This window comes from Chanodichthys erythropterus, chromosome 5, assembly GCF_024489055.1.
Source record: "Chanodichthys erythropterus isolate Z2021 chromosome 5, ASM2448905v1, whole genome shotgun sequence".
NCBI lineage: Eukaryota > Metazoa > Chordata > Actinopteri > Cypriniformes > Xenocyprididae > Chanodichthys > Chanodichthys erythropterus.
In genome coordinates this window covers 34909152-35197509 of record NC_090225.1, presented here as the reverse complement: position 1 = coordinate 35197509, position 288358 = coordinate 34909152, and the positions used below count along the sequence as shown (strand labels likewise).

Genomic DNA, 288358 nt, shown 5'->3' with positions numbered 1-288358 from the left:
TGAATATGCTTATCATGAAGTGTGCTCAGATAAAGCCACTTGATCACTCTACTACACTGAAGGATCAACTCTCAGAAGTGAGATTTGTGCCTGTAAAATGGCAGATTCTTAAACTTTTGCTTCCCAAACTTATATGCTTCTAGATTTGCAAAGAATGTTATAGTTTAAGTCAACCCTAAGTTTAAAATTGGCATGCTTATAATTTGAATAGATTTGAGGAACTTCTAGTGCCAGTCTGTGTGCAGTTAATAAATCACACATTCTCAAATCACACACCATGGATCTTTCCTTTTAAAACATGGTTTGTGCCAACCCTGTTATAACTTTACAAGGATGAACATTGCAGGGTTTGTAAAGCACTGAAAGTGCAAAAAATAGCACTAACTAGCAAATATCACAAAAAAATTACATCAGACCAAAACTAAAAGAAGTATAAGAAGTACTTAGTCTTATTCAAATGTGTTAGAAAGACTTTGTCACTTCTGAAACACAATAATACACAATTTAATAAGAAGGGTTACATTGACCTATTATGATTTTGTTTACATCTAAACATTACATCTTTTTTTTTTTAAAGTTTCCACAGGTAAATCAATAAAAATTACAATTTTAACAATATTTCAAATGTAATTTTGTAATCAGATTTGATGTATTTTTAAATTTGAGATTTTTGTTGTAAAAGTCAAAGTTTATCATACTGATTTCAAAGGTAAGGATTCATTATTTTGATATATATAGATACTTTTTAGGCTAGCTCAAAGATGCTAATCAGCACATGGTTACCTAGCACATCTGAACAGTTGTATACACATAAAAAAAAAACTATTTTTATGGAATTTAGTTGGAATTGGAATTAATTGGAATAACACCCCAAAAAGTTTGCTTAATTGCAGGAAAAAAAGGTGTTTTGTAGTGATGTTCCTTACAGTTACACACAGATTTTAACACATTTAACTGAAAATGATGGTACCTATCTACTATGAAAGAGATGCTGTGAAAGGGAGGGACACAGGAATATTTCCTGATCAAAAATGTAGAAGTTTTGTTAAAATCAGTCTCAGCCAATGGACTCAAACATACACTGTTTCGGTAGTGACATGAAAAGGCGGGACACATTTACATAATGTTTTATGATTTAAAAATAAAAACATAAAATAAATATGTTTTAACTTTGCTTAAAAAAAAAAAAAAAAAAAAAAAAAAAGGAAAAAATTGCAAAAATGATTATATCATTTTCACAAGTTGAAATTTAGGGGTTAAGGTTTGTGACAGCCACCTCCCAAAGTATCCAAATCAATGATGATTATATATAGATAGATAGATGTATATATAATTATCATTGATTTGGATACTTTGGGAGGTGACTGTCCCAAAATAATATTTAAAATATCAGCAATCATCATATTATATATACACACACACATATATATATATATATATATATATATATATATATATATATATATATATATATATATATATATGTATATGTGTATGTATATATGTATATATATGTGTATGTGTATATGTATGTATATATATGTATATATATATATATGTATGTATATATATATATATATATATATATATATATATATATATATATACATATTCACATACACATATATGTATATATATATGTGTATGTGTATATATATACATATACATATACACATACACACACACACACACATATATATATATATATATATATATGATTGCTGATATTTTAAATATTATTTTGGGATTCAATAGTAAACATAAAATTTGAATACTTAAATGCTTTTTAAATGTGTTTTCTGGTTGTGGGACAGTAGTTTGTACCAATTCTGTAAAATGGTCCATATATATTAGTGCTGTCAAATCGATTAATCTCAATATATATAAAATGTGACTTGTGTTGTTAAAACATGCAAGGCAACATGTTCATTCATCATTAACTTCATTTATTTCAATGCACTTTGATTAGTATATTTGTGCACAAAGAGCTTTTATACTCCTAGAGGTTTGATCTTACAAGATTAAGCAGGGTGGGAGTAACGTACTTGGACTAATGACACATTCATTCAATAAACTGTTGCAATGCACAAAGGAACCTGAATACAAGAACACAGCAGTGAAAATGATGGATCGCAATCATCAGATTAAAAAGACATCAGAAAATAAAGTGCAAAACAATGCCTGGGGTCTTCACAACCCAGAATTCCAGAACAAGCATCATCAAAGACGAAAAGCTTAAAGGAATATTCAACCCCAAAATCACGTTTCTGTATTAATTCACTCCCCCTCAGCTGTCAAGAGACCCAACATCCCAGAATGCACTTCTTCACACAGAACACAATACCAGGTTTCTCCCTTCATTTAATCACAATACATTTAAAAGTGAATCACAAAAAGATGATTTAAGGGTAAAATGTTGCTTCAAACCGTTTCATTTGAGGTAAGAGCATCAGATGACAAACAAATCACACTGGAATTAACAGTGAAACACAATCTAATGCCCCCAGTCATTCAAGTTGTGCATTGAGTGCATGTTTTAACCAATGGATACATACACATAAACCTTGAAACATGCACATTGTCTTTTAGTTGATCACTCAATACAAGTGAAATGTATTGTAAAATGTATGTAAAAATCAACAAGTTAAAATAGGGCTAGTTCTTAATATCTTTCCACCCTGCCAACTTTATATAACTCTGATTCAGCAACACTAAGCTGTGTGAATTTAACCTAAGGACCGTGAAAGATCACAAAATCAGTCAAGATGGAACTTCAGGTCAATGAAATCCAAAGACAGTCGTCTGATTGACTGTAAACCCTTCATACAAACAAAGTTATTTGAAATATTCACAACAGACAATTTTTAGGAGAAGGGAATATATCTTCTGGGACCGTTTCAATGCTTTATAATTACAAGATAAAACAAGATGTTGAAAGGCTGATGAGTAAATTAGACCAGCATAAGCTGGTGTGTATCAGAGTGTGTGTGTGTGTGTGTGTGTGTGTATCTGTGTGCGTCTATGTTCATGTGGACACACACACACAAACAGGAAGTGTGGTAAAGGTGCTTATTGGACTGTAGTGACGGCCTCATGAATGGACTCGGCCACATAGTCGATGTTCTTGGAGGTGAGGCCACACATGTTGATTCGACCGCTCGCCATTAGATAAATGTGCTTTTCTTTTATCATGAACTCCACCTGCTTAGCTATAAAACAGAACAGAACGTTTTCAAATTGTTTAGTGACACTGCATTAGATGATAAAATATATAATAAATAAAATGGCAACTGCAAACAAATTATGCCTTTTCTCAGTACTGACTTTTAACTATATTCTTACTCAAAAAAATATTTAAATTCAAAATGTATGCATCTGAATTGCATATAAAATGTTCAATCATTGGGATTACACAGTTTTAACAAACTAATAAACTTAATGTGATGTATATTTGTCAGTCTTACACAAATACAGGTAAGAAACAGGTAAAATTTCTGCACAAAAAAATCATACTATTGTTTAATAATTACTTGCAATTATTTGGTTTAATTTAAATCATCATATTTTTTAAATGCATTTATTCAAATTTCTTAGCATAAATCTGTTCATTGTGAAATGTATATTCAGTTAAAAAGTAAGGACATGGTTAAAATATGGCTCTGTGGAACAAGCAATGTTCAACTAGTTAAAATGATTGAAACAAATTGGATTTATTGATGACAAATATATAAACCTGTATACAAACAAATATATAAATCTTGCATCACATTAAGTGTATTAGTTCATGTTAAAACTAATACAATTTTATATGCAATTCAAATACATAAATCTTAGGTAAAGGAGGTTCTTACGGTTGAGTCCTGTGAAGCTGAACATGCCGATCTGTTCAGTGATGTGCTCCCAGGTTCCTGGTGTTCCTAGCGCTTTCAGTTTTTCTTTCAGCTGAGCACGCATCAACAGGACCCGGTCTGCCATAGTCTTTACATTGTCTTTCCTATCGGAGGATAGAAAATGCCAAAAGAATAATCACCCCAAAACACACACACACGCTCACGCACACATTATATATACAGTTGAAAGAAAAAGTATGTTAACCACTTGCTTTTTCTTTTTTAATAAATCTGCAAAAATGTCAACAATTCTGTGTATTTCTGTCAATATGGGGTGCTGTGTGTACATTAATGAGGAAAAAAATGAACTTAAATGATTTTAGCAAATGGCTGCAATATAACAGACTGAAAAATTTAAGGGGGTCTGAAAAGGATCTATTAATTGCCATTAAAGTGAAATTACTGAAACTAAACATACAAGTTTGATAAAAATGCTCATTTTAGAACAAAATTTCAGATGGCACTTAGAGGCTTTTGCATCTGAAGTCTTCATATTTATATATATATATATATATTATATACGGTTTGATGAACATGTGTAGATCAGAATTTCATCCCAAAATCAAGTTTTAATTCAGTGAATGAGTTTTTTATTTGTATTATTTATTTATTTTTTGCATTTAAGCACATTTCTCACTAATTCTCATGACTTTAGTACCTCAAGACTTACTTCTGTATTACTGTAGGATTACAGTTAAGGAAATTGTATTTTTTATTTTAAATCAGCAAAAATGTAATGGCAGTACAACAAATATGACTTTACAGTTTATGTAGTGAAATATGACTTTACAGTTTTAACAATAATGTTGTTTTAAAATTTAAATCACCAAATAAAAAAAATGTCATAATGTAAATAAAAAATACTACAAGTAATTTAAAAAAAGAGGCTTGCTCTTAAATATGCTTGATTTTCTTTATGCAAAAATGTAATTTAGTTTTTTATTTATTTATGTGATTTGGGGGTTAAATGTGATGTGAAAAAAAGTTTAGAGTTGGTATGTTTTTGAAAGAAGTTTCCTGTGCTCACCAAGGCTGCATTTATTTGATCAAAAATACAGTAAAAACAGTAAAATTGTAAAATATTATTACAATTCAAAATAACTGTTTTCTATTTTAAAACATTTTAAAATGTAATTTATTCCTGTGATCAAACATTTCTTATCAATGTTAAAAACAGTCGTGCTGCTTAATATTTCTGTGGAACTGTCAGGATTCTTTGAAGAATATAAAGTTCAAAATAACCACATTTATTTGGAATAAAAATCGTTTGTAAAAGTATAAATGTCTTTACGGTCACTTTTGATCCATTTAATGCATCCTTGCAGAATAAATGTATTAATTATTAAAATCTTAGAACTTTTGAATGGTATTGTACACATGTATTACATACATATATTATTTAAAATAACAAAACTAGATTATTCTAATTGCATTTACCATTCAGCAAAGAGCTCAGGGGTGTTGAGTGTGATGGCAACCAGACGAGCTCCCTGGGACGGAGGGTTGGACCAGGTTATTCGAACGATCTTCTCCATTTGAGACAGAACACGATTCAAATTGTCTTGGTCTTTGGCTACAACAGTCAGGTTCCCCACTCTCTCATCTGTGGAGTCAGGTTATTCTTTAAAATCAAATGGTTCCTGCATTAAAATGTCATCTGTAGCAAGGAATGTACAACCTGTTGGAACCACTTACTGTACAGACCGAAGTTCTTTGAGAACGATTGGGCACAGAACAATTCAAAACCCTGTGATAAAAAGTAGCGGATTGACCAGGCATCTTTGTCTAAATTTCCTGAAGCAAAACCCTGATAGGCTGAATCAAAGAAGGCAAACAGATTCTTTCGCTGAAGAGAGAGGTGAGAAGAAAAACAAAAGTTAGAAAACAAAAGGGAATTACAGCTCCACTGATGCAATTTTTCACGTTCTGTGTCCTCCCTGACTCTACAATTTCATATATGTTGGGTTTAGGTAATTATGCAATAGTTAACTCAGTATTTATAAAACTATCAAGAGTTTAAATTTGGAAAACAGTAGGTTGTAATCACAGGCTGTGCCTAAATGGCTTATTGCATGCAATTAAGTTCAATTTTTTCACCATGTGCTTCAATGTCATAAACCTGTTGTTGCATAAACTTAGCCTCTATGTTAAAGGTATAGTTCACCCAAAAAATGAAAATTCTGTCATTATTTCTCAACCTCATGTCGTTCCAAACCCGTAAGACCTTCATTCATCTTTGGAACACAATGAATATTTTTTTGATGGAATCTGAGCAGAAAAGCTTTCTGTCCCTCCACAGACAGCTACGCAACTGACACATAGACGTTTCAAAAGTTCATAAAGAGATCATTAAACTAATCCATATGAATTGATAAGTTTAGTCCAAATTTTCTGAAGAGACATGATCACTTTATTTGATTTAATGTGGCTTTTATTCACATATAGATTGATCAGTTAACAAACAGAAGCTCAACCGAACCTGCTTGACGTGCGAGAACAAACCTCATCGATTCTTGCAGAAGCTGTGAATAAAAGCCTAAATTCAATCTGTTCATCATATAAAGTGATTGAGTCTCTTCAGAAAATTTAGACTAAACCGCTCTACTCATATGGATTGGTTTTTATGACTTTTTGAAGCGTCAAAGTGGTAGTTGTGCAGACTGTCTATGGAGGGACAGAAATCTCTCAGATTTTACTAAAAAGATCTTCATTTGTGTTCTGAAGATGAACAAAGGTCTTGTGGGATTGGAAAGACATGAGGGTGAGTAATTAATAACAAAATTTTCATTTATGTGTGAACTATCCCTTTAAGACTGACTTAAAGGGATAGTTCACCTTAAAATGTAAATTAAGTCATAAATTACTCACCCTGGTGTTGTGCTAATGCTGTATGCCCTTCTTTCTTTTATGGATCACAAAAGCAGAATTAAAAAATAAATAAATAAATAAAAAGTCCCACTCTCACTCGTCCATATAGTGAATAGCAAACAGCATCAAGATTAAAAAAAGCATCGCAGAATGATCCCATGTGACGTGTCATATCTCAAGTGTTTATAGGGTATATGATATGAAATTTATTGTATTTTGTAACGAAAATCCCGACCTTGTCCGTTGCAGTTCAGTGCGTGGCTATGCAGCATCTCATTCACACGGGGCGTCAGTGTCAACGCTTGACGGAGGGCGTGTCTTAAGCTTGTTTTGACGCGACCGTTATAGTGATTACAGCCAATCACATTACTTTCTGGTGTTGCACGAACGCAGTTGGCTAGTGACTGCTCTAAGGAATTTGCATAGGGCCATCTGATTGGATGACGTCTGCGTTGGCACTTGAAAATTTGAGAAATCTTCAACTTCTGCCGCTTGCAACGCGAGTGAAGTGAAGCGACGCAACGTAACCCACAATTCAGTTCAGCAATGTATGACGTCACCCATTCAAAGTAAATGAGAAGCGTTAACGCCGGCGCCCCGTGTGAAAGCAGCGTATTAGCGCCGCAGTTCACTCCGACTCGCAAGTTGTGAGAAATCAAGATTAATAAAAACGCAACACGAAATACAATGCCTAGAAATCCCAAAAAGTATCGGTGTACTTTCTTGACTGAGTTTAAATATCTCTGGATCGGAACTCCGTTTGTCTGACGACAGTCAGAATGACAGTTGACAGATGTGAACGCAATAACTTCTTGTTGCGATTAACACAACGGATATATTCACCTCAGAGAAGAAGGTACATGGATTGTATTTTGTGTCAAGTGTTAGCGGGACATTTTTTTTAAATGCTCCTTTTGTGGTCCATAAAAAAAGAGCATACTGCATTAGAACAACACCAGGGCGAGTAATTTATGACTTAATTTTTATTTTAGGGCGAATTATCACTACTAGTTTTGAAAAACTAGCAGTTTAAGGTAATCAGTCTTAAATTTCCAATTCAAATTAGACTACCTTTTTATGTAACTGACTTTAAAAAGTTAGGATCAGTCTTGAAGAAAAAAAAAATTAGATGACTAACTTTTAAGAGTAGTCTAAGCAGTTTATGCAACTGGCCACTGGTGTCCCAGTCAGATGATGTAGGGTTATTGTGATGGTCTCACCTTCATGACATCAGCAATCTGCTTCCACTGGTCCTGGGTGGGGTCTGTACCGGTGGGGTTGTGAGCGCAGGCATGCAGCACAATGATGGAGTGATCAGGTGCGTTCTGGCAGAAAAGACATGCTTTCAATTACAATTTATATAGCAATTTGTTTTTTTTTTTAAACTAATCACTATTTTACTTGAAAAAAATATCGTTTATTTGATAAAAATACAGTAATATTGTGACATATTATTACAATTTAAAAGGACTCTTTTCTATTTTAATATATTTTAAATTCTAATTTATTCCTGTGATTGTAAAGCTGAATTTTCAGCATCATTACTCCAGTCTTCAGTGTCACATGATCCTTCAGAAATAATTCTAATATGATGATTTGCTGCTCAAGAACATTATTATTATCAACGTTAAAACAACATATTTTAATAAAGGATTCTTTGATGAATACCACATTGATTTCAAACTGAATTTTTTGTAATAATGTAAAAGTTTTACTGTCAATTTTGACCAATTTAATGTGTCCTAACAGTATTAATTTCTTTCATCATATATATATAAAATCTGAACTACTGGCCTGATATGAGCCCAGCAGAAAATAAAAAAATTTCATGCTCAACAATTGTCTATATATCCTAATTATTGTTAATGTAATTCATTTTTCGAGGAGCTCATTGCTTCTACCTTCAGTTAAACTGTGATAGTAAATGAATTGTAATAAATGTAAATGTAATAAAATTATTACATTATTTGCTAACTGCATTCTTTAAATTGTAATGTTGACATGCAGTCTCTGTAAAGCTGCTTTGAAATTATATGTATCGTGAAAAGCGCTATACAAATAAATGTGAAAATGTGACGGTGGTAAATGACGAAAGGCACTTCTTTCTGCACATAATCCAAAGATTTTTCTTTTTTAGATAACCTATCAATAACTGATAAATAAGTAACTAGAAAGTGCTTGTTTTGTGAGAGAAATTGAATTTCAAAATCACAACTCACCTCCAGGTCACCTAGAAAACCTGTCAAATCAAGTCCACGCTTCCCTGCATCCCAATATTTGTATGGACGGATGTCCTCAAATCCAGCGTTAGAAAAAACGGCATTGTGGTTTTCTAGAACAAAAGACCACAAGCTGAACTAAACATGGAAATGGTTTAACATTTTTAGCATTTGAGACAACAATATAAAGTTAATTATTGAATTTAAGGCCAGCATGAAATTAGTTATTCTCTTTTGAGGCAAAAATCTGGCATACATGTTATACAATATTGTAGCCAATTAAATATCAGAATGACATTTATCACAGTATTTTCCATGTGTAATTAGGTCTTGTGCTCACCCCATGTGGGTGCAGACACATAAATTGGTGTTTTTGTGTTGTCAGTTCCATTGTACCAGCGGCGAAGAAATTCAGCTCCGATCTTTAGAGCACCAGTGCCACCCAAACATTGCACAGCTCCTACCTGCAATCCAAAAACAACAGAAATCTCTACATTAGAAAGATCCTAGTGCAAACCAGAAAAGAAATGCATAACAAGGTCTAAAATAAACTTTTTTGCCAAACATGAGAATGGTGGGTGAATAAATATTTTATTTTATTTCCACTTACAGTAGTGAACAAAGGTGATGTCCTGAGGGAATCGGTTTGGGGATTTATTTTTAATGACCCTACAAGTTCGATTAAACCATCAAAATATGAGGAATATGAGGGATGAATAAAACACTAAACTTTGTTAAGGTATTTATCTGACAAAATTATATGGCAAAAAAGGGGTAAATTACAGCTACATGTTTTATTTTACTAAGCAAACAATGCCTAGAAAAACAAAATGCAATTTCATTGCATTATCACAAATAAACAAGTGACTCCAAGCACAACTATGCAATATGCTTACAAAATCATATTTTTAATAATATTAATAAAGGGTGAAGATGTCAATTTTCCTAGGCCGGACATCACTTTTGGCCACCGCTGTACACCACCATTCCAAAGTTTGGGGTCAGTAAGATTTTATTTTAATAAATTAATACTTTTATTCAGCAAGGATGCATTAAATTGATCACAAAATTTACAGAAAAGTCATTTAGAACATTAAAAAAAGATTTAAAAAAAAAGGCTGTTCTTTCTAAACATTCTATGCATCAAAGAATCATGAAAAAAATGCATCACTGTTTCCACAAAAATATTAAGCTGTATAACTGTTTTCAACATAATAATAATAATAAATGTTTCTTGAGCAGTAAATCAGCATATTAGAATGAATTCTGAAGGATCATGACACTTTGCCATCACAAATTGTATTTTAAAATACAAAATAAAGCAGAAAATGGTTATTAATACAGGTGGTCAAAACAGGGTTTTTTAGCATGTCATCTGACCCGGTTGTCCTTGATGGCAGGGCTGTCTTCACCCAGAGCGATCTTAGACGCACTGGAACGAAACTCTGGCAGGCCTAAGATGGGCAGGTACTCGTGGTTCAAACTATGGTCATCAGCGATCATCTTCTCCACTTTTCTCACCACGGGAAGAACCCACGGCTGACATTCATCTGTCCTGTAGGCTAAAGAAGCAGCAGAGGAGGATTTCAACCAGACCGCTTCCAAACACAAAGGTGAACTTATAATGTGCACACAACCGTTCAAAAGGGGTCAGCGAGTTCTTTTTTTTGAAAGAAATTAATACTTTTATTCAGCATGGATGCAGAAAATTGATCAAAAGTGACGGCAGACATTTATAATGTTACTTTATAAGATTTCTATTTCAAATAAACGCTGTTCTTTTGAACTTTTAGGTTTCCACAAAAATATCTTCAACACTGATAATAATAATAATGATAATAATAACAAATTATGTGACACTGAAAATTCATACTGTAAATGTATTTACATTTATATTAAAATAAAAGTTATTTAAAATTGTAATATTATTTCACAATATTACTGTTTTTACTTCTTTTTTTATGCAACCTTGGTGCAACTTTAAAAAGTTTTTAAAATGGGTACTTGTTTTTTTTCATTTTGTGTGGGAATGTGATGCAATTCTGAATTTTATGATATTTGGGAGATATTTTTGGAATTTGTTAAAAGAGGTGATATTGAAGAGGCTAAAGATGTGTGAAGTTATTATTTATTTTATATATATACATAATGTTTAATACATAATGTTTAATTTTTTTTAAAAGACTGTGGAGGGGGAGGGGTTTGAAAAGTTACGTTTTTTGAAGAAGTTTTTAAAATCTTACCGACCCCAAACTATTGAACGGTAGTGTACATTACAGCCCCCCAAGTTTCACTGAATTGCTTTCTAATCAATATTTGTTTGTAATGCATAATTGTTCCTTTTTATCAGGGTTGTCTGATCAAGATTTATCTGTGAACTTTTACCCAAGAGCAAAATGAGCTTATTCGACATAAACACGTTCTGCTCCTGATGCAATACTTCATTTCAAAATCCTACACAAATACAGAACAAAACTTATCCAAATAAATTATGCTCTGTACAAAAACTGGTGAAGATTTGGAATCAAAAGATTGAGAAGCAGCGCATTAATTTCACTCAAGTTGCATGTCAATTTGTGCAACATATCAAGGTTTAGTATATCAGTCTTTAAAAAGAAATGATGAGAAATGCTGCATTTTTTGGCACCGTCTGCAGAAGTATGACAAGATGCAGTCACACCCTGTAAATCAGTGTTCTGGGTTGCTCAAGAGCGATAATCATTTCAGTCTGAGTCTGAGGAAGGACCACAGGCCGGGGGAGGTGTTCGAAAACAGTCCTCACAATCATGACTCAGGGATTTTTAGAGAGGTGACTTTCATCCTTTGCATGTGTCTCAGAACCTCAGGAGACGTGATGCCGGCAGGGTGTCGGGAAAAGCAGAAGATAAAGATAATCCTCCCAGAATCCTCCGAGGTCAAGCTCTCTAACTGGGATCAGGAATAACTACACAGATGATGACACAAGACGACTGCTTCTACACAATAATACTGTTGACATAGCACAATCTATTCATCTCCAGCTAACAGCACTGCACATGTGACTGATGTCCAATAGAAGCGACCAATGTCGGGAGAGTAACTTTATCCCTTAAAGGGATAGTTCACCAAAGAAGTCATCATTTACGCACCCTCAAGTTGTTCCAATTCTGAATAAATGTCTTTGTTCTGCTGAACACAAAGGCAGATATTTGGAAGAAAGTTTGTAACCAGGTCGTTTTGGGGCGCCATTGACTTCCATAGTAGGAAAAAAAATACTATGGAAGTCAGTGGTGTCCCAGAACTGTTCAGTTTCCCACATTCTTCTTCTTTTGTGTTCAACGGAACAAAGAAATTCAAACAGGTTTGGAACAACCTGAAGCTGAGTAAATTATGACAGAATTTTCATTTTTGGGTGAACTATCCCTTTAGCATATTTAGAAATCCAAGTTGCCTCTGGACCTGCATGCAATTATTTTAGTTTAATGTCAGATCATTGTACATGATACGCCTTAGTTTAATGTTTTTATGCCATTTTTCCATATTTTAAAATAACAGTACAGTTGAAATGGAAAAAACACTTTTCGAAGTGCATCCTGGGATGCTTTTTAAACATTATTTAAAAAGTTCACAAGAATGTTTTACATTTAGACCAAATTAATTTTTATATATTTATACTAGTCTACAAAAAACAATTTCAAGAATTTAAGCTATATTATCAAGATAAACACAAAATAAGTATGTCAAAAAATTTGACATGTGGCATGTATAGCTATAATATAAAAAAATAAAAAACAATATACATATAAAAATACATAATTAACAAATATAATTCAATATCAGATCTATCACTTGCCTATAGTCTAAAGTGATGTAGTTAAATAATAGTCTAATGTCATATCATGCATGAAGAATCTCATGTTACTGATGCCTCCAGAAAACAGCTGATCTGTGATCACGTGCTCTCTACCGTCATCATAATCATTCAAAAAAAGAAAAAGAAAAAAATAAACTCAATAATTCAGAACGAGACTACATCGATGAGCTTCACTGATGCAGACAGATGAGTTCAGGTCTTATTTTTCTTATAAGGCCTATTGTTGTCACAAAGAGAGGATAATTGTTTGTACATGGGCAAAGTATGCATACACACATATTCATAAATGTAAACTCTAATATGTAAGTGTGTGTGTTTATTAAAAATCTCTCACCTCCGACTCCCAGATTCACCTTGCTGGAACACTGATCCTCGCGGAAATCTGCTGTCAGTTTAAACACTGCGACAGGAGCAGCCAGCGGGACTTCACCAAATATCGACATGATACTGTGTTAATGTTTCTGTAAGTTAAGAGCGAGAAAGAGGAGAGTGATGCGTGAGTACCGCTAGATTGAAGTGCGGTGTGATGGAGACAGACTGACTTTAACCTTCAGATGTGGGATTTGGGCAATGGAGGCCAGGCGTGGCTAAACTAACCAATAGACATCAGAGGCTCGTGTTTGACTCGAAGATTACCCAATCTACTTCTAGTACAGAAAGGTCAAGCCTTGACGTCATCAAAGAACGCGCTCGATAACACTGCGGGGACCAATGAGAACGTAGACGTGCATGAGTGACGTGCCTTCTGACCAATAGTAAAGCAGATAGGGCGGGACACGTTTGATTCAATAGGCATCGTTCTTTTCATTCACACCCACACAGTTATCTGAGTTCCATTTACAGTTATCTGCATTAGATTTCACATTGTGTAATTTATGACTGTTATCTGCTTTTATGAAAACAAAAGTTTCATAACATCCTACTTAGTTCAATGATGATAGTAGACTATTAGTGCTCTGAAGTCTTCCGGCTTAGACATCAATCAACATGTTTGATGTATCAAATTACTACACAGCTTTATATTAATGAAGTAAAAGATAATTCATAGTAAATTTAATCAAAGAACTACAGCATATGTTTAGGATAAACTTCACCAAAAATACTATATATATCACACACACACACACATATATATATATATATATATATATATATATATATATATATATATATATATATATATATATATATATGTGTGTACACACAGTGTTGGGTGAAGTTATGTAAAAGTAATGTGTTACAATATCACTGATTGCATTAATTAGTAAGCCTACTTTTTATAGATTCAAAAGTTCTGTTTTTGGCCAATGTAAAGGCCCTTTCACACAGAAAGTGAAATGAATAAGCCTCAGGATAAAGGAAAGGCAAATTCACACCTGTGGAGAGGTAAATAAACGGGAAAACAAAGTAACTTGTGTTACTCATTTGAAAAAAGTAACTCAGATATTATGCTGTAAATTTAAAATTCTAATTGCATAACTTGTTACTCGAGTTACCCCAAAACGGTGTGTGTGTGTGTGTGTGTGTATGTATAACATTTCCAAAATGTTGACAAGACTAAGTTTAATATAACATCTTAACATTAAGGTTAATAATATAACTTAGATTACACATTTTTCAGTTTCACTCAAATTAGGGTGATGCAAAAATGAGTACACCCCACAACAAAAACTACTACATCTAGTACTTTGTATGGCCTCCATGATTTTTAATGACAGCACCAAGTCTTCTAGGCATGGAATGAACAAGTTGGCGACATTTTGCAACATCTATCTTTTTCCATTCTTCAAGAATGAGCTCTTTTAGAGACTGGATGCTGGATGGAGAGTGATGCTCAACTTGTCTCTTCAGAATTCCCCATAGGTGTTCAATTGGGTTCAGATCAGGAGCCACTGAATCACTTTCACCCTGTTCTTCTTCAGAAATCCAACATGGCCTTAGATGTGTGTTTAGGATCATTGTCTTGTTGGAAAAGTGCACAATGACCAAGGGCACGAATTGATGGTAGCATCTTCTTTCAGTATAGAGCAGTACATCTGTGAATTCATGATGCCATCAATGAAATGCAGCTCCCGACACCAGCAGCACTCATGCAGCCCCACATAAGGACACTGCCACCACCATGTTTCACTGTAGGCACCATGCATTTTTCTTTGTATTCCTCACCTTTACGATGCCATACAGTTTTGAAGACATCAGTTCCAAAAACATTTATCTTGGTCTCATCACTCCAGAGTCCCAGTAGTCTTCATCTTTGTCAGCATGGGCCCTGGAAAACTCTAGGTGGGCTTTTTTGTGCCCAGTTTGGCTTTCTACTTCTTTATTTAACTGCAGTGAACTTGCATGCCGATTTTCTTCAACCCTTTTTATCAAAAGACGCTCCTGTCGAGGTGTTAACTTCCGTGGACGACTTGGATGCCTCTGTGAGATGGTTGCAGTTCCATCTTTTTTTGTACCACTTTTTCTACAGATTCTGACTGATAAGTAAAGCTTTGCTGATCTTCTTGTAGCCTTCACCTTTCTGATGTAAAGAAATTATTTTCTTTCTCAGGTCTTGTGACATTTCTCTTCCATGTGGTGCCATTGCTGACAGCATGAAATGGGAAGGGGTTTTAACACCCTTTTATAGTCAACTGTCTGCGGGACACCTGTGTAATGAATAATTAGACTCACCTGTGGTTGAATTCTTGTTAAATTAGACATTTGTAGTCTAAAATTTAGCTTTGCTCCAGAGACTTTCAGTGGGGTGTACTCATTTTTGCATCACCGTAATTTGAGTAAAACTGAAAAATGTGTAATCTAAGTTATATTATTAACCTTACTTTCATGTTATAAGTTAAACAGATGTTATATTAAACTTAGTCTTGTCAACATTTTGGAAATTGTTTTTGTGTTAATTGAGAAATTGTTTAAAATGTTACTTTTCAAAGGGGGTGTACTCATTTACGCTGAACACTGTATATATATATATATATATATATATATATATATATATATATATATATATAATTTTATACTATATATATATATATATATATATATATATATATATATATACATATATATATATATTATTTAATTTTTAGTGTTGTATATAAATACATAAATTAAGCATCCACAAAATGAGAACAGCACAAATACACTGTTTTGCAATACTGACCCCAATATTTATTTACATTGAATAAAGATTTACATTAAAACTCTTCCAGAAATGAAAAAAACAAACTTAAATTTATGCAAATTTATTTTCATTTTTTTTTTTTTTTTTTATTGAAAGTTTTCTGAGAATAAAGAAAAAAAAAGTGTCATGTCTTTAAGAGACCACAAGGTGGTGGTCTAAGCTCTTGTTACTGTTCCCTAAGTAAACACATTTGAGCTGTTGGTCTGTAATGGAATCATAATTCAAGGCCCAAGAGGGAAAAGGGAAACATGAGCTGCTCTGCCAGTGGTATTTATATCATGAAGGTCTAAGTATGTTCAGACAACATAGTGTTTTGTCCATTATCTTACAACTTTTTCATTATTTCTTTCCTCAATTGCCATCATAATAATACTTCTTTTTTTCATTTAGGTAAACATTAATTTAACATTTAAACTTGAAAAGTTAAACTTTTTAAAAGTTTTTGATTATGTGCTTTTAAATATTATTTTTATGTTGGAAAGCCACTCCATGCAGCTTGAATTATATCCTAAAAATGTACATTTTTGTCAGCTTAAGAGATCATGCTTTTATTTTCCAGACCTGCTATTAGCAAAAGATTTGAACCTTAAAAAGATATGAAACTGCCATCTCCCCTCTTAGAGAGAGTGGCAGCACCATCAGATAACTTATCAACCTCAAATCACCTGCACAAGCCAGACCTGTATTTCAAGTTTATTTTGTGTGAGAAATAGCTAATTATTTAAATACCGTGCAAAAGCTCAGGATTTTGATTCATCATTCACTTAAATATGAAAAGTGGATTTTTTGTGGAAATTATTTTTCAAAAACTCATTTTGGAACCTTTATTTTTAAAAGATAGGCCTATAAAAGAACCTTTCATGCCTTTCCAGAAAAGGTTCCATGAATGTTAAAGATTCTTCATGGAACCATAGATGTTAAAGATTCTTCATGGAACCATAGATGCCAATAAAGAACCTTTATTTTTAGAAGTGAAATTAGCCTCCCATTTAAAACACTGTCAGAGGTCTTCAACCCGGCTGCTCCCGGAGACCCGAGCAGAATTAGGCTACTACTACTCGTACTACTTTTACCATATCATTCTATCGCATTATTGAGAGGTACGCGAGTTCAAATTCAGCTTCGCTGTCCTGCAATTCATTTCAAACCAGCTTCAACACACTTTCTTGTGAAATTCAAGCAATCCTGAAAACCTTGATTAGATGGTTCAGGACAAGTGTGTTTGATTGGGGTTGGAACTAACCTCTGCAAAACATAGTGTTGTGTCCAAAATCAGTAGTCTGAGTAGGTAGCTATACATTTGAATTTACTTTGCGACCGTTACAAAAGTATGCACTACATAGTATGAATGTGGGTAGTATGAATTAAATTCAGACGTACTACGGCATGCTGTTACTGTCACGTGAGCAGCATCAGTTGCGTTGCTTCACTTCCATTCATAAATCCCCTCCCGTGGCCTCATGGGATAGTGTCCATCAAACGTGCACTTCAGAATCTCACCGGTACTTTACGCCTACTGGTTTTCGAATACTGTTGCGTCTGAAATCGCATACTGTCTAAGTAAGTAGCCTACTTCACCTCCATTCATAAATCCCCTCTTGTGGCCTCACAGGATAGGTTCTTTATTGGCATCTATGATTCCATGAACATCTTTGGAACCTTTCCTGGCCTCACTGGATAGTAAAGTGTCCATAGAATGCACACTTCAGAATCTCGGCGAAAGTAGTAAGACTTTTCGCGTAATGTTTTTCGAATACTATGTATTCGGAAATGCTACTTTTTTTTTGGCTTACTGTTGTTGTTGTTTTTTTGCACACTATATAGTCGGGAAGTAGGCTATTCGATTTCAGACGCAGCATATGTATTCCAACACTACTCTTTCGGCATTCTGTTTTTCGCACACTAGCTATATAGTAGGGAAGTTTTCGATTTCAGATGCAGCATAGGTCTCCAGGAGACTTCTGCATTAGGCTATATAATATGCATAATGTTCATGGCAAATAAACAGTGCCGGGTACTAACTGATTACATGTAATCTGGATTATGTAATCAGATTCCAAAAATTATGTACTTGTATTTAGATCATTAAGCTTCTACTCGTAATCAGACTACTTTTTATTGATTCTATGATTACATGTTATTCTCACTATGGCAGTGAGTTAATTATTCATAATTCATTGTTTTTCCATAGTGTTTTTTTTTATTATTATTATTTATTTTAATTTTTATGTTTTAATTACTCAATAGCTTTTTACTAAACTCACGAACCCCCTGCATTTCCATCACGAACCACAGACTGGGAACAATATTTAATGCACTTCATGTTGTTACAAAGAATGTAATATATTTTCTTTCTCTTTGTATTTTTATATCAATATGGTACAGGTTTATCCTATTCAAATCAATATGATGAATGAGTTAGGTCAAAGTAATCCGATTATGTCACCTTAAATGTGTAATGTAATGGATTATGTTACTAACTACAATTTTTGTAATGTAATTTGGAATCAGTACTCACTACAATTTGTATGTAATTTTACTCAGCACTGCAAATAGATATAAGATATTACAGATAATGATTTAGGATAAGATTATTCTAATATCTCTCTGTTTTCTGTTGTGTAAACCAACCTGTCATAGATCTATAGGAGATATGGAGGAGTAACTTCTACACCTGCAGCATGCCCTCCATCTCACAGCCTCTCTCAACCCCATGCAGAAGATGTTTGCATTCTTTGCCGGTCAGTAAGCTTAGCTTACCTGTGTGTTAACTGTCAGCTTTGTAATTATGGGATTTGAAGCTTCCAGCACAAGGTTTGTTGGCCTGGGGACAGACAGAGAGATAGAGCGGAGAGCACAGAAGCAATGACACGAGTGCCTCCTGGGGAATCGTTTGCAGCTTCAGTCAGCTAATACCATATCAAAGAACATTCGTTAGAGACCCGGCCCAACAATAGGAAAACATTGTGACATAAGTTTGCAATAACCACAAAAAACATCTGAAATGCTACAATAACACATTCAACATTGCATAATGATCAGCTTCCTTCTGACGGACTCTAAAAAACACCAAACATACACGACACAGCGTTCAAAGGTAGAATTTGAGAAGTCTTCCTGACTTCAAAACCATGCATGGACCATGACGGAAAGTCAGCAACTCATACCAAACATGTACACAGAGCGACATTCCAGCGCAGGACCTTCTCGTGTTGTTCACGTGTTACATTAGCCTCCCTGCTAAGGTTCAGCGCACCTCGCTGAGTGAGGGCCTTTTCTAGACTCCGTGTCGGTTATTTTGTTTTCTGTTGCCAGTTTCATCAATTCTGTTTGATGGACTTGACTGAAAGACCACCATGTTTTTCCTTCACTGCATTCTGAGTTTGCGGACCCGAGACGTTCCTATTACAAGACCAAAAGAGAGCAGCTATAGGTAGAGCTCAGTAAGTAGGCCAGGTTGAATATCATGAGTCACTCTTTAAGACACAGAGAGAGAGAGAGAATAAAGAAAGAGGGGAGAAAAAAAATGTAGCAGGAGACACCTCTTAAAGATCCAGAGTGGGCATGTTATGAGGGACATGTTGGTAAGAGATACGGTGTAGTTGGAGAAATGGGCTAAAATGTACAACAACACATATTTCATCTGACAGCACCGAAACTCATTGTTTCTCAATGTAGCCACATATTCAAGATTGAGGCAACAAACGTAATAGGATGTTTCTTCACAAAAATGGCCATTTTAAGTAATGGCCATTTTAATGGCCGTTTTATGTGCACTTTCCATAGACATAATGATTTTTATACTGTACACACTGTATATTCTATCTTCTAAACCTAAACTTGACCATCACAGAAAACTTTCTGCATTTTTACTTTTTTTTAAAAAAAAAAAAACATAATTCTGTATCATTTATAAGCTGTTCTCCTCATGGTGACCAAAAATATAAAAAAATAAAGGATTTCAGATATCTTTGTGGGGACATTTTGTTCCCAAAATGTAGGGTTTACCTGAACCACACTCTCTAACTCTAGTCTAGTTTGTGTGTTTAATTTACTAACATGTTTGATCTGAAACATTTTGACCACATCAAACGTAAAACAGGATGTTTCTTCAACTCTGCATGGGCAATGTTTTAGCATATACATACATATATAAAATGTGTCATTTTTATTAGTTTTTATTAGCTTTTTTTTTTTTAATTTAAGTTACAAAAATGTTATTTGAAAAAATTATTTACCTTCATTTTTCTTAGTTTCATATTTTCAGATTTCTTGCTCACTCTATTTGGTAACCAAGTATACACTAATTTTAGAAAAAAACGAGGCAAATTTGTTGCATGTGGTGGACACTACAAGTATAAATAGCTAATATTAAAAATTATTTGTTTATTTTACTTAGTTTAGACCATCATAGCTTTAAATGTTATTGAATTATACTTTTATAATATATTATATATATATAATATAACATACTACAGTAAAAAACGTTGGGTTATTTTATTAACCCAACCGTTGGGTTACACATATTGGGTCACTAGGTTGGGTTATTTACCAAAAATGTTGGGTCATTTTTAAAATCGTTGGGTTATTTTTATTAATAACCCATCTGTTGGGTTAAATGCGGATCCCGTGACGGTTCAAATTTTAACGGTCCAAGGACAGTCAACGGAAAGAAGCTGCTGCAGCCTGATTATGAAGGTAAGCCATGTCGTTTTCGTATATAAAACTTTTATAACATTAGGTATTGTGTAGTGAAACATTAACTTACGTATATTCTACAACTGAATTTTATATTTTTACAAGGAAGAGTAACGTTAGGTCTCGGCAATCACTATCCAATATTACGCATGTTTTACGATCTTCGTGATAATCTTTCATAATATGACAACTAAATTTGAGCTTCAGACTTTAAAAAAGTACTTTTTTTGAAGGAGGTCTATTAGAAATGCGGAACGAAAGTGCCGTTTGAGCCGAGCCACGCCGCACGGACCGTTTATCAGCTCGGCCTACGTAGCGCGAGCTCGGTCCTCGATCATACGGCACCACAACAGAGCTGTTTGAATTCGCTAAAATCTAAGATATTGTAATAATAAAAAGCGCAATATTCCCAACAGCTTCTATGCAAAAGCTGGAAAAACGTTGTGCAACCAATGAACGATTAGTTCATGAGTACTAAACTACTGTTTATTAGATTTACTGTAGTAACACTAAATGCAAATCTGGTATATATTAATAATGCATGTTCTATATAGTAATGCTTGTAAATGTATTACAGGGGTATCTGAAGCATCTTTGTACTATTATTTCTTGTGAAGCTAACGTTATGTTAGTTCTTGCATTTGTGTTGTACTAAATGTGTTTATACTTGTGTTTTAGACAAATGGAATAATTTGTGAAGCAAAGACTACAACAACATGCTATTTAATGGAAACATTTGAAGGTAAGCTATTTCAATAAGTGACAACCTTTTTAAAATACAAACAATATTTCATTTTTCTGTTTTATTGTAACAGAGCAAGAAGTGGATGAAAGTTTTATGCTGCTGGATGACCGTGGTTCTCAACTGGTCCTAGATTATCCCCAGCAATACACATTTTTGATGTCTTCTATATCTGACACCCATTTCCGGCCTTGGAGTCTCTCTGCTAACAAGCTGGTAAGTTAAATCAGGATTAGAGAGACAAAATGTGCAGTGCTAGGGCTACTACAGAACCAGGTTGTTTGGGAAACACTGGGGTACAGTTTATTACTCTTGTTTTGTTTTTTTTCTCCGTTGTCTTCCTTCATTTTAATACATTATGTTTTAATTTAAACAGAATCCAAGTTGTTTAATGACTGACAACGATTTAGTATCAAAAGAATGCAAGAAGTCCTCACAGCCAAGCTAATGTGTTCATTAGACATACAACACCTCAGCAAACTGCATGGATTTGATCCTTTTGAACAAAAGCTATTGAAGAAATGGAATGCTGAGTTTAATGATGTTCAGAATAGTGAAGGGTTGTTTTATTTTGGGAAAAAATGTATTGACCATGTCATGCTTGTGAAATTTGTCCACACACACGTGGTATAAATACATTTTTTTTAACTTGTCTTTCAAAGATGGTCATGGAGAAACTGCCTTCAAAACCCTTCCCGCTGTCCTGCCATCATCGCCATGTCTCACAGATGGGAAAAAGGTGCTGAAATGAAGCACAGCTTAACTGACAATCACCCTGTAAGTAAAGGCAACACTGCAAAATTAGCTATGATAAATTACACTGCTCTGTACATATTGATTTTGCTTGTTAATGTGTTAGTTTACCCAAAAATGAAAATTCTGTCATTAATTTCTCACCCTCATGTTGTTCCACAACTATAAGACCTTCACTCATCTTTGGAACGCAAATCAAAATCTTTTTAAAGAAATCAGAGAAATTTCTGTCCCTCCATTAAGAGTCCATGCAACTAAAATTATTAAGGCCCAGAAGGGTTATTTGAAATTATTTAAAAAAATGAAAAGACACTTTAAACCTGAAATTAAACCCGCCAGTAGGTGACAGCAAGTCCCTGCTAATGAGCGAGTCATTGAGATTCAACCGGATTCAACCGATTCATTCAAACGGCTGATCAATTCAGGAAGTGTTGCTCAGAGACACAAAACAATTCTGTGGACTTTGTTTGGAACTATTTTCATTGGTGAAACAGGCGATTTAGTGTCTAAAATGAAAGTCCATTGATATTAAGTTATTGTGCATTAAACTGTACGCCGAATAAAATCAAAATCACATTTGTAATTGTTGATATTTGGAGACAAATGGCGCTGTGTAATATTGGTTAACTAATATTAAGTGATATAAATATAAAGGATATACTGGAGCATTTTTGCCCCTTACCTTGAATTCTGGGGCATTCTAAAGGCATTTTAATAGACTAAACCACGCGCAGTGAAAGCGTACACTCTAAATATGCACGCGCACTAGTCTAACCTAACTGTTACTAGACTACGTCACATATTGCATGCGTGCGCTCAATGGGTGTGTTTTTGTTTGGTTTTGTAAATTGAGGGACATACTTGATAATTTCAGATCGTTGAATCAACAATTGCGATATCATAGACATAGACGATATATATCGCATACCCTACAACACTGGCCCAATGCAGTGACTATATTTTAATTCAGTACAGCACTGCTTCAGTGTAACTTTTACATAATTTTACATTGCTTATATTGTCACAGTGCATGCCAACTAAACTTTATTTATTCTTTGAAGGTTGGCACTAATATAATGCATTACCTGAGCAGTGAGACAAGCCAGGATCCACATGACTTGATACCTTGAGGACAAAGAGAACTCCCAAGTTTTTTATGTATATATATTTTTTTTTTGGATCCACTTCAAATGTTGACTAAGAGGGGTTCCTTCAACAATGCTGCCTCCTTAAGAACTTTGACCATCATCAGGTCCAACATATTTGTGGTTTTATTACTTAAGGTATGTTTACAACACATCAATGCATACAATGTACAGTGTTGACCCACAAAATAGAACCGGAGTCCTATTCCATTATTCCTACCTGTGGCCGACCTCACTGCGGACCTCAAGCACCTGCTGTACGTGTGATATGTTTATTTATTGAAGGATTTAATGTTATGAATTTGTGTCCTCATAGTTTTTCATTTAGTGTTCATTTTGTATTTGTGTGTTCTGTATATGTGCATATTTTATGTATGTTTTGAGTTTGTGTACTGTTTGCAAATTTATAGGTTTTGAATTTAATATTTACTGTACACTTTTGTGTAGGTTTAAATAGTGTTCATTTTGAATTTTTGTGTTCTGTATACATATTTTATGTTTTGAGTTTACTCTGTACATGTTTGTAGGTTTTGAATGTGTACTGTTTGTAGGAATTTGCATAGGTTTTGAATTGATTTACACTTGTGTGTTTTGAATTTAATATGTACACTTATATTTACATTAAATGGCTCCACAATATTTCATTTGTAATTTAAAATATATTTGTTAAAACATATTATTTTATACAAATAAACAATCTAGAAAACAAAGTGTATTGTATATATTAAAATAATGTCATGAATAAAAGTTAATAGTCATAGTTAGTAAATAACCCAACAAGTAACCCAACTATGGGTTAACATAGCACCTTCCCAACTGTGGGTTATTTTTAACCCAACTGTTGGGTTATTTTTTTACCCAACTGGCTTTTAACCCAACCATTGGGTTAAAAATAACCCACAGTTGGGAAGGTGCTATGTTAACCCATAGTTGGGTTACTTGTTGGGTTATTTTTAACCCAACATTTTTTAGTGAGTACATACATCATAACCGTTTTATAAAGTAAAATATCTAGCTTCTGCCAGACCACCTTCCATATTCAACTTCAAACTTTTTTTTCGTAAGTTAAAGGTGCTAAAGACGATCTTTTCGTCGACTGAGAAACCAAAGACTATTAGTGAGTTTTTGAAATGAGCGCATGTGTAAGAACAGCCCCCCTCCTTCACATTTCGAGGGAACGCCTCCCAAAACTCGTGCACAAGTATTGAAACACGAGTGTTTACCACCGGCATTCGCTGTGTCGTGTTAGTGGATTCATTATGTCAGACTCACCGCAGGTAACTCATAATCTGCAGTTGTTATTCCTGTCTCCGGACAAAAACATTGCATGCAGCGCCTGTAGAGTGTGGAAAGTTACAGCCGCGCTCATCTCTCACAAGGAATGTAATGGCAGTGATTGACAAGCCAGAGGGCCAATCGTTTACGCGATGATCGCGTAAACGATTGGCTGATGTTTTTAAGGCCCTACCTCGTGCACAGATGATGTATATTAATATTATTCCTTTCAGTGCACCTAATAAATAGTCTTTTATCCGTTAGTAAAGACAGTTTCAAGTAATATTGCAAAAATGTATAAAACAAAACATCCTCTTTAGCACCTTTAAATACAGAAGGTGTTAGGACATATTGTAAGCATTTTAAACTGCGAGAGGCGTTACACTTTCTTCGTAAGTTGAATACGGAAGGTGGTCTGGCGGAAGCTATATGTTTTACTTTATAACTTGTTAAATATGGATATTTTTCTTACACAAACACATTGCTTTGCTTCAGAAGACCTTTATTAACCCCCCGGAGCCGTGTGGAGTATATGATGGATGGATGCACTTTCTTCAGCTTCAAACTAGTTGGTCCCGTTCCCTGCCATTATAAAGCTTGGATGTGTCAGGATATTTATTAATATATCTCAGATTGTGTTCATCAGAAAGAAGAAAGTCATTTACATCTAGGATGGCTTGAGGGTGAGTAAATCTTGGGGTAAATTTCATTTTAAAGTGAACTAATCCTTTAAGGGCACGTTTACACGACAACAATGTAATAAAAATGGAAACGTTTTTCCTTTACATTTTTCGTGTATATGACAATGTTGTCAAAATGATCCAAGAAAACAACTAAAAGCTTTTTATTATGCATGCCACACATAGTTGGTACTTTGCAAAGAAAAACTATGTGCATATAGACTGAACACGTAATATGAGCGTGACATCAAATTTGTGTTTTTGTAGTTTAAAAAGAAACAAATACGGTATCATTTTCAAAAATGTGAACTTTGAATCCTGTTTTTAAATGTTTGCATTTTCAGGCCACCAAAACGTCATTGCCGCGTAAAAAAATGGCCAAAACGCATACAATGTTTTTCATTTTTAGTTGAAAACTGTGTTGTGTATATGGCCCCTAAGATGAAAAGAGTAAAAAAAAGCCCTACACATAAAAGGCCCTTGAAAAGTAAATGATAAAGACATTATCTAGACATTGTAAATGTGATCGTCAGTAAACAAAAAGAAGTTGTTCAAATATGTTTTTAAGAAATCAACCCTCGGGACATTCCATTAAAGAAATAACCGTCAACTGAAGACTCAACCAAATCAGAACTAATCTGAACACTGAGAAGAGGTGTCCTCCTCAATGTCTGTGGTGGTTACGGCCCTGTATGTCAATATGAATGAAAGTATGATGCATAAGTGCTGTTAAGTGCGATTAGAGTGTCATTACTCATTGAAAGGCTAATCCATTACAGTTCTGTACAAACAGAACAAGTCACACCCTATTTATTGAAGGCTGAACATTTACTTGTATGAATTTCATTGTAGCAAAACACATGTACTCTACACACTGAACAGATGTTCCTTTTCTTCCAATTGTGACCTCGACTACTTTTCGATCTGACCGTTCGAAACAATGGGAGGAAGTGCAACCTCATGTCTACTAGACTGCTGCCACCAATTGGTTTACGTCTTATTGAAAAGAACAAATAAACATACACGAAAGGACCGTACAAACATTGTCTTAATTCATACTTCACCACAAACATGTCATAATGTCAGCAGAAACCCAGCTGATACATGCAGCTGTCCATAATTAGCCTGTATTTACTTCAGTCACCAGATTTAGAGCTTTTTAAAGTTGTCACTCATAAAACTATAGGAAACACAACAAACCGTGTCCTTTTGCCATGATTCTCAGAGGTTGTGAAATCACACAATTATGCTTGTTTGAATTAGCAGTTCTGACAAATGTTTAATCGCACAAATATTTGCAAAGCAGATTTGACAAGAAACCACATCTATTATGGTCTCTGAGATTATAAATGCAGCACCCTAATACTTCTGATTATTCAGCTAATAAATAGTAAAGTCACAGCAGTGAAAGAAATCCATCGCAATCACAGCGCCTGACAACTTGGAAGATTGCAAGTTCCTACATGTCTGCTATGAATACTTCTGAGATCTTCTCTTTTCGTCCTTCACACTGTCATACTGCCATTTTTTTTTTCTTAAGAAGCCAAGCATATATAGACGTTCAAGGTAATAAATCTGATATATTCTTTTCCACTCTAATAGGCTGAGTAATTGCAAATGTGATCTTCATTAAAGAAAAAGAAGTTGGAATCTGATTAAAAAACATAAACCTTAAAGAAATAACCATTAATTGAAGAATCAACCAAATCTGAACACTGAGAAGAAGCGTCCTCCTACATGCCTTCTATAAATAGATATTCTCTATTCATCCTTCACACTGTCATAATGCCATTTTTTAAAGAAGCCAAGCAAATATAGACATTCAAGGTAATAAATGTGAGCTCAACAGGTCCTTTCGACTTTAATATGTTAGACTAGTCATTGTAAATGTCTCAACATATTAAAGAAGCCAAGCAAATATGGACATTCAAAGTAATAAATCTGATCTCTACACGTCTTTTTGACTTTAATATGTTAGACATTGTAAATGTCTCAACATATTACAGAACCCAAGCAAATATGGGCATTCAAGATAATCAATCTGATCTCAGCATGTCTTTTCAACTTTAATATGTTGAGGAATTCCAGTATAATCATTAATTGTCAATTGCTCAAGCCCAGCTAACAAAAATATGTTCTTAGAACATTTTGTTTTAGGATATGAAAACGTAATTTCTGAATGTTAAATGTTTTTAAAATGTTTTGAAAATGTTTTTTATTGGTTATGTGAACATTAAAGAAAACATTAAGGAAATGTTTTCTCGGTATTATCATTTTGCAATATATGTCACTTTTGAATGTTCTCTGAACCATTTAAAAAGTGAAAAAAAAAAAAAAACATGATTCCACTTTATTTTACAGAACGTGAACTTAAGTGTACTAATCTAAGAAAGTACTGGGTAATATAAGGTAACTATGGGTGAAGGTTAGGTTTAGCGGTAGGTTCAGGGTTAGTGCCAAGTTATAGTTATTGCAATTACTATAATAAGTGTATAGTATGCTTGGGGAACAGGACAAAACATTAGACAAACGTCCAGCTAAAAATGTTTCTTAAAAGGATGTATAATTTTTTTGATAACATTATAAAAGACCAGTTAACTTTGATAAAACGATCTGTTAACATTATTGGAAGAAATTTTTTTCCCTCATATAGCCCTAACTTTGAGTAAACCTCGCTAGAACGTTCCCTGTTGGAGGCCTGCTTGCACAAAGCGAGCGATTCCCAGTACCGCAATCTCAGGGGCTGGTCACAACTGTATATTTCCCAACAGAAAAGAGCCGTTCCAAACCCAAGGAAAATGTAGGAGCAGAAACGAGCTTCCTTTTTATTTACAGCTGCGACGGCGAATGAATGGGATCTCATGCTCGAATAGAAACAAATTGTCAGTTTGATGGGAGACGCCACACTGGCTGCTCTGAGTAACACAGGCTCCCCGCTCGCAACATGTTTATCCAGTGGAAGGTCATGTGGTGTGCATCCCCAAATGAACAACATATAAATCTGAATAAAATTAATTGTATTATTGTTTGAATGACAATCTTTGTAAACTGTGCACATACCAGCGGTCAGATGAACTCGAAGCAACCTTTCCTTTTATTTTAGCCTCTCTGGCAAGGCCCAGGGAATGTTTAGACAAAAAAAGAGGAAATCTAGCCGTTCACATCCCATTGGAAGACGGTGGCTTCGCTGTGTCTTAATCACCGCTGTCTGTTGTAATCGAATATTTAGGTTACGGCCTTCCTCTCTCACCACATTACCCGCGGTGTAGGTCACACACATTACGGGCTAAACGCTCGGTAATTTGCGCACATGTATACAAACACACACCTGCGGGGTTAAGGCCATGAGGGAAAATACAGCTGTCTAATTTATTAGTCCCAAGAGGGGGGGAGCAGGCTCTGTGGATTTCTCCTGGCCTGACTTCCGTCAGCGGGCTTCCAGACCAGACCTCCCTAACTCAGAGCTGTGGTGTGACAGGGAATGTCTGGTGCTGCAGTGCCTCGCCTCCCTCCTTTCCTCCCCGTCTGAGGCAGAAACAGGGAAGGCTATCAGTCATATGGCTGGGTCAGATGCACAATGGTTCCCGGCGAGGTCTCAAGGCCTGGCGCAGCACACGGCCTGAAACCAGGAGCTGATAAGACTCACCTTCCGGGACCTAACAGGATCTGCACCTCCTCAGATACGTGTTGTGTATATATGGAAGGTTTTCTGGGCCTGCTGAGAACAGTGTGAGGAAATTTCCTCCTGTTGGCCACTGCGAACGAGTGTTTACCTGGGTACACTCTAAAAAAAAGAAAAAAAAAGATCATAATTAGAATGGTAAAAGAAAAACCTGATAATTGGTTAACGGTATAACCTTTAATGAAAGGGGACAATTAAAATAAAATACATCACATAAAAACAAAATACTGCTCAATTTACCGTTTTAGAAGAGCAAAAAATGTCCATTGGCACCTGTGGGAAACTTCATTGATTTTTCATTGAAATAACTGTCTCTTCTTAGTTTTAGTTTTTTTTTTTTAGTTTTTTTTTTCCCTTCAATTGTATAGCCTAGGCTACATTATGGTTTTATGTTCTCATGTTGTTAAATTAATGTTTACTGCATTATTTTAGTCTCATGTGTGTTATATGATGCTGTATTGTATTTTTGTTTATGACATTCAGCTTGTGGAAAAGCTATGAGCTTTGAATATGTGGCGTTCTTATAAATGTACGATTATTAGAAAAAATGTAAGCAGGAAGGTCCACCTTAACCCAACCTCTAAACATACCGTCAATTGGGTGTAATGCTACATTCACCCTAATTACCGTAAATAAAGCTCCATATGCTTTCGAATCGCTCTCGCGGTACTTTGATGTCATACACCGATCGGTCTGCACAGCGCCGCTTCAAGTGGAACACACCTTAAATCTGTACTGGTCACGTGGTACAAGGATATAGCTCTCAGAAAATTCCGACTTTACACGTTGTAATTACAAGTTCTTCGAGCACGTGAAGGCTTTTTACAGTTTAGAATCGTGGGTGAACTCATCTTAAGCAGATTATATGATCATACAAATTCACACAAATTAGCCAGTTTGACCAAACGTAAAATAGTTACGAATTTTTAAACGCTGCGAGATATATTCATATTTACAAAACAGATATTCATCGAAAACATATTCTCACTCGAGTCAGAACTCATAAACATGAATTCACGTTTTATTCTCACAGACATTGGATGTGAGCCTAAACACTCTCCTGATGTTCACAGCATTCGCTGGATTTGAGTTTGCACAGAATGCTGTGATGTCAATGAACAGTTGAGAGTCCGAAAAGACGCAGGCCCTTGACCCACTTCTGATACCTCTACATCTAACCTCAGTCAGTGTCCAGATGAAGATGATCTATTGCCCTCTCCCTCCCTCTGCTGACCGCCTCACTGTCATGGTGCTCAGGCCTGGGTTTTGTTAGGTCCAGGAAACAGGCTCTTCCTTCACATAAACATAGGCTCATAAGTTTTTTCTTTTTTTTTAGGACTGGCATCGGCACGCAACCAGTATCTCAGTTGTTTGGGTACTATAAGGCAGTAGGCTTATTTTTCTGCTTCTATTTAATACTGAAAATTTAACTTGGGTGCTTAAACACTGAAGCACCATAAACTTTTTGGAGGATGGGAGAATGTAATGTAAATGCATCGCATTTGATTAGTGGACAAATATGTACAGTTTTATAAGAGTTCGATTTGCGATTTGTTTATCCCACTTTTTTTGCTAAGGAAATGTGTTTTTTACAGATAGAATAAAATAATGAATTTAATTTACAATGTCTGAACATCTTAAAATATAAAATTATATTATATCCAGCAAACAAGTAAATTAATAAAATGAAGTCTCAACACGACAGAAAGGAAGATAAATAGCTACATCTTTATATAACTTTTCTTTCCATAGTATATTAATGAGATACTCAAAATACAAATTAACTATAAAAAAAATTAAGTATCATATGCATGCATAATATGTATAGCTAGCCTATATGTAAACGTCATATATTTCATAATAATAATAAAACAAATCTTAAAAATATATCTAACCCATTAAGGCATGCGATCTAATATTGTAAAAAGTGAAAACGCAGTTGTGGTCTAACCCTTTAATTTACTTTCGTTGTAATGTATTGCAGTAGCCTAATAATAATTTTTATTTTTAACTTTAATAAAAACCACTTAATTTAGGTGCTAATATGCACTTTAAGTGTGCGCAGTGACGCGAAGGTAAAACATAAATAATATAATATAATATAATATAATATAATATAATATAATATAATATAATATAATATAATATAATATAATATAATATAATAAACAGATGCCAAGATTTTTCTAATCTGATCTGAAAAAAATTAATCCGGGCGCAACGAGGGTTCGTAAAATCCCTTGATGTGGTAATGGGTGTTTAGGTGTATTTTTTCTACCTTATTCTGTTTTATAATGTAATGAGACACTGTGATGATTGTAACATTAACACTGACTACAGCCACGTAAGTCGAGTAAACCAAACGGAAGCGTTTCCGTTATTGTAACTAGATGTTGATATCATCAATATGTCCATCCATCAGGACACTGGAGACCCCAGAGGAGAGTCCTGTGCAGACATGCGCTCTTCACGGTCAGCTTGGCTTCATGCTTGACTGAGACTCTCCTCATCCTAATGGCGCTATTAACCAGACAAAACACTCACACACTTTAGTCGTGTGTGGGGCAAAGATCACTACTGATCAGATAAAAACACGCGACAACATCCAAATCCTGTGATCGGACACCCTAAGCTCATGGGCCCCTACCTGCCTTGACAATATTTATTTATTTATTTACATATTAATCCGCGTTTATAACCAAAAGTTCTTTAGTGTTTGTCATTGTGTCAGCACACATGGAGTTATCATGATAAGCATTTTCAAAACTGTGACAGATAAGCCTAAAGCCTTTCATGAACCTGCAATAAATCTCAAATCCAAACAAATTGTTAGGCCCACTGCCTCTTTGAGTCCACCAATAATGCATGTGTCATACAGCCAACTGTCCCAGAATGCAAGCATAAAATGTTTATTGCAGTAAATCAATGCAATAATTAGTGACTTAATTACAGCAAAATCATGAAAATAATGTACCTTGGCATTATAAGAGAAAAGCTAGAAGCCCACCACTTCGACTCTTCTCCTGATCCATTAGTCTTGGGACGGGAGGACACAAAGCTGATCTAAACAGCACTGTTGATAGCTAACGGATGAGATAATCTCGTCTCTCTTTCCTTTTCTTTTCTCCTCTTCTAAGTCTTTGGCAGGCTTTTGTCTCTGGCGCCGGAGCAGGAGCTCAGAGAGACACCGTTGCGCATCATTGCGCCCTCACACAGGTTTCGCGCGCCCTCCTCACAATAAGTGATCGATACGGCGGGTTATAAAGGACAGAAACATATATAACGTATAATTTCTAAGGCGTAAAGGAAGCACGTGTGTCTTCCAAAATAGCTAAGGGTAAAGATTTTGAAATAAGGACTATTTCGTCAAACATTAATTTAGATGGAACAGAACCGAAAAACACATGATTATGTGTAATATCCCCTTTAGTGAAACGAATGCGACATTCTCACTGAATATTACGATAGACTATGTTAAATTATCATTGTTATTTCTACCCACTTGCGCGTAAAGTGATCAAAGCACAAATGTAAATATTACATTTGCAAATAATTTGTTATGGTTACAATCTTTGGAGAGGTTAAAAGAGATAATTTAATTGAAAAATGAAATTTAAACAAGAATCACAATTTGGACGTTATCACATATTATCACGTATTATTGCACAATTTAACCTCTAAATATAGTTGTTTTTATTTATTTTTGATTACTTGTCTTTTTGTATTGCGCTTTGACCGTTTTCTTATGATATGTAGATTAATCATTTTCTCTATGATTCTGTATTGTTACACAACGTTCCCCTAAGGGAACGTGGGAAAATATTTGGGTGGTTTATCATAATGTTCAGAATGTTTATCAGAATGTTCATAAAATGAACCAAGAAATGATTCTTATCATGTACCATCAAAATGTGTGCAGTAGAGGGTTGAAATAAAATCGACATCTTGGAACTTGATATGAAACTTGCGTTTCCACAGAAAAGAAATTGCAGTATGTCTGACCACTAAAGGAAATATTCCCTTCTTAAAACTAATTTCCTAAAAATATTCAAAACATTTTTCAAATTATTATCTAAAATCTGATTTAGATAACTAAAACTACGTGAAGGCCCTTCTTTCCCATACACACACACACACATAGAGACACCATTTGTCTCTCTCACAGACAAACAAAGTTATGTTTAAATCCGCTTGCTGCTTAATTGTCAAAGGTCTGCAGCTGTTTTTGCTCCAGCTTGACTGTCTAATGGCACACAAGTGTGGTGCAGGTCAGATTTAAATGGGATAATAGCAGCAGCAGCAGCAGAGAAAACTCACAGAATATGCGCTTATTAAAAATACATTCTTCAGCAACTTGGGTTCAGCCTCTTCTTGAATGAACTGAGGTATATGCTTCAATTTGAAATTATAGTCTATAAATATATAAAACTCTTGATGTCATAATATAAGTTCTTAAGATGAGATTTTAGGTTTCTGGGTTCTTTACAGCACCAGTACTTTTTGAGGTTATCCTATGGTAGAATAGATGAATTTGCGTTGAGCGTAAAACCATGACTGGAAAATCAACACACTCTTAAAATTAAAAGTTCCGATAACTTCTTCTAGTTTAGAAACCTTCATCAATACTGATCTGGAAAACCTATAATGTGAAATCAAGACTTTTAATCGCCAAAAGACAAACTCAAAATTGTTTACAGTACAAAACGGTGTTCTTGATAAGCTTTGAAGAACCTTTCTTTTTTAAAGGATGCTTAAATTCGGTTGTAGCTATCGAAAAAGAAGCCTATCGTGTGATATTAGAGGCTGTTTTTTTTTTTTTTCTTCTTCTTCTTTTTTTCTTTCTGCTGAAACTGTAGGCTATGCGTTTCCTCTGTGGATTGTAGGAAGGATCATTACATCCCGCCCCGGTAACGTGACATCACCGGGCAGAAGAACTGCCTTGTGCTGCCGGACTCCAAGAAAAACACACAACAGTTTCACACCGACGAGTGGCGGTCCTCACCTCTCTTCATGCAAATCAAGCAGCCATGACAAAATGGGAGATTAATCGACACATTTAGGTATGTTTACTTGAAATTGTTGGTTATCTAAACAATTGTTCAACAGGGCTTACTTCTCGAAGCTGCCAGTTGAATCAGGAATAACATTATAGATGTAATCCAACAGCGCCTGATGATGCTTCCGAGCCCGGCTACATCAACGCCGTTTTCTGTGAAGGATATACTGAAACTGGAGCAGCAGTCTCGCCACCTTCAATCTCTGCATCCCGCGCAACTGCATCCGGAACTGCAGGAGAGATTTCAGGCACCATCATCCTGTTTTCTCGGAGGTGGAGACAGCCCCGGCTTCTCGGAGAACGAGGAGAAGATGTCCTTTCTGAACTCGCTCTCCATGCAGGATAGTTTAGTGGAGAGCAGCCTTTCCCCTCCGATGTTCGTCCATCCGGCCCTGGGACACGTCGACACTAAACTTGAAGATGAACTTGAGGACCATGAAACGAGTGGGTGATTTGTGTTTTACAACTGACGAGCATGAATTTGAATTCCGAAAGTCACGAGGAGATCGAATTGCAAGTGTCTCTGAATTTTCGGAAGAATTATTAAAACGTATTAATAAAGTTTGTTGTGTAGTACAGTGTTATTAGTGTAGAAAATTTGCATGAATAGTGCAGCTTTATCATAAATGTAGAACTAACTTTGTTATTTGTATTGACTAGTTATTTGTATATTATATAGTATAATCGTTATTTGTATTGACTAGCATTAAAATTCATAAATCATGCATGCCTGTCAAACGTTTTCACAATAAATGTGACATATAATTTAAACTATAGTTTTGAAAAGAAAAAATAATCAAATAAAAAGTCGAAAAAGGCACTTTGAAACCTGGTAGGCCTGTTTTTATGCGTCTTCAATGCAAATATCCTCGTTAAAGTGTAATCATATTAAAGTTAAACAAGCTGCATTGTTTATATAATATTTAATGTGAATAGTGCATGTTATGAAAATTATATTTTTCTTTTTTCGGTTTAACCCTGTCAGAGACATCGTATACCACATATATGTATAAAATATAAACATAGGCTATATGTGTTATATAAATAACATTGACTGACCACTTATTTAATGCACTACGTAATTATATGGTTCATCTATTGATCAATGCACGTCTTCATAATTTGCACTAGCTCACGCATTCTCTTGTTTATTTAGTAATAAAGTTTTACTACTCTGCACTGGGTTTTACATATCTTAATTTAAGTTTAAATTTATTTTAAATTATTTCTAAAATAATGCACAATTTTGTCTGTAAGTGACCGAGACATGAGGTGAAAAAAAAATTGGATAAAGGCCTACATCCAGACTCGCCTCATGTAATGCGCAATTTTTTTTTTTGTTTATGCAAGGAAATGCTTGCATGAATCACGTTAAGTGAGAGTTAACCGAGCTCGCGTTGTATCTTTGTTGTCTCCTGCTTTTATAGAAAGCTGCGGTGCCATCATCAGATCCCCGGAGTGTGAGGGTGAGGTGCACTCGGACACGGAGCGCGCTCAGCGGCAGAGGACGCGCCGGAAGCCGCGGGTGCTCTTCAGCCAGGCGCAGGTCTTTGAGCTCGAGCGGCGCTTCAAACAGCAGCGCTATTTATCGGCTCCTGAGAGAGAACATTTGGCTAGTACCCTAAAACTGACATCGACGCAGGTCAAAATTTGGTTCCAGAACCGAAGATACAAATGCAAGCGACAGCGTCAAGACAAAACACTGGAAATGGCAGGACACCATCACCCGCCGCCGCCCAGGAGAGTGGCGGTGCCGGTCCTGGTCCGGGATGGCAAACCGTGTTTAACGGGATCACAGAATTACAACGCCACGTACGCGGTGAACCCAGGCCCGTACACATACAACGGCTATTCATCTTATAACAACGCCGCTTACACAAACCCTTACAGCTGTACATATCCCAGCCTTCCACCTCTCCCGGCAAACACATCCACTAACGCGCTGATGAGCATGAGTCTGAACAACCTCGGAACATATTCTCAACCTCAGACATCACAAGGCACACCTGTGTCCGCGTGCCAAGGGACTCTGCAGGGGATTCGGGCATGGTAGTGCCATTGCAACCCAGCCGTCTGTAAATAAATGACAACTTTACAATATTAGCACACAGTTAGCCATGTTTTATAGGCCTAGGGTCGTGTATAGTCTGCCTTTTCAGTATAAACTTGAGTGAATTTCTTTGATGGCTGAACGAATGCACATGATTAGTATTCATATCATTGTAGACCACCTATTTGGACAACATACTCCCTGAGAATATTTGCGGGTCTAACTTCAGACTGGCACCATAGTATCCATACTCAGAGACATTTGTTTTCTCATTCATTGCACTTATAGATGAAAAAGTTATTACCAAAGAAATGTTACGAATATTGACAATGGTGTGTGTGATTTTGTGCAAACCTACATTGTAAAAATAAAAACAGTAAACTTTATTTTTAAAAAGCCTTGCTAAAATATTTACTAGCCTATTTGATACATGGATAGCCTCTAGGGTCTAGTTTTAAAGAAAATTTAAGTTACAACATTTAATTTTAAGGAAGAGAATGACTGACAGGCATAAAATTCAAGACGCAAAAAAGAGGTTTTAATAAAAGTTGCAGACATGTATCAATTCTAGATACGCTACTGCTATTTAACCCAACATTTTCCGTATATAGTTTCCTATATGAGTCAAACACGTTCTAGCGATATTAAATATTAATTTAAAGTGTTTCGTTCATGGTCAAATTGATCAAAAATAAAGACTTGTGGACGAAATAAGCTTTATTTTATTATTATACATTAAAACATTTATAATTAGCCTATGATATACAAGAATAATTCGCATCTCAAAAGTCTCCCAAGCACATCGTTGTTTAAATAACACTTGAATATGTTCGGTCGTCTCATAAATTAATTCCGCGCACAATTAAACATTCGCTTTTGTTCCTCAATTTTTCAAAGACAAAAGGGTTCACAAAATAAACGACAATAACTTGATTTTTGTAAAGCCAACGCACACTATAGCAGAGAATAAAACGTGCAACAGCTTTAAATCGATACTTTAATAATCTTTCTTTGTGAAGATAAAAGTTTATAGGCCTGTTTTGATAGAAACATGACTAATTGCATTTGTGGTATGAACTATTTTGAGTAATAACAATTTCACAAGAAATACGTGGTTTGCAATGGGTTCAAATAAATAAATAAATAATATAATATAATAAATAATAAACAATGTATACAAGGAAGATATTAATCAATTCCCACTCTCTTCATCATCCTCTTTCCCCTCGAATGGCAGGTTTCTCCAGTAGCCTGTCTGCAGAAGGCATGGCATGTTTTTATTGGAAGTAACTGCTGAGTCTATAATGTCGTATTTAATCACATACAAGCGTTTATCTCGAGAGATTTTAATCATTGTAAAACTTTTACCTCAATGGCGGCTTTTTTTCCCCCCTTCATCTTGACTCTTAAAATTACTTTCAGCTGCGCAATCGTAATGAAATCATTAAACATTAAACAGTACTTCCGTAAATCCTGTTAATTTACATGTTAGCACACGGATTAACTGACGAAACATGTCAGTATTTGTCCACGTTGTGGAAACAAACACCCCTCGAGAAGGTTTGGGCCTAAATTCAGCATCTGACAGCTCCTAGTCTAACGATGCACAATAGTAAACAGAAACAATAGCAATCAACAACAATATAAAATCATAGGCTACGAAATAATAATAAAAAAACATTATTAAATGACAACAATTTAAAAAAAAATGACATTGCGTGATTCATTTGAGTTACTGAATTCCAGTTCCTGGCTACCTAATTCATCATTTTGATTTTGTAATAATAAACAAAGCTTTGATAGTAACAAGTATATGTTCGGCCACTACGCACGGCGTAACTCGTTTATTCGTTTATCCTTCAGCCCATTCACGGTTTCACCAGAGCCCCTACTCTAATAATGAAGATTAATAGAAAAGTAAACAGAGTCATCGGGGGTTTGTCTCTACTAATAGCAAGGATGAACAGCTCCCCTCGCTACCGCGAGGCCATTGGACATACCTGCTGTCAGGGTAAGTGGCCCAGACACTTCAGTGTAAATACTCATGGCGACAGAGCGGCGATGCCTCAGGATGAGCCGCTACAGAGAGTGCTGGACTAGAGATATGAATCTATAGAAAGGATTTCTGGACGAATATCAGCTGAGGGTGTGGTTAGTTCCTCTAAACAGTGTAGGCCAAATATTAGCAGTTGGATGGTAAGATTTCATTTGTTGTTAACAATCAAGCTAAAAACCGACGCGAAACTCTGTTAGCTTGAACACATTTGGTTAAAATGTATATTATTATAATAGTTTTTATAGTCTAATAGTTTTAGCATTCTGAGCTTATTCACTGTTATCACAGCTAAAAAAACATGTCCTAACAACGTTTTGCTAATGCTAAGCTATGAAAATGTTTTAAAAATAGTAGGCTATCACGTTAAGGGAACATTCAATTTTGCAAATATTATGGGATTGTTACTTTTGAATGTTCTATGAACAATCTGAAACAAACAGTAACATATCAAGTTAGGAGAACGTCCAACTAAAACGTTTCTGGAAAAACGTTGCATGGGCGATGTATGCGTTGTTTTCGTGCTAACGTTTAGAGAACATTATTAAAGACCTGGGAACTTTAAAGAAACGTTCTATTAACGTTACTGGAAAAACGTTTGTTCGTAACTTTGAGAGAATGTTGCCAGAACGTTAGAATGCAAGTTTCTTAGAATGTTCCCTGTAGCTGAAAATCACTGAAATCTTAATTCAATCAGACGTCCTAAATCAGTTAGGAAGGAAGAAAATATCTATATGGACTGGTTATCTGTAGAGAGAGATAAAAAAAGGAAGGAAAAGATGATTTGGAGCACAAGAATTATTTCAAGAGAACAAGAGGTCAAAGCTATAAGGCCATTGCATCCATCTTCTGAACTGCAAACCAATGATTCTCTATATATAGAGGACAAGGAGAAATTAAGTAAATAAACTGGAAATTTTAAACGCATTAATGTGGTGACAGTTAGCCTAAATTAACATTGAAACCAGTCGTTATATACACGAAAATAAAAGTGGAAAGGGATGAATGTGTTATGAAAACAGAAACATAAGCATAAATCACAGCATTTGAATGTTATGCTTGTAAAACACGTTATCATTTCACTCATCTCAAACATCACAACTTTAACCATAGATAATGAACAAACCCATTTGCGTTTTATGGGGAGGAAAGACAGATAAAGGATTATTAACAGGTCTTGATTTTGTCAGAAATCTCGGTGTGATAAATGCCATATCTTACGAGAAATCCACAAAGGTTGAGTACCACAGCTTTGAGTGTTATCCTATATGTAATTTATACTGTCAGCACCTTTACACTGGGTGTTAAAGGGTGGAAAGCGCCCCCTGCTGGTCACGACACTTTCGATCTCCCATCTAAACACACTTTTTGCACACAAGAGCTGATGTTCCTCTAAAAATCATCTAAAAAAGTTTATAAATATAAAGACGAGGTAGGCCTACTTGTCAAGATTGTAATTCTTTATTCCTGAGAATATGATGAATGTGAAATTTGACCTTTTCCCACTTCTTTAACCAGAAATGAATCACTATAATCTGATGTACAACCCCCAGAGGATATTTCTGTGTAACTAACTTAACTGAATTAGAGTGTTTCTTCAGAGTGAAGAACATTTCCAACATTTCAGACCTCCCAATATGGTGATATAGCTTACTCAACATAAACAAAAGCAGAGTAATATTTATTTGGTTGACCATGGTGAAAGTGCAAACAAAAGAATAGCATCCTGTTAAAAGCTGTTTTAAAACATGAACCACTTATAAGATCTGGCATAGTTTGGTTTGTGAGCTCTTAGTAGGCTACATGTGACCCATTAGACCAAATATATACAAGCGCCACAAGCTTGTCATCATATTTTTGTCTCAAAGAATGAACTTTCAACTCAGGGTATGTAGTAGGCTACACATGCACATATCTGTTGATCATTATATTATGTGAAAGATACAATTCAGTAGGGTGCTTAAAAAACACTCCCATTAAAAGCATAATCAGTACAATCCACATAGGCTATGTCACCTTTTTATTGTAAGAATTTATTTACAACCATGTGGAAACACAATATCAAGCCTGCTGTCTTTACCTTATGGAATTTTGTTGTCACAAAGTATTATTGAAATAAAAAAGCTGTGGCGTTTTAGAAAATGCTGGAAAATCCATCTCTCGGAACAGCTAGTTTCTAGCAGTTTCAAGCACGCAATTGGCTGGTCAACTACCTATCCAAACACACGGACAGCAGATGAACACCAGCTGGCCACTTGGAGGCGCTACAATCGTATTTCATAAACACAAACGGACAACAATCGCTTTGAGAATCATTAACAACAAACTAAGATTTACCTTATAATTTCATACAGAATCGAAATATGCACATTCCTATGAATTTCGCTGTAAACTAGACCTATTAATGTTCTATTCTGTGTAACTCGTTTGAAACCCTGCCAGGAACCGAGAGAGATTTAACATAACGTGTATAGTTAAAAATAGCCCATTACAGGTAGGATAAAGAGCGTTTACGCGAAAACATTTGAATTGAAACTCATTTATGTGCTTCACAAATTAGCATTTACGGAAAAAAAAGCATTTAGAGCAAAAAAATTACATTATTGAATTCAAGATGCAAATGTAAAATTCCACTACCAATAACGTTTGAATTTTAATAAAAGAGTATTTCGAGGGAAATGAAAAGCTGAAAAAGTTTCAGTTAAAGACGAAAAACACTTTATTATATTTTGAGCTTCAAAGAACAAATGTGTTTTTGATCAATAGAATTTGAATTATTAAGAACATGACAAGTAGCATACACATAATTGCCTATAACAGCTTATATAATTAATAAAAAATAAATAAAATTGAACTTGAAACTGCATTACATCAGATGAGAAACGAAAGATAATAAAAAAAGAAATAATTCGATTAGTCACTGAATAACTTTATACGTCTAAGCAGTGCGAATGTTGAACATTAATAAATAACATTAAATATTAAGTGCTGTTTATAGATACACACAGGCTATACAAAAATAATGCAATAGCCTATTTTGAGGATTTATGGTCTTATTTTAATGTTTTAGTCAGCGTTACCTTTGAAATCGTGACCCCCAGCATCTAAATTTCAAAATACATAAAATATAAAATCAATTCAAAATGACTTGATTGCACCTCTTCTATAATTAACATCAAAATTGTGATTTCTTACCTTAAATTCAGTAATATCTATGTTAACTGTTATAGCATAAAAAATAAAATAAAATCCAGTGAAATTCCAGAAAAACGATATGTTGGCATAAGTTTTTTGATTCGGCTGACAAAAGTTTGAAAAATGATGTCAAAGTCAGTGTGGCGTGACCAACAAGCGAGAAGCCATTTTGCTATCTTTGACTAACCATAAACAGAGAGACTTTCCCCCATGTCTGTCAGTCTTAACGTTTTTCTTAAAATGTTGTCCATATTTATTAAGGCACGTTTTCATGTCGAATCTAATGTTTTGTTTTTTTTTTAGTTTAGTTTTGTTTTGTTTTTTAAATCTTGAAAAATATATTTGAAAACCTTTTTGAAAATATTAAGTCCACACTCGCTGTTATGCAAATATTTTAGTAGGCTACTTTTAATCACTTGAGAGTTTTGTTGTTGATTAGAAATTGTTTTAAACGTTTTTCAAAAAGTATTAAACCAATATGAATAACACCTTGTTTTTAACTAAATCTAAAAAAAACCTCCTTTTTATAGTCTCGGACATCCTTGTCATCGAAAAACAAAAAATTCCTAACAAAGCCAGAAAGAACGTGTGGTAGTAAACCAATTTCGATAGGTTTTCTATTTCTACACGTCTATTTTAGAGGGAGGAGCGAAGTGCTCCAGAAAGCCCATTGGCACCACGGCTGGAAAGAGAACAGAGGGGACCGATGCGCACATGACATTTTCTGACACTTGCTTGTTGATTGGGTCAGAAGAAGTTTTGCAACAATTAATGACACGCAAAGAGGAAAACCATTATAGATACTGTGGACTAATTCATCGCCATGAACGCGCAGGAGCTTCCCAGATAGAAGCGCAAAACAGCAGGCCATCGAAAATTGACGAGCAGGTTACGTAAATGTTTTAAATGGCGAATAACCGTACATCCTTTTCCATCCACAACATATTAAACCGAGGACTTAATTGCGAGAAAAATTGCCGTCTTAATGAGGAATACGCTGAAGAGAGGGTTCATGTGGAGAGAGAGGAGCAGGATTGTTCAAGCTCATCTCTGCCGGTGGGGAACGCTGGCGCTGAGAGCGCGCAGAGGCGCATCTCTTCCTGTGTGCTCGTGCTAGACTCACCATCCTCTGACCAGCATTCATGCGAGGATGAATCAACAGGAGGAGAAGACAATACACTAGAAAGACGACAGGGTGAGACATTAAAAGAACTTCACGTATAGCATATACGTTATAATATACGGGGAGACTGCATGGGCAGTGTTGTAAAACATTTTGTTTCAATATTTGTAAGTCGGGTTTTTTTTCTTCTTCTGTTTTTGCATTATACTTGCAAAATATAATGTATAATGTTTGTCTGCTACAGATTAACGTTTAGTTTAGAAAAAACAGGGCTATGCATAAACTGTGTACATTAACGTCAATGCAAAGAGTGCTGTTGTCGGTGCCTGACATTTTACACTTAATGCATTGATTTATTGTGGTATTAAAACGTATTAAAAAATAATACGCATCACTCAAATCTAATTTCAACATTTTAATTCAAAACGGCACAAATGTGTGAAGGATTTTAATAATAATAATAAAAAAAACAATTGCATACAATTGGATACAATTAAAAATACGTAAAACATAAGCAAACCTCTATAAAAAACAAAATAAATAAATAAATAATAAAAAATAAACAGTGAGTTTTGGCAAATATATAACCTATATACACTGTCTAATTTTGTTTAATATTTGTGGGTTCAATAGAACAAAATTAAACAACAGATCATTCACATAATACCAGTTCTGACATAATCAAACTAAGACAGACATGAAATTATGCTCAAAGTGATTTTTGTCTTGTAAATACCTGTAAATGTTTTTACAAAGAGAAATATAATCAGATTTATGCTCATTTTAGTGAACATTAAAGGACAGATCTGGTTTCATCAACTATCATCAAAGATTTTCATGTTTAAAACAAGACTGTTTGTTATGATTTTTTAATTGCTAGTTAATATTTAATGTGTTTCTATATTTGTTTCCAATTTTATATTCTGTTTAAAGTTACAAAAAATGGTGACCACTTTGAATTAAAGTGTTTAAAATGAAATGGGAGTGGCAGGTGATAGAGCATCATAATTATTAAATTTGATTATACAACAATAAATTCAATTACAACATTTATAATATCTATGTTTTAAATTATATTTGTGAAGTTAAAAAACAGCACTTTTTGTTCTTGCATTAATTTATACAGTTTATAATATATCAACATTTAAGACAAGCAGAAGTTGAAGCAAAGAAAAGAAAAATAAAATAAAGAATTTCTCATTGCTTTATAGTACATATCTGCAGGCCACTCCACATTATGTATAGTGGGATTATTAAGTGACTGTTCAAAATTGTAGGTCTATTATTTAATTGTTCTTATGCATCTACAGCACAAAGTCTTCAGATTTTCCAAACAGAGCCTAAACCAGTTTTTTTTGTCCATCTTTACAGATCATAACATGGACCAACAGAAACCACAGAGTTGCAAATTTGAAGAAAACAACTCCAAATCGAGCAAAAAAAGGTCTCGGGCAGCATTTTCTCATGCACAGGTGTACGAGCTGGAGCGGCGCTTTAACCTGCAGCGGTACCTATCTGGCCCAGAGCGGGCTGACCTGGCAGGAGCGCTCAAACTGACCGAGACGCAGGTGAAGATCTGGTTCCAGAACAGGAGATACAAAACTAAACGGCGCCAAATGGCAGCCGAGCTTGCAACGACTCCCACAACAGCCCTGGCAAAGAGAGTGGCAGTAAAGGTACTGGTGAGAAACGACGAGAGGCAATATAACGCAGAGGAGCTGCCCAGTCCGTCTGTTCCTCCCTTATACCAGTCATTCCCGTACTATCCTTATATGTTCTGCTTCCAGCCGTGGATCTCAGGAAACACTTTAAGTGGTGGCCTGTACTGATTTACCAGAGTTACAGCATCATGTGCAAAGTGATTGTGGAGACACGAACAGTCAAAAACAGCAAAAGTGCATTTATGCAGAAAGAAAAGAGCAAACAAAACTGCTATTCCTCCAGCAGGATTTTAAATGATTAAAGCATAATAAACTGTAGAATGACAATGAAACCAAAAGAGGAATCTGATGTTTTCCTCATAATCATTATGATAAATAATGATCATTAAGCCAAAGCAAAGACAATTAATTCATTAGAGTTTCTCTCATTTGTTGTCATGTTATAGGCCTACAGTGGCCCTAATGTATTTGGAAATGAAATGCACACTTAAAATCTATGAGTTTAGATAACAAAATATCAAACCAAAAAAGTGGCATCTTAAAACAAATTAAGTGGATGCACTTGTTCCACTAACATTTGACAAAGTCAGAAAGTGTCCAAATATTGTATAATTCAAAACATAACAATCTTCCATTAATAAAATGTTTTGTATGACTGAATGCCACTTAATAGTTTGGTGTATTTGTTATCTAATGCAAAGGCATCCACACGTTTTTAAGTGTTCAAATACTATTTACTGCTGGTCCACTGCAAATGCTTTAATATGGAGTGCTAGTTTGGGGAGTTTTTCTGTTAGCATTTGTCACTGATTAAAGTTCATGTTTATTTGCATCACCATGAAAAATACACTGTATAGTTCACTATGTCTTAAAATGTGTCAGCTGTTTTAAATCAAAGCCTAAATTAAATCCAGTCTAAAAGGCACTGTCCTGTACAAAAAAATGCAGGTTTAATAAAGTTACAGTAGGTTTTAGAAAAAGAAAAAAGAAGAAGAAGAAGAAAAAACGATCTTGTGTCTGAGACAATCTAACCGCAAAAGCGTAAAGCTTAAGAGGGTTTGTTAACAGAGTATGGAGATTAATGGCTTAAAGGCAATCATTTAAGAGGAAGCAATGATCAAAAGATTCTTTGTGAATAATGGCTTGACGTGACAGGCTAACATACAGATAAAAGCCAATGAAAATACCCTCAGTACACAAACATAAGAAGAATTCAGTAGTTACAATTTTAGATAAACACTAAAATCTCCTACTGAGGCCATACTGCTGTATAAATATGTTTTAAATAGGGCTGGGTAAAAAAGATCGATTTCCCGATTTCTCATTTTTATGAACCTATATCGATTCTTAAATCACAAGAATCGATTTTTTAGTCTGTCCTTTTCAGTTGATGAATGACCCTTGTAGCTCCATATCAACGAAGCTTTGTGCTTTGATACTTTTGAAATGAAACAAAGTCTGATTCTGCCCATTTTATTTACGAAATTCAAACAACAAATACCGTTTTGGCGCTCTTTAATGTGGCGTTGCGGATCGCTTGTTGCCGCCTCAGATTAAATGAAGCACGAAGCGCACGTGATCATCTCTTCCGCTTTACTACTAGTTACAGCGCGAAATAAACATGGATGAGCGTCAGAAGGTATGTTAAAAGATACAGTACAACTTACCAAAATCCGTATTATGTCCAATGTAATCGCTCAGTCAGTGTTTCAACCGCGGAAAGAAAAGTTTGTAGCCTAATCAGTGGTAACGTTGCATTTACCACAGACCACAAACTCGTTAGTCAGCTAGAAAAATGTATGGAGCCCCAGACATGACATGCAGGAAAAAAATGGTAGGCTAAATCATGCGGACGATTTATTAATTTGTTCCCTCGATTTATAAATCATGCGCATTTTTTTCATGCGCATTTTTTCTTGCATGTCATGTGTGGGGCTCCGTAAAAATGAACTCTAGAGAGGAGCATTTTGCTAAATATATACACCATACCCCGGTTTCACAGACCAAGCTTAAGCTAGTCCTAGACTAAAATGCTTGTTTGAGCTGTTTTAACTGAAAGCAACTTGTACTGACATATCTTAAAATATGTCAGTGGCATTGTTTTGTCACAAGATGCACACCAGTTTTTTTTTTTTTTTTGGACATTTATAAAAGCTACTTAAATGCCCTAATTGAACTAAGGCCTAATCCTGGCTTAGGCTAAGCCTTGTCTGTGAAACTGGGTCCATATTAGCCTATTTATTATATTTTTATGGCTCTTCAATATTTAATGTATGTTTGAATATATCTGCAGATTTTTATGACAGCCACCATTTGAATGTTTATTTCAAAAAATGAATTGGAGAAACATAATTATGTAATTACAAAGTTAGTATTATACGTTTATTATTATAAAAACGTCTTTGTGTGTAATTTAAGTGTTTGTATTTACTAATTTAATTTTAACCTTCAGTGTTATAGTAATGGTAGCCTACCAACTGACTTCCTCTAGGCCTAGTTTACAACATTATATATATATGTTTTTTCCTTAAGAAAATTTGCATTGTACTATACTGAATAATCGATATCGAATCAAACTGAATCAAGCTTGTGAATCAAAATTGAATCAAATCATGAAATTTGTGTCAATACCCAGCCCTAGTTTTAAATGAAATGAAATTAAATTAAATGTAGGTTATACTTAAAGTCAGTCAATCTGGGATTAGAATTAAGGCCCGTTCACACCACAAGAAATAACCATAAATATATTTATATAAAAGAATAGCAGTACACACCGCAACTATAACGATAACAGAACAAATAAACAATATAGTTGGAATCACTTTGTTTCGTTTACCAAAAAAGGTTGCGTTTACCAAAAGCATCATTAGCCAACTATGGTCACAAGTTCCGATGAGCTGTGTTGGTAACTACAGAACTTGCAACCACAGTTTGCTGATGAGCAATAATAACAATGACAGCCAATCAAAATCCATCCTGCTGTAAAGAGCTTGAGTGGCAGATGACAAAACTGCAGCGCACGCTTATAATAAACAGAACGATAGCAGATGGTATAATATAGTTATCGTTATATCTATCTTTACAGCTGTTCTTGTAAATGAGCCTTCACAGATGAAATATCAAATTATCTTTAATCTGTCCTGTCTCTGACCTAGCATGCAGACGTGCAGCTCATTTTCATGAAGAACAACAGTGTCTGACAGACTGTTTTGAAAAGTCTGCAGTCCTGTTTGAGAAGGACTATATTGTGAGGTGACTGAGGTCAAACACGTTTACAAATTAAGTGCTGTTTACGTGCCAAATAACATGCTGAGATTATTCAATGACAAACTATCCTGATATGGACATCTATATGTCTTTCTTTCTTTCTTTCTTTCTTTCTTTCTTTCTTTCTTTCTTTCTTTCTTTCTTTCTTTCTTTCTTTCTTTTTTTCTTTTTGTCTTTCTTTCTTTCTTCAATGTCTTATATTAAATACATATCTAAAATACTGAAATAAACAGGAAAGCAAAGCTGAATGTAGGTTATAATACAATGCATGATATATTTAAATGACACTGCAGATAATAATTTCACAATTGTAGAATAAAACAAATCAATTCAACTTTAGCCAATTAATTTAGCCTGTTCTATAACTGTAACAAATATCTGCAGTGTTTCAGCTATCTAAATCTAAATGTTAAAATGTGTGTTGTTCCATGTGACTGAGACTGTGCTGCCTTGCACACATCCAAGGATTAGTCTGCTATCTATTGAAAAAAAAATTGTGTGGGCAGGCAGAGAAATATAATTCTATTTCAACCATCACAATATAAAGCAGTTCACATGAGTTTAAGCAGCCCTTTCGTGATATCTGCATGATTCAGATACAGTCAATAGACCATGTCTGTGTTGCACAACAGAGTCTGGCTAAAGCCCAGAGTACATTAATCATGTGCGTTTGAGGAGACAACACCCTCATAAAGGCAAGAGAAAGGAGGTTCACTATCACCAAAATACAGCATCCATCTACAATCACACCCTCTGACACCTGCATCTACTAATGCTTTAGACAGTCTATGTCTATCTAGATTCATGGATGAAATCATAGTAAAATACCGTGTATTGTTCATTGTATGAGAGGCATCCGAGGACAAAACATGGATTTCCGTTTCTGAGTTAGGTGTCACTCAGTCTAGTGATTAAATACTGATATTTTCTGACAGACTAACTAAACTGTTGTACTTTTATACCACTTGTGTACCATCAGTAAATTCTGGAGCCAATCATGTGCTTTAAATGGCATACTATTTAAATGGCATTTACATTACTATAATGAAATGCAAAAAAATAAATAAGTAAATAATTGCTAGTAAATATTACGCTTAAAAATACTGCAAAAATATCAGCAAGAATAAATGAATCAGCATTTTTTGTAACCTCATTAATATCTACAATATCAGATTTCTTTGTTTCTTTTGTGAAGACATTGAAGTTAAACAAATAAATGCATCCAAAGTTTCTATTCTTTATTTATTCAGTTACAAACTTTTTTAGGATTAAAATCATTTAAGATAATGGTCCTTATATGCACGAGGCCTACAATACTCTTGTCTTCTACACAAACATGTGAATAGATCAGCTTCTGGAGAGGAATTAGGGCACAGTTGAGCATCATATGGACTTCTGTGTTTATACAAAAAATGTATCGTGAAAAAGCATGTAAACAGTTTTTGAGTAGAGCAGACGATTTGTGCAGACTAGAGTGAGCAGGCTCATAAACCCTCACAAAGAAAACAAAAGCAGATAGGAGAGTTTGCCCAGTGCATGTTCATTTTTACCTGCTACAACAAAACCCCTAAGCAATTAAGCCTCACACTGACGCCCAAAAAAAACACAAATTGTTATTTTGCCATGTTTCACACTGACATTCATTTGTGAAAAAATTTAAATAGATGCAACAAAGAATGGATTCAAAACACATCAACCATGAGTCGGACCCTCCCAGTTTAACTTCTGAAGAACAAAGAGTCTGTCACAATTTCGTTGATGAGCCAAAAAAAAAAAAAAAAAAAGGATCAGAGGTTAATTATTCCTGGATTTTTTTTCTCTCTCTCTCTCTCTCTCTCTCTCTCTCTCTCTCTCTCTCTCTCTCTCTCTCTCTCTCTCTCTCTCTCTCTCTCTCTCTCTCTCTCTCTCTCTCTCTCTCTCTCTCTATATATATATATATATATATACATATTTTTTTACTGTGCATAGAGCATAACAAAACAGCTTAAACCAATATCAGTGAGATGACAAAGGTTTAATACTTTAAATGCACCATTTAATTTCTGAACCATTAGTGTCAACAAAAAGGAACCAGAAAAGTAATCGTTTTCAAACTAGTTTTTAAATAAACACAGCTCATTCCATTGGTTGAGCCAATTTTGTTTTGACAGAACCACAGATCAACAATGTTGAAACTTTTTGAAACCTACTTAAAAGGTGTCTGTATAAGTTAGGACAGGAGAAACAATTAAAAAAAAACAAAAAAAAACATCACCTTCAAAAAGAAATAAAGTCATTGAGTCCATAACTGCCTCACTATGATGCTTGAACAGATGATCACGCTTCCAGGTGGGAGGACGTAACATGAAGCTAAATTTTCACATTTGCAAAGTGGAAAGAGACGTTAATGCATTTGCAGAGGCAATAGAAAGGGCATGAAAGAGTAAAGAAATGGCCCAAAGTTAATACCTTTGTTTGGAGTGAGCACCACTTCACATTGACCTTGTCTCCTCAGGCGAATCCCCCCAACACCACCACCAATAATCCGACCCACAGGACTCCACAGTCTGTTCCAAAAACGATTAGCTGATAACATCACGGCATGCTGGAATGTAAACATTTACAGTAAAACCATAAGAGATGAACTCTCCTCCAGTGCGATGCATTTATCAGCCATCAACTCTCCTTCTCTTCTGTGAAAACACACACTGTGAGCTTTTTAACGACAAGCATGGATTTGTAATTCCACAGATTTAATGACGTCAGCTGCAAAGGAAAATTTGTTTTCTAGATAAAACAACTTTTTTTCTTAGTTTGAAATAAGGTTCACAAATGAATTGTTCACAATTGGAGAGGGTTGATTTTAAGCTGACTTTAAAATTGTATTCACTCAATAGGAGACTTTTGCATGCGCAACAGGAACATTTTGATGAATTTTGGCGAGTGAGATTTGCATGCCGAACCACTCCTACCCAGAAACACAGGTATATAAAGCTGGCTCGCACTCACTTATTCACATTTTTGCTTCGGAGCCGAGTAGTTGCGCATAGTGATCACTCTCTTCCAGTCACCTCTAAAAGAGCTTGTTCTACAAGAGGAGGTCTATCTTGCCAGTGAAAGGGTGCATTCAGCAGTTTTTCGCCATTCATAAAAGCTTTTGAGGTTACGTGCAGCGATTCACCCCTCAACGCAGCAAATTTCCCTAAAAGAGCATTTCTGTTCTCATTATGAGAACATGACCACTTCAGCATGCTGGTCATGACTTGCATTTCCCGTAAAGGCTAGAGTCCCCTCTGTTTTCACCCAGCCCGCCGCTTGTGTATAAAGCACACTGCTAAGTCTCATAGTGCTGCTGCATAGGCCACCTCCACCTTGTATGCGATGGCTGTCCTGCAGGTCAAAGCACTCATAATGCACGATGGTATTTCTTAGCCGGGGCTGATGCAGGAACTGATGAAAGTCACAGCGCGGGCCCTCGGCCAGATGAAGTCCACCTTGGTGGTCCAGGAGCTCCATCTCTGGCTAACCCTTACAGAGATGCGATTCCTCAAAAGCGGTTTCCTCACTCCCCTGGTCATACGTGGCATGAGTTGGCAGTGAGCGATGCTCTGCTTCCTCACTCCCAACCCCCTTCTTTCGCCACAGATGGGTAGTTTGTGTTAGAGAACACACTGCTTCCTCTTGCCTCACTAGCCAGTACCTCACAGGACCCACGGAGCCAGGAAAGAGTCACACCACACTCACTGCCTTTACTTTGGGATGCTATTCTTCCCGGGTTAGGTCCCAGCACTCAGGAATCTAATCTAATCTCGACCTAATCGCTACACCCCCTACCCCCTACCCCCTAACGTCTGTTGTCTCTTTGGTGCTGCTCACATCCTCTGGCTTATTTGGACAGTCAGACTCAGCTATCCGATTCAGTTCGCCAGGTGTCCTCGCAGGTTCAGTGGTGAAAAGAGCTCTCCCCCATGCAGAGCATCTCTTTTCATGGTATGGAGTTGGACTCAATCAATATGATGGTGTGTCTCACCAACGAGTGTGCACAGTCAGTGCTGAACTGCCTGAATACGTTCAAGTAGAAAACAGCAGCCCCTCTGATGAAATTTCAGAGGCTCCTGGGGCAAATGGCATCTGGCCGCTCGGTTTGATGCATATGAGACTGCTTCAGCACTGGCTACATGGCCGAGTCCGGAGATAGACATGGCACCGTGGCACTCTCTGTGTGGCCATCACATCAAGCTGTTGCCAAACATTCAGCTCCTGGTCAGGCCTTGCCTTTCTATGAGCCAGAGTACCCTTAGAACAAGTGTCCAGGCATGTTGTTGTTAAAACAGATGCCTCCAGAACAGGTTGGGGTGCTGTGTGCAACGGGCATGCAGCTTCAGGTTCCTGGACAGGACCTCGACTGCAGTATCATACCAATTGCCTGGCAATTGCTGGCAGCTGGCAGCACTGTTTGCCCTGTGCCAGCTTTAACCATTGCTTCAGGGCAAGCACTGTTGGTCTGCAAAGACAACACTGCGACTGTTGGATACACCAAGAAACTGTGCAAGGTCAGGGAGGATAAGGAGCAGGTCTTGTTGGCTGTGCCTTACTGGCCCATCCGGACCTGGTTTTCAGACCTGATACTCCTTGATCTGGTCATCAGGTTCCTGAGAGGTGACAGGAGGCTAAATCCTTCCAGGCTACACCTCATCCCCTCCTGGGACCTCTTTGTGGTCCTTTCTGGTCTACAGAGAGATCCATTTGAGCCGCTGGAGTCAGCCAAGCTTAAGATCCTATCTCTAAAGACAAGAGGGTGAGGGACCTGCAGGCAATTTTGGTCAGCGAACCGTGACTTGAGTTCCGACACCAGGCCCAGTACTCGTGTGCATGCCTGGTCGGTCAGCCCTTGTACTGGGCTAGATGCCCATATGGTGTGATTTCACTCTCGTTAATCCTATATGTGTACTTTTCACTGTACAGTTTCCCTGTCAGTAAACCTGTGTCTTTCCCTGGGCAGTTCTGCTCTGCCCTGTCTCTGTATCAGGTAGCAGTTCTTCCCTGGCTAGGTATGACCTATTGCAGAGATCTTCCATATGTAGCACTGCCCCACGGCTTAGTCCATATGTGTATCCACCACACATTACCTCCCTTTTGGCAGAGTATGGCCTCCATAGCATCCCTCTCCATTAGACTAGGCATGCTTCCCCAGTGTTAACAACACTGATCATGGCTGTAAAATATGGAACTTGAGATCCTTCCCAGTGAAATAACACGATAATAGGAACAGGAGCTACGACTGTCTCCAGGTAAGCCCTTTCTCATCCATCCCATTGTTATGTAGGACTATTTTCCTTGGGCTTACGTGGGACACTGGGTAGGTTATGACTGTGTAGAAGGCAGTTGTCAAAAGGGCATGCTACAGCTTGCCAGTATCTGCATGTCTGACACGTAACACAAATCCGTGGCTGTGGTGCTTTCCATAGGGACCCTAATACATCAGTATTGACGTAATGTCAAACGTAACTTACTGAATGATAATGTCATGGTTACTGATGTAACCCTTGTTCCCTGAAGGAGGACAGAGATGTTACATCCCTCCTGCCTCAACCCTGAACCACCGCTAAATGACTGGGATCCCTGTCTCGACTCCTAGGCATAAACCTGAATGAATGAGTGTGAGCAGGCCATATTTACCTGTGTGTCCTGTTAAGAGTGGCTCGGCATGCAAATCTCACTCGCCAATATTCATTTGCCCATTTTTTACTACTGAGAGGTGGTTGGGGCTCCCAAGTGATACCCCAACATCTCAGTTTTCCTCCTTAAGGGAATGAGGGTTACATCAGTATCCAAGATGATAGACTATACACAAACCGGAAACAGCAATGTGTTTTTTTTTTTTTCTTTCTGGAAAATGCAATTACGGTCTCCATAGTTTTGGTGATGCTTTCGTATTATTCTGCAGTGGTGTACAAAATCAAACTCTAGCAAATGTTCAATATTACATGCCAAGTTCAAAATATGCACATGAAGTTGTTGTTTACCATAAAAAGATGGATAAAAGTGGTTCTCCTTTTTGGGCTGCGTGATAGGTTTGTGAGTGTGGGAACATGGTGTTTTCTGGCACCAGTGTGTGAATATTTTTACACTCCCCTGGCCATAGATGGGCTGCTGAGGGCTCTGATATGCTCCAACCTGTTACATTTCCACAAGATGCTTCCCAACAGGTCCGTCTCTCACTCCCTGGGTGCTGTGAAAGGAATTTCAATGTTTTAATTATCACAGATAAGGAAAAACAAGGAGTGCATCGAAAAACACTGACACAACTTCACTTATCAGAGCAGAGATAGGACCTCCACTTATAACCTCTTAGAGCTGCTCAGCAGCTCTGATTTGGCACACATCCTCTCCTCCACTGTCTGGAATGGTGTCCTGCTGTCCTTGCTTTGCCCGAGTCATGAGCTTTATTGTCAGGCAGGTAACATGCAAAAAATCAAGGCCTTCAATACTGGCAGCTTAGAACAAAGACTACCTGGCCTTGAACTGATGCTGTCATGATTGAGTATTCCTGAGAAAGGGCTTGATTTTTTTTGTTCGTATTTTTATGTCATCTGTTTTAGGACACACTGTATTACTGTACTGTAAAGTAAAGCAAGGCTATGCATTACATTACATCAAGTGGCTTTTATTGTGCCAATATGATAAAAGACACCAGTTAAATGTATTATAGCAACAATCACAATAATTATATCATATTATATTATATTATATTATATTATATTATATTATATTATATTATATTATATTATATTATATTATATTATATTATATTATATTATATATTATGAGTCTAACTCTAGGTTGATTACAGTTGCCAAGTAACAAATCAACTTTAGAAAAGCTATTTCTAAATTTTTGCTAGACTGATGCATGCAATTTTTACAGTGAGGACATGAGGAAAAATGACTAATTCAATTAGACTAAAAAAGCACAAAATGAGGCAGATTTGTGCAGCCCTATTTGGTTACAGAAATCCTAAATCAAGCATAACATATGATGCAAAATATTAAAAGTGGGAATATGATGCTGGTTTTCTCTCAGAACTTTTCATGGGCATGACATTGCAATGACACGTAGCCAAGTATGGTTCCATCGCAGTGCGCATTCTCTGTTCATTCACTCCCCCCACCTACATTTCCTTCCGGCACTGAGACTTGAACCTGACTCTGTGCTTGAAGTCTTGACACTCTAACCATTAGGCCACAATGTATATGAATTATTATTCACATTTATTATCGACAGTTTTGACAGACTACGCAAAGTGTGCAGTGCTGGAATGCATCAGGAACAGGATTGGGAATCACTGCTTTGAGTTATCTCAGCAAAGTGGACCATGGCTACAAGCCATGAAATTTACTGCATCTCACTAAACAGGTCATGAATGGCCAGTCGAGGCAAGCAAAGAAATTTCTCAATGACAGACAGTCGTTCGTTTGTTGCTCAAGGTCAACAGAGCAGACAGCTCTGTCCGGTGCGCTTTTGTTCATCCGCCCAGCTGAGACCCCTCCTCTCCACTCTGTCCACACCTGCGGAAGAGGAGTCACCTGACAACTGGCTCACTGTGCAGAGAGAGAGTAGACACACTTCTCTTTGAGGGTTTTGTCGGGAGATTTTATGTCCTTGTTTACTTTCTGAGAGGCATTTGTCAAGATAGCAGAAAAAAAGCTTTGCTAGAGGGGTAAAAGGACTAAAGAGAGAAAGTTTTGGACACCTGCACACAAAATCAGTGTACGGCTCACTATGAAACCCTGTGTGGCCTTAAAGGGATAGTGACCTAAAAATGAACATCATTTAGTCACCCTCATGTCGTTCCAAACCCAAAAGGAGAAGTTTACTCAAAGAGAAGTTTAGCAGAATGTTCAAGCTGCCCCTCTGCTTATAGCCTATTTAAATTGGATGCAGACCAAGGTTTAAAAAGGGGAAAAAGTCCTCTAAAGCGATACGATACCGTTTGTGTGTAACAGACTGAAATGTAATTTGTAATTTATTAAAAATCTTTCTTGGCAGCTTTGTAGGAAAGATCAGCATTGACTTTCATCTATAAATAACTCCTTTTGCTTTCCACTCAAGCAAGAAAGTCATGCGGGTTTTTGAAAGACATGAGGGTGAGTAAATGATGACAAGATTTCATGTTAGGGTTAGGGTTAGAGTGAACTGTTCCATGAACTATATTATTTATTTATTTATTTATTTGAAGTTTAATATTAAGTTTGAGTCAAAAATCAACATGCATTCAGACATGTGTCTTTTCATTTATTTTCTTTTTCTTACTGTGATCTCAGATAATAAGACCAGCCCTTTTTCTCCAATCCCTTCTTTCATTTTCACAACTGTCTTGATGTGTAAATGCCAACACTCTGTGTGGTATTAATATATCACTTTTGTGAGTGCAAGACAGTGCACTGTGCTCTCAAGACTAGAGGCCATTAAGAGTGTCTCAGAACCATAAACAGCTGGATTTATTAGGGAAAGCTCCCTGTTCACAGCAATCCTTGCATGAGTTTCTTTTATTTCATGGAAGGTGTGAAATATCCTGTTTTACAAGCCTAAACCAGTGACACAACACACACACTTTGCAAACACATGAAAAAACAAAATCCAAACACACACATTGGGTGAATATTCAAGCACCCAGATAAAGAACCTGCTATTCAGGGGCCGTTTACACAGCACTGTTTTCTTAAACTTAAAACGAGAAAGTTTTATGTGTTTTGGCCATTCATTTAATTGTCAACAGCGTTTTGGGGGCTTGAAAACTCTAACTTCTGAAAACTGGTTTCAAAGTGCAAGTTTCTGAAAATTATATCGTCATTTTCTCTGTGTAAACTACAAAAACGCAAATTTGTGAAAATGGTGTCATCATACGTATTACGTGTTCAGTCTATAAGTGTGTTTTTCTTTACAAAGTGGTGTCGCCCACTACTGGCCTGACATGCATAATACAGCACTTTTAACCGTTTTCGAAAATCCGTGTGAACGGTAATCGTTTAGACAATGTTAGACAATGGTAAGCACCATGACGCATACATGTGATGCCGATGGCCAATAATGAGTTGGCGTTCGATGTAAACGGATGCCTGCAATGAGTTCACTACGTATGACAACGGTTCAAATTGTTGAATGAAGTCATTATTTTTGTTTTGTTTTTGCGCATGAAAAGTATTCTCGTCACTTCATAACATTACAGTTGAACCACTTTAGCCCTGATCAAACACACCTTTCTGTAATTATCAAGTCCAAATACGTCTTGAGGCCACTGTAGTACCATTCATGTTATGGTGTCAAAATGAGAACTTGTTACAAAAACTTTCTATTTCAAATAAAAACTGGTTTCAAAGTGCAAGTTTTTGAAAATTATATCGTCATTGTCTCTGTGTAAACTACAAAAACACAAATTTGTGAAAATGGTGTCCTCATTTTTTATTACGTGTTCAGTCTATAGGTGTGTTTTTCTTTACAAAGTGGTGTCGCCCACTACTGGCCTGACATGCATAATACAGCGCTTTTAACCATTTTTGAGAATCCGTGTGAACGGTAATCATTTAGACAATGTTAGACAATTGTTTAGACGTGTAATTGTTCTGTTTCAAACAAATGCTGTTCTTTTAAACTTTTTATTCATCAGAATAATCCTGGATAAAATGTATCATGGTTTTTACAAATATATTAACCTGTTTTCAACATGTGACACTGAAGATACCGAGTAATGGTGCTGAAAATTCAGCTTTGCTACAGGTTTATATTTAAAATTTATTAAAATAGAAAACAGTTAATTTACTGTTTTACTGTATTTTTGATCAAATAAACGCAGCCTTGGTGAGCATGCGAGACTTGTTTCAAAAACATTAAAACCTCATACCGACCTCAAAATTTTGAACGTTAGTGAAAGACAGTCTAAAAGATTAACCAATATGTAACAAACAAACTCAAAGACCTGAGGAACTGTCATGTCCTTCGGCTTGGCCGTGAGGTTCATCAAACTGAATAGGAACCAGAAACAGACAGACAGATAGCAGCTTTCAGCACAGGCAGAGGGAAGGGACAGAAAAGGCAGGGCAGGTGTGTTTTCAAACAGCTTTCAGTGTTTCTGCCTGACTCACAGAGCCATAAAGCTTCAGGTAATCTGTCAAAATGAAGACTTGTCATGTGCCCATCTCAGCTAGTAAGTATCGTGCGAGTGTTACAGTATGACTTATAAATGAATTTGTCAAGTTTAATCTTAATATTCACTGAAATTATTCACTGTCTTCTGACTGTCAACAGTATAATAGAAAAGTCTTTGACTACTGGTGTGTAAACAAACTGCAGAACTGCAGTTTGGATAAAGTCTAATGCCTACAGGCTAATAGACATGAGACGAGACAGGCTGTCTGTCTGTCAACAGAGATTCTATAAAGCAAGGCAACAGTATCATTGGATGATTCTAGGACATTGCTGTTTTCTCTTTTTTTAGGTGTGGAGTATGTTGTCAAGGGGTTTTACTCTACCTGGGCTGTCAATGCCCTCTTCCACATGCAGGTGCACAAGCTGAGGGGCTCTGACCTATAGATTATGTTTCCAAAACATCAGCTTAGGCACACAACAGAAGGGAGAGAGTGTTGAGATTGTGTTTGAGCTTGTGCGCACGTGTGGCTTGTATAATGTAACAGTCTTATTGCTAAATCTGCTTACTTTTCGACTCTTTTAGAAAACAAACACAACCCTAAGTATTTATTTGATACAGTGGCTAAAATAATGAAAAATAAAGCATCAACAGGTGCAGACATTTCCCAATAGCACAGCAGTAATGACTTTTTGAATTTCCATTTAGACCGTATTATAGTACTGAGACTGCTCCCATCAGAATTACAAATTCTGCTATTATCATCCGATCGTGGTTGCATCTCTCTATTAGTGTAACTGGACCTTAGTGTTGCATTTGACACTATCAACCACAATATTTTTTTTTTATAACTTTGAAAATTATGTTGGCATTAGTGGAATTACATTGGCATGGTTCAAATTGTACTTATCTGACCATCAGTTTGTAGCAGAAAACGAAGAGGTATGATATTGATCACAATATGAAGTGCCGCAAGGCTTAGGACCGTTGTTTTTCAACCTGTACATACTACCCTTGGGAGATATCAAAGTATTAAATTAAATCACAATGTGAGATAAAAACAATACTGAGAATTAAAGTCACAATTTATAAAAAAAAAAATAAGGTCACATTTGTGATATATATATATATATATATATATATATATATATATATATATATATATATATATATATATCACAAAAAGACAATTCACTTTTTTATTTATTTTTTTACTCTGATGCAGAAACAGACTTCTTTAGCTTCTGCTCTGTTTCTTAAATATTGAAATTGATATGTTGTTATCTAATGCAGTGATATTCCTACATTAAGTGCTGGCTAACATTTTTTGGGGCTACTTATTATACTATATGTTGATTAACAGTCCCTAAATATCTATATAATTTGATATCTACAGCTGACATAATTGGAAAAAATGATTTTGCTAAAAATGTTTGATGTTTACTGATTTCTCTGATTTCTCTGTCAATTTTCACTATACACTAAGTTTGGGGTCAAGTAAGATTTTTTTATTTATTTATTTTTTTAATTAATTAAAGGGTTAGTTCATCCAAAAATGAAAATTATGTCATTAATGACTCGCCCTCATGTCGTTCCAAACCCATAAGACCTTCATCTTCGGAACACAGTTTAAGATATTTTAGATTTAGTCCGAGAGCTTTCTGTCCCTCCATTGAAAATGTTTGTACGGTATACTGTCCATATCCAGAAAGATAATAAAAACATCATCAAAGTAGTCCATGTGACATCAGTGGGTCAGTTAGAATTTGTTGAAGCATCGAAAATACATTTTGGTCAAAAAATAACAAAAACTACGACTTTATGCAGTATTGTCTTTTCTTCCGGAATCCTTTCCATTGAATTGATTCCATTGAATTGATTCCATTGAATCCTTTCATCTGTCTGCGTTGGTAATGCACTTTTACGTCGCCGTGGTTGTTTTTGGCGATTAGGACATCCGCAACATTTTGAAGCATCGAAAATACGTTATGATCCAAAAATAACAAAAACTACGACTTTATTCAGCATTGTCTTCTCTTCCGGGTCTGTTGTCAATTCGCGTTCACGGCTGCGTCCGAAAATCTAGGTAGCTGTCTTGCTGCCTCGCTGTCTTATAAGAGAATGACTTGTACGGCAGCGTTTATGCATGAAGGCACCTCACGAAACTTCTGAGGCAGCGTAACAGTTTAATGATCTACAGCAATATAGTGCGAGCTTTGGTGAGAACTAAACAAATATATAATTATTACAGTAGTAATTTTTCGATAGAAATTATATCAAATTTGAAATATGTTTGTCAAAATCATACATTTATATACAAACTGAGCAGCAAACGCAACTTTCGGACGCCATCTTTATGTTTCTCAACTGTCACAGAATGGAAAGCACAGGATTGTAGGATATCAAAGGCAGCTAAGGATACGTCCATGCTTCCTTCAAAAATTGATCTGAGGAAGGTATCTCATGAGACAGGAAGTGAAGCTAACATTGGATTTGGACATGCCTTGATGCCTTACTACCTTGAAATGTGTCCTTAGAAGGCAGCATTTCCCAGTTTTCGGGCGCAGCCCATGACTCCGCTTCTTCTTCTTTCCTGTTTTACGGCGGTTGGCATCCAGCTTATTGGTGCATTACCGCCCCCTTCTGCTCCGGAGTGTGGTTCACGACTCCGCAGTGACGCTGCTGACGTAAGACGCTGCTGACGTGTTATCCGGTGCACCCGAGCTTCGTTTACAGTCTGAGGGAGACGCACGCTGTATTCAAGCTATTCTACATGTATATTCTACAGCTATTCAGTCTTGTATTTTGGTATTGCTATATTTTTTAAAATGGTGCGTTAGTGTGCATGTCAAGGATGTCCTAATCGGCAAAAACAACCACGTAAAAGTGCATTACCAACGCCGACAGATGAAAGGATTCAATGGAATCAAATCAATGGAATCAATTCAATGGAAAGGATTCCGGAAGAAAAGACAATGCTGAATAAAGTCGTAGTTTCTGTTATTTTTGGACCAAAATGTATTTTCGATGCTTCAACAAATTCTAACTAACCCACTGATGTCACATGGACTACTTTGATGATGTTTTTATTACCTTTCTGGACATGGACAGTCTACCGTACAAACATTTTCAATGGAGGGACAGAAAGCTCTCGGACTAAATCTAAAATATCTTAAACTGTGTTCCGAAGATGAACGGAGGTCTTACGGGTTTGGAACGACATGAGGGTGAGTCATTAATTTTTGGGTGAACTAACCCTTTAATACTTTCATTCTGCAAAGATGCATTAAAATTAATCAAAAATGTCAGCAAAGATATTTACAAATTTACAAAAGATTTCTATTTCAAATAAAACCTGTTCTTTTGAACTTTTCATCAAAGAATTAAGAAAAAGATTTATCACGGTTTCCACAGAATTATTAAGCAGCACATCTGTTTTCAACATTGATGATAATAAGACATGTTTCTTGAGCAGCAAATCAGCATATTAGAATGATTTCTGAAGGATCATGTGACACTGAAGACTGGGAGTAATGACTGGCTCTGTCATCAAGAATAAATTACATTTTATTATACATTAAACTCAAAGTTATTTTATTCAATAATTCAGTAATATTTCTTTTACTGTATTTTTGATCAAATAAATGCAGCCTTAGTGAACATAAGAGACTTATTTAAAAAAATTTTACAAAAAAACACTTGAATGGTATTTTATAAATTGTACTGGATCATCAGAGAGCTGAAAAAGGTAGTGGACGTTTTCGGGGAGAATGGGAGTGTTTCAGTGAACCATGACATTACAGATTAGGCTGTGTGACAGAGAGACGGCACTGGTTTGTGTTGAGAGTGCGTCTGCCAGAGATAAGTGAGTCAGAGAGGCTATTGCAGGAGGGAGTCCACTCTGTCATGGCTTATTTAGACAAGGCAAGTCCTGGGAACCGCTCACCACTCACGGGAAGCCAGACAATGGGATTCTTCAGCAGAGCAGCTCTGAGAATTCAGATCCAGCATAGGTCTCCCCTCTCAGCTGAGAGCTTCACGTCCGTCTGTAATGTACACAGAAGCAACTGGGCGCCATACTGTCTATCCAAAACACGCTCTCTGTGAGAGAAGGAAGATATGATCAAAAACCTTGCCAAGGGAAAGACTGCCTCTCACCCATCACATTTAACATGAGAGCTGAACATTTTCCAGCAACTACTCTAAAAATGCATATTATCACTCACAGACAATGCCAATGCCAGATTAGTGGTCAACAAATATGGGCTATTCTTAAACTATTAGCCTCATTGTAAATATGTGGTAACCAATGATGGGAAAGTTACTTTTAAAAGTAATGCATTACAATATTGTGCTACTCCCTAAAAAAAAACTTTTTATGAAAAGTAATGTTGCATTACTTTTACATTACTTTTTCTCACCTGGAACTACAATAACCACACAGTGCAGACAACGCCTTTACGCTTACTCTATTTCTCTCAACATGGGTACAGGAGAGCTGTCAGTCATGTGAAAACAAAGTAACTTGTGTTACTTATTTGAAAAAGTAACTTAGATATTTTGTTGTAAATTGAAAAAGTAATGCGTTACTGTACTAGATACTTGAAAAAAAGTAATCTGATTACATAACTCAAGTTACTTGTAATGCGTTACCCCCAACACTGATGGTAACAGCCTTTCAAAGTACCAATAGTTATTTATTTTTACTAAATTTAACCCTGAATCACTACATTATTTTAACCTAGTAAGTTTGGAAATCAAATATTTAACTATTTAAATAAATAACTAATACTGTGCACATTTTTACTTTCTCAAAAAAAAAAAAAAAAAAAAAAAACCCAAAACCCTCATTCTGTATGATTTATAAGCCTTTTGAAAAATGGGGACATGGGGTCACCCTCTCCTTGTAATACCTATGTCATACCCATGTCATTATACAAATTTGCGTCACAAAAACACACGCACACACAAAATAAATAAACATGAAATTTCCTTTTAAAATGTTTTGTGCACACATTATTCAATCAATATTTTTTACTTTGTGCTATAAGAAAGATTCAGTTAAAATGAACTGAATTGAATATGAAACTGATTGAAATGTGAACTATTGAGACTGATGCTGCCTGTATTCATCTGTTTCAGTCATGAGATTTTTTCATATCCTTCATATTTATGATAATCAGTGGGACAAAGTAAATGGCAGTGAATACAAAAATGCATGAACATAATGACAGGATTTAAACCACACCTAGTGTATATATATATATATATATATATATATATATATATATATATATATATATATATATATATATATATATATATATACAGTAAAACAGTAAAATCCCCAGAGTTAAATCAACTCTGCTCAGAGTACACTTGGTCCCTCTCTGAATAGTGTTAAAGTAACACTAAAACAGAGTTAAAGTTAATGAGATAAGCAATTAATAAGGCTGTTCTTGTGTTTCTCTTTTCTTTAGTGATTCTGCTTGTTAACAGCAGGTGTTCATCACTAATGCACAATCATCACTTAATTAATTGCTTAATTATCTCATTAACTTTAACTCTGCTTCAGTGTTACTTTACCACTATTTAAAGAGGGACCATATCTCTGAGCAGAGTAGATTTAACTCTGGAGATTTTGCTGTGTATATGTAATATAGATTTGGTAACTTTGTTTGAATATGACAGAGAGAACAAATTCATCAAACCTTTAAAGGTGCCCTAGATAGTTTTTTTACAAGATGTAATAAAAGTCCTAGGTGTCCCCTGAATGTGTCTGTGAAGTTTCAGCTCAAAATACCCCATAGATGTTTTTTTATGAATTTTTTTAACTGCCTATTTTGGGGAATCATTAACTATGCACTGATTTTTTCAGCACGGCCCCTTTAAAAGATGCGTTCTCTCTGCCCCACGAACTCTCGACTATACATTGCATAAACAAAGTTCACACAGCTAATATAACCCTCAAATGGATCTTTACAAGATGTTTGTCATGCATGCTGTATGCATGCTTCAAATTATGTGAGTATAGTATTTATTTAGATGGTTATGTTTGATTTTGTGTGAGTTTGAGGCTATGCTCCGTGGCTAAAGCTAACATTACACACTGTTGGAGAGATTTATAAAGAATGAAGTTGTGTTTATTCATTATACAGACTGCAAGTGTTTAAAAATGAAAATAGCAACGACTCTCGTCTCTGTGAATACAGTAATAAACGATGGTAACTTTAAACGAAACATTTAGAAAGACAATTTACAAATATCACTAAAAATATCATGATATCATGGATCATGTCAGTTATTATTGCTCCATCTGCCATTTTTCGCTGTTGTTCTCCAGCCGTTAATACTGCCTTTCCTTGTCTAATGCGTCGAATGGGCTGGCATTATGCAAATATTGGGGGCGTACATATTAATGATCCCGACTGTTACGTAACAGTCGGTGTTATGTTGAGATCCGCGTGTTTTCCGGAAGTCTTTTAAACAAATGAGATTTACATAAGAAGGAGGAAACAATGGGGTTTGAAACTCAATGTATGTCTTTTCCATGTACTGAACTCTTGTTATCCAACTATGCCGAGGTAAATTCAAATTCTGATTCTAGGGCACCTTTAATTTTCCAGCAGGAATTGTCACATGACACAGTTGAACAGAAAGTCTAAATAACTAAATGTAATGGTAATGTACAGAGACATGCAAATATTCTGATTCTGTTATATATCAATAGTAAATCATGGGGACGCAAATGGTACTGTGACCTGAGAATGATCCAAGGTCATTTTATTTATCTTGCTATATTTGGTACGCCACACAAAACTTTATTTTTTACCTCATACACAAAGAGAACAAACCCGAACAACTAAAGAGCACTGCAAGCACCACACATTTTTAGCTTTGTATAATGGTCTCCAGATCCAATGACACAAGTCAGTCATTTTCACAAGGAATTTTTCAAGACTCCTGAAAAAGAAAAAGAAGAGAACTCCTACTTGTTCGTCAGCACAGAGAGATGGATTGGACAGGGGAGGTGTCAGCTGTAGGGAATGAAAACAAATGGAGTTGTGTGAGGGTCTGAAAGCAGATCTGTGATGGAAAACTGGGTAAACACAAGAGCTTCCTCAAAGCCTGCAGGCCTGCCAGTTACTGCTGTCAAAACTATAAGTGCGTCTCTCTGATTAATCATACGCCTTTCACCATGACTGCTAAGTGGTGCTATAACTAAAAACAAGATCAAGGCTTTTGTGGTCTGTTAATGCCAACATTTTCCCTATACATACCTGAGCGTCCCAGCAGAAACATCACCCAACAGAAGGCAATCCAAATAAATAATGGAAATCAAATTATATTAATCATACGCTACCGATAAAATGTTTGTGATCTGTAAAGAAGACTTTTTATGCTCATTAAGACTGCATTTTTTTTTATTTGATTAAAAATACTGTAAAATTATAGTACCGTAAAGTAATATTGTGAAATATATTTAAAATTTAAATGAGCTGTTTTCTGTTTTAATATATTTAAAATGTAATTTATTCCTGTAATGGCAAAGCTGAATTTTTTGCATCAGTCTTCAGTGTCACATGATCCTTCAGAAATCATTCGTATTAATATTATTATTATTAATATCAATGTTGAAAACAGTTGTACTGCATAATATTTTTGTGGAAACCATGACACATTTTTTTTCAGGATTCTTTGATTAATAACGGGTTTAAAACAGCATTTATTTGAATTAGAAATCTTTTGTAATATTATAAATTACTGTCACTTTGGATCAATTTAATGCATTCTTGCTGAATAAAAGACAGCAAATTTTAGAATGGTAGTGTATATTTGCTGTTGTTAAATAGACAATATAATATTAACTTGTATAAAATGGCTCTAGCTTCCAAAGATAAGTCATTCTTTGCATTATAACACTGATTTTACTGCCAGACTAAATAGTTTAGATTAGGGAAGACTGTGTGTGTTTACAGAGACACAAAGGTGGAGACCTCAGTAAAAGGCCATGAAGATGACCACCACGTCAAAGTTCACAGTCAAGTGGTCTCACAGTCACAGTCAGGTCTCCAGGGTCAACCAATGCACAAACACATCTGTAAAGGAAAAGCACAAGAGCAATTAGTATAAATCACAGCTGGAAATCCTGTTCCTTGAATGTTGGTAAAGGTTGTTGCAAAAGTGGCTGTTGTGGATAATTTAAATGGCACAGAAGGTTCTGGTTAATGTTAAGGAGGCCAAAACAACAAAACCCTGCAGCTGTCAGTTCAAATGATATGACAAGGTATCAGCTACAGATAGAAAGTCAGCCTCAGGCAGAGCGAACTTCATATCACACACACCTGAGTGGCCTCATTTCAGGTGAACAGCTCCATATTAAACAATCACATACTTCTTGCTAATGGTAAACATTAAAGGATTAGTCCACTTTCAAATAAAATTTTCCTGATAATTTGAAGAACGGTTGAAGGTCAAAATTACAGTTTCAGTGCAGCTTCAAAGGGCTTTAAACGATACCAGACGAGGAATAAGGGTCTCATTCTTCAAAACACTTACTCTGTATGTCCTACGCCTTCCCTATTCTACTTACGGAACGAATGCAGCGGCAGTTTAGTTTTTTTCCGTAAGTCGAATAGGGAAGGCGCAGGACATACAGCGTAAGCTTTTTGAAGAATACGGAAAGCGGAAGCACGTGCAAGGCGATCATTTGTGTTTATAAAGCATATACAGTTGTATTTTTTTCGAAAATGGCCAATGGTTTCTCTAGACAAGACCCTTATTCCTTGTCTGGTATCGTTTAAAGGTGCCCAAGAACGTTCTTTCACAAGATGTAATATAAGTCTAAGGTGTCTCCTGAATGTGTCTGTGAAGTTTCAGCTCAAAAAACCCCATAGATTTTTTTTAAATTAATTTTTTTAACTGCCTATTTTGGGGCACCATTAACAATGCACTGATTTACACTCGGCGCCGCCCCTTTAAGACGCGAGCTTCCTGCCACACGAGCTGTCGACTATATTACAGCGCATTTACAAAGTTCACACAGCTAATATAACCCTCAAATGGATCTTTACAAGATATTCGTCATGCATGCTGCATGCATGCTTCGAATTATGTGAGTAAAGTATTTATTTGGATGTTAAAAGTTTTATTCTGATTGAATTTGAGGCTGTCCTCCATGACTAACGGCTATTGCTACACTGTTGGAGAGATTTATAAAGAATGAAGTTGTGTTTATACATTATACAGACTGCAAGTGTTTAAAAATGAAAATAGTGACGACTCTTGTCTCCGTGAATACAGTAATAAACGATGGTAACTTTAACCTCATTTAACAGTACATTAGCAACATGCTAACGAAACTTTTAGAAAGACAATTTACAAATATAAGTAAAAATATCATGCTATCATGGATTATGTCAGTTATTATTGCTCCATCTGCCATTTTTCGCTGTTGTTCTTGCTTACCTAGTCTGATGATTCGGCTGTGTGCAGCTCCAGACTTTAATTGGCTGCCCTTGTCTAGGGTAAATTATCAGGAAAAATTTATTTGAAAATGGACTAATCCTTTAGGGTAAATTAAGTGTTTTTACTCTGTTAGTGAATTTTTTAAGTATCTGTACTTTATCAGAGCATTTTTACTACATGTAAAAGCGTCTTTTACTTTTCTACTGCACTACATTTCAGAAAAACATAGTTTTTTGTTATTTGGAACTGAAGAAATCAATAGATGCTCCGAGACGCAATATATGAACAAATCGTTCTTTTGAGCTATTTCTTTTCAATGACTCAGTTGAAACAGTTAGATGATTCATTCAACAGAAATTATTCATTTGTGAATTTGACTTATCCAGTTGCATTTTGTGAATGTAAAAGGTCTGCAAAGTTTTAAAGATCAAAGTGCTCAACAAATATAAATTATAAGGAGGCTTTTGCACTGGGTAGTAATAGGAACTGGCCACCAGGGCGATCCCACGATAACTATATTTTCCCCTAGGGCCATTTTCCTTTTTGCATTTGCACAGCCAATAGGATCTCTGAAGTGACATAAGCTGTCACTTGTCACTTTGACGGCACTGAGAATGCCAGAGCCCGAGCACACGGCACTCCCATTTTCCGTCTTCATTAGTTTATGATTATCTCACAGTCCTATCTAATACATTTTTAGATAGAACTTTTAAACACAGAAAGCAAATGGTATACTTAAAAGTTTTATAGCGTGTGGTCGCCAACTGAGCAAAAATACATAATCATATTTTTGCTTGGTCCCTTTTTTCCATGTTAGATTTCCTCCTTAGCGTAAAGGTTGAGAAGTGCCTGGACTTTGGCATCAGACCATCTATCGCTGTTTACCATGTTTGTGGAGTTTGTTCATGAAGCAAGTACATGTAAACTGTGTGCTTACACGGCTGTTTAAAAATGGTGAATGCCGATGTTTCCTATGGCATGTGTTTGGCAAATCGACATACACTTATGTCACTGATAATAGTGTTGGGGAAAGTTACTTTTAAAAGTAATCTATTACTCCCTTGAAAAGTAACTTTAAAAGTAATTTTTATGGAAAGTATTGTATTACGTTACTTTTTTCCCAGCTAGGCTTGATTGTTTTTTAACCCCTTCAGACAACAAAAAAGTTCTGTTGTTGGTAAATGTACAAGCGCAAAGTGATAAAGAAGAGTAAACGCATGCTCACATTGAGTCTAGAACTAACCCTCATGTTCACACAGCGCAAACAATGCCTCTTCACCTCACACCCAATTTATCTCAACATGAGGACAGGAGAGGTGTCATTCATAAATGGGAGAACATTTGAAAAAGTAACATTTTTGTAATTTTTGTAAATTTAAAAGTAATGCGTTACTTTACTAATTACTTGAAAAAAGTAATCTGATTACATAACTTGCATTACTTGAAATGCGTTACCCCCAACACTGGCTCATATTCTGCTGGGTTAGACCCTAATCTAAAGTGGCAGTTAATTTAGACCCCCATGTTATAACTAAAATCATTCCTAGTGGCACGAATTCGTCAAAAAGTGGGTACTTCTGCCAATAGTTATAGGAACTATGAAACCGCTCCTCTGGTGCGAAAGCCCCTATTGTCTCCTAAAAGAAAGAATCAATTCTGAACTGCCAAAGCGAGTCATCAGCAATTCCAGTCTCATTTCCTGTTACATACCTATATGTAACAATGTAAAAAAACTGGCTGCCCGCAAACAACATCTACTTTGACCTGCCCTCAAAAACTGTAGTCCTAGCCGAGATCTGGAAGAGATCAGTTTGTGTTGTCTAAAAGAGGCTATTTTCAAATCCACTTTGCATGCACTTCTAAAGAATGAGGACTCGCACTGGAATTGATATGGAAAAAATGTTGCCATCGTTCCTGTTCGTATTACTGTAGTGTATTCAAGTGCTGAGGAAGCCTCCGGAGCTGAAACTCAAATATGGTAATATTTCCAACACACGCTGTAAGTGGAAGACCAATCACAAAAGACTGGGCCATCTGACCAATCAGAGCAGGCTTGTGAAAAGGAGGGGTTTAGAGAGACTGAGTCTTTGAACTAACTGTTTTTAGACACTTTGAGAAATGAGGTGATGTGTAAACTATGAGAACATTAAAGTTTTTTTTTTTTTTCTTTTGTTTTTGGATGCATGTAAACCTATTGTAGGAGACGTCCAAAACAAAATTTGGAACATTTAAAATAGCATATTAAGGGAACTTTTACAACTCCCTGATTCAATTACCCCATCAGACCCAATCACAATTGATACTCTACTATATTTTAACAAAGCATAATATTATACTTTTTTAGTGCACTACATTTTAGAAAAACATAGTCTTCTTCATTATTTCAAACTGAAAAAAACAAAGAAAAGAAAAAATTAAGAGCCACTCCAAGTGTATTAATCTTTTCACCCAATTCTTTGCAATGACTCGGTTGAAGCAGATTTGAGAAATTTGACTCACCTGATTGCTCGCTCAAGTTTTACTTTACTACATTCCAAAGCATAATATCTTACTTTTTTAGAAAAAAAAACAAAACAAAACAAAAAACATGCTGTTTGTGATGCACCAAATAAATAAATTCCTTATGGGACAAAGCTCAGAAACAAAAACAAAACTCAGAGCTAAGAAAGCTAACTCCTAGTTATAATTGTAAGGGAATTATCACTAAAAGTTTAAACGTTTTCTTAGCTTCACTTTACATTTCATGTCCCATTTTTCGTGTTTTTTTTTAAGCTTTGATTGTGTTTATAGTGTGCAATATAACATGTGTTCATGTTTCGCGTGTAAAAAAACTGTATTTTTCACATAATTTACTTATCTGTATACCGCTGTTTCCACTGTCATAAAAACAGGCTGATGACTTCCTTGTTCTATGAAGTCCCTCCTTCAGAAAGACGTAACAAGTTCTGATTGTGCCAGCGGTTCCTGTGTTGTGATTCGACAGCAGCTTAGCGCATCTTGCCCGGAAAGGTCACGCCTCTTACCATAACGTGGAGATGCATGTGCTCAGTGTTATTGTAAACATGTCTTTAATTTTACCCTATCAATCTGAGCCGGAATCAGACCCGGTGATTGGACTGCGGGATGAAAATAACAGCGTTTCGACGACATGGCGACAAACACACTCTACAAACAGAACTCTTGTGTATTCCTGTGGGCAGAGGTTAGTCAAAAAACTGTTTTAGTGACATCATTAAAGAAGGAAGTAGAGGGATGTAGTCCAAACTGGCCGTTCGATGTAGGCGACTTCTGTTAAATAAAATATCTTGCTTGCCGTTGAACTTTGAGCTTTAAAATTGTACAGATTTTATTTATACTCTAACAACAACATTACACACTAACTAAAGTTTGAAACATGGGATCACGAAGAACGGGACCTTTAATAGATACTCTCACCTTTGTGAGCATTGTTTAGCATCTGAACTCAAATAATTCATGAATGCTCTTTTATATTCAAACATTATTTAGTTCAAACATAAAGTTGGTCTTTTTTTAAAGAAAACCCCCAGATTATTGCAGAAGGGAAACCAGCTTCAAAAAATGAACTTCTACAAAGGTTATACACAATAAAATCCCCAGAGTTAAATCAACTCTGCTCAGAGTACACTTGGTCCCTCTCTAAATAGTGTTAAAGTAACACTAAAACAGAGTTAAAGTTAATGAGATAAGCAATTAATAAGGCTGTTCTTGTGTTTCTCTTTTCTTTAGTGATTCTGCTTGTTAACAGCAGGTGTTCATCACTAATGCACAATCATCACTTAATTAATTGCTTAATTTCTCATTAACTTTAACTCTGCTTCAGTGTTATTTTAACACTATTTAGAGAGGGACCATATCTGAGCAGAGTTGATTTAACTCTGGAGATTTTGCTGTGTAGAAGTTAAATCATACTGTAAAACAAATGTACTGCGGTAAATATCAAAATATATATTTTACAAAATAATTTGGACTTTAAGTGTTAGAAAATCAAAGCCATATGTCTAACCAAGTTGTGTTCCAAATTTGAAGTTAATATCACCAAAACTGAGCCCGCTAAAAGTGTTTAAATAACCGTTCCCATTGTAAGGCAATGTCCAATTTCAGAACAGTTTTCACAGGGTGAATTTTGAGTGTTTAAGCTTTGATTCCTAATTTATGACTGCTTAAAGACCTTTGTGATATTTGTACATGAGTCACTCAAAGCTTGATCTCAACATCACTGAACAATTGTGGGGAAGAACACAACAACATGGAGTTTTACTGCAGGTCAATCCAGTGACTCATAAATAACTACAAAAATAAATGCTAAATACAGTTTTGGCTCAAAGAGCCATGGTGCTAGTAACACCAGTTGGGCCATTTAGTTGATCGAGATCTTGCTGAGTAAAAAACATGCTGAGCAACAAATGCAATAAAACTACTTCAAAGTGTGTGTGGTAAATTGATGGAGAAAAACCCAAACAAACAAGTGTCTCATGAGACATCCTCTACCAGGCTGTAAGGGCTCTTTATTAGAGTTCGAAAAAAAAGCAAACACTCCACTGTCTGTCAGCAGTCCAACGACTAAAGCAACACACACTTTCTTACATTTTCCCACTTAGGAAACTACTCCAAGTCCCTCTCTGACTCAGCTGATCAAACATCAGCCCAGGCACATGTTCTAAAACAACAATAACATCACCTAATTCCCTACAAATACCTCATTTACCATCTCTGACTCTTTAAAGAACTGCGTAGGGCCGATCACTGGATGGATCAGGAACCATAAACACCTCCTCATAATCCCTTACATACTCTGCTGAGGAAGCTCATCAGCACCATTGTGGGCAAGCTCGTGCGGGCCACCCGCGACACGGATGGGAGGAGAGACATAAACGAATGCTAGGGTGGGGTGAAACACACCATCACACACTCTCAGACATTCAAAGAGTGTTCATTAATGCTCCCTGTTTGAACAGATGTCTACCTGACAGAGTATACGTCTGGAGGAGCGAATAAAGACAAAAAAAAAAAAAAAAAAATCATGTTGCACCTGCAAATGAAACCAGCATCAAAACCACCCAGATTTTGTGTTTTGAATCCCACTTTGTACATCTGTTTACATTGATGCCCAATGTTCTCTTTGCTTGCAAGGAGCGTTAAATCCCATATTACTTTAAAAGAGAGAACAATGATGTCTAACTTCACTAGTAATATCAAGCCGGGTATACGGATTCATTCCAAAAGCAAATGATTCTTGAAAACAGGATAATAGTAAGTCAGTTGAAGGACATGAACCCACAGGCTGTGAGTGACGTTAGACCTGTGTATCTACTGAGGCATCCAAGGATAGAAAGGTTCACTCCAGACCTAATTTCCATGTCAGGTTTGTATTCAAATTTATTAAATTCTAGAAATGACAGACTAAAGACAACCTTGAAATTCTAAGGTTAATCCCAGAAAATAAACTGTGCAAAACCATCCAGATCAATCACCTACAGCTTACAGTTGAATTGAAACCAAGTACGGAATTGCATTGAGATAATTTCACCCTTTTCCCTTCGCCTGGATCAGGTCTAACTCAAAGTGAAGTCCATGTGCGGCTCCATTACACTCTTCCACCTGGCAGACTGACAGTCAAGTTCACGTTCAGCTGGCTGAGCCTGCGGCTCTCAGGGACTGATGGTTCTTCATCTGTCATCTGCTCTCTCTCATAGCTTTAGAGAAAAGTGAGGATTTTTTAACCCTATTATCAGCGGCATGCTGTTACCTAATAGTTTCATCATAAGGACAAGGACAAGGACAAAAAAAAAAAAAAAAAGGCATGCATAAAACACTTAAGATACACTTAAAAAAATCACAAATGCTATTGCATTATATGTAAACAAATCAATGGGCATTTATTTTAAACATTTTTAAGGAAACCATTTTCCTTATAATTTATATAATAATTTAAAATAGCTGTTTTCTATTTTAATATATTTTACAACATAATGTATTCCTGTTATGACAAAGCTGAATTTCTGGAATCATTATTCCGGTCTTCAGTGTCACATGATCCTTTAGAAATTATTCTAATATGCTAATGTGGTGCTCAATTATCAATAATGGTTTTTATTATCAATGCTGAAAACCGTTTTTAAGGCTTAATATTTTGGTGGAAATCAAATATCATGATATATTTTTTTTCCCAGGATTCTTTAAATGAACAGCATTTATTTGAAATATAGATTTTTGTCACTCTTGATTGTGTGTGTGTGTGTGTGTGTGTGTGTATATATATATATATATATATATATATATATACACACACACACACAAACGAAGATTTAGTCAGACACCTTGAACATTTAATTCATTATTACAGTTTATTCACTATATTTAAAAAACAAAAATGGTAATAAAATATGACAAGATCTCAGAGTTAAAATGAATTAATCTTAATTATTTCACATAACACTTAAGCAAAACATGGTCAGGTCAAATTGTCTGAATAATTTTTGGTCCCAAATTTATTTACTTATCAATTTTACTGGTAGTCCACTGTATGAAGAATTTTGGGGTATAATATGTCACAATTTGCTTTATTTTGCTATCCTCACTTACATAAATGAAATGTAATGTCCTGCACCCACTAGTAAAAAAATATAAAAAAATATATCTATAGTGTCTGAATATTTGTTTGTTGTTGTTTTTTTTGACTGTATATAGTTTATATATAATATATCAATTTCACCTGTGCTGACTTGGGACGTTCTGACTTCATCTACTAAACATTACAATGACACCAGGTGGTTGAATGCAAAACAAAAAAACTAAAATGCTCAGAAAAGTGAAGTTAGTTCTGATACATTTTAAGTGTCCACATTAGAGGCTGTTCACATAAAAAAGGAAACATTTAACCCCCTTGTCCAGACATTAGCATGCAGGTAAAGTGAGAGCTCCTTCATGTACACCCCTGGCAATTGTTCGGAAACTTGAAGTCAAAGGTCACATGTGCACCTGCATCTTAGACCAAACACTGAACTTGCCACCAACAGAGATCTTTCAACTCTTACGGCTTAGAGGCGCTACTCCTTCATTCCCGAGGACACCGGCAGAGGAATTCAACAATCCACACAGAGGAAATTTGGCAAAGTCATGTATCTAAATATACTAGATAGCTTTTTAGAAGGTAATGACTAACGTATGAGCATCCAAGGAAGAAATCAACAAGTTAACACATGCAACAAGTCTCTCAATATGTGAAGGGGAAAAATAAAGTACCCATGTACATGTACAGTAATGTACTTACAATGGAAATCAATGGTACAAACCGTTCCAGAAGATGTAAATAGTACCCATGTGTATTAAGCAGTTGTCAGTTGTTGTTGTTTTTTTTTTTTTTTATATTTGAGCTTTAATGGTGTCTAAATCGTAAAATCATATTTTAAGTACTGGGACTACTGTTCTAGGTGGATGTGTTAACATTTTAATCACTGTGGATGGATGTTTCTTAATATTAACCATAGTTTTATGATGATATATATTATCAAGTTCCTCCATACCAAACTCACTCATCCATGTCTTTATGGACCTTGCTTTGTGCACTGGTGCGCAGTCATGTTGGAACAGGAAGGGGTCATCCCCAAACTGTTCTCACAAAGTTGGGAGCATGAAATTGTCCAAAATGTCTTGGTATGCTGAAGCATTAAGAGTTCCTTTCACTGGAACTAAGAGGCCAAGCCCAACCCCTGAAAAACAACCCCACACCATAATCCCCCCTACCAAACTTTACACTTGGCACAATGCAGTCAGGCAAGTACCGTTCCCCTGGCAACCACCAAACCTAGACTCGTCTATCGGATTGCCAGACAGAGAAGCGTGATTCGACACTCCAGAGAACACGTCTCCACTGCTCTAGAGTCCAGTGGCTGCGTGCTTTACACAAATGCATCCAAGCGCTTTGCATTGCACTTGGTGATGTAAGGCTTGGATGCAGCTGCTCGGCCATAGAAACCCATTCCATGAAGCTCTCTACACACTGTTCTTGAGCTAATCTGAAGGCCACACAAAGTTTGGAGGTCTGTAGCTATTGACTCTGCAGAAAGATGGCGACTTCTGCGCTCTGTGTGCCTCAGCATGCGCTGACCCCGCTCTGATTTTACATGGCCTACCACTTCGTGGCTGAGTTGCTGTTGTTCCCAATTGCTTACACTTCATTATGATACCACTAACAGTTGACCATGGAATATTTAGTAGTGAGGAAATTTCACAAATGGATTTATTGCACAGGTGGCAACCTATCACGGTACCACGCTTGAATTCACTGAGCTCCTGAAAGCAACTCATTCTTTCACAAATGTTTGTAGAAGCAGTCTGCATGCCTAGGTGCTTGATTTTATACACCTTTTTGGCTATGGAAGTGATTGGAACATCTGAATTCAATGATTTGGAGGGGTGTCCCAATACTTTTGGCAATATAGCATGTGTGTGTAATATATATATATAAAATCTCTGAAGGATCTTGTGACACTGAAGACTGGAGCAATGATGCTGAAAATTCAATAATTTCAGAAATAAATTCAGAATATTATTTATACTGAATCTTTAATCGAATAAATGGAGTCTCATTGAGCATGAGACTTTTTTCAAAAACAAATACCAACCCCAAACTTTTTAAATGATATAGTGTGTGAACTCTTTCTTAACAAAACCAGTAAAGGAAACATTTTAACCCACATCATTTCCAAATTTAAATTACAGTTTACAAATAAATAATTGAAAATCACAGAGACATCAGCTTATGCAAGCCAGGGAAATTCCTGCACTGCTAATTTATTGAAAGCTGAGGAACAAAAAGGAACAGGGCAGTCAGATCTCAGTCAATAAAACTCTATACGTGTTCAACGGCCAGGTGTGTTTCAGCTGAAACTCTCAAACGCAAGAGCTCAAATTTTGTTAAGAGCAAACCAAAATACATTCCAATGTCCTTCAAGAAATAACTCAAACCAATTCATATTCATTTAATTACTCAGAATGGCCTCAACAGATAATGAATCTGAATGACACTCGCTGAATGATAAATGACACTCAGGTCATGTGATCTGCATGTGTAAGGCATTGTTGAATGGATAATACTAATGCTGACCAGAAAGGACTGGGTGTCTTTCTAAAGCCGTTATACGCAATCTATGTGGCATCCCCTAGAGACCTCAAAACTATTTCTAGAAGTTGTGGAGGGGCATTGATCTCCACCTGAATTTTTGGATCAACTGCAGGAACATTTCCCACAAGTGCTGACGAAAATGCCACTGCCAAATTCTACAAAAATACCTCTAACATATATATCTTTCATTATCTCTGAGTGCTATTCAGCCAGAGAAGGCAATAAATTACTGTACAGGTCTACATTCTGCCGTAAACTGATTTAAATGATATTTAAAATCCCAATTTGAATGTACAGATATGTCTTCAATTGTGCGTATCGATTTTGGCTGGGTATATAAAAAGTTGTTTCAGGTTTGCTCTTCTTGGGTAATGTTTAGATGAAAAAAGGAATTGGAGAAGTCTAGAGGCTCTAAAGCCCACCCACACATTTAAAGGACCGCCCCCTCATCAGCATATAAAGTCTGGAGAGGCCGCTGATGCCCTCTTGTGGGACTCACAAAGATGTTTTGTTTGGGCTGAGTGAACAAAAACTTGAGCCTTCACAGTGAAAACTTAGGTCATGATTATTAGCTAAATTATACAGCAAAGTATTAAATGCTGACTGAAAGGAAGTAAACAGACATGAGTGTTTGGACTCTATATGTGCGTATCATTTATTAAGTCAGTCCGTTTGCAGCTTCAGTGCTTAATCTGGTTGGTTATGCGAGAGAAAGCCAAGGTCTTGCCATCGACAAGCAGCTACTTCTCTCCGTCTCTCTGGATCCTGCGCTTCTCGTGCTGGTGTTTGGTGATAATGTACTTGAAGAACTCATAGACAGACCAGCTGATGGCAGTAGAGGGCATCTGGTATATGACCCTAGCCTGAACGCCTTTGAAGTAAGCAGGCAGGCCGCCAAGCCTATAGACAGTCCGGAAGGCATGGCCGAGGCCTGAGATGTGTCTTCCGCTCTGGCTGACAGAATCGATAGCCAGAGACTCCTGCGTGTTCAGCAGCGTCTTGCAAACGTCCAGTGGTGTTGTGGCGGCGGCGGCGATGGCACCCGCCAGCGCACCCGACACCATGTGGGAGGAGGGGTTGTATTGTCTTTGGGGGTTCAACAGCTCTTGCAGGTATTCGTAGGTCATGAAGTGCAATGCCTGGAACGGCACATTCATGGTGAGCTGCGTAGTGTAGCTGCGATAAAAGGCCAACGCCCCCTCCCGCTGCCACACGCAGCGCATACAGTCCAGAACGCCACGGTATGGCGAGTTATACATCTGCATCCTCTGCTTCACCACTGAATAAGGGAGGTCATCGCAGTCAGTCAGACAGGAAACAAAAGAGGACAGGAAGGGAAACATTAATCAAGTGCAAGAAGTCATGACTGAAATACAGTAGGCCCATCAAAGCAGAAATGTCTGTTTCATCCGGACATGAGCGGATCAAACAAACCTCCTGTCTGACCTACAGTCAAGCGGTCTGCAGGGAACAGACGAGGCGAAGGAGAGCAGGTGTCTACGCAAGGTCTCAGTCTGGCACCTGTGCTGATTAACCTTGAGCCTCAAGAGCGCAGACACAGACACTGCTGTCTGACTGAGACTCGGGCCACTGGGGGATTTCGGCTAATGCTACTGTTTCAACATCGCACAGCTGTTAATTAGAGCAAGGCCAATATGCTCCCACAAGGCTGTCTTTTGGAATGTTTTTTTTTTTTTTTTGAGTTTTTTTTTTGAGTTTTGTAGTGAAATCAGATCTTTTCTGCCACCTTCTGGCTGGGAGTGCACAGTGAACTACCAGACCAAGGGAGTCAAGGATTGCTGTTCAATTTGTGCATTATTTGGACCATCAATTGATCATCAAAATAGTTAGCTACAGTCCTACTAATTATAGCACAGGCCAGTTAGCTACATCATAGGGCTGGATGATTATGGCCTAAAATCAAAACCTTGATTAATTGAACAGTTTACCACGATTACGATTAATGAACGATTATTTGTTTCTGTTTTGTTTTTTTGCCCTCATAGTCTGCACAGACCCCAAAAGACATTTGCTCAAATAAAAAAAAAAAGTTATCTTTGTCCAAATGACATGAAACTTTGTAAAGTTGTTGATGTCGATGTTGATATTGAGGTTATGTTAGTGTAAAAAAAAAAAAAAAGGTCACACTCAGGGTCTTTGTGGTCTCCACAGACCCTAGGCAACAAAATGTAATTTTGTAACAAAATAATTGTTTTTTAAAAAACAAATGTAATTTTTCTGTTTATTAATGTTTTTACTTCATATTTGTGCAGTTTTTGGAGGATTTGTCATATCTTTTAAATTTATATAAATAAATAAATATTTTTTTTTTACACAGAAACAGATTATGTAAAATTCACTTTATAAAAGACCCACATTTCTAACTTTAATTCATGGGGATAACATGGATAATTTGACATGGTTTAGTGTAAGATTTTTGCCCATCTTTTGGAAAATGCAGTTTTAAAAGTAAAAAAATATATAACTTTTACCAGTAGACGGCTGCAGAGCTTTTTTTTTTCAATTGGATTCATATCTAAATGTTATTAAATCACAATTATGACAATAAAAAAAACAATAAATATTACTTTTTGTCAAAGTTTAGCATTTTTTTTTGTACTGAAAAAAATAAAAATATTTTTTGTCATTTTGAGGATAAATTTTGTCCAATTTTTTAAACTTTGACAAAAAGTAGATTTTATTGTTCTAATTGTGATTTCAGAAAATTTCGATATGAATCCAACTGAAAAATACTTGTGAAAATATGTCTTTCAGTCAGTCAAAAAGCACACTGCAAATAGTGGAGCTCTGCAGCCATCTACTGGTAAAAATGAGTTGTTTTAGTTTTATAACTGCATTTTCCAAAAGATGGGCAAAAATCATGCACTAAACCATGTCAAATTATCCATGTTATCCCCATGAATGAAAGTGAATTTTACATAAAAAGCTGTTTTTGTATAAAAACCTATTTAAAAAAAATATTTTGTTAAATTTATTTATATAAAAAAAAACAAAAAAAAACAAACAAGTATTTTGTTACAAAATTGCATTTTGTTGCCTGGGGTCTGTGGAGACCCCGAAGACCCTGAGTGTACTTCCCAAAAGAAGACCACACAAGGGTTAAAGGTGGGATATTTTTTCCTACTGAAAAAGTGATCTGACATAACAGCTCACTTTCAGCAGTTATTTTATCTATGGTTCGCAATATTTCTTACAGATTTCTGCTCGTTGTAATTCATATAAAGATAAATTAGCACAGTACCATTATGTAATGAGAGCGATTGCATTTGTGAATTAGTCATACCGTCTCTCTATTAAATGTGAAGCTGTGGGTTGTAAATAGTTACTTGAAAAGTAGAAAAATATATGCTATAATAATAGGTTTTGAGTTTCGAAGCTATTTTAGTGATAAATCACAGGACAGCGCTGACAATTACGTTCTGCGTTCCTCTCTGTGAGCGTGATCTTCACGTTTTGCGCAGCTACTGTTTGTATGAGTGTTTGTGCCACAATGCAGCTGTGCAAGCACGGTAACTCAATATAATAATACACATCTGATCGTCTAAATCGCTTGAATGTCTAAATTGGCAAACCGTAAAACACATACAACTGACAGTTTAGTGAAGGAGCAAGGCTCTCTGAGTTGACTCGGCGTTCACCTGCGTGTAGACTGGACGGGGCGGAGTCATGTGGCTACACACGCGGTATAATGTTTTTAAGGGGGAAGTATTAACAGGATTCAAAAAAAATTAAATAACCGACATGGGAAAATTACAAAAAGTACATATCCAAAAAAAAAAAAAAAAAAAAAAAAAAAAAAAAAAAAAAACACTTACTGAACTTAAACTTTTGAATGGTAGTGTATATTAAAATCTTTTTATAGGAATTCAAGATTAAAACAAATATACCTTCAGCTGGATTCATGGCAGCATCATGAAGCAATGTGGCAACACATCCAGCGGCCCCTGTAACACAGACCCTCAGACATTAGCACCAAAATTAGGGCATGAAAACACTGGACAGTCACCAGAATCAAAATACAACAATCAGATATACAGATGGATCAGATCACAGTTAAACAAAAACTGTTTAAAAACCTGAACAGCCACCAAATACCCCCTATGATTTAACAGAGAGATTAGGGATTGACTGGATAAACTCTGGGGAATGTGGAGTCAGGAGAAAAAGAGTCTTTTGTTCAGGATACTGGCATTTACTTCACTCATTATGTCTGTTTTTTTAACGGTAAAAAGTAAAAACTGCTGCTGCTGCTGCTGCTTTCTGCAAATACATCAAAATACAGAGATGCTAACAGGACATGAGGCATTTGCCTGCAAACCATGATCCAAAAAACAAAAAAAGTATCTTGATGTCAAATATTATTTTGACCCCTTATCTGTGTATTCTACTGGTAAACGGTAATATGCCAGCAGTTACTTACCACCCTTTCACCCTGACCTGGAGGAAAGAGAAAGAAAAGAGACACTACACAGCAACACCAACAATGACTTTTACCATGAACTCTGCAGTGTTGAGTCTAAGGCCGAGATTTACTAACAGCTTGCGCCAGCACAAACCCTCTTTTGCTGTTAAAAAACTACTGTCAGGATTTACTAAACACATGCTGTGAGAAATTAGCAATGAAAAGGCGTGGACACAGTTATACTTGTGCATGACCTTACTGCATATGCATTTGTAGGAGTTTCCATATTAGACAGTTAAATTTATGGGCAGAGTGTATTTAAAAGAATCATGCAATAAAATTTGCTAAGATTTACGGAAGTCAATTTACTGGTATTTTTGCCATTATTCACTGCCCCCCCAAAAAAGCATGTCTTAAAGGGCTAGTTCGCCCAAAAATTAAAACAGTCATCATTTACTCACCCTCATGTCTTTTCAAACCCATAAGACTTTTCATCTTAAAATAGAAATGAAGATATTTTAAATGAAATCTGAAAGATTTCTCTCCCTCCATTGACAGTCTGCGCAACTAACACATAGAGATCAAAATTAATCCATTTGAATAGAGTGGTTTAGTCCAAATTTTCTGAAGAGACACGATCGCTTTATATAATGAACATATTTAATTTAGGCTTTTATTCACATATAAACATTCATCAATTCATACATCAATTATGGTAAACGGAAGCTCAAGCATGCTTGCTTGACGTGCGAGAACCAGTGAGGTTCATTCTTGTGTGTTACGCAGCAAGTTTGAGCTTCCGCAAGAACCAATGAGGTTTGTACTCGCATGTCAAATAGGTTCGTTTGAGCTTCTGTTTATGTTCACTGATCATTGTTTATATGTGAATAAAAACCTAAATTCAATCTGTTCATCATATAAAGTGATCGAATCTCTTCAGAAAATGTGCACTAAACCACTCGATTCACAAAGATTAGTTTTACAAACTATTTAGGAACTTTTAGAAGCGACAAAGCATTAAGTCGCGTTTCCACCACAGGAACTTTCCCCAGGGTCTAGGGACTTTGGGGTGGTACTCGGTATGTTTCGACGGCAGAAACCAGGTTCTAAATGAAGTTCCGGGTAAAAATTTCCCCTTCAGAAAGCTCTCGAGGTAGTACTTTTTCAGATTTCATGAACTTTCGGGGGTGGGACCTGGGCGCTGAACATGCTGATTGGTTGAGTTCACACAGCATTTTTTTTAGTTAACTTTGCGCAGCATTTTAATTCAACCACCATTTTTAAATGTCTGTTGTGGTTAGCGCAGCGCAGAGTTGTTTGCCATTCTAATCAACAATAGAGTTTATAAAAACTATGACCAATGGACCAACGGAGAGGTTCAGGCTTTATTAACCTTATATGCCGAGGACAATATCCAGCAGGAACTGGAAAGTTGCACAGTCCTACTTCACCAGACTAATCTTCACGGTACTTTAGACTGTGATGGAAACTCAGACAGCAACAAGTCTGGGGAAAAAAAGTTCCTGGGACAAATTGTTCCAGGTAATTTTGGTGTAAGGCGGTTTTGTTTGGGTGGAATTTAAAATGTCCTCATTTAAAATGTCTTCATCTGTATTTCAAAGATGAACGAAACACGAGAATAAGTAGTTGATTTTTTTTTTTTTTTTTTCCATTTTTGAAAACTAACCCTTTAACACTTTAATTGCACCCGCACGTTTATTTGCTGTTTAGTAAATCTGGCCCTAAGGATGCTTTCACAATTGGTTTGATTGCCTGGTCCAAACCAGAGGTTGATTACCCCCCCTCCCCCAATGGACTGTGTTCGCATTATATTATTTGGGTCCAAACCATAGTGCATTTGCATCATCAAAGGAGCAGCTGTTTACCCCCGTTGCTTAGTAACGACAATGCAGATGGCGGCAAAATGCAAAGCACTGCTCACCACGTTTATATTTTAGTTTTTGAACCTTTGGGCTTGTTTTTAAAACATCAGCACATAACAGCACTTGCGTCTATCTGCCGCAAATGTAGTGCAAATATTCTAAAGAATGCGTGAGTCCAGCAGAAATGAGATATTCATTCTCTGCTTGCAGTGCATCAGTCAGGCTTGTCAGGAAAGTAAGTGAGATCACACCCAAACACACAAAATTTGTTTTATCGAATCATACATCATCAATAGCGGTTCATTTCCAAGATTTAGTACAATTGCGCATTCATATCAGCAGCAAACCGTACCAGAGTTCACATGAACCGTACCCTAGACCACCCTTTTATTGCGGAGTCAGGTACGGTTCGAGGCTGTGCACCCGAGTTCAGAAAACAGCATTCATGTCATCCAAATGAACTGAACTCCGATGTCACTTGAACCCAAGTGCTAGTGTGAAAGCACCCTAAGTCTAAATACCAATTACAACACAATTTGACAAATGCAATAATAAAATATAAATCCATCACTTATCAATAACCCAGTGTTCCATAACTCTGTATATAAAAGCTTAAATTACACCATATGGACATTCAGGTATGTCAGTTTAGATTGTCTAGTAACATTACATTAGGTCTAGCTTTTAAGGTAATTCCAATAAAGCTAATTAGTTACTTGGCTTATATGGTAAACACTGAGCATTAGAAATGTTGTTCAGATCAGTTTGTCCTAAAGTTTTGCATTACATTGCATTTGCACAGATTTGTCAGACTAATAATTCTACATGATGGTAAATCAAAATGATAAAAATCAAAAACAACAATTTAAGCAATTAAAAATATTATCCATAGCATGTTCAAAGATTAGCTACCCATATGATCTCCGCTTAGATTTATATCTGATGTCGTGATACCGGAGAGCGCCATTTTTGGTTATTTTGGGATTTGACATCACTAGAAAGATATTTTAAAGAGATCAACTGAGAAGACACAGGCAGATGTTTGAGAAACACCTGATTCATACAAAAACATAGCCAAATAACTTGCTCCAGAATGTTGTCCATTGCTGAACTTTAGTTACTCTTGACACTACCAACGCGTCTAATGTGTTAATATACAGTTCATTTGAAAAGGCAAACAATACATTTTTTAGATCTCAACTTAAAAAGACATTTACTGATTGACCTATGTAGAAATTCATGCCAACTAACAATCTACTCCGCATTGAATTGTGGGTGTGCTGGTGAGAGGAAATCAGCAGTGCTGATGGGCAGGAAAACTGGTACCGTTCGCCAAATGACTGTTTGCTCCTGGATGGATGATATCACTGAGGACCTTTTTCAACCTTTCGTAACAGGCGAAGTAAAGTGCGTGGGCAGGCCCCGCCCCTACAGCTGTAACATTCAGGCCCCTGATTGGCCTCCAGATTCCCTCTGTTCTCACAATTTGCCTCAAAGCGTCCATCACATTACGGTAGCGGGCAGCTGGCTCTGGCTGAAGGCTCTGCATGCGTGTCTGCAACAAAGAACAATTGTTTAAACTTACAAGCCCCCAGTATGTAGATTAAAGTATTAGTATAAAAACAGGTATTAAAAACAGATTTTTAATTCAGACCTGCTGATATTTTCATTGGTCCATGCAAAGAAAAGACAAATTATATTTTTAGCAACATATTTTAATATTTTTTTATTGAAAATGATCTTTTGATTTTTAAATGAAACAAAAAACAAATAACCTACAACAAATTATCTATACATTTAATCTGCAAAAATAGTTGGAATATATCTATAAATTTCCAATCCAATGTAGGATGGAAAACTAGTGAATTTCTTATTCGTTTCAACCCATTTTGATGCTTCCAAAACTACCATTCTCACAATTACAGCATAACTTATGTTAGCCATCTACAAAATACTACCTTGCTGACATTTAAATCAGCAGGACTTGCAACAATATTTATGTTTTTATACTTAATATTTCAGTATTTTTTCATAAATACTTTTACTTTTATTGGGGGTAGGGAGAATATCCCCCCTCGGTTGATATCCAGAATCGTCACGACCTTTCTCCCTTCTATCGATGGGCCCTGGGGGTGTGTCCCCAAATTTATTTATTTATTTTTCATTTATTATTCATATATTATCTTAGGCCTGCAAAAAAAGTGATTTCAATGCAACGCACACACACAAAAAACATGCGTAAAATTAAGTGTGAGAATTTATGACGTTTACAATTAAAGTAAATCAACTTAAATATTTAGACCATAAAAATAAAGCAAACATGACTGAATAAAGCCTTGCAAACAATGCATCACATTGCCAAGTCATTGGATCTGTAGACTAGAACTCAAGTTTGTAGCAATAAGGTCACACAGGGACTTAATCTAACCACCTAATCCTCTTTTCCTACAGCGCTACTGTATCACCTGATGTATATGAGAAACATGGATACAATTCAGTGCCTGGCTTGGCGGCCTCAACAGAAACATGGCTTTCAACAGGGGGAAAAAATGTATGAAGCCTGAGCCTGTAATTTACTTGGTAGTACAACGTGTTAAATGGGTTTACTTTGTGGCCTTGAACCTAAACAACTTTAAACTACCAAAAAAGCCATTTTTGAACTGACATGGTCAGATTTAGAGTAGCTGAAAAAGTTCAGAACAGCAGCTGCAATAGGGTGAAATTTGAGATGGCAGCTGTGGTTGCATGAGTAATATTATTCCTGTAAGGAAACAGTACTTCCATAAAAGGCCAGGGAAATAATTATTTCCCAATAAATGTGTGTAAATCATGTATAATCATGAGGAACTGCAACTTTCAACAGGAAGTTCCAAGATTTCTCTTAAAATGTTCAGGATTGCACAATAGACCGAGGCACAGAGGCTTGATCTGTAACAGTGCAAATCAGACAAGAGATCTTGAAATTATTAAGAAACACTATTAAGAGATTAAAGTATCCATCTTCAACAAAGAGTTTCCTTCCATAACTTTTTTTAGTCATTTGAGATTACTGGATAATTTTTTGAAAAAATTTAAAAATGTTTTATATTTTTATAGCTGAGCAGCATAAACAAACATTCAATAAACAAACCAACTTTCAAAAAAGGTGGATAAATAATATTATTTTAGGAAAGTAGAATTGTACTCATTTGTAGTAATTTACCAATTACATCTACCCTTTCCAATTATATGTTATATATTATATATAGATATATTGTGCTGAAATTATTATTATTGTTATTTTTTTTTTTTACAAATAAAGTCAAGTCAATGATGGACTGAACAGGTGCTGTTCATGTTCTAAACTTTGTCCTGATTCTCTTCTCTAAACAGGGGCAATGTGCAGTGTGTTCAGTGAATTGAATTTAACCTTTGGCTGAAGTGTACACAGAATCCCTCTACGTTTACCTTCTCTAATGACTCATACTGGTGTGAATAAACCTCAGCATGGAATTTACATGTTTTTGCAAAGAGAAAAAATCTAACAGGAAAATACTTTAACCAATTTTACTACTGATACATTTCGAAATTAAAATATTCAACAGAAAATGTGGTGCAAACTTGATTTAAAAAAACTGAATGCACCATAATAAGTCATCGCTGACAGGTAGATGGAGGTGGAGAGAATTTTACATTTTTGTAAAATGTGTGGGAGTTGGAGCATTGTGGCATTCTTCATGGAAGTGTATGGAAATTTAACAGAAAAAAAGACCTAAATGTAGACTAGGGCAAAGACATTATATATATATATATATATAGCAGTTAAAATATACAAAACAGATCTGTGTTTTCTAGATTCACAATGTGGACTGGCTAATTTAGTAGAGAACAGCTGTAACAGACATGATAAAGTGTCTTTGTCTCTAAAGAACCCTTCACTTCATCCTGACAAAAGCAGCTGAACACTCATACAGTACTTCATCAGTTTGCCAAAGGAATCCTGATCAGTGCATTCACAGACTCACTTAGGCAACATTCAGACTGCAGGTAAATGTGGCCCAAATACGATTTATTTATTTATTTACTGCTCATGTGTGACTCAGATCTGTTTTTCTCTTGTCATCGTGAACAGCACAACCCACATGCAAACTGATCTAATCAATTGCGATTTGGGCCACTTCCAGATGGCTATGTTCACACTGTCAGTCCAAATTTGATTATTCGTGCATCATACTGGAATCTGATCTAAATTTACTGTCCACACTGTATTGCAACTATTCGGATCTGATTTGCGTGTCCCAGGGCACCCTTTCGTTGTCTGGAATATCTGCATTGGTTTCTATGGCAATGACGTTGCGTTAGTAGGTATACACCAAAAACAACAAGAGCAGCAACATGGGGTTTGTAATACAGATGTTCTCTTGTTTACAACATGACAATGTGTATCCACTACGCTGGACTACTACATCTTCTGAGGCAGCGGCAGAAAGGTAGCAGTCTGGTATGTGCGGCTTTATTCTGTGCTGTCATCTCTGCCCATGTAAAAATTCAACACGTCTCCATTATATTGTCATTTTCTGCTTGACCGGCACTTTGCAACAACACAACCTTGTTTCTGCAGCAACAGCACGTTTCCTATAACCATGTCTGACATGATTACAACTTTACGTGGCGTGATAAAGTTACATAAACCATGCAAAATCCGATTAGAGCGGTCAGACTGAAACGGATTTCCAGAAATGCAATGTGAATGGGATTTCAAACCACATATGAATGTGGCTCAAAACGGATTAATAAATATCCAATTTCATGTGATTTTTTTGCCATTCACACACTTGCTAAATATGACCGGATTCCAATCGGATATACAGAAAAATTGGACAGTCTGAACGAGACTTTAGTGGTCCTAAATTCAATAGAGGTCAGATGTTTTGCAATGCGACCTCAGTCTGAACGGTCAAATCAGAATTCATGCCACTTTTACGTCACTCTAGATCAACATTCGGCACAATTCTGCGCTCATGGGAGTCAGATTTTACATACCTGAAGTTATCAGGACGGTTGCAAAAGGTAGTCAGTGGAAGAACAGTGATATATCAGAACTCATAAGTATTACAGTGACAGCTCTATATAAGCAAAATGTGAGGGTTCATATCATAAATGTTTAAAAACTTTGCTCTCTTTTTCGCATCCTCATCTTTTGTTTTTTATATTGCCTGTACATAAATTTGCTGGTTTCTGTGGCAGATCAGAATCATATAAATAAACGTGTGATAGCTTACTTTAATGACCTCCGTGTTTACTTCCGTATAACAGTGTGCTGCATGATGTCTCTTAATCATTCTTTTGTGCATGTGAAATATGATAATGGCCACATTTAAAACAACAATGTGAACAGTGACAAAAAAAATAAATAAAAAAAATCAGATCTGAGCAGTAAATCAGAATTCATCACTAAAGCTCGCAGTGTGAACTTGACAGTGACAGTGTCATGTTTAGGGAAATAATGGTATTGGAGTAGGAATTAGGGCTGGGTATTGACACAAATTTCACGATTTGATTCGATTCAATTTTGATTCACAAGCTTGTGCTTCGACTCAATTCAATTTGATATTGATTCATTTGGATATACAGCAGGTACAGTAAAGATAATCAAATAATGCTGTAAACTATCCGGGAACCCTGTCAGTTGGTACATTACTATAATATTAAAAGGTTCAAATGAACTGATTTGTATACAACATTTGAATTACATATAAGAAGCTTTTCTTTATAATAATGTTATAATAAAATAAACTTTTAATGACATAATTATGTTTCTGCTCTAATTCGTGTTTTTTAATATAAACATGGTGGCTGTCTTACAAAACTTTGCATGATGGATTTATTCAAACATATTTTATATACTGAGAAACAAGTAAAAATATAATGAATATATAATGGAGTACTTATATTTATCAAAATTAATTTTTCTATCTGTCTATCAAGTGAGGTAAATGTAAAGTCACATGACATTGTTTACACTTACACATATTGACTGACGTCTTTCCGTGGTTGAAAGACTGATTGAGCGATTACACAAGACATGATACGGATTTCGGTAAGCTGTGATGTTTCTTTCAACATACCTTCTGATGTTCATTTAGTTTTATTTCATGTAGTAATTAGTAGTAAAGAGGAAGAGATGATCAGTTCACACGCCACTTGAACTGATGTGTTATATCGGTCATGCCACGCTCTATTTATTACTTGAATTTGGTAATAAAATTGACAGAATTTGAAAGCTGAGACTGCTTCATATCAAAGGTAACAAAGAATAAGGATTTATGTGATGTGTTGAATGGGAGGCACGCTACAATGTTGTGTATGTTTATCAAATGAAAACAGCATACACTAAAGATCGATTCTTGGGATTTAAGAACTGATAACGGTTCATCAAAATAAGAATAGATTAAAATTGAGAAATGGATACTTTTAAACCCAGTCGCATTCTGAGTATCTGTCTAGTTACAGAACTATAGCATATCACGGATCTGCTGTGGTGCATATGTATGTATAAAAAAACATTACATATTATTTTAGTTACAGTACACTTTCTATGGTAACCTTCAACTTAAAAGACAATTAATTCTAAACAGACTGCATTTGAACTGCGATGCGCATGCGCACTAGCCCGGAGCAGCGTCATTAAGGTCATGTGGTTTAGGAGCAGTGAAGCCACGTGTGACCTTCCAATCTCATGTTCATGTTTCATAATGACACCTCGCAGATAGACAGGTACTACAAACACTCATAACCACAGGATGCAATCATATTACAACAACAAAAAAAAGAAGGAAGTTGTTGCAGGAATTACGTTACATGCTTGGGACTTTAGTTAGTCATTACCAGATTAGTCCAGACAGATCTTGTATGTTTGAGAGATTATAGGACTACAAATGATCATTACCATTAATAGCCACAAGGACGGTGAAGTGCAAAAGTTACATTTATATGTTTAAAAAAACTAAAAAAAAAAAAACTAAAAAAAAAACTAAAATATGAGAACGGAAGAGGGGAAATTATTGTCTGCAAAGTATGTAGACAGTAAATATACTGTCTGGAGTTCACACAAGGAAACTAAATCGACCTTGCCAGCTTGCTGGATCTTTCAAGGGCCTGCTGGTCACATCAGTCCTGTAATTTAATTCTTTATAAACTCATGTATTTACCTTCACACAATCAATAGGGAACATCAAGCAATGCTCCATGATTCCTGCCACTGCTCCTGCCAACATGTGCGTGCTGGTGGAGGCACCTTGGGGCAAACCCTCATAGTCCGGTTCCGATAAATCACTGGCCTCTTGGGAGCCATACAAATGTCCAACATGAAGCTCCGGTTCTCCTGCTATCCGAGGTGTCAAAGTGCCAACGAGACTTTCCGAAACACCCCAGAACCTGCCGCCGAGCCAGTGTATCTCCGCGCCCGCGGAAGCTCCGGCCACCGCGGCATCGCCGCCCGTTGTGTCCGCTGTCATCCGCCGCCTGCGCACAAAACCATCCGCTTCCATTTGCAGCACCCTGTCCTTTAAAATCATGCGTCCCACGCCCGACGTTTACGCGTTCAGTTCGGGCCTCTCCCGCCTGCGCACCGGGGAGAGGACGCGTCTCGTTCAGCGTGAACTGCGCAGCAGGAGGTGACCGACAGAACAGGCCGCGAGGGGAAACGGAAACGCCCTTTCCTCCAATCACTCTGCTCTTTGATTGGAGGAAACCGTTGCCATTCAAAACAGAACGCGCGCAGTCGATACAGTGACATAACACAGCGTAATCAGGGTTGGGCAACAATACATAACATGCATTTTAAAATAAAGTACCTGATACCTTAGTTTTAAGTGTATCAAAATAAACTACAAAATACAGCAGCCGCACCATGTATCAAAATAAACTACTGTATTTTTGTATTTTAAAAATACTACAAAATACTTTTACAAGGGAGCATGAAATGTCTTCAAACCATCCATCAGTTGGCCTATTTGGTCTATCCCTTCACCATTACACTGACTTGATTAAGTAAACAATGTTTGATAGCAACAGCTTTTCTCTGTCCGAGTCAATAAATCTGACATATGCACACTGCAAACGATTTCTGTTTTCACAGTATTATTGTTGTATTATCAGAGAAAGCTTACTGTAGAAACAGTTTACAGTAAGTTGCTGTCAATTTTATAACTTTTGTAGTATTATTGCTGTATTTCCAGCTTTGTCTTACTGTAGAAACTATTTACAGGACAGTTGCTGTCAATTTATGCTATTCTTTGAAAAAAACAATAGAGTGGGAAAATAATTACAGTAATCCTTATATTACTGTTAAATTGATGACAGTAATAATCCAACAGACAAGGAATTTTATTTATTAATTATATATTTATCTATAAGGAATTTTATAATACATCGTTTCATAAGGTAACCCAATATATTAAGGCATTTAGCATATAGAACGCAATAAAATTCATAAAATGAGAGCGGTTTTAGCTTTGTAACGGATCGAGGAGATCAGGATCATTCAGAAAGGGGATGCATTGTGAAACGAATATCTCTGTGTAGGTCTATGCAGTGTTGAATATGTTTTTCATTTCTTTCAGCGTGTATGTTGTTCGACATTGCAGCGTGCTGATGAGTTAATAAAGAGGTAAGTCATTTTCAGCTATTGAAGAACGCTGTAAAATTCATAAAATGAGAGCGGTTTTAGCTTTGTAACGGATCGAGGAGATCAGGATGTCTATGCAGTGTTGAATTTGTTTTTCATTTCTTTCAGCGTGTATGTTGTTCGACATTGCAGCATGCTGATGAGTATCACTCTTCGGTTAATAAAGAGGTAAGTCATTTTCAAGTCTGTTTATCACATTGGTGTCTGTCAAGCTGTAGTGCAACTCAATTTTTGTGTTTTGTTCTCTATAGGCAGCAAAAACCTGGGATCTGCATTGGCCCTGTCAAGTCTGGAGAGTGTTTTTACTGTTTAATGAATTAAATTGTAATAAAAGTTTTTAAATTGACTTCTGAGTGTTGTCATAATTTACGTGACATCTAATAATCAGTAATGTAACTGTGTGAAATTTTTTTTGCATACAAGCCTTTATATTTAATTATTTTTTAAGCATGTAACAGATTGTAGTTAGTTATATGTTGTGTATATATGCGTATATGTGAATATAAAAACTACCGTAATCAATTGCACTGCATAGTAACTTTACAGTATTTTAAAATACAGTGCAAAAACATGAACTGTAATTCATTTTACAGTATAAATATACTGTAAGTTATTATACAGTATGTTGTGAACTACTGTAGTCAGATTTACAGTAATATTACCGTGGAATAAAATACTGAAGCTTGGCTATTTGTTGCCAGTAAGTTACTGTTGATTTTACGTTCAATTTTTTACAGTGCAACCAGTTAAAGGCACAATATGTAGGATTTTTAGATTAAAATATCCAAAAAACACTAGAACAATGTTAGATAATTTGTTGACTTGTCTACTTACACCATCCCAAATGTTTCTAAGAATGTTTAAATGCAGAGAAATAAGCTATTTTACCCAGGACACGGACCGTGTCCATGTGTCTCAATGACATCACACCCCTGGTTTCCGGTTTTATTTTGTCGAAACCATGGAAACACCAAAGAGGCTTTAGTATAATGTGTTTTATTAGACAGTTGAGCAACTGTTTGGATATATTCATCAACAGAAAACTAATCATGTTATATAGCTCAACACAGTAAGTCTTATTGTTTATATCTCGTTTTCTTGATTTACAGCAAGTACCATGTTTTACCATGCCTAATATCGATCTAGCTTACTGCAGTTTGCAACAAGTGCTTCATAGCAGCTACCGAGCAAATGCAGAGAGTAGCATTATAATAACTTTCAACACACAAATGTATCTAATATGATAAACAGCCCTGCTTTACCCAACATACGCTTGAGCAGAAGAAGCGGAAGCGGCGACTGCGGCATAACAAATATTCAAAGATGCTCTCAGAGTGTGTGTTGTGCTCATCTCTCATTAGCAATCGCTCCAGCGGCCTCGTTTAGCTCACAGCACTCAACCCTGCTCTGCTTCATACTACAGTAACATTAATATTCTCATCCATGAACATGATTTCAGCCTGAGACTCGTCCCGATTCTTTTCCACCTGCTGTAGACGTGAAGACAACACATCTCATGATTCTGTGAAATCAAGACGTAATCAAGCTTTGCCTTTGTTTAGAATGAGTGATCTTTAGCTGCGAAAATTTACATATTGTGGCTTTAACAGATCAAATATTCACATAGCCCTGTGATCTCCCAGATGAAGGTTAGTTTTAAAGTAACCAACAGTTTAATGTTTGCGAATTACACATAATTGTATCCTAATTTAGTTATTTGTTGTTTGGTAACAAAGGGCCTACTTTGCATCAGCAACACTGACTCAATAACAAACAAGTTATTCATAAGAAGACAACTGATGGCACCTGTATTCATATCAAATAGTTTCTAACTAATTCATCAGTTTATTTGTTAATCATAAATATATGGGGCTGCTGCTCGGTATAATAGTTTTCAAGAACATTATGTAAATTGGTAAACTATTTATCCTAGGCTATTAAAACGAACACCAAAACTTATATGAACTGTTAAAAATTATAGCAATGTATGCAAAAGATTGATGGAAAGCTGGCAGCCTGCATGTTTCTTACCTTCAACACCTTCTTCCATATGGATCAATTTTCTGTTCTGATCTCAGCAAGTCTGGGCAAACTACTGAGTAGGCACCAATCAGAGGCCGCAATGTTATGATGTCATCATATAGACTTCTTAAAAAGTATTTTACAGTATTTTAAAAATACAAAACACTGAAGTATTTTGATACAAAATACGAAGCCATTTTCATCAACCCTATCAAATACAAATTACAAAATACTATTTTGTATTTGAAATACGTATTTGAAATATACATGTATCATAAATACTGCCCATACCTGAGCATAACGTATATGATACAAGCAGCTGGGGACAGGAAGCTCGACTCATTTTCGCGAGTTGGTCCTTCTGGACAGTTTGTTTCAAAGAATCACCTCAAAAACAATTCAGCTTGTGTTTCACACCTTGACTTACTTGCTTTATCTCTCTCTCGCACACACACACACACACACACACACACACACACGTTCTTGTATACATGGTTTATGAGGACACAAATGTGTATAATGACATGGGTATTACAACATAAACACGGCAGCAAAATGGCTTAAAAAAACAAACTAAATGGTGCTTTTTAATTAAAAAAATGCAGATAGTTTTCTGTGATTCATTCCAAAAGTTCTTAATTTTAGATCACTCATTGGTTTTCTGCTGATTCATTGTTCAGACTGGTTGAATGAAAAGATTTGACTCACAAGAGCTGCACCCAGCTTCAGAAATGCAAGCATCATTTTAACTGAGGAATATAAATGAACTAATATTAACATAAACCAGCTTAAGATGGTTTGCTGGCCTTAACCGTCTTTATTTTAATAGTTTTATATGGGTTTTGGCATGAGACCAACTGATAATAATTGTTTTACCAGGCTCAGAGACCAGCTTAAAGGGATGGTTCACCCAAAAATGAAAATTCTGTCATCATTTACTCACCCTCCAATCCTGTATGAATGTCTCTCTTCTGTTGAACACAAAAGAAGATATTTTGAAGAATATGTTAACCAAACAGTTGATGGCCCCATTGACTTCCATAGTAGTTTTTTTTTTTTTTTTTTTCCCATACTGGAAGTCAGTGAGGCCCATCAACTGTCAGGTCACCATATTCATCAAAATATCTTCTTTTGAGTTCAGCAGAATAATTTGTCTGATCACAATTACACTATTTAGGGGCCAAGCACCGAAGGTTCATAAGCACCTATTGTATCCATTAGAGTTCCTGTTCTTCTTCTTCTTCTTATATGGCAGCCTATAGAACCATATGGTAAAAAGTTGTGAAATTTGCCACACAGATAGAGGACAATCTGAACATTAACCACAGCCATTTTTCCACCATTATGAATTTTCAGAAAAGCTTTCAAACTCCTCCTACAGACAATTGATCCGTTTTTCACGAAAATAGGCTCAGATCATCTTCCGACCATCATGCCGACAAAATGTTATGGAATTCAACTTGATTACTCTTGAATGACATGTGAAAGAATTAAGAAATAGCATGCCAAAATCTTTGCTTAAAATCATCTCCAAATGTCTTTTTTGCAGTTGGTCTGATGCTTACTTCCTTGATTTTTAGATCCTCGTGGTGCTTGGCCTCTTCAAGCATAGTTATTGTTCTGCATGCAGTTTCTATAATGACATTTTGGATGCCAGCTTTTTTATAGCACTCATAAAAAAGTTGTACAGGCCTGAAAATAATAAAAATCATATCGGTCTTCAGTACAGAGACTCGGTAAACATCAACAACATCATCATCATCATTATCTTGACCCAAAGTTTCAAATCATCTCTCTGGAAGAAAATTAATGAGGTTGCTCAATAATGAGCTAATTATACTTTAAAGCAGGACCATTTTCAGCTAATTTCATTTTGGCCGCTAGCCCACGGTGTAGAATTTCTGCCGACAAAGGGAATGAAGTGTTAATTTTCGCTTACAAGAACAAAATTCCCTGGCCTTGATCAAATTAACGTTGACTGTGTGTTGTCCAGATGTGTTCCTTCAAGGAAAGCCAAGCTGGCGTGCCTGTGGAGTATCTCTCCGTCTTGACCATAATTCCCTGACGACATGCTCTGATAGAGGTGTCGGGAAACCCTAGATTGTCTAATAGCAGGCTACTTTATTTCTTTTCCTTCTGAGAACCTGAATCAATGGGAGTTGTTTTTCACAGCATAAGCAAAACAAATAGAAGTTCAAGGATATTGTATGCTGCTTCACAGCAATTACACATCATACAGACTCAAATTGAGTTTCTAATTCATTTAAGGCCTAAGCTTTGGTTATCTTATGTTACTTGAGTGAAATGCACAAAGCCACAAACCTCCTGTTTTTAAAAAGTGTCTCTAAAAGCTGTCTGCAGTCCCATCAGCATGACGTTGATGCATCATCTCTTAGCATATTTAGCATAGAGAGAGAACCACTTATGATCTGAAGAGACGGGCTCTTCAGTCAAGATGATTTCTCTTAGCTGAAGAGAACATTTCTTAAGTATTCTTCTGATGGCACGGCCTTGAAGCATCTTTATTTGATGAGTCTTATAATGGAAGAAGGAGACAGTATTCAAAAGGCTTTGAATTAACTATGACGTCTCAAATAGTCAATAGGTCAAGTTAACAAGAATTAATATAAAAGGCTGACATTGAAACAGTAACTAACACTTACAATATGGTCTCGTTTTATTGTTAACATTAGTTAATGCTCTAACATGAATGAGCAATATTTTAACAGCATTTATTAATCTTTGATAATCTTAGTTAATACAAATGCATTTTTATGTTAGTTCACATGCATTAATTATGTCAAGAGATACAACTTTTGATTTTAAAACTGTATTGTTGGTAAATGATGAAAATAACAGTAATTAAGATTAAGAAATGTTGTAGAAGTATTGTTCATTGTTAATTAATGTTAACAAATAAGCCATGAATTGAAGTATTACTTCAATACTACTACTACTTAATATATTAGGCTTATGTATAAGAATACATTATCTAAATTAGTATCTATTATTTTGTCATAATTGTGGCAGTTTTAAGGATGAGCCTTGCCCCTGACAAACCAAAGTCTTTGCCGCCACCTACTGGAATAAAATAATGTGGCTTTGTGAAAATCTCTGCTCTTGTCTTTTCTTTTTTCTTCCTCTGTGGACAACATGAAAACATATCTCTTTTACAAATTATTATAATTTTCTTCACATTATGTTAAATAATTACATTATTTTTTTAAAACTAATTTACCATTTAACAATTTATTTAAAATAATAAATACATCTTTTTATTTAATTAAAATAATTGCGTGTTACCACAGTGAAAATTTGAATGACGTCAGAGTAGAACTTTTTTTGCTTCTTTAACAGTTTCTTCCCTGATAATAATTGAAATGAATGGTATAATTCAAATTAAGCTGTGGTAGCTGTTTAATTTGTTTAAAAAAAAAATCATATAAAAGTGCATTGTTGTAAATAAAGTTATATAAACATGAGTTATACAAAACTATGAATTGGTTGTTTTTTTTTTATTATGTATTCACTTTCACTTCTCATTTGTTTCTGGTAATAAAAAAAATACGTTTATACGTTTACACGACAACGATATGCTTAAAATGTAGAAGTTTTTCCTTTGAGTTTTCCGCATACAGACGACAACATTGTAAAAACGTTTTCAAGCACCCAAAACGCTGTTGAACAGCCAAAACGCATTACAAGTTTTAAATTTTTAGTTGAAAATGGTGTTGCATAAACGGCCCCTTAGTCAAACTTAAAGGTGCAATGTGTAAAATTTGGGAGGACCTATTGACAGAAATGCAATAAAATATGTTTTCAGCATTTTTATTACCCTACAATGAGCCATTTATATCTACAAACACAGCGGGTCCCCCTCCATGTCAAGTCTTCAACGTGGCGGCATGTTTCTACAGCAGCCCTAAACGGACAAACACTCTACAGAGTGCGTTTCATCACTATGTTGTGGTTCTTCTAAATCGTTGTTTTTAGAGGCATTTTGCATCATCACTACATTGAAAACGCACAAAGTCAAAGTTGTTGTAGTAGTTGTCTGGTTTATTAGAAGCGGAGACCGTTCTTTGTTAGAAGTAAGAAGAAATCTTATTGCTTGACTGGCTCCTCTCTTCTGTCTTAGACGAAATCTTTGTCTTTTGTCGGCCAGATGGCCACCATACCTTCAATAATTTGCTTCAAAATGGAGGGGTGAGATGCCGTTGGTTGCAGTTTGCAACCTCACCGCTAGATGCCGCTAAAATTTACACACTGCATCTTTAAATTGACAGTTGATATCTGTTCATCTTAGGGGCCATTTATATGACACCATTTTCAACTAAAAACATGCGTTTTGGCCGTTCATTTAAACGACAGCATCATTTTGGGGGTCTGAAAATGCAAACAGTTTTCAAAGTGCATCGTCTCCGTGTAAACTACAAAAATGCAAATTTGTGAAACCGGTGACGTCATGCGCATGAAATGTGACATCGCCAACTACTGGCCTGGCAGCATAATGCAGTGTTTTTAAAGGGATAGTTCACCCAAAAATGAAAATTTGATGTTTATCTGCTTACCCCCAGGGCATCCAAGATGTAGGTGACTTTGTTTCTTCAGTAGAACACAAATGATGATTTTTAACTCAAATTGTTGCAGTCAAAAAACATGCATAGACAAATCCAAATTAAACCCTGCGGCTCGTGACGACACATTGATGTACTAAGACACGAAACGATCGGTTTGTGCGAGAAACCGAACAGTATTTATATAATTTTTTACCTCTAATACACCACTATGTCCAACTGCGTTCAGCACTCGGTTAGTGAGGTCTGATCGCTCTCTGACAATGGCGTCAGAGTTTCAGACCTCACCAACCGGATGCTCAAGGCAGTTGGACATAGTGGCGTATTGGAGGTAAAAAATTATATAAATACTGTTCGGTTTCTCGCACAAACCAATCGTTTCGTGTCTTAGGACATCAATGTGCCGTCACGAGCCGCAGGGTTTAATTTGGATTTGTCTATGCATGTTTTTTGACTCTTATAAATTGTGTTACCATTGACGCACATTATACGGCTGACAGATGGCAACGGTTGGAGTTAAAAATCATCATTTGTGTTCTACTAAAGAAACAAAGTCACCTACATCTTGGATGCCCTGGGGGTAAGCAGATAAACATCATTTTCATTTTTGGGTGAACTATCCCTTTAATAGATCCGTTTTGACAAATGATTGAAAATTGAAAAATGCATAGGAAAAACTTTTCCATTTTATTCCATCGTTGTTGTGTAAATATATACCCTAGAAGCAGAACAAGACAATGGAGCTTCTGTGGCTCTGATCTAAAATCATTTGACTCTGTCTTGTGATTTTCCTTGTGTCTATCAGGGTATTAAAGGACAAAGCTCTTTCAAATAACTTATCTGGTATGTACTTTTATTATATTCTTTTTTTTAAAGGAGCGAATACACTCTCACTTTATGTTAATTGTTTGTATTGAGGCATGACTTTAATACAGATTATAAAACACAGTTATTATATTCTAATCTAAGGTTAATGTAAAGACAAGATTTATTTTAAATCACCCTTTGACCATTAAAATTTCTACTCAGGCTACCTTTGGACCTTGATCCAACACTATCAACATGGATGTTCATTGCCACTGTGAATGGTTATCCAGACAAACAAAACAACATGCAGTTAATAATGAAAAGCAATTTAGCAAATAGTGGGAAATTGTTGATTTTACAATGAGTCCAACTGACCTTTTCACTCCACTTCTCTCTATGGTATCCACTTATTAGTAAATGCAAAAAAATGCTATATTCTGCACATTTTCAGAAGAATCATTTGAGACCTCTGAAGTTATCACACACACACACACACACACACACACACACACACACACACACACACACACACACACACACACACACACACATATATATATATATATATATATATATATATATATATATATATATATATATATATGAGTATAAATATTATTTGACAGTAATAGCCTATTTTGATATGGTTGTTGAGAATAGTTTTACATGTGGGGGTGGGGTGTTCGAAGGAATACTGCACCTTGTAGCCTACTTGGAGTTTTCCCTCCAATATACTGTGGTGAGAGGAGGAGTTGTGGAGTTTGAGCTTTGGGTTTGAGGGCTGTCAGGACTCGTCATGGCTGCGGCTGTCAGGGCAGGTCGCGCGCACAGAGGGTTTATTTCAGTGACACGGCGCGGCAGCCACAGCAGAACTGCCCTCAAACCTCAGTATGACGCGATTATTATCGGCGCAGGTAGGCTACAGACATTCATGCACGGCCTAAAGAAACAGAATGAAAATGCAGCATGGCAATTTGCACGAAATTGAGTACTTAAATGGGCGGGGATTTCTGCGCGCGGGTTTTCTCCGAGTGGTCATATAATATATATAATATAATAATAATTTGAACTCCTCACTGTGCATTTTTATTTTACTTTTCCCAGTGTTGTTGTCTAGCTGTAAAAAGACTTATTGAAGTAGCGCATAAACAACTTAGTCACGTGGGACCTGTGTCTTTTCTCAACGCTCGTCAGAAAGGGCCAGTCACAGTCGTGTTTGAGTCGTTGTGAGGATTGCTTTTGTTAAAATAATTTCATAGAAATTTGAATTTGTATACCATATGTTAATCTTTTGAATCGATAGTTTTAAACGATTAATATTTTCTGTTTAAAAATGTCCCCAGTGAGACCAAAAATGTCCAAAGTATTTAATGCGAGTCAATAAGGAATTCGCCCTGCTGAGCCTCCATGCGCCCCCTGCAGGAATACAAGTTTGTGTACTGTAATTTAAAACATGCAGAGTGTTAAACTTTTTTTTTTATAATTTCTAAAAATGAAGGCTTCAGATGCAAAAGCCTGCAAAAAATGACCTATTAATTGCCATTAAAAGTGAATTTACTGAACCTAAACATACAAGCTTGATAAAAATGCTCATTTTAGAAGAAAATTCGAGCCAGCACTTTTGCATCTTAAGTCTTCAAATGTTGTCTCAAACCCCTGCATACCTTTGAACCACAGTCACACTCTGTTTCATAATCATTTCAGGAGAAAATAATGCAACATTCATCAGGTGTTAACCAGTTATTCAACATACTAGTAAATGATTGTAGAATTTAGACTCTTTAATTTAAACAGCCTAAAATCCTTTTCTTTCTTTTTAGGTCACAATGGCCTCATTGCTGTAAGTACACACTAGATGTATTCTCATTATGTTGCTGACCAATGATTGCACAACATTCTCATCTCAAGAAACTTTCTGTTGTATTTTGCCCAGTCAGCATATCTGCAGAAGGGAGGGCTGAAAACAGCAGTTCTGGAGCGCAGACATGTCCTTGGAGGAGCAGCAGTATCTGAAGAGATTATACCAGGTGTGAGTTCTGGTTTATCACCCAGACCAAGGTTACCTAAATCTCTTACAGACTGGCCAAAGAGCTGGTTCTCAAAGCACTTTTGTTTTCATCAATGATTACAAACTCCGAACTCATACAGTATGTAGTCTAAGCTTTTTAAGTTTAGGTTGCTGATTGGCCATAAAGAAATATTAAAATTTTGTTTGGATCACTGTAGTTTGCATGATGGCTTGTTTATTTTTATGTACAGGGTTCCACTTTTCCAGGGCCTCCTATCTGCTCAGTTTACTGCGTCCACACATCTACCAGGACCTGGAGCTCAAGGTGATGAGTACTAATGATGAAAATAATATAGCCTACTTTAAAAGAATATATTTAAATGTGAATGTAATGTTTTCGGGTACTTAATTGCATGTTATTTTTTTTTGCAAGTAATTTTTATAGTTTATATTAAATGCAATTATCTGATCTTAAGATTGCTTTTTTTGACATACTTAAGTAGGATTTAAAGTCTCCATGAAATCTTGACAATTCTTGTTTTATTATGGGATATTGCAGTATTTACTATAAATGATTTATCTGTGAACATCATTACTATTTTTAAAAATTCATATGCCCTTGTAAATTTTTAATCAAAATAACTTCCTCTACCCTTGTATTGACTTCTCTTCTCTGATGACGTGTTTACTGGGGCGAGGGCGGGACAACCTGTCACTCACGTGACATCACAGCAATAGCAACCACAACCATCCAATCAATTCCTGATGGACAAAATCAAGTCCCGCTCTACATTTTTTCTTGTTCGAGAAGCAGCTTCACTCAGATATAAAGTCAAACCAAAATTTATTCAGACACCTTGAACATTTCATTTATTAATATAGTTTATTCACTATAGTTTAAAAAAATGGTAATAAAATATGACGATCTCAGAGTTAAACTGTGTCAGAAAAAATAATCTTAATTATGTCAGATAACACTTAAGCAAAACATGGTCAGGTCTAAGTGTCTGAATTATTTTGGTTCCAAATTTTTATCAATTTTACTGGTAGTCCACTGTATGAAGAATTTTTGGGTATAATATGTCACAGTTTACTTTATTTTGCTATCCTCACTTACATAAATGAACTATAGTGTCCTGCAACCACTAATAAAAATATCAAAAAATGTCTGAATAATTTTTGGTTTGACTGTACATCATAATAGGGAAGAAAAGTCTATCACAACTGTTTCATGCCAACTTTAAGTAAAAATGTTTCCTCTTTATTGCTCTTGTTGTCTTTGAAATATGATGTTATTGTACTGTTGAAAATAAGCATTTATGGTAAACTAAAATATACTTGATATAAAAATAAATATAATGGATAACTTTATTTTACAGTGTCCTTGGGCGCTATTAGAGGTAGTTACTGTAGTAATAACTATACATTATGCATAATTACACGCAACTGACCCTTTACCAAACCCTAAACCTAACCCTATAGTACAGTGTATCCGGAAAGTATTCACAGCGCTTCACTTTTTCCACATTCCAAAATGGATTAAAATCATTATTTTCCTCAATTCTACAAACAATAACCCATCATGACAACATGAAAGAAGTTTGTTTGAAATCTTAGCAAATTTGAAAAAATAAATAAATAAATAAATCACATGTACATAATGGCTGGTCCACTCAAGACCATTCACAGAGTTGTCCCGTAGACCCATTCTTTGTTATCTTAGCTGTGTGCTTAGGGTCATTGTCCTGTTGGAAGATAAACCTTCACCCCAGTCTGAGGCCCAGAGCGCTCTGAAGCAGGTTCTCATCAAGGATGCCTCTGTACATTGTTGCATTCATCTTTCCCTCGATCCTGACTAGTCTCCCAGTTCCTGCCACTGAAAAACATACACAAAGCATGATGCTGGCAACACCATGCTTCACTGTAGGGATGGTATTGGTCAGATGATGAGCGGTGCCTGGTTTCCTCCAGACATTACGCTTGCAATTCAGGCCAAAGAGTTCAATCTTTGTTTCATCAGACCTGAGAATTGTGTTTCTCATGGTCTGAGAGTCCTCCAGGCGGGCTGTCATGTGCCTTTTTCTGAGGAGTGGCTTCAGTCTGGCCACTCTACCATACAGGCCTGATTGGTGGAGTGCTGCAGAGATGGTTGATCTTCTGGAAGGTTCTCCTCTCTCAACAGAGAAATGCTGGAGCTCTGTCAGAGTGACCAGGTAACCTCCCTGAATAAGGCCCTTCTCCCCCGATGGCTCAGTTTGGCCGGGCGGTCCGCTCTAGGAAGATTCCTGGTGGTTCCAAACTTCTTCCATTTATGGATGATGGAAGCCACTGTGCTCTGACCTTCAATGCTGCAGAAATGTTACTGTACCCTTCCCCAGATCTGTGCCTCGATATAATCCTGTCTCAGAGGACTATAGACAATTCCTTGGACTTCATGGCTTGGTTTGTGCTCTGACATGCACTGTTAACTGTGGGACATTATATTGACAGGTGTGCCTTTCCAAATCATGTCCAATTAACTAAATTTACCACAGGTGGACTCCAATCAAGTTGTAGAAACGCCTCAAGGATGATCAGTGGAAACAGGATGTATCTAAGCTCAATTTTGAGTGTCATGGCAAATGCTGTGAATACTTATGTACATGAGATTTTTTTTTTTTTTTTTGCAAAGATTTCAAACAAATGTGAAAGTGCAGAAGATACAAACCGGTCACGACTCATGAATTACAAGTCCAAAACAATTTTTTTTTAAAGAGAAATGTCAGAGGAGCTTGAGTTTGTTGCTAATATAAAGTGTGACCGAAACAATTGGCAGATGATTAATGACTTTTTTAAGCTAAGATGACAGCAGTGTGTCTTCTGTACAGAAACATGGCCTGAAGGTGTACATGAGGGACCCCTATTCATTTACCCCCATGTTGGAGGATGGTGTAGGAGGGCAGCCACCACGGTCTTTACTGCTCGGAGCTGACTTGGCAATGACCCAAAAAGAGATTAGCAAATTCTCAGAGAAAGATGCCAAGGTTTGGTGTCAATGTCTAGAGGACTTAGATTTTTGCAAGAGCACTTTAATGAACTTGCATGTGACTGTAAAAGCAAAATACTGTGAAAACTTCTCTGACAATTAACTGAAAATGGAATTTATATGATTTTTGCTCTGTCCTATCACTAAAGGCCTATCCTGAATTTTTAACCTATTTGGAAAGACTGGCATGTGCCATCCACCCTCTTTTAGATGCTCCACCCGTTGACATTCCAGGACTGACTCAGGGCTCTTTGAGAAAGAGAATATCTGCCCTGAGGAGCTTGAAACCTTTGTTGAAGTCTGGTAATGATGCTTCATGGTTATATAACAGACAATAAACCAGATTTTCCTATTTTTTTCTGCTGCTGCTTAAATAAGCCAGAGAGTCTTATAAAACTAAGGCTTATAAAACTGTGAAGCATTAAAGTAAAATCCATGTGCTTCTATGTTTAAAGGGTTGAAGTTGGGAAAGAATATACCAGATTTCTATGAACTTGTTACAGCTCCAGTTATGAAGGTGGGTAATGCCTCCTGACCTTGACAGAAAAGAAATGCATGACATGTTTGAATATATGTGACTGAATAAGTACCAGAACCTATGAAGTTCAATCCAAAAACAATTCTGTGATGATATTTCTGATAGAAAATTCACAGCAAGGAAGCTAAACAAGAGGTAAAACTAATAGTGATCTGAGAGTCTCTGTGAAATGTTGAGACAATGCCCCTAGTGGTCAAGCATTGTACATTTATTTACATTTGCTCATTTCTCATTTGCTCATCACATTATCAATAGATGATTCTGTAATCAGGTCTGTTGTCCTCAGATTTTGGGGATTGTGCTCAGATTAAAATATGTCCAGAGCTTGGCTGAAGGATCATGTGACACTAAAGACTGGATTAATGGCTGCTGAAAATTAAATTATATTGTAATAATATTTTACAATATTATGGTTTTTAATATATGTTTTGATGAAATAAATGCAGCCTTTGTGAGAAACATTTTCAAAAGCATTAAAAATCATAATTATTTCAAAGTTTTGACTTATAGTGTATATTCAAAGGTTTGATCTGAAAATATTAAAAATACCAGAAGTGTAAAGAGTATTTGAAAACCATACTTGTGTAAAGGTACAGATGCCTTACAGCAAAAATGACTCAAGTTACAGTTCACCAAAAGACTTTAGAAACAGTATCTGATTTTAACAGATATTAATTAACAGATATTTCATTTTAACAGATATTTAATTTTTACTCAGACTGAATGTGGGCTCAAAGATGCACTATTCCTCAACACCTAAGAGACATGCGACATGCCAGTGAAAAACAAGAAACAGTTGATCTGTGAGGAGAGCAATCAAATGTTTATTTTCTAAAATCAAAATAATACTGAACACCTTAAAATTTTAATAAATCAATGTCAACACAACAGCCTCTTAAACGTCTGCAAACACTCAAGTCTCAGTTGCTTAAAAAGGGCATAAGTAAACCAATATCCTTCAAAAAGGTCCCTTCAAAAATAAAATCATGTAAAGTAAAATTAAATAGCCAAAGCCCACTTGCACTGGACATGCTGTTTTGGCCTCATCAGCAGCTGCAGCCATTTCCTCTTTTAATATATGAAACACCTGCTAATGCACTCGCGTTCACGTAAAGTAGCCTTGTGGACAAGTTTGGGTGAGAAACAAGCAAAACTCTCAAGATATAGTGCCTTCAATGCCCTGCAGATGGCGATATCATTTCTGTTGTAGCAGACATAAACTGCTGCAGAAAAACTTAGGTGTCATAATTGCATTACTCATCACAAATGTATTGGAGTAAAAATTACATGGGTGTACTTATTAAAAAATGTAGTCAAGTAGAAAATAAAAGTTGCTAATCTTTGATACTCAGTAAAACTACAAAGTAGTCAAAAAGACTTTAAATTTGCTCAAATACTTTACACCCCTGAAAAATACACATAAGCATCATTTACTTTGGGCATTGCCTAAAAATTAATTATTTGTGAGTTTGAGGATGTTTCATGAAATGCACACAGCATTAGAAGCATTCTTTGTCAAAAAATTTCAGCTTTTTTTTTTTTTGTCTGTAGGTGCTAAATCGCTGGTTTGAATCAGAGCCGTTGAGAGCCACATTAGCCACAGACTCTGTGATTGGTGCAAACACAAGCCCAAATAATCCTGGAAGCGGGTGAGGAGGATATTTAGACATTTATAAGTCCCACTTTATATTAAGTGGCATTAACTACTCTGTATTTACATCACAAAATAAGTACAATGCACTTATTGGGTTCATATTGAATTGCAAAACACATTTGCAGCTATTAAGGTGGGGTACGGGTAAGGTTAGGGAAAGCTTTGGTGGTATGGGTAGGTTTAAGGGTAGGGGTAAGGTGTAAGGGATGGGTCAACAGTGTAATTACAAATGTAATTACAGAAATTAATTACAGATGTAATTACATGCAGGTGTTTTTAAAATATAAATACAATGTAAAAACATGTATGTACACAATAAGTGCAATGTATCAAATGATTAATTTAAATGTAAGTACATAGTAGTTAAGGCCACTTAATATAAAGTGGGACCCATTTATGTTTTCAAACTGATTCAGAAAATCCTGTGATTAATGTTGTGGATACTGTATGATAAACTGCTTAATCTTGTAGATATGTCCTGCTGCACCATGTCATGGGTGAGCTGGAGAAGGAGAAAGGTGCCTGGGGTTATGTGGAGGGAGGAATGGGTGGAGTCTCTCAATCAATCGCCTGCTCCGCCCGCTCTCTCGGAGCAGATATTTTTACAGACACAGTAAGTATTCAGGAAGAAGGTGTAACCTTTTCTTGAGCCATTGTTTCCATGCTAGCCATATTCATTCAAAGGAACCGGTTGTCCCACGGATATTAAACTGTCGCCTTCCTGGGGGCCTGTAGGATGTTGAACGAGTCCTTATTGGTCAGGATGGTTGTGCCAAGGGCGTTGTGCTGACAGATGGAACTGAAGTCCGTAGTAAAGTGGTTCTGTCCAATGCCACTCCCTACATCACCTTCAAACAACTCACCCCACAGGTATAGCCCTGATGGTATGTCCCGAGATCATGCCAGTTCTGCTTATTTTTTAAAAGTAATGAAGAGCATTTGTTTTTACGTAAGTGGTTTTAGATATGGCAATGATTATAGAAATTTCTAGGTCATTCCTTCTACAGTTAATGTCATCCCATTCTGCCAACTGCTGTTGTAGCCTTGAGCAAGTCACTTTATCTGTTTACTCAAGGAGTGACCCTATTCTTTAATTGACAACAGTGTACACATGCGATTGTGTTAGTTCAGTTTACAGTAGAAATATATAGGTAAAAATTAAGAATCCCAATGAACCTATTTTATAATGTGGAAAAATTAACAACTGTTTTACTTAAATGTTAATGACAATTCTGAATAATTGATGTTTGTGGTTGTCCTGGTAAAGGATGCCCTTCCAGAGGCATTCATCACAGCCGTGGATCAGATTGACTACACCTCTCCTGTTACAAAGATAAACGGTATGATTACAGATAATTTAATGCTTTATTTCATTGAACTAAATATGCATTTACTTATTAAAAAACCTGTTTGCAAGGCTGCAAAAGAAGAGTGTTGGTTCTGTGTAAACACTCCAGGAAGCGTTGTCATTATCTTGACACTCAGCAAGCAAACAAGACAAGACCAAAGATAATTCATTATTCAATAGAAGCATGAAAGAATACCAGCTGATATTCATTGTCCAAATACCACAGAAATATATTCATAGATGCCTCATTAGCGGCAGTTTTAAAGGGTTAAAATGAAAATTCTGTCATTAATTACTCACCCTCATGTCGTTCCACACCCGTAAGACCTTTGTTCATCGTCGGAACACAAATTAAGATATTTTTTATCAAATCTGATGCCTCAGTGAGATCTCCATTGCCAGCAAGACAATTAGCACTTTCAATGCCCAGAAAGGTACTAAAGGCCACGTGATTTCAGTAAACGAGGCTTCGTTATGTCATAAGTGTTTTGAAATTTTAATGGTTCACCACTGGGGGGGGGCGTGACTTTGGCAGTTTGATATGTGCTCCGAACCACTGATTCGAAACAAAAGATTCGTAAAGCTAAAACTCGTGCACGAGTATTGGAACACGAGTGTTTACCACCGGCATTCGCTGTGTCGTGTTAGTGGATTCATTATGTCGGACTCACCGCAGGTAACTCATAATCTGCAGTTGTTACTCCTGTCTCCTGACAAAAACATTGCATGCAGCGCTTGTAGAGTGTGGAAAGTTACTGGAGCGCGCAGCCGCGCTCATCTCTCACAAGGAATTTCATGGCAGTGATTGACAAGCCAGAAGGCCAATGTTTTTGGCTGATGTTTTTAAGGCCCTACCTCGTGCACAGATGATGTATATTAATATTATTCCTTTCAGTGCACCTAATAAATAGTCTTTTATCAGTTAGTAAAGACAGTTTCAAGTAATATTGCAAAAATGTATAAAACAAAACATCCTCTTTAGCACCTTTAAAGGGATACTCCACCGTTTTTTCATATTAAACTATGTTATTCCCTTAACTAAGGCGAGTTGATACATACCTCTCTCGTCTCAGTGCGTGCACTAAATCGCTCTGTCTTGCGGCGAAACTTTGTTAGCACTTAGCTTAGCCCAGTTCATTCAATAGGGGCCAAGCAGAGAAGCTACCAAACACCTCCACGTTTTCCCTATTTAAATACAGTTACTCGAGTAGTGTAACTCGACCTAGGACGGTGACACAAAACAAAACATTGCGCTTTTCTAAACGTGTAAAATGGATAACTATATTGTATGGCGGAATACCATAGCAAGTGCTTGGGAGCACTTTGACTTGGCGCAGTAATATCTTCACTCGTGAAAAGTCCTCTCACCGGCCCCCGCTCCCTCTCCTCCTCCCTCTCATTTCCGTCAATAGAACCAACGTGACTTTTACAGGAGAGGGAGTGGGGGCCAGTGAGAGGACTTTTCACGAGTGAAGATATTACTGCGCCAAGTCAAAGTGCTCCCGAGCACTTGCTATGGTATTCCGTCATACAATATAGTTATCCATTTTACATGCTTAGAAAAGTGCAACGTTTTGTTTTGTGTCACCGTCCTGGGTCGAGTTACACTACTCGAGTAACTGTAGGGAAAACGTGGGGGTGTTTGGTAGCTTCTCTGCTTGGCCCCTATTGAATGAACTGGGCTAAGCTAAGTGCTAACAAAGTTTCGCCGCAAGACAGAGCGATTTAGTGCACGCACTGAGACGAGAGAGGTATGTATCAACTCGTCCTAGTTAAGGGAATAACATAGTTTAATATGAAAAAACAGTGGAGTATCCCTTTAAACAGTGCATAAACAAAGTTTACACTGCTAATATAACCCTCAAAATGGATCTTTACAATGTGTTCATCATGCATACTGCATGCATGCGTCGGATTATGTCCTATATTAGTATTGTATTTATTTGGATGTTTAATGCTACACTGTTGGAGAGATTTATAAAGAATGAAGTTGTGTTTATGAATTATACAGACTGCAAGTGTTTAAAATGAAAATAACGACGGCTCTTGTCTCCGTGAATACAATAAGAAACAATGGTAACTTAAACCACATTTAACAGTACATTAGCAACATGCTAACGTAACATTTAGAAAGACACTTTACAAATATAACTAAAAATATCATGATATTATGGATCATGTCAGTTATTATTGCTCCATCTGCCATTTTTCGCTATTGTCTTTGCTAGTCTGATGATTCAGCTGTGCACATCCAGACGTCCTGCCCTTGTGTAATGCTTTTAACATGAGCTGGCATATGCAAATATTGGGGGCGTACACCCCGACTGTTACGTAACTACATAACTGACTGTTATGTAGTAACTGACTGTTACTACATAACAGTCAGTTATGTTGAGATTCGCCTGTTCTACTGAGGTCTTTTAAACAAATGAGATTTATATAAGAAGGAGGAAACAATGGAGTTTGAGACAAGAGTACTGAACTCTTGTTATTTAACTATGCCAATATAAATTAAATTTTTTATTCTATGGCACCTTTAATTTAAATGGTGAATATTCAGTCACTAATTTTGTTTAAATAATTATTACTTTATTCATAATTAATTAATAATTCAATAATTAAAACTAATTATAATTCATTTAAAAAAGTATAAAGTTTATAAAAGACAAAACAATTATCTACATACCTGTATGCTAAGCATTTGGGTCTAAATTAGTTGCTGAAGTTTGATATGTAGAACAAATTTCTAACCAAACAATTTGAGGAATATAAACAGTGCTGCCTTGCAAGAACTAATTAATGAGGTTTATTTTTTTCCCCAGTAAAATTGTTGATGTTTTTTTGCAAATTAACAGTGGCTGTGGACAAGCTGCCTAATTTCTTGGCTGCTCCGAATAGTGCAGATGGAAAACCAGGTCCACATCATCAGTGTTCAATCCACCTGAACTGTGAGAGTGTGGGGGTGCTGGAAGAGGCCTACATGGAGGGCCAGCAGGGACGCCCATCCTCCAGGTTGGCAAAACCTGCAGTTCTGCTTATAATGGAACAACTAATATTTGCGCATTATACACACATGAAGGCATCAGGATATCTGGATTTGCAAGTCCTGACCAGGGTTTCACAGACAGCACATCTGTTGCTCTGGGTTGGGGTTTATGGTGATGGTTTTCCATACATTACACCAAACCACAGCAATTTACATTATATCCTGATTCATCTTCTGGTGTTTTTGTTTAGGCCTATGATAGAAATGACCATTCCCTCAGTGCTAGATCCGACTCTAGCACCTCCTGGCTGTCATGTGATGTCTCTCTTCATCCAGTTTACCCCATATTTGATGGAGGGTCGCCGCGCTTGGACCGATGAGGACAGGGAGAGATTTGCTGACACCGGTACCTCATTTGCATTTTTGTGTGCTGTTTGCAGGCACAGGCTTTATGAGGCTTGTGTATGTAAAAGGTCTCTGAAGTCTTACATACAGTGTTGGGGAAAGTTAATTTTAAAAGTAATGTTACAATAATGTGCTACTCCTCAAAAAAGTAATTACGTTATTAAGTCGACGTTCACACAGCAAAAGAATATGGCTGTCAGTCCTCTATTTGAGTCCTTAATATGGTTACATTCACACACAGTTCAGTTATTTACAGGAATGACAACCGCATTCTATAACTGAATACACACCAGTTAATTTTCAGGACTCACAACCGCATTCTTGTAAAACCAGCTCTGTGTGAACAGAACAGGACTGGACAGCTAGTTGTCTGTCACATAATACAGTGCGAGAGAGCCGGTCTGCACTGCACAAACACGTGTCTACAGTGTGTTGCTGGAATTTGTGTGGTTTCACTTTTGGTAACTTACAACGACAGAGTTATGAGCTGTGTGTCATCTGAAGGTTTTAGATACAGTCACTGTTCTCCAGATGTGATGAAGATTTTATGGATGAATTTGCAGCTGTTACATGTGCACTCTGTTTTGGACTCACTCTGGACTTGTTGTTGTTCTATTTCCCGCCACTAGTCATTCACCATAGCAACTAAATCATCACACCCAGCTGTTCCTTATCACCCTGCTTGTTATCCCTTGTATATAAGCCCTGTGTTTCCAGTCCTGTTTTGTCCGGTATTGTTCATGTATTGTGTGGTGTATGTTCCTGCCTGTTCCTGTATTCTCCTGTGGATATTCCAGTAAAAGACTTGTTTATATATATTTCTCCTCGTCGTGTGCTTTATACACCAGCAACTGTAACAGAATACCGGACCGAAACAGTCAAACAGATTGCGGCGTGTTTAGTGTTTTGTTGTTTTCCGTCTCAGTGTTTTTCGTGTTTCACTCCTCTTCCCCGTCATTATGTACACACCCGCATTTCTGTTAATCTGCCTTGAGCAGAAGGACCTCTCCCTCAAGGAAAATTTGAATGACTTTCTGTTTCTTGTACCATCGACACATTACCCGGACAGCAGCCTTTGCAACTTCCTGTTTGCTGGACTGAACACCGCCACCAAAGCGCTGCTGTCCGGGGAAGGACCTCGAGGGAGCTTCCCTGAATACGTGGAGTGGGTACTGGCGTCCTGTGGATCGTCGTTGACCGTGGATTTCTGTGACAACGACGCCAGTCCCACTCCCACTCCAGTGCCCAGCCAGGAACCCTCTGACGGCGTGGAAAGACAGCGCAGCGCCACCGAAGACAGAGAGCCCGCCTCCACCGTGATGCAGACAGTGTGGAAGACGAGGGGTTAGATGGGAGCCCCGCCCACACTCCCGCCACTGAGAGGGAGTTCCAGGCAAGCACTATAGACCATTATGACTTTGAAGAAGATTCCTTACCTGTGTTAGTACCTCCTGAGACTTGTCATTTTCATTTTAGATTAAATGGTCCTGCCCAGCCTCCCTCTCCCACCTCCTCTCCAAAACCCCGTTAATGACTTTGTTTGTCCTAGTCCCTCTGCTTTTCTGCCTGTTCTCCAGCCCACAACCTTGCCTGCTACCCAGCCTTCACTGTCTCACATCACGCCCTCAGCTCTACTCCAGCCTCCTCTCAGTGGCGTGGCTACACCTGGGGCCTGCTGTGAGCCAGCCTCAGGTGATGAGGATCCTCTGGCTCCGCCTCCAGCCTCAGATCACGTCATTCCACCTCGACTCATCGTTCCTGACTCCTCTGCCTCTGCTCCTGCCACCCTCGTCTACAGCAGTGACCATTGAGCGTTCGGCTCCACTGGACTCCCTCGGTCCTGCGACTCCGCCTGGCAGACTCTCGCCAGCACTTCGCCACGGACTTACGGGTCGTTCGAGTTTCTCCGACCCTCCACCCCTACGGCTCCGTTGGGCTCCGCCTTCCCTCAGACTCCGCCTCAGCCCTCAGTCGTTCCAGCTCCACCTCAGCCCTCCGGTACACTGCTGCTGCCTCGGGGATCCGTCACGAGGACGTCGTCGCGGACTCAGAGGTCATCGGCATCACTCCACTCCTTCGGCTCTCTGTCTTCACCTAAGGGTCCCTCTTCATCGGCGGCGCTGCTTCCACGCCTCCCCAAGGTGGTTTGGAACGCTTTAATACCTCGGCTCCTCCCTCCAGCAACGCCGCCTTGGGTCGCCGTCCTGGCTGTGGCCTGGAGCAACATCTGGTCTCCTCTGCTCAAGACCATTCACTGGACTTCACCACCATCGGCACCTCCCTGGACTTCACCACCTGTACTTCCCTGGATTTCTCCTCCATCAGCACCTCCCTGGACTCCTGCACTTCGCCTCCTCCCGGATAGCCGTCCGCCTCCCAAACCGCCTCCTACACCATCCATTTCTTCTTCCCCTCTCCACGGCGCGAGGACGCGCCTTTCCGGGAGGGGGCGATATGTTACATGTGCACTCTGTTTTGGACTCACTCTGGACTTGTTGTTGTTCTATTTCCCGCCACTAGTCATTCACCATAGCAACTAAATCATCACACCCAGCTGTTCCTTATCACCCTGCTTGTTATCCCTTGTATATAAGCCCTGTGTTTCCAGTCCTGTGTTGTCCGGTATTGTTCATGTATTGTGTGGTGTTTGTTCCTGCCTGTTCCTGTATTCTCCTGTGGATATTCCAGTAAAAGACTTGTTTATATATATTTCTCCTCGTCGTGTGCTTTATACACCAGCAACTGTAACAGCCGCTCGATTGGAGTCTTGTCGTAAAGTGATAAGACTTTTCAGTTTTATGGACATCGCCAACTTTGATATTACTTTGGTCACTGTCGCTATGGCTCATTTTGAATTTCATGAGAGCTACACATTCCAAAAAAGTTGGGACAGGTAGCAATAAGAGGCTGGAAAAGTTAAATGTACATATAAGGAACAGCTGGAGGACCAATTTGCAATTTATTAGGTAAATTGGCAACATGATTGGGTATAAAAAGAGCCTCTCAGAGTGGCAGTGTCTCTCAGAAGTCAAGATGGGCAGAGGATCACCAATTCCCCCAATGCTGTGGCGAAAAATAGTGGAGCAATATCAGAAAGGAGTTTCTCTGAGAAAAATTGCAAAGTGTTTTGAAGTTATCATCATCCACAGTGCATAATATCATCCAAAGATTCAGAGAATCTGGAACAATCTCTGTGCGTAAGGGTCAAGACCGGAAAACCATACTGGATGCCCGTGATCTTCAGGCCCATAGATGGCACTGCATCACATACAGGAATGCTACTGTAATGGAAATCACAACATGGGCTCAGGAATACTTCCAGAAAACATTGTCTGTGAACACAATCCACCGTGCCATTCATCGTTGCCGACTAAAACTCTATAGGTCAAAAAAGAAGCCATATCTAAACATGATCCAGAAGCGCAGGTGTTTTCTCTGGGTCAAGGCTCATTTAAATGGACTGTGGCAAAGTGGAAAACTGTTCTGTGGTCAGACAAATCAAAATTTGAAGTTCTTTTTGAAAAACTGGGACGCCATGTCATCCGGACTAAAGAGGACAAGGACAACCCAAGTTGTTATCAGCGCTCCGTTCAGACGCCTGCATCTCTGATGGTATGGGGTTGCATGAGTGCATGTGGCATGGGCAGCTTACACATCTGGAAAGGCACCATCAATGCTGAAAGGTATATCCAAGTTCTAGAACAACATATGCTCCCATCCAGACGTCGTCTCTTTCAGGGAAGACCATGCATTTTCCAACATGACAATGCCAGACAACATACTGCATCAATTACAACATCATGGCTGTGTAGAAGAAGGATCCAGGTACTGAAATGGCCAGCCTGCAGTCCAGATCTTTCACCCACAGAAAACATTTGGCGCATCATAAAGAGGAAGATGCGACAAAGAAGACCTAAGACAGTTGAGCAACTATAAGCCTGTATTAGACAAGAATGGGACAACATTCCTGTTCCTAAACTTGAGCAACTTGTCTCCTCAGTCCCCAGACATTTGCAGACTGTTATAAAAAGAAGAGGGGATGCCACACAGTGGTAAACATGGCCTTGTCCCAACTTTTTTGAGTGTTGATGCCATGAAATTTAAAATTTCTCAGTTTAAACATTTGATATGTCATCTATGTTGTAGTTGTATTCTAAATAAAATATTGAAATTTGAACCTTCCACATCATTGCATTCTGTTTTTATTCACAATTTGTACCCAACTTTTTTGGAATCGGGTTTGTGTATATATATATTCTACCAGTCAAAAGTTAATAAGGAATAATTATTTTGACTGTTTTTGAAGTCTCATATTCTCACCAAGAATACATTTATTCCATCAAAAACACAGTAAAATATACAATAAAATCACATGATCCTCCAGAAATATATAATATAAAATATAAAATTTATAAAACAAGAACAGGGTTTCTTGTCCAGATTTGTATGTGATATTTTGTGTATTTTTCAAGACTGCCATTCAACATTCCCACACAACCATTCGCACTCTGATAGGCAGGCATGAACTACCTACCTTTTAAACACAGTGACACGGTTTGTGCTACCACAGTGATATCACATGCCTTGAAGTAATAAGATCTTTGTTGTAATTTGTACTTTGTTTTCCATTTCACAGCATTCGACTGGGTTGAACGTTACGCTCCTGGATTTAAAAAGTCAATAGTGGGCAAAGACATCCTGACCCCTCCTGATCTTGAGAGAGTGTTTGGTCTCACTGGAGGGGTATGAACATATAATATAATTAATTTAATAGACATTTACATGGACGTTTTGTAAATGTATTGTTTTGTTAGTAATTTTCACAATAATACAGAATCTAAGATAATTTTTTCTCGAAATCTTTTAATCTTTAATTGTTGTCAATTTGCTTGTCATATCATTCCCAATATTAATTTAATGTATTTTTTATGCAACAGAATATATTTCATGGCTCAATGTCCTTGGACCAGCTTTACCTGGCAAGACCTTTGCCCTCCGTCGCAGACTACCGCTCACCCGTCAAAGGATTGTACTTATGTGGCAGTGGCAGCCATCCAGGTCTGTGCCTGAATAAATAAAAACTAAAACAGTACGTATTGGGTTTAGAAATGTCATCAGTGTGATATCATGTTTCATAAAACCAGGTCAGGTAAATATTGAGCTTGACGTGCATGACCTCCCCTGTGTTCTCCAGCATTTACCTGAGCTTTTCTCATTCAGGTGGAGGTGTTATGGGTGCAGCCGGCTGGAATTCAGCTCTCAGTGTTCTGGCGGATTTCAAGCGACTGTGATCTCGGCCTTCATTGGGGAATATCACTTTCCAATGGGATATTTCAATGAAAAGAGAGATGAAGACATATTAAGTGTTGTTGACATTGTGTGTGATTATTATGTCTCTTTGAAACACTCCCAAAATGTTGCCCTATTCTATCTATTTTTTAGTGAAATTTGAGATATGTAAAATCATGGTAAAACTTTACTGTAAGTTTTAATTAATTAACATTAGTTAACTACTGTAGTTAACATAAATGAAGAATGAACAATACTTTTACAGCATTTATTAATCTTAATGTTAATTTTAACATTTACTGATACATTATTAAAAACTATGTGTCTTGTATAACCTGAGATGGAACATGTGAATAGGACCACATTAAATGTTCTGACAAAAAGCTATGACATTGTTTTTATAATAACTTAAATGATATTATTTTGATAATAGATAATAAACTAATTTGGTGCTATGAAAGTAAGGGGTCTTTGAAGCTTTATTGTTCTCTTTTAAATTCTTAATTTTTGCTATTCTGCTCTGTGAAGCTAGTGCACAGAACTGCAGGCTTCATCTCTAATAAATTAATTACATAAAATAATATAAAAAGATGTCTATAATGCATTTCAATTTACAGTCAAACCAAAATTTATTCAGACACCTTGAACATTTTATGTTCAAAGTTTATTCACTATAGTTTAAAAAAATGGTAATAAAATATGACGATCTCAGAGTTAAACTGTGTCAGAAAAAAATAATCTTAATTATGTCAGATAACACTTAAGCAAAACATGGTCAGGTCAAAGTGTCTGAATCATTTTTGGTTACAAATTTTTATCAATTTTACTGGTAGTCCACTGTATGAAGAATTTTTGGGTATAATATGTCACAGTTTACTTTATTTTGCTATCCTCACTTACATAAATGAACTATAGTGTCCTGCACCCACTAGTAAAAACATATAAAAAATGTCTAAATAATTGTTGGATTGACTGTACATAATAAATCATAGCACCTAGGGCAAGACTCCAAAAGAACAAATCACTCATTTAAGGCTATGTTTATTATGCTAAACTAAGTACAACTCTTACTATTTGTTCAGTATATACAGTATGTAAAATGTACACAGTATGCAAATCTTTCTGCATGCTTGAAAATCCAGATGACCCACTACAGTACATATGCCAAATGTGAAGAAAACAGAGCACAAAGCACAAAGTGAATAGTGAATAAAAAAAGCTTTTTTAAAAAAGGTAACAGGATTAAAGTCAGCAAGAAATACAAGTTGCGATGATCTCTTCTTCTCTATTGTGACTTATATCTGAGTGAAATGGCTTCTTGAATCAAACAAAAAATAATATATATATATATATATATATATATATATATATATATATATATATATATATATATATATATATATATATATATATATATATACAGCTATGGAAAAAATTAAGAGACCACTCCAAGTTCAGAAATCAATGTTAAGTGGTCTCTTAATTTTTTCCATAGCTGTATATATATATATATATATATATATATATATATATATATATATATATATATATATATATATATATATATATATAGGCCAGGGCTGCGTTCAGCCCAGACAAAACATTGCAAAACGTTTTTTAAATTGAACACCCTGTTCTGATGACGCAAAAGTTGCAACTATGGCAGCTGAGAAGGCCATTCTTTGTGTTCTTTTTGAAGAATTTTCGGAGCCTGATGAAGTTTGTATAAAGAAAGACATGTTTAAAGGATTAGTCCACTTTCAAATAAAATTTTCCTGATAATTTACTCACCCCCATGTCATCCAAGATGTTCATGTCTTTCTTTCTTCAGTCGAAGAGAAATTAAGGTTTTTGATGAAAACGCATTATAGAAATCTTCAAATTATGGAACGAATGCTGTGCCAGTTCCGTTTTTTTCCGTAAGTGGAATAGGGAAGGCGTAGGACATACAGTGTAAGCTTTTTGAAGAATATGGAAAGTGGAAGCACGTATAAGGCAATCATTTGTGTTTATAAAGCATATACAGTTGTATTTTTGTAGAAAATGACTGATCGTTTCACTAGATAAGACCCTTATTCCTTGTCTGGTATTGTTTAAAGCCCTTTGAAGCTACACTTAAACTGTAGTTTTGACCTTCAACTGTTTGGAGGCCATTGAAGTCTACTATAAGGAGAATAATCCTGCAATGTTACAGTCACTGCCTTTTCCATCCAGAATAAAAGAGAACATCCCAATCGAGTGAAGGGATTTGTGGAAACTGTGGTTTCTAATTATTGTGATCCAACATTTGCATTTATGTTTATGAAAGTTTATGAAAGTATCACTCCACAATACAATAGCAAAATATATTAGTATAGTATAGTATAGTATAGTATAGTATAGTATAGTATAGTATAGTATAGTATGTGTGTCTAGCACACCTTCCTAAGGAAAGGATATGGACCAGAAAACATTGCAATTACTAAATGTTATTTGATATTTTGATGTTATTACAGATTTGAAGAAGTTCCAGATCTATACTTGTGCTCTTATTATTTAAGTTATTTTGCCATTAATGTAAATAAACATGTGCAAACAATATACTTGCTCTTGTGAATTTATTTTGATGTTAATTACATTTACGAGCTGTTTCTTTAATACAGCATGGTTTATATGCATATTGATGCTGATTGGGCTGACATTTTTGACACACCCACCAAACAAGAGAAAACATATCTAAAACCCGTTGCACACCGTTTCCAGGAAACATGTTGTTCAAGCCGGAAACCTTAGCAAAACGTTGCGCACCGGTTTGAGCTTGAATGTGCCCCAGGACTTAATTTTGTCTATTGGAAATTGATTGGATGGTTCTGGTTTGCTATTGGTCGATCTCATGTGAGTGACAGCTTGTCCCGCCATCAGGACAGTAAACACATAATCGCAGAAGAGATGTTGCTGCAAGAGGGAGAGCAAGTTATTTAAAGATTATGAGGGCACAAAATAACTGCCAAAAAACTGTAATATTCCATAAAAATAAGAATTTTGATTTCATAGTGACAAGATGCAAATTAACCTATGATGGAAATATTCAGACAGGATTCTGAAATTGAGGAGCAGCATAATGTTATTACTTTTTACTATTTATTGTATTTGTTATTACCAACTTTTGTATTTATTCATCTAACTCTGCCACACTTTATGTTTTACTTTTCACTTCAAACACTGAGACTTCTACCTCAGTATTCTTACTCAGGAATACTTACCACTCTTAAAGGATTAGTTCACTTTCTAATTAAAATTTCCTGATAATTTACTCACCCCCATGTCATCCAAGATGTTCATGTCTTTCTTTCTTCAGTCGAAAAGGAATTAAGATTTTTGATGAAAACATTCCAGGATTTTTCTCCATATAGTGGACTTCAATGGAGCCCAAATGGTTGAAGGTCAAAATTACAGTTTACAGCGATCCCAGATGAGAAATAAGGGTCTTATCTAGAGAAACCATCACTCATTTTCTAAAATTCTTTCAACATTTTATAGGTTTTAACCATAAATGCTCATCTTGAACTAGTTCTCTTCTTCTTCTCTATGCGAATTTCAGTAATGGAGAAACTTCTAAGTGTATTACTGCCCTCCACAGGTCACTATCACTTAGAGCACCTTTAAAGGTGCTGAAGAACATGTTTTTAAAAGATGTAATATAAGTCTAAGGTGTCCCCTGAATGTGTCTGTGAAGTTTCAGCTCAAAATACCCCACAGTTTTTTTAAATACATTTTTTAACTGCCTATTTTGGGGCATCATTATGAATGCGCCGATTCAGGGTGTGCGGCCCCTTTAATTCTCGTGCTCCACGCCCCAAGAGCTCATGCTTGCCTTAAACAACATGAAAAAAAGTTCAAACAGCTAATATAACCCTCAAAATGGATCTTTACAAAGTGTTCGTCATGCAACATGTCTAATCGCGTAAGTATAGTATTTATTTGGATGTTTACATTTGATTCTAAATGAGTTTGAGGCTGTGCTCCGTGGCTAAAGCTGACATTACACACTGTTGGAGAGATTTATAAAGAATGAAGTTGTGTTTATGAATTATACAGACTGCAAGTGTTTAAAAAATGAAAATAGCGACGGCTCTTGTCTCCCTGAATACAGTAAGAAACGATGGTAACTTTAACCACATTTAAAAGTACATTAGCAACATGCTAACGAAACATTTAGAAAGACAATTTACAAATATCACTAAAAATATCATGTTATCATGGATCATGTCAGTTATTATTGCTTCATCTGCCATTTTTCACGATTGTCCTTGCTTGCTTACCTAGTCTGATGATTCAGCTGTGTACATCCAGACGTCCTGCCCTTGTGTAATGCCTCTATCATGGGCCGGCATATGCAAATATTGGGGGCGTACACCCCGACTGTTACGTAACAGTCAGTGTTATGTTGAGATTCGCCTGTTCTTTGGAGGTCTTTTAAACAAATGAGATTTATATATGAAGGAGGAAACAATGGAGTTTGAGACTCACTGTATGTCATTTCCTTGTATTGAACTCTTGTTATTTAACTATGCCGAGGTAAATTCAATTTTTGAATCTAGGGCACCTTTAAATTTGGGCTCCACTGAAGTCCACTATATGGAGAAAAACCTGGAATGTTTTCTTCAAAAACCTTTTTTTTTTTTTTTTTTTTTTTTTTTTTAACTGAAGAGAGAAGGACATAGACATCTTGGATGACATGGGGGTGAGTAAATTAGCCTATCAGGAAATTTTAATTTGAAAGTGAACTAATCCTATAATACTTTTTATTATTATTATTATTATTTTATTTTATTCTTTATCATATTTGTTTCTGCCACTCATTTATTGTTCTGCCTACGAAATGTCACTTTAATATCCCAGTGCTCTCCACTTTATATTTGTGTTTATATTTATATATGGTCATGTTTACTAAATTTGTGTATGGTCCCATTAATGTTACTGTAAGTCTGAGCCTCGTCACAAGCATTTCAATGCTCACTTTCCCCAGTGTAATTGTGAAACTGACAAATAAATGCTTCTTGACTTGATTAAAAGTTTGGCTCCAGGACACAAGTATGGCCCCTGCGGCCCTTTAAGACGCTGGTTCTGGGAGGCGCTTGAGTACAGTTCAACACACACGCCTGACGCTCCGCTCGACGCCCAGGAAGAGAAACAGCCACACATATATCGCCACAAGTTTAAATATGTCGCTTCATTTGTTGTTTTAACGCGTATTCTGTCGTGTATATGTCCCTGTAGTCGTATTTAGGGTAATAATGCTGGATGGTTGGACTAATGAAGTTCAGTTTGGATTTTTGCCGGTTACTGGGGCTCAGCGGTGAGTTTCACGTTTGCATGGAAACTTTGTTTCTGTCTGTCCGAGTTATAAAGTTAGTTTTCCATGAATCAGAGCGTAAAACACAGGGCACAGTCTGCTTATCTCGCCGCAAGGCGCTTTAGTGATAGTGATATCATGTTGGTCAGTTTTATAAAGTGTACTGAAGAAATCATGATGCCAATTATGCAAATATTGTTTAATATAATCGTATCTGAGGTTGTTACCCGCATAGCTTTTATTTGTGTATGGTAATGTATCTAAACCTTAATATCTGTCAAATCCATATTTAATGCTAAATATTAAACATTACGAAGAATAGTTAATAAACTTAAGTTGTTTGTTTGTTCTCTCAGAGATTTTGTATTAATTTATTTACAATTGACAATGGAGTGAAGAAATGAAATCTATACGTTTATCACAGGCTTTTTGTTTAAACTGATTTGGTTTATTATTTTAAAAACTGATTCATATACTAGAAATCACATGCAACAGGCCTGTGAATCACAGACACACTAAACATGATTTTAACCGCGGATAATTTCCTGTTTAAATGTGTTTAAACATTTTCAGACAAACCAGTTCAGATTCATCCTGATTTAGTTATAATTTGTAATGGGTTTAGCAGGATTGTAAATTTTTAAAAGCACGGTTTGGGGTTTATAGGTTGCCTCAGGTCTAATGGCAAACATTTCTTTTTCATTCAATCATAAACATAAAGGTTCTTCAATGTTTCTTTAGGATAATCTAAAAATCTTATTATCAAAAAACATTTAGGGCTCTTGAGTTACCCATATGATTCTTAGGAGATTTTTTTCTCTTGGAAAATCCAAGCTAGTAGCTGTGTTTTGGAACATGATCACTGGTTCCTAGCTGGTCTAAGCTGGTAAACCATCTTGCTTAAGGTGGTCTAGAAGGTTTTTGGAATGTGGTAGCTGGTATATACACAAACACACACATATATGTATATGCATGCATGCCTCATTACCGACTGTTTCTATGGTCCACTATATGTAAGCTGTCCACCATATTGGAACGGTCAAACACTTGAACGTGAACATTTAGACGCATGAATATCTATATCTGCAATAGACTTCAGCTGATGATTTTGCTTAACTAACACAAAACAACAAGACAAAGGCTTTGGCTAACACTATTCAATAGTTACTATAGTAAAGTAATATTGAATTAATACATATTCCCTCTGTTTCACAGACAAAGCTTAAAGGTGCCATAGAATTTAAATTGAATTTACCTCGGCATAGTTGAATAACAAGAGTTCAATACAAGGAAATGACATACAGTGAGTCTCAAACACCATTGTTTCCTCCTCCTTATATAAATCTCATTTGTTTAAAAGACCTCTGATGAACAGGCAAATCTCAACATAACACCTGTTACATAACAGTCAGGGTGTACACCCCCAATATTTGCATATGCCAGCTCAAGCATTAGACAAGGGCAGGACGTCTGGATGTGCACAGCTGAATCATCAGACTAGGTAAGCAAGCAAGGACAACAGCGAAAAATGGCAGATGGAGCGATAATAACTGTCATGATCCATGATAACATGATATTTTTAGTGATATTTGTAAATTGTCTTTCTAAATGCTTCATTAGCATGTTGCTAATGTATTGTTAAATGTGGTTAAAGTTACCATAGTTTCTTACTGTATTCACGGAGACAAGACTGTCATTTTCGTTTTTTAAACACAGTCTGTATAATTCATAAACACAACTTCATTCTTTATAAATCTCTCCAACAGTGTGTAATGTTAGCTTTAGCCATGGAGCACTATCAAACTCATTCAGAATCAAATGTAAACATCCAAAGAAATACCATACTTACGCGATTAGACATGTTGCATGACGAACACTTTGTAAAGATCCATTTTGGGGGTTATATTAGCTGTGTGAACTTTGTTTAAGGCAGTCACGAGCTCGGGGGCGGGGAGCACGAGAATTTAAAGGGGCTGAGCTGAATCTGAGCATATTTAATGATTCCCCAAAATAGGCAGTTTAAAAAAATGAATAAAAAAAAAAATCTATTGGATATTTTGAGCTGAAACTTAACAGACACATTCAGGTGACACCTTAGACTTATATTACATCTTTTGAAAATGCGTTCTATGGCTCCTTTAAGCTAGTCCTAGACTAAAATGGATGTTTGAGCTGTCTTAACTCAATTTAACTCTTAACTTAAATCATCTTGCACTGATGTATCTTAAAATATGTCAGTGCCATTGTTTTGTCTCAAGATGCACACCAGTAATGTAACATTTTTAACATTTATAAAAGCTACATAAATGTCATAATTGAACTAAGGCCTAATCCTGGCTTAATCTAAGCCCTGTCTGTGGAACTGGGCGATTAAAAAACACAAACCAACACATTCCTATATTTGAAAGGTTATCCCATCACAGATCTCTGCATTTTTACAACCAGAGACTGCACAATGTTGTGGCGTCTTGGAAAAATCATTGATTTTTTTATTGTGAGTGATGCATTATTATTGTGAGCATCTGAAAAGTTGACTGTTCCAAAATGCCTGACATGTTGACGTGTCTGGAACGGTGGCATCTATACATTCACCAATCAGGCATAACATAATGTCAACCTTCCTAATATTGTTTTGGTCCCCCTTTTGCTGCCAAACCAGCCCTGTCCCGTCAAGGCATGCACTCCACTAGACCCCTGAAGGTGTGCTGTGGTATCTGGCACCGAGTTGTTTGCAGCAGGCCCTTTAAGTCCTGTAAGTTGCAAGGTGGGGCCTCCATGGATCGGACTTGTTTGTTCAGCACATCCCACAAACGCTCGGTTGGATTTAGATCTGGGGAATTTGGAGACCAAGCCATTCCTGAACCATTTTTGTTTGTGGCAGGGTGCATTATTCTGCTGAAAAAGGCCACAGCCACCCGGGAATACTGTTTCCATGAAAGGGTGTACATGATCTGCAACAATGCTTAGGTAGGTGGCACGTGTCAAAGTAACATCCACATGGATAGCAGGACCCAAGGTTTCCCAGCACAACATTGCCCAAAGCATCACACTGCATCCGCCGACTTGCCTTCTTCCCATAGTGAATCCTTGTGCCATGTGTTCCCCAGGTAAGCGACACACACGCACCCGGTCATCCACGTGATGTAAAAGAAAATGTGATTCACCAGACCAGGCCACCTTCTTCCATTGCTCCGTGGTCCAGTTCTGATCTCATTTGCCCACTGTTAGCGCTTTCGGTGGTGGACAGGGGTCAGCACGGGCGCCCTTACTGGTCTGCAGCTATGCAGCTCCATACACAACAAACTGTGATGTTCTGTGTATTCTGACACCTTTCTATCAGAACCAGCATTAACTTCTTGAGCAATTTGAGCTACAGTAGCTCGTCTGTTGGATCAGACCACATGGGACAGCCTTCGCTCCCCACATGCATCAATGAGCCTTGGCCGCCCATGACCCTGTCAACGGTTCTCCACTGTTCCTTCCTTGGACCACTTTTGATAGATACTGACCACTGCAGACCGGGAACACCCTGCAAGAGCTGCAGTTTTGGAGATGTCTAGCCATCACAATTTGGCCCTTGTCAAATTCGCTCAAATCCTTACACTTGCCCATTTTTCCTGCTTCTAACACATCAAATTTGAGGACAAAATGTTCACTTGCTGCCTAATATATTCCACCCACTAACAGGTCTATGAAGAGATAATCCGTGTTATTCACTTCACCTGTCAGTGTTCATAATGTTATGCCTGATCGATGTACATAGGTATGGGTTGACCAGCCGATGATCAGGCGTTCTGATACACAGGTTTAAGCTAGATTCTTCAGACCAGAGTTTTGGTGTTCTTTAAAGCACCAATACATGGATGATTTTCTAAAAAGCTGGAAAATGAACATTCTTTGAAGAACTTGAAAAGGTTCCCCAATGACATCAGGCTGTAAAGTCCCTTTAGCTTTTAATTGGAACCTATATTTATTTTTTTATGAATTGTCGTTACATGAAGTACTGCTATTTTGTGTTGTCTGATATTGGGCTGTACTCAAAGTTGGTGGTAGACATGTAAATATGCTTAAGAGAATAATCCATCATTAAATGCTATGGTGTGCATAGTTTTCTCCCACCAGGGCTGTTGCTGTACATTGCAATTTGCCTGTCTGTTACATTCACTGTAAAATGATCAGAGATGTCAAAGGTTGACAGGGTATCCAAATAGCTTAAATAAACATTGTTGTTAACATTTGTAACATGTCTTTACAGTCCTTTTCTGCATGCAAGTATTTACTTATTTGTAGCATGAATCATGATTGTCGACTGCTGTTTTAATCAAATGGATTCTGCATACTGACTGGCAGCAGTGAACTGTATCAGCCGGGATTTTTGCATGGAACAGTTTGCATGTGTCTAGCTGGGGGCCATCTGCGGTTTCTGTATCTTAGCAAAGTAAATCAGTGCTTTAGACCGCCATTGTCACAAGGCTATCGAAGTGTGAGATGAGTCACTTAAAGGGAAGTTTGCTGGTCGATGCATCACTTCCCTGCAACCACAGGACTCATCTCAGATCACGGCCTGCATCTTAGATGAAGCAGTGCATGCATTTGCATTTGTCTGAGATATGTGGTGCTACTTTGGCTGTGATTTATAACTGAAGGCAAACTGTGTGCATCTGTTTGCTGTATGTGAACAATTATGTGGGATATTAAGTGTGTTGTAATGGCTAATGGGAGTGGTTGAAGATACAGAAACCGTGTTTTTTAGAGTGTCTAATGTATCTTCACTTCTCTGTACCAACGGATTCATTCAGTTAGCAAGCTTGTAAAATTGTCTCTTTCTGAAACGGGAATGGTTTTGTTTGGCTAAGAAATGGGGAGAAGAAGAAAAAAAAGTGGGTCTTGGTCATTTTGTGTTATGTCAAACAAAAATGTGTGTTTACAGACATTGTGCAGATGGTTGCGTATTGTGATAGGTATTAATCAAAGCCCTGGGCTGAATAAAGTATAAAACTATCACTGAGCTGTCAGGAATCCCATAAAAGAAAACAAAACCTGAAAAATTTAGTCTGAAAACCATCTGCTTTGTTTAGCTAATGGCATAATCCAAAAATCTGTCGTTGGACGATCTTCAGAGAAAGTATTGCTTTACTAGGCCGCAGTTTAAATGGCTTTCTTGAGGAATGTTTTGAGCTGTGTAGTTTATGTGAGGCCGTGTAGCTTGGAGAAATGTCTGCAAGGTCTAATTTTACCATTGCTGCAGGGGAACTTTAGGATAGCTGACAACTGAATTGCAGTGCTGCAGGGCTTTAGGTCCCATGTTTGTTGAGTGAGTGTGTTTTTCTTTGTGCTGATGCTGACTTATTTTACTCCGGTTTTTCTGTGGCAGACATGATGTGAAATTAAAATCTTTGCACAGCTGGACCCTGAAAATGCTAAGTAAACAGACATCAGCAGTCAAGGCTAAAAATATATAACATAGGCTTTGAGTTTATGTACAATATTGTATAGTGGCTAGTGCAATTAGAGAAGTAAAAATCAAGATTTGGTGGCGAGGGACGTTTTCATGGGTTTTTACTAGTCTGACTGAAATGTGTCATTTCATAGTCACAAATGTATGGTATTGTCTTACTTTGAGTGTCATGTGAGCATTTACAGTTTATAAAGAACTAGGGAATGGTAAATGTTTGGATTTGACCACATAATCTAATACAAAACAATTGCGTTGATTATAATTTCTGCATTATTGAATGTTTTTAACTCTCAAAACGTGTGGTGTTTGCTAATGCTGCTCTAGTGATTCTATTGGCTTGAAGTGAACTTTGGACTTAGGAATTGTTTTCTCTGCATTTTTCCACAGGCTCCAGTGATGAGAGGCCAGAGGAGATGGACACAGGTGCCCTCCCCGGGCAGAATGACGACACACTCTCACAGGTACAAGAACTTTGGGCTTTTTTCATGAATTGAAAAGGTTAAATCAGTAATGAGAATGACCTGAATGTTCCCCTGTTGTTTTTGAATAAACTGCTTGCATTTGTTTTCTGACCAATAGTTTTAAGTCAGAAATTTAATTAAAATTTAATTCAGGTCTTTTAACAATTGTGGCTATTCTTTTTAACTATTCCTGATTAGGGTTGCAAAGGGGTGGAGAGTTTACGGTAATTTTCTGGAAACTTTCCACGGGAACTTAATCTGGGGAAATTTTTAACTTAACAGGAATTTGTGGGAATTTATGGGAATTAATTGGAAATTAAGAAATTTTATATAAAATGTATCACACACACACACACACACACACACACACACACACACACACACACACACACACACACACACACACACACACACACACACACACACACACACACTATAATATAATATAATAAACATTTTGTTTTGTGATAACATTATTTATTTATTTATTTAATTATTTATACCATTAGTGTTATTTCAGATCATTCAGAAATCATTCTGATATGCTGATTTGATACTCAATTATCAATGTTAGAAACAGCTGTGGTGCTTAATATTTTTTTGGGAACCTGTGATACTTTAAGGAGTTATTGATGAATAAAGTGTTTAAAAGAACAGCATTTATTCAAAATAGAAATCTTTTGTAACAATACAAGTCTTTTGAATAACACTTTTCAGCAATTTTACACATCTTTGCTGAATAAAAATATTAATATATTTCCAAAAAGGAAAGAAAAAAAAATACTGACCCCAAAATTTTGAATGGTAGTGTATATTGTTACAAAAGATTTCTATTTTAAATAAATGCTGTGCTTTTAAATTTTTTTTTTTTTTTCTTTCAGGATTCTTTGATCATTAAAAAGTATCACAGGTTATAAAAAAAAAAGTAGCACAACTGTTTCCAACATTAAAAATTGAGTATCAAATCAGCATATTAGAATGATTTTTGAAGGATCATGTGACACTGAAGACTGGACTAAAGATACAGGAAATTCAGCTTTGCACCACAAAAATAAATTATATTTTAATATATATTAAAACAGAAAACCATTATTTAAAATTTTAGTAATTTCACAATATAATTTTTATTTTTTTTTTTTCTGTATTTTTGATCAAATGTGTATGTTATGGAGGAATGCAGAATGCATGCAGGGGGTGTGGTCTCAATAGCCCTGCAGTAAGTAGTGTGCTGTGTGAATATGATTAAGTAATGTGCAGGATAAAAAAAATTGCATTAAATCTGGTTGTTTTAACCAAGATTATGCTGAAAGATGTTTTTTTTCCAACTACATTTAAAGTTTAAGGTTAACCTGCACACACACACTCTCTCTCTCTCTCTCTCTCTCTCTCTCTCTCTCTCTCTCTCTCTCTCTCTCTCTCTCTCTCTCTCTCTCTCTCTCTCTCTCTCTCTCTCTCTCTCTCTCTCTCTCTCTCTGTGTATATATATATTACACTGCTCAAAAAAATTAAAGGAACACTTTTTAATCACAGAATAGCATCAAGTAAGTTAAACTCCTGGGATATTGATCTGGTCAGTTAAGTAGCAGAGAAGCTTGTTAATCAATTTCCTTTGCTTTGGTGTTAATGAAATTAGGTGATAATGAAAACAGGTGCTCTAGATGGGCGACAATGAGATGACCCCCAAAACAGCAATGATTTTACAGGTGGAGGCCACTGACATTTTTTCCCCTACTCACCTTTTCTGAGTGTTTTTCACTAGTTTTGCATTTGGCTAGGGTCAGTGTCACTACTGGTAGCATGAGGTGAAACCTGGACCCTACAGAGGTTGCACAGGCAGTCCAACTCCTCCAGGATGGCACATCAATACATGCCATTGCCAGAAGGTGTGCTGTGCCTCCCAGCACAGTGTCAAGAGCATGGAGGAGATTCCAGGAGACAGGCAGTTACTCTAGGAGAGCTGGACAGGACCATAGAAGGTCCTTAACCCATCAGCAGGACCGGTATCTGCTCCTTTGTGCAAGGAGGAACAGGATGAGCACTGCCAAAGCCATACAAAATGACCTCCAGCAGGCCACTGGTGGGAATGTCTCTGACCAAACAATCAGAAACAGACTTCATGAGGGTGGCCTGAGGGCCTGACGTCCTCTAGTGGGCCCTGTGCTCACTGCCCGGCACAGTGGAGGTTGATTGGCGTTTGCCATTGAACACCAGAACTGGCGGGTCCGCCACTGGCGCCTGTGCTTTTCAGATGACAATATGTCCACCCTGAGCACATGTTACAGACACGAAAGGGTCTGGAGAAGCCGTGGGGAACGATAAGCTGCCTGTAACATCGTTCAGCATGACCGGTTTGGTGGTTTGTCAGTGATGGTCTGGGGAGGCATATCCATGAAGGGACGCACAGACCTTTACAGGCTAGACAATGGCACCCTGACTGCCATTAGGTATCGGGATGAAATGCTTGGACCCACTGTCAGACCCTACGCTGGTGCAGTGGGTCCTGGGTTCCTCCTGGTGCACGACAATGCCCGGCCTTGTGTGGCGAGAGTATGCAGGCAGTTCCTGGAGGATGAAGGAATTGATACCATTGAATGGCCATCCTTCATCTCATTAGGAGCATACAAGCATACAAGCATGTGGGGGCCAAACAAACTACTGAGTACCTTTTTTTTTTTTTTTTTTTTTTTTTTTTTTTTTTTGAGCAGTGTGTGTATAATAAATATATCTATTAACAATAATATATAATAATAATAATTATTATTAGTGGTGGGCCTTTATCTGCGTTAACGTGAAACTCTTATTGGGCGATTAAAAAAAATATCGCCGTTAATCTATTCTCAAAGTTGGGTTGGGAGCTGGGTCTATACTACGCAAGATATGATGACTTTCACCTTGATATTTTAGCGCGGATGTATACCTAGCCGAATTGACCCTTCGCAAAGACCCGCCCCCCTTAGTTACTTTTGCTTTGTCCGACAAGCCGTGACGCTGTCACGCCACACAGTGATAATGCATCACGGAGCAAAGAGGACACTGAGTGACAACACGTCGACAGACAAGAGAGAGCAGGTTTCTTATGATATTTACCAAAGTCCCACCTTTAAAAAAAAACACAGTTTTAAGAATTTCAAACAATAAAAACCGTTTTGTTGCTCTTTATTGTGTCGTGGCCATGGTCGTAACAGATTGCTGTAACGTTAGCGCCTCAGCTCAAGAGGCTCGTGAACTGATCATCTCTTACTACGAGTCCGTTTGTAGCATCAAATAAACATGAATGAACATGAGAATCAATGTTGTTTCTAACGCGGAAAGATGTCAATATACACAATTTTTCAAGTTTAACTCCACCGAGGTTAATCTTCTAACTCTTATCTGCTTTGTCGGACAAAATAGCGGATTACTTTTAGTCATTTGCTGCGTCCCAATTCGCCTACTTTTGTTACGCCCTAAAAGTACTCTTTCTGTGAACAAAAGGTACTTACTTTTGAGTGTGTAGCAAATGAGTAGACAAGCTTTGGGACATACTATCACGTCATACAATCGCGTCTTTTCTCTCTGTCGCATCCTGTCACTGTAAACTGGCCTGTCAATCATCTTACATCCTCCACATTTCCTACCGTATCGGAGAGAAATGCAGCACGTTGATCTGCAGTCGCAAGTCTTTCATGTGGAGAACTCTCCTCATATTAATGCATAATGATGCATTTAAAAGTTAATGGCCAATCAGATCTTTATAAAAGTCGACATTGGTATTTGCAGATGAAAAATAACACATACAACATTAAAATAAATATTTTCTATCAGTTTGAACTGATTATTAGTGAGTCAAACAACCTCTCAGCGTCGATCATGCATATTCGCCATGTTTTGTAGTTTTTAACACTTTACTCGTGTTTGTAGTTCTGAACTGAATGCTCGTCCAATGCGCAATTTTTTTGTGGGCAATGTTAGCCTCTATAGTGTGCACGGATCCACACTTCAAAAATCTACCGGAAATAGTAGACCGTCTGGGGACTTTTGGCATGCTCTTTTCAACATACTATGCTTTGGAACACTTATTTTAATCTCACATACTATTTAGGATGGAGAGTACAGACATTGGGATGCAGGGACAATTTGGGTATCTCACATATTCTGAATGTCTTCGGCAGAATTCAAATGAGCCATTTTAATCTAGATTAATCTAGATTAATTCCAAGATTAATCTAGATTAATCTAGATTAAAAAAATTAATATATGCCCACCACTAATAATAATATATATTTCTATATATATAATTTTCCTTGACTGGCAAACGCTACAATTTCAGCTTGCACACACTCCGCGTCTCTTCGATCGGAGTAATCAATGCATGTATCGATGCATATTGATACTGAAATATCTGAAATGCTTCCAATACCAATACCACTTTCTCGCTCTCTCATCTCTCCAACAGCAAGTTGATAAACAAACCCGTTTCCGCTCACTCACACATTTCATTTGCTCCGGATTAATATTGTTGGTGTTACAGGGCTTGAATTTCACCATGTGATTGCACATAAGTATACTCATTTCTGCAGATTGTGTGCCCACACCCAAAATGCACATAAAGCCACCTTTCAGTACTAAATTGAGTTCTTTTTCGCCACTTATTGCACTTAATCAGTCAAATACACACAATAATTTCAAAATGCTTGTCTTGGCGCATATTCACGTACACACTGTCAGTTATGTTTTTAGTGAAAGTAAACAGTAGAGAAAGAAAACACATGTATAACAGTATAATGGATCTGTGCTTCAGGTCTTAAAGTGACAGCAGCCTAATATACCTGCTGTCAAATTATGAGATAATATTAAACATATTTATATGCCAGTTTTTCCTAATGGTATTGACGTCAAAATTGTGGCTATAGTGAAAATCCTGAGTGGCTACTAACTTTGGAAAACGGTTAGCCACAGTGGCTCACTTACTTATCTTAAAGGTTCTTTGATTAATTTTTACTTTTTTTAACTTTAGTTAGTGTGTAATGTTGCTACATAAAAAACATCTGCAAAGTTGCGATGTTCAAAGTTCAATGCAAAGGGAGATATTTTCTTTTACAGAAAGAAATCACTTTTTAAGGACTACAACAAATGGTTAGTAGGGACTACAAAGAGCTTCTCCCCTAAAATTTACATAAACCCTGCCCCCGGGAGCACACAACAAAGTGGGTGAGGCTATGTTGAGCTGCTTTAGAGAACCGGACTGCTTCACAAATGAGGGTCAGTTGGATTTAGCTGGATTTGCTTAAAGGATTAACATGATGGCACATGCTAGTTGAATCAACTCCACAGCAACTACATAAATATATCCACTAATCATTCAGAAACATCCAGATGCATTCTAAAAGTTGTAACTTCTCCCTGAGTCTCTCCATCAGTGTCTGACTCCGGTTTGAACAATGTAAGGCTGAACACCGTTACTGACAATCATCATTTTGGCTGCGTGAGATTCTCCAGCTTTGTTGTTGTTGAGCAACTGAAGAGCGAGCTGTTAAAGCTTCGCCCTCTTTTGAAAAGCAGGCCAGGAGCAGCAGCTAATTTGCATTTAAAGGGACACACATAAAAATGCTGTTTTTGCTCACCCAAATAGGGGCAAATTTGACAAGCTATAAACTTCAGACATGTCCTGGGGACACCAGAGACTTATATTACATTTTGTAAAATGGCATTATAGGTTCCCATTTAAATTAACTTTTATTCAGCAAGGACTCATTAAAATGATCTAAACAGACAGAAAAGACTTACGTTACATTAGAATGTTACCAAAAAATAAACAATAAAAAATAAATAAAATTTTAAATGCTGTTATTTTTATTCAAAGAGTCCTGAGATTTTTCTTTCCACTTTTTTTTTTTTGTTGTCATGGTTTCTGCAAAAATATTAAGCGGCACAACTGTTTTATATTATAATTGATAATTATAAGAAATATTTCTTGAGCACCAAATCCGCATATTAGAATGATTTCTGAAGGATCATGTGACACTGAAGACTGCAGTAATGATGCTGAAAATTCAGCTTTGCATCACAGGAATAAATTATATTGTAAAATATATTAAACTACAAAAGTTATTTTAAATTGCAATAATATTTCAAAAATATGACTGTGTTTATTGCATTTTTGATCAAATAAATGCAGCCTTTATGCACATTTTTAGAGTTTTTTCAAAACCATAGGAAGAAGTGAATGAACTTTATCTTCTAGTCATGTCTCAACATATCAATTGGGTTAAGGTCAGGTCATTGTGCTCAAAACAGAGATACTCCCAGCATATTTTTTTGCAGTTGCTTTGAGGCTCTTTTGTTCCAAGAAACACTTTTTTTTTTTTTTTTGGTGAATGTTTCACATTCATGCTGCAACATTCAGTCTTATCTATCCAAGATAGTGTGCATTCTTCCACGGACTGTATAATATTAGACGGTTGTCTGCTCACCAGAAATTGTTACCCTGTGGTCACCTTTAAGAATTTAAGCTTTGAGTTAGATTTTATTTTGGTTAACCACTCATAGGGAGAGCAACACTGGCTTCATTCATTTGTACATTGTCAATCAGCATATGGATTTATGGAAACCAAAGTCCTTTAAGGTGGTTTTGTATCATTTTCAACTTTGTTTTAGTGCCTATAACTAAAGAAGTCTTTCTTAAATGAGGTAAAATTCCCTTCTTAAACATCTTTGATAAAGTAACAGACCTCTGTTTGCTGCTATTTTGCACAGTGTTTCTCTTCTGTAACCAATAAAGTACCTGAATGTCCGTTTGTTCCTGATACCCTGTCACATTTGGGTTTGTGTGTGTGTTTACAGGATGTCTTAAATGGTGAGGAGGGTCTTAGTGATGAGGAGAAGGCCAGAAGGAAAGCAGAGAGGCGCAAAGCCAAGAGGAAGGTGAGAGGAGATAAACTTTACCACACTAAGGACAAGAATGAATCACCTTTAACACAGAGTTTACTGTCACGGCAGATCTATTAAGCATTGTTTTAAATATTGCTCTCATTGTGAACGGAGCCATAATATTTGGGATTTCATTATGTGCATTGTGTTGCTGCCAAAAAAAGAAATGATTTATTTTGTTATTTTTTTTAGCGTCAACGGCAGCGGAAGAAACTAGAGCGGGTTAAAAAGGATGAAAGTACTGAACAGGTAAATTGAAACTAGTTTAATGGTGAGGATGGCATGAGGGCTTTGACACAGGATGTGTTCCTTTTTTAAAACATTGCAGCAGATCAGTGCATCTCATCTAGGTTAACCACAGATACTAGGTATTTAAGAAAGCATGTTAAAAATAAAGTTTTTTCTATGCAGTACATTGAATGTCAGTTTTAAAACATACAAATATAATATTAGGTCTGTTGATTTAGTTGATTTAGTTATGGGGGAAAAAAAATGTTTTAAAATTATTAATGCATTTAACGCACCCGCCCCGCCCAAGACCTACATTTTTTACGTATCTTATTTATTGCTCTTTTCCACTGCATGGGACGGCTCAGTACTGAACGGTACGGCTAGCTTAAATAGTACCACCTTGCTTGAGGTTCCAAGCGTGCCGTACCGATACTAAATGTGACATGTAAACACTGCAGATCACTGATTGGTCAGAGAGAATTGTCACTACCAGCGTCATTGGATTTGAAACACGAGACACACAACCTGCTAAATTTAAATAGTCAGTAACAGCCACTGCATTATCACTTCTTCTTTTTTTTCTTTTTTTTTTATAAACAACTTGCTTTAAACGACCATCTCATGCAACTTGAAAAAAGAAATGGCTGTATTGAGGTCAGTAGATGAGGTGCAGACTCGTTTGTAGCCGAGGAGCGGATCCATGGCAGTAGAGGTGGCGCAACTATAACGATCAGTCCAACCAATTTGAAGTGGTGCAGTGGAAAAGCAAACCGAAAGTAAGCGATCTGATCTGAGCCGTGCCGAACCGAGCCGAGTCATTTCACGCGGTGGAAAAGCGCCAATAAAGTATCATTTCATGACAAAAAAATGTATTTCCATATTTCCATATTAATAAAAACCTATTAAAGGTATAGTTCACCCAAAAAATAATTTCATCTGTCATCATTTGTTCACCTTCATAGCCGTTGAAGCCTAAAAGTTTGTGTAATAAATTCTATGTTGAATCAAATAAAATTTAAATATATTTTAAAGTTACTTTTTGTAATGTCTATTTGATGCTTTTCTCATTTAACACAATAATGACTTTACATTAACTTTTGGGGCTAATTTCTCAGCCAAATTTGATGTGCGATTAATTAACCGCCACATCGTGTAACATTTTTAATCGTTTGACCACACACACACGCGCACACACACACACAACTGTTCAAATGTCTGGATTCGGTAATCATTTTTTCAATGTTTTTGAAAGAAGTCTCTGATGCCTACCAAGTCTGCACTAATAAAACAGTAAAATATTATTGCCATTTATAATAACTCTTTTCTATTTTAAGATCTTACAATGTAATTTATTCCTGTGATGGCAAAGCTGAATTTTCAGCATCATTATTCCAGTCTTCAGTGTCACATGATCATTCATAATTCATTTTAATATGGTGATTTGGTGCTCATGATAAATTTCTTATGACGTTCTGCCTAATATATTAGTGGAAACTGAATGGTCCGTTTTTTGTTTTTGTTTTTTTTTTTGTTTTTTTTTAGGATTCTTTATTGAATAAAAAGTTCATAATTTATTTGAAATGAAATGTAATTTATTTGTAGCAATATAAAAACTCTTTACTATCACACTTGATCGATTTAATGCATCCTTTCTGAATAAAAGTATTCATTTCATTCAAAAAATATTATTGACCCCAAACTGTTATAGATTTAAAATAAAAAAAAAAAATAGTACTTAGAGTTAAAATCAGTACTCTTTGATATTTAATTTAATTAGAGAACTGTTGGCTAAAACAAGATACATTTATTTTAGAAGGCCAGGCATTTGGGTGACACTGATAATGCCTATAAATGCAGTTTACTAGGTTGTATAACAGAGGTACTTTGTCTATTGTCATTTTTTTTAACTTGAGCATGTATACACGCTATTACGCTCCTAGCTCAACAAGCAATACACGCTTTTAAAAATGTGATTTTTCTTTTTTAGGGGGAGGAGAATGCTGGAGCTGATTCTGAACTCGATGAGTCTGAGGACTCTGAGTCAGAGGAGGTGGAAGTTATTGGCCTTTCAAAGGTGGAAGAGAAGCCTGTCGCTCCTCCAAGTACCAGTCCTTCCGGACCTCCTCTGGCTTCAGGGAACAAAAGCAACCGGCAGCCGACGGCCCGTTCTAGTGAGGAGGTATAAAAATGGAGACAACCACACTGCCATAGCTGATGGACTTCCAGACTTTGCTGTTGAAATGTTTTATTGTTTAAATTGCTGACTTTGGCACTGTTTCCTCATTTTCAGGACCCAGGGTGGGATGTGAACAGTGCTTTTGTTGCCAATGCTGTCAGTCACATTCGACCCAAAGCTAAAAGTAAAGGAGCTTACAAGTCGAAAGAGAACAAGGAAAATGAGAGCAGGACTGGAGAAGTGAGTTTAAGTGTTTATTCAGTGTTCTATGGAGCCCATAACTGCTGAACTTGGGCGTTGGGATTATTGGGTATTAACGTAGTTCATAAATCTGTACGGTGCTGTCACTGTGGACTTATATGACACGTTTTATTCTTTCAGCTGGTAGAGATGCCACTGTCATGACAGGTTGCATGTTTCATCATACTTTGCTTCTACTCAGCAAGCCCAGTTCACATTATGCCGGGTACATACTGCACGATTTTCACACACTACAATATAGTCTATTGTCTACCATTTAGTAGCTGCTGTGTGCACGTTACTCGACAGATTGGTCGCAGGGTATCGCACAATACACAACTTTACGATAGGAAGAATCGACGAAAATCTGTCTGTTCTTGTTAAAGGCACACTATGTAAATTTTCGCCACTAGAGGTCGCTTATTCAAAACAAAGGCATAGCTTGATGACGCCTTGATTTCGTGGAATCATGGGAGGTGTTGTCTTTATGTCTACAGCCGGTGGAAAAGAATCAGGACAGGACTCGGGCAGGAATCATGTTCTTTAATGAGATTATTACCGTTACTGTAGTATGAAGCAGAGCAGGGCCGAGTGCTGTGTGAGCAGAAACGAGGCCGCTGGAGCGATTGCTAATGAGAGACGAGTGCGATGCGCGTCACGAGCAGCAGAACTTTTATTATGCCGTAGTCGCCGCTTCCGCTTCTTCTGGTCAAGTGTATGTGTGGTGAAGCAGTACTGATTTATCATACTAGATACATTTGTGTGTTGAAAGTTGTTTGTGCTACTCTGCGTTCCCTCAGGGGCTACTGTGAGACACTTGTTGAACACTGCAGTAAACTAGATCGATATTAGGCATGATAAAAAAATGTTACTCACAGTAAATCAAGAAAATGAGATTTAAACAATAAGACTTACTGTGTTGAGCTATATAACATGATTAGTTTTCTGTCGATGAATGTTTCCATCCAAACAGTTGCTCACCTGTCTAATAAAACGTATAGCCTAATATATTAAAGCATCTTTGGTGTTTCCATGGTTTCTTCAAAATAAAACCGGAAATCGAGGGTAACACGGGTATGATGTCATCGATAGGTGACACACAGACATGGTCCGTGTCCTGGATAAATTGCTTATTTCTCTGGCTTTAAACATTCTTGGAAACATTTGGGATACTGTAAGTACACAAATCAACAAATATATAACATTTTTCTAGTGGTGTTTGGATATTTTAATCCAAAAATCTTACATATTGTGCCTTTTAAAGCAGATCTATTATGCCCCTTTTTACATGATGTAATGTAAGTCTCAGGTGTCCCCAGAATGTATCTGTGAAGTTTTGGCTCAAAATACTCCACAGATCATTTATTTGTTGTAAATGCCCATTTTTGAGTGGAAGGAAAAACTGTTTTCAATCATGTATCTTTAAAGGACGTAGAACGTCTTTTTAAAAGATGTAATACAAGTCTAAGGTGTCCCCAGAATGTGTCTGTGAAGTTTCAGCTCAAAATTCCCCATATATATATTTTTTTTAATAAATTTTTTTAACTGCCTATTTTGGGGCATCATTAAATATGAGCCGATTTAGGCTGCTGTCCCTTTAAATGCTCACGCTCCCCGCCCACTGAGCTTGCGACTGCCTTTAACAGCATAAACAAAGTTCACACAGCTAATATAACCCTCAAAATGGATCTGTACAAAGTGTTCGTCATGCAACATGTCTAATCGCGTAAGTATAGTATTTATTTGGATGTCTACATTTGATTCTGAATGAGTTTGATAGTGCTCCGTGGTTAAAGCTAACGTTACACACTGTTGGAGAGATTTATAAAGAATGAAGTTGTGTTTATGAATTATACAGACTGCAAGTGTTTAAAAATGAAAATAACGACAGTCTTGTCTCCGTGAATACAGTAAGAAATGATGGTAACTTTAACCACATTTAACAGTACATTAGCAACATGCTAATGAAGCATTTAGAAAGACAATTTACAAATATCACTAAAAATATCATGTTATCATGGATCATGACAGTTATTATTGCTCCATCTGCCATTTTTCGCTGTTGTCCTTGCTTGCTTACCTAGTCTGATGATTCAGCTGTGCACATCCAGACGTCCTGCCCTTGTCTAATGCTTGAGCTGGCATATGCAAATATTGGGGGTGTACACCCTGACTGTTATGTAACAGGTGTTATGTTGAGATTTGCCTGTTCATCAGAGGTCTTTTAAACAAATGAGATTTATATATGAAGGAGGAAACAATGGAGTCTGAGACTCACTGTATGTCATTTCCATGTACTGAACTCTTGTTATTTAACTATGCCAAGATAAATTCAATTTTTAATTCTAGGGTACCTTTAAATGCAAATGAGCTGCTGCACCCCACCCTGCTTTAAATCGCAATTAATATATTATACTTTTTTTTCCTTCTTTTTTTTTTTTTTTTAACAGGACATTGGCTTATCAGATGCTAAAACTAAAAGAAGTGCCATTCTAGTAGGTATGTAATTCTTTCACACAAACAAAAAGATTCAGATTAGTGAGAGAATGTATGTCCAGTATGTGAATGTTTTTGTAGTTCACCCCAAAATTAAAATGGACATTATTTACTTAGTATTAGTACAAACTTATATGATTTCTTTCTTCCATTGAACATAAAATGTGAAACTTTGTCAAAGGACATTCATTAGGAAAATGAATTAAATGTCATAATTTGGCTTCAGAAGTCTTGGCTTATGAATTGCATGGATTACTTTTATGGTGCTTTCTTTTATCTCTTTGGAATTGAGCCCCTAAAGAAACATGGTCATAGGAAAAAAAAAAAATGAGATGGAAGGGAATAAATAAATAAATAAATAAATAAATAAATAAATAAATAAATAAATAAATAAATAAATAAATAAATAAATAAATAAATAAATATTAGTGCTTTTGCATTCTCTCACAAAAGTTTTGCGTTCGCTCGTAAAACTTTGCATTTCCCCAAGAAACTTTGCAAACTTTTGTGTCCTTTGCAAGCGAAGTGTTTCAGGGGAATGCAAAAGAATCTAAATATATTTCTTTACCCTTCACCATTTTTCCCTTTTGGGGCTTTTACTTTAAACCTTGACAGCCCCAGTCCACATTCACTTTCATTATATATAAAAAAAAGATATTCCAGGATGATCTTCAAAAAGAAGTACTCTTTGTGTTCCTTGGAAGAAAGTCAGTCATACAGGTTTGAAATGACATGAGTTTGAATTAAAATTGAAATTTTTAGGTGAACATTATTCACAATTGAGTTTCACAGTTTATCATTTTTAATCGTGTGCTGTTCTTTGCTTATGCAGTCTCCTCCATATCATCTTTCTTTCTTTTCACTCCAGAAAAAGGGATTCGATTCGTTCAAGAGGGCCAGTACACACAAGCGGTTAGTCTGTTTACAGAGGCCATCAAGTGTGACCCGAAAGACTACAGGTGATGCTTTGATTTGACTGAAACCATATCCACATGTCTTTGCTTTTTTGTTTTCATTAATTCACTTTGAAATTTTGAAAACAGGTTTTTTGGGAATCGCTCCTACTGCTATTGTTGTCTGGAGCAGTACCCTCTGGCCCTCGCAGATGCCGAGAAGTCCATCCAGATTGCTCCTAATTGGCCCAAAGGCTATTACCGTAGGGGAAGTGCACTTATGGGGCTTAAGGTGCGACCCAGTGGCATATTTGTTTGTTTGTTTTTTTTTTCTCTCTGTATATAGATTGAATCTGCATTTAGGTGAGTATCAATAAATTTGCATGTGGGTGTGTTTGTAATAGAGGTACAGTGAAGCTGAGAAAGCCATGGAACAGGTGCTAAAACTAGACCAAGATTGTGAAGAAGCCGTCAATGACCTCTTGTACTGTAAAGTGCAACAACTTACGGTAAGGGCTGGATCTCTTATTGTTACTCAATTGGTAAAGCATGGAGCTAACAATAGGGTTGTGGGATCACACATAGTGATAAAACGTGTCAGTTGAATGCACAAAGTTGTAAAATCTTAAGATAATTAGTCATGAATCATTTACTATATTTTTGTTGTTCCAAATCTTTGTTTTCCTTTCAGTGGAACACCAATGGAAAAAATGAGCATTTCAGTATGACTCATCCATGTGTAATTTTTAGAGCTGCATAACTTTGGCTGGAATAAAAACAGCTCAGACATGCTAAGCATCTCCTTTTTTGTTCCACCGATGAACATTAGTCAAGCAGGTTTTGAATAACAGCAGGATGAGTAAATAATTTTCATTTTTGAGTGAATTATTCCTTTGGATTTCTTAGAATGGGGTTAGATTTAAAAATACTTAGTTTGGAAGCAAAAATAATGCAATCCAGGTATAATGCAAAAGAAAAGTATATAATTTCAGGCCTGTAATGGATAAAGGCTTTTCCTTCCTTCTTGTTAGGATCTTGGATATGATGAGGAGCAGAGTATTCATTTGCTGGAAAAATACAATACAGTGCAGGCCGTTGTTGCAGCGAAGGGTAAGAGCTCATTGTCTTCCTGTCTGATTTTTCACGGAAATGAACCACCTGAGGGTGCTATTGGTACACTCAGATTTAGTTCAGATACATGAACATTTTGGTCAAAAAAAAAAATAATGGGCAGTTTGACCAGAAATCACAGTACAAGTTATTTATCACACACAGTACTGTAGAAACGGTACTATTATGAAATATTACAATTTACTAGAACATTTTCTATTTTAATATATTATAAAATGTAATTTACTTGTGAAGGAAAAGCTGAATTTTCAGCATTCATTACTTCAGTCTTATCACATGATCTTTCAGAAATCATTCTAATATGATGATTTGCTGCTCAAGAAACATTTATTGTTATTATCAATGCTGAAAACGGTTGTGCTGCTTAATGTTTTTGTAGAAACCGTGAGGTATTTTTTTCAGGATTTTTTTGATGAATGGAAAGTTCAAGAGAAAAGCATTAATTTGAAATAGGAAATCTTTTGCAATATTATAAATGTCCTTACTTTTGATCACTTTAATGTGTCCTTGCTGAATAAAATTATTAATTTTATTAAAAGATAAAAACTTTGAATGGTAATGTACAGTACTTTTTATACAGGGTGTATGTTATGACATACATGTTATTTAGCCTGGAAATAATAATAAGAATCTTTACAAATAAAAGTTACTTTAACTTAAAAAAAAAAAATATTCCAAACCTGGATATAAACCAAAAGATAATTATTCATAACAAATGATTAATTATTTTGGCATTGTGCAAATAAAGATTAACTTTGTGCAACATGAGTACATCTAAAATGATGAACTTATTAAAAAAACTATTGATTTAAAGTCTATATCATTGCTGCAAGATACCATGTTGCTCGTCCAGCATAAACAGCTAAACTTTGCTTCACATTGTACATAATATCAACCCTCTGATAACTAGGCACACTCAGTTAATTTCTCATTGGTTAATTTGTAATGTTGTAATAATAAATTGAAATATTTTACAGCTTCAAATCAGGACTGTGCTCTCCTCCAGCCAGGGTAAGCTGACCGCAGTATTTCTTTTCATTTATTTATTTATTTATTTATTTGTGTTGTTCTTTCCCTCTAATCCTATGTCCATATTTCTCGTTGGCTGTCTCTTATTCGCCTTCATAAGTCCTTGCAATTCCCTGTGGGTGGGCAACGTGACCACAGAACTGACAGAGAAACATCTGCGGGACCTTTTCAAAATGTGAGATCTGATGCCGCATCGACTTTTGCAATATTTTAGTTCTGAAATGATTTCCTATGATTTTTGTTTTAATTTTTGATGATGATGTTTGCCAGTTACGGAGAAATTGACAGCATTCGGGTTCTGCATGAACGTTTCTGTGCATTTGTTAACTTTAAGAATGCCAACATGGCCTCCCGTGCAATGGAGAACCTCAATGTAAGTGAAACGCTAATAATAATTCATTATTATTTATTATTTGTTGTTATTGTTATTATTTGTAGTAGTAGTAGTAGTAGTAGTAGTAAAGCCATTTTTTATCCTAAATGTTTAAAATAGTATTACAAATAATAAGTGTAAACAAGCTTTTTTTTGAGCTGTATATATTTTTACAAAAATAATAGTAGTAGTAGTATTTTAATCAAGCCTTTTTTTGAGCCTTATGTATTGTTTATATACTTGTATGCGAAACCTTTTGTAAAACAGGGACATTTTATTGAGAATACCCGGCTAGTGGTTCGATATCCAGATCGACGGATTCAGAAAGTCCTCCCAACACCTGCCATTCAACAACCTGCAGGGGCTGCTGGGTAATTTTTAGTCTCTGTGCTAATTTAGTCTCTGTGCTATTAATGGGATATTCAACCCAAAAATGAAAATTGTCATCATCATGTGCTGAACACGAAGATATTTTGGGGAATGTCGGTTATGTCTAGGGATGGAAGGGCTAACATTTTGTTATGTGACGATTGTATGTGTAGGTGGGAATGGCAAGAGACGCAACGTAAACTGAAATAATGCAAAAAGGTATTTATTAACCCAAGTGAAAATAAAAGGAGTGAGTAGTAATGATGATAAATAGGTACAAAATATAAAAAACAATATATACAAAATGACTTGCAATAAAAATAAACCCAAGCTGAAGGGATGAGAGCAGCATGAAAGAGAAGAACAAAAAAACAAATCCATAATGCACTGCGAGAGTCGCACATCGAATGAATTCCCGCTTCTCACCTGAAGATTGCGCCCACAGCTGAATCTTCCATCCATCAACTTTCCAAACTGCTGGTCCAATGTGGCTACAGCGTAATACAGATATAAATTCTTTTTTTCACTTGGTAACGACAAACACTAGTAAAGATTAAAGGACAAAGGTGAAAACGAACCAAGTCAGAGCCAGAGACGACTACCACGTGCTCACTTTGGTGTGCTATTTAAAGGGGTGGTTGATCTATAATTTCACTTTTTCTTCTTCTTTTTTTACTTTAGTTAGTGTGTAACAATGCTGTAAGAGCATAAATAACATCTGCCAAGTTATGACACTCAAAGTTCAATGCAAAGGGAGATATTTTCTTTTAAAGAATTCTCTAAGAACTACAACAAACTGCTGGTAGGGACTACAACAAGCTTCTTAGTGACATCTTTAACCCTAAAATTTACATAAACCCTGCCCCTGAGAACACACAACAAAGTGGGTGAGGCCATGTTGGGCTGCTTAAGAGAAGAGGAAGAGTTGTTGTAGTAGAGTGTTGTTACGATGCCGTCATTTTACACCGTACTGCTTCACAAACGAGGGTCAATTTAATGGTGGATTTGCACAAATGATTAACATGACAGCACATGCTAGTCGATGAGATCAACTCCACAGCAACTACATAATTTATCCACTAACCGTTCAGAAACATCCAGTTGCATTCTAAAAGTTGAAGCTTTTTCCTCAGTCTCTCCATCAGTGTCCGACTCCGGTTTGAACAAAGTAAGGCTGAACACTGTTACTGACAATCGTCATTTTGGCTGCGTGAGATTCTCCACCTTTGTTGTTGAGCAACCGAAGCGTTTAACAGCGATCTGTTAAAGGAACACTCTACTATTTTTGAAAATGGGCTCAATTTCCAACCTCCCTAGAGTTAAACAGTTGAGTTTTACCGTTTTCGAATCCATTCAGCTGATCTCCGGGTCTGGCGGTAGCACTTTTAGCCGCAGCTTAGCATAGTTCATTGAATCTAATTAGACCGTTAGCATCTCGCTAAAAAATGACTAAAGAATTTAGATATTTTTCCTATTTAAAACTTGACTCTTCTGTAGTTACATCGTGTACTAAGACCGACGGAAAATGAAAAGTTGTGATTTTCTAGGCCAATATGGCAAGGAACTATACTCTCATTCCAGCGTAATAATCAAGGAACTTTGCTGCCGTACCATGGATGCAGCAGGCGCAATGATATTATTATTTTCAGGCGCTGCGTAATGTCATTGAGCCTGCTGCACCCATGGTAGGGCAGCAAAGTTCCTTGATTATTACGCTGGAATGAGAGTATAGTTCCTTGCCAGCTAAAAGTGCTACCGCCAGACCCGGAGATCGGCTAAATGGATTCGAAAACGGTGAAACTCAACTGTTTAACTCTAGGCGGGTTGGAAAATGAGCCTATTTTCAAAAATAGTGGCGTGTTCCTTTTAAAGCTTCGGCCTCTTCTGGAAAGGGGGCCGGGAGCAGCAGCTCATTTGCATTTAAAGGGATACACACAAATACGGCATCTTTTTGCTCGCACCCAAATAGGGGCAAATTTGACAAGCTATAATAAATTATCTGTAGGGTATTTTGAGCTAAAACTTCAGACACGTTCTGGGGACACCAGAGACATGCAAATGGCATTATAGGTCCCCTTTAAACTCTAGTGGAAGACTTGATTGGCGTCATGGAAAGTTAACGATGACGGACAGCTGCTCAGGCCAATAGCAGTCAATAGGGGTGAGCCTAAGAATGACAGGGAGCAAGGGAGAGAAAAAGGGGAAAATACATAAGCACACCCACAGGGACGTAACAGTCGGTAACAAAACCCCTTTGATGGTGTCCATGAACTGTTTGGTTACCCATATTCTTCAAAATATCATCTTTATGTTCAGAAAAAAAAAAAAAATCATACAGGTTTGGAACAATTTGAGGGTCAGTAAATGATGACAGAATTGTCACTTTTGGGTGAATGATCCCTTTAATGAGAAAAATAATTGTAGTTTCAAAAGGTTTAATATATTTGGTGCGGTTTTCTTTAAGAAGTTGTAACTACTGTATGTTCAAACAAATGTTCTTTGAAAGCAGTGTCTACACACATCTGTATTTCTTCTAGGCCAAGACGCAGAGGTCCTGTCAACGGAGATGAGTGTTACTTCTGGAGGACCACCGGTTGTCATTTTGGAGATAGGTGTCGCTATAAGCACATTCCCGATCACCGAGGCAAAGACTGGCAACCTTGAGTCAACACTAGCCTCTATTCCTCTCCCTAAGAACTCTGGGAGTTGACTGCATGACTGTAGGGACTGTAATCTTCACTTTGATTATCTGTAGGTCAGGACCAGTATTGTGGATCAGCGTCTTACGAAAGCTCTCTTGAGGTCAGAGTACTTTGAACCTCACGGGGTTTCAAAGCAGATGGGACTATGGGAAAAGTGTCTCTTTTGAGGTGAGGTTTGGGTGGTGCAGAGTGGCAGAGCATCGCTGCACCGCATCGCCGTCTGCTGAGGTTTACATGGCCTCTTATATCGTAGGCTCTCTTCTCTCTTCCTGTGCCAACACCACCAACCCAAAGAAGAGCCGTAGATCTGGTCTGACATTTGAGTTCATCCTGAGAAAATGACTGTCATTCTGCATTTGAAGTCTCAACTTCAAAATGAGGATGGGAGTATCGTACCAAAGAATAATACTATGCCATATGTGGATTTTATGCTGAGAGAGAGAAAAAGGCAATCAGGGAAAATTAGCTTTTTAGTTTTGCGTGTGTTTTGATTTGATTCCACCACCTCAAACACACTCCAGCTGTTCATTCATCATTTTTGCAGTCATTTCTAATTGGACTAAAGATGTTTTCCCCACTACTTCTCTCAAACGGCCCTAAATTCAAGACCTGTTAGGGTATATCAGTATTGCAAAGGGTTAGAGCAATTGTTTGAATCTTTCACAAACAAATTACATCTCATGATAAATTATTTTAAATTTTTCTTTTTGATTTTCTTGCAGTCTGGCACTTTACCATGGTGGATCCCCCAAGAGTAGATGTGAGAATTGTGTTGCTAAAGGTATTGATGAACTGTGGTCATCAGTGGTATTTTTTTTTTTTCATGGTATTTTCTAATGGCGTCGTCACCATTTAGATATTATTTACATGTATCTATAAATATGAACATGCTTTTACATTCATGTCATCGCAAATGCACGTTTCAATAGTAGATTGTGTCATGCTGCTCCACACAATGCAGAAAATCTTGTGGTTTTCTGTGTATCTTATGCAAGAGCTCTTGAGACACAGGAAACTCTTGGCACTTTTCATGCCGTCAGCACAAAATTGACCAGGCGGTTTTCATCATTTCCTCTTTTATTTAACGTTCTTGCTCTGGGTTTAGTGGAAGAGAAGGAAGTTGGCTGTTTGAAATGGTTTGTCATGTCTTCCACCTCATGACATTTTCTTGTAGAACAGCATGCACATTTTTTTTTAATATTATTATAGGTATGATAATGATTTCATCAAGCAATATTGCAATGCATTTGAAAACTCTTATGACCTCATTGTGCTGTTCTGACACACTTAACCAAAGAAACACTAATGTTTACCTAGTGTACCACAGACAAACACATTAGCTACTTTTGTACATTACACTATTTAGGACTTTTTCCTCAAGTTTTAGTTATGACTGCATGGGCTTTTATGCAGTCTGTAGTCACACTAGTGCTGAATTGGGCTTTAAACGTCATTTCTTTTGGCTCCAGAATAGTCCTGAGTGCCTTAAAATCAATTGTTTACCTGTCAGATTAGTTTTTTTAGCATTAATATTTAAGCTGAGGTCCCCCATGAAAAGAAAGACTTTTTTTTATTTTAGGCTGTGAAGCAGGGGACAAACTGAGTAATACAGTAAAGTGTGTCTGTCACATGTTGATTTGGGATTGAAGCATACAGCTGTGGTTCTCATTACTCTTTTATTTTTTTATTATAATTTTTTTTGTGTGTGTGTGTGTGTTCAAATAAATGAGTCTGACAACAGCGACAATTTCTCACTGTTGTGCTGCTCAAAGAGCACTTAATAATTCAGTCATGCATTAAAGGACATTTATCACTCAAAATGGAGGATTTTCTATGTCATTTTGCTTGTGAAATCTTTAAGAGTTTTGCTGATCATCCATCTCCTCATAATGAAACTGAGGGTCACATTCTCCATTTTCTCTCTATTCGCTCCATGTTCTATTCATGTTTTCTTCCCCCTCCCCTTTTTAGCATGGCAATGGAAAAAGTCACTGTAATAAATGTATTGAACCTTGATTTTCTTCATCTTTTTTTTTTTTTTTTTTCAGGTGCTATCATTAAGGCAGAGTTTGTATTAAAATACTAGCTTTCTGTGCAGTAGCATGTGAAAAGATATGCCATGTACACGTTTAATTCAGCTTGTCATGGAAATGCAGTTTAACTTTATTTTGGCTGTCTGAAGCTTCCGTTTCATTTGTCACACACATGCTTTGTTTACTACACCTGCTTTTATTGTAACTTTTACTATAAGCATCATTTAATTATAACTGACATGAAGTAGCATTGAACAATATACAACATAATGTTAAAAGTACGCCATGTAACCCTCTAGCGGTTAAAAAACAAAACGGCATGCATTTTGCGGAAGAACGTTGTTTTGGTTGTGCTTCGGCTTGGCTGTGTGACTGTGCGGATGAATATGCTTCACCGCAACTGTAGCACGGAGATCCAAAAATTTATCTGAGCATTAAAGTGCACCATTTCATGCTGTTGTTTTGACTAATTGACTAATTTAACATGTTCCATGACAACAACCTTTCTCACTTTCTCGCACCCCCACACCATCAGCCAGAGACTTTTCTCTATGATGAGCACGGTCGAGTCTGTACAAAATTCCCCGCGAAAACCATCCCGACAGGTCTACAATAAACTCTATTGGCTTGCCGTGGTCAATCAAGGTAAGACGAAACACGTTTTTGAAAAAGACAATATTGGCGACTTATTACTCATTTAAATTTTGTTAATTTCGAGCAAGAAAGTTACATGGCATACCTTTTTAATTTTTATCATTTTTAAGCTCAAAAGTTGAATGTTAATATTGTTCATGTTAGCTACAGTGCATTAAAGGGTTCACCCAAAAATGAAAATTCTGTCATTTATTACCAAAGTCCCTTAAGTCACTCGGCGGCCATCTTTGAAACGCCTCGGGCATCCTGGGCATCCATGCAGCTCCTATCTCTTTGAATGGGGAAACATCAAATTCTCCAAAGGTATTTGTCAAGCTTTCGATTAATTTTCATATTTGAAATCACCAATGAATTCTGACAACTGTCTCATATTTTTTTTTCCAAACGCTCGGATCATGAAAAAAAAAAACTATTTTCTTAGGCTGGATCAAGCTAATGCGCATGTGCAGACCTAAATGCGTGTCTCTTTTGCCTCATTTCGGAGGCGCGCGTCTGATTGTTTCTATAGAAACCAGTGCTTCTAATGGCTGCTACAGTGACGTGTGACTTTACCAGTCGGCGATTGGCTCTTATTTTGAAGGCGGGACTTGTTCCGCCATATTGCGCGTTACACTTTCTCCCATTCAAAACAATACGAGTGACACGTCTTGTGTTATTCTATAGCCTAGTCTTTACTTACAGGTGTGGAACGACATGTGGGTAAAACCTTCGTTCATCTTCGGAACACAAATTAAGATATTTTAGTTGAAATCCTATGACACCGCGAGGCCTGCATAGCCAGCAAATACATTTCCTCTCTCAAGATCCATTAATGTACTAAAGCATATTTAAATCAGTTCACGTGAGAACAGTGGCTCAATATTAATATTATAAAGTGACCATAATATTTTTGGTGCGCCAAAAAAAAAAAAAAAAAAAGACTTATTTAGTGATGGCTGATTTCAAAGCACTGCTTCATGAAGCTTCGGAGCGTTATGAATCAGTGTATTGAATCATGATTCGGATCGCATGTCAAACCGCCAAACTGCTGAAATCACGTAACTTTGGCGCTCTGAACAGCAGTTTCGACACGCTGATTCATTATGCTCCAAAGCTTCCTGAAGCCTGTGTTTTGAAATCGGCCATCACTAAATAAGCTGTTATTTTGTTTTTTGTGGCACACCAAAAATATTCTCGTCGCTTTATAATATCAATATTGATCCACTGTTCTCACATGAACTGATTTAAATATGTTTTTAGCACATTAATGGATCTTGAGGGAAGAAATTATCATTGCTGGCTATGGAGGCCTCACTGAGTCATTGGGTTTCAACTAAAATATCTTAATTTGTTCTTACGGGTGTGGAACGACATGAGGGTGAGTAATACATCACAGAATTTTCATTTTTGGGTGAACTAACCCTTTATCTAATGAGCAAAGGTTAATAAATGCTGTGAAAATATGCAATTCTGTTCAAATGTTTGGAGTCAATGACAGAAAACACATTTATGTTACAAAGATTTATTTCAAATAAATGATGCTCAAGAAAAAAAAAATGTATCATGGAAGAAACAATACAATTATAAACAATAATACAAGAAATGTTTCATGAGCACCAAAACATCAAATTAGGATGATCTTTGGTGGATCATGTGATGCTGTAGACTGGAGTAATGATGCTAAAAATTCAGCTCTGCAGGAATAAATTACATTTTAAAATATATAAAAATAAAAAAGCCATTTTAAATTGTATAATATATCACAATATTGCAGTTTTACTGTATTGTTATTCAAATAAATGCAGCCTTTGCAAGCTTCAGAGACTTGCCAAAATCTTATCAAATTCAAACTTTTGAAAAGGCATCAGTATAAATGCAGCTAGAGTCCTCTTCCACCTTCCTTGAACAATAACTCCAAAACCAAGTGTATATATCAGCTGACAGTAGGGGGAGTTCTTGCACAAGATTCACAATATATTTGAAGTACGGTCAATAAAATAAACCCTAAAAATCTTTATATAATGTGAATGAATATTAATTTCTGTAAATATCTACTATGTCATTATATAAATCAGGATATAAATATCCAAATTAACTGTAGCGTCATAAAATTCTTCTCTTTCATCAGTAGCACTTGAAAGTGACCTGTGGTTTGTGTGCTCACAGACGTCCCATATGAAGAGCACATGGCAAATTGAGTGTGAGGATCAGGGAAAATTCTGCTTCAACTCTATCAGGAAAAACATGACTTATGTGACCGCCAGCATATATAACCACCAGCCTGCTGTTGTGGCGTAGAGCCAGTGGTTTGTGGTCTGTATTGTTTATTTGTCAACATGCATTTTAGTTAAGAGAAGACATTGTTGAGATCTATTTTGAAACTCGTGAGGAGATGCATGGGAGATTTTTGGGGTCTTTTAAAAAGTATTTAGGAGCACCAGCATGACTGACCTGATCAGACCCGGTTCTACAGGGGTGTTAGAGGGTGCAAAACAAGCCAAACAGATTTTGCAAATGCGCCAATGCGTATTTGTGTTTCCAGTCTGGAGAGTGTGGAGACACGTGTTGTTGCAGCATTGAGTAATGTAGCCAATCGCTGATGATTTCTTCACCATGGTCCATTTCTGTATATTATAAAGAGTATAAACTATATATTATCTTTGTAAGATATAAATCAACATTTTATACCCCTTTAAAGTTTTTTTTTTTAATGTTTACATTTTGTTTCTGTAGATATTCGAGTAAGTAAGTAAACCCAATACCTAGATTTAAAAGTGTAATCTGGCAACTTTTTCAAAAAAAAAAAAAAAGATCCTGTCGCCACTGTCGCACAGTGAATTCTGGGATAGGTTAAGCTGTGAAGGATCCTTCTGTTGTATCCTTACTTCATTGCATGGGAAATGAAGGACAGCCATCATTGTGCCTTCATATATATATATATATATATATATATATATATATATATATATATATATATATATATATATATATATATATATATATAAAATACTGAACTGTTTTTATTTTTTTTTTATGAAGCCCTGTTGTAATTACCGTTATCGAGATGACAATACATGACGTTCTATTCTGAGCTGTTCACGTCCTCAGACTGGTAATTATACATAACTATGGGGACAATATCAACTCTTAAATGAATCTGCAGCAGTCAGGTAGTACAGCTGTCACGTGGTACAAGTACAAGGAACTCAAAGAGAAGTCCCATTTTACAAGCTATAATTATGAGCTCTACAAGGACATGAACACAAGTTGAAACCTCAAAATTACATATATACACATATATATATATATATATTATATATATATATATCAGTATCTCACAGAAGTGAGTGCACCTCACATTTTTGTAAATATTTTATTATATCTTTTCATGTGACACTTTACTACAATGTAAAGTAGTGAGTGTACTGCGTGTATAACAGTGTAAATTTGCTGTCTCCTCAAAATAACTCGACACAGCCATTAATGTCTAAACCGCTGGCCACAAAAGTGAGCACACCCCTGAAAATGTCCAAATTGGGCCAAATTAGCCATTTTCTTTCCCTGGTGTCATGTGACTTGTTAGTGTTACAAGGTCTCAGGTATGAATGGGGAGCAGGTGTGTTAAATTGGGTGTTATTCTCTCATACTGGTCACTGGAAGTTCAACATGGCTCCTCATGGCAAAGAACTCTCTGAGGATCTGAAAAAAGAATTGTTGCTCTACATAAAGGTGGCGTAGGCTAAAAGAATATTGCCAATACCCTGAAACTGAGCTGCAGCATGAGGGCCAAGACCATACAGCAGTTTAACAGGACAGGTTCAACTTGGAACAGGCCTCGCCATGGTCGACCAAAGAAGTTGAGTGCACGTGCTCAGCGTCATATCCAGAGGTTGTGTTTGGGAAATATACTTAAGAGTGCTGCCAGCATTGCTGCAGAGGTTGAAGGAGTGTAGTGTCAGCCTATCTGTGCTCAGACCATACGCCACACACTGCATCAAATTGGTCTGCATGGCTGTTGTCCCAGAAGGAAGCCTCTTCTAAAGATGATGCACAAGAAAGCCTGCAAACAGTTTGCTGAAGACAAGAAGGCTAAGGACATGGATTACTGGAACCATGTCCTGTGGTCTGATGAGACCAAGATAAACTTATTTGGTTCAGATGGTGTCAAGCGTGTGTGGTGGCAACCAGGTGAGGTGTACAAAGACAAGTGTGTCTTGCCTACAGTCAAGCATGTTGGTGGGAGTGTCATGATCTGGGGCTGCATGAGTGCTGCCGGCACTGGGGAGCTAAAGTTCATTGAGGGATCCATGAATGAGGGCAGTATTCCAACATGATAACGACCCCAAACACACCTCCAAGACGACCACTGCTAAAAGCTTTTTTGCTAAAAAAGCTGAGGGTAAAGGTGATGGACTGGCCAAGCATTTCTCCAGACCTAAACCCTATTGAGCATCTGTGGGGCATCCTCAAATGGAAGGTGGAGGAGAGCAAGGTCTCTAACATCCACCAGCTCCGTGATGTCGTCATGGAGGAGTGGAAGAGGACTCTGGTGAACTCCATACCCAAGAGGGTTAAGGCAGTGCTGGAAAATAATGGTGGCCACACAAAATATTGACACTTTGGGCCCAATTTGGACATTTTCACTTAGGGGTATACTCACTTTTGTGGCCAGCAGTTTAGACATTAATGGCTGTGTGTTGAGTTATTTTGAGGGGACAGACACTGTTATACAAGCTGTACACTCACTACTTTACATTGTAGCAAAATGTCATTTCTTCAGTGTTGTCACATGAGAAGATATAATAAAAAAATTACAAAAATGGGAGGGCTGTACTCACCTCTGTAAGATACTGTTTATATATAGTTACATTTGTATATTTGTATCATTAGATACATTAGATTATTCAAATAATTTGAAAATCAAATTTAAGTGTAATCTTGCAATGTCTCTCAAAAAAATCCTGTTGTCACTGCCACACAATGAATTCCGAGGTTGGGTAGGAAGAGAACAATCCATCTGTTGTGTCCCTTATTGTCAGCGAAAAGAAGGACTCATTTCAAGGCCGCATTTCAAGGAACCTTCGAATTGAGACAGCCATCGTTGCACCTCGGTGACGCAACTGGCCTTTTAATGTGGCCTTCAAAGGATGCAGCCTCTGAATTGGGATGCAGCTAGAGAGTTAATTTAAGACTAGAAAATACATATTTTGATTTTGAGCACATTTACTGTATCAGTCTTTTGTTATGGACCCCTGAATTTGGCAAATGGGACAATGCACACGGCTGTATTGCGCCATCAGCTCATTTCACAGGGCAGTTTCTCGGCCGTCACAGACGACGTGTTAAAGAGGACATAAGGCTGTGATATTAGAGGTATACTGCCCTGATGAAACCAACTTTTGAGCAAACAGATCTTTATTAATTCATGCGCAATGGGCATAAATATTCTCCTTTTCTTCATAATGGCAGTGACAATTAAGTATAAAGTGAGAGTAGAAATACATAAAGCATATTTGTTTAATTTAATATATTTAATTATTACAGGTTTGTGCAATATTCTGAGATTGCCTTTCCTTTTTTTTTTTTTTTTTCATTTTGAGGAATACTGACTCTGTTTTTGTGCAAGTCAGATGAGTAAATTTTCACATTTAGTCTAGAACAGGGGTGTCCAAACTTGGTCCTGGAGGGCCACTGTCCTGCAGAGTTTAGCTTCAACTAACCACAACACACCTGCCTGGAAGTTTCCAGTATGCCTAAAAACCTTGATTAGCTGCTTCAGGTGTGTTTAATTGGGGTTGGAGCTAAACTCTCTAGAACTACAATACCTCTGCACTTACTCTCAATTTTTCTCAACATGGGGACAGGAGAGATGTCAGTCAATACATGGGAAAACAAAGTAACTTGTGTTACTTGTTTGAAAAAGTAGGCAAAATTGTGCTCTAGTTTTGTCACATCAGCAATATTGTAATTTACCGCTTTGCTCTGAAGTCTGGAAGTACATTTAAAAAACAAACTCAAGTGCTTTATGCTTTATGTTTTGTGAAAACCATGGCAGTATTTTCTCAGACAGTGGTGCCCTTCATGGACGTGCGTGGCCTGCGTTATGAAACTTGCGACTCATGAGAAGAGAGCGAAAACAGGAGGTGACGGTGGGGGTAAACCGGAGGAGGTGCTATAATTTGAAAAGGCAGTTGTTTATTGTTGAAGAGTATGTATTTATTTCATGGCACCGCAAATTGTGGCTAAGGGCAGAGCCGGGTCTCGGTGGGTAATTACAGAGCTTGAGGCAGCGCCCCACCACAGCAGCGTCTCTTAAGAGCCTGTGCTTTCCCTTCACACACACACAGTCAGCGAGGACTTGCCATCTACTTCTATTAAACACACTGCACACACTTGCTGAGGAACCATCATCATGCTGAAGATGCCACCTGTGTTCTCAGCTAATGATGCTTCTACTAGCATTGTATTATTTGTGTTATACTGTAGATGAAGTATGCTAATAGTCAAAGTTTGGATGCAATTGTCTGAACTGTTTGTTTCTCATGGTCTCATAAACATTTTGATTTAAAGTGCTTAGCAGACAAATATACACTAAAATTAAAATGTTTGGGGTTGGTAAGATTTTTAGGTAACTAATGTTTAACTAATTAAACTTATTGTAATGTATTGTAACTAATATGAACTAATTATGAGCAATACATCTTTTAAAGGACTAGTCCACTTTTAAATAAAATTTTCCTGAAGTCCACTATAAGGAGAATAATCCTGGAATGTTTTCATCAAAAACCTTAATTTATTTTCGACTGACGAAAGGAAGACATCAACATCTTGGATGACATGGGGGTGTGTAAATTATCAGGAACATTTTTATTTAAAAGTGGACTAATCCTTATGTACAGTACTCAGTGTAAATGAGTACACCCCCTTTGAAAAATAACATTTTAAACAATATCTCAATGAACACAAAAACAATTCCAAAATGTTGACAAGACTAAGTTTTTTATAACATCTGTTTAACATGAAAGTAAGGTTAATGATATAACTTAGAGAACTAAATGTTCAGTTTTACTCAAATTACGGTGATGCAAAAATGAGTACACCCCACTGAAAGTCTCTGGAGCAAAGCTAAATTTTAGACTCCAAATGTCTAATTTAACAAGAATTCAACCACAGGTGAGTCTAATTATTCATTACACAGGTGTCCCGCAGACAGTTGACTATAAAAGGGTGTTAAAACCCCTTCCCATTTCATGCTGTCAGCAATGGCACCACATGGAAGAGAAATGTCACAAGACCTGAGAAAGAAAATAATTTCTTTACATCAGAAAGGTGAAGGCTACAAGAAGATCAGCAAAACTTTACTTATCAGTCATAATACTGTAGCAAAAGTGGTACAAAAATTAAAAAAATAAAAGATGAAACTGCAACCATCTCACAGAGACGTCCAGGTCGTCCACGGAAGTTAACACCTCGACAGGAGTGTCTTCTGATGAAAAGGGTTGAAGAAAATCGGCATGCAAGTTCACTGCAGTTACCTAAAGAAGTAGAAAGCCAAACTGGGGTGACTATTTCCCAAACTCTAGGTGGGCTTTTTTGTGCCAGGGCCCATGCTGACAAAGATGAAGACTACTGGGACTCTATACTCTGGAGTGATGAGACCAAGATAAATGTTTTTGGTACTGATGTCTTCAAAACTGGCGTCGTAAAGGTGAAGAATACAAAGAAAAATGCATGGTGCCTACAGTGAAACATGGTGGTGGCAGTGTCCTTATGTGGGGCTGCATGAGTGCTGCTGGTGTCGGGAGCTGCATTTCATTGATGGCATCATAAATTCACAGATGTACTGCTCTAATACTGAAAGAGAAGATGCTACCATCACTCCGTGCCCTTGGTCATTGTGCACTTTTCCAACAAGACAATGATCCTAAACACACATCTAAGGCCACTGTTGGATTTCTGAAGAAGAACAGGGTGAAAGTGATTCAGTGGCTCCTGATCTGAACCCAATCAAACACCTACAGTATGGGGAATTCTGAAGAGACAAGTTGAGCATCACTCTCCATCCAGCATCCAGTCTCTAAAAGAGCTCATTCTTGAAGAATGGAACAAGATAGATGCTGCAAAATTTCGCCAACTTGTTCATTCCATGCCTAGAAGACTTGGTGCTGTCATTAAAAATCATGGAGGCCATACAAAGTACTAGATGTAGTAGTTTTTGTTGTGGGGTGTACTCATTTTTGCATCACCCTAATTTGAGTAAAACTGAAAAATGTGTAATCTAAGTTATATTATTAACCTTACTTTCATGTTATAAGTTAAACAGATGTTATATTAAACTTAGTCTTGTCAACATTTTGGAAATTGTTTTTGTGTTCATTGTTTAAAATTTTACTTTTCAAAGGGGGTGTACTCATTTATGCTGAGCTCTGTATTTACTAAACCGTTATCATTAGTTAATGAAAATACAGGCATTCATTGTTTGTTCATGTTAGTTCACAGTGCATTAACTAACGTTAACAAGATTTTAATAATGTATTAGTAAATGTTGAAATTAACAAGATTAATAAATGCTGTATAAGTGCAGTTCATTATTAGTTCATGTTAAAGGGTTAGTTCACCCAAAAATGAAAATTTATTACTCACCCTCATGTCGTTCCACACCTGTAAGACCTTCGTTCATCTTCGGAACACAAATTAAGATATTTTTGATGAAATCCGATGGCTCAGTGAGGCCTCTATAGACAGCAATGTCACCGAACCTCTCAAGAATCAGAAAGCTACTGAAAACATATTTAAAACAGTTCATGTGACTACAGTGGTTCTACCTTAATATTATAAAGTGACAAGAATACTTTTTGTGTGGCAAAAAACAAAAAAATGACTTTCTTACAATATTGAGCGATGGCCGATTTCAAAACACTGCTTCGAATTTTTACAAATCTTTTGTTTCGAATCAGTGGTTAGGAGCGCCAAAGTCACGTGATTTCAGTAGTTTGACAGTTTGATATGTGATCCGAACCACTGATTCGAAACAAAAGATTTGAAGAAGTTTCGAAGCAGTGTTTTGAAATCGGTCATCACCAGATAGTTGAAAAGTCATTATTTAGTTTTTTTTTTTGGCGCACAAATTATATACGCACTCTCAGAAAAAAAGGTACAAATAATTTGTGTTCCGAAGATGAACAAAGGTCTTACGGGTGTGGAACGACACGCGGGTGAGTAATTAATGACATAATTTTCATTTTTGGTTGAACTAACTCTTTAACTAATTATATATAATTGCAACTGTTTCTCCTAACTGCAAATTTATATCTCCCAGTTGCGACTTTGTAACTCACAATGTAGCTCTTTATTTTGTTAATGCGTTAGAAGTCGACTGAGTGAATGCTGAGTGAGTACAGCTATAATATACTGTAGGTCAAGGTTGGCGACTTAGAAAACTAAAATATAGTTACGTTTTTTTAATCATTACATAATTCAGTTTGTGTTATTTCATAGTTTTTATGACTTTAACATTATTATAAAATGTGGAAAAACAGTAATAACAAGGAATAAGTAGGTGTGTCCACACTTTTGGCTGCCAGTGTATGTCACGTATGCCACCCATGAGTCACATATAATGTATATGTATATAGGTAGAAATAGCAATCTTGTTGATTTGAGGTGTTGGATGTATATTTTTGGCTCTTTTTCTCTCTCTTTTGGTCATTTGGTGAGATTTCTCTTTGATTAGCTGCACCCCCCAACCCCCTCCCCCCCTCCTTCCTGTCTTGGTTTACCCAGTGGGAAGGACCTGCATTCAAGCACACAGTCACACCAACTTTGGCACAGAAACAACTAAATTGCTAGTTTTCAATTGACAGCGAATGTGAACAGAGGTTAGGTAATTAAGGAAATTGTTAAATATTTTCTCAAGATGGTAGGGCATTTTTCCGTCCGGGCGTTTTAAAATTCCTCCTGTTTGTTTCTAAATCTGGGCATGGAAGTTACGGTAATTGTTGCTGAGGTGCAGCCCACCTTGCACACAGTTATGGATGTGATTTGCTAGAAATATGCATGTGAATCTAAAACGGTCCTTTTGAGGTTTCTTAAAACTGAAATACACTATCAACAGAACATGGTAATTTGGTCACAGTCTTTTCTCTCATAAAGCACACAGACATGTAAACATTTAAAGTATGAACAAATAAAAACAAGTAGCTGTCCAGCACTGTCTGTTTTATCTATAGAGTGACCAAACGAAGTGAATGAGGTGAAAATGAGTCTTGAGATATTTAAGACAATCCTTACTTTGGTTTAAAGAGAGGGATGTCTTGCTTTTTTGGGAGTGAGGTTTGTGGTCACCTCACTGAAGAAACATCTATGTGGTTATGCAGCTTCTTTTAGTTACTTGGAATTGTGACATATGGAGTTATTCAGGATTCAAGATCTTCCTGTGGCTTTGTGTTTCAAAGTTGGCCATAAGAAGTTCTGATTTAAGATACGTTACTTAAAACCCTTTGTTAACCCTTAAAAGTAAATTGTTTGCATTTGACTTTTTTTTTTTAATGAAAGAATAACTGAATGAAGTTCAGATGAGTCTCCTTGATCTAAAAAGCAACATGTATATTCACTATAACAAACATAACTGCTATAGTCAAATAATTACAAATGCCTGGTTTATTTACTATGATAAATGAGTTTAGTATATCATGAATTATTTAGAAGAATTAGATGATCACACACACACACACACACACACACACACACACACACACACACACACACACACACACACACACACACACACACACACACACACACACACACACACACACACACACACACACACACACATATATATATATATATATGCACTCTCCGAAAAAAAGGTACAAAAGCTGTCACTGGGGTGGTACACTTTTGTATCTAAAGAGTGGATATAAGTACCTCCACGATACATATTGGTACCAAAAGTGTACATATTTGCACATAAATAGTACACATTGTATTGGTCATACATATCTGTACTGTATAATATTTAGTGCAGATATACTACAAAGCAAACAACTGCTGAAAAATTCACAATTCTGCTGGAGAGGCATTGATGTGAAACACGTTTAGATAAAGATGCAGACATCTGTGGGAGGGATGTAGAAGTGATGGAGGGAGAGAGAGAGAGAGAGAGAGAGAGAGAGAGGGGGAGGAGAGGGACAGAGTGTATGTTCAACTCTCTCTTTCATTCATTTTCCTCCAGTCCGTGACTGACGTGACTTACGTGTGGCTGCCAGGTGAGTAAAATTTGACTTAACTCTTTGGTGCTTTTGCTTGGGCTCCTAATGATGTGATTGAATATGTGTTCTCCATCTCTCTCTTCCTCTTCTCTTAGTGCATGCTTTATGTCATAGTAGGTTTTATTTATTGATTCATAAATTAAGCCCATGAATTCTGGCCACTTACTGGAATGAGGTTGAAATATGTATATACACTATCTATTTGTATCTAATTATGTGTCTCCATATAGAGATGGAGAAATAATAGCTTATTATTCCTGTTTTTTTTTTTGTTTTTTGTTTTTTTTTTGGGATACTTATATAATTATGTTGCTACCTAGGCCTACATAGATAAGTTTCCTGTTATCATACCTCTAACTTTTAGTTTATCCATCACATACTATAATGCAACATGCACAAATCTGTTGGGTGAACCTCACAAAACCTGTTAAGACCATTTCTGGGTCATAATTAACTCCAAAGTGAAAAGAAAGAAATCAGAAATAATATTTAGGATATTAAAGGTATGCCCCAATTCACATACTTATGCACTATTTTATGACATTTTTTAGTATGATGTACTTAATTAACCGAAAAAAACAAAGGGTGGAATGTTGGATGCTTCATGCACTCAATTCTCACAGCTTTAGTTATGTAGTGGAGGGGCTATCAGACTCTGACATTGATTGACAAAATAACCTTATACAATTCATAGATACCATAGTTGAGTGAATAATGCTGCCTTCACTTGTTATTGGAAATTTCGGACCCACTTTATATTAAGTGGCCTTAACTACTATGTACTTGCATTTAAATTAATCATTTGATACAATGCATTTATTGTGTACATACATGTTTTTACATTGTACTTATATTTGAAAAATACCTTCATGTAATTACATCAATAATTAATTTCTGTAATTATTTATAATTACACTGAAAAACATTTATAATTACACTGTTGACCCATCCCTTAACCCTTACCCCTACCCTTAAACCTACCCATACCACCAAAGCTTTCTCTAACCTTACCCGTACCCCACCTCAATAGCTGAAAATGTGTTTTGCAATTCAATATGAACCCAATAAGTACATTGTACTTATTTTTTGATGCAAGTACATAGTAGTTAAGGCCACTTAATATTAAGTGCGATATTTCTTACTTCCCACTTCTAAAGTTGTGATTAAAAGGAAACCAGGTTTATTCTTGCCTGTTTATTGGGAAAATCGTATTAAAGCCAAAATTTCGGTCAAATACAGGCAATTTTCGCTGTGTATGAAACATACAATATGCTTCAAATGGTTATTCATATATGTAAATATGCACAACTTCAACAACAATACAAGGCGATGTAGCTGTTTTTAAATAAACTAATAAAGAATACCGGTCACAGCAGCAAACGCTCTCCCCTCCGCCATGTTTAAAGATTATGGCCCGCCCAACTCTGGAACTTGGGTATCAACATGATCTCTGAACTTTCCAGTGGTAAATACGAATTGAGAGGGCATTAATGTCCAATTTTTAACTAGAAAACACATATTTATGATAACTATAATAGCATGTGAAGGCAGCATATGTACATAGTGTGTAAGTGCATAGTGTATATTGCGTGATTTGGAAAGCAACTTAAGATTTAAAAAAAAAAAATTAAATAAAATGTTTTTTATTTGATTAGATTAGTTGCCATAATGCAAAACAAAATTAGATTTATTTTCTTTATGCAAAATATAATTTGTAGGGCTGCGCGATTTTTCGCGATTAAAAAGCACATGATTTTTTTTAGATTATTTTATGCGCAGCTTGTCAGAGCTGTACGGCTCTGTGATCAGTAGTAAATGCTTCTCCATCTGAAAGCCAGAGGGCGCTCTTGCGCAGAAACTCTAAACATGCCCTGCCACAGAAGTAGATAACATAAATCTTATCGCTGTAGCTGAATAGACAGAAGATTGAAACACTTTGATTGATTAAACATGACTAATAAACACACGACTGCCTTATTCTGTGTAAGAAGCCACATGATCTCACAGAACGATGGTCATCTGTCGTATCGTGAAATAAATCGTGTACCCCTAATAATTTGTGACATTTTTCTTTTGATGTTGAAATGAAATGTGGCCCTGTTAGACTTTGTTAGTCTTTCCCAGATTATCTTGTTAATAGAGTTGTTTACTGTTCTGCTATTTTTAAACCTTCCCATTAAAAATCACTTTTGCAAAATATGTCTAAAAAAAGACTTAAGTCATATCAGTAGCTTTTGATTTTATTTTACATGTAGTGGTTCACCTCTTGGAGGCAGCCATGTTGAGATCACATGATCAGTCGAGTACTACTCAATCAATCTCTGTCACTTACTTCTAAATTACTGTTAATTTCATTTAGTAGTTGATTTAGTAACAAGGACCCCTGTTGTTTTCTATTCCAGAAGCCTCACCTGTGTGAAATCATGATTCGGGCCACCTGTCCCTTGTATGTTCTTCTCTTCGCGCTCCTCTTTTTGTGCACAGATGCACGTCCCGAATCGCCCGGCCGGTCAAGGCGTGCTCCTGCTGCCAAAGTGCGACTGGCAGGTCTCGGCCACAGAGAAAACGAGGGACGAGTTGAAGTCCTGCACAATGGGACGTGGGGCACCGTTTGCGATGACGAGGTCGACATTAAACTGGCCAATGTGGTTTGCAGGGAACTGGGTTTCCAAAGTGGCATAACATGGGCGCACAGTGCCAAGTACGGAGAGGGAGAGGGTGAGTGAATTTCTCCTCTAACCACTTAGCATTCCTAAAGTCTCTTTTGAAAGGGAACGCTAACAGGTTAAAAGATATGCACTGTGGGTAATTAATCTCTTTTGACTCAAAAATTAAGATTCTGTCATCATTTACTCACCTTCATTGTTGTCCCAAACCTGTATGACTTTCTTTATTTGGTAGATGTTTAGCAGAATGTCAGTTCTGCTCTTTTCCATACAATAAAAATTAATGATGACCAATAGCCGTCATGCTCCAAATTTGAGTTTTTGGGTTAATTATCCCTTTAAGTATTTAAGACAGTTGCTGTCTGAATAGCTGAGGTTTAAGAGTTTTAATCTCTGTTATTTTCACATTTAACTGTGGATTATGTGAAAGACTTGAGTTGAGCGCAATTGTGTATGAGGCGTATTGCTGTTTTAAATAGCTGTTTCTCACTAGTGCAAGTGCACAGAGCTACTGTTCTTTACATCGCCCAAATCGCTCCCTGTAATTTCACTTTAAGGCAGCTATAAAGACAGCCACTAACCCAAAGCATGTATAACACTTAGTTGGCAAGACAACACTGTCATTAAAACTAAAACAAACCCTTCAGACAGCTGCACCAGAGCTCTTTTGTAATGCTTTTGATGGTGACACTTCTTTCCCATATTAAAGAAGTATTGTGTACATGAAGTCTGCAGACTTTTGCTGTATACTTATATTTTATGTACCATTTCTTAAAAAAAAATATTTTATGACAATAATAGAGCTATTGGTAGTGTTTTCCTTGAAAGTAGTTCACTCAATAATTGTCATTATTTACTCATCCTCATGTCATTCCAAACCTTTCTTCTGAACACAAAAGAAGCTTTAATACTGATTGCTTTTTTTTAAAGTCATTTACAATGATTTGAGACTGAAGCTTTAAACTAAAAAATGTCAAAAGCACCATGAATGTCTTACAAAAGTGGTCCATGCAACTTGTGCATTGTATTTCAAGTCTTCCAAACAGATACGATAACTTTATGTGATGAACAGACCAAAACTGAAGTCATTACTCATTGATGTTCTCCTTGAATGTTAATCAACTCGAGAATCATATAAGTCTGATACTAAAACTAATGATTCAGACCAGTTTTGAACTGGATCGACTGATTCACTGGAAATATTTGATCTTGATTTGAAATATCAGGGTTTCTAGTGAATAACGACTTAAATTTTGATCTGTTCATAACACAAAACATAAAACAAATGACTTAAGAAGACTTGTAATATATGAGTTGTATAGACTAAAATTTAACAATTCGCCTTTTATATTGAAGCGAGACAGTTATTCAGGCTTGGAACAACATAGTTTCTTTTTTGGGTGAACTGTTCCTTTAAAGTGCCCATATTATTCCTATTTTTGTTTTTGAGGTCTCATATAATGGGTTTACATGCATCCAAGGTAAAAAAAAAAAAAATTCTTTATATTTCTCCTATAATATACAGAACATTGCAGCATCACCTTTTTTCCTCACAGTGTCTAAAATGCTTCAATCAAGAATTCAGTCACTCTAAACCCCTCCTTTCCTAGATCCTACTCTACTCTGATTGGTCAACCACTTACAGCGTGCGTCGGAAACAAAACGGTCATTACCATACAATAATAACAGAAGTTATGGCATTGGTTTTACATTAACAATTCAAGTCCTCATCCTTTGAAAGTGCAGGCAAAGAGTATTTGCTTTTGTAGTGCAGAAAACAGCGTCTTCTCGACATGTTGACAACACAAACCAACTTTTCCAGGCTTCAGCTACAAACTACAGTTTTTGAGGGCAGGGCAAAGTAGATATTGTTCGCAACAGCCAATGAGGACCATAGGCTGGCATTATGCTAATTTGTTACAGACTTGCATAGGTTTGAGCAGGAAGTAAGACCAAAATTACTGATGACTCATTTCAGGCAGTTCAGAATCAGTTCATTCTATCAGGAGAAAATAACTCAATTTGTCGTGCACTTTGATCTTTGAAACTTTACAAGACATTTTACATTCACAACCAGCTATATTGCACACTACATGAATGGTAATAACTGAAAATGCATAATATGGGCTCTTTAAGACAAAAAACTAATGTTTTATTCATCTAGTCTAGTGCTTTTGTAACCTGTAACATCTGCCACAGGCCCCATTTGGATGGATAACGTGAGGTGTGAAGGAACAGAGAAAACTCTGAAAGACTGCAAGTCGAACGGGTGGGGTGTTCATGACTGCAAACACTCTGAGGATCTCGGGGTGGTCTGTAGTCCAGAAAGAAGGCTGGACCAAGTGCATCCTGGAGTCACCAGAAGAGGGCACACCATCGCTCTCAGACCAAACGCAGTCACCTCGAACCGTTGGCAGGACATTTACTCCAGTTCGAGGACACCTGCACATCTCAGGCAAGGCAATGGACACTCCCAGGATCATACCAGATGGGATCAATTCTCCAGACAGCAGTTCCATAATCCGGTAAACAGAGATTGCAGTAGATCTGAAATGTTTATGGTTAACCCGGTGTTAACTAGGTTTTTACCAACCTAACTCGAAATATAGTGTACTAGTTGCAATTGAGCACCTTTTTAATACTTTTATAGACCATTTCTGCCATTTTTACACATGACACATACAAAGAACGCAGGCTTTTGATCAATATGAGGGTAAATAATGATTTTTCATTGTTGGGCAAACTATTCCCATTGCAGGTATGTTCATGAGAAAATGTTTTCAATCTTCCTCTAGTCTGCCAGTAGGGTGAAGATTGAGGAAGTCCGTCTCAAGCCAGTCTTGATGGTTACAAAGAGGCGCACTCTTGTCACGGAGGGTGTGGTGGAAGTAAAGCATGCTGGGAGATGGAGACAGGTGTGTGATAAAGGCTGGAGTCTGAATAGCAGCAGAGTTGTGTGTGGGATGCTTGGCTTTCCTGATGCGGAGCAGCCCAACATGAACACCTACAAGTGAGTCCTGCACTTCTAATGAAAAATACACTGGCATTAGTCTCTGTGGTTTTGGTCCTGAGATAATTAGTATTATATTAAAACCCAACATTTAGTGCTAATTCACTGTTATTGGATGATGTTAGTTTTGTAAATTTCATTATGTTAGTACAGGGTTTCCCAGACTTTTGACTAACAACATAAAATCTGGTCCAGACTGCAGCATATTCTGGCCAAAAACTGCCCACTTGGTCAGGAAAAGGCTGTCTGGCTCACATGTAGCTGAACTGTAGCAGCCAGCAACAGTTTTATTTTTACATGCTGTTTAAGTAAGGGTCTGTTATGTTTTTGAATGTTTTTGAAGTCTCTTCTGCTCAGCAATGCTGCATTTATTTGATAAATACAATAACAAGAGTGATATTGTGAAATATTATTACAATTTAATATGTAATTTATTCCTGTGATGCAAAGCTGAATTTACTCTAGTCTTCAGTGTCACATGATCCTTCAGAAATCATTCTAAGAGATTTATTTGATTGTTTTCAGGGTTCTTTGATGAGTAGAAAGTTCAAAAGAACAGCATTTATCTGAAATCTTTACTGTCACTTTTGATCAATTAAATGCATCATTGCTGAATAAAAATATTTGATATATACAGTGCTCAGTGTAAATGAGTACACCCCCTTTGAAAAGTAACATTTTAAACAATCTAAATGAACACAAAAACAATTTCCAAATTGTTGAAAAGACTTGTATAACAGTTTAATATAACATCTGTTTAAGTTATAACATGAAAGTAAGGTTAATAATTGTAAGGTTAATACGTTTTACTCAGATTAGGGTGATGCAAAAATGAGTACACTCCACTGAAAGACTACAAATGTAGTCTAATTTAACAAGAATTCAACCACAGGTGAGTCTAATTATTCATTACACAGGTGTCCAGCAGAGAGTTGACTATAAAAGGGTGTTAAAACCCCTTCCCATTTCATGCTGTCAGCAATGGCACCACATGGAAGAGAAATGTCACAAGAAAATGATTTCTTTACATTAGAAAGGTGAAGGCTACAGAGAAGATCAGCAAAGCTTTACTTATTAGTCAGAATACTGTAGCAAAAGCTACAAAAGCAAAAATTGAAAAAAGACGGAAAAGCAACCATCTCACAGAGACGTCGAGGTCGTCCACGGAAGTTAACACTTCGACAGGAGCATCTGATGAGAAGGGTTGAAGAAAATCGGCATGAAAGTTCACTGCAGTTATCTAAAGAAGTAGAAAGCCAAACTGGGGTGACTATTTCCCATGACACAATACGGTGTATGTATGGCATGCATGGGTGCTGTCCACGTAAGAAGCCCCTCCTAAAGCCCAGGCACAAAAAAGCCCGCCTAGAGTTTGCCAGGGCCCATGCTGACAAAGATGAAGACTACTGGGACTCTGGAGTGATGAGACCAAGATAAATGTTTTTGGAAATGATGGCTTCAAAACTGTATGGTGTCGTAAAGGTGAGGAATACAAAGAAAAATGCATGGTGCCTACAGTGAAACATGGTGGTGTCAGTGTCCTTATGTGGGGCTGCATGAGTGCTGCTGGTGTCGGGAGCTGCATTTCATTGATGGCATCATGAATTCACAATTGTACTGCTCTATACTGAAAGAGAAGATGCTACCATCAATTCGTGCCTTTGGTCGTCGTGCACTTTTCCAACATGACAATGATCCTAAACACACATCTTATCCCACTGTTGGATTTCTGAAGAAGAACTGGGTGAAAGTGATTCAGTGGCTCCTGATCTGAACCCAATCGAACACCTGTGGGGAATTCTGAAGAGACAAGTTGAGCATCACTCTCCATCCAGCATCCAGTCTCTAAAAGAGCTCATTCTTGAAGAATGGAAAAAGATAGATGTTGCAAAATGTCGCCAACTTGTTCATTCTATGCCTAGAAGACTTGGTGCTGTCATTAAAAATCATGGAGGCCATACAAAATACTAGATGTAGTAGTTTTTGTTGTGGGGTGTACTCATTTTTGCATCACCCTAATTTGAGTAAAACTGAAAAATGTGTAATCTAAGTTATATTATTAACCTTACTTTCATGTTATAAGTTAAACAGATGTTATATTAAACTCAGTCTTGTCAACATTTTGGAAATTGTTTTTGTGTTCATTGAGATATTATTTAAAATGTTACTTTTCAAAGGGGATACTCATTTTCGCTGAGCACTAATATATATATATATATATATAATTATATACAGCTATGGAAAGATTTAAGAGACCACTCCAAGTTCAGAAATCAATGTTAAGTGGTCCATAGCTGAATATATACATGAAAAAGATACTGAATATTACTGATACTTAATTATTTCAATGTCAATTTCAGTGTAATTTAAGGAAAAATATAGAGACTGGTACCTGTTCTTCAAGGGATCCTATCTTTTTTCCCCCTTGTTTTGTTTGTTTTGGATTTGCTATGTTTGTTGGACCACACAGGATGTAGTAAGGATCATATTGTATGTATAAAAAGTTCATTTCTAAGCACAGAAAGATGTTTGTCTCTGCATGTAGTGGAAAGTGAAAGATTCACCTCCTCTGTTGGTTGGAATAGCACGTCTGTTTCCCTTATCTCTGTTCCCCAGGCACCTTTCACAAACCTGAGCACTTAAGCAATGATTAAAAGATCTTTCAAAGGTACTGATGCTATCTGGACCCCAGTGTTACTAAAATGAACGGTCTGTTCTGAACTCTTAGATTTAAGTAAGAAGTCTAATATTCCTGCTGATTGTTACTGGAAAGGGACATCAGTTTAAAGCCTTCAAAGTGTCTGTTGTTGGAGAAAGAGTTTCAGGTTTATTTAATGATTTTATTGACATCGTCACCCTTGACTTTCTCCTGCCTCCTCACAGAATGGTTCTCTAAACAGTATTCCCTGCCAAGCTGTACTGTCACAGCTTTGTCTTTATTAGTCAGCTCTTTTAATTATGTAAAGAGCAGATTACTGTTGGGAGTTTCTGGGCTGTATTTCACCTTTAGCTCTTATTCTAAAAGGGCATTTATTCAGGTTGTGTTCAGAGCTCTATCTCTGTATACAGTACACATAACAATGATGGTACAGTGAATGCAAGTCTACTGGAGCTAGATGCCTACATACAGGATACATTATATGCATACTTAGAGATCTTTTAGAGAGCAAAAATACAGAATCAGAGATGACAAGTTTTATTACTGCTCTTTTTAAAAAAAAATCATGTGCTCATGTTTGTTGTCTTTACCTACCTACATATCTACCTATCAACATACCTACCTTTTTACCAGCCTACTTATCCACCCTATCTAAAGTATTTATCTGCCTTATTACTTATGTTCTTCTCCTGCTAGCTACTAACCCAATTACCTACCCATCTGTTTACCTATCTTTTTACCATTCTAGTATTAGTTTACTATCCTTGTCCCTATCTCACCTACTTAGTCAACCCATTTATTCACCTACTTGCCTAGTTGCCAACCTATCTTTTTACCTTCCTGCCCCTAACAACTTACTATTTTAAAACTACTTTACCTTTCCACATATCTACCAATCTACTTGCTGTACTTAGACATATATAGAATTGACCTACTGTACCTTCCTCTTTATTTTCTTCCCCTCCTACCTGCCTGCTTGGATAACTACCTATCATTTACCCAATTGCCCACATTACCTTCCTTCCTACTTACCTACCTACCTACCTACCTACTTACCTTTTTTCCTTAACTTGACAGTATCTATCTGCCTGCCTACTTATTTTCTACCTAATGATTTATCTACCTACTGTACCTATCAATCTTTTTACCATCTTAGTTATCTACTTACCTTGCCAGTTGTGGCCTAATGGTTAGAAAGTTGGACTTGTAACGTGACAGTTGCGGGTTCGATTCTCAATACCGGCATGAAATGATTGAGGTTCAGTAATGTTGTTCACTACTCACTACTCCTAAAGTGTGCACTAATATGGATGGTTTAAATGCAGAGGACAAATTCCAAGTATGGGTTACCATACTTGGCATTCACATGTCACTTTTTCACTTTACTTAGTCAACTACCTTCTTACCTACAAATCTACCTATTTTTTTGCCTCCTACCTACCTACCTACCTACCTACATTTTTACCTGCCTTTTCTACCTTCCTACAGATAATTCCTTACAGTTAACCTTTTCGGTTAATTACTTATCATTTACGTAATTTCTACATACTGTAGCCAAACTTTTTACCCAAACAACTTCTCCACCTATCCACCATATCTACAGTATTTGCCTACCTCCCTACTTATTTTCTTCCGCTCGTCCCTACCTACTAATCTTCTTATTGTGTAGCACAAGCACATTTTTATTCCATGAACTCGCTGAGCAGTAAATCCATCTAACTCTGAGGAGGTTAATAATATGGTTAGAAATAGTAAGCCCAACAGTTACTACCTGTTGTTCTCATTCATGTTCTCGCTTCCTTTTCATTTTTGAGTTACCACACTCATGGCACAACTATTTCATTCCCATTGTCTGGATGGATTTTGGCCATGCTGGCATGTCGTCCTATGAGCTCATTATAAAAAGCACCACCTTAATCTTATGGGTCTGCGGCCTCCAAGCTTTTTTAGGTTTGTGCTGGGGCGTTATAAGTGTTGTGCAAGCTTTCTGCTGATGATTCCCCTAAGGTCTGTCTGCTGTTGCATAACAATATGTCCTGATAAATGTTCTTGAGCATTAAGCAATTTTCAATTTTTTTATGCTCTAAAAAAGGAATTTCTTACCCATTAGATAAGACTGTTGACAGGTTTGTTATCTTTTTAGGCTCTGTACCCTTTTTCCTGAGAATCCTAATCTTGAGGTCACAGGAACATTTAAGCAAGCTTTTGTTTATGCATGACTCAAAGACATGCCACAAACAGCAACTTGAAGATGCAGTTTGAACTTAAATTAGAGCTTATAGAGCTAGCTGTGGCTTTCGTGGCTTACATCCTAGGGAATCTCCATTTGGCTCTTTCTCGTCTGTGAGCATGCCCAGTACCTGACCTCACCATGTAGTACGTGCATTTTGTTAAGTCTCCAAAGAGCACCAGACTTGGCAGATGTACTGAAGAGCGATCCCTCATGCTTCCACTCAGCGTCTCAGAGATCATGAGCCACCCCACCCTGACACTGCTTCTTCTGGATCCTCCGCATAAGATGTTGTAATTAAATGTTGGGCCCCTCAGAAGATTTCCACGTTTTTGGCGAGTAAGGGAAAGGCAGATTACAATTATAGCTGCGCCCTTTGGCTGCTGTGTCAGCAGGACACACTCTGTGTCACAGAGGAAACTGAAAGACTTAAACCACAATTCAGGCTCAAATATCCTTAGATGAGCATCTCAAAAAATGAAATAAAATATTTTAATGGTTCAGATTCTGTCCAGATTCTGTGCCCCAGTCAGACTGTGGTCAGAAAGAAAAAATCATGGTCATATTCATGGAGTTTGTACTATAATATTTGGCTCAGTGTCATTTAATTGCAGACTTTAAGCATATTTTAAACAAATTGTCGGTCCATTGATCATTCGAAGTATAAAAGTGGATTTTAATAACAATCAACCCTGGAGACTTAAAAGTGCCTGATGTTGAAGGAACCTTTTCATGAAAACCTGTCTCCTTGTATTGCATTATGCAATGAATGTAGAGATTGATCCTTTAGCTGCACTATATTTAGGATGTATTCTCAATATATTAGATTTAAGTGCCCTATTGCTTAAATAAATGCATAAACAGCATTACTAAGATGTAGTGAGAGAGAGAGAGAGAGTTTTATGTGGATGTGTATAGACTAATGCTTAAAACAGTGGCATGATTGTTGTCTCCAAACAGACCAGCTCTCTCTATCATTAAGTTTTCTTGGTTCAGCACTAAACCAAGGGTGGAACTCTTGGACTAATTACATGAGCAGGTGGGTATTTCAGTGGCAGCAACTGTAAGAACAAATGAAAAATAAATAAATAAAAAGAAGTAATATATAAAATGTATTTATTTATTTGAATATCAACTGTAAATGATCATTAAGCTCAAGTTCTGTAGCTTTAGACTTGAATGTTACTCTGCTACAGAGTGTCATATGGTAGAAACAACTAGAATATTTTATGAGGTCATTAAACTGGAGATTCCACATAGAACTTGACTTCAGTTTCTTTTCTGTTGACTGATATTCCCTGTTGAACTTCATTTGATAAGACGGTTCCGTCAGGAGAATGAGTCTATTAAATCTGTATTGAATTTACATATTTTGAAAATCCTTATTTAAGTAGACATTTGATAAATTATTTTGTGTGTGCAGTCAGAAAAACCGATTCAGCGAAATCAGAATGAAATCCTTGGGGTTACCAGCCCAAATCTTTAATAACTACCACATTTAGTTGGACAGACGATGGATGATGACAGTGATTATATAATGTGTCACTGATGACAGGTGCATTAGAGGGCAGGTGTTTATGGGTGGATCTTACCCTCTCTCTCTCTTTTTCTCTCTCTCACTTTCTCATTCTGTCATTGAGTATAAGTTTGCCTCAGTTGGTTTTTTGGGAAGTCTTACTGTGCCCATTCCGGGATACCAACATGCCATTGGAAATATCTGTTTATAGAATGTACATATTTGAAGGCCAGTTTAGTGGTAGAATAAGTTAAAACATATGTGCTTTGTTGTCTGTGTCTGTGGTCCATACATTTTATTATTATAACAGCAATGTAAACAGAAGAATCTTTAGTTTAAATTATTTTGAATAAAGACACAAATGGGAATGACCTGGAATAGTGAGTTTTTACTCTAAATCTCTGCTATTGACAAAATCTCATGTGGTTTATGTCTTTCTATTCATTTATTTTGCATTATTTCCAGTATTTTTTTTAAATATTATTTATATTATTAATATTATTTTGATATTATTAACAGCATCTTTTTTCAAATTTTTACAACATGTATTTTTTTCCATTTACAGAAAAATATGGGATAAAAAAGTCAAGGATTCAACAACCAGGTGAATTCACTTTATGCTTCTTTGCCGAATATCTACATGCACACTAAAGCATATTCCTTTACATCAGAACACCCTCTTAAATGATTAGTTCACTTTCAAATAAAATTTTCCTGATAATTTACTCACCCCCATGTTATCCAAGATGTTCATGTCTTTCTTTCTTCAGTCGAAAATAAATTAAGGTTTTTGATGAAAACATTCCAGGATTATTCTCCTTAAAATGGACTTCAATGGTTTCCAGACAGTTGAAGGTCAAAGGGCTTCAAAGGGCTTTAAACGATACCAGATGAGGAATAAGGGTCTTATCTAGCGAAACGTTGCCTTCCCTATTCTACTTACGAAAAAAATGGAACTGGCGCTGCGTTTGTTCCGTAAGTAGAATAGGGAAGGCGTGGGGCATACAGTGTAAGCTTTTTGAAGAATACGAAAGTGCGGTTTTAGCTGAAGCACTTGGTAGTCGATCATTTGATTATATAAAGCATATACATTTACATTTTTTTTTCGAAAATGACGTTTTTCGTTTCGCTAGATAAGACTCTTATTCCTCGTCTGGTATCGTTTAAAGCCCTTTGAAGCTGCACTGAAACTGAAATTTTGACCTTCAACCTTTTGGAGGCCATTGAAGTCCACTATAAGGAGAATAATCCTGGAAAGCTTTCTTTTCGATTGAAGAAAGAAAGACATGAACATCTTGGATGACATGGGGGTGAGTAAATGATCAGAAAAATTTTATTTGAAAGTGAACTAATCCTTTATCTCTTAATAACTTATTGTTCTTGTGAACTATGATGTCTCCTAGATTGAGTCAGATGACCAAGAAGAAGGGATTCTGGGTTGAGAAAGTACATTGTCTGGGCACAGAGCCTAGCCTGGCGGAGTGCCACGCCCAGCTGTCAATCCCTCGAAGCCCCGCCCCCTGTAAGAATGGTCGCCATGCTGTGGCCCGCTGTGTCCCAGGACCGCAGTTTGCTCGAATGTCCTCTGGTAGACCCCAGGCACCTCACCCTGTACAGGTAATTCTTGAAACATTTAGGCTATGTTCAGACTGCCAGCAAAAATTCGATTTGGAGGTGGCATGAAATGCGATTACAATCAGATTTTTACAGATGTGTCTCAGTCTGAATGCTTTGGCTGCTCAAATTGGATTTTCATTTTGCGTCACTTTTAATGTGACACACAATGATGTGATAATGTGACACTCTGGTTCCCATCGAAACCTGAGACTTGTGCTTAGGACCGCATGTGCATTGGCTGGTCTATTCTAAAAAAATATGCTTTTTTAACACTTTTTGAGCATAATAAACAACATTTATGGTACAGTTATTTTAATGTCAGATTTTGTTGCTGATTTGAAATATGTTATTTAATTGTGAGTTACACAGTCATCATCATTTCATTTTAATGGGTTATACTGAATAAATAACTCAAAAATCACAAAAAAATAAATAACCATATAACACTTAATTAGTAAATAATTACTATAATTACTATAATCTAATTCGACCCTCATTATGCCATTATTGAAATTAAATTTCAATAATGGCATAAATGTCCTCTACACAAGTATACTAAATATAATGTTTTTTTTTTTTTGTTTTTTTTTGCACTGATCTACAAACCTATTATGTTCAACCATGATGTTTTGAATGTAACAGAGCCAGCATACAACACTGTTCAAAAGTTTGGGGTCAGTTTATTATTATTTATTTTTTTTCGAAAGAAATTAATACTTTTATTCAGCGAGAATGCATAAAATTGATCAAAATCTAAAATAAATGCTGTGATTTTGAACTTTCTATTCATCAGAGTCCTGAACAAAATGTATCAAGGTTTCACAAAAATATTAAGCAGCACAATTGTCTTCAACATTAATAATAAAATAATATTACTTGAGCAACAAATCAGCATATTACAATGGTTTCTAAAGGATCATGTGACACTGAAGACTGGAGTAATGATGCTGAAAATTCAGCTTTGCCATAACGGGAATAAATTACATTTTAAAATGTATTAGAATAGCAAACAGTTATTTGAAATTATAATAATATTCCATAATGTTACAGTTTTTGCTGTATTTTGTACAGTAAAATGTTTTGTAATGGATGAAATGTCTTGGGATATAAGCAGATATTTAGGGTTGGGGCTATTAGAATCAGCTATTTAAAAAAGCGTATTTGTTGACCACTAATCTTAAGATTTGGGAAGGCAGTCCCTTTGGAGGTCCTCAAATGTCTATTGTGGTTATAATAACCCTGGTACTTTGGGCCTGAGGTGGAATAATATGATTTCCTGAAAGTAACCTTTCAGTCTTTTTTCTCCTCATAGCTGTCAGTGCGGCTGAAGGCAGGGCCACGTCTGGGAGAAGGCAGAGTCGAGGTTCTGCGTGAGGGAAAGTGGGGAACTGTGGTTGACCACCTGTGGGACCGTATCTCAGCCAGTGTGGTGTGCAGAGAGCTGGGCTTTGGCTCTGCCAAAGAGGCTCTTACCGGAGCATACATGGGTCAAGGTAGGAATTAAAGTTGTGTAAGCTTAAAGAAATAGTTGAACCCAAAAATAAAAAATCATTATTTGTTATTATTTACTTGCCCTCATGTAGTTCCAACTGGGATCAGAATGAGGGTAAGTACTGTAAATGACCATTTTTGGATGAACTGTTCCAGTAATCTGCCAATATGGTGTTTTTGGGAAGAAGGTGATTCATAACTATACAAACATGGCTATGATTATACTGAGTTTGGCTCACGATTCCACAGTAGTCTGAGTCTGAGCTTAATTCGAAAGCTCTTCTTATCTGTAGGATACGCCTGTCTGCAGCTGAATAGGAAACGTTTTATGATGTCTTACATTATGCAATATCACACTCTCCAGGTGCAAAGCATGAATGTACAGCAATGACAATTCTTTAACCCAAGGAACTTTCCCTGAACTTTCTGTGCCTCAGATCTACTCTGCATGAGTTTACTTTAGCTGAGTGAAACAAAACTCAATGCTGATCTGTATTCCAAGCAACATCTGTTCTCTTTGGCAGAGCAGTTATCCCATCTTGTCAGAGTGAAGTCATGACAGTAGCAATTTATTGAAGACTTCTAGATATCGCACTGATGAAAAACACAGCCACTAATGTTGTGCAGTTTTTTTAAAGAAAGGAACTGAAATGACATTTGACTCATAAACGATGTTGTATCAGGTGTCACCGTTCAAAGAACTGAAAGGATGAAATGTTGATTAATGGATATTGATGATTTTAGGGGTCTGTTACTTGAAAATATAAGATGTAATGCACCAGTAGTGACTCATATGAAAGTACAGACACTTGAAATGAACCTGAATAAGGTTGACTACTTTCAAAATTCCATTCAATGTTTCAATTTAACACTCGCCAAGTGCCAAATATTCCTGAGTACAAATAGGCTTTATAATGTGTTACTTGCCTGTTACTGGCTGATAATTAGTTTTTTTAGGAACAGCAACTTTAAAATTAAATCCAAAGCAACAAATTAAGTAGGCCTACCTGTTAAGTGCTACAACTTTAGGTTTATTTTTTCAAATGTATGGAATATTTCTTGCTGTACCCTTACTAAAAAGAAGTATACTTCAAGTTCATTTTATTAATGAACTTAAGTATACTTAAGTAAAGTTCAAGTATTGTTTTTAAGTATACTTTGTATAGTAAGTGTACTAATATCAATGTACTAGTTGTATACTTGTATGTGTACTATTTCAATACTACTTGGGACTAAATTGGCCCACTTTTTAGTGTGTAACAGTATACTTTTAAGTATACTTTAAGTGTAACAGTAGTAAACTTTGAGTACACTACTAGTTTACAACTACATTTTTTAATTGTACTGCAACTACTAGAAGTAAACTTATAGGTATACTGATAGTTTCTAGTTGTACTTGTAACACATTATTTGGTTTATGAAAGTACACTTTGAGGTATAATCTCAGTAAACCACTATTTCCCTTTCGAAAGGGAACTTGCACTGCATCTCGATACACTTTGGGGGAACATCTCCACGTTACTGGTATCTGAAGCAACTGTAAAACCATGGGAGTCCTATTGGCCTGCGACAGCCTATGACATCATACTAGTGCGACTAGAAAGTATATAAGGGGCGCCTAGAGAACATATCATCCTCTTTTCGTCTTCAGGGATTATTTTATTTGAAGCACACTGTTCAAATCCAAGTAAAAATGGCCTGATAAAGCAAACATTTCAAGCTGTGTGCATAATCCATGTCATAAATATTTGACACTCTATAACACACATAACTTGTTCGTTCTTTGTTAGAGCATACATGCCCAGTTCCTGAGGGAGCTGTTGGCGTTCACTGTAAGCGTTTCCTGCTGAGGAAGCTCCACTCTCGTTTGTCTCTCTTGGCAGGCTTCTGTGCCTGGTGGCTCGGGTCCCACTCACACTGAGGTGAAGAGGAGACTGAGATCATAGGGCTCATAGAGGGAGCTTGCTGAAGAGTTTGAGAGACGCGTTAATCTCTTGCGCACTTCAGAGGCTGATGAGAGTGTTTTGCTGAGTGAGGATGCATTGTCTCTTGCTTCCTCAGGATCAGCTTTCTTGGCATTATGCAGAAAGAGCTAGAGATAGCTGTTGAGGGTAAAAAAGGCAAGACATCTGACCCCTCACAGTCGCTCTGCCCTGTGTATGATAAGTTGTTGGGTGTTACGGAGCCTGCATCACACAGCCATCAGCTGTCATGAAAGCGCATTAGTGTAGAGACCTCTCGTGTAAGATTGGAAACACGAATGGTTTCTTTCCTGCCATAGCCCTCTAGCTTCCATGAGCTGTCGAGACGTTTGCAAACTATCTTGCGGTTGAAAAACAAAACAAACAAAAAAAACGTTGACTTTGAAAACTCTGGCCCTGCCCTTATATGGCAGGACATACGCAGCAGCAAGTGTGGCACTATGGCAGTGCTTTAAGCAAACCAAGCGACCTGCATTCAAATCTTATTTAAAAAAATGTGCCAGTCCAGGTCTCCCCAATCCTTTCAGGCTGTAAGAGTATGGCAGGCCCCATTTATATTAAGGCCTTTGCTCTTTGAGGTCACAGGTTGAGCTTTGTAGGTCGCCTCACCATTAGCAAAAGCTGTTATAAATTCAGTGGCCTCAGCTCCATATAGAAAGGAATAAAAGGGGCATTCATTCATAATATTATATATTATAATTTATATAGGGGCAATTTAATTAGAGCCCTGGAGCTTCCATTATTAGGGAAGATTATTGTGAAACCCTTACTATGTGCCTCCTCTCCTCTGAGAGTCGTTTTGTGAGGTCGCAATATAGTAGGTAGCATTTAGAACGAATATCATCTGTTGTGAGTGGCCTGGCCTCCTCTGATTTGGAGAGTCGTTTTGAAACCAGGTCCTCCACTCATCTGAGCTCCAGATATTTGATATTTCCCATTTAGTGTGTGAGTTGGCCTCCTCTTGCTTAGAGAGTAGTTAGGCCGAAACCTCCACTCCCCCGAGTGAGCTGGCTTCCTCTCATCTGAGAGTCACTACATCGAAGCCACCGCTCCATTGAGCTCTAGGTAGATGATGTCCTAAGTGTTGGCCCATCGTAGGGCCTCCCTGACAATCACCCTGTGGTGAGTGTTGCAGGCTTCCTCTCTTTTATAGAGTCATTATTCTGAAGCCACCGCTTCACAGAGCTCCAGATGGACAGTTCCTCTGTAAGTGTGTGAGTCAGCCTCCTCTTGCTTAGAGAGGAAACCTCCGCTCCCCTGAGCTCCAGGAAGGTCATGGATGAGTGTTGTTAGGCTTCCTCCCATTTAGAGAGTGAAAAGCACTATGCTGGAGCCTCCGCTCTCTAGAGCTTTGGTTAGTAGCATTATCTAGCTTGTGGCCTTTTAGAGCAGGCTCTCCTGTGAAAGCTCTTTGATTGTATCCATCAAGTTGCGGAGTTGAGCGTCCTTGGCCTCTTCTATGGAACTTCATCCCATTGAGGCTTTCACTCCTCCAGAGGTTAGCTCAGACAGCAACCTGTCTTGGAGTGAGAGACATTATTTGTTCAGGTCTCCACCCTTGAGCTTTGTCTCGGGTCAAGCTGATATTAACTCCCCTTGATCAGGGTCCTCTAAGAGTGCTTCGCTCCCAAAGCTCTGCACCCTTTGTGTTAAACACCAATAATGCTCAGGTTGAGCCGGCTAAGTACTCCCTCCTATTGGTGTTGTCCATGCCCATGGTATTCCGGAGTAGTAGGCCCTATATGGAGGCCTCCTTGACAGTCTGGTTGCATGAGTTCTGCACTCCCCTTGTTTAAAGGGTAGAAAGTGATATGCTGAGTACAACACTTGTGTGGCAATGTGAATGAGAATTCCAAGCCTACACACCCCTGGTGGCTAACTCTGTTAGACTCGTTTCCAAGTAGTTGGCCCTCCTCGGGCTGCCTTGATGGCGATCCTCTGGATCGAGCTACATTCCTAGCACTTCTAGCTAGTTTTGAGTGTCCTGGCTCCCCAGAGTACACAGATTGAGTTCACATTGCAGGCTCCACAGGTGCCTTCCTGATTCTAGCCCCAGAGCTTGGTTGACACTCTACTTGGTCAAGCCTAGGTAGTACTCCCCTCGTGTTAGAGGGTCGTTCTATAGTGTACCTCGCTCCCTGAGTCTGGTGAGAAGGTCGAAGGACTCACGTGAGAACAGGGAATGAGACACTGCATCTCGTAGCCATGCCTCCGCGCTGCCTATTCAGTCCCTTCAGACAAAGAAGTGGATAACATGTTCTCTAGGTGCCCCTTATATACTTTCTGGGCGCACTAGTATGACATCATAGGCTTTCACCTGCCAAAAGGATTGCCGTGTTTTACAGTTGCTTCAGATACCAGTCACGCAAAGCCGTTCCTCAAAAGTGTCTCAGGACGTAGTGTCTCATCCCTGTTCTCAGGGAACCAGGGTTACAGTCGTAACCCAAGACGTTTTATACAGTCTTCAAGTATACTTGTAAGTTTTCAACATTGATAATAATAATAAATACATTTCAGAATATATTAAAGTAGAAAACTAAATTGTAATACTATATTCCTGTGTTTTACTGTATTTTTGATTAAATATAGCCTTTGTAAGCAGAAGACACTTCTTTAATATAACGAATTCTGTTATTGCTATGACACAAGGAAAAAAAAACAACTAAATAATCTCATTGTCATTTAAACAAAATATATATTTTAAATAAAACAAATAATGTAATTTACAATTTAATGCTGGTTAATAAATATGTTAATCACCCTTTATTGTCAGGTGTGGCAAAAAAAAAAAAAAAAAAAAAAAAAAAAAAAGGAAAAGAAAGTGACTCCACTGGCTGAATTTTGAATTCACCCATTTGACTGTAGGTCTACTTGAGATCAAAGCTTATGATTTCTGTCCGTCCATAGCATCGAGGTCTTTAGGTATTTAGTTGTCGTGTATAATTTTCCCAGTGCAGCCGAGGCCACAAAAACATATAGCGAGTGAAGAGAGACACAAATTAGCATTTCAATGACAGAACAGAACTGGACTGTTTGGGACAGGCGGTAAAAATAGGAAATCTGTTGAGATGGGCTACATGTACCAGACTGTGGTTACCACATTTAGAATGATCCTGAATAATGGTGTTGGTACAGTGTTTATCGCACTGCCTGATTTTCCAGACATTTAATATAACATAAAGGGATAGTTCACTCAAAAATGAAAATTCTGTCATCATTTACTCACTCAAAAAACAGATGTTTTTATGTTCCAAAGAAGAAAGAAAGTCATATAGTTTTGGAATGACATGGAAAATTCTCTCATTATTTACGCACTCTTTTTGAGGTAAACTATCCCTTTAATGTGCTTAGTGGTAGAAACAAATTTGAAAATGGGGTGTCATTGTGGTTCTGTTGTAGAGCACATTCTGTCTGTGAATTTTTTTGTTCAAAAATGGTTTTATGGTGGAGTTAGCATGAACTCTGTATGATAATGTAGATCTTTTAAGGCCAATGCAGCATGAAGCAACACATTCTGTTGAGGTGTTCTCTAAGTCTGACCTCCCAGTGAGATGAAAGTAAAGGTTCCTGAAGTCTCTCAATGACTGCATGTTTTGAGATTTGTTTAAATGCTGTATCAGCTGGTTTTACCTCAGTCAGACACAATAGACAAGGGTTTTCAAGTGACGTTCACCCTCAGGGACCGACACTTTACAGGCAAAACATACAAGGTGAAGACTATATTTTTGTATGCAGTACACTGAGTTTTTCCTCTGGCTTTGAACTGATGCTGACATGCACTTGGCTAAGAGAAATATTTCTTATATAGCAATTTAATCTGCTCTTAAAATAGGGATTATAGGCATCCCATGAAATGAAAACACCATTAATGCAGAATATATATGTTGTTTTATTTTAGGGAGAAGAAAATGTCCATTTTCCGTAAACCACACTCTAGTGAAACTATTCACAGCAGTCAGTCACTGAACCACTCCCTTTCCATTGGCCATTTCTGGAATACTTAGTCTTTGCTACTATTTTCCTATTATTTACTTGTCTTTTGTGCATAATCTGTTTTATATTTATACTGAAATTTATATTTAAGAAATTATTATTTTTTTTAAGCAAGGACACATTTAAATTCATCAGAAGTAACACATTTATAATGCTCAAAGATTTTTATTTCAAATTGTTTTTCACTAAAATATTAAGTAGCACAACTGTTTTCAGCACCAATAATAATAATAATAATAATAATAATAATAATGATGATAAATGTGTATTGAGCATATTAGAATGTTTTCTGAAGGATCATGTGGCACTAACAGTAACGATGATGAAAATTCAGCTTTGCCATCACAGGAATAAACTAAAATATAGTGAAATAGAAATCAGCTATTTTATATTTTAGAATATTTCACAATATTACTTTTTTTTTTTTTTTTTTTTTTGTTTTTGTTTTTTGATCAAATAAATGCAGCCTTGGTGAGCATAAAAGGCTTATTTTAAAACATTTAAAACATTTTACCAACCAATGGTAGTGCATATTTATTTTGTAACAATATATTATTTTTTATTTATATTTATATCTATATTTATATAGTAGCACATGATACAGAAAGGAAGTTTTGGTTGAGCCATTTGAGTTTTTAATTATGATCATCAAATTATGATGTCATCATACTGTCATACTGCCTCAGATGCATTTCTCTCTTTTTTTCGGTAGTCGATCAATGGGTTTTTTCGATGACTCTCAACTTTACATTTAGTCTGCAGTCTTTGCTTAAATCCTTGATTATATGTAATATTCTCTGTGAGGGAACATTTCCATATTACTCCTCAGGGTTTTAGCCAATCTCTAGCAATTTACTTCCCAGAAGCGGGGCCAAATAGGGTGCTGTGTTTGCTTTTGGGCTCTATCATTTTTGCTTCAAAACTAAACAGCTGGTCATGATTTCATTGCTCTGTTAGAAATCTGTCTTTTTGATCAGTACGATCACCAAACTTAGCCCGGAGCAGTGCAGTAGCACATAATCACGGGTTTTCCACAGCAGTTAATACAGCTCTCTACTTCATTTACCCTGAATTTCCCCAGCAAGAATTTCTGAGATGGGGAAAAACTATATAATTACATTTACACTAATGTTGCTCTGGTATATTTATACCGTGTAGTGGATTTCACATCCTTGTGAGATTCATATCTGAAGTTTTAGCACACTGCTCACGTTGGGCTCTGATTTAGTGGCCACCTAAGGCTGAATTGACCAATGTTTTTACATCACAGTAAACAAAGATGGAAATGAACTGTGACATCTGGTACTTTTTATCAAGCTTTAAATCTCCATAGAACCTCAAGAATGTGATGATAATGATTTCACACAAACAAATGCATACCTCTGAATCTGATCAGACTCATGTGTGGCCCTCTGCTGTGTGATGAGGAATTTTCTTTAACACTACGCATCATTTAGAACGTCACATAAGTAGTGTTGGGTTGCATTACTTAGTTTTTTGAAAAGTAATGTGTTGTGTTACTTTTGCGTTACTTTTTTCTCACATGTGCTGGGCTTGCTTGTTTGTTTCTCATAAAAAAATTAAATTTTTGGCAAATGTAAAGGCACCAAAAGTGAAATGAATAAGCCTCATGCTGAAGGAAATGCAAATTCACGCCTGTACAGTAGAGGACGCAACTCAAACAAACCTTTAAGCTGTATTGCCATTCTGGGGTGCCTTTCCTATACAGCGATGTAAAACCGTATTGTCGCAACCTGTCATTCAGCTACTTTGGTGGATGATATCACGCAGGTGGTGGAGTAATAACTTCTTTAAATTAATCCGTTTGAGATCAAATAAATGCTAGATTTTTTGCTATAAATTGAGGGCATGAGGATTAATTCTCATTTTTTTCTCAGTTATTTTGTTTTATTTCCAGATTCAGTCATAGGCTCGTTCTTTCATACCAGTGCACATACGTACATGCGCACTCTTCAAAAACAGTGTTTAAAATCTCTTGACAAGTTAAAACATGTAAATGACATTTGTATATATTTGTAATAAAAGATATACATTGTACTTAATGTCAGCTTGCTTATATACAACATCAAGTTGTTGAACTAAGTTAGTAACGACGTCACTTGTGATGTTAGTTAGCTAACTAAGCTTTTGGGAAATGCACCCCTGGATTGCAGAAGAATAGGACGCATCAAAGGTCAGCAGCATAGACATTGGTTAATAAAGTGAGATTAAATACATGAAGTATATTTGTGTAACTTAACATTTGTGACCCGTCACGGAAACCAGGGACACAAGTCGGCAGCACAACTCTCGAGCAAAATGAGAAAGAAGCATTTTTTTTTCAAAATTGGTGATTTTCGTTTTTTTGCAGAATCTGTTAGTTGAGATCATGAAGAAGCCTTTCCGTGTTTGAGATAGCAGTATTGGTATATTTAAAAGCGTACATTTTGAGGTTGAAATTGGCTTGTTTTTCTGAGATTCTAGCACGCAGTAGGGGCGTGTCATGTCTGTGTGTATTTCCATATTGGGAAGCGTGGCTACTTATTATGCAGCGCTCTGGCCGGCTCTAGCTGATATCAAAATTCAATGAAGAACCGTGGCCATTACACCGAAAATGTTTTGAAGTACTTCTTCGACAAGCCGGATGCTTATGAACAAGCGCTCACTGATTCTGAAGACGATCTGAGCGACGATGAAAGCGGCATAATAAGACATTACCTCTCTGGAGTCGGGTAACGCGCCGGCGCATTTTGCAGGATTTTTTCACATTGCAACAAAACAGACTTAAAATACTCCGTCATTTTTTGTCATAGAGACATAAGTAATATATCAATTGAAACTATAGAATGTCTTCTTTTATTTGTGTACACTCAGAGTAAAAACAAAATGTTGTGCTTTTTGAAAAATAAAGAAAACTAACATGATGCGTGATCTCTCATCTCCCTCTGAACGAAGTCCAATCTGATAGTTCTCAGAAAATGAAGTGTAACTTAGTGAATACTAATCATAAAAAAATTATACTTATGTCTGAAAAAACGTTGAAATGTCAAGTTTTAAAACGTGTAAGTCAAATCGAAAACAAACATTCTGTGTTTATGTAATCTATATGAAAAGAGAGCCATGTCAGAAGTCTGATTCAGCTCATTATCCGCTAATGCGGCCACGCCCACGGAGGGAGCGCTATTCAGACGCAAATTCAGTCAATACATGCATTCATCATCTCAATCGTGTATTTATTGTCTTGAAAAGTGTTTTGAATAGCCATAGTTAGCGACCTCTGGCCTCTGTTAGTCCAGTTAGTTCCTGGATTGCCTTTTCTTCTTTAACAGGCTTCTCAGGTGAGAAAATTTCATTTCATGATTATAGTGACCAAAATGATCACGGTTATCACAGAATCCCGTTAAAAAAGTCAATTCACCAAGTTTCATGTGGAAAACCAGCAAATAACAAATAAAATTAGCATCAATATGTGCTTTTTCTTTACATAAACATTAAAATAATAACATTAAAAATGATGGGCAGATGTGAATAACTCAAAATGCCCCAGAACCGACTTGTGTCCCTACTTTCCGTGACTGGTCACATTTAATTATTGCAGGTTTGCATTTCACTGTGAAAAATACTTGAAAAAAGTAATCTGATTACATAACTCATGTTACTTGTAATGTGTTACCCCCAACGCTTCCCTTTAGAATTAATCAGTTTACAACATGGTTTTCTGTAAAAATGAATTGATATTATTCTTACATGGGCTGGAAAATCATTACAATGCAAAGTATATTTTTATCTGCCATTTTTATAACAATACATTGTTTAATTACTCAGTAATGATCCTCCATAGATTTACATCAGTAAAGATCAACGGTTAGTTAGAAGGAGAAAATGACAGATGGCAGCAGTTCGTCAGTAACATTTTTTTAAGGCAGTTCTTGGAAAGGGTTGGTTAGAAAGTTCTCTTTTACAGAAAAGCCTGGTGTTTGTTATTTTGTTTTATATTTGAGACTTTTAACTTCTGATTCCCCAGTGACATATACTGTTTGTTTGTTCTACAGGGACGGGGCCAATCCACATCAACTCTGTGCAGTGCACTGGCACAGAACGCTCCGTTTTGGATTGTTACTTCCAGGAAGTCCCTCCCTGGACATTCAAACACAGCCAGGATGCTTCTGTCAAGTGCTATGTTCCTAAGACAGGCATGGAAACCACGGTGAGCAAAACGATCACAAGTTACTAGGGCTGGGCGATATATTGAATGCTTTTGTCACGCGCATTTCGTCAGTAAAGCCGGTTCCCTGATTACCGCTAAATCGCCATCACCTGCTTTCAAATGGAGCGGCATTTAATAGACAGAGCCGTAGTTCACGGATAAGCCACGCAATATCGCGTTCAATATCGATATGAATCGCCGTCGATATTGAACGCGATATTGCGTGGCTTATCAGTGAACTACGGCTCTGTCTATTAAATGCTGCTTCATTTGAAAGCAGGTGATGGCGATTTAGCGGCAATCAGGGAACCGGCTTTACTGACGAAATGCGCGTGACAAAAGCATTCGATACATCGCCCAGCCCTACAAGTTACTATAATTCAGATAGCTCCTATCAGTCATGTTATCTGCTCTGTAGTCCCCCAAAATATTTGGACACTTAAAGCGTAACTTTGTCGATTTTCAACCCACTTTGAATTGTTACATTGTTGGTAGTATATGTAAATGAACAATATTTACTCATTCTCTGTGTTACCTGTACCGAGAATATCACTTTTATTTGTGAGCAAAAGGACTTTTTACAGCTCCAGAGTTTTTGTGAAAACTACTTCTTCTGCACATTTTTGTATCTCCGGCCACGGACAGTTGGATCAACAGGGTTATTAACAGAACAGTTATTGTAAGGGTATTGTATTATCACTGAAAATTGTATCAACCTTTGTCTACACTTTAAATGGCAACAGTTTTCTTATCTGTGCGCAACAGCGTTTTGCCTCGGCATGTTGGGGCGTAACTGACAGAATGGCAGTTTCTTTCAGTCTTTTCCCCTCAACACTGTGTTCGTAGTCATCCAGTTTAGAAATGTTGACTACAAACACTGAGGTTTTACAGATTTTCCATTAAAACATTCTCTCCTTATTTACGATTCTTTGCAGCCTTAAATTAACCACTCCCTACAACTCGCTCGATCCTTCACTCGAAAATCGAAACTAACTCAATCCCACTAAACGTTTACTCTTCTGAATTCTTGCACCCAGGAGCAATACAAGTTACCAGCATTATGGCTAAAAGTTTGCTAAGAAGTATTTCCTACTATTGTTATTTGACTCTGGTAAGCGTATCCAAAGCAGACTAGTTGTTGTTTAAGTTGTTAAAGTTTTCCTACCAATCTGACAAACAGCAAAGTCTTTTTTTCTCTGTTTTTATTTTTTTCTGCTTAGGCAGCCAAGTTTTATTGAGAGCCCATTTTGCTAGCAGTGAAGTACCCCTTTAGGCCACACTTAAAATGTCTTTGTGTAACATAATGCATTATATTATAGAATAAATATACATAATTAAAATGTCTTTGCATTATATAATGCATTTTATGGCATTTATTTGCAGACTTAAATGGGTGGCATTAACTGCTATGTACTTACATCAAAAAATAAGTACAGTGTACTTATTGTGTTCATATTGAATTGCAAAACACATGGACAGGTTTGGTGGTATGGGTAGATTTAAGGGTGGGTTAAGGTGTAAGGGATGGGTCAACAGTGTAGTTATAGATGTAATTACTAAAATTTGTATTTATTTTCAGTATAAGCAATTAAATGTTTTTTACATTAAATTACATGTTTTAAATGAATATACAGACTTTGCTATTTTATATAATGCGTTATATGGTATTTAGAGTATGCCATGCCAAGGTAATGGGTTCAAACTGCACAAACGGTTAAATAGATAAGCTTTTAATGAATATGTACATTTCAAATGCATTATATGGCATTTATTTTAAATATACACGTTTAATCTACTAAACATCACCAAAGAGAAGTGAAGTTGGTTCTTAGAAAAGCTCTAGCATCATTAGTTTACAAAAGTGTTTGAATATTCTTTGAGGCCACTGTATGTGTAGTTTTCACTCCTGTGAGCGTGTTTGTGTTTCAGGTGCGGTTGGCAGGGGGCAGGGACCCGGCCGAGGGTCGTGTGGAGGTGCTCATGGAGGTGGGGGGCAGAAAGCGTTGGGGGACGATTTGCAGTGAGAACTGGGGAATAAATGAAGCCATGGTGGTGTGCAGGCAACTGGGCTTTGGTTTCGCCTCACGTGCCCATCAGGTGAGACTGCTGAAGAATGTTGTGTTTCCAGTAATTGCTCTGAATATATCTCTTGTCTTATTTGCTTTGGTTGCCTCAGTCTGTGTGGATTTGAGAGCTTCCTGTGCATGTTTAGGGGGCAGGATATTTCTGGGAAATATTATAGTGTTATACAGTAGTTGTTTTGTGAAGATGAAGAGGTGGGACAGGTTTAGCAGTAGTTGAGAACAGGACAGTTATACTTTCATTTTACACTGCTTACCTTAATTTTGTTTCTGTTTTATTAAATATCATAAAGAAATGTGAAGGTCATATTGCAACCTCAAATCACCAAAAAAGTAAAAAAAAAAAAAAAAAAAAAATGAAATGAAAATTTATTTTCATAGTAATTCAGCATTCATTTAATTAAAATTAAATAAAAATTAGATGGAATTAGATGGAAGATTAATATTCCCCCGCATTAATATTAATAGATAAGTTTTTTACGTAAATATATACACATATTACACCATGTCATTATTTATTTAACAAAAATAAAGCCAAACTGGAGAAGCCATGTGTGACAAACTAAGTACACCCTATGATTCAATAGCTTGTAGAACCACCTTTAGAAGCAATAACTTGAAGTAATCTTATTTTGTATAACTTTATCAGTCTCTCATTTCATTGTGGATGAATTTTTGCCTGCTGTTCTTTACAATGTTGCTTCAGATCATTGAGGTTTGCAGGCATTTGTTTATGCACAGCTCTCTTAAGGTCCCATCACAACATTTCAGTTGGGTTGAGGTCTGGACTTTTACTTTTTCAGCTATTCTGTTGTAGATGTGCTGGTGTGCTTGGGGATCATTGTCCTGTTGCATGGCCCAATTTCGGCCGAGCTTTAGCTGCCAGAGAGATGGCCTCACATTTGACTCTAGAATACTTTGGTGTACAGAGTTCATTGTTGAAGCAATGACTGCAAGGTTCCCATGTCCTGTGGCTGTAAAACGAGCCCAAATTATGGTCCATCCACCACCCTGCTTGACAGCTGGTATGAGGTGTTTGTGCTGATATGCTGTGTTTGGTTTTCACCAAACGTGGTGCTGTGCATTATGGCCAAACATCTCCACTTTTGTCTCGTCTGTCCAAAGGACATTGTTCCAGAAGTCTCTTGGTGCAAATTTGCAAACTTAAGCCATGCTGCCTTTTGTAGAGAGAATAGGCTTTATCAACCCTTCCAAACATGCCATACTTGTTCAGTCTTTTTCTAATTGTACTGTCATGAACTTTTAACATTTAACATGCTAACTGAAGTCTGTAGAGTCTAAGATGTAGCTCTTAGGTTCTTTGCAATATCTCAGAGCATTGCACAATCTAACCTTGGATGTTTTCCACTTGTGAATAATCTTCCTCACTTTACTTCAAATTGTTTAGAAATGGCCTTATAACCTTGCTCAGATTGATGGGCAGCAAAAAAAATGCTTCTCTAAGATTATTGCTGATGTCTTTCCTCCCTGGCATTGTGTTAACACACACTTGAATGCTCTAGACCACCACTTCTGCTTATAGAGGTGGTCACGCTTGCTGATGATCAATTAAAGGTAGGGAAGGCAATTTCGGAGAGGCTTGCTAGCTTTGAAAGCATCTATCTATCTATCTATCTATCTATCTATCTATCTATCTATCTATCTATCTATCTATCTATCTATCTATCTATCTATCTATCTATCTATCTATCTATCTATCTATCTATCTATCTATCTATCTATCTAGTGCGTATTTTTTCAGTACAAATTCAGTAACTATATTATTATTATTTTATTTATTTTTTTGGGGTAGGGGGTGGATTGGACAATTAATGTGCTTCGCTGCCATGTCAAAAAAAGGAAGTAGTTATTGCATTATTTACAAATAATACTATAACTAAATTGGAAATGCTAAATAAAATATATGAAATTAGAGGGCATATCAGCTTCCCAAAACTACTATCCTGATTCATGAAGTCTATACATTATATCTTATTGCATTTTAAAATCGCAACATATCATATGCAGACAAATAAGATTTGGCCTTCCTGTGTATAGGACACATATTATTGGCAAGGAGACCCTGCAGCAGAAGAAGTGTTGTTGAGTGGGACCCACTGTGTGGGAACAGAAATGTCCATCCAGCAGTGCCGTCGTAATAATTACGTCCACTGCCCTCGAGGAGGCGGGGCTAAAGCAGCAGGTGTCACCTGTTCTGAAAGTAAGTGTTTGGAATGACAAAATCTGATAGATATTGTAATTTTATCTGCACTGAATGATCCAAATGAATGAATCAACATCTTGTTTTAGCGGCACCTGACCTGGTTTTGGATGCGCAGCTCGTGCAGGAGAGTGCTTACCTGGAAGACAGGCCTCTGCACCTGCTCACCTGTGCACATGAAGAGAACTGTCTCTCCTCCTCTGCCAACCGTATGCAGTGGCCGTACGGGCACCGCCGCCTCCTGCGTTTCTCCTCTCGTATAATGAACTTGGGCAGAGCCGACTTCCGTCCACGCGCCTCAAGAGAGTCCTGGACCTGGCACCAGTGCCACAGGTGAGGATTTCCTTCTTTCTTTTTTGTTGAAACAGCAGCCTGAGTGCTGCTGAGAAAACATTGTATAGTTTGGTTATCTTGCTGAGAATACAGTATGATGCATAATGAAAACTGGACCCCAAGACCTTCTGTTTAAAAAGTTGTTCCAGTATGAATTCACAAAACATTTGCACATTGTGCAAACATTGTGACACAAACTGAATCTTATTCATTAGTAACCTGCAATACAGTTTAACCCTGTGCTTAATGCACTCAAATAGCACTGTGCAATGAGTATTTAAAGTTGCAATTCGTAATTTTTTTTGGCTAAAAATGATCCAAAATCTAATTTTGAGCAAGTACATAACTAGCCAGTGTTAAAAACTTTCTCCTTACCTTAACCCGATTCACAATACTGGTGGGTTTCCTTGGGAAATTCGAGCATGCAGCCGTTCGTCTTTGTGTCATTAACTCACGTCTGTTGACAAAGAACGAGTCCCAGCTAGTAGGCTAAATCAAATGTGAGGATGGCGGATCATTTATAGCCTTTTCTCACAGCAGCTGCAATAATTAAACATACCTTTTTGGATTTTGATTATCCAAAAAGGTCCAAATGACAATCATCAGTGACAACTGGAGATTCACCCGTAGTCAAAATCAAAAGACTTCGGACTGTGGAGTGGATACAGAAATTGAAATCTACTGGTAGCTAATACACATTAAATACACATAGTCTCGCAATGCTGATGTTGTTAACATTAACAATTTGAGAACAAAATATAACAATAATAATAATTTGCACGGCTTGGTGTGATCCGAGCTAAGCGATCGTTAGATTTAATCATCATTGGCAGCGCGATTTATTGTAGGCTAATGCTTTTTTCTCAGTTGGTCAGAACAAAAGGGCAGACATTTTCTGGTGAAAATTCTTATTTTGGTCATACTTCCAAGATGCAGAATCTGTGATTCCGAAGTACAGTATCCACACCGATGTGGTGACTGACAGCAAACATATTAGATTCATCCGCGCTGAGGAGCCACAATCCACGTAAAGATGATAATTCCGCAAATAACTGAAATTGCAGGTTTCAAAAAGAGATGGCGACAAAGAGGCAAAACTTACGGACTGCAGCTTTAAACTATTTTTATTAATTTTTATTTTCATTTTTTGTTAGTTCTTTTTATTCTCTTCAGATTATTAATTTTTATATTAATTTAATACAAGCCATGCGGTGTAGTCGAGCACACTTTCAGAATTTTAAAGAAACAATTTATGTTATTATTAGTAATAATATTATCTTGTATTATTTGTATTGTTCTTAATATTTTTATAATATTATAATTTTTACTTTTTGTTTCCTGTTTATTCATTTCAATCCATTTTAAAATTGCTTATTTACCTTTTTATGTATTATTCTTAAATTATTTTAAAATTGAGTTTTATATGTCTTTTTGTTTCTCTTTTTGCATGGCTACTGTATGTAAAATCTGTGCATATATTCAGACATGTGGTGTAGTCAAGCGTAGTTGTCTGCATTGCATCAGTGTACAGTCCCAGTGAAATACATTGATTAGATCATGGTAGTCTGCTGCATCCTCCACAGATGGAACACTCAGAATCAGCTTTTGCATATATTCTTTTAATGACTCAGGAACTAAAATAATGCAGACAGCACATGGAACTAAATAATGTAGGTATAATCCTGATGTATGACGCTCTTTTATTCTAGAAGAGTATTTGTGGTTAGATTTCCTTTCAGTTCAGTTCAGTCAGTCAGTCATTTCAATGTGCAATGAAAGGAACGTACACTCCTCTTTATAAAACAGGTCATGGGTGGTCAGCAAGCTTGCCGTCATCTTTCAGATTAATTAGCTGCTTTGAGCACCTCCACTCCCTTTACATGTGTTCTGAAAATAATTGCAAACTCATTCTGTGGGAACAAGCCGCTCTGTTGTGGAGGAGTTGTGGGCTTTGCGTGTTCGCATGCCAAACCTGTTTTATTAATCTTTTAAAACAACATCAGAGAAGTTGGCATTTGAAAGCCATCTATTCAGACGAGCTGAATAAACAGTTCTGTAAGCGTAACCCTGTCAGCATAACAACAACTTCCTGTAAACGGGTGTTACCGTAGCAGCCAACACCTTCATGTAGGAGCAGTGAGGTCATTAGACAGGGGTCCATAGTGAACCTTTGTTCTGCTCCTTCACAAGCCGGCATGAAATATAAGTCAACTACATTTTTACATAATCTAGAAAAAAGTGTGCAAAACTCCTGCCATTTTTCTAGGATGTTGTGGGTGAATGTTATCAAAGTCCCTTTCAAGGAAAGTCTGTTGACTCTGAGGCAATATTTGCAACGCCTCCAGGCAGCTATTTCGGGTATCCAAGGCTAAGTCCTATCTACTTGAATGGGGGAATCCCGAATTCCCAAAAACTGTTTGCTGAACACACAATTTAATAACATATTTACAATCAGCTAGAAAATCTGATATGAATCATAAATATTGTTTCTTATGCTTAAAATAAAGTGCACGTCCTGATTTTGCAAAGTTAAATACGTTCCTGGGTCAACATATTTTGTTGATCCTGGAACAAAATTCCTGTTCAAAAATGTTATCCTAACCATTTAGCTACCCCTAAACCTAACTCTACCCATAAGTTATCCCTAAAACAGAGGGAAATGATGGGTGAATAACACTTATGTAGAAGCACCTGACCCTGGATATAAGCCTAAACTTAACATAAACTGTAAACTTGTCCCTCAAATTTGATTGGTTGACTGGAATGCTGTTCCAGGATCAACAAAGACATTAATCCAGGAACATGTTCTGCTTGGTGAAATTGGGTTCTGCTTGGGTGATTTAACCAAGTAGAACATTTTTTTTTTTGGATCAAAATCTTTGTTAATCCTGGAACAACATTCCAGTCCACCAATCAGATTTGAGGGACATGTTTACAGTTTATGTCAAGCTTAGGCGTACAACCAGGATTAGGTGCTTCTACATCAGCCTATCCTTTCCCTCTGATTTTAGAGATAAGTTATAGATAGGTATTAGGTTTAGGGGTAGGGATAGAGTTATGACTATGTTTTTGGACAGGAATGTTGTTCCAGATTCAACAAAAGATGTTGATCTAGGAACATGCCTTACTTGGCAAAATCACAGTGACTGGTGTTGTGGGTAGTTGCCAGTACGTTGCCATGCAGTTGCAAAGGTATTCTGAATGATGTTTAACACATTTAACATGATTATAGGGTGTTGTGAGTGGTTGCCAGGATGTTGCTATACATTCGCTAAGGTATTCTGAGTGGTTTGTAACTGATTCTAGGGTGTTCTGTGTGGTCACCAGGGCATATGCAGCTTCTAAGGTATTCTGGGTGTTAACATGTTTCTATGCAGATGCTAAGGTGTTCTGGGTGATCACTAATTCTCTGACATTCTGGCCCCTTTTAAAGGGTTATTTCACCCAAAAATGAAAATTCTGTCATTTATTACTCACCCTCATGTCGTTCCTCTCCCGTAAGACCTTCGTTCATCTTGGGAACACAAATTAAGATATTTTTGATAAAATCCGATGGCTCAGTGAGGCCTGCATTGCCAGCAAGATCATTTCCTTTGTCATTGCCCAGAAAGCATTGGAAACATATTTAAAACTGTTTGTGTGACTACAATGGTTCAACCTTAAAGGGATAGTTCACCCAAAAATGAAAATTTGATGTTTATCTGCTTACCCCCAGGGCATCAAAGATGTAGGTGACTTTATTTCTTCAGTAGAACAAAATTGATGATTTTTAACTCCAACCATAATATTAGGGGTCTGCCGTCTGACAGTCTTATAATGCGAGTGAATGGTAACACAATTTATAAGAGTCAAAAAATATGCTTAGACAAATGTCCAACTGCGTTCAGCACTTGGTTAGTGAGGTCTGATCGCGCTCTGACAATGGCAGTGATGTTTAGCACTCATTAAAGTATATGTGCGAGACATCACTGCCGTTGTCAGAGCTCACTAACCGAGTGCTGAGCGCAGTTGGACATAGTGGTGTATTAGAGGTAAAAAATGATATAAATAATGTCCAGTTTCTTGCACAAACCGATCGTTTAGTGTCTTAGGACATCAATGTGATTTGTCTATGCGTATTTTTTGACTCTTATAAATTGTGTTACTATTCACTCGCATTATACGACTGACAGACGGCAGCGGTTGGAGTTAAAAATCATCATTTGTGTTCTACTGAAGAAACAAAGTCACCTACATCTTGGATGCCTTGGGGGTAAGCAGATAAACATCAAATTTAAATTTTTGGGTGAACTATCCCTTTAATATTATAAAGCAACGAGGATACTTTTTGTGCGCCAAAAAAAAAGTGATGGGCAATTTCAAAACACTGCTTCATGAAGCTTCGAAGCTTTACGAATCTTTTGTTTCGAATCAGTGGTTCGGAGTGTTTATCAAACTGCCAAAGTCATGTGAACTATTGAAATTTTGAAACATTCATGACGTAACGAAGCCTTGTTTACTGAATTCACATGATTTTGGCACTCTGCACCACTGATTCGTAACAAAAGATTTGTAAAGCTTCGAAGCTTCATGAAAGCAGTGTTTTGAAATCACTAGATATTATGGAATAAAGACGCCATTTTGTTTTTTTGGCACACAAAAAGTATTCTCATCGTTTTATAATATTAAGGTTGAACCACAGTTTTAAATATGTTACTCGTATCTTTCTGGGCATTGAAATAGGAAATGATATTGCTGGCAATGCTGGCCTCACTGAGCCATTGGAATTGATCAAAAATATCTTAATTTGTGTTCTGAAGATGAACAAAGGTCTTACGGGTGTGGAACAACATGAGGGTGAGTAATTAATGACAGAATTTTCATTTTTGGGTGAACTAACCCTTTATGGAGTTACATTTTTTTGTATAATGAAAGTATTAAAATAGCTTATCTGTGCAACAAGCTATAATGTGCTTAGCACAAGCAGGGCAGGTATGTACAGTATGAGCAATAGTAATAGTGATTCTTGCCTTGGCAATCATCACTTAATTATATGATTCTACTGACAATAAATTGATTTGAATATTTTTTAGGCATTATCACAGCATTGAAGTGTTCACGCATTATGACCTCCTCACACTCAACGGAAGCAGAGTGGCCGAAGGGCACAAAGCCAGTTTCTGTCTGGAAGACACCTACTGCCCTGATGGTAAAATACCATTATATAGTTATGTTGAACCTTATACAATTTGGTTTATAAGTGCAAATACTCAAAAACTGTTTTTGTGTTTTTCCTCAGGACTTCACAAACGCTTTTCATGTTACAATTATGGAGATCAAGGCATTTCAGTGGGTTGCTGGGACACGTACCGCCACGATATTGACTGCCAGTGGATAGACGTCACCGATGTGAGACCTGGAGACTACATCATGCAGGTGAAATGAAACTGTAGAAGATGGCAGTCACGCTCAAAACATTTTCACTATACTTTTCAGGAGTAGATTCTCTTTTCAGGATGCAGTTTATCCACGTTTTCTCTGTCATTAACTTTGGAACATGTTAATCATCCAAATCACTGTGGGCGCTGGGAGGCACTTCCGCAGCTGAGCTTCACATGCAGAACCAGCCAATCAAAGAGCCGCTTTAGGGGCCAATCAAGAGGCCATTTATACATCCCATTTGTAAAATATAGGTTGATGTGAAGCTTTGTTTTAATTACAGTGTACCTTTGTGCTTTGACCGTTTTGAAGATTTATTTGCTCAAAATGTTGCCATGATAGATTTGCATGTATTTTAAGCACATTTTCGAAGATGCTAATTACAAACCGGCATCGGGCTGCTGCTATGTATGGCACAGCAAGGAGACGTGGTGATACTCAAAAGGTCAGAATTCCCAACTCCATGTAGAATGATGCCAGCTATCCCATGCCAACCCCATCTGAGCAAAGAGGCTGTGTAAATGAAGCATCTATACTTCATGAACCAGGCAAACCTGTTGCTCTTTCCTTGAGTTGCTTGTCTTTAATTCTACACCAAAAATAACCCATTTCTAAGCATTCCCTGCTGGAGGAGAAAAGCATGCTTTATCCCCCTCTATTAGACATGCTCAATTAGGTTCAGAGGAATTTAGGCCCGCCTGTTTTACAGGCGCTTTCTCGCTCAAACATATGCTCAGACAGACCCAGATTCTCCACAGTCCAGAGTTAAAGTTGCACACTGTCATTAAAAGTACAAAAAAAAAAGATAAGTGAGATTCACATTTTGAATGTGCTCACAGAATAATTACCTTCGGCTACTAGGAAAGATATGTGAAAATAAAATAACTGTTGTATCAGCGTTTAAAAAGTTCTAGCCTAGTAGGCATAATCACATTAAATTTATAACAAACTATAGCTCAAAGATGCTCTTTTGACCCTCTTCATACCCTGCTTACAGCATCTTTCTAGACTATTAAATTATTATATTGCGATTTTATAACAGTAATTTGAGAGTCTGGTTTGGTGGGCCCAATTTGTAAAGTGGTTTGATGAGCAATCTGATTGTATAACATTTCCTTACAAGCTCTACATCCTTATTGGTTCTGCATGTCTGCAACTGTGAAACTTTTACAATGTCATTATGAAATGACACCGGGCTGGCGTTGTAAACAACTTCTATATTTAATACCGTTCCTCTTTGATTTGTTATATAATAATTATAATAATAATTATTAAGTCGATACTCTGATCATATTTTTTTTTCTAAGCACATTTTACCAATTCCAAACCACATAAATCTTAATAACTACCAATATTTTTTTAATATAATCATTTATAAGTGATATATAATTGTTAATGAGAGCTGGAAGTGAAAAACGCCATAAATTAAGGTGAATGATTAGGTGTGAAACAATCAGGATGCCTTTGACACCATTTTCCAGAACTGCAATCTGCCTGGAGTTTACAGAAGTACAAGGTGTAGAAGTACAAGTCCTTAAACTGCTTTTTAAAAAATCCATTAGTAATACCTGAGGGAACCCATGATGAATTATCCTTCTGGGTTGCCCTACAAATTGACCTAATTACTAGCTCTCTTCATTCTTGTGTGTGTGTTTTGTCAGGTTGAGGTAAATCCGTCCCTGGATATGGCTGAATCAGACTTTATGAACAACGTCATGCGTTGTCGATGTAGATATGATGGGCACAGAGTGTTTATGTATGGCTGCCATGCAGGTATGATCCCCTTATCAGTGAATGAACCACGACATGCATTCAGGCTTAAGCGCACTAGTATCTAAATTCCCTGTTTGATGCACTTTTCTTTCACAGGTGATGCCTACAGTGCTGAAATTGAGGATTTATTTGAACACCAGCGTCAGATCAGCAATAACTTCATCTGAGCCTAGTAAAGAGAGGTGAGAGGAGAGGATGTTCATAAATGGGTCCTGGAAATGTGGATTTTTTTGGACAATGAACTGTGTGAAAGAGAGAGAGAGAGATATTCTCAACTGATCTCAGAAGAGTCTAGCAGTAGCACCACTGAGTAGAAGAGATCTGCTACATTTTTAAAGGGGTCATGACATGTTTTTTTTTTTTTTTTTATTATTATTATTATTATTATTATTTTAATTTGTTCCTTGAGGTTCACTTATAATGTTAATAAAGTTTTGTTGCACACACACAAAAAAACGTATAAATGATATAAAACGATTATTTATTCTGACCCTTTGTCTGAAGGCTTGTCAGTAAACAGCCACTGTTATGAATTGCTAACATCATTGCATAGGAAAGAGTATCAGCGCCCACTCGCTAGTGCCCATGAGTATGTGTTTTGAAAACACTATCCACATAAAACTGTCTTTTACAGACAAAGCATTATGAAATCATTTACTTACCGTTTGTGATGTAGCTGCTGTCAGATCCAATACAGTTTCTGCTTCATCTGTCAACAAAAGGTTCTTTGCAAACTCTCCATTACACTGTGCATCACTTTCAAAACGAAATGCTACGAACAAACATATAATCCTCTGACATGATCCAGGACGCCATTAAAATAAACCGTCCACTTGTTTCCGACACTGGGATCTTTCTGAAGTACCTGAACCTGAAGTTTGTATAGAGACGCAAACGAGCTGTTTAAACTAGACGCGTTAAAGCAGTGGTCGGCAATAGGCGGCCCGCGGGCCTAAACTGGCCCTCCAGCAATAATATTTTGCCCGCAGCCAGATTATTTTGATAGCGGCTGGTTCTGAAATAGATCTGTCTGGAGAGCGCAGTTCATAGTTGCATAGCAATGACAGACACCATGGGAGCACAAGCGCTTTGGAAAGAGGAGAAAGCAGCGCGGCCAGGCTTTCCACTCGTTTTTAGACGCGACATGTGAATGGCCCCTAATATTATATTCTTTGCAAACAGCGACAACTTCTTTGCATTCACAAAACTAGGTAGGATGAACACATAGTTGTCTTTCCATTCTTCTTTGTATGCCCTGTTTTCCCTGTCAACTTGTTGCAAGTTGGTGAATGAAGATACTTGCCAGGTTATGTGTCACTACTCTGCTTTATTAATTTATCCAGTGTAAAACCCGGACACTGCCACACAAATGTGGCTTTTTGTTAATGACTGTCCTACTACAGGATTTAACACAGCTCAATACCAGTTACAAAAGACACTGTAACAGTCTGTCACAGGCAATTCTAGTTGCAATTTTTTTTTTTCATCAATTATGTTTTGACTATGTTCTGGCCAACCAACTAGTGGCGAATTTTTTTTTGGCCCCATAGCAAACTTACTTGCCGACCCCTGCGTTAAAGTAAACGTTCTTTCACTCTTCCATTTGTCCTGTTGTCAGCAGATGTCAGAAACTGAACAGGCATCTGTATACTGTATCCAGTGTAGACAGCGTCAGTCATTATAACGGGTTCTTTTTGATTTTGGCGCGACGCAACATCCAGTGTGGGCAATTGTCAACCTTTAAGCGACTGAATGCCAGTGGGCGGGGACTATGCTGTGATGATGTAAAACTATTTGTCGATGTCTTGCGCTGGAGCAGGCATGCCAGTGTAACATCACAAATCCCACATTATCCAAACGAGCCATTTTTGTAGCTTGATTAAATAAATGGACATTTTAAACTATGAAACTGATCTTTTAATGGTACAAAGTACTCGTATATGTCAAGATCAAGGCAAATTTGATTTCTCATGTCATGACTCATTTAAATGGTTTTCTCCATGGAATTGAATTTAGTCTAGCAGATGTTTGGAAATCAACCAAAAGAAATATAACTTTAGGATTAGTTCACCTTAAAATGTTATATTCTTTGAGTCTTTTGTATTTGAGGTTCTTTCCCTCCCAGTTGCAGTCCCAGATGTCAACATTTTAATTGAATAATAGCTTAATTTTCAGTCTGTTCTTGACACACTTTGCATCAGAACACATGGAGTATACTCCATGAATCTTTTATAGAGTATTATTTGTCATTTTGAAGCTTGATAGCCAGTCTTTTTTACTTTCATTATACTGAAAAGAGTGGCTAGGATATTTCTCAAAAATCCACCTTTGTGTTCCAAAGAAGAAAGTCAGTCATATGAGTTTGGAGTTAGTAAATGAAGTCAGAATTTGTATTTTTGGGTGAACTGATCCTTTAAATAATATCCATTGAGAAACTGGGACATTGTTTTCAGAGGCTACGTTGCGATTGTTTATCCTTATCAGCTGATTAAAATAAAACATCATGCAAAATTTATAGTTCTTGGGACCATAAGACTAGCATTAGTAAATAACAATTTATTATTATTTTTTGTTGTTGTTGTTGTCTACATATATTTATTTTGTGACATTATAGAATAATAATATAATAAATGTTGTTATAAAGTAAAACAAAAATGTTTAATTTTTCATTATATTTACCCCCCCACACAAAAAAAAAGAAAAGAAAAAAAACACAAAAAAGAAGCAAAGCAGAGTGAGTCAGTGGTATTTAATATTACCAATATGATCTATTTTATATGACATCCAAATGCAGTTTGTTCACTATTTCTGTTCGTTTTTGCGTTTTATATCTAGCTTCAGTTCTTTTGTTTGAGTCATGCACTTTATTGATGGACTGTCAGTATTTCACTACCCTCTTTAAACACACACTTCTGTTTGTTTGTTTGTTTGTATTTATGCCTTCATTCCATTTTTGATAGACCTTTTCATCTTTTTTCTGTGACTTTCCTGAATCCTAAAAGATAACAAAGGATGTTGTATATGCTGAAGATTTATTTATTTAAAACATCGTTAAACACGTGTTCTGGATGAGAGTTTTACTAGTTTGACAGTTCATAGTATTAATCAATGCTTGCTAAATGGTTGACTGCTTTAATATTCATTTAACATCTTGGAGCTTTGATTTGTGGATGAATGGAACTTGTTTTCTTAGTCTAGAGTGTACTTAAAGCTTTTTTTAACATCTATGAGTATAAAGGAGTATGTTGTTACAATGTCCTGAAAAAAGCTACAGCACTACATCACTACAGCATTTAGTGATGAGTTCAAATCTAGCTTGAACTCAAGGAATAATATTTATGGGCCAGAGCATTACATAAGTCTTAAAGTAGTCTATAAATCCAAAAAGTCATATTTTTTTTTCAGCTGTACTGTATCAGTCTTTATGTTTGTAATTATTTGCACAGTACAATATGCTGTTTAACAATGGTTATTGTGCATGTATTGAACTGATATGTAATTTGTTCCTACTGTTTATCTTAAAACCTCATGTTATTTATCATAAAGTGTAATCCATAACGGTTGATTTCATACACATGAGTGATTTTTCTTAAGTGAATCATCTGCCCATTTCTGTGCCTAGATATTATTTACATCAACTTATGTACTTTACATTTTCCATGATATACTGTTTTTGTAAGATCACAAATATGACTTATTCTGTCTCTCTGTTGTGTACCTTTACTTTCACCTGTTACTCTTGATCTGTTATTTCACCTCTACGTTTATTTATGATTTGCATGTTACTGTATGTTCTTAATATTATTCGTGCATAAATTGATTTCAGTCCATAAATCACAGCAAACTTCATATATATATATATATATATATATATATATATATATATATATATATATATATATATAAATTATCTTTTGGTGCTAATTTTGCACTGTTCTGGGAGTTTTTCATGGAGTTGTTGAGAGTTTAAGCTCTTATTATAATTTGCAATACTCTCAGGGATGAAATATTTGTGTTTAAGATTATTTGTAAGATCACTTGGACACAGCAGGACACAAATAAATGGGAAAGTAATACCAAAATCATTCCAGAAGCTCCAACGTGATGTAAAACTCCTGTTACTGTTTTGTGATGGGTATTACAGTAGTCAATGGAAACAACTGATCTCAAATGTGAATAAATATGGCGTATAAGGTCTCATTTAGCTGCCAATACTCTTTTTTTTTTTTTTCTGCTCACTGTGTACCATGATCCATTGCACAAGGACTTCATTATCAATAAATGTGTGTTTGTGAAAGTCTGTGTTTTTGTTTTCATACCAAATAAAGATAAATGTAATAAATTCAAGTGGCTGCTCAGATGAGGAAAAAAAAGAAAAAAAAATCAGTTTTAGCAAAGGCAAAAAAAAAAAAGGCATGGCATATATGGAAGCATTTGACAAAGCAAATTAACATTTAGTAATACTCATACTTTCTAATTATATTGTAGTTGTAATTATATAAACTCTGTATCTATTATATAATTAGTGATATAACAATAATAATAAAAACTACCATTCAAAATTTGGGGTCAGTAATTTTTTTTTTTTTGAAAGAAATTAATACTTTTGTTTAGCAAGGATGCATTAAATTGATCAAAAGTGACAGTAAATACATTTATAATGTTACACAAGATTTATATTTCAAATAAACGCACTTCTTTTGAACTTTCTATTCATTAAAGAATCCATAAAAAATGTGTCTCAGTTTTTTCAACATTGATAAGACATTTTTCTTAAGCAGCAAATCATCATATTAGAATGATTTCTGAAGGATCAGGTGACACTGAAGACTGGAGTAATGATGCTGGAAATTCAGCTTTAACACAGAAATAAATTACATTTTAAAATATATCCAAATGGAAAACAGTTATTTTAAATTATAATAATTTTACAGAATATTATTGTTGTTACTGTATTTTTGATCAAATAAATGCAGCCATGGTGAGCATAAAAGACTTTCAAAATCATTAAAAAGTCTTACAGATCCAAAATGTTTGAACGGTAGTGTAAATGTTTCTTTTTCAAAAGCCACTCTGTCATAAGCCTGTATGATTCCCTTTTTAGTACATAAAGAAAATAGTGAAACTGTGTCACTCTTACGTTTACGATGATATACTACAAATGGAAAAGCTTTTCCTTTGTGTATTTTCACGTACAGACGGCAACGTTGTCAAAACGGATCCACAAAATGACTGAAAACGCTGTATTATGCATGCCAGGCCATTAGTTGTCACGTACTTTAGTTAAAAAACGCTGCGCTAAACACGTAATGCGCATGACATCATCGTTTTCACAAATTCACATTTTGTAGTTTACACAAAGATGATAACGGTATCAGCCCATTTACACAACACCATTTTCAACAAAAAATTAAAAAAAAAAAAAAAAATGCGTTTTGGCCATTTATTTACAGGACAACAGCGTTTTGAAAGGCCTGAATGCAAACTTTTGAAAATAGTTTTCAAAGTGGATGTTTTTGAAAATGATACTGTTATTGTCTCCATGTAAACTACAAAAACACGAATTTGTGAAAACTGTGATGTTATGTGCATGCATATTACTGGTTCATTCTATATGCATGCATGTTTCTTTACAAAGTGACGTCACCAACTACTGAAGGGTCACCTAGTTCTGGTAAGAGCTCTGGAAAATGCTCGTCCAAAGTTGTAACTGCCAGCCAGGACATTGTGCACATTCAGTATGTCTCTAATTGAAAGCATTACACACTCACAAGACACAGTCCAACCCTCATATCAATGCATTTGTCCATTCTGCACATGGCACAAGAAGGTCACACATTATATTTGATCAACAGATGTGTGACACTTTTATGAGAGTGTCAGGCAGTTCCACAGTCATTTATTTTGTATGGCTTTGTTATGTTCACTGGGAAGGAACTGTTGTATTGCAGAGGAAAGCAATAAAACAAATGCATTACTAGCTGTTATACATTCAGTTTAAGACTTGTTTATGAAGCCCAAGTTATTTTGTTAAATCCTTATGAAAGTGTGTCAGGAAAAGCTAAGAAACAGGCCTTACAAAAATAATTCTAATTATATTAGTATACACTTACAATTATAGCGGTAACACTTTACAATAACAGTACATGAATAACCATGAACTAATACCTGAATTAATAGTTACTTCAACATGAACTCATGATTAGTTAAGATATGAACTAATGAAGAGTGATCCTTAACTACGACAGGAGTCATAGGGATTCATGCATGAAAACAGAAGCCTTAACTATGCGTTAATACATGTTTGATAATTAATGCATTAATTAACATTTAGGGTAAACTAAATCAAACAGTCTCTATAAGAAGGAATAATACATATTTGGACTTTGAAATAAATTTAAACAATTTAATATTGTCAGAATTTAAACTACTGACATCAGCAGCTTCATTATAAACATCACTGAAAGGCACAGGATTAGTTTGTAATTATTTTCACTTATCCTCCTTATCAAACATATAAAATACTAAATACACTATTTATCTTAAAAGGTCAATCTGTTTTGTGATATTCTTTCCTATCAAACAAAACTACTGTGACTTATATCAGTTCCTGAGGAATCGGTTCCCAAAAAATAACCAAACAGGAAACATGAACTAAGGTAAGGGAGCGTTTGCTGGTATCAGATTCAGAAGATCACTCTCCATCCAGACGCAGGCCGTGATCATACTGTACCTCCATTCTCTGACTTTTTGAAAAGTCACACAACATCACTTAACTGGGCTGAATACTGTTAGTACATGTGTGTTTGATAGTAAGTTAATGATAATCATGAGCTGAATTTGGTAAGTAGTTAACAGTGAATTAATTATGATTGTGCCCCCTCAAGTAAAGTCATGACATGATGCACATATCACACATCATTAACTAATATATGAATAAATACTATAGAGTGCCATCCTTATTCCTTTACATCCTAAACAGTTTCTGTGTTTCTGTTTCTGTACAAAAAAACTAAAATAAAAAGTATTTGTATTTTATTTTTATTTATATAATTAAACATATATGAACTTGAAAGCAAGCCATAAACATACCTGTAAAGACACACATAAGGTACATTTACATGTAAAATAGCGCATGTCCACAAGCTAATGCTAATCAAAGCATATACATTTAAATGACAAAAATACAAATACAGTAAATAACTGCACATAACCTCCTGAAAATCCCAATAAAACATACATGTAAATATGTCTTTAATTATTAATTCGGCTTACCAAAGCAGTCAACATTTATTAGTTTAAAATGCCAGCAACACAACAAACGCGCCAAGAGAACACCTAGCGTGCGCCACTAATGAGTGTCCCGCCAGAAACAAACCCTACATACTTTAGTTCCGGGAATCTATGACTAAATATAAATGAACTGTAAAAATCAGAAAACAGTTTAGATCAAATTAAATTTATTAGTGGTAGTTAGTCTATTTTCCACATTTGATTAGACAGATCTATGTAATTAATGGCTAAATAATCATGTGCCATTGCAATTATTTGTCACAAAGCTGCAGATGGCAGATTATGATATTACAGTGTAAATTATGACAGTATTAAATCACGTTTAATTCAAATTCAGAGTACTTCTTGTTTACTCTTATGGAGGCTGATTTATTTAGTTTACCCCTAAATGTTAATTAATGCATTAATTATCAAACATGTATTAATGCGTAGTTAAGGCTGCTGTTTTCATGCATGAATCCTTATGACTCCTGTCGTAGTTAAGGATCATTTTTCATTAGTTCATGATTAGTTCATATCTTATCTAATCATGTGGAAGTAACTATTAATTTAGGCATTAGTTCATGGTTATTAATGTACTGTTATTGTAAAGTGTTACCATTATAGCTCTATTATAGGCAGATTTACCACAAAAAATGCACATTTAAATACTTTCTTAAATACACTCTTTGCATCACAATCTTTATTAATCTTTTTATTAATGATAATAAAAATTCTGATAACTTTTTAGAAATGGGACAAAATGTCACAGTTTTGCACAATTTTATCTGCTTTTATTTTGAAAATTCTACTTTGAAATTAGTTTATTCTACTACAATTTATCAAAATTATAACATAACATTACCACTCACTACCCCTGAAACCATCAGTCTTCAGACCACATGATATTCATGAATACATTTTTAAAAATCTGGCAAAATCATTGCAGTATAAAGAAAATGTTTTGGTCCAGTATTTAAGTGTCATGTTTTGGCTAATTTTGTCTTCTTTATTCATATGTACTGTTTGACATTTAACATTGAATTATCTTTTAAAATTATATTTACTCATTTACTCTTATTTCATTTTCCTCTACAAACATATTCAAATTACAGGATTTAGTCATACTGTATGCAGGTTTTGTGTTATATGTGTGTGTGTGTTTTTCAGTAAATTTGTCTGGTTCCTTACAGTTATGCTCTGAAATGTACTGCAAACGACAGAACATATGCATTGCCATGGGAGTATTGCCTGACAATTACAGTTATATATACAGCAGAAAATGAGAGCTGTTAAAAACGCTGATTATAGGGTGGAATCGGGACAGAGCCTTTTTCTGCCCATGCCACAGAGACAAGCCAGGAGGCTTCATCTGAGAGCTCCAAAGACTGACACGGCAGAGGGATTATGGGATAGTATGTGCAAATCCTGAATCCTGAAGATGTGCTAATAACCAGCATTGTTAGTATAACTAGGTCAATTTTGTGTTAACACTATTTAAGATCCAGCAGGAGGTATGAGAAAGTAGAGACGTCTGTAAAAGATCTATAATGGCCCTGTCCCAAATGGCACCCTAAACACTCTAACAGTCTAACACAAACAGTCTTCCTAGGAGTCCACACTGTAATGCTGCTTTGACCGTTGATTAGAAGTCTGCTGCGGAGCTTGCTCCAGTGCGCGCTCGTAAAAAGTGGGCATCGTGGGAGCAATGTCAAAGTATCGTCAAGTTATGTTTACCACAGACCTTATTTTACTGATAAATTGAAAACCTCCATTATAAAACCCCATACTAAAATCTTGAGGGAACCAGTGGTAAATTAGTCTTCCAGGTTTTGACGTTTCCATTTTCGCAGAATCCTGAAGCCTGATTGGTTCATGTCTGTGCATCTGCATAGACAAATGCCATTTCAGCCCACCAAAACGGGTAGGGTTGACTGCCTATATAAGCCAAGCAAAAATGCCATATCATAAGAATCTTTCTCCTTCAGAGCGAATATCATCTCTTGCTGCTCACAGCGGAACAATAATGCTTCAGCAAGCAAGCTGATTCAGCGATCTCCGAGGCTCGACCACCCTCAAAGTGGGCCTGTCTTCCAGTCCCCCTTCAGTTCAGGGCGCTGGAAACAATGTGAATGTGAAAATGTGTTTGTTGCCAGTTCTGGGCCCCATCTCGCTGTCATAGTGAACCAAACAAAATTTTAACATTCTCAACGAGGATTCTTCCTTCTCTCAATGCTGTAAGAGACGCTGTTCACAGACTGCCCCGCTTCATGGGCGTGATTCACACTTTGGTCTCAGATGACAGTTCTCAGAGCCGAGGTTCAGTCTCTGCTGGAAAAAGGCGCTGTGGAGAAAGTTCCCATAGAACGCAGCGAGTCAGGCTTTTACAGCCACTACTTCCTCGTCCCCAAGAAGGATGGTGGTCCCAGGCCCATCCTCGATCTAAGATGTCTGAATTGCGCCTTCATGAGACGGCCTTTCAGAATGTTTACTATGAAACAAATCCTTGCGCAAATTCTCCCCGGGATTGGTTTATATCAGTAGATCTGAAAGATGCCTACTTTCATATCCACATAGCCCCCCATCACAGACCATTCTTGAGATTTGGGGTGGGGAGAGATCCCTGCTTCTCAGCCATCTGAAAGACCTGGGCTTCAGGGTCAATAGCTTGCTGCTCCCAAGCCAACGAATTTCATTCCTGGCTTGGCTCTCACAGGAGTGTGCCTTGAAAATCAGCAGCATGGGGACCTCATTCAAAGTGAGGTCTCTTCACCCCCTCAAGAGGTTTCAGAAGCTGCTGGGTCTCATGGCGGCAGTTTCCTCAGTCATTCCGATTGGCCTGCTCAACATGCGACTACTCAAGCTCTGGTTAAAGGCCCGTGTCCTGTCTCGGGCATGGTGGACATGCCGTCACACTCTCGAGGTGACCCACGGCTGCATCAAAGCCTTGGTTCCTTGGAAATCACCCTGATTTACCAAGTAGGGGTAATGCTGTGCTCGATTTCCAAGAGAACAGTGGTCGCCTCCAAAATGGGCTGAGGCGCCCTGTGCGATGGCAGAACAGCCTTCGGCTCATGAGCAAACCCTTTGTTGAGTTGGCACATTAACCACCTAGGAATGACAGAGGTGTTTCTGGCTTTCAGGGAGTTCCAGCTGGAACTCTGGGGTCATCTTGTCCTGGTCTGCTTGGAAAACAGGATGGTGGTTGCCTTTATAAACCACCAAGGAGGTCTCAGGTCTTGCCCCCTGCACAGACTAGTGAACCATCTTCTCTCATGGGTACAGAAGAACCTCTGCTCAGTGAGGGCAGTTCATGTGCCGGGCTCCTCAAATGTAGGAGCAGACATGTTGTCACGTGGCGAGACTCCACCCCCAGGTGGTCAATGGGATATGGCGCACCTTCGGTCAGGCTGATGTGGATTTCTTCATGATGGAAGAGAACTCTCACTGCCAGATATACTTCTCGAAGGAAATGGACAGGCTGTCCTAGAAGTGGCCTTGTCTGCGCCTTTATGTCTTCCCTCCTGTAGCCCTCCGTAGGTTATCAGTCGGATCTGGGAAGAAGCATGTTCAGTTCTTCTGGTGGCACCATGCTGGCAGAACCAGCATTAGGTCCCAGAATTGGTCCAGCTACTATCAGCAGCTCTGTAGTCCATACGGCTGAGGAGTGACCTTCTCTCCCGGGTGGGGGGGGGGGGGGGGGCGATTTGGCACCTTCAACTGGAGTTGTGAAACCTGTATGTTTGGCCCCTCGACAGGAGCTGTCAGGCCTTCCCCAGGAAGTTATGAGAACGATCTCAGAGGCGATGGCCCCTTCCACAAGGCGCCTCTATTCTCAGAAATGGTCTGTTTTCTTATACTGGTGTTTAGCTCGGAAAATAGACCCCTCTTAATGTTAGATTGCTTCAGTTCTCACGTTTCTGTAGGAGATGCTGGACAGTGGGCGCGCCCCCTCCATGCTTAAAGTATTCGTGGTGGCCATCACGGTAAATCACACCTCGGTAGCTGGCCAATCGATTGGGAAACACAACCTTGTGTTTATGTTTCTCAGGGGGGCCTCATCCACTCTCGTCTCGTCAGGGCCCTTAGAGTGTATACTGAGTGCTCTAGATGATTTCGGAAGTCAGAGCAGCTGTTTGTCAGCTTTGGAGGCCACACTAAAGTGCTGCCATTTTCGAAGCAAAGGATTTCCAGATGGATTGTGGATGCGATAGCACTAGCTTACAAGTCCATTGACTTGTTGTGCCCCCTAGGGGTTAGTACCCTCTCCACTAGAGGTATGGCCTCCTCTTTGGTGTGGTCCAGTGGAATCTGTTTTGCAGATATCTGTGCGGCAGCTGGCTGGTCCTCGCTCTCCATATCTATCAGATTTTTCAACCTGGACATCCCTGCACTCCAAACATGGGTCTTGTCAGTGTAAATGCTTATGTACTATGTAGTCAGGCTCCGACCACAGTCTGAGTTGTTGGCTCCTTGTCAGCTTGCATAATGGCTTCTGTTCTGCACTTGTAGCACGGTGCTATTAGATCCCCATAAGCATCAGCAAACTGATGCAATGTGAGTGAACCGTATCTAAATGGAACATTTACGGTTACTCACATAACCCTAGTTCCCTGAGATAATGGGAAATAGCATTACAAAGAACATTTAAAGAATGTTTTAATACAAAAACCTTTTCCGCTACAAAGAAGAATTGAAATTTTCCATGCATGGTAAAGGTTTTTCATGGAGCCATCAATGCCAATAAAGAACCTTAATTTTTAAGAGTGTAGTAGGGAAGAATGCATATTTGGATGTAATCAATGTTATCTGGAGACAGGTGTTTTTGAGCCAATCACATGATCCATAAATGCCACGTGACTAATCACTGGACGAAAATGGCAGCCTGACAATACTGGATGGTAGTGATGGTTGAATAAATGTTTATGAAGCACCAAAGCTTTAGACTGGGTAAACCCAGCCTGATCTGCCGGCGATTTGATTTCGCCAGGCAACTCAGTCTGGAAACCTGTACATACATTTCTACTGCTTCTATTACTCTTTTGCGGGAACCAATCACAGACTGGCTTATCCACCTTGCTCGCTATTGGCGGGTATAACACGATGACGATAGAGAAGCGACGGCAAGCACGGCCGTCAGTCCAATTCCTTTTAACCTCTCGACGATGCTGAATGACTTCTTCAGTTTAGCAAACAAATCGCTCGAGTGGGTGTAAATACCACTCACTTTCATGTTTTTTTTTGCACAACCTGCAAAAATCGCTCAATGCCATTGCTGCTTCTGCAAACTGCTGATCAATGCTACAAACCAATACAAACTAAACCTGTCTGGAGTTTTCGCGTTGCTCTGCAAAGTACGTCACCCGGATCGTTGATCTAATTGGTTGAAGGACTATCCAATTGCGTGAATAATGCTCGTTGATCACGCCTCTTGTGCAGTAGAAAATACATACAGACTCCCCAGACCAATGTTCAATTTTAAATTGAGCTTGGTCTGGTGATAGCCAGACAACCAAAGCTTCTCTCTTAACTGTATTGCAAAATGGTTTATTGCTTGAAGCTTTTCAACACGTGTAGCCACAAAAATGAATTGCACCTACTAAAGAGCTGTGTTCCATTACAGCAGTTGGTTCTACAACTTATTCTTTATTTTATTGTAATGGTCATTGTAGAAGTGATTAATTTGTGTCAGTGTACTGGCACTAAAATAAGTAAAATAAATGAAACATAAATTATAAAATGAAATCTGTGATTTGTCTATTTTAACTGTCTCAGTCCTTAGACTGTTATTTCATAGGCAGGGTTGATTTGGCTTCATATATAAATTATGATTTGCTTCTTTTGAACAAGATACTGAAGCAGTTACGATGTTTTCAGGCTCACAAAGCTTCGGACTTCATAGATCACGTGCTTTTGGCAAAACGAATCAAGTGCCATTACAGTGCTTTGTTTTTTTTTTTTGACACAAGCTTTGGTGTTGAATGTAACATCACTACTGGATGGCACCAAAATAACATTGTCCCAAGCCCTTCATAGCGACTGTGATTAATGAGAATTACGTGATTTACGTAAAATGTTTATTTTGTTAGAGTGCACTGCTTTTAAGCGTAGTATTATGATCTCAATATGGCGGCTAGCATGAGGTCTGTACACAATACCCTTTTACATACCCTTTTACAAAAACTTAACTACATTCATCATGTGATTATTTATCTTCACAATACATTTTTTTTTTTTTAAATAAACAGATTAAGTGCACTAGCCAATTGATATGGTTCTATTTAGGCCAGTGTTTCTGAAATCGAGACATTAGTGTTTGGCTATTTTTAGATACCTCTTTATATACATCTTTCTAGTTATGTAAAGCAAAGTATTTTATTGGGTATAAATCGTGAGTGTGTGGTGTGAATTCAGATCCACTGATTTAGATAAATTTAGTGTAGATAATGATAATTACCTCTCTAAACAAAAACTCTTAACTACTGGTTCTTTTCTTTCAGTTTGCTTTTACCGTGTTTTAAGTCACTGCTACAGTACTTGGTTTGTATACTGAGAGTCATTACTTCTTCAGATGCGATTGCTGGTAATCTGACAGTGAGGGATAAATTAAAATTACGATTATTATAAATATGTCTCCACCTAGTGGTCAATGATTCAAAATTCAAGCATCTGAGGGCAGGCAGAGTTGTGTTGGACGCACATAAACATAAACCATGAGCGATTTTATTAAACCAGATTTTCATATTTTATGAAGAAATGTGCCACCACAACACTAAGGTATTTTAGTGGTTGTCAGAGCATTCCTATGCAGTTGCTAAGGTGTTCTGAGTGGTTTTCAGTGCTTTGCTATGCAGTTACTAGGATGTTCTGCTTTGTTGCTAAATGGGTGTTCTAAACAGTATTCTGATGCATTATGAGACTAAATGTTCCTTAAAATGACAGATTTCACCACTATCACACATTTTGAGATATTATTGAAAAAGAAAAAAATCTCACCCAGAAATACCCACATACATAAGTGTAAAGAGAATAGTAGGTGGTTTTTCCTTTAGTCCCAGTCTGTCACCTCCAATGCTTCACTACAACAATATGAAATGACATATTCTCTCTCGCAGGCTTCCAAAAGTCCTATCTCATAACCCTACTTCATCTCCGAACCTCACTCAGTGAAAGTTAATGGAAGCGGCAGCAGTGGAGAGATTTCCCCTTTAACCATCTCTCAAGTGTGAAACTGTTCCCTCTAGGGTCCTGTAGAAGCACGTTTTGTATAGGCTGGGCTTAAACTTTGGAAACGTCACACTCTGTCTCCCTCCACTGGCCTGCATAATTGAAAGTGCCTATGCATGAAGATATAGCCAAGATGCCATATCGATGGCAAATTATTTCAAGGGCAGATTTCTTAGAAAAGGGCTTTTCAACTTAACACTTGATGTTAAAGGTGAAGTGTGCATTTTATTGATGTTAAAATACTTTTTCCTATCCCAGTTTAATGTAAAAGAAAACTTTAAAGAAGCAAGTGAAGCCTATGAAGTAATGTGCAGTGAAGTTTGAGTGGAGAGCATTTTGAGAAACCTCTCTGAAAACAGACATATACCTGTTCACCTGTACACCTCCTTTTCAGCTGCTTGTAAAAGAAACTATCTAATCAGCCAATCACATTGCAGAAACTCAATGCATTTAGGCATATAGAAATGGTCAAGACAATCTGCTGAAGTTCAAACTGAGCATCAGAATGGGGAAGAAAGCTGATTTAAGTGACTTTGAATGTGGCACGGTTGTTGGTGCCAGACAGGCTGGTTGGAGTATTTCAGAAACTGCTGATCTACTGGGATTTTCATGCACAAACATCTCTAGGGTTTACAGAGAATGATCCGAAAAAAAAAAAAAAAAAAAAAATCCACTGAGCAGCAGTTCTGTGGGTGAAAATACATTGTTGATGCCAGAGGTCAGAGGAGAATGGCCAGACTGGTTCGAGCTGATAGAAAGGCAACAGTATCTCAAATAACCACTCGTTACAACCGAGGTCTGCAGAAGAGCGTCTCTGAACGCACCTTGAAGCAGATGGGCTACAGCTGCAGAAGACCACACCGGGTGCCACTCCTGTCAGCTAAAAACAGGAAACTGAGGCTACAATTCACAAGAGCTCACTGAAATTGGACAATAGAAGATTGGAAAAATGTTTCCTGGTGTGATGAGTCTTGATTTTTGCTGCGGCATTCAAATGGTAGGGTCAGAATTTGGCGTAAACAACATGAAAGCATGGATCCATCCTGCCTTGTATTAAAGATGCCCTAGAGTTAAAAATTGAATTTATCTTGGCATAGTTGAATAACAAGAGTTCAGTACATGGAAATGACATACAGTGAGTCTCAAACACCATTGTTTCCTCCTTCTTATATAAATCTCATTTGTTTAAAAGACCTCAGAAGAACAGGCGAATCTCAATATAACACCGACTGTTACGTAACAGTCAGGGTGTTCGCCCCCAATATTTGCATATGGCAGCCCATGTTCAATGCATTACACAAGGGCAGCCAGTATTAACGTCTGGATGTGCACAACTGAATCATCAGACTAGGTAAGCAAGCAAGGACAACAGTGAAAAATGGCAGATGGAGCGATAATAACTGACATGATCCATGATATCATGATATTTTTATTGATATTTGTAAATTGTCTCTCTAAATATTTTGTTAGCATGTTGCTAATGTACTGTTAAATGTGGTTAAAGTTACCATCATTTATTACTGTATTCACGGAGACAAGACTGCCGTTATTTTCATTTTTTAAACACTTGCAGTCTGTATAATTCAAAAACACAACTAACTAATGTTAGCTTTAGCCATGGAGCACTAACTCAACTCACAAACTCATTCAGAATCAAATGTAAACATCCAAATAAATACCATACTTATGCAATTAGACATGATGAACACGTTGTAAAGATCCATTTTGAGGGTTATATTAGCTGCGTGAACTTTGTTTATGCTGTTTAAGGCAAGCGTGAGCTCCGTGGGTGGGGAGCGTGAGCATTTAAAGGGGCCACAGCCTAAATCGGCTCATAGTTAATTTAAAAAAATCTATGGGGTATTTTGAGCTGAAACTTCACAGACACATTCAGGGGACACTTTAGACTTATATTACATCTTTTAAAAGACGTTCTACGCCACCTTTAACGGTTCAGGGTGGTGGTGTGGGGGATATTTTCTTGGCACACTTTGGGCCCCTTAGTACGAAATGAGCATCATTTAAACACCACAGTATTGTTGCTGACCATGTCCATCCCTTTATGACCACAGTGTACCCATCTTCTGATGGCTACTTCCAACAGGATAATACACCATGTCACAAGCTCAAATCATCTCAAACTGGTCTCTTGAACAGGTCAATGAGTTCACTATACACAAATGGCCTCCACAGTCACCAGATCTCAATCCAGTAGGATTTGGGATGTGGTGGAACGGGAGATGGATGTACAGCTGACAAATCTGCAGCAACTGTGTGATGCTTTCATGTCAATATGGACCAAAATCTCTGAAGAATATTTCCAGCACCTTGCTGAATCTATGCCACGAAAATCAAAGGTAATATTTTTAAAGTAAACAACAAACAAGGATGCCACCTGAAGCCAGGAAATTAATCCAGGAAGTTTCTACAGTTTACACATTCATCAGACATCTCAAGTATATGATTTATTGCTATTGCCTTGTAATTTCCAGTTGTGCTTTTATGATTCAGAATTATGGGGCTGTCACTTAAACCATGAGAGTGCGGGATCTTTCTTAGACCCTCTCCTGCTCTTTGGAGTGGTTGTGAGATCCAGTTTTGTTCTGACCTGCTGCCATACTGCCCTCTCCCACACAAAAATAAAAATTAGTACCGCACAGCTCTAAAACCCTCCATCCTTACCAAATGACGTATATCAATATTTTATTGGCGGGAACCTGTCACTACCCCCACCTGCCTTGGTTTACTCCTGCTGTTTCCTCTTACTTTCAATTAACTTTGCAATTTGCCCACCAGCCCATACATATTACCATTACATTAACTACACTGGGTACAAACATTATTGTAACTCACAATACCAAAGGTCATTCAGGCCTGAAAAGGTTTAGGCCTTCATTATTATAGTTTTAGCCACAAATGGCCTATCCATAGACCAACCACAGTCTGTTCACTGGTTATATGATGCACATCATGCATATCACAAAAATTGCAAGAGGACCTAATCACTTCACACTTTCCAAGTTTCATAATAATATAATATAGTATAATCGGTAACGCTTTAGATTACAGCCCGGAAAGTACTGCGTAATTACGAAGAATTTACAGCATAACTTTCAATAATTATAGTGTAACTATAGTAAGTATGTGTAAGTATAGGGGAGCAATATGTGAGGTATTGGGAATAAAGGGGTAACAACCAGGAAAATAACAAATTATTTATACTGTAAATATTTTATATCTAAGGGGTACTTATGACATATAACTAAGGGGTAAGTATGACATTACGGGCCGTAAATTAAAGTGGAGCTTGTTACCCTCTTATTTCATGTAGTTACAGGGTAAGTAATTAATAAAATGCAAACAATCTGATATCACTGACTCCGAAACCTTTATTTGAAAAACAGGTCTACAACACTTATTATTCATTTTTTTAAATCAACTTTTCATTTCAAACTCTAAAGTCCTGACAGAAAGTAACAAGTTTTGTCCGTTTTTTGGTTGTTGTTGTTTCTCGCTTGGCTTCCACCTGCTCTTGTTTCTCAGCTGATGAATCTTAAGAAGGAATCCCGTTGCTATTCTGTATTATAAGAAAATCCAGTACACCCCGAAATTTTCTCATGGTTTAGGCTATTCATCTTTTCACTTCCGACCAACTGTCACCAGCGCCCGCATGAGAGTGGACTTCGCGTTCGATGAAGCAAATTGAAATGAGCAACGTGAAGCTTTCATGACGTTCTCGCGGGAGATTCGTGTGAAACTCGCGCGAGAACTGCCGTCTCTGTTATTCGGTCTTGTTTGTTTCTCATTCTCATTATCTGTTATTCTGTGTATTTTGTTGTGAGCATTACTAAAAAAATAATTTAAAAAAAAACTGACGGCATCCAACATCTGCATGAGATTCTCGGCACGCCTACGTCACGCTTCAAGTTACGTCAAGCATGAACTCTCAACCCTCGCATGCACGCGCAGGAGACAGCTGGTCGAAAGTTTTAAAAATATTCAAATATTTGGTATTTTTCTTACAAATACGTATCGTTTCACTTCAGAAGACATCGATTCATCCATTAGGGTCGTATGGATTACTGTAGTTATTGCTGTTTGTGCTGTTTGATGCTTCGACTTTTAGGAACACGTGAGTTTGCATTATAAAGCGTTCCCAGATGATTTATTTTTTTCCTAAAATCCTTTTTGTGTTCATCTTAAGAAGGAAAGTCGTATACATCTCAGATGGCATGAGGGTAAAAGATGAGTAAACGGTGAGCACATTTCCGGGTGTACTGTATTTTTTAAATCCACTTTCAACAGCATTTCTCAAAAATCACTTACTGCACCTTTAAATTATAAAGGGTATATATATATATATATATATATATATATATATATATATATATATATATATATATATATATATATATATATATATATATATATATATTTATTTATTTATTTATGTATTTTTAAGCATTTTACTATGCATTGTCATAAAATGACTTTAACATAACATAAAAATAGCTGTTGCCCAGGCAGTCATCATCACTGTTTTATGGACACTGTATAAAGAGAACCTGTTCTTGAAACCTAAATGTTTTAAGATGGGGATGATGCTATGTCTTCTATACTGCAAGGATAAGCGTGCCCTCCTGACCAAGATGAAGTACCGTAGCCCTGTGTCTCAATTCATCTTAAGCACTGATAAGCTTAACTGTATGCAAACACTGAGCAAAGTGACACATGGCTTCCTGCAGTCTGTATTTTCTGCATACCAACTAAACAGTGAGCAGAAACCCTCTGCAGGCTACTGTGAGCACTGTGTGGAAAACAGATCCAGCAAGTTACTCTTTGGAAGGCTGCCCTTCAGTTTAATAACTAACAATATATGAGCAAGCTGAAGATGATCTCTGACACTTTTCTGCAATGATTTAGTGGTCAAAATTTAGAGTTCAATTCTTGACTATGACTTTTGCCTCAATAAACTCCTAATTACTGCCTATTAATCGTTAGTAAAGCAGTTGTTAAGTTTAGGTATTGGGTAGGATTAAAGGGTTGTTCCATACCCGTAAACCTTTGTTCATCTTCGGAACACAATTTATGATATTTTGATAAAAATCCGAGGGTATCTGATCGACATATACAGTAGGCAGCAACATCATTGCACCTTTTGACATCCAGAAAGGTAGCTGAAAACATGGTTAAAATAGTCAACGTGATGACAGTGATGACCTTAATGTTATGAAGTGAAGAAAACACTTTTTGTGCACAAAAACAAAACAAAAATAATGAATTTATTCAACCGTTGTCATACATAGTGAACTCAGTGCAGGCTTCCTTGTTTACGTCTGAATGCCAGCTCATTATTGGCCGGATCCTGTGTCAGCATCACATGCATGCGTTGTGCTGCTCACGTGTCCAGCTTCGACCAATACTGAGTTGGCATTTGGACGTAAACAAGGAAGCCTGCACTGAGTTCACTACGTATGACAAGTTGTTATTTTTGTTTCGTTTTTGTGCACAAAAAGTATTCTCTCTGCTTCATAACATTAAGGTTGAACCACTGTAGTCACGTTGACTATTTTAACCATGTTTTCAACTACCTTTCTGGACATCAAAAGGTACAGTGGCATTGTGTGGATCAGATACCCTCAGATATCATCAAAAATATCTTAATTTGATATGAACGAAGATCTTACAGGTGTGGAACGACATGAGGGTGAGTAATAAATGACAGAATTTTTATTTTGGGGTGAACTAACCCTTTAAGGGATGTAGAATGAGAAATTAATATCTGCTTTTAATAAACAGCCAATATCCTAGTAATATGCATGCTAATAAGCAACTAGTTAATAATGAGAATTGGATCCTAAACTAAAGTGTTACCGAATTAGTTGTCTCTGCATATTAATTTGGAATAGAAGAAATTCTATTTGTGAAGAGAAGAAAGGCTGCAGGTCAGCCAAACTCTTTGAAATTATTACTATTTTATCATTGAAAAAAAAAATTACATCACCTGTAAGCACTGATTTATGAAATTATATTTGTAGTTTTTAATTGTAGCTGCTTTGAGTATACACTGTAAAAAAGCATTGTTGGTTTAACTTAAAAAATTAAGTTACCATGGTTGCCTTAAAATTTTGAGTTCATTGAAATTAAAATTTTGAGTTAATACAAAGAAGGCAATTGGTTTAATCGACAGAAACTCAAAATATTATGTTATCTGAACTACATTAATTATCTAAGTTGATTTGACAAAAGAAAAATGTTCTAATAACAAATCATGAAAATATTTTATAAAGTGTATGCTTATATTGCACAATGACTTGCACTGATTCTCCCATTTTAATTTCAGGAATAATTATATTCATGATTTCAACCATAATTAACAAGCAGCCATCTGATTAATTTAAACTGCAGTAAATCCCCACACTCTAATGTGTTCTTAAACAAACAGATATCACGCAGGAAAAAAAAGGCAAATTTATGGCTGATGGAGTGGAATCCATCAAGATCAGGGAATGTGTAATCAAAGCGAGGTTATGAGAGATGGACTCGAGTTCCCCTCCCTCACTTCCCTTCCTTCCTCCTGCTGTCTTATTAATCTCCACTGTCGGTCTGTTGTTCTGATTATGGATGTCATACAGCAATAAAGCGAGTCGAGATCAATAATCCTGAAATTAAAAATGAAAAGTGAATTTCCCCAGCAGGCCACACTGCTGCTGTTACGGTGCATGAATATTCACGTGGAGCAAAGCGAAACAAAATACACATCTAAAGCTGATAATTCCCTGCAGGCAGGTGGCTGGATCCTGGAGGCATCTTTAATGAAATCATGAAACATTTTAGTGGAACATAATGATCAAAGCCATAACAATGTTCTGTCTGGCACTGTTTACATGTAGTGGTGATGCTTGTTTTTTTTAGATATTGCTGATGTTTTGCATCTTTATTCTATTCTATTCTATTCTATTCTATTCTATTCTATTCTATTCTATTCTATTCTATTCTATTCTATTCTATTCTATTCTATTTGCATTTACCAAATATTGCAATAGGTAAGTTGTCAATAAAACTGTTTAAAATGTATTTATTTATTAATTGCCCATAATCTAAAAGAAGAACTAAAGAAGATCGATTTGGAAAAGTAAAATCAGTGCAGCGTTTGGTTTCTTGTCAATTAGAATAATATAGAGACGACACTTGTTATGTATTAATTGCGTGTCCTCTCAGACAAACTTGTGCTGTAATGTGCTTGTGATGTAAAAAGGTCAGCAAAGGTCTTAGACACTCTTGCTTTTCTACTCATCTTCTGTGAAAGACAGAGATTACAATGATTCATCATTGTCATGGATTCCCTCCTCCAGACTTCACATCCCATGGTATCCGTACGGATATCTAGCCTACTACCGCACCGCACTCCCCTTTCCCCGGAGATGGACATCATCCCCCCGTTTCCTCTCTGAGACCTCTGCAAATCGATGGAAAATTAATTTGCTGGCATCAGTAGAGGATGACATGCTAGAAAGTTCTTTACCTCATGCTGACAGCCCGCTTTGTCTAAACACAACAAGTTATGTTTGGTTTAGCTGAGGGCGGGTTCATCGGTACGAGTGCCTGTCAGTAATTGCAGTGATTTATCTGTCCTGACCAGCCCACCTGTTCACATCCTGCACGTGAACGAGTCTTCCAATGTGAGATATATAAAAAGATCTTAGCCTAATTCTGCCCTTTTTAATGCATCACATATTGTGCTAATTCATGTTTAATTCCTGTACCATCAAAGTTCAACCATGAAAAAAATGTAAAGAGAACCTATATGCAAAATTCACTTTTCCATAAATGTGTGTTGGCAGTGTGTGTATACAACCACCCGGTAATGGTAAAAATCCACCCACTCCTCTTTTTTAATCCCTGTAAATCATAAGCAGTGTCTCAGAACAAGCTGTTTACAGATTGTAGCTTTTGTAACGTCACAAATATTTAGGCGCTGCCCATGACTGCTGAAGGACTCATATTAGCACAGACCCCACCCTGAATGAGCTGTACACAGTCTGCCACGTTTATCTCCTCACCAGAACATTTAAAGGGTTAGTTCACCCAAAAATGAAAATTATGTCATTAATGACTCACCCTCATGTCGTTCCAAACCCGTAAGACCTCCGTTCATCTTCAGAACACAGTTTAAGATATTTTAGATTTAGTCCGAGAACTTTCTGTCCCTCCATTGAAAATGTATGTACTGTACGGTATACTATCCATGTCCAGAAAGGTAATAAAAACATCATCAAAGTAGTCCATGTGACATCAGAGGGTCAGTTAGAATTTGTTGAAGTATCGAAAATACATTTTGGTCCAAAAATAACAAAAACTACGACTTTATTCAGCACTGTATTCTCTTCCAGAATCCTTTCCATTGAATTGATTTTATTGAATTGATTCCATTGAATCCTTTCATCGGCATTGGTAATTGGCACCAGATAACACGTCAGCAGCGTCACTGCGGAGTCGTGAACCCGGACTGACAACAGACCCAGAAGAGAATACATTGCTGAATAAAGTCGTAGTTTTTGTTATTTTTGGACCAAAATGTATTTTTGATGCTTCACAATGTTGCGGATGTCCTAATTGCCAAAAACAACCACGGCGACGTAAAAGTGCATTACCAACACCGACAGATGAAAGGATTCAATGGAATCAATTCAATGGAAAGGATTCCGGAAGAGAAGACAATGCTGAATAAAGTCGTAGTTTTTGTTATTTTTGCACCAAAATGTATTTTCGATGCTTCAAAAACTTCTAACTGACCCTCTGATGTCACATGGACTACTTTGATGATGTTTTTATTACCTTTCTGGATATGGACAGTATACCGTATAAACATTTTCAATGGAGGGACAAAAAGCTCTCGGACTAAATCTAAAATATCTTAAACTGTGTTCCGAAGATGAACGGAGGTCTTACAGGTTTGGAACGACATGAGGGTGAGTCATTAATGACATAATTTTTATTTTTGGGTGAACTAACCCTTTCAAAACAGCATTTATTCAATCAAGAACAGTGAGTGATATGCTGTATTTCTTTTGATTCATAATAACAGCATATATAGAGGTAGGTACTGTATATTACACTGCTTTCATTTTAATACACAGATAAAATATACACATGCTATTTCTTTACTTGCTGTTTACATTCACAGACATAACCAACTGTGTTTGTGAACTTTGTGTGTTTTTGGCATAACCTTGTGTGTATTTGATAGTTTAAAGAGTTAGTTCACCCAAAAAAATAATGTCCTTTAATACTCACCCTCATGTCATTCTACACCCGTAAGACCATCATTCATCTTTGGAACACTAATTAGATTTAATTTGATTAAATCTGATGGCTCAGTGAGGCCTCTATAGACAGCAATGCCATTGCAAATCTTGAGATCCATAAAGATACTAAAAGCATATTTAAAACAGTTCATGAGAGTTCAGTGGTTCTACCTTAGTATTATAAAGCGGCGAGAATACTTTTCATGCACCAAAAAAACAAAATAACGACTTTTCAACAATATCTCATGATGGCCGATTTCAAAAACACTGCTTCAGAGCTTTACGAATTGAATCAGTGATTCAGATCTCCTATCAAAAGGCTAAACTGCTGAAATCACATGACTGTGGCACTACGAACTGCTGATTCAATTTGTAAAGCTCCGAAGCAGTGTTTTGAAATCGGCTATCACGAGATATTGTTGAAAAGCTGTTATTTTGTTTTTTTTTGGTGCACAAAAAGTATTCTCAACGCTTTATAATATTAAGGTACAACCACTGAACTCACATTTTTAGTACCTTTATGGATCTTGAGATTTACAATGGCATTGCTGTCTATGGAGGCCTCACTGAGCCCTCGGATTTAATCAAAAATATCTTAATTAGTGTTCCGAAGATGAACAAAGGTCTTACAGGTGTGGAACGACATGTGGGTGAGTAATAAATGACATTATTTTCATTTTTGGGTGAACTAACTTTAAGCGCAATAACACATCAAAAAGAAAACTTAGTTTGATACTCACTGGGCGCACCATCTGACATCCAGCTTTCTGTGCATGTGCTTTGTGTGTGTGCACTTCGAAAACAATATATCAGAAGTTTAGACTGATAGTGCTTTAAAACTAAAATTATCTTACATTATGATGAAAAACTGCAATGTCACGTGAACGTGACCACGAAAGAGATGATAATCAAAACCAAACAGATGTTTTGTTAGTTTTTGACAGAGTATCCAAGGCACGAGCTGTAGGCTCTGCCCTCTTCTGGAAAGCAGGATGGGGAGCAGCAGCTCATTTGCATTTAAAGATACATGCACGAAAACAGCATGTTTTTGCTTCTACTCAAAAATGGGCATTTACTAAATGGTAAATAAATGATCTGTGGGGTATTTTGAGTTGAAACTTCACAGACAAATTCTGGGAACAAATTCTGAGACTTATATTACATCTTGTAAAAAGGGGCATAGGTCGCCTTTAAATTTGGCATGAAATGGAAGTCACAATAGTCTTCAATAGTGCGACATACAGTAAAGTAAGCACATTTGACTGACTGCTGTCACTGTAGTATTTCACTGTAACAGTAGTCAAATAGAACATTACGTATTTATATGTTAAATAATCACTTGAGATTAAATGTTAAAATGCTCATCTTTTTTTTTTTTAAATCATTTTTGATTTTTATTATTTTATTATCACCGGAATAGCCACCCGATTTTTGTAACCACTTACTTTGTATGCACATGTCGCATATGTGCATTAAATGTATTTATCACTTATCAGTTGTTCCACAAGGTGGCCGTTGTTTCACAGTAGAAAATTAAACTAAAGAGACAGAACAAAAACAACTAAATACCGGAGACTGCAACAACAACAGAAGCCCACATTGGCAAGCACTTGTTTGAGGTTTTTATAAGATAGCTGCAACTTCAGTTTTAAAAATTGTTAAGACATTTTTATCATTCGTAACTTTTGGAGAAAAAACAGCACAGACAGTGGACAAAGATGAAACTTTCTAGAGTGCATGTGTCGACCGCCTGTGTGTGCACACTATCAGTTGGAGTATACTTTGAAAGGCTATGTGTTTCGAATGTATGCATATGCTAGTGTATGCATAAAAGATCAAAGTATAATTTGGTCTTTACTGAGCAATGTTGCAAAACTGCCCCTTTGCGCCATCTGGTGGTGATTTTGTGAACAAGTGTCCCATGTGACTGTTTTATTTAACGGCGTGACATTGTGGTGGCAGTACACGCAGCGATAATAGGCATTTTGGTCGACTACCTAGTGTATATCCGAGTAAAACAGTTTCTCGAACAAGAAATAATGTAGGGCGGGACTTGATTTTGTCCATAGGAAATTGATTGGATGGTTGTGGTTTGCTATTGGTCGATCTCATGTGAGTGAGATCAAAATTATTATTAGGGGCCAAGCACCGAAGGTGCGTAGGCACCTATTGTATCCGTTGGCGTTCTTTTTTTTTTTCTTCTTCTTCTTCTTCTTCTTCTTCTTCTTCTTCTTCTTCCGCTCGGGAAGTCTATGGCAGCCCATAGAACTGTTTGCGGGAAAGTTGTGAAATTTGGCACACAGTTAGAGGCCAGTCTGATCTGTCTCCATAGCAAATTTGGAGTCTCTAACTCAATCCCATTAGCGCCACCAGCTGTCCAAATTTGCACCGTTTTCGAAAAACACGTGAACGAATTGTACGTAGTACGTGCGAAAATAGACGTAAGGCTGTATCTCCGCAACGCTTTATCATATTCAGACCAAACTTGGTACATGTCATCACAAGCATGACCTGAGGCATCATGCAGTGTTTCGGCGCAGCGCCACCTACTGCGGAGATATGAAAAATGGCTATTTTTGCTTATAACTTCTGATGGGTTTGTCCAAAAATAATAAATTTGGTCTCGTTGGATTCGGGGAATCATGCCGAGTTGAAAGACTCCCATTTTCCCATATCAGCCATTTAGGCCGTCTGCCATTTTGAATTTTGTGCTAAAATGCTGTATTTTACGAACGCATTAACGTATCGTTACAAAACTCGGAATGCGTCATCAGGACAATGCCCTGAAGGAGCCTGATAAGTTTCGGCGCTGCACCACCTTGTGGTCAAAAGTTTACAAAAATGCTAATAACTTTTGACTATATTAACCGATTGTAATGAAACTGGTCTCTGTAGATTCCTTGGGTCATGCTGAGAACATAGATATCAAATTTGCCAAAGTCAAAGTCATTTGCCTGTCCGCCATATTGTTTTTCTTTAAAAACCTACTTTTTCGAATTTTCACCAAAATCGAACCGTATGATCTTCAGACCATGCCAACAAAAAGTTATGATTTCAAGTCGATACGTCAAATCGTTTTTATATAACGGAGTAACGAATTTGAGGCATGATGCAAAAACGACTCTTGAAGCTGTATCTCTGCAATGCCATATTGACACCAAACTTTGCAAGTGTCATTGTCACCTCATTCTGAACATGCCACAACAATTTGGACACAGCACCACCTATTGGTCGAAAGTGATGAACCAGTAAATCCTAATTTTTGATCATTTTTCAGCTCTTTTGCCTAAAATGATCTTAATAGGTCATTAATTGCTCACTGTTGCAGTTGGTCTGATGCTCACGGCCGTGTTGGCTGGGTTGTTGTGCCGTTTTTGTGCTTGGCCCCGTAATTGCTGCTTGCAGCTATATTTATTATTATTATTATTATTATTTTATATATACAGTATTTAGTAGTATTATATATGAAAATTGTTATTGTGTTAGGCTTGTCAACATGGTAAAAACCAACAGATCAGTGTTAATCTTTTTGGGGCAATCAAACTACGAATAGCTTACTTATAGTCTTGCATATTAAGCTGTGATCGTATTAGTATAAGACAAAATTGATGGATCACCTTTAGGGTATTTCACACAAGGTTTATCTGTGATGCTGATGGGTTGAGACATCTGGAACATTTCTATTCGTCACCAGCTTGCCTGTGCCATGACTGTGGGAATCACTCTTTGATTTCTCTTATTGATTTGACAGATCCTCAGGCCATGAAGCACCGGCATGGAAAGCAGAGGCAGAGTGATGGCCTTGTGTGTTTTATTTGCTCAACAAGCTGGATTTCAAGCAATAAAGTGAATGCTACAAACACTGAGAAAAAAAAAAAAAAAATAGGAAAGTTTGGCAGCGTGTAGGCCAATGGCAGAAAACTTTCTTCATCCATTTATCAAGCGCATGATGGTATAACACTACAGTGATAGATACAGTGTTCATTGAAGCAGATATCCCCCCTAAAATAAAGAATCAAAGACTGTTTTTTCAGATTTAGAGACAACTAAGGGAACACACATAAGACGTGGTTTTTTAGACCAGGACCATCGTGCACCCATGTTTTTTTTTTTTGTTGTTGTCGTTGTTGTTGTTGTTTTTTTTTTTTTTATGGGTAAAAGAACACCTAGGTTCAAATCCTGATCTTTTTAAATAAATCAGTGAGCAGTTACAAAACAGTTTCATTGTACTATATATATATATATATATATATATATATATATATATATATATATATATACACACACACACAGTGTGTACAGAAAGTATTCAGACCCCCTTAAATTTTTCACTCTTTGTTATATTGCAGCCATTTGCTAAAATCATTTAAGTTCATATTTTTCCTCATTAATGTACACACAGCAAAAAGAAAAACTGAAATATCACATGGTCTTAAGTATTCAGACCCTTTGCTCAGTATTTAGTAGAAGCACCCTTTTGATCTAATACAGCCATGAGTCTTTTTGGGAAAGATGCAACAAGTTTTTCACACCTGGATTTGGGATCCTCTGCCATTCCTCCTTGCAGATCCTCTCCAGTTCTGTCAGGTTGGATGGTAAACATTGGTGGACAGCCATTTTTAGGTCTCTCCAGAGATGCTCAATTGGGTTTAAGTCAGGGCTCTGGCTGGCCCATTCAAGAACAGTCACGGAGTTGTTGTGAAGCCATTCCTTCTTTATTTTAGCTGTGTGCTTAGGGTCATTGTCTCGTTGGAAGGTAAACCTTCGGCCCAGTCTGAGGTCCTGAGCACTCTGGAAAAGGTTTTCATTCAGGATATCCCTGTACTTGGCCGCATTCATCTTTTCCTCGATTGCAACCAGTCGTCCTGTCCCTGCAGCTGAAAAACACCCCCACAGCATTATGCTGCCACCACCATGCTTCACTGTTGGGACTGTATTGGACAGGTGATGAGCAGTGCCTGGTTTTCTCCACAAATACCGCTTAGAATTAAGGCCAAAAAGTTCTATCTTGGTCTCATCAGACCAGAGAATCTTATTTCTCACCATCTTGGCAAACTTCATGCGGGCTTTCATGTGTCTTGCACTGAGGAGAGGCTTCCGTCGGGCCACTCTGCCATAAAGTCCCGACCGGTGGAGGGCTGGAGTGATGGTTGATTTTCTACAACTTTCTCCCATCTCCCAACTGCATCTCTGGAGCTCAGCCACAGTGATCTTTGGGTTCTTCTTTACCTCTCTCACCAAGGCTCTTCTCCCCCGATAGCTCAGTTTGGCTGGACGGCCAGCTCTAGGAAGGGTTCTAGTCATCCCAAACATCTTCCATTTAAGGATTAAGGAGGCCACTGTGCTCTTAGGAACCTTAAGTGCAGCAGAATTTTTTTTGTAACCTTGGCCAGATCTGTGCCTTGCCACAATTCTGTCTCTGAGCTCTTCAGGCAGTTCCTTTGACCTCATGATTCTCATTTGCTCTGACATGCACTGTGAGCTGTAAGGTTTTATATAGACAGGTGTGTGGCTTTCCTAATCAAGTCTGAATAAGTATAATCAAATACAGCTGGACTCAAATGAAGGTGTAGAACCATCTCAAGGATGATCAGAAGAAATGGACAGCGCCTGAGTTAAATATATGAGTGTCACAGCAAAGAGTCTGAATACTTAATTACCATGTGATATTTCAGTTTTTCTTTTTTAGTAAATCTGCAAAAATGTCAACAATTCTGTGTTTTTGTGTCAATATGGGGTGCTGTGTGTACATTTATGAGGAAAAAAATGAACTTAAATGATTTTAGCAAATGGCTGCAATATAACAAAGAGTGAAAAATTGAAGGGGGTCTGAATGCTTTCCGTACTCACTGTATAAAACATAGATGTAGATGGTATATGATGACAATATATGTATATATATATATATATATATATATACACATTATAGACAAATACTTTTTTGACAGTTGCATTTGAAATCAACTGGAACATGCTCCTTGTCAGTTCAAATGGAAAAGTGTAAAAAAAAAAAGAAGTTTTAAATAAAACAAACTTTTATTGGAGCACAATATATATAAAAAAATATTTCAAAATTTCACATTTCATTCAGTGTGTTACTTGCTGTTTCTTTGTAATTAATCGTGGAATTTAAGAGCAATTTAGGAAAAATGATTTCTTTGATATGTATCAATATAAAAATATACTTTGTTGGGACATATTAAGAGAGAATATCAAAGACATAATTTGGTTTTGGAAGAATTTGTTGAGGAATTGTACATACTCATATTAAAATCTCTAACTTTTGATTGCATACTTTTGTATTTTGGCAAATTTGCGTACAGTTTGAGACATTGTTGAGATTCTGAAACTGCGATTAATGGAGTCTTTTCTTATTTTATTCATGAAAAATACTTCTCAGTGTTTGCTCACCTCTCTAAGGTTTCTATGCTGTGCTGTCATATATTAAAATAAAGTACAGGAGGTAAATGTGTGTTGTTCCAGTGTAGCTCCATCCCTCTGCTGGATACCATGAGAGAGCTCATTCAAAACTGTATATTCCCCTTATTTCCTGAGATCAGCTATAAAGAACAAACACTATTAAGCTCCCGATCAATATAGGGGACATCACCTCTGTTATCACACAGCAAAGTAGATTTATGCTGCATGCCATCGAAAAATAAATCACATATTCATACTTTAAATTAAAACAGTGAATGATGGTGTTTAGACAGAGAGAGTGGAAAAATGGGCAGATTAAATATTAGTGCATGAGACAGGAATGAGTATTAAAAGGAAGTCTAATCTCATTTTTGGAGTTTTGTATTCTTTGGCAATTAAAGGGCATTCCTCATATCACAGGAGGGTACACTTTAGAGTGCTTTACTTGCTAAAATCCAATAAAGAAAGAATCTAATCAGTGCTTTTACATAAAGTAGACTAAAGGACAAGTAAGGTGAGCCAAATACATAAAATGAAAATTCTGTCATCATTTACACACCCTCAAACCTGTATGACTTTCTATCTTCCTTGTAACATTGTGTAAGGTAATTTTTTTAAATAATATCCTGGTCATGCTTTAATGACAAAAAGAACCATAAAAGTATCATAAAAGTACTCCATATGACTTATATGTCTTGCCTTGTGTCATGTCATGTGACAGAGAGGCAGACAACAGTTTATTGAACAAAGTAAACAGACGGCAAGCAATATGGCAGATTTAACTTAAGAGAGTTCTTGGTTTTGCAGGTACTCAATGACTTGAGGAGAGGATGGTGTGATGAAGGCAGGTAAACACAGGTATGGACAGTGTAGATGAGGCCCAGGTCAGCTTCCACTGGAGGGAGAGGCATGTTAGCTACACCAGACCCTGTGGAAGGAGGAACAAAAGAATCATGGTGAGGTTTCAAGAGGGAAACATGAATGGTAGGTGCAATTCTGTATTGTGGAGGTAGGTTTAACTGGGTCATGATTTCATTCGTCTCTGTATAGTGAATGGTCCAATGTAGCAGGGACTTAGCTTGCAACAGGGCAGCTAAAGGCGGATGTCCCTTATGGTAGACTAGACTGTCCTAGATGGTAAGTAGGAGTGGTTGCTCTGTGGGTGTTGGCCTGGCTCTTGTGCCTCTTTACTGCCCTCTGCAGGTGGATGCATGCCCTCCCATACCCTCTCACTCTCCTGCATCCAGTGGTTCACAGCTGGAAGCAGCTCACCTGACTAGGGAAACAGGGGCGGCTGGTAACAGGGTATGCACTGGAATTGTGTGAGACCGGTGGTGGCTTGACGGACTGAGTTTTGTGCATACTCATCCCAGGTAAGGTATTTGTTCCATCTGTGCTGATGGTTGTGGCAGTATGACCTCAGGTAGCATCCAGTCTCTTGAATCTTGTGCTCAGTTTACCCAGTTGATTGTGGATGGTACCTGAAAGATAAACTCACTGATACACCTAGGAATTGAAAGAATGCTTTCCACACTCAGGAAATTAACTGTGGTCCTCGATCTGACACAATGTCCTCAGGTAATTCAGAGTTACGGAACACATGGTAGAACAAGGCTTCAGCTGTCTCCATAGCAGAGGGTAATCCCTTGAGTGGTACGAGTCAACAAGCTTTTGAGAAACTATCCACAGCAACTAAGATGCAGGTGTATGAGTTGGGTGGATGTAAGTCAGTGACAAAATCAACTCCTTTGGTGGGACAAAGGTCTTTGAGGAATGGGTAATAGCAGCAGTTTTCCCTCAGGTAAGTGGCGTGGTGATTAGAGATGGCGCAGATGGAACAGCCTCTTACATAGCGGTTTATGTCCTGGGACATACTAGGCCACCACTAATGATTGCGGATGAGCGAGAGGGTTTTCTGGTTGCCTGGGGGCCCTGATCCCAGAGACGAGTGAACTAAGTCCATGAGGGGCAAATGTAAGGCAGATGGAGCGGGTGCAACTTGCGTTGCTTCAGCGATCTATTCGTAAAGTGTCCACTGATTTGCCCCAATGATAGTGGCTGGAGAGTGGATTGGCTCAGGTTGATCAGAGGGCAAGTCTGGACCATATAAACAAGATAAAGCATCAGCTTTGACGTTCTTGTGTCCCGGTCAGCAGGAGATCGTAAAGTGGAAGCGTGTGAAGAAAAAAGCTCATCAGGCCTGTCAAGGACTGAGTCTTCTGGCTCAGAATATTGGCTGTTTATTAGTAATTATTAAGCACATATTAATGCCTTATTCTGCATGAGCTTATTCTATATTCTTAATAATACCCAATACATAAACTTAACAACTAACATACTAACTATTAATAAGCAGTAAATTAGGAGTTTATTGAGAGAAAAGTCATAGTTAACAGTGAATACATGTTCCCTATACTAAAGTGTTACTGAATTTCATCTTCGATATAGTACCATATTCAGTTTTGAGTGTTTCATTTTTAATTTTATGAAAGCTTGCAGAGTGCAGTTAATTATTTGTCATGCTATATGTGCAAAAATGGCGGATACAAATTCTCCAACAACAGAACTCCTCTGTACTTTCATTCGGCAACATTTCATTATTGCCATTGTGACAAACTTGAAGGTACTGGATTAGAGATAAGAAGAGATGAGGGGAATTTGATTTGTGGCTTCTTGCTTGAAGCTATGCTCTCTTGTTTGCCGTCAAACGGTTGACCACTGCCGTGTGTGTATGTGTCCTGTTGTGAAATGCAGCAAAAACTCCCACACAACCTTAATAGTGTGATTAACTTTGATAATGTGACTAAAATAGGAATACTCCACATGTCTTAATTCTATTTGTGTTTACTTCAAGTATGACTTTAGCCGGTAGTTTCTTAATCAGAGTATTGTCTTAATTCAATTCACATTTATTTGTATAGCGCTTTTCACAATACATATCATTTCAAAGCAGCTTTACAGAAAATGCATGTCAACATTACAATTTAGAGTAATCCGTTATCAGAGATGACTGTGCCCACATTATGTAATTTCAGAAATGTACATATGCAAATCACACAGTTAGCTAACAATGTATTAATTTAAGCAATGTATTAATTTAAGGTAGAAACAATGAGCTCATGGAAGTAACAAATAAATGTTTACAATGATTAGGATATATAGCAAAATTTGGAATGGTGCATGTTGATCCAGTGTTTGTGTCATCTGAAGTCCTCGCAGGGGTTGGGTCGTCTCTTCACAGCTGTTGAGGCATCTGAAGTTTTCATAAGAGGCTAGATCCAAACTGTAGCTGATGTGATCTTAATCAGTTTAATATCGGAATATTGTTGTCCATGTAAACTTACTGACTGAGTTGAACATGAAAATCCTCAAATTAATCATTCAGACTGTTTTACGAACTGGATCAACTGATTCATTGAAGGTTCTAAAAAGAATGATTCATCTGCAAACAATGAATTCTCATGAACGCACTTTCATTACATGAGAGACACTTACCTAAAAATTATTTTGTGATCCAAGAAAGATATTTATATGGGTTTGCAACAACATACTGACATTTTTTTTTATTTTAATTTTAGGTGAACTGTTCCTTTAAATTTGTAGTTTGTTCAATTTAAATAAGATAGCTTGTGGTGGACGAAGTACACAATTCAAGTACTTGAGTAAAAGTACAGATACCCTATTAAACTATTACTCCTATAAAAGTATTAAAGGTCCTGTTTTATGTGTTTTTTTGAAGCTTTGATTGTGTTTATAGTGTGCAATATAACATGTGTTCATGTTTTGCGTGTAAAAAAACACAGTATTTTTCACATAATTTACTTATCTGTATACCGCTGTTTCCACTGTCATAAAAACGGGCTGATGACTTCCTTGTTCTATGAAGTCCCTCCTTCAGAAATACATAATGAGTTCTGATTGTGCCAGCGGTTCCTGTGTTGTGATTCGACAGCAGCTTAGCGCTCCTTGCCCGGAAAGGTCACGCCTCTTACCAAAAGGTGTGCTGCACATAGTTTTACATGTGGATTATTGTGGCGTTGTCAGGGATGGACTGGGACCAAAAATCGGCCCTGGCATTTTGGCCCAGACTGGCCCACCCTGTCCTTCGGCTTATATATATATATATATATATATATATATATATATATATATATATATATATAATTTATTTATTTCATGACTATATAGTTATATATTACTAATTATATAATTTCATATATATATATATATATATATATATATATATATATATATATATATAATTTATATATATATATATATATATATATATATATATATATATATATATATATATATATATATATATAATTTATTTATTTATTTTAACACATTTGGCAGCGTTTTGTTCTCTCACGCAGCTTCTCTGCACCTCCTTTCCATTTCTTCTCCATGATCACACTGAAACTCCTATAGATGGTGCTGTTCAAAGATATGATTGGGCCAGTCCAGTGTCAATCAAGAAAACAACCAATGGGCCGCTGAGCTACATGTTTCATGAGCTGCGTCTGTCAGAAGGAAAAAAAAAACTAGCCTATGTGATATTTTGGGCCAGCAGCCCAGTGTCAATTGAAAAAGCATTGGGCCGCCGATCTAGGCCCAATTTTTTTTTGCGGTCGGCAACCGTCGGCGCCAAAAAGCACGTCGGCCCACCGGGAAAGTGCCCGGTATGCCAGATGGCCAGTGGGTGTTGTGCCAAATTAACACAAAAGACAATAATTCCCGAGAGATTGAACTCTTTAGTCCACAAGCAGCGACAGAAAATGTACAACGTTAGCACTCAGAAGAGTACCTCATACGGAAAACAGCCATATACATAAACATAGTCCCCTCTTGTGGCCATTATGTGCACTGCAGTCCAACATTAACTATTGCAGTAAGGATACTACAATTATAATTTTCGGGAACCGAGTTAAACATAAATTGTAACCATTGATCTCTATGTACAGCGTCCCTGGGAAGGCCAAACAAAGGTGATTGGACTGCGGGATGGAAATAACAGCGTTTCGACGACATGGCGACAAACACACTCTACAAACGCAACTCTTGCTCTTCTCCGTGGGAGCGCAACAAGACCACGCCCCCTTTTTTGTGTATTCCTGTGGGTGGAGGTTAGTTTTAGTGACGTCATCAAAGAAGGAAGTAGAGGGATGTAGTCCAAACTGGCAATAGAAATATCTCGCTTGGCATTGAATTTTGAGCTTTAAAATTTTACAGATTTTATTTATACTCTAACAACAACATTACACACTAACTACAGTTTGAAACATGGGATCACGAAGAACGGGACCTTTAAGTACTCCTTAGTAAAAAGAGCAAAAGTTCAAAAGTACTCGATTTTTTATGTGCTTAAGTATTAAAGGTAAAAAGTACTGAATGGTATTCAGGATTTGGACACCGCTATCACGTCTAGGAGCGGGTGATAATTTTTCTTCAGTTCAAATGAATGAGGAACAACATGTATTTATGAAATGTAATGGAATAAAAAGTATGATATTATGCTTTGGAATAAAGTGACGTAAAAGTAAAAGTTTCCCAAAATAAACATACTCAGATAAAGTACAGATATTTGAAAAAAATTAGGCTACTTCATTACTGTCCACCACTGCTTGTGAATAACACAATGTAATTAAATTACTAAAATCACCTTATGAAAATCAATTGCATCTCATTCAAACAAAACAAATGCATTAATTGCTTTTTAGCACATAGTTTAGTTACAGCTTACAGTGCACTAGTTAACTTAAAGTGCTTTGTCACATTTCCTGGTTTTGACCCAGCGGGACTCATTTTGCCAGTGATTCTTAATAGGATCTGTATAGATTAGGCCTAATGTCATGCATTACGAGAGCCAATGATGATTGTGCGTTTGGGGAGAGCAGGAGACACACAATGGCATCCATCAGCTGTTTGGTACACTGAAAGCCCTTGAGAATCTGCCAAGGACACTGTATTGTGCTGTCAGAGGAAGGTGATGCATGGATTTACTAAAGGTTAAACCGAAGATCCAAGCAGGTGGTTTTGTCTTTTCAAATCCCAAATTCATGCTAATCTACAGAGAACAAATCATAATGGAGCAGAAAAACTCTGCAGCAGAAATTTAGAACAGAAGTAAAGGACACTTTACACCAAAAACTAACCCTGAGCTTGTTTCGCAGAAGCAAGGTCAAATGGGGCACATGGGGGAAAGGGTTATGGCAATACATGTTACATCCAATTGCTGTGATCTAACTTTGAATTTCATTGGCTATGGGATCACATCAGGTGCCTTCAGAAAGGTAATTGACTTTGTTCAAGGATGGCTGAGCCATTGTGGATCATTTCTTGTAGGGGTTCAGAAGTTCTTTCTGGAGACAGAATGGGTCTCGACATGTATGCAGTGCCTGTAGTGACAGATGATGCTGTGCTGGTCAAAGTGTACACTGAAGTGCAGAGCCAACAAATGAACAATGAAAAGCAAAGAAAGACAGGACATATGGAGCCTAATTGAAGTTCAATGAATTGAAAAGCCTTGCTTTGTTCAGAGAACAAGAAGATACTAAACCTGATAATGTTTTACTGTTAACAATCTTCTCTGTTCTATGTGATGCTATTTTTATGTACTAAAATTTCATCCACAAATAATGTTAGCATATATTTTGCACCAAAAACAATCTAGTTATATAATTTTTTAATCTATTCTCTCTCTGACCTTAAGTGTTAAACACCCTTCTATGTGGGATTTTTACTTTTACTAGTATGCTTTCCATGGGCTATTTGGGGGGCTGCATCCAAAATCACATACTCTCTTGAGCAGGTACTTATTTTCAATGCCATATTACTTCATGACCACTATAAAGTATGTTCTATATAGTATGAATGTGTGCAGTATGAATGTAATCCACACATACTACATTCGCCATGTGTTCATTATCACTTGACTTGCATCATTTGCGTCGCTTCACTCCCACTCACAAATCTTCTCCCATGGCCTCATGGGATAGTAAAGTGTCCATTGTATGCACACTTCAGAATCTCACCGGAAGTAATAGGTCATCCAGGTACCTTTGGCCTACTCTTTTATGATGTCACAGTTTCCCTTTGTTTGGACTTTGTGTTCGTTTTGAAATGTCTAATAATCTGTCATCATGGACACTAATGTGATTTGTTATTTAGTTTGTGTATGCAGCCCCGTTTGATTGGAATCAACTTCAATCGTAATTGAACTTAAAAAATTGGCTGTCTTTAGATCAATTTAAAACAGTTATTCGGCAAATGGAAGATGATGCAGTGAAATGTAATTGTTTTTAATTCTGTGTTTTTAATTCTGTATGTATGATTTAAATTTGTGATGAAACTATTCGAATTGCTGCCATTTTGGCCAGGTCACTCCTGTGAAAGAGATTTTTGATCTCAGTGAGTCTTTTCCTGGTTAAATAAGGGTTAAATAAAATAGAAATAAATAAAATAGTTCAGGTGTGTTTTTAATTGTCCTTATTTAATTTCCCTTGTTTCAATACAGTATTGTTGGGTCTCATTTATGTGTAAGTTTTGTGTGGACTATCATTGGATTTACCTGTTGAAACATTAAAGGGTTAGATCACCCAAAATTTAAAATTCTGTCATTTATTACTCCACCTCATATCGTTCCACACCAGTAAGACCTTTATTTATCTTCGGAACACAAATTAAGATATTTTTCATAAAATCCGATGGCTCTCTAAGGCCTCCATTGCCAGCAAGACAGTTTACATTTTCAATTCCCAGAAAGATACTAAAGACATATTTAAAACAGTTCATGTGACTACAGTAGTTTAAGCTTAATGTTAAGAAGCAATAAGAATACTTTTTGAGTGCCATAAAAACAAAGTAACTTTATTTAACAATATCTAGTGATGGCCGATTTCGAAACACTGCTTAATGAAGCTTCGAATCAGAAGTTCGGAGCATGAATCAAACTGTCACGTGATTACAGTAAACGAGGCTTCGTAATGTGATAAGTGTTTTGAAATTTCAATAGTTCACCACTGGGGGGCGTGACATTAGCAGTTTGATACACGCTCTGAACCACTGATTCGAAACAAACGATTTGTAAAGCTTTGAAGCTTCATGAAACAGTGTTTTAAAATCGCCCATCACTACATATTGTTGAATGTCGCTATTTTGTTTTTTTTGGCACACAAAAAGTATTCTCGTCACTTCATAACATTAAGGTTGAACCACTGTAGTCACATTAACTGTTTAAAATACATCTTTAGTAGCTTTCTGGGCATTGAAGGTGTTAATTATCTATGGAGGCCTCACTGAGCCATCGGATTTTATGAAAATATCTTAACTTGTGTTCCAAAGATGAACGAAGGTCCTACGGGTGTGGAACAACATGAGGATGAGTAATTAATGACAACATTTTTATTTTTGGGTGAACTAACCCTTTAAAGCCTGTTAAAGCCTGTTAGGCCCATCTTCATCATCTTTAGTATCTCCCTCACAACCCGTGACAGAAGACCCGGTCCAAAAGTGATTAACACGGCATGGAAGGGAGTTATTGGTTACAGCACTGGAGAACTGTTTTAATTTTGGAGGTTGATTCATTGCCTCCATTGCTCTCACCTGAACCTGTCTGCTCTCTGCCAGTTTTGCTAGTCCCACACAACCTCCCTCTCCCACCACCTTTCCAAAATACCATTAATAAGTGCTTTATTTTTTGTTGGATTTTATATTGCTCTCCAAGCCACTCTCCAGTCCCCAGCCAATGTTACCATCTAGTCATATCTGCCTCCCATTAGCCCTTTAGCTCAGTCTCCTCTCAGTGGCATGGTTACATCGCTGGACTGCTGGGAGCCATCTCCTTCTAGGTGTGGGAAGCCCGTAGCTCTGCCTCTAGCCTCTGGGTGCATTGTGACACCTCAACCCATCACCCTGGCTCCTGTGCTCCTTCCTTGCTTGATGTCCACAGGGACCATCAGACATTCGGCTTCACAGAGCTCCCTCAGACCACCAGCTTCACCTGGGTTAGACATCGTCACATTTCCACCGTGGACTTGCGAGCAGTCCACTGCTCTCCGGCCCTTCACTCCTTTGGCTTCAGCTAGCTCTGCCCTCCCTCAGGCTCCACCTCTGCCCTTGGTTGCCCCAGCTCAACCTCAGCTCTCCAGATCCCTGCTGCCATCTCAGGAAGTCATTTCTAAGGCTCCATCATGGCCGTCCAGGTCTTCGGCACCCCTTTGCTTCATTGGCCCTACGGCTACGTGGTGGACTGCTTCTCCAGTGTTGCCATCGCCTCCAGTTGTCTCCATGGTGTCACCTGGTCATCTTCCTTCATGGCTCCTCCCTCCAGCGACGCCGCCATGGATCGCAGCCCTGGCTGTGCACTAGGCAACCATCTGCCTGTCCCTGTTCAAGGCCATCCGTAGCTCTGCCTCTGGGTGCTTTGTGACACCTCGACCCATCGCCCTGGCTCCTGTGCTCCTTCCTCCCTCGATGTCCACAGGGACCATCCAACATTCGGCTTCGCCGAGCTCCCTCAGACCATCAGCTTCACCTGAGTCGGACATCGTCATGTTTCCACCGTGGACTTGCGAGCCGTCCACTGCTCTCCGGCCCTTCACTCCTTTGGCTTCAGCTAGCTCTGCCCTCCCTCAGGCTCCACCTCTGCCCTCAGTCGCTCCAGCTCAACCTCAGCTCTCCAGATCCCTGCTGCAATCTCATGGAGTCGTTTCTACAGCTCCATCGTGGCTGTCCAGGTCTTCGGCACCCCTTTGCTTCATTGGCCCTATGGCTATGCGGTGGACTCCTTCTCCAGTGTCGCCATTGCCTCCAGTTGTCTACATGGTGTCATCTGGTAATCTTCCTCCATGGCTCCTCCCTCCAGCGCCGCCGCCATGGATCGCAGCCCTGGCTGTGCACTAGGCGACCATCTGCCTGTCCCTGTTCAAGGTCATCCATTGGATCTATCTACCATCTGCACAACCCTTGACTTTTTTGTTTGGCCCTCTCCCGGTTCTTCGTCCTCGCCTCATCCATCCATTTGTCGGAGTGAGGTTGTGCTTTGGATGTTGTGTTCGTTTTACACTCTTTTTGCACAGTCTAATCTGTCGTCATGGACACTAATATGATTCGTTATTCTGTTCAGGTGTGTGTCTTCAATTATCCTCATTATGCTGTGTATTTAAGTTCCCTTGTTTCAGTTCAGTATTGTCGGGTCTTGTCATTGTGTATGGATTATCTTAGGGTTTACCTGTTGGAACATTAAAGCCTGTTAACCTGTTGTTAACATCACATTGTCTTAATTTTCTTTGTGTGTTTAGTATCTCCCTCACATCCCGTGATATATGAGTACTGTGTTGTTTTTGCCTACTATATAGTATTAAAAGCCTAAATTAAAATATATTTTGTGTGATTTTGAGCAAACTTAATTGTTATTTTGAGTTTTTGAGCAATATGACAAAGGGCAAGACTTGTTAGTGTATAATATTCTGTTATATTATGACTGAAAATATTTTCTGCATTTTTAGAGTTTTGTAGGTTACCATTTTGATGAAGAGTGGAGCCTGTGCGTAGGCTGAAGGTAAGTCCTTGCTTGGTTAATTGTTTGTTATGCAAAAAAAAAAAAAAAAAAACTATTACTTTACAAATGCCAGTGGAATGATAAATTCCCTGTCTTACACTTTCTACAAGTTGAACAGCTGCATTTTTATCTAGCATGCTAACAACATATGCTTGCTAGCATGAAATGTACCACGCAAACTGAAAATGATTGTGGGCCCTGTTAAAAACAAACTTCAGCTATTTTTATTTATTTATTTATTTATTTATTTTTTACCACAGTTGATATCTTTCAGAAGGATATTCAGAGTGGATTCTTCAGGAACAGCACAAGGTTTGGTGAACTTTTCCACTAACACTTACTGGGGTTTCTCTAGTGCCGATGATTTATTTATTACGCGGCTCTCTAGAATACTTGATTCTGATTGGTCAACTGCTGCATTTAGTGGTCAAATATTTCTGAAAAATGACGTCCAGAGCAACACTACCAGTGTTTCCCATGATGTTCTTGTGTCCTCTCCATGGTCTTTACAAGTAAGCTAGTAAAATAATTTCAACTAAGATCAATATTTCATGTCCATGTAGGCCTATTATTTATTTGTTGAGTAGCTGTGTGTAATAAGAGAGACAATGTACCAATGTACAGTCAGCCAGTGCTTATCGCAGAATATCGCCCCTTTAGGGTGAAACAAGTAGCCTAATGTCCACTCTGCTTTGCACTCATGTCTAATTAGCGAAAATGACTGTACTGGAATGTCAGACTGCACTTTATCCAGTACATGGATACAGACTCCTTATGATTGGGCATCACTGACATGTATATGTATGTGGACGGTCATACCTTAATATTTCAGATTTCTAAAATGAGAAATCCAGGGATTTCAGAGCAAGAGGTTTTTCAGTTCTGTCAATACTTAGAACTGAAACAATTTTTTTGTACTAAAAATACTTTTTTGGACTAAAAATTAAGTTTTGAGATCTGTAGGGTGCAGGATGTTTTCAATATAAAACTCTTTTATTGCAAAAGATCAAGGAACATTTCATTCATTTTGATTTAACCCCACTTAAAGATGTATTTTTAGCTATATTTGTGAGATTGTACGTTTGAATGTGAGCTTGAGTTTTCTGTCTTGCTGTAAAAGGTTATGCTGATGAACATTTGTTAAGCAATAAAAAAAAAAAAAAAAAAAAAGCAGGTGGTCTCTGCCAACTTCCCAAGACAGCAGATGAGCCGTCACTTTACTATAAATGGCATGGATCCACGAAATGTTCCCATAAAATGGTTATATGATCTGGCAATAAGTAGCCTACTTTAATTAAGAAATGTGCTTTTTTCACAGATAAAGAATATGCTAGGATGCACATAATGTAAGATGGCTTATTCCTCAAAGTAACAGATTATTTAAGTGCAATAGTTATTCAAATAGAAATTATTTTGAATATTAAACTTATTCAAAATCTTGTCAAATTCCTCTTCTGTGTATCAGACCCGTGCTTTTGAATTATTAAGTAGAAAGCCTCAGGTAAGCGTCATTCCGCAAGCATAGCTCCGCCCTCCAACGCAGCCATTGGCTGCCTCTTTTAAATATTCACCGCAGGGGCTTGTAATTGGATAGATTTTTACACAGCTGATTTCATAAAGCAAATTCTTGGGAAGTTGTGTAAAATCACTAAGAGACATACTCAAGGTCCACAGGGAATCTCTTAATCTATGAGGAGGGAAGTCATTTATGAGCAGCGCTGGACTTTCATTCATGTAAGTACCGGTGCTTTCATATCTGCCGCAGCGTCTTTGAAGTTAAAAGCGGCTCCTTTGATCTGATCTTTCACTGCGCATCTAATTAAATGTTATCAGTCGACCAGATGAGATGTGATAACTGTATGGATAAAGGTTCGGGAGATCGTAGGGAAATGTTTCCTTCAAGAGCTTCAGGTCGATAACTATTTGCACTTGTTCTGCTCATCGGATTTTGAAGACTTTTTAAACAAATATGAAACAAGAATGTTTTTCATTTGTTTATATGAACATTATTTTTGCTTTGCTTTGCATGTGTGCTCAATAATAACGATCATAATAATAATAATTATTAGTTTATTTTCAAATGTATTTAATTAATTAATTAACTGTTTTACAAAACCACATTGTGAAACTTTATTCAGTTCAGTAGTTAAGGGCACCTTCATCATTTAGACCCACATTTTTTCATACTTTTTCTCATCAGTGAAACTGTATATTTTTCTAAGTTTACTTTAAAGCAGTGTCTTGTCATAAAATGAAAGATGCTTGAGGGACTGACTGTGCTGGTGTTTGTCGCAGTCTGATCAGAATCCAGAAATGCATGAATACACACTCAAGATGACAGTAAATATAGTTTACGAGGTGAAGGTCACAGGCAAAAAGGCAAAGAGAGTTTATGGTTCCACATTGTGAATTTCTATTGAATCATTTTAATAATACAGATACATTACAAACTTTGATTCAATAAAAACATACAGGGATAAATTTTCATAAAGATCATAACATCTAACATCTCTGTTGTAACCGCAGTAAGTGTGTTGTGTGATAGCTGCAGTGAGATGGAGCTGATCGCATCATTTCTAGTCAAACTGCCTCCTCGAGATGCAGAGCTGGTGCAAGGACAGATTCACCTCTTCTCGTGGTTCCTCTGCCTGTCTATGTCTGGATTTATGACCCCGTAGCTGTGAAGACTTTTTAGTTTGGAACACATCCAGCTCTCACCTCATCCGAGAAGCTTTTACATCATCATATTACGATGACAGATGACGGTACATACGGTACTCTCGGAGCACTAGTGTTCCACAGCCCTTATCCAGCCATTTGCAGTGTAAAAGCTATAAACAGTAAATAAATTACAATAAAATGACATGTTTACTCTTCTTTTACTGTTTCTGCCCTGGCTGTTTTGCACTGAGTTATTATTATGAATAGAGGTAAATAATGCTAGTAATATAGGACAGGAAAGAACAAAGTGACAACCTCTGCTGAGGCCTTTAATCAGTCTGACTATGTAAATTCTGTCATCATCACTCAAATTATCACTGTGCTCAAACCTTTGGTCCGGTAATATGACTAATACAATACTTATTTGGGTGCTATGATTACACTTTCATCTCAAACAGAGGAGCATATATTAAAACAACTTTAATCTAAATTAATTACATGGCTTTGATGTTAGAGTTCAATGGGTTGATTAGTGGAGTTGGGTCAAGCATATTTTTGAAATCGTTACTGCAAACACACACTCATCTCTCTTCTCTTTGTGTTTCTCACCAGCTTGAGCATGTCATCTCTCTTTCTTTGCCATATACTGCACATATGCCGTTGTCTGAATCCAGATTTTGTCTTCCCCTATATTTTCCACAGGTGTTTTACCTGTAATTAAAATGTCCTGATAATTTACTCACCCATATATCATCTAAGATCAAGATGTTTATGTCTTTGTTTCTTCAGTCGAAAAGAAATTAAAGTTTTTGTGGAAAACATTCCAGGATTTTTCTCCTGATAGTATAACTGCTACCAATGGGTTGAAGGTCCAAATTGCAGTTTCAGTGCAGCTTCAAAGGGCTCTACACGATCCCAGACAAGGAATAAGGGTCTTATCTAGTGAAACAATTGGACATTTAATAAATAAAAATAGAAATGGTATACTTTTTAACCACAAATGCTCATCTTGCCCTAGCTCTGTGATGCGCCACGCATTGCGTAATCAAGTTGGAAAGGTCACGCATGACGTAGGCAGAAGTACCACGCTAGGGCGAAAAACTCCATCTCATTTTCTCCCCCAACTTCAAATTTGTCTGACATCGTTGTTTTACATCTTAGTCTTTGCATGTTTGCTTTAAACACTTGCTCGGTACTTCCGTCTACATTAAGAGTGACCTTTCCAACATGATGATCGCATCGCAGAGCTAGTGGAAGATGAGCATTTGGGGTTAAAAATAGTAAAAAGTATGTAAAAAAAAAAAAATTATACATATATATATATATATATATATATATATATATATATATATATATATTTATATATATATATATATATATATATATATATTTTTTTTTTATTATTATTTTTTTTTTAATTTACATACTTTTTACTATTTTTAACCCCAAATGCTCAATATATATATATATATATATATATATATATATATATATATTTTTTTTTTTTTTTTTTTTAGAAAATGACTGATCGTTTTGCTAGATAAGACCATTATTCCTCGTCTGGGATCGCGTAGAGCCCTTTGAAACTGCAATTTGGACCTTCAACCCGCTGAACCCTGTTGAAGTCCACTTTATGGAGAAAAATCCTAGAATGTTTTCCTCAAAAACGTTTTATTTTTTTCCGACTGTAGAAAGAAAGACATGACCATCTTGGATGATATTGGGGTGAGTAAATTCTCAGGAAATTTTAATTCTGAAGGGAAAGGTCCGTAAATTAATGGATAATGTCTTGGCAACACATTACCTGTACCTTTTCTGTTGTTCTATGGATGTTTTTCTTACAGCGTATAATTAACATTATTGTCATTATTTGCACCCTCATGTAATTTCAACCTGTATGTCTGACTTTCCTATACACTTCGGAACACCGAAGGAAATCTTTAGCAGAATGTTCAAGTTGTCCTCTTATAATGAAATTGGCTCCAAAAAAGACTAAAAGCCCCATAAAAGTATCCCATACAGCTTGTTTTCTATATCCAATTCTTCTGAAACCTGAAGCGCTTTGGTGCTTCTGCTTTGTGTGAAGAATATACTAATATTTAAGTTGGTTTTCACTGAAAGCCTCACCTTGAAAATCTTGCTTCTTCACCACTTTCATTGTATGGATAAAACCAGCTTGGATATTCTGCGAGTAACTACTTCTGTGTTCCACTGGGAAGAAAAAACATAAGGGTTTGTAAGTTATGACAGAATATTCACTTTTGGGTGGACTTGTGCTTTTACAATTAGGGCTATAAGGCATTGATGGCAACGGCTGTGTTTGTATTTACTTATTTATGTTCACATGTCGAATTTGTTGTTTGTTGTTTTGGGAACAACATATGCATAAATGTTCAAGTCACTTCTACAGATTAACAGATCTAATTTGGATGGATGGATGGATGGATAGATAGACTTTTTGTCACATATGGATTTTGCTATCCTAAATGTCTATCTCATGTGCAGTGAAATGGCTTCTACTCTCAGATCTTAATTTGGTCCATTCTGACCTGTCACATGTCTGCAGTCTTTGTATTTATGTCTCTGTCCTGTGAGTGTGTGCTGGGATGCTGGGAAGGTAATTGCCTCTAGAAAGCAATTCAGTCTTCTAAAACTCGATGAAAGTGGAATATCTCGACTGTGTGGCTCAGTTCAGGATGTTTTACAGTTGTTCTCACTTGAGTGAGTTATAACCTCAATGAAAGAGTTTTTCACAGATCAAGAGGTAAGTATGACGGTGATCTTGTCATAGTTTAATTCTAAAAAGTGATTTATTCGTTATAAAACTTGATGAATTTCACAGATGACAATGTTGGTGTGGATATTACAACTCACTGTGGGTGTGTCAGGACTGTCCTGGGGTCAGCGGACTGAACCCATGTTTGCCTCAGTAACTCAGAGTGTTTTCCCTCCGGACTATGAGAATAACCCCACGCAGCTCAACTACGGCGTGGCTGTCACTGACGTGGATGGAGACGGAGATCTGGAGATGTTTGTGTCAGGGTGAGTGTTTTGGTCCTCTCACAGATTGGATTCCCAATCACATGCATTGTTTTCAGCAGAATAATGAAGAAGCGAAGCGTTTATGACATTACATTTCTTTAGAGAAAATACTTGATCAGTGTCTAGAAGTTATATGGTCCTTTTGTGCTGTTTGAGGGAAATTACATTTTTTGGAATATTGACACAGAACAGACATACTGGCCAAGAACATTACCTCAGTTTGGGGCTTGAAAGTGATATTTTCTAGGATAAACAGAAATGCCAAAGCAATTAATAGGGATTATTTGTAAACCATTTGTGAAATGATTTGAATCTCAGTGGATTTATGTTGATGAAAATAGATGTAATTGGAGAGTTCAATGTTTTGCTTGAATTGTGCTCAAGACTGAAACAAAGTGAAACTGACTGAATTATACCTCTAGGGAAACTAGAATTAGTTTTTCCTTCTATTAAATGACAGCTGAGGTTGAATTGTGGGATTGCAGGTCAGTGAAATGCACCAACAAGGATATGCCTTGTTGGAAATAGAGAAATGGATGGAATGTGGTTATATAGTAATCCTTCAAGGCATGTTTTTATTTGAGTTTAGCTTTCAGAGAGTATATCTTGAATTAAGTTTATTTTTCCTACGCCAATGGCATTTTATTCTTGTTTTAAACAAACCTAACGACAATCATGCTTAAAGCAAGGAAAAAATAAATGCCAATGGGCTATTTATTTTTGATTTTTTTAGTAAATCATACTAGGCTATATTAATATTACATTTTAAATTTAAATATTTATATAATATAATATTTTGAAGAACAAACACACACAAACTACTTCTTTGTTAGTCTGTTTTAAATATTTAACTTATATGTATGCTCTACTTTTTTCTCTTTAGCTACAATGGCCCAAATCTGGTGTTAAAGTATGACAAGTTTAAGAAGAGGCTTGTTAACATTGCAGTTGACAACCGCAGTTCTCCATATTACGCACTCAGAGATCGTCACGGCAATGCCATTGGAGTGACAGCATGTGACATAGATGGTGATGGAAGGGAGGAAATTTACGTCCTTAACACTAATAACGCCTTCTCAGGTATGAAACGGTTTGATAAACGAGGCTCTGAAGGTAATGGTAAAGTAAATGGATGTACGTTTCATGTAATTGTTCTTGTCATTTTCATGCAGGTAGAGCAACATACACTGACAAGCTCTTTAAGTTTCGTAATGGGAGGTTTGAGGATCTCCTCAACGATGACATAAATGAGCACAGAGACGTTGCCAATCGTGTGGCTGGCCGGTCAGTCGCATGTGTGGACAGAAAGGTAACACCTCTACTAAAGTTTATTTTAAATGAAAGCTTTTGCCACTTCATCCTGAGTGAAAACATTTTCCTCAAGTAAAACCAACCAGGTGGAAAAAGGAATAATTGGTAACATTTTAGTTCAAGATCCAGTTCTCACTATTAACTAGTTGCTTATTAGCATGCATATTACTATGTTATCGGCTGTTTATTAGTACTGATAAAGCACATACTCTGTCTTATTCTGTATGACCATATTCTACATCCCTTAATCCTACCCAGTTCCTAAACTTAACTACGATACTAACTATTAATAAGCAGTAATTTGGAGTTTATTGAGGCAAAAGTCATAGTTAAAGGGTTAGTTCACTAAAAAAAAAAATCATTAATTACTCACCCTCATGTCAATTACTCACCCGTAAGACCTTCGTTCATTTTTGGAACACAAATTAAGATATTTTTGATAAAATCTGATGGCTCAGTGAGGCCTGCATTGACAGCAAGATAATTAACACTTTAAAATGCCCAGAAAGCTACAAAAGGCATTATTTTAAACAGTTCATGTGACTGCAGTGGTTCAACCTTAATGTTATGAAGTGACAAGAATACTTTTTGTGCACCAAAAAACAAAATAAAGACTTTCTTCAACAATATCTAGTGATGGACGATTTCAAAACACTGCTTTGAAACAATTATGACGTAAAGAAGCCTTGTTTACCGAAATCACGTGACTTTGGCAGTTTGATACACGCTCAGAACCACTGATTTGAAACAAATGATTCATAAAACTTTGAAGCTTCATGAAGCAGTGTTTTGAAATCGCCAATCACTAGATATTGTTGAATAAAGTCATTATTTTGTTTTTTTGGAGCACAAAATGTATTCTCGTCGCTTCATAACAATAAGCTGTAGTCACATGAACTGTTTTAAGTACTTCTTTAGTAGCTTTCTGGGCATTTGAAAGTTTTAATTATCTTGCTGTCAATGGAGGCCTCACTGAGCCATTGGATTTTATGAAAAATATCTTAATTTGTGTTCTAAAGATGGTCTTACGGGTGTGTAACGACATGAGGGTGAGTAATTAATGACAGAATTTTCATTTTCAGGGATTTTTAAAGGTGCCGAAGAACATGTTTTCAAAAGATGCAATATAAGTCTTAAGTGGCCCCTGAATGTGTCTGTGAAGTTTCAGCTCAAAATACCCCATAGTTTTTTGTTTATTAATTTTTTTTAACTGCCTATCATTCAAAATGCGCCGATTCAGGCTGCAGCCCCTTTAAATCTCGTGCTCCACGCCCCAAGAGCTCACTTGCTCATTACACACTGTTTTATAAAGAGATTTATAAAGAATGAAGTTGTGTTTATGCATTATACAGACTGCAAGTGTTTAAAAAATGAAAATAACGAAAGTCTTGAATACAGTAAGAAACGATGGTAACTTTAACCACATTTAACAGTACATTAGCAACATGCTAACGAAACATTTAGAAAGACAATTTACAAACATCACTAAAAATATCATGATATCAATGATCATGTCAGTTATTATTGCTCCATCTGCCATTTTTCGCTGTTGTCCTTGCTTGCTTACCTAGTCTGATGATTCAGCTGTGCACATCCAGATGTTAATACTGGCTGCCCTTGTGTAATGCCTTGATCCATATGCAAATATTGGGGGCGTACATATTAATGATCCGGACTGTTACATAACAGTCGGTGTTGTGTTGAGATTCACCTGTTTTTTCGGAGGTCTTTTAAACAAATGAGATTTATAAAAGAAGGAGGAAACAATCGAGTTTGAGACTCACTGTATGTCATTTCCATGTACTGAACTCTTGTTATTCAGCTATGCCAAGGAAAATTCAATTTTTGAATCTAGGGCACCTTTAAAGGGGTGGTTCAGTGTTATTTTCTAGGCTTGATTGTGTTTTTGGGGTACAGTTTACCATGTCTTAATGCTTTGTTATTTTGAAAACGCTGTATTTTTCATATATTTTACCTTTATTCTACACCTCTGTTTCCATTGTCATATGAACGGCTCATTTGACTTCCTGGTTCTTCCTGGCGTCTATATTGCTGTATCAAATTGAGCCGAATCAGACCCAAATGAAGAGGGTCAGGCAGAACCTCTGCAATCGTGGCTTTTAACCTCTAAACCCGCACTGGCCCTTGGTCGGGCCGCAGTGTGATGTCATAACGTTTAGACTTAATTTTCTAACACTTTTGGCATTAATATAACTCCACGTTATGAATGGTATTTAATTTTTTATTTGTGTCAAATTGTTTAGATATGCTGTTACTGCTGTTTGTTTGCTTTCAATATACAGTCTTATCCTGATTAAAGCTTTACTGTAGTCGTATACATGACTGAGTAGTCACATTTTTGTAAAGGTAGCGTTTCATTTATAGCATGAACAACTGTTTGTCTATGAACATAGAAGTCTGTTGGTGTTTGTTGAATTTAGCTAACTGGCTAGAGAAGCAAAAACGAGTTGGTCTTTGTTTACATCCTTGATGCAACCGAAAATAGCAACAGAACTATACATTTAAAAGACATGTACAAACAACAAAACGTACTTACAGTTTGAAGCTAGTAAACAGCAGCTTCTGCTTTTAACTCCCTGAGGTCTGAAAACGCGCCAGCGCGTTTTGCAGGTTTTTTTTCACATTGCAGCAAAACAGACTTAAAATACTCTGTCATTTTTGTCATAGAGACATAAGTAATATATCAATTTAAACTATAGAATATCTTCTTTTATTTGTATACACTCAGTGTAAAAACACAATGTTGTGCTTTTTGCAAAATAAAGAAAACTAAAATGATGCTTGATCTCTCGTCTCCCTCTGAACAAAGTCCAATCTGATAGTTCTTAGAAAAAGGAACTGTAACTTAGTGAATACTAATGACAAAAAAATTAGACTTATGTCAAAAGAAACGTTGAAATGTCAGGTTTAAAATCGTGCAAGTCAAATCGAAAACAAAAATTTTGTGTTTATGTAATCTGTATGAAAAGAGACACACGTCAGAAGTCCGTGTTTCAGCTCATTATCCGCTAATGCGGCTACGCCCACGGAGCCAGCGCTATTCAGAGGCAATACAGGCATACATCATCTCAATCATGTATTTATTGTCTTGAAAAGTGTTTATCTGAATGTAAAAGCCATGATTAACAACCTCTGGAAGACATGCCGTTAGTTCCTGATATGTCCTCTTCTTCTTTAGAATAATTTGTGGACTAAACGTGCACAGAGAGCGCCTTCCGGCTGCAAGTATGAATTGAAAACACCAGCGCTTATAGTGATAACAATGAATATAGAATAAACTCTGTATAGAATAAAATCTGTATAGAAAATTGACATAAACATATGAGAATCCATCAATATTTCTCCAAATGTGCATGCTTTTAAACTAAAAACCTATAGTCAGACTCTTTGCATCACAGAAATACATTATATTTTAAAGAATATAATAGAATACCATTATTTTAAATTGAGCTGAGACATGATTACAGAGGTTTTTTTCACAGCCTACCTGACTGAAAGGCCTCATTATTATGCAGCAGCATTAGAGGTTTTTTATGCGATTCTTTTGTCTTCTCAGGTGTAAATGATCCATTATTCACGATGATTCACGCCTCCACGCATACTGTGTTTCTTGACAAAAAGTGTCTTACAAAAACTAAAACAATATATTCTGTTATATGAAGTAGGCATTATAATTTTTACATAATTTTGAAGCAAAAACTCTACAACCCCCAATACCCAGAAGTCTTGTAAACTCAGATTTAATATGTATTTTTGGCCTTATTTTAGTGGATTAATTTTCTTTTGTTTTTTCAATAACCACGCATAAACGTTATTTCTTCAAAAATACAAACATGTACATACATGTTCCTCACATATTATGGTAGCCTAGTTTGTGCTGAATACAGTTTAATGACACTTTTGTCATTTATATGTTTATGAACAACTGAAAAAAGCACAAATGTCAGGGCATGTCAAAACTTATTTAAGCCCCAAATCAGCCTCAGACTCCAGAGGGTTAAAGTGGGAACTGCTTCTTTCAGTAATAGTCTTTGTGCAAATCCAGCATTGAACTCGTGTAGATCTTGGAAGCTGTCTTCAGCGCCGCATCCAGTGTAGAAAATATCACAGATTATAATGGGTTCTATTATCTTTTGACGCATAGCATCGCGCCGCTCGCGTCCGGTGTACACAACTCTTTCGCTTCCATTATGCTAGCGAAATGGCCTCGTCCACTTTGATTGCGTGTTCCCAGGGGTGTGTTTTGCAGGGTTTATGATGTCACCAACCTGGGAAGAAGCTTGTTGTAGTCCAAACCGGTTGTTTTTGTAGGCATTAAACTGCCATAACTTAAAAAGACAATATCTCCGTTTGCATTGAACTTTCAGCGCTGTAACTTTGCAGATACTGTTTATGCTCAAGCAGCAACATTACACACTAATTAAAGTTAAAAAAAAAGTGAAATTGCAATGAACCACCTCTTTAAATTGATTTCTAATTGAAGAGACATGGGACATTTGATATTACACATCTGGAACATCAAATGGTGACACAAAACACATTTTTTTTATTTATTATTTATTATTTATTGCACAAACAATGTGTATCTGTGTTACAAATGAACCAGAATCTGCAGTCAAAATCTTTTTTTTTTTTTTTCTTTACCTTGAGTAGTTTTGTTCATGTTTTTTTTTTTTTTTTTTTTGTGAATGAGGGATGTCAAGCAACCAGTCCATGTTGGCATCTTCCTAATTTGGCTAGTTTCAAGTGATAGACAAATTTAAGTCAAACAAAGGTGGATTTCTCCACCCTTTTAAAAGTTGATAAGCTGATATAATTTTCTTTTCTACATGTGCATTAATACATAGTCAGTTACATTTTACTATTTGCATTTTGCCTTTTCTCTCAGTGCTGTCCTTGTTACAGTAGACATTTTTGCTCATTTTTACTGCTGCAGTAAATATAAACATTTCTGGCTATGCTCAGCTCTAAACTAGTTCATAAACTAGAAATTGCTCTTCTTGAGTGCAGTATGTATAAAATGCTTTAGAAATGCTCGTCCAGTAATCATGAATGACTGAAAATCATGGAAATGCCTAGGTCAGAATGTATGGGAAGAAAATGTGAATAATAACTTGCAGCCAGAGGTTTATATTGGTCATCAACAGAATTGCAGAACAGCAGCATGTTGAATCTGAGGGAAAGTGAGTTTGTGAGGGTGTTGAGTGACTGTTTTCATCTCGTTACTGATCGTTTCACCCTCACAGACCCAAAATCCTCTTCGGCCATCATTTACTGTCCGCCATCAGCGTCGAGTCCTGCCCCCCCTCAGCCAACCAATATGATTGTTCATTTCCAGCGATCTGCGATATTTGTCTCTGACATTAAATCATGTGCTGTGATAATTAGAAAACTCAAGGCATCATTTGTTTCTTTTTGTAAGGAGACGTATTAGGTGGGAAGTGCAACCTTAATTTGTCTCTCTGCATGTAGGTTATCAGAGCTCCCACCGTCTGACCGCGCTTCACTGGTACCTAATCCCAGACGGCATGATGAATGGCCAAACATGCCAATGATTTGTATTTAGTCCAAAACACAATAAGCTGAACAGCATATTTTCGCAATTACTTCTGGACACCATGCTGTTGTGTGGAGCAGTCAGCAGTGAAGGATGCTCAGTAATCCTGGGGAAGAGCAGCGAGGGATTGAAATGGATTTTTTTTTACCCGCAGTCATTTGACTGGGCTGATGATAGTGAGATGATGCTGCTTAAAAGTATTTCATCAATGATTTTATGATTTAAATGATTTAGGATCTGGCTTATAATAGGTTTGGAGAGTAACATAACAAAATGTGTTTGGTTTTCATGGAACTGGAACTTTTGCAAAGTGCTGATGCAGTTGGTTGAATTTGCCTAATTTATTCCCAACGACAGTCATACAAGGTCATAGAGGTGTAAAGGGTTAGTTCACCCAAAAATGAAAATTCTGTCATTAATTACTCCATTCATAATTGTTCCACACCTGTAAGACCTTCGTTCATCTTCGAAACACAAAGACATTGTTAAAACAGTCGACTTGACTGCAGTGGTTCAATCTAAATTTTATGAAGCGACAAGAATACTTTTTGTGTGTAAAAACAAAACAAAAATAATGACTTTATTCAACAATCTCTTCTCAATCAATCTAAAACAATCTTGTCATCATCCTTACGCAGTTGATGCAGTAAGCACAGTTAAAGGGATAGTTCACCCAAAAATGAAAATTTGATGTTTATCTGCTTACCCCCAGGGCATCCAAGATGTAGGTGACTTTGTTTCTTCAGTAGAACACAAATGATGATTTTTAACTGCAACCGTTGCAGTCTGTCAGTCGTATAATGCATGGCAATGGTAACAAATCTATGAGAGTAAAAAACATGCACAGACAAATCCAAATTAAACCCTGTGGCTCGTGGCGACACATTGATGTCCTAAGACATGAAATGATCGGTTTGTGCGAGAAACCGAACAGTATTTATATCATTTTTTACCTCTAATACACCACTATGTCCAACTGCCTTGAGCGCGCGCACGGCATCCAGTGCGTGAGGTGTGTATGCGCTCTGTAATGTAATGTGTATGTGCTCTGGCGTAGTTTAAACATGGTGCCTGTTGTAGAACAGTTGTTATACAAATGGAAGTAAACCACTAAAAAACATAGTTTTATTACATCAAAACTTCATTTTATTTTGTTACTTTTCATGAGGTCAGCTTTACAAATAAAAAGGACACATACAAAGATCTTGTTTTCATACCTCAGTTGGATGTGAAAAAAACATAGGCACAGCTGATGGTTTAAGTCATACGTGATCCTCTCCTGGGTATGTAAAATCATTAGGGGAAAAATGATCGCTGCAGACCCTCAACAACTTTAGTACGTTAATGGGTGTGTTGATATCCAGCCGAAGACCAGGCGAGTAGGCTCAGAAGTGGGGAATACGTGGAAAGTCAGCACTCACGCGAGAGAACGTAATCTTTTAATTTTAAGTCGGTTTGAACAATCCGGATAAGCGCAAGTAAATACCATTTTAGCCATCATACCTACAATGTTTGTGCACTGTGTAAACAATGAGTGACGTATACACGCAAGAGATCGCTTCTGGCGCTTGCGTAAACTACACCAGAGCGCATACACACCTCGCGCACCGGATGCCGTGTGCGCGCTCAAGACAGTTGGACATAGTGGTGTATTAGAGGTAAAAAAATTTATAAATACTGTTCGGTTTCTCGCACAAACCGATCATTTCGTGTCTTAGGACATCAATGTGTCGTCACGAGCCACAGGGTTTAATTTGGATTTGTCGGTGCATGTTTTTTTTACTCTCATAAATTTTGTTCCCATTGACACGCATTACACAACTGACAGACAACGGTTGGAGTTAAAAATCAACATTTGTTGTTCGACTGAAGAAACAAAGTCACCTACATCTTGGATGGCCTGGGGGTAAGCAGATAAACATTAAATTTTCATTTTTGGGTGAACTATTCCTTTAAGGCTTTCGTGTTTATGTCCGAACGCCGGTTCAGTATTGGCAAAAGCTGCACATGTGAGCAGCACGACTCATGTGTGTGATGCTGACGCAGGAGCCGGACAATAATGAGTCTATGTTCTGACGTAGAACCTGGAAGCGCTGGATGTAAACAATGTGTGAGAAGATATTGTTGAATTATGTCATTGTTTTTGTTTTATTTTTGCACACAAAAATATTCTCATCGCTTCATAACATTAAGGTTGAACCACTGCAGTCACATGACTGTTTTAATGATGTCTTTAGTACCTTTCTGGACCTTGAAAGTGTTTATTATATTGCTGTCTATGGACAAGTCATATACCTCTTGTATTTTATCAAAAATATATATCTTAATTTCTTATATCTTAATTTGTGTTCAGAAGATGAACGAAGGTCTTACGGGTGTGGAACGACATAAGGGTGAATAATTAATGACAGAATTGTCATTTTTTGGGTGAACTAAGATCCAGAAATGTTGTTTATACAGCACTTGTTAAAAGTTTGGAAGCAAGTTTTGGAAACAGTTAAAACTATCCTTCGGGCTAATTTGGGTACATTTACATTCATGAATGTTGATTAAGGTATACTGTCCATAATTAAAAAAAGAAACAAATATATATATATATATATATATATATATATATATATATATATATATATATATATATATATATATATATATATATATATATATATATATATATATATAAATATATTTTTTTTTTTTTTCCAATTCTTTTTATGATTTTGAAAGTCTCCTTTATGCCTACCAAGGCTGCATTTATTTAATAATAAAAATAAAACAAACAGTAAAAGCAGTAATATTGTGAAATATTATAACTGTTTTCTATTTTAATATATTTTAAAATGTAATTTATTCCTGTGATGGCAAAGCTGAATTTTCAGCATCATTACTTTCAGTGTCACATGATCCTTCAGAAATCATTCTAATATGCTGATTTGGTCCTCAAAAAACATTTATTATTGTTTTCAATGTTGAAAACATTTGCTGCTGAATTAATGCATATTAGTGCACCTGTATTGTAAAGTGTAATAAATAATTGTAAAAATTAATAAGATCATAGCCTATTTAGCCTACTATTCCAAATTAAAGCTACAGTTCAGTTTTTCCCCCTGGGAATTGTGTACATTGAAGTTTGACTTTTTCTATCTAAAAGCGAGTGGCAGCATAGTTGTAGAATGACCCCTGTGTATTCCCTTCAGCTTCAGAGACATTAATATTCAAATGCAATGTGTAGTTTTTCTCTCCTTGTAACTGAAGCACTGTCATTTGTCACTTCAAAGTGGACAGGAAGACACATGGGCCCGTTTATGTAGGGAGATAGATTGGTCCTCACGTTCGCCTATCTGCATGGGTTAGTGATTACCTGCATTATGTGCTTATTGAGGTTTTCTCAATAGTACATATAAGGCAAAATTTAGTCACTTTCTCAGTATAAAATTGGTTTAATAGGGCTCAGAGGTGCCCCATGTATATAAATACATACATCTGTATTTATATACTTATTTATGCATAAATTACTAAATATTGACTAATGTAGTATGGTAATATTTCCTAAATTATTATTTTCAGTTCATGGAGTGGAAAGTGCAAAAATGAGTTGGTACAAATGTGCTTTGAAAATATGAATTTCAGATTCTCTGCTGGACCTTGTTCCTGGCAGAATTTCTCTAAATCTCCTTTTTTATTGATAAACATGAGCATGAAAAACATGGAAATTATGATATTAAAACCTAAAATTGCAGCATGTAATTTAACTCCATTTTGCTTTAATCCGTATTTTCTAACCTGAAGTGGCGGTTATGTAGAAACCAGAGAGCGTTTGACATTTTCATTGTTGTGCCTCATTAGGATTCTGGTCACGAGCTGCTGATATTTATATACTTATGTATATATTTCTTTATTTCACCATTTCCATGCTGTTGGATCGTGGGTGTCTTTATTGAAACTGTGTGCGTAAGTTCATTTGCTTGGCTACTTCACTGACTTCATGTCCACAGGGAATCTTTCTGATAATGGGGTGTGAAATTAATATCCAAGGGGAGGCAGTTGAAATATGTGTGTGGTGTGTTTGAGTATGTGCGCGTGTGTACGCTACTGTATGTGAATGAGTGCTTCAACTGGTTTCTTGTACTGTATGTTACATGAAGATCACATAATAATGTCTTGGAAACTTTTTTGCTACTTTTATGTATAGATTTTATTGTTTTCAACCTTGTCCCAGACCCAGACTTCTTTATCATATTAATTAAATATTAATTATAACATGAATTTGAATCATTTCGGTATTTACTGTACAAAATGTTATACAGTTTATCAGATTTTATTTCATTAAAAGTCACTTCCGCCACAATTTTATTTCCCCAAATTGAGTTTATACTTTATTTCCCCTAATAAAGTTAGCGTATTGTCCATGAGATCTATTATTATTAGTAGTTATCTATGCACACTTAATGCTTTTGTCTTTTCTTTTTTAAGGGAACAGGTCGTTATTCCATCTACATTGCCAATTATGCCAGCGGGACTGTAGGTCCTCATGCTCTGATTGAAATGGATGAAAGTTCAAGTGACCCGTCCAAGGGAATCATTGCGCTGTCAAACGTGGCCGAGCAGGCCGGAGTCAACAAGTTCACAGGTGCGTGTAAGCTTATTTATGAATGCGCGAGCGGGAGTGTGTAAGTGTACGATGATGTCAGTGAATATATTACCCAGGACTCTTTAACGGCCATGAGCTGTAGGATCCAGGTTTTTTGCCTTGTGGCTGATTTACAGTAGAGCACAGTGCTCATATCAGCTTTGAATCACTGAGTTATAGACAGTGTTTATCAGCTAAAGCAGCCAGTAATAGAGAGAACAGGGCCCTGGAAGGCAGCGCTGAATAAAGAGATGGAGGTTTTGGCCCACTCAGCTGTTTACTGCACTGAAAGTCATGTGAAGGCACAAGGACAAGTAAGCCGTATTTCAGCTCTGACTTACTCAATGGAGCAACCATTCCATTAATCTCTATGGAGTGAGCACGGCTTTAGACCACCGTTCAGAGCTGTTTCGGGGAGGCACTCTTGCACGAGCAGGACAGTGTCATGAGAGAAATGTCAATGTGGCAACAAAATGAAGCTCTTGTGTTAATTTCACCTCAGCATGGAGGATTCTGTCAAAACTTCACATATTACAACATGTTTGAATGATAAAACAAGGAATGGCCTCAACCACGATATGTTTTATTTCATTTATATTAAAATGGATTTTTTATTTTATTTTATTCACATTATTCACATATTTAACGTATTTAATATTTCACATATTTAATTCACATTATTCATTATAAATGAATCAATTAAAAATGTATTTGTATTTAAATTTTATTATAATTTTATCATATTTAAAATATTTCCATTATTATTATTATTTTTTATTTTTTTATTTACATATTTTATTCCAGGTATTCACATATTGTCACATTTTTAAATGACACAAAACATGGAATGGTTTTAACAATAATATGTTTTTTATTATTATTATTTTATGAATGCATTTTATTTTATTTTATTAACAATTTTCATATTTTTCATATTTTATTCACATTATTCATATATTGTCACGTTTAACTACAAATATATTTACTACATTAACTACAATATGTTTTATTTCATTTGTATCATACATGTAGTTTTTATTTATTTTATTTTATTTTATTTTATTTTATTTTATTTTATTATTTTATTTTATTTTATTTTATTTTATTTTATTTTATTTTATTTTATTTTATTTTATTTTATTTTATTTTATTTTATTTTATTTTATTTTATTTTATTTTATTTTATTTTATTTTAAAGCTTGGTAGTGCTGGGCTTAAATACATTAAAGGGTTAGTTCACCCCAAAATGAAAATTATATAAGACCTTAGTTCATCTTCAGAGCACAAATTAAGATATTTTTGATGAAATCTGAGGGGTTTCTCAACCACCCATAGGCAGTCATTGCAACTTTCAAGGCCCAGAAAGGTAGTTTTTTTCTCTTCTCTGTCATTCTCCTATACGCTGTTTACGTTGTACACACAGTGCAGCGCTTCCGTGTTCTACTTCAGAACGCTGGCTTATTATTGGTCTGCGTCAGCATCACACGCATGCGTCGTGCTGCTCACGTGTACAGAGTCGGCATTCTGACGTAGAATGCAGAAGCGCTGCACTGTGTGTACAACATAAACAGCTTGGGAGACTGGCAGGAAAGAGAAGAAATTGTTGAATAAAGTCATTATTTTTGTTTTGTTTTTGCGCACAAAAAGTATTCTCGTTGCTTCATAACATTAAGGTTGAACCACTGTAGTCACATGAACTATATTAACAATGTCTTTACTACCTTTCTGGGCCTTGAAAGTTGCAATTATGTTGCTGCCTATGGGTGGTTCAGAAACCTCTCAAAAATATCTTAATAGGTCTTACGGGTGTGGAACAACATGAGAGTGAGTAATTAATGACAGAATTAAATTTTTTGGTTGAACTAACCCTTTAAAGGATTAGTCCACTTTCAGTTTTCCTGATAATTTACTCACCTCCATGTCATCCAAGATGTTCATGTCTTTCTTTCTTCATTCAAAAAGAAATTTTTGGTTTTTGATGAAAACATTCCAGGATTATTCTCCTTATAGTGGACTTCAATGGCCTCCAGACGGTTGAAGGTCAAAATTACAGTTTCAGTGCAGCTTCAAAGGGCTTTAAACGATACCAGACGTGTAATAAGGGTCTTATCTAGCAAAACGATCGGCCATTTTCTAAAAAAATACAACTGTATGTGCTTTATAAACACAAATGATCGCCTTGCAAGTGCTTCCGCTTTCTGTATTCTTCAAAAAGCTTATGCTGTATGTTCTATGTACATATTAATGATCCCGACTGTTACGTAACAGTGTTAACGGTGTTATGTTGAGATTTGCCTGTTCCTCGGAGGCCGTTTAAACAAATGAGATTTATATATGAAGGAGGAAACAATGGAGTTTGAGACTGTATGTCATTTCCATGTACTGAACTCTTGTTATTCAACTATGCCGAGGTAAATTAAATTTTTGAATCTAGGGCACCTTTAAAGTCCTTTGAAGCTCCACTAAAACTAATTTTGACCTTCAACCGTTTGGAGGCCATTGAAGTCCACTATAAAGAGAAAAATCCTGGAATGTTTTCATCAAAACCCTTCATTTCTTTTCGACTGAAGAAAGAAAGACATGAACATCTTGGATGACATGGGGATGAGTAAATTTTCAGGAAATTTTCATTCAGAATTGAACTAATCCTTTAAGGCCCGATTTTCTTTAAAGCTGCTTTGAAACATTGTGAACAGTGCTATGCAAATAAAATTGACTTGCTGCTGTAATTCATCTAGAGGTCAAAGCTGTAGAATAGTGATCACCGGGCAAGATGTGTTGAAGGAAAGCTTTTTAAATGCACATGTTCACACTCCCAGTAATGTGATTATGGGCAGCCAGAGTCTGTGTCAGCAAAAGCAGCAGAGAGCTGGGGCTGGGGAAATGAGCTGGAAAGCCACTAACGATTTCTGCTGTGCTTTTGGTGATGATGGCCGTCTCTGCTGTGTGTTATAGGGGGACGGGGGGTCGTGGTCGGTCCGATCCTCAGTCAGACCCTACCTGATATATTCTGTGACAATGAGTACAGCCCTAACTTCCTGTTTCGCAACAACGGAGATGGTACATTTACAGATGTGGCGGCACAAGCCGGTGAGCAAAAGCTGTCACTTTTCTTTTTCTTGGTGATTTTGACTTTTACAGCAAATATGAAATTAAATAATTGCTTTTGTTGTTGCAGGGGTCGATGACCCAATGCAGCATGGTCGTGGAGTGGCGTTAGCCGATTTTAATCGAGATGGGAAGACAGACATTGTCTATGGAAACTGGAATGGGCCTCATCGTCTTTTCCTACAGCTCAGCAACAATCGCAAGCAACGGTTTAAGGTGCGGATTTTAAAATCACTATTTTCTTATGCTTTCAGCTGTAATGGAGGACACTAAAAGTTTATTACAGTGCTTGCAAGGCCTGAGATTTTAATGTTGTTCTTTAGTTGCTCTGGAATTTCCTTCAGGAAATGCAAATCTAGTTTTGTTTTTATTAGATGTGAATATATACTGAATGGTAGGCTTCATCTTTGTAATGCAGAACAAAACATGATCTCTACATTTTAAGCTACATAATTAAATCCTTATGACAGAAGACAGAGGATAAAATAATAACATCTGCTGTCTGATTAGAGTATTCAATTATTCTCTAATCATTGTTCTATTGTTTGCGCAGTGACCTGGCCTTCATTTCAGCTGGTGAAGCACAGTGATTGTAATTAGTCACAGTAAGATCGAAGAACCTCTTTTTTTTCCCCTGAGACTCACACAGGAAGTTTTATAAACTGCTGATAGCTTGACTGAATCAAGTCTGTATGTTATAATACATGTTTGTTCATTTATTTATTTTTTGCATACACTACTGTTCAAAAGTTTGGAGTCAGTAAGATTTTTAAAAATAAATTAATATTTTTTACTCAGAAAGGATGTGTTAAAGGGTTAGTTCACCCAAAAATGAAAACCCGTAAATCCACACCCGTAAGACCTCCGTTCATCTTCGGAACACAGTTTAAGATATTTTAGATTTAGTCCGAGAGCTTTCTGTCCCTCCATTGAAAGTGTTTGTACGGTATACTGTCCATATCCAGAAAGGTAATAAAAACATCATCAAAGTAGTCCATGTGACATCAGAGGGTCAGTTAGAAGTTTTTGAAGCATCAAAAAAACTACGACTTTATTCAGCATTGTCTTCTCTTCCAGAATCCTTTCCATTGAATTGATTCCATTGAATTGATTCCATTGAATCCTTTCATCTGTCGGCGTTGGTAATGCACTTTTACGTTGTTGTTTTTGGCAATTAGGACATCCTTGACATGCACACTAACGCACCATTTTAAAAAATATAGCAATACCAAAATATAAACAATGTAGAATAGCTTGAATACAGCGTGCGTCTCCCTCAGACTGTAGACGAAGCTCGGGTGCACCGGATAACACGTCAGCAGCGTCACTGCGGAGTCGTGAACGCGGATTGACAACAGACCCGGAAGAGAATACAATGCTGAATAAAGTCGTAGTTTTTGTTATTTTTGGACCAAAATGTATTTTCGATGCTTCAAAAACTTCTAACTAACCCACTGATGTCACATGGACTACTTTGATGATGTTTTTATTACCTTTCTGGACATGGACAGTATACCGTACAAACATTTTCAATGGATGGACAGAAAGCTCTCTGACTAAATATAAAATATCTTAATTTGTGTTCCGAAGATGAATAGAGGTCTTACGGGTTTGGAACTACATGAGGGTGAGTCATTAATGACATAATTTTCATTTTTGGGTGAACTAACCCTTTAATTAATCACCCTCATGTCGTTCCACACCCGTAAGACCTTCGTTCATCTTCAGAACACAAATGAAGATATATTTCATAAAATCCGATGACTCAGTGAGGCCTGCATTGCCAGCAAGATAATTAACACTTTCAGATGCCCAGAAAGCTACTAAAGACATATTTAAAACAGTTCATGTGACTACAGTGGTTCACCTTAATGTTATAAAGCGACAAGAATACTTTTTGTGCACCAAAAAACAAAATAACGACTTTATTCAACAATATCTAGTGAAAACACAGCTTCATGAAGCTTCAAAGCTTTATGAATCTTTTGTTTAGAACCAGTGGTCTGGAGCGCTTATCGAACTGCCAAAGTCGCGTGATTTCAGTAAACTAGGCTTTGTTACGTCATAAGTGTTTCAAAATTTGGCAAAATTTCTCAATCTGCTCTCCTTAATCTTATTTTTTTGTTTAAGAGAAACATTGGTCCTATGGGGCCAATCAGAATTTGGAAGTCTGCTAATCTAGAACTAATGGTTTAATTAGGCTATGTAAGCAAGCCTTTCCTTATATAAATAACACACACACAAAGAATGAACATAAAAATTGTATCTTTGTCCCAGCAATAGTAAGTCATGAAACTTTGGAGCTCTGTATCACAGTTGTGTTTGACTGGACTTGTTATGGATGGATCAGCTCTATGTGTGTAAGTCTTCCTTGGCTTTAGTTTGATCCCAGTGTTAGCGGCAGTGATTGGCTTCTTTAGCACAGAGATAAATGTCAGCAGGAAGCTGTTTTATGGGGGTCAATTGTTAGGTTAATGTCTCATGGGAGAGCTTAGAGAAGGATTTGTGCATCAGCGTAGGGTATTGTGACCTTTGCCATGTATAATTGCATTGTGATTAAGATGCTCTGTTATTCCATGTGTTAATTAAAATTTGGCTGAACAATCTATCTATCTATCTATCTATCTATCTATCTATCTATCTATCTATCTATCTATCTATCTATCTATCTATCTATCTATCTATCTATCTATCTATCTATCTATCTATCTATCTATCTATCTATCTATCTATCTATCTATCTATCTATCTATCTATCTATCTATCTATCTATCTGTTTCTGTCTCTGCATGTCCTTCTATAAAAAAAAAAAAATCTATCTATCAATGAAAAAATATTATCTGTTTGCCATTCACCCGTCCATCATCAATTCATCCATGGGATGATCAGTATTGTCTCATGCTCAACTGTACCTCCTCTCCTGGGTCCTGTCCAGAGATGGCCATCACCTCTCCTTCAACCAGACAGCAGAAGGTCACTTCATGGGCTTTCACCTGCAGGTTTTATGAGCCCTATAATTAAAATTGGGGTTAATACTTGAGAGAGTGCCGGCATGCTCAATAACTCTTCCATGACTCGTTGCTGCACTATTGAAGCGTGACGATAGCAGTTACTTTTTTTCTGCTCCCACTCCCTGAAGTTTTTAGACTATGATTTACCTGCAGCTTAGATCTTTATGTCACAGATATCATACAGCCAGCTCTCCAAATATTAAAGCTGACATTCTCCTGTCAGAGAAGGAAAAAAAAAAAAAAATTCTTGTACCAGTTTAATCTGTAGACACAAATACATTACAAGCGAGCCATTCTTTGGTTGATTGATCCCAAGTCTCAACTTTTGATCTCTGTAACAGGACATTGCCACACAGAAGTTTTCCATGCCGTCGCCTGTTCGCACCGTCATCGTAGCTGATTTTGATAATGACAATGAACTGGAGGTTTTTTTCAACAACATTGCCTACAGAGGACCGTCAGCCAACAGATTGTTCAGGTATGAACAAAAATACTAAACTGACAAGCATCTTAGACTGAACACATAAGGAGATGTTTAGCAGAATGCCCACACTGGTTGTTTCTATACAATGTAAGCGAATGGTGATCAAGTACTGTCAAGCTCCAAAAGTGGCAAAAAAGTGCCTTAAAAATACATAACAATAATCCATATGACTCTTTTGCTATATCTAAAGTCTTCAGAAGACATTCACTAGCTTTGTCTGAAGGACAGACAGAAAGTTTTGGTCGTTATTCACTAAAACATCCCTCCTTCATACTTCTAATAATTTATGATCAAAATTAGATCATAATGACCTCACAAAACACAGTATTATCATTATGTAACAGAGTTATTTCTTTAATATTTACATTGTAAGGTAGGAAATAATTATGGAAAGTCTTTCTCTATTTTGGGGATTTGGTGGTAAGCCCAGTCGGCACGGCAAGCCAGAATGTCCAACGGCCAGACCACAAACATAACCAAGTCCAACCACAACTTTACCTGATGGGAAATCCCCCCTACATCCGACCTCGTTATGCAAGCGCTTTCTAATGAGAAGAGTGGATGTAGCATTAAACAGAACATTGTTTCAAATTTGTTTCTAATCCCATACTCAAACAACCTGGACCTCAGTTCTCAGAAAGCAAAGACTTAAGCTTTTTGTATAAAGATCCCTCTTAGTTAGCATTATTAGTCATCAAAATACAAAGTAGGAACTACCAGCCCTAGAAATGTTTTAACTGAATCAATATTGCCAGGGTTTCATGAGCCTGTAAATGAATATCTCCTTTGAGACATGTTGTATAACATGCAGCTGACAAGGTACATTTGTCTTTGACTGTTCCTTTGTGTGGAGCTCTCTCAAGCCAAAAGGCAAAGTGAGTAAGTAATTAATCTTTACCATGGCAGAGTTTCTCGGAGAGAACATGGAGATCCGCAGATCGAGGAGCTGAACGTCGGGGAGGCCGCGGAACCAGAGGGACGGGGAACCGGTATGAAGGGTTTGGCCCTTTCATTCCATCAAAATTTAAGACTGTTTATTTTGAAAATCCATTCCATGAGTTTTGCAAATGGTAAATTTAAGATTTTCCTATTAAAATAACTTGCAATTGACCCAAAGCTCATAAAAAATTGAGGAGCGTGTTTTGTCAAAAATTTATTAAAAAGAAAATGTTGACCTTTGTGTTGATTCACAGCATGTCACCACATCATATTGGCTGTGTAAACTCTAATTCGTCCTGATGCATTTTGGACAATATCAAAGAACCACCTACTCGCTTATCAATCATCCACTGTGCCCCCCACCCCCCACCCGATACATTTAAAATTAGCTTAAAAGAATCTATTCAGCCTTTAGTTCAGTACTCTGAAAGTCACCAGTGTGCAGCTTCTCATTTCTCTTCATGGACCATAAAATTGCCCTTATAATCCATTTGGACATTGTGAGTTTAGTCACCATGTCAAGCTAAAGAAACAGTTTATCATGCTGAGGTTTATTATTATTCGGCTGAGGTAGTTTAACATTAATTGGTTAGTCAATTGACAAAAAAAGAAAAAAAAGAAAAGAAAATGAAGGAATAAGTTTGTTTAAACATTTGTTCAGCGTGATGAATCGTTACACTGAAAAAGTTACACTACAGTTCAGAAATGTATTCAGCAAGGATGTAATAAATTGATTAAAAGTGACCGGTAAAGACATTTATAATGTTACAAAAGATTTCTGTTTCAAATAAATGCTGTACTTTTGAACTTTCTATTCATAAAAGACCCCTGAAAAAAGTATAATATTTTCCCCAAAAAAAAAAAAAATGATTAAGCAGCACAATAAGAATAAGAAATGTTTCTTGAGCAGCAAATCAGCATATCAGAATGATTTCTGAAGGATCGTGTGACACTGAAGACTAGAGTAAGGATGCTGAAAATTCAGCTTTGTCATCACAGGAATAAATTACATTTTAAAATATATTGAAATAAAAAAACAGTCATTTTAAATTGTAATAATATTTCACAAAATTAGTATTTTACTATATTTTAATCAAATAAATGCCAATCCAAAGCTTTTGAATGGTAGTGTATATTAATTGGGCACACTCAGTTCAGTTAATGGTGTGATGGTGAGTTTTAGGTGTATTAGATGAACAAAACGCCTAAACTGAGCAGTTATGAAATGATTCAGTGTGTCTTTAAACCTTAATCCTGGTTATTCTCTCTCTACCACTAGATGGCATTATAAATCCAGACTTGTGTGTAACTGTACTCATGAGTTGCACCCTGGTAATTACTGACATTTGCAGTCACCACTCTCAGCTGAATCATTATTAAAAAAGCCACTGTATTAATGTAGAATTGGTCTAAAGTGGTCTAATTTATTTTTATTTATTTTAGTATTAATGCTAGGATTTGGAAACAACATGTGTTACAGCTGTGTCTGAGCAGAATAATCTGTATCTCAGGAGCAGCTGTGACTGATTTTGATGGAGATGGACTGCTGGATCTTCTGGTGACACACGGGGAAAGTGCGGCTCAACCAATTTCTTTGTATCGAGTCACTCAGGTGAGAATGTATTTTTGACCGGTCAGCCACTTTTAAATAGGAAATCAGTTAAATCATTTACACTTGTTTTTATTATCAACGTTGTCTCAGATGACCTAAATTCACTGAAAAGTGCAGTATTTGCAAATGAGACAACTGCATAAAAGAGTCCAGAGATACAGTATAACATGAATGTGGATAGCATTGATCAGATGAAATGTTATAGGAAGAATGTGATCATGGAACTATTTGAGTTCAATTTGAAATAAAATGATCTTAGAATTAGTTGTGTCTCCTTTTGACCTTATTGTTGTCTAGGAGAGACAATTGAGATCAGCATGAAACAGAACTTGCGATAGTCTTTTCTTCCCCATAGTATGGAATGATATTCCGGACAATATTCAAAATTAATTGCAAATTGTATTTGTAATTTCATTTTCAATTTGTGCATGCGTACTTTGTGCCATAATGGAAACACAAATGTGTGATTTGCAATTGCGTTTGGATTTTCTTTTTACATACAATAAGTGTATGTATCATGTCTGGCAAATTTCAAATGGAAACGCAAAGTCCATTTGCAGTTGCATTTCCAGTATCTTATGAGTTATGACCCTGCCATTTTGGAATAACTATAGAAAATCACCCATTTGCTATTTCACTTCCTCTGCCTTCTGCCCCAATCATTATAAAATTCAAATAGAACCCCTTTACCCCTCTGGCCTTCTTCGGTCAGTTCTGACCGAAAGATTTTATATTTTGAATTGTTAAAAATCGTAGCTTTGTCGGAATGGGATGACACTTGGTGACTTTTGTAGCATTACCAATATGAACACACAAAAAAATCAAGGACATGATTCGGACATGTTAAGGCATCGTAAAAAAATAGTCACACTTACCTTCTTTTCGGTCAGAAATGACTGACATAGGAAATGAATGGGAAATACGAAAAAATACAACAACTCAGAGAATCTTTTGTTGGTACAAACTACAAATCAGACACTGTGCAGAAACAAAGTGTGCAGCACTGAAGGGGGGACACTCTGAAATGCCAAGAGTGCAAAATAGACACAAACAACCCCCCACCCCGCTCCCCCACACACATATATATGAACCAGCACGACTATAAGACAGAGCAAGTTTATGCAAATGTGTGAAATAAAAGCAAAAATTCAGCCACAAAGCAGTAAAAAATGAACTGCAAGAAAGGGGTTAAACTCTAAAACACCAAGAGTACAAAATAGAAACACCCACTCACTTGCACACATTCACAGACAAACACACACACAACACATAAATGAACCAGTGTGGCTGTAATAGTATGGTAAAATTGAGCCAAAACTCGAATAAGAGGATGAAATCAGATCAAACACAGATTTTTTAAGCGGTTATAAAACACACCTGTTCATTTTTGTTTTTTTATTGAATTTTGATGTTACGTGTAACAAAATGGCGCCCTCTATGTTCAGGTTTGACTGTAGTAAAATTAATGCAAAAACCGACGCTTCAAATCAACATAAAAAAAAAATAAAAATCTAAACCTTGACAAAAAGTAGTCTTTGAAAATGTCTAAGTTTAAATCCATATCCAAAACTTAATAAAAATAAGTGTTTGTGTCCAAAAACCACTAGAGAATTTTATATAGAGCTCTATGGGAATCTAGTGGTTACGACATGGCATTGCATACGTTTTTCTTTTTTTACTCTCACCAAATGGCACTAATCTACCTTCAAAAAAATTTATTTTAAATGCCTTGTCTCTATTTTAACATGGAATACTGCTTTAATTGAAAAATAATTTAAAAATATGTTATTATTTTCAATGGGGAAAAATAGTTAATAAAAATTGTATAAATATTGCATAGTATCATAAAATACCCTCAAAATTTTATATAATAATCAAAAAATATTATACAACAAGAATATATTACATTGGTTTTCCTGAGGAACAAAAAAGTTACTTTCCAAGGCTTCGGTCACTTTTGACCGTAAAGAAGGTAAGTGTGACACCTAAACGAAGAAGGCCAGAGGGGTATTACACTTGCATTTCCGATGCCTAACACAGTCAACTGTCTATCAGTCTTGAGGGTGGATTTTATTGATATAGTTGGAGAGTATGCCATGCCCTGTGTGATGTATTGTGATGTATATCTAAGTGAAACAGCTTCTCAAACAAGGAAGGATGTAGGGCGGGATTTGATTTTGTCCATCAGGAATTGATTTTAAGGTTTTGGTTGCTATTTGTCAATCTTATGTGAGTGATAGGTTGTCCCGCCCTCATTCCAGTAAACACGTCATCAGAGAAGAGATGTCGATACAAGAGGGAGGGAAAGCTATTTTGATTAAAGATTATGAGGGCGCATGAATTAAACAAACAAAAAAACAATGTGCACAGATAAATCATTTTCAAATACTGCAAAGTTTTTACATTGTTCTGACATTGAGTTTATAAATTGTTGATTTCTCATTGCAGGGCTCGTCTAATAAATGGCTCCGTGTGATTCCACGCACACAGTTTGGGGCTTTTGCTCGTGGGGCAAAGGTGATCGTCTACACTAAGAGAAACGGCCCTCACACACGTATCATAGACGGAGGGTCAGGGTACTTGTGCGAGATGGAGCCAGTGGCTCACTTTGGACTCGGTATGCATTTCTTTTCCACTCTCTTTCCCTAAAAAGTCTGCCTAAACAATCTTTGCGGGAAAATCACATTAAGAAAGGAACAGCTATGAAATTAAGCAGACCTGTAAAATATCTATTTCATAAGTGCATCCACCATCTCGGAAATGTTCAGGGTCGCAGAGCAGCGGGAAAACAAGCATTCGCTCTGCTGATTCATTACAGAGAAACAATTATGATGTAACTTCAGGTCATGTTCATTGGGGGGCTTTAGGTCTCAGAAACATAATCCTCCTCATGGAGGCCGGCTTCTTGAATATCCTCATAGACTGGAGGCCCGGAGAGAAGCCTGCAGGTGCAACAGCCGGTGGCAGCGGAGCGGGACCTTTTCCCCACGGCTCGGCCATGTTACAGATGCTTGGAGGCACATGGCTTCATCTGGGAGCTCTCGGACGGATTTGTGGTAGGAATAGGCTGCCAGCTGGAAGCTCGAATTGTTCTGAATGTGCTGTGAAAAACAAAACGATAGCCATCAGTGGTCACATTATCACCCTGAGGGCTCGTAAATATGTGTGTACGTGTTCAGGCCTCTCATCAATGTTTCAGTAAGAGTGTTTGTAAATCACTATAAAGTAAATCCAAAATACAGTTTATGGCATCAGATTATAGAATCCCTGTTTCTGGCTCAGAGTACTTTACAAATTCTGACTTTTTGTCTCACAATTGCGGCTTTATTTCTTACAATGGTGACTTTATATCTCACAATATGACTTTATATGTCACAGTTGCATCTGTATGTTTCTTGATTGCGACTGTATATTTCACATTTGAGACTTTTTATATCTCACAATGGTGATTTTAGTTCCTATTGAAGTTATCAGTTATCAGTTTTGGATTAATCGTACAGTACAGTAACGTTGTCATAGCTTGGTTGCTGCAATAATCTCTCGATGAAGAATTATTCAAAAAGAAAACGAGGAATGGAGAACAGAATGAACTGAGGGCTTATATAAACATACTGTGATCTGCTTAACTTAATCAATGATTATGGAGACAAATTAACTGAAGAACTGAGGCACACAGAAAAACAAAAACTGAATAGAAACAGAACATGCTTTACATTACACCCCCTCCCGGGAAGACGCGGCCTCACGCCGTATAAGTTCCAACTGAAGAGGGAGGGCGGGGGGATCTGGAGGGGGACGTGAAATGGGAGAGAGAAAAAGAAAGTTTGGGGCAAACCAAACAGTCCATGGGGGAGTGGAGGAGCCAGGAGCAGGAGGAGCCAGATGGTCACCCAGAGTCCAGCCAGGACTGGGGAGGGAGGAGGAGCCATGGTGATAACTTGGCTGACAACACCCTGGAGACGACTGATGGAGGTGGAGCCACTGGAAATGGAGACCCAGGTGGAGCTGACTTGAAGAAGAGCCCACGCAACATTGCTGGCACTGGAGACGAAGGTGGAGCCATGGTGACAAGCGTCCGAGGTGGAATCAGGGAGCCTGAGGACTGAGGTGGAGCCAGACGGAGCCGAAGGTACAGACAGGACTAGGTCTGACCAAGGAGGAGCTGGTGGGATGAAGGAGCCCGGTGGAGCTGTCAAGACAATGGTTTCTCGTGGAGCCGAGGGAGGGAGGAGCCAAGATGGAGCCGATAGGTCTACAGGCCTCAACAGGCCTTAAACCACTCAGCGAGACAGTGAGCGGTCTGGTTAGTGAAATAGGCATGCTAGTTCCATGAAGTTCTGGGTATGTTCAGTGAATGGTCTCCCTGCTACAAGCAGAGAAGCTGCACAACAGGAAAAAAAGAGAGGAAAAACTGCACAAAAATATCACTCAATATGAGGGTTCCATGATCTTTCACAGCTTGGTTGCTGCAATAATCACCTCACGAAGTATTCTTCAAAAAAGAAACAGTCTTGAATGTAATAATCAAATCACACAAGAACTGGAGATAAAACAACCAAATTAAGACAACGCAGAACAGAATGAACAGAATGAACAGAATGAACTGAGGGCTTATATACACACACTGAGATCCTTAAATTAACACAAGACACCTGCTTAACTTAATCAATGATTATGGAGGCAAATTAACTGAAGAACTGAGGCACACAGAAATCCAAAAACTGAATAGAAACAGAACATACATGTTACATTGCCAAATGAGAAGAGGGATGGCGGGGTCTCTGGAGGAGGACGTGAACTATAAGAGAGAGAAAGAAAGTTTTTTGAACCAAACAATCCATGGGGGAGTGGATGAGTCAGGGAGGAGCCAGGAGTAGGAGGAGCCAGATGCTCACCCAGAGTCCACCCAGTACGAAACCCCAGGGTGGAGTTAATGAAGGGAGGAGCCATGGTGTTGACTTGGCTGACAACCCCTTTTGGATGACTGATGGAGATGGAGCTGCGGGAGTTGAAGACCCAGGTGGAGCTGACTTGAAGAAGAGCCCACACAACATTGCTGGCACTGGAGATGGAGGTGGAGCCATGGCGACCAGCGTCCGAGGTGGAATCAGGGATCCTGAGGACTGAGGTGAAGCCAGTGGGACTGAAGATGAAGGTGCAGGCAGGATTACGTCTGACCAAGGAGGAGCCGTTGGGATGAAGGAGCCTGGTGGAGCCAACAGGACAATGGTTTCTGGTGGAGCTGAGGGAGGGAGGAGCCAATACGGAGCCGATAGGTCTACAGGCCTCAACAGGCCTTAAACCGTTCAGCGAGACAGTGAGCGGTCTGGTTAGTGAGTTAGGCACGCTAGTTCCATGAAGTCCCGGGTATGTTCTTCCAGTGGATGGTCTCCCTGCTCCAAGCAGAGAATCTGCACAACAGAAAAAAAAAAAAAAAAAAAAAAAAAGGAAAAACGCTGCAAAAATATCACTCAATATGAGGGTTCCATGTTCTGTCACAGCTTGGTTATTGCAATAATCACTTGATGAAGAATTACAATAAAAATGTCTTTAATACAATAATCAAATCACACAAGAATTGGAGATAACAGGAGAATAAAACAACAACTAAAGACAACGCGGAACAGAGAACAGAATGAACTGAGGGCTTATATACACACACTGAGATCGTTACCTTAACACAAGAGACCTGCCTAAAGCTGATGTCCGTAAGATTTGCCTCTTAGTCGCCATCTCTGTTTAAAACCTGCAACTGCAGTTATATGCAGAATTATTATCTTTACGTGCATTATGCATTGGCACAGCTCGTCAGCGTGGATAAAGTTAATGTTTGCTGTCAGTCACCATACTGGTGTGGATACTGTACTTTGGAATCACAGATTGTAGTCTTGAAGTATGACCAAAGTAGGAATTTTCACCGGAAAATGTCATCTGAACAAGTAAGTAACATTTCTGCCACTTTTGTTCTGACCAACTGAGGGCAAAAGCATTAGGTACAATAATTCACGCTGCCAATGGTGATTAAATCTAAGGATTGCTTAGCTTATATAGCATCAAACCGTGCAAATTATTATTGCTGTTATACTTTGTTCTCAAATTGTTGACTGTGTATTTAGTGTGTATTTAGTGTGTATAAGAGTGTTACTTGTAGATTTCAATGTCTGTAGTCAAGTCTTTTGCTATTTGACCACGGCTGAATCTCCAGTTGTCACGGATCATTTGGACCTTTCTGGATTACAATCCACCATCAAAATTATAAGTTTAATTATTGCAGCTGCTATGAGAAAAGGCTATAAATGATCCGCTACCAGTAGCATCCTATATGCATAGTCTAGCTGGGACTCCTTTCTTTCTGTTTACAGACGTGACGTATTGACGCAAAGACGAACTGCTGCATGCTTGAATTTCCTGTGGAAATCCACCAGAATCGATTTATTATAAAACATTTTTACAAGCTTACTATTGTGAATGGAGCTAAGGTAAGGAGATAGTTTTGAACACTGGCTGGTTATGTACTTTCTCAAAAATTGATTTTGGACAATTTTTAACCAAAAACAGTTATGGACTGCAGCTTTAACTTAATCAGTGATTATGGAGAAAAATTAACTGAAGAACTGAGGGACGCAGAAACACAAAAACTGAATAGAAATAGAACATACTTTACAATGGTGTCACAAATTTGCATATTTAATTAGTGAACTAGAAATAGTGCAGAATCTTACATATTCTTAGTGTAATTTTTGAAACCCAAAAACATTTTAATTTTGAGATTTGAGTAAGGAATACTTTTTTAGATTTACATTTTTAGATCATTTGAATTTTTACATTTCTCAGACAAAAAATACCATCGTACATTAAAAAAAAATAAAAACAGTGCATGCCTAAGAAATCAAACTATTCAAAATAAAATTCATTAATTAAATGCCATGGTTCTTTTTGTTAGGTTTCTTTTGTTAAAGGGTTAGTTCACCCAAAAATGAAAATAATATCATTTATTACTCTATTACCCTCATGTCGTTCCACACCCTTAAGACCTTCATTAATCTTCGGAATGCAAATTAAGATATTTTTGTTGAAATCCGATGGCTCAGTGTGGCCGTCATAGCCAGCTATGACATTTCCTTTCTCAAGTTCCATAAAGGTACTAAAAACATATTTAAATCAGTTCATGTGAGTACAGTGGATCAATATTAATATTATAAATCGACGAGAATATTTATGGTGCGCCAAAATAACGACTTATTTAGTGATGGCCGATTTCAAAAAAATGCTTCAGAAAGCTTTGTTATGAATCTTTTGTGGTGAATCAGCGGTTCAGAGCGCCTAAGTCATGTGATTTCAGCAGTTTGGCGGTTTGACACGCAAACCGAATCATGATTCGACACAAAAGATTCATAACAGTCTGAAGCTTAATGAAGCAGTGTTTTGAAATCAGACATCACTAAATAAGTCGTTATTTTGTTTTGTTTTTTTGGCGCACCAGAAATATTCTCGTCGCTTTTTAATATTAATATTGAACCACTGAACTTACATGAACTGATTTAAATATGTTTTTAGTACATTAATGGATCTTGAGAGAGGAAGTGTCATTGCTGGCTATGCAGGCCTCACTGAGCCATCTGATTTCAACTAAAATACTGTAATTTGTGTTCCGAAGATGAACGAAGGTCTTACTGGTGTGGGACGGCATAAGGATGAGTAATAAATGACATTATTTTCATTTTTGGGTGAACTAATCCTTTAACATTAGTTAACTACATTAGTGAAATACCTGAAATACCAAGTTCTGTCACAAAACTATAGATGGCACAGGCTGATGGGTCCTTAATCCAACCTGATGATATTTACATTGTTTACTACATGGCACAAGCTGATTGGTTCCTCTAGCATCTGCAGTCAATGAGCTTGCTGCTCAACATTTAAATAGCTGGTTAGAGTTTCCTATAGCATTTTGCAGCGCGCTGCAGAGTTCCTCTGAAACCCTCCACCTCCCCCAGCTCCACCTGTATAGATCTACTATGATTCATTTTATATATTCTATTTGTGCAGCAGCAGTCTGCATATCAGTGTTTGTATTGGCAGTAGCAAGTCACTGTACTTGCTCTGCAGCAGCAGCCATGACCAAATACATTAACATTGTCATATCCATTACCATGTGTTTGGAACCGACTTTAGAAGTGAAGACCAGGAAACATGGATGTATCATCAAGTCCACTAAGGCAGTGTACATTGTAGCTTATATAATATAGATTTTAGGAGGCAATGCTTTTAAATGGAGACAAAGCACCTGGCTGACTACCTTAAACAAAGCATGCAAATGAAGTATCCATGTATAAGAACCCACCCCTAGATTGTAGAGTGTGACAAATCCTAATCCAATCAGCATAACTATTCAAGAAAATGGTACAGGGGCTCCAAGAGCCATTAAAGACAAAAGGTAAGAGTCTCGGTAATCTGGCTCTTTTGACTAAACTGGACCTTTTGCTACAAACTTTACCTTAAAATGCTAAATACTATGTACTTTACCTTAGTATTTCATGTGATGTTATATCAGGACGTAGGATCAGCAGATCTTAAACAGATTCTTAAATTTGTAATCCCACACATGCTAAAAATCTTCCGAGAATGGTCATGATAGAACCAACAATTAGCAATACTTCTACAGCATTTATTAATCTTAATGTTAATCCCACACATTTACTTACACATTTCCAAGATCAAAAGTTGTATCTGTTAACATTAGTTAACGCACTATGAACTAGCATGAACGTGAGCATTTTTATTAACTAACATTAACAAAGGTAATAAGTGCTGTAACAATATATTGCTCATTGTTAGTTCATGTTAGTTAATGCATCTTAGATGTAAAGATCTTATTGTAAAGAGTTACCGCTTTATTAAATGAAAACCCAACAGATGCCCGATATGTCTTCCCCAACTAAACTGTGTATTTCAGTAAGCGTTGGTGAAATGTCATGCATGTTGTCTCGAAGAAGCACCTGTGCCAGTCTGGGCCATGCCAGGAGCCCAGTGGATCTGTTTACCTAAGAAATGTCACTTTAATTAAGAACTGGGAAGGCGGTCAGCTTCTCTCCTGCTTGACTAAAGACTATAATGGAAGGAAAGTCTAGAGCCCACCCTGTCCCTCCTCATTTCTGCTTCTTTGAAGTTCTGCCTTGCTCCTCCACCACATTCATTTCTAATGGATGATCTCTCCATTCATGATCCCTATGACAGTCTCTTCCAACGGCCATGTTAATTGCTGTCCCGCTGTCTGTGAGAAAGTGTCTTTGACAATCAGATTGAAGTCAGTAAATGGATGCTGCTGTAAACCTTCTTAAATTAAGTGCTTTCCAACCACCCTGCCATTTATATGGCTCCTTATTTCAGCCACTGAACAACAGACAGATTTCATCGGTCTGGCATATGAGAACCTCATTGCTGTAATGCCTCAGTGGCTGCTATGCCAGAAACTCTCTGGCCTGTGAACCCCACACACCGGCAGTCATGAGAAACCGGTTCTGCCGACATCAAATGAGACGTGTTCAGGCCTCGCTGCTCACGACGCTGCCCACAGCTGAGACTGAACACATTCTTGTGCATTTGTTTAAGAGTCTACGTGGTATGTGCCAAACCAGAGCCTATTCCAACCTGGCTTTTGCCGAGAAACTTCTTGGGAGGGCCCTTTCTCCAGAATGGTATTTTTTCCATGGAGAGCTGTACATTAAGAAAAGAAATCATTCATTATGTCTTCTAAGCCTGAGGGGAAGTTATAAAGGCAGATTGTTCATAAAGTACTGAAAGAATTGCTGCTTTGCCACCATGACAGGGAAAGATGTGGCCACCAGTGTGGAAGTCTTTTGGCCAGATGGACGTTCTGTGGCTAGGCCTCTGGAGCCCAGTGATATGAACAAAGTGATGGAGATCTATTACCCTGAGAATGAGGAGGAGGCGACCCCAGCACTGGAGATCGAGGTACACACTCAAGTCAAGTCATCTTTTTTTATATAGTGCATACAATATAGATTGTTTCAATGCAGCTTTACAGTGATAAACAGGAACATAATGAACTACAAAGACAATAGTAAACAATCATTGTTCAGTTGAAATCAGTTCAGTGTTGATTCAGTTTGGTTCAATTACTGTGTAAAGTTAATCAGTGATAAAATTAGTTCAATTCAGCTATATCGCAGCTCTGGAGAAAAGAGTGATGTGTTCTTTCTTTCTTTGAAAAGTATAATTGTTGTATTCAACAAATGCTCTTTCTTTTCACAGTGTGGACCAGGATTTGAAGTCAATGAAAACGGCCGTTGCACTGGTACGTTTTTAAGTTCTGTGACCTTTAACCTCCTATAAGTCCTAAATCCCATAATGCATTGCAACAAGATGATAAATTGAAAGATGGTGGACAAAGCAAGAGTAATGTCACTTACAAAATATATAAATCAGTGTGTTAAAATGGTTTATGAAGGATCATGTGACACTCTCCTTTCACCTCTACAGTGCATAGTACTAAATAGAGCTTAGCAACATGCTTACAACAAGAACTTTATTGAAATTGTGAGTCAGTTCTCCTATGTGGTTCACATTTGAATCCCAGTTTGTATAATGTGGTGCAGAGTAGTCCAAATCAGCCACTTGTGTTATGAGGTTCCATTTCAGTTAGGATGTTGCCTTAATAGGAAGCTAACTGTGTGGCAACAGACAGGAAGACAGCTCAGCAGGTATTGGAACAAAAGCCATGTCAGTCATCATTAGTTTGAGGTAGTAGGAGCGACTCCTATACTGATAACTATACTGAGACACATGTAATGATAACTTAAAGTATAAAAACCTGTAAAACTTTGCAGTGTGTACATGACCACATCATATCAATCAGACCTTATGTTTATTCCACTCCTCTTCACTCCCTAGACCGAGACGAGTGCACACAGTTCCCGTCTGTCTGTCCCTCTGAGCGACCCGTTTGCACGAACACCTACGGGAGCTTCAAGTGCCGTGCAAACAAGAGGTGTAACCAGGGATACGAGCCTAATGATGAAGGGACGGCATGTGTAGGTGAGTTGACTAAAGCCAGATGATTAGGGTGGATTGATGCAATAAGAAGCCCCAGAGAAAAGCTGTTTTCTCACATTTCACTTACATAGATTTTCACTTTAGCTTTAGGGATGGGCGTGTAGCTGAGAAAAATACTAAAACAAATCATTTAAAATGTATTTGTGTCAGAAAAAGATTTCAATAATGTCTCAGACTGCTCAGTGCAAAGATACCAAAGTCTGCAAGTCAGGGATTTCAATATAAACTCAAACATTTTTCATTTCCAAGACCATTTGATGCAAATTAACTCTCTATCTCCATTTTCTTACTTCACATCAACTATATTGTTCTATTTCTCCCAATTAATTTTAAGTTTAAAAGTTGGTGTTGTTTATTTTAAACAATTTTCACTCAGAAATTACTAGTAAATTTCACAAAAACTTTATTTCACAGTCCTGTTACCCATGTACATACTATGTACTTATAATAATAAATACAATAACTGGCTAATAACTAGGTACTAACCCTAAACCTACCACTAAACCTAACCTTAACCCATGTAGTTACCTTATATTATCCAGTACTTTTTTAGGCAAGTACACTGAAAGTACACATGCATCACAAATATTTACAAAGAAATGATGAATTATAATGAATAGACTTTCTCAATAAAAATATGTCAGGGTTTAATTTCAGTTTTGGTTGTTGCTCTGGGGTGCGTTTCCCAAAGCGAACTATGGTCTCAAGTTCCATCGTTACCAATAGAGTTCAATGGGACTTACGACCATAGTTGGCTAACAATGTTTTCAGGAAACGCACCCCTGGTTGGTTATGTTTATTTCGTTAGTTAGTTTGCCATGACCATAAGATTTCAATAATGTCTCAAAACTGTGCTCAGATTTGCAAAGATACCAATGTCTGCAAGTTGGGGATTTCAATATAAACTCAAAATATTTCTTATTTCTAAGACCAAATGATGGAAATGAATTTTATAACTATACATGATACTGTACATCAACTATTGTCTAATATTTTCCTATTTTCATTTCACCCAATAAATTTAAAATCGAAAATAGTAAATTCATTGACAAAAATGGTGTAGGATTGAAAGTTTTCAAGTGCTAGTAAATTTAACAAATATTTGCAAAGAAATGGTGAGTAACACATTGAATTAAACATGACATTTTGAAGTAGAAAGACTGAGATAGTATTTTCGTGTAAAATGTACTTCAAAAGTCATTTTAAACAGTATAGTTTGCTTCTCTTCCCTCTTCTCTGCAGCTCAGGTGGCTTATTTTGGTGGAAACAAGTCCTCAGCCTCCAAACTCCTGGAGTCCCATCTTTGGCCTCTCATACTAACTCTCCTCGCTATCTTTACTGCTTGCTTGGGGGCATAAAGGGCAGTTCTTCACCTCTCCTGACATCTCTGCCACCCTGCTTGGTCTCAGATTCTCTGCTTTCCTTTCGTTTTCACACTGAGGTGTTTGGGAGTCAGCTGTAAAATGAACTCTCCATGGACCTGTCACTCCTGCAATGTCGTCACTAACAGACATGTATAAATAATGCTTCGCTTTCCATTTGGGAACCACAAAAGATCCCTGTTTTTAGGACAGAACAAACATTCTCACTCCATCTAGACTGAAGGAAACTCATTGACCTTCATGTTCATCAACTGTGATGTGGGATAAGATTGTAATTGTAGTGATCTTTATAAAAGGCCATGTCCCAGCGTGTTACAGGCACATAAACAGGCGATGATGAGTTCTAGCACGTAAAGTCTCACATGGACAGCAGCGTGTTAGCAGGTTTTTCAGGAGAGCATATGCCCGGCCATCTGTTTCATGCAAGGTTACATTCCTTGTGCTCTAAATAATACATTCACATGAGATTTGTACTGTACACTTTTGACCCTCACCAGTACTCACGACTGCCCTCGGGATTGGTGCATGTTTTTGGCATGGATGAGTGTCGCAAAACACAGTTTCATTTAGCAAAAATGTTGTTCAGATTTATACACATGGGATTTCACAGCAATCTAGCTGCAAAAACATAGACCCAGACCTTGTCATGAGCTAAAACTATTATTATTTTTAATTTAATCATACTGTTATAGCCTTTGTCAGGTTCAAGTACACTCTTAAAAATAAAGGTTCCCAAAGTTTTTTTTTTTTATCTTTATTTTCAGCAATGCTGTAGAAGAACCATTTTCAGTGAACCTTTCAGTGAAGCATTTTGTTTTTCTAAGTGTGAAGCACATTTCAATAATCTAAAGAACCCTTTTCTACTTTAAAGAATCTATTGTGGAATGGTAAAGATTCAATGGATTTTAAAGATTATTTATGGAAACATCAATGCCAATAAAGAACCTTTATGTTTAAGAGTTTACTACAGTATGTCAAGGTTTCATTTGAGTCTTGGTTGTAGCTTTGGAAGTTATATTTTACATTTTATGTTCTATTTTTTTATTTTATTTTATTTATTTTTGCCATTTCCATGGCCAGAAAATTATTTTATGTTTTAAAGTTGTAGTATTTTATAGCTCAAAACAGTAATTTTCTGTAAAAATATATTTTCCACTAAAGTAAATAGTGTCCATGGCCAATGTCCAAACAGGGAAAACAAACAGAAACACCTGGAATTTCTGTGCAGTATTACAAGCCAAATATTAGTTTTCTGTGGGAAATAGGTGGAAATTTAAAGGAATAATTCACACAAAAATTTGCATTACTCAACTTTTTATTTTTTAGGGTTTTTTTTTTGTAGAAGATCTTCACACATCATTTGTCTTTCATACAATGACATAGTGACCATTCCTGTGTCCAGAAAGCTAAAAAAAAGGATCCCAAAACCATAAAAATACCATAAAACAGTCTGCTTGTTGATAGTCCATCTTCCTTGGCCATATGATGATTTTGTCTTCTTAAAATTGAGGTTAAACCACTGGAGTCACATGGAGTCCTTTAATGGTGTCTTTCCTACCTTTCTGGACCTTGAAAGTGGTAGTTGTGTTGGATCTCTAGGGAGGGACAGAAAGCTCTTATATTTAATGAAAAAAGTCTTAATTTATGTTCCGAAGATGAACGGAGGATTTACAGATGTGGAACGACACGAGGGTGAGTAATTAATGGCATAATTTTCATTTTTCTGTGAACTACCCCTTTAAGAAGTTTGCAAAGATAGTACACAAGTCGTATGGACTACCTTTATGGTATTTGGTTTTGAGTAAATATATGAATTTTTTTTTAGATGAACTAACCATTTAGGTCATTATTCACTGGCAGTGGTGAATTTCCCTCGTATTCTAAACCGATAGGCTCAGTAGTATATGCACCACTAGATTTTTTATTCATTCTTATAAATTGATTTAATTTAGCCTTTTCAACCCTAGTTATATTACAGTATATTACAGAATAGAGTATTACCCTAGAATATTACAGATTCCTCTGCAGAAGATTCACCAAAGGTTAATGAACCATATGTGGTTCAATGAAAAGGCATTTTAAAATGAAGCACGAGCTCCGTTTGCAGAGTCGTTAGCTTTGGATGTAAATATTGTTTTTTCTTACAGAATGCCCTTTGCTGAAATGAGACTGCTTAGACACGATTGTCGATTTAATTTCACAGCATCCCTGTTGCTACAGAGTTCAGAATCCACATTCGTTGCATTTTTTAAACATTGTGTGCTGTCATAACTGGACTCAATGCTTTTGAACAGCTGCCCAAGTAACATTTGATATGAATCCACTGTGGTCTGTGATGGAGGTGTTAAATAACTTCTGAACTGACTCATTATGTGTGCATTGGCTAAAGACCCTTCAATCTCTGGAGGAGAATAGATTCTCTTTATTTTATTACACTGTTGTAATGTTCCATGTCGAGACTCAGGCGGAACATGGAGAGAATGTCAGATCTCATATGAGCTGACAGATGCCACCTATAATTATTATTGAAATGATAATGATATGTAGTTACAGAGCAGATGAAATCAAGCTCACCTCACCGTCATGGTTACAAGGAAAGGCAGAAGCTCAAGTAATGCATGTCATGTTAAAGGGATATGTGAAACTATGATCTGTCGTCATATTTTCTGCCAAAGCAATTTCTGTTGAAAATACCAGCATGAATTTCTATGCTAGTCCAGACTGGTTAGAGCTGCTTAACCAGTGTAATTTTCATGTAGAAAAGACTGGTTAAGTTAGATAAGAAACCTGGTGGGCAGACCAGCATGGAAAACACAGCTGATGTTTTCAACAGTTCTGATCAGATTATATGATGAGCTGCACCTGATGATGATGTCATCTGTACTTTTTATGTTGAAAAGGTTTATATGGAAATAGCACACAAGCCTATTACTTTCAGAGAAAAGATGGCAATGTTGACTTAAAAACAGGTTTGATCCAGTCTTTTGGTATGTGAATGAATAGTTGCTCCTTTCTTTTGCAGAAATCACTATAATTTGGGATCCATGTGTAAAATAAAGTCGATACCTTTTTCTGTCTTGGTTTTTGTCACAGCAATATTCAACATCCATGAGCCTCCCAGACTGATATAGAAGCCTGTTTCTACCTTAAAAAAATACAAAGCTAGATTTCTCAGTAACACATAATCCCTGTAACTTTCATTAAGTATATTAAATAGCATTACTTCTTTAAATACTTGCGGCTTAGTAGTTATAAAGTTCGAAATGACTTGCTAGTTAAAATTGAACCATGAACATTTTATATACAGTAACATTTTTTTTTTTTTTTTGAGAAATTAGTACTTCTATTCAGTAAGTATGCATTAATTTGATCAAGTTATGGTTAATGACTTTGATACAAAAATTTCTATTTCAAACAAAGAATATCAAAAATATAAAGCAGCACAACTGCTTTCAACATTAATGATAATTAGAAATGTTTCTTGAGCAGCAAATCAGCATATTCAAATGATTTCTGACGGATCATGTGACACTGAACATGGGAAAAATGACTTCTGAAAATTCACAGGAATAAATAAATTTCATTTTAAAATTTTATTGGGGTGGGGGGGAGGTGGGGGGGTCTAATGCTATTTCATGCATTCTTACCTATTTACACTGTTAAAGAGTTGGATTCTCATGCTAAACATGGTTAACTTAGTTGGACGTATATGACAGAGTATTTCTGTGCCAAATACACTCCTTCAGAGTTTGTACAATTTTCTGGTTGTGAGGGAAAGATAACTTTGCTTCCCAAAGAACCCAGAGTTAAGTGAACAGTGGAGAGATTGATGCGCTCTCAACATTTGTCGTTAAAATAACCATAGAAACCGCCTAAAATTAAGTATCAAAATAAGGATAAAGTTGTGTCTGAAAGTTGCAATTAATTTTTTATTGATTAAAATGAATGGAGAATATATCTGGCTTTTCAGTGGCTGCTCCAGCCCTCACGATCGACGCTTATGATTTCATAAACAAGACCCAGTTCGATGCTGGATTTTACAGATCACTTGATACTGAAAGATGGAGCGATCCCAGTGATAAAAGATCCCGGTCATGAGTCAGAACCGCAGGTGGTAAGTAAAACAAACAAACAAAAAAAAAAAAAAAAAACTGCATCAAATGTCTGTTTTGTTGGCATTCAGCGTGTAAGTGCATAATGTTAACAACACGAACGCATAATGAATCAAAAGTTATCCAGGGATAATGCAATGCTGTGTTGTGTGTGTTTAAATTAGTAGTGGGCCGTTATCGGCGTTAACGTTCTGCGTTAACATGAGACTCTTAAAAATTTCGCCGTTAATCTATTCTCAAAGTTGGGTTGGGAGCTGGATCTATACTACGCAAGCTATGATGACTTTCACCTTGATATTTTAGCGCGGATGTATGCCTAGCCGAATTGACCCTTCGCAAAGACCCGCCCCCCTTAGTTACTGTTGCTTTGTCCGACAAGCCGTGGTGCTGTCACGCCCAAGCGGCAACCTCCCCCTTTCTCTCGTGAAGCCAATACGGAAGTAACTTAAACTGCGATTCATCGACTGGCCGCTAGGAACAGGCTCCAAAAGAGAGCAGAATCTCATAGAGTCCCATGTTAAAGGGCACCTATTATGCAAAATTCACTTTTACATGCTGTTTGACCATAAATGTGTGTTGGCAGTGTGTGAGCAAAACCACCCTAGAATGAGAAAAATCCACCCAGTGTTTTTTTTTTACAATCTCAATAATTCATAAGCACTGTCTCAGAAAGCCCTGTTCTAAGATTGCTCTCACTGTGACGTAGAATTGCGCTAAGCCCCACCCACGTGGTTTGATTGACAATCTGGTTTTGGCATAGACCCCACCGTCGGTGATCTGTCAACCACCCTCCATTGTTTCAACGACAGCCGGTAATGTCTCCTAAGAAACATAATCGTTCTGTTGTAGGATGTAATAATGAACATAGTAGTTTTCACTTACTTCCGACATCAGAGCCACTGAAAACGCAGTGGATGGATTTTATTTACGAAGGAAAGGCGGCACTCAAAATTCCAAAATACGTTTATGTTTGCGTGAATAATTTTTTGACTGACTGTTTTGAGAACGAGGGTCAATTCAAAGCAGGTCTTGCTTCAAAGTTAATCCTCAAGTGTGGATCGTTGCCTACTGTTTGCGATCCAACGTCACCTCCAGAAGTAAGTGTATTTAATGTTTTTTGAGCAAATAGTCATTTCAGTCGATGTCAGCCAATTCAATAACAAATGCGTCTAAAGTTGTTGTCGTCATCGTAGAATGTCTGTGTATATAATTTAAACCTTGTTTGTATAGTGTGTATCTAACGTACTTAGCAAACGTTATCACAGTATTTGTGTTTGTAGTTTCAAAAAATAGGGCGAACATTATCACAGTGTGTGTGTGTGTGTGTGTTACACATCCATAAATGCAAAGGGGACGCGATTAAAACTGTATAAGTACATAAATGTATCAAATAACCATTCAGAGACGTCCTGCTCCATTCTCAATTGTGTTTCTTCTGCCGGAGTCTCTTCATCATCTGGGTCTGATTCCGGTTCAAACACGTACGGCTGAATGCCATACAAAACAGCGGGTCTCTCACTCTCAGCCATTCTGCTTCTACCGACTGTTTACGCCCTCATCCAAAGGCAGGGTGGGGATATGCAGCTCATTTATATTTAAGGTGGTACACACCAAAACAGCTCTTTTTAAAAAAGGTCCCAAAAATAACATTTTCAAATGGTTATAATAAATTAACTGTGGGGTATTTTGTGCTGAAACTTCACAAATACATTCTGGGGACACCCAAGACCAATATTACATCTTGTAAAAAGGGGCATAATAGGTGCCCTTTAAATTGGTCAAGTTTATAGCAGAAAAAAACATGTTTACAAGTTGGTTCAAATTGTGGTTTTGGTCTATACTGCTATTTTTGCCCTTCATGACAACTCTGAGGGGTTGAATTTTTTTATAACTTATCCGTTTAAATTATATTGCCTTAAAGTTCTGCATAATTAAGGGAGTGGTCACTTGAGTGACAGGTAGATTGCTGCTGTCTGTGAGCCGTCATGTTACCTCAGCTGCCGCTGAATTTGGCATCGCAGCAGTTTTTGTGCTTTTTTTCTCGATTATTTTATACAATTATAAAATATGGCTTGCTGCATAATATTCGGGACTGATGTGTGTCTGTGTGCATGCATGGGGAAGAGACACAGAACACACGTTGTTGGATCGTGGCATTGGCTGAAAGTTTTGATTGCGAGATTTACTACAAAGACAATGCCAGGAGGATATACAACTCTGACAGCACTGCTTGAATATTATACCTAAAACTGCTGCACTATTTTGAAAAAAATATACTTTGGACACAGGCTCATTTGTTTGTTAGATACGATCGCTGCTCAGATTGCATCCTTTTTTGAAGAACGATGACAGAGAGCAGATCATTCAGAAGAAATGTGAAATTTTTTTTTTTTTTTTTTTTGCAATGGACATTTATATTTTACCCAAGTGCCACAGATTAGAGATCGCGAGATGAATCCATTGGTATGAAGTCCCATTTGATGTTCCATGTTATTTGCACACCCAACACAAATTACTGGTGTTGGAACATCTATATCTTAAAAAAAACACCGTAGATTGACAGTAAACCTTTAGAACTTTCTGATGTTAAAACTTATCTTTATATCTTTATCTTTGCTTGCTAACATGGTCACGTCGAGCTAGGCGGGCGTGGTTCCAGCAACCAATCACATCAGCTCAAACCACCTCCCCGCCTCTTTGCCCATTTTCAGTTATCCGGGAGTGACGTGCGGTGACGCGCAGCTAAGATGGCCGCGGCCTCATTTTCGCTTCAAAACTGCTGTTCAGAACTTTGACTTGGCGCAGTAATATCTTCACTCGTGAAAAGACCTCTCACCGGCCTTTTGACGAGTGAAGATATTACTGCGCCAAGTCAAAGTGCTCCCGAGCACTTGCTATGGTATTCCGCCATACAATATAGTTATCCATTTTGCACACTTAGAAAAGCGCAACGTTTTGTTTTGTGTCACCGTCCTAGGTCGAGTTACACTACTCGAGTAACTTTCACGAGTTCACACTTACAAATAAGTCAGGTAAATTAATTGGTAAACGTATTTGGCGTGCTGTCCGGGGAGAGGGCTCCGAGCTCGGTAATCGGCCCGAACACAGAGTACCAGTTTATCAAACTGCGTAGGAACATACAACATAACAGTTTATTCACTGGTTATTTATCTATGGTTCGTTACGTTACTTACAGATTCTGCTAGTTCTAAATATAGATGAACATACAGATGAATAGGAACGGTAAAATTTATTTAAATGCCTCAGCAAAAGAACGATTTTAAGAATTTGTCCTACCAGTCTGTGCCTCGTCTCAATAGTGAAGCTGTGGGTTGAAGTTACAGAAATGCATACTATTACTTTAAGTTTCCAAGCGATTTGTTGATAAATCGCAGAACAGCGATGACAATAAGTTCCGAGTTTCATAGTGATTCAGCGTGCGAACTGAACGTGATATATGAGCCACTGTTTGCGTGTTTAACCGCAAGGAAGCGGCACAGTAATTTATAACGGCAAGTCACAGAAACAATCCCCCGATCAACATTGATCCAGATGGAATGACTGAATATTCAGGAAAGAAGACGAGAAGGATTTAAACTGTGCTTCTTGCGGGGTTGAGCCGATGGAGTCGAGAGTGTGAGCCGGCTGGGAACTGGATCTGCGCTGCGGCGCGGCTCCCATACTCCGGGTTTACTGAAGGCCTGCTGCGGCGGCCTGACGTTGGAAGAAGGCCCGTTCCGTCGCGGGAAGAGGCGGCATTGCCCGAGACTCGAGCTTGGTGCTCGGCTGCCTTATTGTCATTTTTGAATGGGCCAGAGTAGGGAAATACACAGAAGGATATCGCGGATGATTCGGACGTGGTGACAGGCCTCAGCGTTTTGGCATGCAGGGACCCGTTTGTTTGGGCTGACGCCCCTCCGAAATAATGCCGTTGGATTGGAGAAAAATTGTTCTTAAGGCCAGAGGATTGTGGCAAAGATTCCTCGAGGATGAAAGATTCTTCATCGGACGCGACTTCGGACATGTTAGGAACTTAGGGCGGGACCAAATTCTGGAAACTGTCGAGGATCCTTGGGTGAGTTTGACTGTGATTATATACAGGCCTGAACTCATGCCGATTGGGTAGATACGTTGATTACATATTGTTGACAGCTGGTTGAGATGACGTAATGATCAAGATGATGTAATGATTGGGTATCTTATTTGACTTGTTCCTCCTGAACTACGTTTATAAAACATCATGTATTTAAATAGGGAAAACGTGGAGGTGTTTGGTAGATTCTCTGCCTGGCCCCTATGCACGCACTGAGACGAGAGAGAGGTATGTATCAACTCGTATTAGTTAAGGGAATAACATAGTTTAATATGGAAAAACAGTGGAGTATCCCTTTAAAACTGTGTAGTTTTTTAAAGAAATTCAAACAATAAAAACCGTTTTGTTGTTCTTTAATGTGTCGTGATCATGGTCGTGACAGATTTCTGTAGCGCCTCAGCTCAAGAGGCTCGTAAACCGATAATCTCTTCCTACTAGTCCATTTATAGCATCAAATAAACATGAGAATCAATGTTGTTTCAAATGCGGAAAGACATCAATATACACAATTTTTCAAGTTTAATTCCACAAAGGTTAATCTTCTAACTCCTGACAGCTTTGTCAGACAAAATGGCGGTTTACTTTTAGTCATTATTTGGGTAGCACACATATTATGAATGTCTTCGGCAGAATTCAAATGAGCCATTTTAATCTAGATTAATCTAGATTAATTCCAAGATTACAGTGAGATTAATCTAGATTAAAAAAAAATAATCTATGCCCACCACTAGTTTAAATCCATTTGTTTAGCTGACCATCGATTGCTTGTGATCGCTATGCAAAACCTGCGTGTGCTTGTGACTCTAGCTTCGCCTACGGCACGCCTTCAGGAGCTTGGAATTTTTCGAAAAGAGTCGGTACAGTGTATCTATCTTTTATAAATATGAAAAAAATAAAGACTTTTCAGAGATATGAATGATGCAATACTACTCCGTACTCAAGATTAACATGAGATTGGCAGAAATTGTGTGTGTTATGTACCCTTTAAAATAGAAAATGGTTATTTTAACTGGGAATAAAATGTCACAATTTTCCTGTTTTTTACTGTATTTTTACTCAAATAAATGTAGCCTTGTAATTTGTAACGATTCTCATGAAACCATATATTTTTAACAAAACAAATATATACATTTATGAACCGAGTAGTTTGGAGATGATGAGGCACTGAATAAACATTCAAAGCAAAGTTCAGCAGATGTATAGAGGGGTCACTTTGAAGAGAGCAGGTCTGTGTCTCAGACAGCGCTGGGTACGTTGGGTTACCCGAGGCTGTTACAGCTATCTTTCTTGTAGGGGCTCACTCAGGTTTTCAGGACATATTTCAGATTTTCAGACTCCAAGTTAGCCCAAGAGATAAATACTGCAGATAAAGAAAAAGAAATAAAAAACTGAAAACTGGAGCGAGATCAGATCTCGGGAGAGGAAAGCAAACAGTGTCGAGATGTTTGCTGTGCTGTGTGTTTGTTGTCTTTGAATGAAACATTGGATTCCAAAGTCTGGGTCTGGGTTTAAAAGGGTGAAGGGTATGGCGGGCATCACTGGGCCTTAGTCTCATGGTTCAGTACTAGCGAAGCATACTCCTTAACACCACTGATGTACCTGTTTACAGGTGCTCTCCCCTTGCCATTATACTGGGCGACCAGCCAGCAAGGTAGATGAGAAACGTGGTACCAGACACTACACTGAAAGACATCTCACTCAGGTCAGCTTCTCATCGGGATGATTTTTATATCTTTTCCATTTATTAAAGGTACTAGCCATATCATCATGGTTTCATGAAAAGAGAGAATGACCTTACCATGAATACATCTCTGTCTTTTTCACATTGTGAGACCTGGTTTTAAGCCAGTAATGAAAAGTATGGTTTTGTGAGACTAGTGAAAGTGAGTCATCTATAACTGAACGTCATCTATAGGCCCTTTATAGGGAGTACTAATTCTCTCTATTCATACAGCCATGTTATCACTTAATGTTTAAAAGCACATATGGGTCTCTTGTTTGAGTGCCCACATACTTGATGGCTTTGGTGAAAGCAAGAATAGAGTCATATTCAGATTCAAATCTATTATTAATCTCCTGACCAGTTTTTCAGTTCTCTCTCACTGTTCTTTCCTGCTTATATACTGTGCTGTGCTGATAAACTATTGATGGTTGAAAAAGAGCAGAGCACTTTTTCAAATTGGAGAACGAGATTCAAATTGGTGCTGATAGTTTGCATTCTAGATGTAGGAATACTGTAGCTCAGTTTGGGAGGTCTGAACATCACTGACTGCCATTGTTTGCTGTCATTGGCATTCCTCACATAGCAAATAGGCCAAACCAAAATGGCTCCTTCTCATAAATGAAGCACTTGAGGACACTTGGCTATGATGGATTAAAGAATTAAAACTTTTGGACTTTTTATTCTACTCTCTGATCTGGGTTGATTTGTTTGGGCATTTATGAAACACATCGGCTTCAATAAAGTTTTGAACATGGATTGTTTTGGTTAGCTTTCAAGTAATTCTCTTGCATGATGTTTTTGGATATTAATGATTCATTTTTTTTATTTTATTTTTTGCCAATATTCATATTATTATCCCATTTTACACTAGTTAACATGAACATTTTGTGCAATGTTTTTCAATCTTATTGTGTGGCCAAAAGATTAATTTTAAATGTCAATGAGTCATTGAACAAGTCAACATCTTCTTTAGGTCACCAAACAACATGCTTTTGCATTGAATTAGACTCTTACTGAGTATATATTTCAAGGCAGCGGCTATTTGCACAATAGATGCTATTTGCGTAATAGATGTGCAAATAGTGATAGATGCTTTACACTAAGTGAAAATAGCCATATATTCAATATACACCATGTGAAAATAGCAATATATTCTATTTACACTAAGTCACAATAGCAGCATTTTCATAGCGATATACTGTTTAAACTAGGTGAAAATAGCAATAGATTCTATTTACAACATGTAAAAGCACAACCCGAATTCCGGAAATGTTGGGACGTTATTTAAATTTGAATATAACGATAACTAAAAGACTTTCAAATCACATGAGCCAATATTTTATTCACAATAGAACAAAGATAACATAACAAATGTTTAAATGGAGCTCATTAAATTTGCCTGGCAAGGCCAGACTTGTATATCTTCTACAAGATATATCAGTCTGGTCAGTCCGCCCTCCTATTCAAGTCAACTCCAAACCGTACCGTGCAATCAGATTTGTTTATTTCAGTGACGCAAACAGCGTCACTCTAGTGCGGCGAAAGTCCCTTCAATATCAACAAAGATTGCGCACGGTAGACCCGAGAGTTAGTTCTATTCAGCCGTGAATTCAGTTTTAAATGACCAAAAACACATTAATTATTTACTTTTCGCTGTTCAGAATCAGAAAGAATCAGAATCAGAAAGAGCTTTATTGCCAGGTATGTTGTTTACACATACTGTACTAGGAATTTGTTTAGTGACAGAAGCTCCACAGTGCAACAGAGTAACAGCGACAAGACAAGACACATAATAAAAAGAATAAAATAATAATATACAAATTTACAAGATAGACAAAGTGCAAAAAAAGCAAAAGACAATATATATTATAGACAATTGTATGTACAATTATGTGTGCAAATTGAGATATAAATAAGTGTTTTAAGTAAATAATGTGTAATAGTGTTGTGTGTTCCGTGTTTGTCAAGTGTTCATGAGATGGATTGCTTGAGGGAAGAAACTGTTCCTGTGTCTGGTCGTTCTGGTGCTCAGGGCTCTGTAGCGTCGACCGGATGGCAGCAGTTCAAAGAGGGAGTGTGCTGTGAGGGGTCCAGAGTGATCTTCTT

General features: G+C 37.1%; 8 protein-coding genes across 9 annotated transcripts; 6 read left to right on the top strand and 2 right to left on the bottom strand.

Moving 5' to 3' along the window:
• Positions 1-1929: 1929 nt before the first annotated feature.
• On the bottom strand, positions 1930-13398 carry got1 (glutamic-oxaloacetic transaminase 1, soluble). The gene is made up of 9 exons (XM_067386974.1): positions 13165-13398; positions 10358-10539; positions 9318-9441; positions 8978-9090; positions 7979-8083; positions 5586-5736; positions 5328-5493; positions 3852-3994; positions 1930-3209 (listed from the first exon to the last, which is right to left on the bottom strand). The coding sequence occupies exons 1-9, from the start codon at positions 13271-13273 to the stop codon at positions 3070-3072; spliced, it is 1233 nt and encodes a 410-aa protein (XP_067243075.1). The 5' UTR covers positions 13274-13398; the 3' UTR covers positions 1930-3069.
• Positions 13399-33961: 20563 nt separating this feature from the next.
• nkx2.3 (NK2 homeobox 3) lies at positions 33962-36572 on the top strand. The gene is made up of 3 exons (XM_067385529.1): positions 33962-34046; positions 34153-34486; positions 35470-36572. Exons 2-3 carry the CDS (start codon positions 34159-34161, stop codon positions 36093-36095), a joined length of 954 nt encoding a protein of 317 aa, XP_067241630.1. The 5' UTR covers positions 33962-34046; positions 34153-34158; the 3' UTR covers positions 36096-36572.
• Positions 36573-42037: 5465 nt separating this feature from the next.
• nkx3.3 (NK3 homeobox 3) lies at positions 42038-44519 on the top strand. Its single transcript, XM_067385528.1, has 2 exons — positions 42038-42535; positions 43835-44519. The coding sequence occupies exons 1-2, from the start codon at positions 42247-42249 to the stop codon at positions 44290-44292; spliced, it is 747 nt and encodes a 248-aa protein (XP_067241629.1). The 5' UTR covers positions 42038-42246; the 3' UTR covers positions 44293-44519.
• A 31090-nt stretch (positions 44520-75609) lies between these two features.
• Positions 75610-90116, bottom strand: slc25a28 (solute carrier family 25 member 28). The gene is made up of 4 exons (XM_067386971.1): positions 89624-90116; positions 83760-83988; positions 80036-80092; positions 75610-77406 (listed from the first exon to the last, which is right to left on the bottom strand). Exons 1-4 carry the CDS (start codon positions 89987-89989, stop codon positions 76868-76870), a joined length of 1191 nt encoding a protein of 396 aa, XP_067243072.1. The 5' UTR covers positions 89990-90116; the 3' UTR covers positions 75610-76867.
• Positions 90117-99296: 9180 nt separating this feature from the next.
• pyroxd2 (pyridine nucleotide-disulphide oxidoreductase domain 2) lies at positions 99297-116201 on the top strand. The gene is made up of 16 exons (XM_067385527.1): positions 99297-99421; positions 100328-100347; positions 100441-100534; positions 100767-100840; positions 103383-103538; positions 103690-103843; positions 103996-104057; positions 105630-105727; positions 106204-106345; positions 106468-106602; positions 107000-107072; positions 109936-110092; positions 110318-110472; positions 115108-115214; positions 115409-115529; positions 115692-116201. The coding sequence occupies exons 1-16, from the start codon at positions 99304-99306 to the stop codon at positions 115760-115762; spliced, it is 1737 nt and encodes a 578-aa protein (XP_067241628.1). The 5' UTR covers positions 99297-99303; the 3' UTR covers positions 115763-116201.
• A 4701-nt stretch (positions 116202-120902) lies between these two features.
• Positions 120903-145792, top strand: zgc:123010 (uncharacterized protein LOC641500 homolog). 2 transcript variants are annotated; one of them, XR_010895237.1, is made up of 16 exons: positions 120903-121098; positions 126941-127014; positions 133837-133917; positions 134116-134172; positions 136142-136333; positions 136445-136570; positions 139021-139069; positions 139935-140025; positions 140110-140251; positions 140364-140468; positions 140991-141069; positions 142068-142101; positions 142220-142294; positions 142454-142492; positions 142760-142863; positions 145399-145792. XR_010895237.1 is itself a non-coding variant. In XM_067386970.1 (16 exons), the coding sequence occupies exons 1-16, from the start codon at positions 121044-121046 to the stop codon at positions 145523-145525; spliced, it is 1494 nt and encodes a 497-aa protein (XP_067243071.1). In that variant the 5' UTR covers positions 120903-121043; the 3' UTR covers positions 145526-145792. The 2 variants fall into 2 exon arrangements, 1 of the variants encoding a protein (XP_067243071.1); XM_067386970.1 differs by having other exon boundaries at positions 142390-142492.
• A 125-nt stretch (positions 145793-145917) lies between these two features.
• Positions 145918-200447, top strand: loxl4 (lysyl oxidase-like 4). The gene is made up of 16 exons (XM_067386969.1): positions 145918-148241; positions 159466-159499; positions 161905-162220; positions 164368-164693; positions 164964-165178; positions 172149-172187; positions 172987-173200; positions 174513-174693; positions 184719-184873; positions 186803-186970; positions 189013-189175; positions 189265-189508; positions 194581-194696; positions 194787-194923; positions 196588-196699; positions 196796-200447. The coding sequence occupies exons 3-16, from the start codon at positions 161926-161928 to the stop codon at positions 196864-196866; spliced, it is 2436 nt and encodes an 811-aa protein (XP_067243070.1). The 5' UTR covers positions 145918-148241; positions 159466-159499; positions 161905-161925; the 3' UTR covers positions 196867-200447.
• A 38732-nt stretch (positions 200448-239179) lies between these two features.
• crtac1b (cartilage acidic protein 1b) lies at positions 239180-276300 on the top strand. Its single transcript, XM_067385526.1, has 15 exons — positions 239180-239224; positions 242994-243193; positions 244077-244273; positions 244366-244502; positions 254556-254712; positions 257668-257802; positions 257891-258036; positions 261173-261309; positions 262222-262304; positions 263766-263866; positions 266315-266483; positions 273696-273841; positions 274142-274184; positions 274781-274924; positions 276185-276300. Exons 1-15 carry the CDS (start codon positions 239180-239182, stop codon positions 276298-276300), a joined length of 1956 nt encoding a protein of 651 aa, XP_067241627.1.
• The last annotated feature ends 12058 nt before the right edge of the window (positions 276301-288358 follow it).

Bases quoted from the DNA above. Each gene is read 5' to 3' on its own strand.
- nkx3.3 (XM_067385528.1), top strand. From the start codon at position 42,247: ATGGCGAATAACCGTACATCCTTTTCCATCCACAACATATTAAACCGA. The intron at 42,536-43,834 runs GTGAGACATTAA...CCATCTTTACAG, and splicing joins TACACTAGAAAGACGACAGG to ATCATAACATGGACCAACAG.
- slc25a28 (XM_067386971.1), bottom strand. From the start codon at position 89,989: ATGATTTTAAAGGACAGGGTGCTGCAAATGGAAGCGGATGGTTTTGTG. The intron at 83,989-89,623 runs GTAAATACATGA...TCTTTGTTGCAG, and splicing joins TCCCTATTGATTGTGTGAAG to ACACGCATGCAGAGCCTTCA. The intron at 80,093-83,759 runs GTACCAGTTTTC...TCTGTGTTACAG, and splicing joins AAACAGTCATTTGGCGAACG to GGGCCGCTGGATGTGTTGCC.
- pyroxd2 (XM_067385527.1), top strand. From the start codon at position 99,304: ATGGCTGCGGCTGTCAGGGCAGGTCGCGCGCACAGAGGGTTTATTTCA. The intron at 104,058-105,629 runs GTGGGTAATGCC...TTTTGTCTGTAG, and splicing joins TTACAGCTCCAGTTATGAAG to GTGCTAAATCGCTGGTTTGA. The intron at 115,530-115,691 runs GTCTGTGCCTGA...TTTCTCATTCAG, and splicing joins TGGCAGTGGCAGCCATCCAG to GTGGAGGTGTTATGGGTGCA.
- crtac1b (XM_067385526.1), top strand. From the start codon at position 239,180: ATGAGGAGGGAAGTCATTTATGAGCAGCGCTGGACTTTCATTCAT. The intron at 239,225-242,993 runs GTAAGTACCGGT...TGAATTTCACAG, and splicing joins AGCGCTGGACTTTCATTCAT to ATGACAATGTTGGTGTGGAT. The intron at 274,185-274,780 runs GTACGTTTTTAA...TTCACTCCCTAG, and splicing joins TGAAAACGGCCGTTGCACTG to ACCGAGACGAGTGCACACAG.
- nkx2.3 (XM_067385529.1), top strand. From the start codon at position 34,159: ATGATGCTTCCGAGCCCGGCTACATCAACGCCGTTTTCTGTGAAGGAT. The intron at 34,487-35,469 runs GTGGGTGATTTG...CTGCTTTTATAG, and splicing joins ACTTGAGGACCATGAAACGA to AAAGCTGCGGTGCCATCATC.
- got1 (XM_067386974.1), bottom strand. From the start codon at position 13,273: ATGTCGATATTTGGTGAAGTCCCGCTGGCTGCTCCTGTCGCAGTGTTT. The intron at 8,084-8,977 runs GTGAGTTGTGAT...CTTTTCTGCCAG, and splicing joins GTTTTCTAGGTGACCTGGAG to AACGCACCTGATCACTCCAT. The intron at 5,737-7,978 runs GTGAGACCATCA...CTCTCTCTTCAG, and splicing joins AGATTGCTGATGTCATGAAG to CGAAAGAATCTGTTTGCCTT.
- zgc:123010 (XM_067386970.1), top strand. From the start codon at position 121,044: ATGGTTGGACTAATGAAGTTCAGTTTGGATTTTTGCCGGTTACTGGGG. The intron at 133,918-134,115 runs GTGAGAGGAGAT...TATTTTTTTTAG, and splicing joins GGCGCAAAGCCAAGAGGAAG to CGTCAACGGCAGCGGAAGAA. The intron at 136,334-136,444 runs GTATAAAAATGG...CCTCATTTTCAG, and splicing joins CGGCCCGTTCTAGTGAGGAG to GACCCAGGGTGGGATGTGAA.
- loxl4 (XM_067386969.1), top strand. From the start codon at position 161,926: ATGATTCGGGCCACCTGTCCCTTGTATGTTCTTCTCTTCGCGCTCCTC. The intron at 172,188-172,986 runs GTGAATTCACTT...GATGTCTCCTAG, and splicing joins GTCAAGGATTCAACAACCAG to ATTGAGTCAGATGACCAAGA. The intron at 173,201-174,512 runs GTAATTCTTGAA...TTCTCCTCATAG, and splicing joins AGGCACCTCACCCTGTACAG to CTGTCAGTGCGGCTGAAGGC.